This window comes from Choloepus didactylus, chromosome 16, assembly GCF_015220235.1.
Source record: "Choloepus didactylus isolate mChoDid1 chromosome 16, mChoDid1.pri, whole genome shotgun sequence".
Classification (NCBI taxonomy): domain Eukaryota; kingdom Metazoa; phylum Chordata; class Mammalia; order Pilosa; family Megalonychidae; genus Choloepus; species Choloepus didactylus.
The window spans coordinates 79,254,750-79,543,107 of record NC_051322.1 but is presented as its reverse complement, the minus strand read 5'-3'; positions in this window follow the sequence as shown (position 1 = coordinate 79,543,107).

Genomic DNA, 288,358 nt, shown 5'->3' with positions numbered 1-288,358 from the left:
CGGTCTCCTTTTCCCCTTTCTCATTCTCCTTCTTCTCCGGCTCTGGGAGGCTGCTTTGCGAGCCCGAGTCGGCCATGGCGGGCAAAAAGCGGGGTCGCGGCTGGCGCAGCTGCTGTCGCCGCCGTGGCTCTCTCAACCCAGGGACGCCCGCCGCTCTGGTTCTGGGGATTAGGCCATGGACTTCTTTGGGGAGCCACCGTTCAGCCCACCACCATGTGTTCAAGGAATGAAAAGGCCAGTGAGGTTGGAGCGTAGAGAGGAAGTGGAGCTTGGAATGAGGCCTCTCGTCCCCTTGGTGGCAGCACAGCAGCCGCAGCAGCAACTTGCAGTCCCTGACTCGCCCTGCTCAGCCCACCTCGGTGCCCTCTCACGTCGCCGCCCCTCTCCGGACCGCGAGCTCATCCTGGCCCTCTCCACTCAAGCTTCACTGTCTCTGGGAAGCCTTCCCTGAGCCCCCTGACAAAGTGAGGACCTTCTGTGATATATCTCAGAGCCCCATTACTTCTTTTTCATGGAGTTTTTCATAATTGTAATTGATTTATTATGTAAATGTTGTGTAACGTCAGCCCTCCCCACTCAAATGTTTAGCGTCACAAGGCAGATACTGCCCCCAAGTGCCTGTCTGCCTGTTCCTAGGACCCAGCAAAGTTCCAGGGGCTCAGTAAATATTTGTTGACTGAGTAAATTAATTAATCACTTGCATTTTCAGAATTTTCAACTTCATCTCTTCAGATTGTCCCTTACTCATATTTTATCTGGAATGGTTCGATTGTTAAAGTAAGTTGAGTTGGCATTAATTTGGCCTGCATGGCTACTGTATTACTGGTGTCAAAAAGGAATGGTTTCAGATAGAAAGATGCTTAACATCATTAGCCATTGGGAATTCAAAACAAAACCCCAGTGAGCTACCATTTCACACCGACTAGGATGGCTATAGTCAAAAAGACAGATAATAACAAGTGTTGACAAAGATGTGGAGAAATTGGAGCTCTCATACACTGTTGGTGGGAGTGTAAAATGGGGCGGCTGCTTTGGAAAACAGCCTGGCAGTTCTACAAATGGTCAAATATAGGGTTATCATCTGACCCAGCAATTCCATTCCTCGGTGAATCCCCAAGAGAAATGAGAACATATGTGCACACAAAAATGTGTCCATGAATGTTCAGAGAGCATTATTCATAATACCAAAAGCTGGAAACAAACAAATGCCCATCAACTGGTAAATGGATAAATAAAAATGTAGTATTTTAATGCAATGGAATATTATTTGGCAACAAAAAGAAAATACTTATGCATGGTCTAATGGGGATGAATCTTGAAAACATTATGCTAAGTGAAAGAAGTTAGATACAAAAGCCCACATATGGTATGATCCCATTTATGTGAAATTTCGAGGATAGGCAAATCTATTGATACAGTAGATTAGCGGTTGCCTAGCCTAGGGCTGAGGGGGTCAAAGATAATAGGGAGTGACTGTTACAGGGTTCCTTTCTGAAATGGTGAAAATGTTCTAAAATTGACTGTACAATTCTGGGAACATACTAAAAACAATTGATTTGTCCAATTTAAGTGGGTGAATTATATGGTGTGTGAATTATATCTCAATAAAGCTGTTTAAAAAAAAATCTATGGGGGGAGTAGCAAAAAGAAAACAAAGAAAGCCATGGTAACAGAATATGAAAGACAAGGGGTGTGTGGTGGGGATTAAAATATGGAAGGGGAGGAATTAGCTGTGGAAGTCAGTGAGACCAGGCAAACCAAGTAAAGGGCTGCTGTTGTGAAGAACCTGAACCCAAAGTAAGGAATCTTGGTTTTTAATCCCTGGTCTCTCAATAGCTAACTATCTGACTTAAGCAAGACCCTTTACTGCTCTGGAGCTCACTTTCCTCTTTATAAAATGAGAGGATTGGGGTAGATGGATTTTGGAAAGTGATTGTAGCTTTGTCATTCTTTCTGAAACTCAGAGGAAAATTTTAAAGCAATCAAGACTTGTCTTCCAGGAAAGGTTTTCTTCCATCCTAGATTACAGGACTATCATTATTTCTAGTACTGATTTTTTTCTAAGGCTCTGCAATAGCCATTCAGTCTGTGATGAAGCTGTCTTGAAATTTTTTAAATTAAATTCAGTTTTATTGAAATATATTCACATAACATACAATCATCCATGGTGTATAATCAACTGTTCAAAGTATCATCATATAGTTAAGCATTCATCATCCCAATCTATTTTTGAACATTTTCTTTACATCAGAAAGAACAAGAATAAGAATAAAGTAAAAAAGAACACCCAATTCATCCCCCATCCCAACCTATCTTTCATTTAGTTTTGTCCCCATTTTCTACTCATCCATCCATACACTAGATAAAGGGAATGTGATACACAAGGTTTTCACAATCACACTATCACCCCTTGTAAGCTACATTGTTATACAATCACCTTCAGGAGTCCAGACTACTGGGTTGGAGTTTGATAGTTTCAGGTATTTCCTTCTAGCTATTCTAATACATTAAAACCTAAGAGGTTTTATCTATATAGTGCAAAGAATGTTCACCAGAGTGACCTCTTGACTCCATTTGAAATCTCTCATCACTGAAACTTAATTTTGTTTCATTTTCATCCCCCTTTTGGTCAAGAAGATATTCTCAATCCCATGATGCTGGGTCTAGATTCATTCCTGGGAGTCATATCCTGCATTGCCAGGGAGATATACATCCCTGGGAGTCAGGTTCCATGTAGGGGGGAGGGCAGTGAGTTCACCTGCTGAGGTGGCTTAGTTAGAGGGGGGGGGGCACATCTGAGCAACAAAGAGGTACTCAGGGAGAGACTTTTAGACACAATTATATGCAAGTTTAGCCTCTCCTTTGCAGTAACAAACTTCATAAGGGCAAGTCCCATGATAGAGAGCTCAGCATGTCAAACCCCCAGACCTCAATATTTGTGAAGCTGTCTTTAATTTTGCTAGTTTTTACTTTCCAGAATAGAACTGGTAAATGATTATATAAATAATCATGTTGAGAAAATGGAATGGTACATGTTAACAAATGGAAATGAGAACATTCAGCAAAAATGCAAGCTGAAACCAAGAGAAGAATAAAGACCTTGATACAGACACATTTGGAAATGTGAAGCAAATGAATCAAGTGCAGAAATGATCACCATTTGGGCAGCTCCATTATTTTTCAAGTCTTGGTGAGAAAGGAGCCATTTCAGGAAGGCAGCTGTCAGAGGAAGGGATCTGAGAGTGGTTCCAGAAAGTGACAAGAAGCACAAATTGGCACACATACATATTTAACATGCAGTGTGTAGAGAAGTTATATTTGTCTGAAAATCCTGAAGTTGTGTCTTATGAAGAATGGAAAACTTGGGCTATTTAAGTTAGAGAAGGGCTCAGATAGGTGATTCTCTCCTCTCTTGGCTTAAATCTCACCTTTTTTGACATTTTTCTAGGATTGGTTAATGTAGAAACAGCTTCCATTGGATCCTTAGGACAGTGCCTCTGTTTTGTTCATGGTTACCTCTCTCATAGCTGATTCTTAATAAGTAAAGGTGGAATAGAAAAATAAATGAATGAAGATTCTCATTGATACTTCTGAGGAAATTCTGTTCTGGAACTGATGCAATATTAAAGGTTCACAAGCAGAATGGTAAAGGAGGTAAAGGGTGGGGAATGGACAGTGAGGCTTCCTCAGAAATTTGAGGAATGAAATTGTAAAATCGACACATATTGGAAAAGAGCAGATATTTGGAGAAATCTCCTTAAAGCAAAAGAAGAAAACAAATGAAAACTAAAACAGAATGTGTTTTGGATACCAAGGTGGGCTATACTGATTCCACAGATTATGAAAACAAAGCTTTCCTTCTCCCAGCAATTTGCTTTCCAATTTTTGATGCAGTCTTGATGTCTAAATTGGCAGTCATCTTGCAACCATAAGGTCACTGGCAAACATGCTAAAGGATGTAGTTCCTTGGTGACATTTATAAGTCTAATTTTCTTGATAAATAATAAATGTTCTATGTTTAAGTAAAAACCACAGTGAGATACCATTTCACACCCACCATAATGACTATTACCTTAAAATAAAATTAAATAAAATAAAATGAGGGGGCATCCAAGACGGCTGATTAGGACAGACAGAGCAAAATTCTCCTCCATGAAAAACACTAGATAAATACCAAAAGTGCTCCAGAACAGTGGTTCCAGGGTTCTACCAGTTGGACAGGGACTTCCACACCATAGTGAATGTGTACTTGGAGAAACTGAGAGGCTGCATTTCAAGACAGGTGAGTGTTTGGCCTGGAATTCTGCCAGGGAAGGGGCATTGGGGCTGGCTGATGGCCAGGGGACAGCAGCCTTCAATGATCTGGGCACTCTCCAGAACCTGGCATGGGTGATAACCCTTTACAGACCCACAACCAAGAACCCCCATGCCAGGGACTGACCATTAGAGCAGGAAGATGATCATGGAAGTGGGTAGTGTTCCACATTCTGTGCAGCCATCTTTGCAGCTGGCTGGGAAAGAACCCTTCATTGCCCTATGGCCAAGAGCTTCCTTGAGAGAATTTGGGATTCAGTGGGCTTGTAACAGCATTCACTTTTCCTCCACATAAGCCTGTGGTGTGCACACAGCCTAGAGCCACGGGTTCTGCACAGAAGTGCCAGGAGACATCCCCCAATCCCAGGGACACATGGGTACCTGGCTGAGAGGGACTGTGGGGCATTTGAGCTGGAAGGTGAGATGTGCAGCTTTGCAGCCCCTAAGCACTACAACTGCAGCCCCAGGGATGGCCAGAACCACTGTGTCCTGGAACAGACTCCCTGCTAAACTGTACCAGGCATGCCTTCCAACCACAGGACCGGCAGTTCCCAGTGGACATGGAAAATTGGTGCACTGATTATACTTCCACATGATTTGGATCCTCACTCAGTGCACAGGTGAAGTTGGGGAGAACTGGCTTGAGAGTAAGAGGTGACTCAGGAGCACCATCTGCTGGTAGGTCAGGGAAGTGCATTCCACCAAACTAGCTCTGTTAAATTACAGATAAATGTTCAAATAAGTCCACATATACTAAAAGAACCCTATCAATGTAAGAAAAAGCCAAGAGGACAAAAAAATAAAACAGAAAATTATAAAGCTTATGAGGTAATCAGAAGGTATGGATAACCCAAACATCCAAATTAAAAAGCCGGAGGAGACACAGAACTTGGAGCAATTAAAGTATACACAAACATCAGTACAATGGCTCAGGACATAAAGGACATGAAGCAGACCCTAGAAGAGCATAAAGAAGCATTTGAAAGAATAAATTAAAAAATAGTAGATCTTATGGACATAAATGATACTCTTGATCAAGTTAAAAAGATACCTGAGACTCATAACAACAGATTTGAAGAGGTAAAGGAATGAATTAGTGCACTCAAGGATAACATGATGGAAAGTGAAACCACAAAAGAATGAATGGTGAAAAAAATTGAGAAATTTGAAATGGATCTCAGGGAAATGATGGACACCATGAAGACACAAATGTAAGAACACTGGTGTTCCAGAAGGGGAAGAAACATAAAGGTCTTGGAAGAGTATTCAAAGAAATATTAGGTAAAACTTCCCAACCTCTCAAAGTGATATAAGTATGCAAATCAAAGATGCCCAATGAATTCAAAATAGAATAAATCCAAATAAACTCAGTCTGAAACATATTCTGATAAGAGTGTCAAATGCTGAAAAGAAGCAAGTTCTGAAAGCAGCAAGAGAGAAGTGATTCACCACATACAAGGGAAACAACATAAGACTAATTAATGACTACTCATTGGGCACCATGCAAGTGAGAAGGCAATGGTATGACATATTTAAATTCTGAAAGAGAAAAATTGCCAGCTAAGAATCCTTCCTCCAGGAAAGCTATCCTGAAAAATTGGGGAGAGTTTAAAATGTTCACAATTAAATGTGAGAGAAACTGTTAACAAGAGAGTGCCCTACAGGAAGTACTAAAGAGAGCCCTGCCAGCTGAGGGAAAAAAAAAAAAAAAAAAAAAAAAAGGAGAGAGAGGTCTGGAGAAGGGCACAGAAATGCAGAGTTTTAGTAAGGGTACCTAAAAGGAAATAGAGGGGAAAAATACATCTGACAAAAACCAAAGGAACAGATGGCTGATTCAAGAACTGTCTTCACAGTAATAACACTGAATGTGAATGGATTAAAATCCCCAATTAAAAGATTTAGATTGGCAGGATGGATTTAAAAATCTGAACCATCAATATGTTGAATACAAGAGACTCATCTTAGACCCAGTGACACAAAGAAATTGAAAGTGAAAAGATAGAAAATAGTATTCTGTGCAAGCTACAGCCAAAGGAAAGCAGGGATAGCAATATTAATTACAGATAAAATAGACTTTAAATGCAAGGATATCATAAGAGACAAAGAAGGGCACCATATATGAATAAAAGGGAAAACTCACAATGAAGAAATAATCAAAAATGTTTATGCAACCAATCAAGGTGCTGCTAAGTACATGAGACAACATTGGCAAAACTGAAGGAAGCAATAGATATTTCCATACTAATTGTGGGAGACTTCAATACATCACTCTCTCCTATAGATAGATCAACCAGAGGACCAATAAGGAAGTTGAGAGCCTAAACAATGTGATAAACAAATTAGACTTAAGAAACATATAGAGAGCTTTACATCCCAAATTACCAGGTTATGCATTCTTTTCTAGTGCTCATGGAACTTTCTCCAGGATGGATCATATGCTGGGGCATAAAACAAGCCTCAATAAATTTTAAAAGCTTGAAATTATTCAAAGCATAGTCTCTGACCACAATGGAATATAACTAGAAATCAATAACCACTGAAGATATAGAATATTCACAAATATCTGGAGGTGAAACAACATACTCCTAAACAATCAGTGGGTCAAAGAAGAAATTGCAAGAGAAATTGTTAAATATCTAGAGACAAATGTAAATGAGAACACAACACATCAAACCTTATGGGATGCAGTGAAGGTGGTACTGAGGGGGAATTTCATAGCTCTAAATTCATACATTAAAATGGAAAGAACTAAAATCATAGAAGTAACCCAACAACTAAAGAAACTAGAAACTTATCAAAAAAGTAATCATAAAGCAAGTAGTAGAAAAGAAAAAACAAGGATTACAGCAGAAATGAATGAAATGGAGAACAAAAGAACAATAGAGAGAATAAATGAAATGAAAAGCTGGTTCTTTGAGAATATCAACAACACTGACAAACCCTTAGCTAGACTGACAAAGACAAAAAGAGAGAAGACCCAAATAAAGAAAATGTGAGAGGAACCTTACTATAGATCATTCATGAAGAAATTAAAAATTAATCATAAGAGGATACTGTGAACAACTGTACACCAACAAACTAGATAATTTAGAGAAAATGGATAAATTCCTGGAAACACATGAACAACCTATAACTGACCAGAGAACAGAAGACCTCAACAAACCAATCACAAGCAAAGAGATACAATCAGTCATCAAAAAGTTTCCTTCAAAAAAAATCTGAGGGCCAGCTGGCTTCACAGGGGAATTCTACAAAACTTTCCAAAAAGAACTGACACTAAATCTACTTGAACTCTTTCAAAAAAAATTGAAGAAAATGGGATGCTACATAATTCATTTTATGAAGCCAACATCACTCCAGTAACAAAACTAGATACAGATGCTACAGGAAAGTAAAATTGTAGGCCAATCTCGCCAATGAATATAGATGCAAAAATCCTCAACAAAATACTTACAAATTGAATTCAAAGACACATTAAAAAATCATATGCCATGACCAAGTGGGGTTCATTCCAGACTTGCAAGGGTGTTTCAACCTAAGAAAATCAATGTAATACAACACATTAACAAATCAAGAGGAAAAAATCAAGTGATCAACTCAATAGATTCTGTAAAAGCCTTTGACAAAATTCAGCAAACTTTTTGACAAAAATAAAACACTTCAAGAGGTAGGAATTGAAGGAAACTTCCTCCATATGATAAAGAACATATATGAAAAATCCACAGCCAGCATAGTACTCAATGGTGAGAGACTCAAAGCCTTCCCTCTAAGATCAGGAAAGAGACAAGGATGCCTGCTGTCACCACTATGATTCAACATTGTGGTAGATGTTCTAAACAGAGCAATCCAGCAAGAAAAGAAATAAAAGGCATCCATATTTGAAAGAAAGAAGGAAAACAGTCATTATTTGCAGATGATACAATCTTATATTTGGAAAACCCTGAGATATCAGTGATACAGCTACTTTTGCTAATAAACAAATTTGGCAAAGTGGTGGGATACAAGATTAAAGCACGTATGCCAGTTTTCTAATTTGCTAATGCTGCCAGAATGCAAAACATCAGAAATGGACTGGATTTTATAAAGTGGGTTTATTTGGCTACACAGTTACAGTCTTAAGACCATAAAGTGTCCACCAACAAAAGTATCTTCACTGGGAAAAGGCCATTGGCACCTGAAGAAACTCTGTTAGCTGGGAAGGCATGTGGCTGGCATCTGCTTGATCCCAGTTTGCATTTCAAAATGGCATTCTCCAAAATATCTGCATCAGCTTCCAATGGCCATCTTCATAATGTCTGTCTCAGCTCCAGCTCCAGCTCACTCTGCGCTCCTTCTGTCTTAGCTTACATAGTGCTCCAGTAAACTAAACAAGGCCCATGCTGAATGAGTGGGGCCATGCTTCCATGGAAATTATCCAATCAGAGTTATCACTTACAGTTGGATGGGTCACATCTCCATAAACACTGAACCAATAGCTTCCAACCCAATCCACACTAATATGTCTGCCCCCACAAGAATGCATTAAAGAATATGCCTTTTTCTGGGGGACACAAATATACAAACCAGCACAGTCAGTAATGCTCCTATACACTAGAAATGACCTAGCTGAAGACTCACTCAAGAAAAAGAGTTCATTCTCAGTAGCAACTAAAACAATCAATTACCTAGGAATAAACTTAACCAGGGATGTAAAAGATCTCTACACAGAAAATTACATAACTTTTCTAAAAGAAATAAAAGAGGACCTAAAGTGATGGAAAGATAGTCTGTGTTCATTGATATGAAGGCTAAATATTGTTAAAATGTCAATCCTACACAAACTGATCTACTGATTCAATGCAATTCCAATCAAAAGTCCAACAACCCATTTTGCAGACTTGGAAAAGCTAGTTATCAAATTTATTTGCAAGGAAATGATGCCTTGAATTGTTATCCCTGTTATGTATATATATGTTAAAGTTCACAATAAAAAAGTTGAAAATAGCAAATGTAAGTGAAAAAGATAAATTGGAACAACTGTACATTGTTGGTTGGAATGTAAAATGATGCAGCAGAAGTGGAATACCATTAGGCAGTTTCTCAAAAAGCACAAAACAGGCAATTCCACTCCTACATATATAACCAAAAGAAATGACAACAGGGACTCAAATGGATTCTTGTATACCAATGTGCATAGCAGCATTAGGCACAATAGCTGAAAGGTGGACACAGCGCAAATGTCCCTCAACATATGAATGGATAATCAAAGTGCAGTATATACCTACAATGAAATATTATTAAGCCATAAAAAAGAATGAAATTTTGGTACATGCTAAATTGAATGAATTCTTGAAATTATTTTGTAGGCTGAAATAAGTACAGAAGCACAAATATTGAATTATTCCACTTATACAAAATATATAGAATAAACAAAGAATTAAAGTCAGAGGCTAGATTAGAGGTTACCAGAGGCTGTGGGGAAGAGGGAATGGGGAGTTTTTGTTTAAATGGTAAAGAGTTTGGGGTCATGAAAGTCATCTTTATTGATGGTGGCAAAGGTAGCAACACTGAAAACACAATAAAGGTAAATGGTTATTAGATGGTCTATCCACTTGCATTTGATTCAAGTACACTAAAGTGTACTTTAAAAAGGTGAAAAGGAAAAATTTGTCATATATATGTTACTATAATATAAAGAATTAATTAATTTTTTAAAAAGTTGAAGGAGTTTGTGTAATTTATTACAGCATTGAAGCGAAGTTTGATTTCCTGATTTGGGGTTTTCTAGAAGAGTGTCCTTGTTTATGGAGATAAATACACTGGAGTAATTTTTGTAAAATGTTGTCTATTGGGCAAATGAGGTAAAATCATAACTGGGAAATCTTAGCAAAGGCATTAGTTCTTTTTACTACACCTGAAATTTTTATACATCTGATAATATACCAAAATAAATTATTTTTAAAACACCCATGTCACTATCATGTCACTAAAACATTCAGAGGCCAAATCAACCCAAGTGCACTTCAATCAAAGTTGTGAAAGTAACTAATCTTTTAAGAGTCTGGATGTTATTAGGGAGGAAATGTGTGAATATTATATTAAGAGCACTATGCCTTTGATGTCCTGAATGGTTTAGGTTGTTTGTGGAAAAAGCAGTATAATTTTATTAGTTTTTCACAGGAATTCCCTCCTCTGCTGCATGTTCAGCAGGCTGACTGCCCTTGACTGTCCATGACTTTCAACTTGCCCCAGGTTGAAAGTCATGGACAAGCACATGTATTACATAACTCCCTCCTCCATGCCTGGGACATGCTATCATAGAATCTTTTGGGAGAGAGTCTTTTGAGAGATCTTAGTGGCCTAGGGCATGAGGCAACGATTTGATCATGGCAGGATCTGCAAGGTGGAGAAGAGCTGGGGGTGGTGGTGGTGGTGTTAAAATGCTGGAATTTACCTTTATGTGTCAAGCAGGGAGGGGACTAAGTATAATCAGGGCACTTCACGCACATATTAACATTTGTTGAATGTATATTTAATAATCAAATATATTTAATATTTATACGGTACCATGTGAAGAAATATACTATGCTGAAATAAAAAAAAATCCTGATGCAAGTAGATTATAAATATTGATGCAAACTAGTGTGAGATAACATACAGATTCAATAGACATTAGTTAATAAGCTCAACAAAAAATACTGACAATAAATAAAGGCAAATGGTTATTATATGGCAGATCCCCTTGCATTTGATTAATGTAAAATTTAGCAAGACATATAAATATATTTTCAAATTTGAAAGTACAGAGAGAAAAGTATGAAATTTGAAAATGATTCATCACACAATGAAAATAATGACTATTACAGGAAAAAAAAATGAGATTATAATCATCCTAATTTCACCTTTCCATGGAGATATACAAAACCAGACTAAGTGCTTTCAGATTTTGAATTTTCAACAGGAGAAATTTACTTTCAAAGAATATATTTGACTTACAAAAAACAGCCTCTGGCATGGCTCTTAAATAAATTGATAATTTAAGTCCTGAAGAAATTCCATCTTAAATGGTTAAATGCAGTATACAATAGTAAGTATTGAAAATCAATAGTAAGTATTGAAAATCAGTTGTTGGAGAATGAGTGGCATTTTCCAAAAACTGATTCCTCTTAATGAACAGATTTTACTTAGTACAAATTTATCCTAACTTGGAAGAGGCACACACACCTTGTAGAGGTAAAGTTCAAAACATAAAATTAACCATTTTAAAATGTACAATTCAGGAATATTTAGCACATTCTCACACTGTGCAAAGTATCACCTCTATCAACCTATGTAAATATTTTTAAACAATACCAGTCACTGTGAAACAAAAGACATTTTAGTAAGCTGAACTTAAAAATAATTTAAGATTGTCACCAGATCACGAGAAATTATACAATGCAATTTTCTCACTTGAAAACAAGATAAATTAAAAAGCATACTTCAAAAATTTTACTGCCAAGTTTACTTTCAGTAAAACCAGTAAAGTTATTAGGATTATTGGATTTTTGAGTAGATAACATATAAAATTAATGTTGGGAGTTGTAATATCCATACTTGTAAATTTTTCAACATTTTTTTCATCTATATAAGTGGTGAAGGAAAAATTAACCATTAAACATTAATAAAGCATATAAGTACGGGCACCATTTTCCCTTTCTCCTAGGGCTCTGATATGGCTTAGCCAGGACTGGCCTGCCCCCAACTTATCCACTGGAACAATGCAATATTTTTCACATTCCTTTCAGTGTCGTAGATGCCACCCCCCAACCCCCCGAGACTCTATCAGCATTGTCTCCAGCAAGAGTCCTGAATCTGTAAAAAGTCCAGATTTCCAGTTGGCAAAATCCTCAATGAACGGATCCTTTGGTAAAATACATCTTGCTAAAATATTACCTGAGAAAGTCAAGAATAAACTACATGGGAACAGCGCAGCAAATGAAGGTTATGTGCTCTCTATTTAGGAAAAAATCACCTGGGAGAAGCCGTGACAAAAATCCCACCTCAACCGCAAACAGGAAGCTATTTACTCCCGTGGGTGCAGCCCAAGGAGCGTGGGTCCCGGGGGAATGACGTGTTTGTCCTACCTGTGGAAGCGGCGCCGGATCGAAGGATGAACAGGGAGGCGTTTCCGGCGCCGCTTGGTCAGAAAAGGCTGTTTCGCGCGCCGTCTGCCGGCTGGTGGTGCACAGCGCAGGACATTTCGGTCCGCTCAGTGGTGAAAATGCACCCCAGCCCCCTCTGGCTGAATCACTGAGATTGCCTTCAGGCTATTCAATATTAGTTGACTAAGCCTGGGTGGGGTGTACTTCTCAGGAGAGTAAACATAGAAGGTTCAGAAAGGAATACCGGCATAGGAAAAGCAGGAGCTGAAGAGCCTCCACCCCAGAACCAGATTCCTCTGTCCAATTCAAGCCTGGGACACAGTCTTTTAACTCCACGCTGGTCTGGACAATCTCAGGAGACAGCTCCAAGTGTAGCACAGTGGGTGTCTGTGAACTCACATGTGACTCCCCGCGGAGGCCCTGTTTAGCCAGAGGCCGGCCGGCCTCCATAGCACAAACCCTCCACCCTGCCCAGTGAGGAGATATCCACAGTTTGTGAGTGCATTTATTGAGGCTCAAAGATGCTGTCCTGTCCAGGGTCACACTACTAGTGGGGAGCACTGCAGGCCCAAGCCAGTGTTCCCAGCCCAGGGTGCACAAAGCTGCAGGGGTCACAGAAACCAAGCAGGGGCACTGCTTATGCAGCTGGCAGGGGAGGAGGTTGAGGCCCCTTCTCCACCATATCCTCCAAGAAATCCCTGCCAAGAGCTCAATGGGGTGGGGGTGGGGAGGCTTCCATGTATAAGCAAAGAAACCTCTTTTGCTTTTCATTCTTGTGAATTTCTTGTTTGCTGCTACTATGGGATGTAAACATTGTTTCCAGGTAGTGAAAAATTAACAAATTAATTAGAATTGCTAATTATGTCCCTGAAAGCCTTTATATTACCCTACTTATCCTTCTGAAGCAGTTTGGAATACATATTGTCCACACCTTACAAGGTATAATCAAGTGTCTTAGGAACTGGGCTGCCTGAGTATTGGTCTCCACCTGTCACGGTTTCTGGGGTGTGTCTTAAGCTCTTTCTGCTTCTCTGCCACCGTCTATATATAAAACGGAGGAAAACAGAAGCTGTTCTTCTGGGAACAGAGTAAAGAGCTCAGAATAATACCTGTGCTCCTTTTTAACTCTTTTATGGTCTATTCTGAATTTTTAAAACCCTGTGAGTAGGTCTCAGAGTAACAATTTGCATATTAGAGTCCCCTCTCAATTCATTTTGTCACAGTTCTTCAGAGTCATGATTTGTATGATTCTTTCATGTTTTCCTATCTTCCTTTGTGTAGTAATGACAAGGTGTATGAAAACACTTCTCTAAGTTACTGCTTTGGGTGTGTGAAATTAGACTATTTCCAAAGGAAAGCAGCTGGGAGATGGAATAAATTTTTCCACTTGAAGACTAATTGTGAAAACCTGTTTGTATAGCAGTGTTGCAGCAGGAATATGCTGGGCTCATAACCCAGGGCTGAAGTATCAAACCCATAGTCTTCTAGGCCTAGGTCCTTATCTCTCCAGTCCTACCTTTTAACCATGAACTCTAGGATACCAAGATAATCTTTTTAACACTGCTTTGACTCAGCCATCCCAAGGAAAACATAAAACAAAAACCTCTTCCTGGTTGTCCTCAAATGGTTTTCTGAAGTTTTCTCAGAAGAACTGAAGGGCTGGATTTTGACAACTGTTGAGTGTTATCCAAACCCTCCTGTTGTTAACCTGACATTCTAGGAATGCCCTCATCTATATTTCTATTTATGGATCTTTACATTCTGACTTTGAGAGAAGTGCTGGGGAGACTGAGGTGGAAGGTACGGACACCTCATGATTGGGAATTTGGGACCCTACAAGGCCCAAGAATGAAGCCAGAGAGGGGACCACACAACTGTGGTACCTGAGTTCCTGAGTCAGAAGGAAGGGAAGACGGGATGCCACCTATGATTTTATATGCATAAATGTCACTTTTTTAGGAAAAAAAGTGACAGATTATTTCAAAGGTGTTTGTGATTTCCAAAACAGGAGCAGCTGCATGTACCATAATGTACAGGATACATTTAATGTACAACATTAATGCACTTTCAAGGTGCAACTACTGGTCTCAGAGCTGAACCATGTGGGAGATGACTAATCATGAGGTGAGGCAATATGCTCTACAAGTCAGAGACCAGCTTTGTGTTCTTCCAATATTTTTCTTAACAGTTGTACTAAATAGCTCATTTTACAGAACATTGGGCAGAGCTGGCACTGAACAATTATTTGCAAATTTGAACAAATTAGTATATATTAAATGCATGGTTGTATTGTTCATATTTATTTGTATGAATATATATATAGGAACTAATGGTAGTGAATCATTTTATAACAGGTGTGCTTACCTATTAAAAATGAGGAGTATTAAAAAGATCATTCTATTGGTGTTAAGGAGTGATTTGAAATTTTCAACCTCTAACTGTAAATAAAAATTGCTGGACCACCCAAGTCATGCCTGGATTTCTCTCAGTATTCCTCCTGACTATGTAATAAGGGAAGAGCTGTGAAGGCTTTTCCTGGCATAATGTTATACAATTTATTAATGACAGTTGCATTACATGGATTTCAATGCCAGATCTGTTCCTTCTTAGATAATACACTTTGGACAATTTGCTTATCCTCACTGGCCCTCAATTTATGCTTCAGAAAGTGGGGTTGATTGCAACATTGTACTCCTCAGAGGGTTTGTAAGAAGATAATTATTGCAAAATGCTTAGATCAGGTGCTAACACATTCCACTTAACTGATAAAATGTTATATGATCTTTAATTCTCAAAGCAATTTTTAAATGCAATTTTATTGAGATATATTCACACACCATATTATCCATCCAATGTATACAATCATTGGTGCAGAATATCACCATATAGTTGTGCATTCATCACTACACTCAAGTTAAGAACATTTTTATTACTCAAAAAAATGATAAAATACTAAAACCAAAAGATCCCATACCCTAATCCCCCTTCTATTATGTATGTAATTTTCTCTGTATTTTGTTATTCATCTGCCCATACACTGGATCCATGGAGTGTCAGTCACAAGGTTTACAAAATCACATGGCCACATGATTAAAGCTATATAGTTAAATAATCATCAATGAAAATCAAGGCTACTGCATTACAGTTCAACAGTATCAGGTATTTCCTTCTAGCTATTCTAATACACTAAATTAAATGCATAATATTAACCTCCAGAATAAATTCTTGATTTTATTTGCAATCTTGTAACCACTTGAACTTTATTTATTTCATTTCTTTTCTTTTCTCCCTTTTGGTGAGTAAAACATTCTCAATTCCATGGTGCCAGGGCAAGGTTCATCCCTGGGAGTCATGTCACATTGTTACTATGGGCACTAACAACCCCGGGAGTCAAATCTCATGTAGGGGGGAGGGAAGAGAGTTAATTTGCAGAGTTGGCTTAGAGATACATGCCACATCTGAGCAACAAAATAGGTTCTCTGGGAATAACCATTAGACTCAGCTTCACCATTGGAGAGATAATTTCATTAGGAAAAGCCTCAAGATCTATGGCTTGGCTCAACAAATTGGGTGACTCTATTGCTTAAGAGAATAGCAGGAATTCCCCAGATGGGGAAGTTTAATAGTTCCACATTTTACCCAAGTTCCCCATAGGGATGATGCAAATATATATATACTGCCCAAATAGTATGGGATGTATTGGGGTATTACAATTAGCCTGTACAGGATAAAAACTCTCATTCCCTATTCTAGATTTCATGTAATTATTTTATTTGAATAAACTGGCCAGACAAGTTAACTTAATATGCAGCAGAAAGTATAGAATTATGTAGAAAATTAACCTCTATACTTTGGTCTCAAACAGAAGTTGGAGTTTTAAAATACAGACAATATCATCCCATACCCTGTATTCTAATTTACCTTAGTCCTAACCAAGTCTGTTTCATTCATATCTCTAATTAGGGTCTGATCTTTTTTTCAGCTTCTTTGAGTTGCTGTATGGAGTAATGCTGATTTCTAGAGCTGCAGAACTCTAATTCTGAGTCTCAGGTGTCATACAGATTCCCAAACTTCCAGGGAACTACCAGGTTATTCACAAAGAGCTCAGTACCTCAAGTTTATAAATAACAGCTAAAACTCAGGAATATATGTGGCTGCTGTAAGAGCTTACAATCTAGGAATATTTACCCTAAGCCTTATTGAACATTCTGTTCTCCTTAATAATTGATTGCCCAATCTCTGACCCTATTCTGCCCCTAGATAACCTATGATCTTGAATTTTATTCTCAGTGTTTGCTAATTGTAGCTTTTACAGTTTTATTCAAACACCATACAATCCATCCTAAGTGAACTATCAATGGCTCTTAGTATAATAAAACATTTATGCATTCACCACCACAACACATATGAGAAAATTTCCATTTCTTCCACAAAAAAGAAAAGGAAAAAGTAAAAAATAAAGAATATTAAAATATAAAAAGGGGAGACAACTACAACATAACAAGAATTCCATACCCTTCCTATATACCCCTCCTATTGACACTTAGATTTAGTATATTGCTTTTGTTACAATTAATGGAAGAATATTACACAGTTACTTTTAGGTACAGACCATAATTTGCATTGACTGTATTTTTTTCAGATGCCATCCAATTTTAAGCACTTTGCAATGGTGACATTCACTTGTTTTCCCTCATGTGAAAATCTTCTTATGTTTGTACATTAATCACCATTGTTTCTACTCTAGGTTTAGCTAAGATATACAGTCAGGGTTTATCCTCTACCTATCTTTGTGGTGTCATACATGCCCCTATCCTTCCTGTTTCAACTATGCTCACACTCAGCTTTGTTCATTATACTTATGGTATTGTGTTACCATGAGATAGTATTGTGCTATTCACTTCTGGATCTTTACAATCAATCCTTTTGAACATTCTGTACTCCATCAGTATCAAATGGCAAATCTTCACTCTCCGTCTCCTGATAATCTGTGTTCTTAACTTTTAAAACAGTATTTACTTCTACCATTTTTTCTTTTGGATTTTATATGCCATATCTTAGTTTTTTCTCTCTTTTTACCCTTACTGATAATCTCCATTTATACACTCTTCTCCAAACCTCTCTCCTATCTTTTCTTATCCATTTGTAGCACACACTTTGATATTTCTTGTATAGCAGATCTCCTGTTCACAAAGTCTCTTGTGTCTATTGCTGAAAATATTCTAAATTCTCCCTTTTTTTTGAAGGACCATTTTGCTGGATATAGAATTCTTGGTTGGCAGTTTTTAAATTTCAGTATCTTAAATATATCATACCACCTCCTTCTCACCTCCATGGTTTCTGCTGAGAAATTTGCACAGTCTTATCTATCTTCCCTTGTATATGATGCATTGCTTTTTTCTTGCTGCTTTCAGAATTCTATCTTTGCCTTTGTCATTTGACAATCTGATTAGTATCTTAGAGTAGGTCTATTTGGATCTATTCTGCTTTTGGTATGATGTACTTTTTGAATCTATAGATTTATGGCTTTCATAAGAGATGGGAAATTTTCAGTGATTTGTTCCTCCATTATTCTTTCTGCCTCCTTTCCCTTCTCTTCTCCTTCTGCTACATCCAATAAGATGTATATTCATGTGATTCATTTTTTCTGTCAGTTCCCTGAGACACTGCTTGTATTTTCCCATTCTTTTTCCTATCTGTTCTTTTCTATGTAGGAATTCAGATATTCTGCCTTCTGGTTCACTGATCCTTTCTTCTGCCTCTTCAAGTCTGCTGTTCTATGTCTCCATTGTGTTTTTCATCTCTTCTATTGTGCCATTCATTCCCATAAGTTCTGTCATTTGTTTTTCAAGCTTTCAAGTTTTTTTTGTATGGACACCCTATATCTTCTTTATATCCATTATCTCTTTGGCCACATTATCCTTCAACTCATTGAATTGTTTTAGCAGATTTGTTTGAACATCTTCAGTTAGTCATTTCAACTCCTATATCTCAGTTGAGTTCTTAGTTTGTTCCTTTGAGCCATATTTCCATGCTTCCTAGAATGAGTTGTGATTTTTGGATGATGTCTGTGCATCTTATCTCCTTGAGTAGTTTATTCTTGTTGTAGTTTTCTCTCTTTTACCCAGTGTTTTCCTGTTGGTTGGATTTATTCTCTATCTGTTCTTTGACATTCAGTTCAACTTTTCCTAGACTTCCAGCTTAGCTTCTGTTTAGCTAGAATTTCCCAGCTCTTTTATTTATGGTTCTTGCCCTGCTTCTTTTTGAAGTGTCTCCCCAGATGGGATCTACCCCACCCCAGTCAGATTTTCCCAAACTAGACAGGCCCAGGATCAGGAAGGGTATCAAGATTCCCTGAGGAGGAGACCCTGCAATCTGCCAGTCTTTCTTGTGAAACCTCCTAATTCTGTGCTTTTCCTATCTTGTCTGTCAGGTGTTGCTTTTCAGTCTGCAGTTCCACATGAGCATAAAGTGGTACACTTTAATTGTCAGCACACCCTGTTCCAACCAGGGATGTGGCTGAATCAGAGGTAGAGGTAAACAGCAAACTTAAACTGTTTCTGTTTTCCAGTCTCTGGCATCTGAACTCATGGAATGAGAGCTCTGCTCCACCCTCTTTTTTGAAGAAGAGAAGCCCTTCAGGGAATTATCTCCTTCACCTGACTAGTTACTTTGTCTCTCAGACAACTAAAAAAGCCTGCTTCTTCCTTTATGCTAAAATGTTAAAAATAAAATGAAATTCTTTTCTAACCTGGTCCTTAGGCCTGGAGTCCACTATTCAAGAACCAGAGTTGGTACATGGCTCTGTGTGCCCATTTTCCTGATGCACAGCCCTTTTCCAGTATTCTGAACTTATCCAACTCCAAAAGCCTCTGTATCCTTTTCAATTTTTTTCCTTCAGCCCCACCTCCTTTCTGTGAAGAAGCTACCTCCAGATTCCTTTTGTGCTCTGCTCTGGGTTTATCTGTATCTGGAGCTTGTATTCAGCAGTCTGAATTCAATTAACTCCACAATTGAAGCTTGCTTGAGCTCTCCTTCCCTTACTCCTAGTAGAGACTGCTTCTTTTTCCCCTGTGGAAGTGACTCCAAAACAGACTGCTCTGTGAGTGGGACAGGGGCACCATCCTCCAAGCTTGGGAAACTTACAATTCCATGATGCAATTTCTGCCATTCCACCCATTCTGGACTGGTGAACAATGTGTGTCTGACCATGCAATCCCCCAAAAAGTTGTTCCAGACAGTTCTTTGCTATTTGCTAGTGTCTCTAGTGGATGAACTAAATTCCACACCTCCCTACACTGACATCTTTCTCTGCCTCTCTCTCAAAGCAATTTTGGCAGATCATAGATCAGAACTTTACAGAAAAATGAAGGCCCAATCTTCCATAGGCCTTTGGCAACATATAACTCACCCCATTCACTTTGGCAACACATAACTACTGAGGTGCCAGTTGCTGCCTTTACCATTGCTTGTCTCTCTGACAATTATTTAATTGTATGGCCTCTTGTCTGCAACAGCTTTTCTTAATTCCCTGTAAATGGACTGGCCACATCCTCCTATTCTCTCAGGATGGGAGGACTTTTGATGATGATACTTCTTTTAAGATGTGGTCCAACTCAATCATGATAGGTCTTAATCCTATCACAAAAGTCCCTTATAAGAGAAAAAATTCAAACAGAAAGTAAACCACAGAAGGAGCAGCCAGAAGCTGAACAGCAGAATCAGAAAGAGAAAGGAGAGACCAGGAGGTGACACCATGTGCCTTGCATGTGACAAGCTTAGGGCCAAGGATCACCAGAAGCCAGCCCCAGAATGCCAGTCTTCTGGGAGAAATCATCATTTTGATGATACCTTGATTGGAATTTTATCTTAGCCTCAAAAATGTGAGCTACTAAAATCCCATTGTTTAAACTGACCAATTGTATGGTGTTTGCTTTAGCAACCAAAGAAACTAAAATGCTCCACAAATAATATTACTGAAACATCTGTTATCAATTCTTGCCTCATTTCTCTCCTCATATCATACACCCTACTATACAATCTGGCTCACTTTTTTGATTGATAGCATTTCCTTCATTTCTGTTCCAAAAATTACAGTGACCATGCTATCATTTTGATTTCATTTCTGAGATTTTACCTCTATATGCTTGCATTTTATAGAAGGGAAATACAAATTTTAAAATGAGAATGTCTTTATTCTGTGTTGAATGTAAGTGAGGACTCCTTTCTCCTTCCTATCTCTCTGAGTACTTACTTTAGAAAACCCTTAGTTGCCTTAACACTTTCTTTGTCCTTTTGAAATGCATATTTTGAAATATGTATAAAAGTTCAAATAGATATCTTGCAAATTTTACCACATAAGATCTACACCAGGAAGGAAGCCATTTCTTTGACATGTATTAAAGAAAATTTCTCCCAATTTTCTGATAAGACATTAGTATAACTGAGATTGATAGGGAGCAGTTCCTCTCTCCAAAATGTAAACCTACTTCTTTTCCTGCAGATAAGAGAAATAACATGAAAATATATTCGAAATTGATGGTATCTTCTTAGTCACATATAAAGCAAAAGATTTCTTTTTGTCTTTGGATTCTTTTCAGATTGCTGGTGATTTATCACATTCTGATTTAATGCTGATCCAATAATAAAATTGTTTTCTTTCTCTTGTACTTTTGTAGAGAGGTTCTTGGGCTTGGGAGATGATTTTGATTTATTGATATCTCCCCAATAGTTACTTGGACCTATATGAAAATATACCTTGAATTAAAGAGATTATCTTACCCAAAAAAATGAGTGTTATGTCTCCTCTTATTTCTGATCTTAATTAATGTCTCTATAAGCATCCATGAATTAATTCTTGAAAATCCCTTTCAGCAGCACAGAAACATCATGGAGCATTGTTATTCTCTTAGCACTGAGCACTGTTGTCATCTTCCATCCCCTTCCAATCCCACACACATATGCCCACTTCTTATTCATTTTCCTTCATTGTCAGTATAAATGTTAATCCTTCTGAATTCTTCCCTTCTCTGAACTCCCACTTATGTTAGACTTTCCCTTCTCTGGCTGAGTTTTCTTAAACAGAGCACAATTTCATCTTCAGGCAATGCCTGAACATGTCAGTACATGTTCACTTATTTTTTCATTTCATCATCTCCCATATCCTCCATGGGACTAATTGCAGAAAAAATAGATCCCAGAATCATAACATAAGGCAGATTTCCCTCTGTTCATTACTTGTGAAATAAATCCCAGAGGAATTCTTTCTCAACAATAACCAAACGTATTCTCAGGTGTTCTGCCTTCAGATGTCTGCAGTGAGATCACACAATTATCTTCAGATTAAAATTCATTATACAAAATAAAGAAGGATGTCCATAATCCCCAGGGAAAATTCTCTTCAGTACTCATCTGAACTCAACAAGATGGAAAACCCAGGGACAGTGGATCATTACTGAGGATGCTGTCTTCACATTCCAGAGCTCAAAGTTTCTTTCTTGCTCTAGAAAAATCAGTTTTTATGGTTTCTGTTTCTGCTGTTAATAACTTCATCAGCCATGTATGAAAAGGACATACCCTGTTTAATTTGAGTGCCAATGAAGAAAAACCTTATCAAAGTATGGCTATAGAAAATATTTCACTGTAATTATGTGAATCATATATATGTGTATATATAAACATATATATACACACAAATAATAAAAATACATTGCATCTTTTAATTCTGTAATACTTCTAAAATATCCAAAACAATGTTAATGCCTTTGCCCAGAGGTCTTACTCTTTTGTGGATTCTAGTTTTGGGATCAGTGCTCCGTAGAATTTTAAGAAAGAGGATCAGTCCTGCTGAAGACCTTTAAAACAACCAATATTCTTTCAGATTGGGAGAGTCAATGTTGTTGTGTGTAAGTACAAATAGTTATGCTACCAATATGGATTTAATGGAAAGCAATTTTTTCATGCATCCAGTATGCACATATTTTACTACCAATGAAGAAATATTCAATAAAATACAGTTCTCTTCAATTCAGACTTATTTGATGTCTTAAAAACTGTAAAATTCTACAAGCTTCAAATATTAGGCATTCAAAGAAATGAATTATCCACTTTTGATACTGATTTGACTATAAATGATATGTTTCAAATATTTTTAAATAAAATTGAAAGTTTAAAAGTCTTAGGACATCTTCTAAGAGAAAAAAATAAATTAATTGTAAAGAACAATCAATCAATATATTTAAATTTTGTGTGGAGACACATTTGTTATCAAAGGGAATATTTTTATTTTTATTTTATTAGTTTTCTGAAATTAAAAATAATTATTTTTTATTAGTTTAGTAGAAAGCGCTTTTGGTCATGAGCCTCAATGTTGTGGTTCTCTTATATTTATATATAATTTTATGTATAAATACAAATATGCCTTTATATACAAATATATATGATCTTTAAAATTTGTTTCTCCAATCTATTGAGCACTGAAGATGTGACAGGCATTTTGCTAGTGGTAGGGTGTGCAGTTGTGAGAAAAATATCTGTCCTTCCCTTCCTGACTTTAATATGTAAATATTCAAACAATGGTTTAATTACACATTGTTGGCATTTTTACATTAAGTACAGGGTGTTAGCAGAGAGCTTACCTTTGTCAAAGAAACTATGGTTTCATCTGAAGGCTTGGTTTAGGGAGGATCTGTTCTGCCTATTCTCAATTTTTACCTGCTTTGCTTTTCTCTCACATTTCCACTAGGCAATAAATGGAATGGAGTTCAATATTATCCTGTCCCCTATACGGCTTATGTGGATGCAACCTGAACAGGTGAAAGGCCCTGAGTCCCTGGAGCCCTAGGACACTGACCTGTTAGGAAAATCAGAAAATACTTTGAGATGTATGAAAATGAAGACACATATTACAAAATGTGTGGGATACATCTGAAACAGTTCTTATAACTGTGTATGCCTATATTAAGAAAAAATAATGTTCTCAAGTCAATAGCCAACCTTCAACCTTAAAATGCTGGAATGATAGAGGAAGCTAAACCTAAGACAAGCAGAAAGAAGTTGATGACAATAGTTTGCAGAGAAATTAATGAAATATATAATAGAAAAGCAATATAGAAAATCAATAACACAAAAAGCTGATATATTGAAAGAATCAAGAAAATTGGTAAAACTAGTTAGGCTGACTATAAGTAAAAGAGAGAATACTCACATTAGTATGACTAGAAATGAAAAAAATAGACATCACTCTTTATAGAAATTAAAAAGATTATTATGGAATTCTAAAACACCATTATTCAAAAAATATTGAATAACATAGCTTAAATGCACAAATTACCATAAGGACAGAAGCTACAAAAATGAAGAAGAAATAGTCTGAATACATTTTTTAAAAGTGAAAAATTGATTTAGTAATCATTAACTACCCCCAAAAAATAGCCTACATCCAAATGGCCTCACCAAAGATATCTACCAAATTTTTAAGAAGAATTAATATGAAATCTTCAAAACTTTTCCAAAAAATAGAAGAGAGGAAACATTTCTTAACTTATATCATGAGGCCAATAACACCTGATAAGAAACCCAGACAAAACCATCACAGAGAAAGGAAAATTATAGACCAGTATTCATGAATATGGATGCAAATTTTACAATAAAATACTAGTAAGCTAAGTCTTGCAACATATAAAAAGAATTATAGGCCATGACAAACAGGATTTATCCCACGAATACAAGGATGGTTAAAAATGGGTGAAAAACTAGATGCTTTCCTTTGCACCTAAGATCAGTTGCAAGACAAAAATAACCATTCTTGCCACATCTCTTCAGCATGGTACTGGAGATTCTGGCCCTTGCAATTAGGGAATAAAAAGAAACAAAAACCACTCTTCTTTCTTCATTTTTTAAAATTTTGAACTATCTATTGAAATATTCATTATGGAAATAATATTTTCAATATTTTCCAATTAATTTAAGGTTTTAATGAATAGAATAGTTACCTTTACATTGAAGACATCCCCTATTTTGCACATTTATGTCATTGATTCCTAAATATTTGTGAGTCCTACTTTCCCAAAAAATCAGATAGGAGCTATGGATCCCCTCCCTACTTATGCAAATATGCAAACAAAGAGAGAGATGCTACAACCAACCTCAGGTTCTTTGTTTTCCCCTTGAATTCCATAGCTCAACCTATTAGCTTTTCTTGGATATCAGGTTTATAATGAATTTTGGAGGCAGGAGAGGAATAACAATTGATCTGCAGAAGATCAGAATTCATCAGGCAGCTCCTGCCATTTTCCTAGCCAGCCCTCATGAAGATTTGATTTCTAAGGTAAGCATTCTCCCTGGGGAGTGCTTTCTTTCTCCCAGGCTTTTCTATATTAATATCATTTAATCCAGACAAAGAATGAAGCTTTGGAGGGAAATCAAACAACATGGATAACCAAAGAGCAGTGCCATGTGAGTACATTAATTAATGTGTACAACCCCATCTAAGGCAAGGTGAAAATGTGGCCCTTCTCACAGCTGCAAGAATCTTCTACTTCCTCATCTTCTGAGATATCAGAAGCCATGTGACAACATATTTTTAATGTAGGAAATGACCCATTGCCTGATTTAGGATTGTGAGGATTTTTCCTCACCAGGTGTCATCTATACTCCAGGATTAACAACTTTCTTTTTCTTTTAAGATTTAAATTAATTTAAATTCCATTTCAAGTTAAGAGAATGACACTGACATTTTAAATGGAAATTTTATGAGCCACCAGTAATTACTCCCATGTTATCTGTTTATCTCCCATTCATCACTGCTATGTACATACATTTTAACAGTATATAACAATAATGATGCTCATCTCATTTTGTACAGTTTTCAGATATTCTACTTCATACAGGGCCATTCCTATCAATGACTATGTATGATGATTGAGAGAATTGAGGAATTTTGGGGCTCTTTATTTAGGAAGTTCAAACTGTTTGTGTTTCCAGTCTCATGGCTCACATGTCATTTTTCTTTCAGATATATTTACAGAGACATGCACACCCTGCATGAATAAAAATCCATTATAAGGCAATATTACAAGATCTGTGGTGTGACATATCCTGGGAAACTCCAAAAAAATGACAATTATGACCTCCAGATGTTGATTATAAAATATGCCCTTGAACATTCTTTGTTAAAACTCTCTTCTCCACCAATTCTAACCAAATCTACACTCATAATAAGGCAAACAATATTTATGATCTGCCACTTTTAAACCATGACTTTGACTCAATTATTCCTTTCAATGACTTCTGTTTCCACATCTATGACATGGTTTAAAAGACACAAGTTTTAAATATCCAATGAGTTAATGCATAAAATGCTTCCTATCTAATCAACACTTAATTACAACTGCTAGGTCTGTATTCATTACAATGGCAGAAAAAAATGAAGCAATGCAGAAAAAACTGAAGCAATGCACGATGTTCCTCAGAATGGAACAAGTTCATAGACAACCTGGGATCAATAGATTCTTCCTCTCTCAACTCTGCAAAATTATGGTGTTCAAAAGGAGATATGAGTGTAGATGGTTCAATAGCAAAATCCAGTGACTCCTAGACTTCTACACTGAAGTGAGGTCCTAGGCTGATGCTTTATCTGTTAGGAGGCCTACTGCACTCAATTTTCTTCTGGTTTCATTATCTCTCTTATATTTTCACCTTGACTGTTGAAGGATAAAATTGCTTCTTTATTGGTTCTGGTCTCTACAGTTCTTCAAAAGTTTTCACAGGGACTAAATTTTTACTGTAAATATGATATTCCTTCTACTGTATGCACAGCCTAAATTAAGGAAACAATGCTTTCCATTTATTTCTTCCACTGTCAAATTTGTACAATGGTTATTTACAGAGGAAAGTTTTGTTTGGCATCAAGGTGGTAATGTGAATTTCAAATATCTTTTCAAAATGTGCATATACATTCTAAGTGTGCATATATATTCTAGCAACCTATTAAAAGATTTTCTATTGGAGAAAATAAATAAATTATTTTTCATTATGTTTCATGGTCTAACTCTTTTGTTTACCCACCTGGAAGATGGCATGCCTCACTCTAGGTGATTCTATTCACCTGATGAACCATCTGCCTCCCTACTGGATTATGTTTTGTGCTTCCTTATCTCTATCTCCAGGTATCCACCACAATCTTAAACACATTACATTCAAGTGCATGGTAAATGAATGGATTGCTGCCCCCACTGAGACCATGTGCTGCATGAGGAAAATAAACACTGCTACATCTTTTCTGTGAAAGCATAGCTTTAATAGAGGCCGGAATAAATTAGTATAAAAGGTGGAAATTAGATTATTCCTTAGTTACTAAAACACCAAAATTATCCCAGAGTCTAGGAAAAAACTTAAGTAGATCTCAGATCCCTAAATATCTCCTGAGTGCATGTAGAATATACAGGCCAATATGAGAAACCTACATATTCTGGCAATAGGGGTATAGATTTAGTAAAAACATACATTCATGACTCACCAGTGATTTAATTGTCAATAGCTTAGCCATCAAGTGTCTTTCTGTGGTTTTTCACTCACAGACCATCCAAGAACTAAGCAAGAAATTATGAGGATGCAGAAAGAACCCAGAGTCTCAAGACTTGTCCATAACCTTGAAGCCAGTATGTTGTGTGAAATAAGCCAGGCATGAAAAGACAGACACTGCAATGCCTCACTATTATGGACTAACTATAATATACAAACCCTGAGAATTGAATCTGAGAACATAGGTTATCAGGGGAAGGCTTATTGTAAGGGTTCCTAGATTGTAAGCTTTTGCATAAATTATGTCTATTCTTGAGTTGCACTGGTTATTTCTCTATTCTGAGATACTAATCACCTGTACATAACCTGGTCATTACCTGGAATTTCAGATATCTCCATGACACCTGAGACTCAGACCAGAGTCAGCTATGAATGTCAACATTACCCCATACAGCAAATGTTAAAGAAGTTGAAAAAGAGATCAGACTTCAATTAGAGATATGAACAAAATGAGCTTGGCTAGGAGTAAGGTAAATCAGACTAGAGGGTAGAGAATGATATTGACTGTATTTTAATTATATGCAATAGTAAATACATGTTAATAATTTAATGTATATTTCTCTGTGAAACAAAAGGAACAGATGTTAATTTGGTGGAAAAATTATTTTCTGTAGCACAATGTATAATTTAACTTTCATGGTCAGTTTATTCATTTGTTTGCACAGGTTAGTGGGAAGGCCCAATACATCCCAGAGTAATTTGGGCAGTTTAAAAGTATATTTAAATAGCCCCCTTGAGGGACTGGGGACAAATGTGAAAACATTATATTTACCCACCTGGGGAATTCCTTATAGCCTCTCAAACATTGGGGACTACAAATTTAGTAGGTCAAGCCCCTGATCTCAGGGCATGCCCTAATGAAGCTGGTCACTGCAAAGGAGATGCTGAGCCCACTTATAATTTTTTTTCTAAGAATAACCAACAGACAACTTATTTTATTACTCAAATATGTCCTCTCTCTAAGTCCACTTGTCAGCTGGATTCACTGCCCTTCTCCCTATGTGGGACATGAATCCCAGGGTTGTAAATTCCCCTGGCAATGTGGGACATGGTTCCCATGGATGAGTCTGGACTAGTCATCATGGGATTGAGAAAGTCTTCTTGACCAAATAGGGAAAGAGAAATGAAACAAAGTAAAGTTTCATGGGCTGAAAAATTTCAAATGGAATCAAGACATCATTCTGAAAGTAATTCTTTTACATTATATAGATATCACTTTTTAGTTTTTAGTGTATTAGAATAGCTAGAAGGAAATACCTGAAACTGGTGAAATGTCACCCATCAGCCTTATTTCCTGAAGATGAGTGTATAATTGTATAGCTTATATGTTGTGAACATGTGATCATAGAAAACCTTGTGGCTCACACTCCCTTTATCCAGTGTGTGGACAGATGAGTAGAAAAATGGGGACAAAAATAAATGAATAAAAGGGGGAATGTGGGTTTGATTGCTTGGGTGTTTTTATTTTTTACTTTCATTTTTAGTCTTAGTTTTATTTTTGTTACTTTTTGGAGTAAAGAAAATATTCAAAATTGACTGTGGTGATAAAAGCAGAACTATATGATGATATTGGGAACAATTGTATACTTTAGATGATTGTATGGTATGTGACTATATCTCAACAAAATTGCAGGAAAGAAAATAATCTGAGGAGGAGAGGGGACAAAAATGATATGAGGGACTATCACATTTGGCTCTAATTGATTCTGTATTCTTTGAATCTTTTAAAAGGAGAATGTATATTATTTGTGAATTGTTTATTAATGTTCAAGCCTAATATTTATTATTTTTACAATAAAATAGACTTGTCCAAAATTTCTAGACCCAAGTATCATGTATACCCAAATCTTCACTTGGAGGTAAACACCCAGCCCAACTGAGAGAATCATGAAGTATGCTCTAAGAGAAATAAGGGGAGGACTCTCATCTCCGAGACTTAAATGTAAGAGGATAACAGCTATTGATTCCAGTAATGAAAATATGAATGCAGATATCTTACATATAAGAACATGAAAATCATGGAGTTTCATACATTAATTATTGTGGGTGTTCAGTTTTTCAACCCTCTCCTTGATATTAAAAAAATAGCCCTAACTCTTAGCATATGTGGATTTTGGCCTAGATGTGGGTACTATGGAATTTCTCAGATTTAAGTATTCATGGTTTATGCATTAGGTTTTGTTCTGCAACATCCATCCCAACCTTCTGGTCCTTCACTCCCTTCCTGCTATACACTGTTCCTGCCTTACAGTATTCATTTGCCCCAAATCACTTTGGTTCAACCCCATGCAATGTCTATAAAGATCATTCTCTCAACCCTGACTTTTAGAACTTTTCCCAAATGGGTTTAGATATCAATCATGCAACATAAAAATTTTTTCTTCATGGGGTTGATCAAGTCAAGGAGTATTTTCATTTTGTGGTATCATTGATGCCTAGTATCCAAATCAATACTTCAAAATCCTTGCATAAAGGGACCCCCTGAAGAGGTGGGGGAAATTGTGGAAGCATTGGACTTTCTCACCTGGACTGATGCTGATGTTCTCATAAATATTCAGGACAGGTAGTTTGATGTGACAAGCCCTCTATCATGGGATGTGCCCTTATGAAGCTTGTTACTGCAAAGGAGAGGGTAACCTGCATATAATTGTGCCTAAGAGTCTCCCCCATGTACCTCTTTGTTGTTCAGATATGACCTTCTCTCTAGCTAAGCACCTCAGCAGGTGAATTCACTGCCATCCCCCCTACATGGGGCCTGAATCTCAGGGGTGTAAATTTCCCTGGCAACACAGGATATGACTCCCAGAGATGAATCTGGACATGGCATTGTGGGATTGAGAACATCTTCTTGACCAAAAGGGGGATGCAAAATGAAGCAAAATAAATCTTCAGTGACTCAGAGATTTCAAATGGAGTTGAGAGGTCACTCTGGTGGACATTCTTGCGCACTATATAGATAACACTTTTTAGGTTTTGTTACAACTCCTCACTCTTATTTGATCATCCTCTCATTCTTCAGGGCTATCTGCGCAATGATCATTCTAAATTACTCATACTGAAAATGGGTGTTGATGTTATGGGGTAGAGGAATGAAACTGGTAGATGTTCTTGGGGAAAATGGTACCTCTGGGTTTCAGGGCTTATCAGGTATAGGAGAAATCTTGAGGCTTTAAGTTTCTGAAAAAAATAATTTAAATAAGTAAAGCTTTTATAGAGTCTTAGATAAAGCCCAAGGTATTCTTTAGGATTTTCAGGAATACTCTTGGTTGGGTTTGGCATACTGTAGCAATTTGCAATATTTGGCTGAGGCTTGCATAAGAGTAACCTCCAGAATGACCCCTCAACTCATTTGAAATCTCTTAGGCACTGTGACATTTGAATGTATCATGTCCCCCAAAATGCCAATATCTTTGACGCAATCTTGTGTGGGCAGATTTATTAGTGTTTATTAGATTGTAATTCTTTTAGTGTTTCCATGAAGATGTGACCTATCCAACTGTAGGTGATAATCCTGATTGGACAGTTTCCATGGATTTGTGTTCCCACCCATTGAGAATGGGCCTTAATTAGTTTACTAGAGCAGTATATAAGCTCAGACAGAAGAAGCAATCTTGCTAAAGCCAAGAAGAACACTTTGAAGAATGCACAGGAGCTAAGAGAGGAATGTCCTGGGAGAAAGCCATTTTGAAACCAGAACTCTGGAACAGACACTAGCCATGTGCCTTCCCAGCTAACAGAGGTTTTCTGGATGCCATTGGCCATCCTCCAGTGAAGGTACCCAATTGTTGATGCATTACCTTGGGCACTTTATGGCCTTAAGACTGTAAATGTGTCACCACATAAAACCCCTTTATAAAAGCCAATCCATTTCTGGTCTTTCCTGAAAAGGAAGAATTAGCAAACTGGAGCAGGCACTGAAACTATTTTGTTTCATTTATCTTCCCTCTTTTAGTCAAGAAGTCATGATAAATCCAAAAATTTCATGGCCATTCTCATCCCTGGGAGTCATGTCCCAGCTGGCCAGGGAGACTTACATTCCTGGGAGTCACGTCTCACATATAGGGGAGAGCAGTGAGTTAATTTGTAGAGTTTGGCTTAGAGAGAGAGACCATATTTTAACAATAAAAGAGGTTTTCTGGGGGTTGACTCAGGCATAATTATAAGTAGGTTTAGCCTCACCATTACAGAAATAAGTTTTATAAGTGAAAACCTCCAGAACAATGGCTTGGCTTATTAAGTTGGCAGTCCCTAATGCTTGAGAGAATATCAGAAATACCCCCAAGTGTGAAAGTTGAATAGCTCCATATTTTTTGCCCAGTCCATCAAGGGACTCTGAAAATATATTTTTTATTTTCTGCCCAAATTCTCTAGAATATATCAGGGTATTAGAATAACTGGTACAGAATAATAAGATCTTATTCCTTATTCCAGTTTCTATATAATTAGATCATTTAAATAAACTGACTAGACAGGTTAAATAACACAGTGTGCTACAGGAAATTTAAATTTTGACCAAATAAACATATCTTCTTTTGGTTTCATGCACAATTTGAAGTTTGAAAAATACCAGATTTATTCATATATCTATTTGAAATCTGGTCTCTTTTTCAGCTTCTTTAATAGTTGTTGTATGGAGTATTGCTGACTTTCAGGGTTGCAGAATTCTGACTCCCAGGTATCCCACAGTTACCCAAAGTTTCAGGGAACTATCTGGTTATACACATATTGCACAGCATGGCAGAATTTAGAGATAACAGTTAAAACTCAGGAATAAATGTGACTGCTTTAAAAGCTTACAATTTAGGAAACTTAACAATGTGGCTTGGAGAACCTAAGATGGTGGCTAGGTAAGACAGGGCAAAAAAAACACCTCCATGAAAAATACTAGATAAAAGCCAGAAAGTGAACCAGAACACCAGTTCTAGTGATGCACCAGCTGGACAAGGTCTGCTAAATCCACAGGGGCCGTGCATTTGGTGAAACTGGGAGTCTGTATTCTGAAATGAGTGTGTAAGCTGGCTGAAAGTCCAATGGCCATGCTGCAGTGTGGGGAAACCATGGGTTGGCATTTCGAGATGGACTAGTTCTTTTAAAAAAAAAAAAACCCAGGAGCAGCTGCAGATATAGCAGTCAGAACCATGTAGTGAAGCACTGCAGGAGTGGACTGTAACCAATGACTCGGTGTCTGGCATGGAGGATAGCCCTCCCCACACCCACTGCTGAATGTCTCAGGGCCAGGGGGACAGAGGGGAGCCAAAAGGAGAAAGAAACCATGCCCCTTGCAGCCATCTCCTCGGTGGGCTGGAGACACTCCTGCCCAAGGACAGAGCCATAGCCCAGAGCCATGCCAAGAGTGTTTCCCACAGCACCATGCACATGCCACAATATTGGCCATGGACAGTGGCCTTTAGTGCACCCACAGCTAATTGTCCCAGAGCTGGGAAGGTGGAGCTGTGCAAAAGGGGGGAAATTACACCCCATTCAACCATGTTTAAAGCAGGCTGGGAAAACCCCTGCATGGTCCAGCAGCCCAGGGCTTTCCTGGAGGCTGCCATGCACTTGTGACATTGCACAGCCTTCCCTCAGCAGAGGTCCTGGAAGAACACAGCTGGGAAGAGGGACCCACTAAGAAATTCCAGAGACCCTACACCAATATCAAGGACTTGTGGGTCAGTGGCAGAGACAATCTGTGGCAAGACTGAAATGAAGGCTTAGACTTTTGTAATAGCCTTAAATATCTGGAAGCACCTGGGAGGTTTGATTATTAAAGCTACCCTTCCTCCCTAACCAACCAAACACATGCCCCACATTCAGAACAGACAGCACCAAAAACACACCCAAACTTAGTGCACCAATTGAACCCCACAAGAATCAGATCCCCACACACCACAAAGACAAAGTCAGGGAGAACTGACTTGACGGGAATAGGTGACTCATGGATGCCATCTGCTGGCTAGCTAGAGAAAGTATACACCACCAAGCTCTTGATCTGACAAACTCAAAATCAGTATTTTTTATATACAGAGAGAACCCTATCAAGTAAAGCAAAAGCCAAGAGGCCAAAAACAACAGAAAATCTTAAAGCATATGATAAAACCTGATGATATGGAGAACCCAAACCCAAACGCCCAAACCAAAAGATCATAAGAGACACAGTATTTGGCTCAATTAATCAAAGACCTAAAATCAAACAATGAGAGCATGGCACAGGATATAAAGGACATGAAGAAGAGCATTGCACAGGATATAAAAGACATAAAGAAGACCCTAGAAGAGCATAAAGAAGAAATTGCAAGAGTAAATAAAAAAAATAGATCTTGTGGAAATAAAAGAAACTGTTGGGGAAATTAAAAAGACTGGATACTCATAATACAAGATTAGAGGAAGTTGAACAATGACACAGTGTCCTCGACCACCACAGAATGGAAAATGAAGAAGAAAAGAAAGAATGAGGAAAAAAATTAAAAAAAAAAAATGAAATGGATCTCAGGGATATGAAAGATAAAATAAAACATCCAAATTTAAGACTCAATGGTGTCCCAGAAGGGGAAGAGAAGGGTAAAGGTCTAGAAAGAGTATTCAAAGAAATTGTTGGGGAAAACTTCACAAACCTTCTACACAATATAAATACACAAAGCATAAATACCCAGTGAACTCCAAATAGAAGAAATCCAAATAAACCCAGCCCAGGATATATTCTGATCAGACTCTCAAATACTGAAGAGAAAGAGCAAGTTCTGAAAGCAGGAGAGAAAAGCAATTCACCACATACAAAGGAAACAACATAAGACTAACTGGTGACCACTCAGCAGCCACCATGGAGGCAAGAAGGCAGTGGTGTGACATATTTAAAATTCTGAGAGAGAAAAATTTCCAACCAAGAATACTTTACCCAGCAAAACTCTCCTTCAAATTTGAGGGAAATCTTAAATTTTTCACAGACAAACAAATGCTGAGAGATTTTACTAATAAAAGACCTGCCGTACTTCAGATACTAAAGGAACCCCACTGACAGAGAAACAAAGAAAGGAGAGAGATATACAGAAAAACTTAACAGAGATATATAGAACATTACATCCCAAATCACCAGGACACACCTTCTTCTCTAGTGATCACTGGTCTTTCTCCAGAATAGACCATATGCTGGGACATAAAACAAGCCTGAATAAATTAAAAAAAAACAAAAACAAAAACAATTGAATATATTCAAAGCACATTCTCTGACAACAATGAAATACAAATAGAAGTCAATAATTTTTGATTTGTAACTTCACTATTTACTTCCTACAGTTTATAGAATACATAAACTGTAATGACAAATCAATGGTTTTGGACTCAATTGAAAATTTTTATTTTTTGACAAGAACTACATAAAGATGGGGGAAAGGAGGAGTATAGGAACATAGTTTATATGTCCTATTGAAGTTGGTATCAAAGAAAAACAAGATTGTTATAGATTTGAGAGGTTAAATTTAAGCCTCATGGTAAACACAAGGAAATTATCAGAGAATGTGACCATAGAGATGAAAAGTACAGTATGGGTTATGAGAAGTGGGAGAAGGGGCAATGGAGAGTTAAGAAATGAGGGTAGAGTTGCTGTTTGGGGTGGAGGGAAATTTCTAGTAATGGATGGTGGGAAGGTGATAGCATTACAACATTCTAAATATGATTCATTCCACTAATGGAATGCTAGGGAAGGGGTGGAATGGGAATATTTAGGCTGTATATATGTTTCCACAGTTGAAAAAAAATAAGAAAAAGACAGTCTAAATAGTCAATGAGAATTAAATGCCAAGGATGATCCTGGATGGGATCTGAGGATGGAGGAGAGGAGGCTCAAAGGGATACAGTTGGGACATAAGGGGGGAAAAAATGAAATACAGAATGTAAGCTTTGTATCAATGTTGAATTTCTTGAAATTCTTAGCTGTGCTTAATGGGATTGCATAAAAGAATGTTCTTATGGGAATTGTATACGTGAATTATATTGTTTGTTCAAGGATGTGTACAGCTTGCTCTCATATGTTCAGAAGGCAGAGCAAAAGATGATGGATGATGGATAGGGAGGGAGGGAGTGAGAAGGGTGGGAAAGAAAGAAATGATGGTGTGACAGGATGGTAAAGTTGGTGGATTGGGGTATTGGGGGAGGGGGTTGTGGTATCCTGGAGTTCTGTCTGGGTTTTGTATTGTTTTTGCAACTGTTCCTGTAAATTTGAATTTATTTCAAAATAAAATTTAAAAAAAACAATGAGGCTTATTATTCATTCTGTACTTCTTAATCATCTGTTGCCCAATCTCTTCCCAGTTTATATGTCCTGATGATCTGTGCTCTCAAATTTAATTTTCAGAGTTTGTTCCTTATAGTAACTTTATATTAGTGAAATTATATGATATTTGTATATTTTTTGTTTTATTTTCCTCAACATAAAGTTTCATTCTTCTCATTGCATACCTCAGAACTTCATTCCTTTCTGCAGCTGCACAATATTCCATTATATATACCACAGTCCATGCTTCCACTCACAGCCAATGTACCTTTGTGCCATTTCCATCCACTGGCAATCATGAATAATTCCACCAAAAGAACCAGTGTGCAGAAGAAACTAAGATGGTGGCTAGGTGAGACAGGGCAAAAAAAAAAACACCTCCATGAAAAACACTAGATAAAAACCAGAAAGTGACACAGAATACTGGTTACAGTGATGCACCAGCTGGACCAGGTCTGCTAGTTCCACAAGGGCTGTATACTTGGTGAAACTGGGAGTCTGCATTCTGAAATGAGTGAGTAGGCTGGCTGAAAGTCTCACAGCTGCATGGCAGTCCAGGGAAGCCAGGGCTTGGAATTTGGAGACCAACTGGCTCTTTTAAATAAAAAAGGGGGGGAACCCAGGAGTGGCTGCAGTTGCTATAGTGGGAACCATGCAGTAAAACACAGCAAGAGGGGGCTGGGTCAGCCTCTCAGTGTCTGGGCTGGAAGATAACCCATTGCACATACCCTTGGGGCTGGGGGAATGGAGGGGAGAGACAGAAACAGAAAGAAACCCCATGGCTAGCAGCTGGCTCCCCAGAGGGCTGGATAAACTCCTGCCTGGCACCATGCCCACTGTCCAGAGCCCCACCAGTTGTCCTGGAGCTGGGAAGGAGGAACTGTGTGATGAGGGGGGGTTGAGACACCCCATTTGGCCATCTTTGCATCAGGCTGGGAGTGCCCCTGCATGGCCTCATGGCTCGAGGCTTCTCTTGAGGGATGGCATGCACTGGTGACATAGCACAGCATTCCCTCAGCAGAGCTCCTGAAGGATCATGGCTGGGTGGGGGGACCCACTTTGAGAAACCAGGGACACTATGCCAAGTCTGGTGGTTTGTGGGACAGTGAGAGAGAGGGTCTGGGGCTGAAATGAAATGAAGGCTTAGACTCTTGTGGTGGCCTTGAATCTCTGGGAATCTGAGGGATTTGAATATTAAAGCTGCCCTTCCTCCCTGGCCACCCATACATACACCCCACATTCAGGGTGGATGGCTCCAGCAACACACCCAGACTCAGGTCTCCAACTGAATCCCACAAGGATCATTTCCTCACACACCATGGGGACAAGGTGCAGAACTGACTCGAGGGGTATAAGTGACTCACAGATGCCATCTGCTGGTTAGTTAGAGAAAGTGTATGTCACCTAACTGTGTTTCTAAAAATTAGATTGGTATCTCTTTTTTACAACTTGAAAGAACCCTATCAAGCAAAGAAAATGCCAAGAAGCCAAAAACAACAGAAAATCTTAATGCATATGATAAAACCAGAAGATATGGAGAATCAAACTCCAAACACACAAATCAAGATATTGGAAGAGACACAGTAACTGGCACAATTAATCAAAGAACTACAATTGAGGAACAAAAACATGGCAAAGGATTTAAAGGTCATCAAGAAGACCATGGCCCAGGATATAAGTGACATAAAGAAGACCCTAGAAGAGCATAAAGACAACATTGCAAGAGTAAATAAAAAAGTAGAAGACCTTATGGAAATAAAAGAAACTGTTGGCCAAATTAAAAAGACTCTGGATATTCACAATACAAGATTAGAGGAAGCTGAACAACATCTCACTGTCCTAGAAGTCTACAGAACAGAAAATGAAAGAACAAAAGAAAGAATGAAGAAAAAAATAAAAAAAAAATCAAAATGGATCTCAGGGATATGATAGATAAAATAAAACATCCAAACTTTAGACTCATTGGTGTCCCAGAAGGGGAAGAGAAGGGTAAAGGTCTAGAAAGAGTATTCAAAGAAATTGTTCGGGAAAACTTCCCCAACCTTATACACAATATAAATTCACAAAGCATAAATGCCCAGCAAACCCCAAATAGTATAAATCCAAATGAACCCAATCTGAGACATATTCTGATCAGACTGTCAAATACTGAAGAGAAGGAGCAAGTTCTGAAAGCAGCAAGAGAAAAGCAATTCACCACATACAAAGGAAAAAATATGACTAAGTTGTGACTACTCAGTGGCCACCATGGAGGTGAGAAGTCAGTGGCATGACATATTAAAAAATCTGAGAGAGAAAAATTTCCAACCAAGAATACTTTATCTAGCAAAACTCTCCTTCAAATTTGAGGGAGAGCTTAAATTTTTCACAGATAAACAAATGCTGAGAGACTTTGCCAATAAAAGACCTGCTGTACTTCAGATACTAAAGGGAGCCCTAGCAACAGAGAAACAAAGAAAGGAGAAAGAGATATAGAGAATTTTAACAGACATATATAGTACCTTACATCCAAAATCACCAGGACACTCATTTTTCTCTAGGGATCATGGATCTTTCTCCAGAAGGGACCATGAACTTGGACATAAAACAAGCCTCAATAAATTAAAAAAAAATGAATATACTCAAAGCACATTCTCAAACCACAATGGAATACAAATAGAAGTCAATAATTTTTGAACTGTAACTCCACTATTTACTTCCTACATGATATAAAGTACACAAACTCTAAAGACAAATCAGTGGTTTTGAACTCAATGTAATTTTAGACAACTATATAAAGGTGGGGGAATGGAGGAGTATAGGAACATAGTTTATGCATCCTATTGAAGTGAAGGTGGTATCAATGAAAAACAAGATTTATATGGATTTAAGAGGTTAATTTTAAGCCCCACAGTATACACAAAGAAATTACCGGAGAATATAACAATAGAGATGAAAAGTAGAGTATGGGTAAAGAGAAATGGGTGAAGGGGCAAGGGGGAATTAAGAAATGAGTGTAGGGTTGCTGTTTGACATGAAGGGAAATTTCTAGTAATGGATGGTGGGAAAGAGCATTACGACATTCTAAATGTGATTAATCCCACTAATGGAAGGCTAGGGAGGGGGTGGAATGGGAAGATTTAGGCCGTATATATGTTTCCACAACTGAAAAAAAAGACAGTCTAAAGAGATGACAATTGAATGCCAAGGATGAACTTGAATGGGATTGGAGGATGGAGGACAGGAGGCTCAAAGGGACACAGTTGAGACATAAGGAAAAGGAAATATAGAATATAAGCTTTGTATCATTGTTGAATCTCTTGTACTTCTTAGCTGTGCTTAATGGGATTGCATAAAAGAATGTTCTTGTTCATGGGAAGTGTATACATGAATTATAGTGTATGTTCAAGGATGTGTGCAGCTAACTCTCTTATGTTCAGAAGACAGAGCAATAGATGATGGATGATAGAGAGGGAGGGAGGGATGGAGGGAAAAATATAGTGATGTGACAGCATTTTAAAGTTGGTGGATTAGGCTATCAGGGGAGGGGGTCAGGGTATGATGGAATTCTGTGTATGGGGTTAGTATTGTTTTTGCAACTGTTCCTATAACTTTGAATTTATTTCAAAATAAAAAACAAACAAACAAAAAAAGAACCAGTGTGCAAATGTCTATTTGTGTCCCCACTTTCCATTCTTCCAAGTGTATGCCTAGTAACTGGATTGCAGGATCACATGGCAACACTATACTTATCACCCATTGGGACCACCACACTGTCCTCTGGAGGGGCTGTACCATTCTACTTCCTTACCAGCAGTGAATAGGTATTTCTCACTCTTTCTTTCTTTCTTTCTTTCTTTCTTTCTTTCTTTCTTTCTTTCTTTCTTTCTTTCTTTCTTTCTTTCTTTCTTTCTTTCTTTCTTTCTTCCTTCCTTCCTTCCTTCCTTCCTTCCTTCCTTCCTTCCTTCCTTCCTTCCTTCCTTCCTTCTTTCTTCTTTCTCTTGCCTAGTTGGTTGTTTTGAACAATAGCCAGCCTAGTGGTTTGGTGTCTGATTCTGATTTTGATTTTCATTTCCTTAATGGCCAAAGACATTAATCTTTTTATTTGGATAGCCATTTGTACATCTTCTATGGAGAGATGTCTATTAAAATTCTTTACCCATTTTTATATTGAGTAGTTTGTCTTTTTGTTGTTGAGCTGTAGGTGTTCTATATATACTCTGAATATTAAACCTATGTCTGAGATATGATTTTCAACTAATTTTTCCATTCCATAAGTTGATTTCTCTGAAATATATGCAAGAAGCTTTAAAATTATTTGAAATAACTACCTGTTTAAAAGTTAGGTAGGAGGTAAGGGACAAGATGGCAGCATAGAGAGGTGTGGAATTTAGTTAGTCATCTACAGCAACTAGTAAATAGCCAGGAACAATCAGTTAACAGTCTGGAACAACTGTTGGAGGGCATCTGTGACAGTTCACACATCATACACCAGCCTGGAATGGGTGGAAAGGCTGAGATTGCAAGATAAAATCTGTAAGTAAAAGCTGTGGAACTGTGCCCACTCCCTATTGGGAGGCTGAGATTCAAAACTTCACTATGGGAGAAAGGGGCATTCCCTGCCAAGAGCAAGAAAAAATTCAGAGAATTTGGATAATGCTGAACTTAGAATACTGGAAAATTGCTGTGTCCCAAAAAAGGAATACAGAGGACTGTGTACTGTCTCTGGCCTACAGGCAAAATTGGGGGTCCAGGGACTGTCTCTGAAAAGGGGCTTTGTCTCTTTCTCCATTTTCTTCTCTCAATCTGAGGAGCTAATTAGAAAAAGCCTCAGGCATTTTCAGTTCTCAGCTACTGCCCCAGGCAAGAGTGGAGTTAACAGAGTCAGAGAGACAAAGGAGGAATTTAAGTGAAGAAGATAACTCCCTAGGGAGTGTATCTTCCATAAGAGGAAGATGATGGGGCCCAGCTCAAGTGGTTGTCCTCCCTTGAGAACTCAAACACCAGGGTCTGGGAGAAAACAACAATAAAACCAGAAACAACTTACACTTGGCATCTGACACCATCAGTCTCTGGCCAGGAAGGGTCTGCTGAGAATTAAAGGGACCATACCCCTTTACACCAGTGGGGAGCAATGGGCTACAGGCACCACCTGCTGGGCAGGATAGGAAAAGCACTGTATCCCCAGGCCTCAAAGGAAAATATGTCAACCCATACTGAGTACAGTCTTCTCCTGAGACCTGAGCCTGTGCTCGTCTGGGAAACTCTGATTGGGGTAATCAAGGAAACCAGATATCTAGACAAAAGAAAACTATAAATCACACTGGGAAAAATGAATATACGGCCTAGTCAGAGGAATAAACACACTTCAACTGAGATACAGGAATTGAAACCACTAATTAAAGAACTTCAAATATACTAAATCAATTAAAAAACTAACTCAAAGAGTTGAGGGAGGATATGGGAAAAGAGATGAAGGATGTAAAGGAAATATTGGGTGAATATAAGGAAGAATTTGAAAGTTTGAAGGAAACATTTAGCAGTATGTATGGAAATGAAAGGCACAAAACAAGAGATGGAAAACACAATGATGACATGCAACAATAGATTATAAGAGGTAGGAGAAAAGATTCATGAACTGGAGAACAGGAAACCTGAAAACCTGCACACAAAAGAACAGATGAGAAAGAATGAAATTTATGAGCAATAGCTCAGGGAATTGACTGACAACATGAAGCGCATGAATGAACACATCATGGATGTCCCAGAAGGAGAAGAGAAAGGAAAATGTGCAGAAGAAATAATGGAGAAAATAATCACTGAAAACTTCCCATCTCTTATGAAAGACATAAAATTACAGATCCAAGAAGCACAGCATACCCCAAAAAGAATAGATCTTAGTAGACATATGCTAATACACATAATAATCAGATTATCAAACATCAAAGACAAAGAGAACCCTGAAGGTAGCAAGAGAAAAGTGATCCATCACATACAAGGGGAGCTCAATAAGACTATGTGTGGATTTCTCAGTAGAAACCATGAAGAAAAGAGGGGAGTGGTGTGATATATTTAAGACACTAAAAGAGAAAACTGCCAACCAAAAATTTTATATCCAGCAAAAGTGTCCTACAAATATGAGGGAGATTTTAAAATATTCTTGGACAGACAATGAGAGATTTTGTGAACAAATTGTGTACAGGAAATATTAAAGGGAGAATTACAGTCAAACAGGAAAAAAAAGGAGTGAGATATTTGGAGCAAAATTTGGGTAATGGTAGCCCAATATGTATATTTTTCCCTGTATACCCTCTAATATTGACTTTTAATTATGGTGTCATAAATTTATTCTAGTTCATGAAAGAGATTTCTGATATTTTTACAGTTAATCATGGACATTGTCCACCACAAGATTCAGTTTTATACATTCCCAAATTTTAACCTCCAACTTTCCTTCTGGTGACATACCTAACTCTAAGCTTCCCCTTTCTATCACATTCACACACCATACTACACTACTAGTTATTCTCACAATGTGTTACCAACACCTTTGTCCATTTCCAAACACTTAAGTAAGTTCAACTTAGTTGAGCATTCTGCATATAATAAGCAACTGCTCCCCATTCTTTAGCTTCATTATATATCCTTGTAAACAATATTTCGTATCTGTGAACTTACATATTATAAATAGCTTTTATCAATGAGACCATATAATATTTGCCCTTTTGTGTCCAACTTATTTTACTCAATATAATACCCTCATGGTTTGTATATCAACCCATTTATTAAAGACGGTTTTGGTCACACACCATACATTCCATGCTAAGTAAAAAATCAATGGTTCCCTGCATAATCACATATTTATGCATTCACCACCATCATCACTATCTATACAAGGACAATGCCATTTTTCCACAAAGAACATGGAAGAGTCAAAGTAGGTGGAGAGACAAAAGAAAAGGTAAAAGAAAGAAAAATACAAAAGATGACAGTCAAAAAACAACAAAAGGAAAGACAGAATTGAAATAAAGTGTAACCATCCCAGAGTAATTTAGGCAGATAATAAAAAATAAATTTACAGCCTCCCCCTCCCCAGCTCCAAGGATCTGGGGGAAGGTAAAGAAGTGTTAGACTTCCTCACCGGGACTGGTGTTGATGTTGTCACAAACATTGGGACTGGAGGTTTGAGGTACTGAGTCCTCGATCATGGGACATGCCCTTATGAAGCTCGTTACTGCAAAGGAGAGGATAAACTTGCATATAATTGTGCCTAAGAGTCTCCCCCTGAGTACCTCTTTGTTGCTCAGATGTGGCCCTCTCTCTCTCTAACTGAGCCACCTCGACAGGTGAACTCGCTTCCCTCCCCCCTACGTGGGACCCAACTCCCAGGGGTGTAAATATCCATGGCAATGAAGAATATGACTCCTGGGGATGAATCTGGACCTGGCATCATGGGACTGAGAGTATCTTCTTGACCAAAAGGGGGATGCAAAATGAGATGAAAGAGTTTCAGTGGCTGAGAGATTTCAAATGGAGTCGAGAGGTCACTCTGGTGGACATTCTTATGTACTATATAGATAACACCTCTTAGGATTTAATGTATTGGAATAGCTAGAAGTAAATACCTGATACTACCAAACTCCAACCCAGCAGTCTGGACTCCTGAAGACAATTATATAATAATGTAGATTACAAGGGGTGACAGTATGATTGTGAAGACCTTGTAGATCACACCCTCTTTATCTAGTGTATGGATGAGTAGGAAAATGGGGATAAAAACTAAAGGACAAATGGGGTGGGATGGGGGGATGATTTGGGAGTTCTTTTTTCACTTTTATTTTTTATTCTTGTTCTGGTTCTTTCTGATGTAAGGAAAATGTTCAGAGATAGATTGTGGTGATGAACACATAACTATGTTATCATACTGTGGACAGTTGACTGTATACCATGGATGATTGTATGGTGTGTGAATGTATTTCAATAAAACTGAATTTAATTAAAAAGTAAATAAAATAAAATAAAATAAAGTGTAACAAGAGAGTCAGACAACATCACCAATGCCAAGAGTCCCACACCCTTCCCTTATATCCCCCTCTCAAAGGCATCCAGCTTTGGTACACTGTCCCTGCCACATCAAAGAAAGCATAATACAATGTATTCACCAACTATAGTCTCTAATTTTCATTGACTACATTTTTCCCCAATACCACCCCATTTATAACACCTTGCAAGATTGAAATTCATTTGCTCTCCATCATGTTAAAACACATTTTTACATTTTATCACAATTGTTGAGCACTCTAAGTTTCACTGTTATACAGTCTCAGTCCTTAATTTCCCTCCTTGCTTCTGGTATTCCACATGCCCCTAACCTTCCTGTTTCAACTATACTCATAGCCATCTTTGTTCAGTGTACTTACATTACTGTGCTACCAACACCCACAATTGTGTTCCAAACCTCTCACTCCTTTTGTTTCCTATCTGTCTGTAGTGCTCCCTTTGGTATTTCCTGTAGAGCAGGTATCTTGTTCACAAACTTTGTCATCATTGTCTGTTAGAGAATATTTTAAACTCTCCCTCATGTTTGAAGGACAGTTTTGCCATATACAGGATTCTTGGTTGGTGGATTTTATCTTTTAGTATCTTAAATATATCACACTACTTCCTTCTTGCCTCCTGGTTTCTACTGAGAAATCTGCACATAGTTTTATCAAGTTTCCCTTGTATGTGATGAGTCACTTTTCTATTGCTGCCATCAGGATTCTGTCTTTGTCTTTGATGTTTGATAATCTGATAGTCAAGTGTCTTGGCATAGGTCTATTCAGATCTATTCTGTTTGGGGTATGCTGCACTTCTTGGATCTGTAATTTTATGTCTTTCCTAAGAGATGGGACACTTTCAGTGATATTTTCCTCTATTATTGCTTTTGCTAATTTTCCCTTCTCTTCTCCTCCTGGCACACACATGACAGGTACATTCATGTGCTTCATGTTGTCATTCAATTCCCTGAGACATTGCTTATATTTTTTCCATTCTTTACCATAACTGTTCTTTCATGTGTAGGATTTCACCTGTCTTGTTCTCCAGTTCCTGATTGTTTTCTCCTGCCCCTTGAAATTTGCTGTTTTATGTCTCCATTTTGTTTTTTTATCCCATGTTGTGCCTTTCATTTCCATAGATTCTGTCACTTGTTTTTTCAAACCTGATTTCTACCTTATGTTCACCGAGTGTGTTCTTTATATCCTTCCTCTCTGTTTCCATATCTTCTCAAAACTCATTGACTTGGTTTTTGTATTGATTTAGCGTATCTATTTGAAAATCTTCAATTGAATGTGAACCAATATATCAAATATATCTCAGTTGAGGTGTAAGTTTGTTCCTTTGATTGGGTCATTCTTCATTTTTCTTTGTGTGATTTGTAGTTTTCTGTTGTCTAGATATCTAGTTTCCTTGATTACCCTAATAAGACTTTCCCAGAACAGAAGAGGCTCAGGTCTCAGAAGTGGTCTACATTTAGTATCAGGTTTCCCTGAGGGTGTGTTTTAGAAGATTGACAGACTTTCCCATGATCTCTCTAGCCACTGTGCTTTTGCTAACTTGCCAAGCAGCTGGTGCCTGTCAGCCTGTTGCTACCCACTGGTATAAAGGGTTGTAGCCCATTTAATTCTCAGCATAAGTTATTTCTGTCTTGACTCTTTTACCCCAGGCCCTGGGGTCTGAATTCCAAAGGGAGGGTAGGCACTAGAGCTGGGTACAACCTCCTTCCTCTCAGGGAAGATGCAACCCCTAGGGAGTTATTTTCTGCACTTGAATTAACTCCAACCCTGTTTGTGTCAGAGCACTGCAAACTTAAAATGGCTGATGCTTTCTCCACTGAGACACTCAGGTTGAGAGAGAGGAAAAGAGAAAGAAAGCCCATTTTCAGAGCCAGTCCAGGGGCCTCCAGTTTCATTCAATGGCCATAGATAGCCCCTGGTCTTCTAGGCTCCCTTTCATTGAACAGAGGAAACTTCTGGCTCTCTAAGGTCAGCTGTATCTAAAAGCTTCTGCATTTTTCAATTTATTTTTTCCCATGATCCCCACCTCCTCTCCCCTGTGAGTGACCTCAGGGTACTTTTCTTCTTCTTAGGGGTTTGTCTATGTTTTTAGCTTGTATTCAACAGTCCATATTTGTCAATTAAAGCCCCAGTTGGAGGTAGGCTGATCTATATTAACTTGCCCCAGGAATGATGCTTTCTCCCACATCAATGTCTTGCATCTCAGTCTGCCCTGGAGATAGGGGCTCCCAGTGCAGTTATGCAGTTTTTACTTACAGCTTTTATGCTGTGATCTCAGCTATTCCACCCATTCCAGTTTGGTGTATGATGGGTGGACAGTCATGATTTTTCTTCAGCACTTGTTTCAGATTATTTACTAGTTGTTCCTGGTTGTTTGTTAGTTGCTCCATGCCATTAACTAAATTTCACACCTCTCTATGCTGCAATTTTGACTCCCCACCACCAATTGTTTTAGATGAGGTGGCCAAGACCATTAATTGGGGAAAAGAACAGTGTTTCAGCACATGTTGATGTGACACATAGATACCCATATGCAAAAGTATGAAATTAGATTCTTACTCCTCAAACTGTTTAAAAAAATGCAAAATGTATCACATACCTAAATGTAAGAGCTAAAACTATAAAGCTCTTAGAAGAAACCAAAGCAGTATATCTTCATGAGTTTTCATTTGGCCAATTATTCTTACAGATGATACCATAAGCATGAGCATAAAAAGAAAAATGGAAAAATTGGATCTAATCACAATTTTTAACTCTCTGCTTTGAAGAATAACATCAATAGAAAGAGTTAGTCCATAGAATGGGAGAAAATATTTGTATTTAGAATATATAGACAATGCTTACAGCTCATTAATTGAAAGGGAAATAATTTTTTAAGGTGGAACAGATCTTAGACACATTTCTACTTGCATGAACCAGGAAAACATTAAGATATGTGAAAGTAGTCAGTCAGAAAAAGCAACATATTATATGATTTTATTAATATAATTTCCAGATGGTGGAAATCATCAGAGATAAAATACATCAGTAGTTCTTTAGGGCTGAAGCACACGGGCCATTGAAGGCCAGTAGCTAAAGAATTCCAATTTTCTTCTGCTCATGATGGCTTTCATTTGTTCTTTTCTTTCTAGACACTCTTGTTTTGAAGCAAGGTTTCTGATGATGGAACTTTATTTTATGAAGGAAGCATTTAGAGCTCTTTGTTTCTCTCTCTGCACTGCCATTGTAGCATCCCATGAGTTCTGCTATGTTGTAATTTCATTTTCATGTGCCTCAAGACATTTCCTAATTTCCCATGTGATTTCTTTTTGAATCCTATGTGGCTTATGAGTACATTGGTTTATTTGCACCTTTTGCAAATATTTTTCCTATTATTGATTTCTACTGTCATTCCATCATGTTTGGAGAAGAATATGGAGTTAATTCAATCTTATTAATTTCAATATTAATTTATTAACCATTTGTTTATTATTTTAGTAATCTGTTGAATATAATGAAATTAGTTATTAATATTGATTTCAATATTTTTATTTACTTTTTTTCTTTGACATGGGGTCGACTCAGACCTGGCTGTCCCAATCTCTAAATTATCTGGCTAGATCAAGGAACATCTAATCTGTATTGGCCCACCTGAGATGTACAGTGGCCTTAAACTTAAAGAAACCAAGTATGTAATCAATCTGTGCATCCTCAGTGTTTAGGCTACCTTTAATCTCATTATCTTCAGATTTTTCCCTTTTGTTTGAATGATATAAAACACTGAACATTTTTCCAATTCTGGGAGACACATTTATGTTTCATATTCCTTCTGCTCTCCTTTGTGCTCAAAAATAAATTCTTTCTCTCTTTGAAAATCTGGTGTCACATAATTATCTCCTCTTTGTGCATTGGGCACAGAAATCCTGCATTGACCAGTATCAGAATGATGGAAAAATTTTCCACATATATCATAACCAAACAAGAGCTGGTATAGCTATACTAATATAAAGACAAAAAAACACTTCATGTCAAAATCCATTGTCCAAGATAAACAAGAGCATTACATATTAATAAAAGAGGTCAGTCACCAAAAAGATAACAATCCATAAATATTTATATAACTGACCACTGTGCTACAAAATACATGAGGCAAACATGATAAAAGTAAAGGTGGAAATGGACATCTCCACAATAATAGTTGCAGATTTGAAAACATATGTCTCAATAGATATAACACCTAGATGGAAGGTAAGAATGAAACAGAGAACTTGAATAATATTATAAATAACCTAGAACTATCAGATGTAAACATGACCTTGCACCCCAAAGCAGCAGAATTTATATTTCTTCTAAAGTGCACAAGGATCATTCTGTAGGATAGACTACCTGTTGGGTTACAAAGTGGGTCTCAATAAATTTTAAAAGATTGAGACTTAAACATTAGAAAGCTCTTTTTCTGACTACAACAGAAGTTTTCTGGATATCCATAGCAGACACTGAATGAGAAAACACACAAAAATATGGAGGTTAGAAAACAGACTCTAAGGAATCCTTGGGTCAAAGAAGGGATTGCAAAAAAAATCTCAAGACAAATGAAAACAAGGACAAAACATATAAAAATCTATGGAGTGCAGTGAGGATAGTGCTAAGAGGGAAACTGTAGCCATAAACACCTACATTAAAAATGAAGAAAGATCTAATATCAAAGATCCAGTTCCACATATGGAGGACCTAGAAAAAGATAAATACACAAATCCCAATGTAAGCATAAGGAAAGAATAAGAAAGATTAGAGCAGAAATTAAGAAAATTGAAAATAAAGAAACAATAGAGACAATAGGCCAAACCAGAAGTTGGTCCTTTGAGATCAACAAAATTGAAAAGCCTTAGCTAGACTGACAAAGAAATAGTAGAAAATATGCAAATAAATAAAATCAGGAAGGAGAAGCAGGACCTCACTAATGATGCCACAGAAATAAAAAGGTACATAATAGTTTAGTATGAACAAAACTATGCCAAAAATTTAGTAAACATATGAAATGGACAAAATCCAGGAAATACCCAAACAACCTAAACTGAGTCTAAAAAACATAGAAGTCCTCAATATGCCATTTATCAATGAAGAGATGGAATTAATCATCAATACCTCCAAAGAAAAGCTCATGAATAGATGCAAACCTGGGTTAATTCTACCAATCATTCCATAAAGGATCAATGCCAATCTTTCTCAAATTATTCCAGAAAGTTAAGGATGAGGAAACACTACTTCACTCATTCTATGAGGTTACCACCATAATACCAAAGCCAGATAAATAAACAGGTAAAGAAAATTACAGACCAATATCTCTTCTGAATATAGGTGCAAAAATCCTCAAAAAAATATTTCTGATTTGAAATAAACTGTATATGAAAAGAATTATACCTGTGATCAAGTAGGTTTTATCTCTGGCATGCAAGAGAGTTTAAACATAAGAAAATCAATTAATGAATTACATCCCATCAACAAAGTAAAAGTAACATGAACATCAAAATTGATGCAGAAAAGCACTAGAAAAAATCCGGTATCCTTTCCTCATAAAGATACTTCAACAATAAGAATACAAAGGAACTTCTTCAGCAAGATAATGGGCATATATGAAAAAGCCTTGGATAATATCATACTAAATGGATAAGAACTGAACACTTTCCCTATAAGTTTTGGGAAAATGCAGGAATGAGCACTGTCAACTATTGTTATTCAACATTATATTGGAACTTCCAGCCAGAGCATTTAAGCAGGAAAAAGGAAAAATAGGCATCCAAATTGGAGATGATGAAATTAAATTTCACTATTGGCAAATGGCATAATCAAATATATAGAAAGTACAGAAAATCTACAAGAAATTTCTTTGAATTAATGGACAAATTTTGCTAACTGGGGTTGTACAAGAACAACATTTGATAAATCAGGAATTATTCTATACAATGGTACTAATTACATTGAGGAGGAAATCAAGAAAACATTCCATTTGCAATGAAAATTAAAGAATAAAATATTGAGGAATTAATTTAAGAAAGGATATAAAGGACTTGAATGGAGAAATCTATCAAACAGCTATAAAGATTCAAAGAACTTAACTTTCTTTCTCTTTTATTTCCCTTTTTTCACATTCTTAAATTGTCTGTATTTTCAAAGTTCATCTTCTGTGTGAGACAAAATGTAGATGTGTTTATTTTGTCCAACATTTAAATTTTCTGTAGCATACTATCTACTTTATCCTGTCCAGTAAGTTTATTTAAACAATCTATTTACTAGGAACCTAGTATAGAAATGAGATCTTATTATTCTCAAGTAAATGTAATACCTGGACATATCCCAGAGAATTTGGCACATAAAATAAAGAAGTATTTTTATAGTCCCATTGAGGGACTGGAGAAAAATGTGCAAGTATTTAACTCCTAGCCCAAGGGATTTCTTGATTTTCTCTCAAGCTTTAGGGATTCCCAATTTAATTAGCCAGGCCATTGATCTTGAGACTTGATATTATGAAACTCATTTCTGCAATGGAAATCCTAGGTCTGCTTGTATGTATGCCTAAGAGACACTCAGAGAGCCTCTTTTATTTCTGAGATGTGGCCTCTATTTAAGCCAACTCTGCAAATCAACCCACAGTACTCTGCTCTACATGGGACATGAATCTGAGGGATGAGCCTCATGCTGACATTGTAGATTGAGAATGAGCTCTTGACCAAAAAGGGGAACAGAAATGGAACAAATTAAGGTTTCAATGGCTAAGAGATTTCAAATAAGTTGAGATTTCACTCAGGACATTACTCTTATGTAAGTTTTAGCCAGATACTGCAAATTACTCCAGTATGCAAGCCACAACCAATGGTATTCCTAAAAACCCTAGGGAGTCCCATGAGCACTATCTAAGTCTGTTTAAAGGTTGTTGTTCTAGTTTGCTAATGCTGCCAGAATTCAAAACACCAAAAATGGATTGGCTTTTATAAAGGGGGTTTATTTGGTTACACAGTTACAGTATTAAGGCCATAAAGTGTCCAAGGTAATGTTTCAACAATCAGGGACTTTCACTGGAGGGTGGCCAATGGTGTCCAGAAAACCTCTGTTAGCTGGGAAGGCACATGACTGGAATCTGCTCCAAGTTCTGGTTTCAAAATGGTTTTTTCCCTGGGTGTTCCTCCCTAGGTCACAGCTCTTCTTCAAAATGTCACTTTCAGTTGCTCTTGGGGTGTTTGCCCTTTCTAGTTTCTCTGGAGCAAGGGTCTGCTTTCAATGGCCATCTTCAAAATGTGTCTGTAAGCTGAAGCTCCTCTCAGTTCCAGTGCATTCTTCCAAGTGTCCCTCTTGGTTGTAGCAAGACTCTGGGCCTGTGTGGCTCTTTCTAAAGTATTCCAGTAAATCAATCAAGACCCACCCTGAATGGGGGGGGCACAATCCATGGAAACTATCCAGTTATCACCCACAGTTGCATGAATTGCATTTCCATGGAAACAACCTAATCTAAATGTTCCAACCTAATCCCCACAAATATGTCTGCCCCCACAAGATTGCATCAAAGAACATGGCTTTTTTCTGAGGGACCTAATATACACAAGACAGTACATTCCACTTCCTGGATCCCAGAAAAACATGATCTCTCCTGTATAAGGAGAAATACATTCATCCCATCACAATATCACAAAAACTTAAATCCTTTCAGTAACAATAATTAAGTACAAGATCCTATCATAATCAATGATAGACATGGTCAGTCCTAAGACATAATTCTTCTTTTTTTTTTTTCATTTTTATTGAGATTGTTCAGATACCATACAATTATCCAAAGATCCAAAGTGTACAATCACTTGCCCCTGGGTACCCTCATACAGCTGTGCATCCATCACACTTAATTTTTGTTCAATTTTTAGAAACTTTTCATTACTCCAGACAAGAAATAAAGTGAAAGATGAAAAGAGAAAAAAAGAAAAGGAAACTCTAAACCTCCCCTATCCCTAACCAACCCCCCTCAATTGTTGACTCCTAGTGTTGATATAGTACGTTTGTTACTGTTTATGAAAAAATGTTGAAATACTACTAACTGTAGTATATAGTTTGTAATAGGTATATAGTTCTTCCCTATATGCCCCTCTATTATTAACTTCTAATTGTATTGTCATACATTTGTTCTGGTTCATTAAGTGATTTCTAGTATTTGTACACTTGATCATGGACATTGCCCACCATAGGATTCAGTTTTATACATTTCCATCTTTTGACCTCCAACTTTCCTTCTGGTGACATATATGACCCCTAGCTTCCCCTTTCCACCTCATTCACACACCATTCAGCACTGTTAGTTATTCTCACATCTTGCTACCAACACCCCTGTTCATTTCCAAACATTTAAGTTCATCCTAATTGAACATTCTGCTCATACTAAGCAAGAGCATCTACAGTTCTTCCACAAGGCAGGAGGGAGAGTCAAAGAAGGTAGAGAGGCAAAAGAAAGAGGAAACAAAAAAAATGACAGCTAGGAAGCAGCAAAAGGAAAAATAACCTTAAATCAAAGTAGAATAAAGAATCAGACAATACCACCAATGTCAAGTGTCTAACATGCCTCCCCTATCCCCCCCTCTTATCTGCATTCACCTTGGTATATCACCTTTGTTACATTAAAGGAAGCATAATACAATGATTCTATTAGTTACAGTCTCTAGTTTATGCTGATTGCATCCCTCCCCCAGTGCCTCCCCATTTTTAACACCTTGCAAGGTTGATATTTACTTGCTCTCCCTCGTAAAAGAACATATTTGTACATTTTATCACAATTGTTGAATACTCTAGATTTCACCAAGTTACACAGTCCCAGTCGTTATCTTTCCTCCTTTCTTGTGGTGTCTCACATGCTCCCCATCTTCCTCTCTTAACTGTATTCATAGTTACCTTTGTTCAGTGTACTTACATTGTTGTGCTACCATCTCCCAAAATTGTGTTCCAAACCACACACTCCTGTCTTCTATCACCCTGTAGTGCTCCCCTTAGTATTTCCTGTAGGGCAGGTGTCTTGTTCACAAAGTCTCTCATTGTCTGTTTGTCAGAAAATATTTTGAGCTCTCCCTCATATATGAAGGACAGCTTTGCTGGATACAGGATTCTTGGTGGTTTTTCTCTTTCAGTATCTTAAATATATCACACCACTTCCTTCTTGCCTCCGTGGTTTCTGCTGAGAGATCCGCACATAGTCTTATTAAGCTTCCTCTGTATGTAATGGATTGCTTTTCTCTTGCTGTTTTCAGGATTCTCTCTTTGTCTTTGACATTTGATAATCTGATTATTAAGTGTCTTGGCATAGGCCTATTCATATCTCTTCTGTTTGGATTACGCTGCGCTTCTTGGATCTGTAATTTTATGTCTTTCATAAGAGATGGGAAATTTTCATTAATTATTTCCTCTATTATTGCTTCTTCCCCCTTTCCCTTCTCTTCTCATTCTGGGACATCAATGATACGTACATTATTGTACTTTGTTTCATTCTTGAGTTCCCAGAGACGTTGCTCATATTTTTTCATTCTTTTCTCCATCTGCTCTTTTGCATGTAGGCTTTCAGGTGTTTTGTTCTCCAGTTCCTGACTGTTTTCTTCTGCCTCTTGAGATCTGCTGTTGTATGTTTCCATTGTGTCTTTCATCTCTTGTGTTGTGCCTTTCATTTCCATAGATTCTATTAGTAGGTTTTTTGAACTTTTGATTTCTGCCGTATACATGTCCAGTGCTTCCCTTACAGCCTCTATCTCTTTTGCCTTATCTTCTCTAAACTTTTTGAATTGATTTAGCATTAGTTGTTTAAATTCCTGTATCTCAGTTGAAGTGTACATTTGTTCCTTTGACTGGGCCATAACTTTGTTTTTCTTAGTGTAGGTTGTAATTTTCTGTTGTCTAGGCATGGTTTCCTTGGTTATCCAAATCAGGTTTTCCCAGACCAGAACAGGCTCAGGTCCCAGAGGGAAGAAATATTCAGTATCTGGTTTCCCTGTGGGTGTGTCTTAGAAAATTGCTCCACCCTTTGATGCCTCGGGTCACTGTGCTTTTCTGCCCAGCAGGTGACACCTGTTAGCCTATAATTCTTGACTGGTGTGAGGAGTTATGGCCATGTTCCCCCAGGCTCTGGGGTCTGGTTCTGAATGGAAAGGGCCCCACCTCTTTCCTCCTAGAGAAGACAGACCCCTCAGGTGGAGGTCATTAGCATTTCAATGGTCTCACTCCCTGCTTGTGCTGTCTCCACCCTTCCCAGAGTCACAACCCTGGAAACTGAAAATGACTGGGGCTTTCTCCACTGAGCCAAAAAAGAAACAGATAGTCGCCTTCAGACCCAGTCCAAGGCAAACCTCCGGCTCTCCCAGGTCAGTCGTCACCCAAAGCCTCTGTCTGTTTTTTGGGGCTGCATACCTGTAGTGAGCAGTTCACACTCGCTACTTAAAACCCCAGTTGGAGCTCAGCTGAGCTGTATTCACTTGCTGGGAGAGAGCTTCTCTGTGGCACCACATGGCTCTGCAGCTCGGGCTATGGGGGAGGGGGTCTCCCAACCTGGTTCCACAGGTTTTACTTACAGATTTTATGCTGTGTTCTTGGGCATTCCTCCCAATTCAGGTTGGTGTATGATGAGTGGATAGTCTTGTTTGTCCCCCCGCAGTTATTCTGGATTATTTACTAGTTGTTTCTGGTTTTTTGTAGTTGTTCCAGGGGGACTACTTAGCTTCCACTCCTCTCTATGCTGCCATCTTGCCCGAGTCCCATAATTCTTCTTTAGCTGTGGATCTGTGAACTTAGAACAAGTTATGCGCTTCCAATATACAAAGGAGGGACATTCATAGGTTAAACATTCCCATTCCCATGAGAAGAAACAGTAAGGAAAACAGGGTTAACAGACCAAAAGAGTTCCTAAAACCTGAAGGACAAATTCCATTAGATTTCAAAGTCTGAGTCATTAACAGAAAAATTTTGCATCCTTGGGGCTTGAAAGAGCAGGATTGTAACACTTCCAAAGGGACTTGTGGCAGCTCTTTCCTCTCCAAATGCTAGGGGGAGTTCTCCAACATATCCACACATTGGGGAGACCACCTTCTCAGCCCCACCCTCTTCAAACATCAAGGCAGCATCTGGATTCTCTTCCATCCCTGGGGCACATGCTCAACCCCTTCAGAACAGTGGGGTGGCAGTCAGGCTCTCCCCAACTCCCTGGGAATGTTTCACCCCCTTTGGGTCATGGGGTGGCAAAACTCTTCTGGAACATCAAGGTGGAAGGCCCACCCTCGACCTCTGGGGCAAACTCACCCTCTCCATGCATGTGGGCCACCCTGATCTCTCAGCCCAAGGCATGTTGACTCCAGACCTCAACCTCCATGGCTCTGTCTTTGGAGAAATTTTTCAATTTGTTCCTTGTCTGTCTCCTCCAGTCCTGACTGACAATGGCTCTGTCTATAAAGATCTCACAGAAATTCTGTTGGCTTTACATGAAGTACACAGGGGTCAAAGCTGTCAGACAATAGGACTTTCCACAAATTCTATCTGCTTAACTCCTTCTTAAATCTTGTCTTGTACTGAAATGGCAGCTTGGTTCTATGTTTGGTAACAAACTCATTTTGGACTGTAGATTCTGGGGTTTCATCCCCTGGAAGCCCAGAGTTTTTCAGGCCATCAATTTTCAGTTTCTTTGAACATGTGTTCATTTCTCAGCTTATCTCTGTCCTCTTGCATTTTACTATAAGCTGCAAGTAAAACCCAGGCTACTTCTTCTATATTTTGCTTGGAGATCATGTCAGTTAATATTCCAGGTCATTGCTTTCAAATTGTGCCTTCCATCCAACAACAGGACTCAATTTTGCCAAATTCTCTGCTAGTTTAAAACAAGGATTGCCTTCCTTCCAGTTTGCAACAACACATTCCTCATTCCTGCTCAAGTCCTCATCAGAAGTGTCCTTAGAGTCACTATTTCCACAGTCTCTTCAAAGCAGTCTAGGCCTTTTCTATCAAGATCCTCACAATTCTTCCAGAACCTTCCCCTTATCTATTTAAAAAGCTGTTCCAATATGTTTGGTATTTGCACACTCAGCACCAGCACCCCACTCTCAGTACCAAAATCTGTTCTAGTTTTCTAATGCTGCCAAAATGCAGAACAACAGGAACAGATTGGCTTTTATAAAGGGGGTTTATTTGGTTACACAGTTACAGTATTAAGGACTTAAAGTGTCCAAGGTAATGCATCAACAATCAGGTACCTTCATTGGAGGATGGCCAATGGTGTCCAGAAAACCTCTGTTAGCTGGGAAGGCACATGACTGGAATCTGCTCCAAGTTCTGGTTTCAAAATGGCTTTCTCCCTGGATGTTCCTCCCTAGGCTGCAGCTGCTCTTCAAAATGTCACTCTCAGTTGCTCTTGGGGTGTTTGTCCTCTCTTAACTTCTCTGGAGCAAGAGTCTGCTTTCAATGGCCATCTTCAAAATGTGTCTGTAAGCTGAAGCTCCTCAGTTCCAGTACATTCTTCCAAGTGTCCCTCTTGGCTGTAGCAAGACTCTGGGCCTGTGTGGCTCTTTTTAAAGTACTCCAGTAAATCAATCAAGAACTACCCTGAATGGGTTGAGCCACACCTCCATGGAAACTATCCAGTCACAGCTATTCACCCACAGTTGGATGGAGTGCATTTCCATGGAAACAACCTAATCCTAACATTCCAACCTAATCCACACACATATGTCTGCTCCCACAAGACTGCATCAAAGAACATGGCTTTTTCTGGGGGACATAATATACAGAAACCAGTACAGTTGTCTTAATAAATTTATTCTTTCATAAATTTTAGGCCTCCAGGTTAATCCTATGCCAGATAAGCCTTGAATCCCAGAGGTACCTGTCACTCTAAGAACAACAAGAAGTTTCATTCCTCTACCCAATCAGGTCAACACCCCATTCCAGCATGAAGAATTTAAAATGAACATTACCCAGATATCATTGATGATTGAGAGAATGATCAAGTGAGAGGAAGGAGGTGTAACCTACAAACAAGGATTTAACAAATGATTGTGATTACTGACTCATTATACAGAGTATTCTTTTTAGTGTCAATTGGATTAGAATAGCCAGAAGTAAATACCTGACTTTGTTGAACTGTAAGCCAGTAACCCTGATCTTTGTTAATGATTATATAACCATATAGCATTGTTCAACTGATATATATATATATAGATATTTATTTAAAAATATAAATACTTATATATATGTGTGACAGTACACACCCTTAGTTAACCTTCCTCTATAGCAAATCCTAAAATTAGGTAGAGTACAATACTATTTGTCAACAAGGGACAAGTTTTAAGGGTTGCTGGATGTCTGGGATTTTCTTTTTATTTCATTTTCTGGTGTAAAGCAAATGGTTTATAAATGGTCATGGTGGTAAATGCACTGCTATGTGATGATACTTTGGATAGATTGTGTGGTGCATGAATATAGTTAAATAAATTACATTAAAAAAACAAAGAACTTAAATGTCATGAGATTCTGTTTTTATGGATTGAAAGACTAAGTATCATTAAGATGTCATTTCCAAACAAAGTGTTTACACTTACTATGCAATCACAAGCAAATTCCAACAACCTAGGTTGCATACATGTAAAGGCCAATTACCAAATTTATTTGGAAAGGTAAAGAGCCCAGAATACATAAAAATATTTTGAAAAATAAAAAAAAAGTTGTATTCACACTTTCATAATTTTAAGCATATTGCAAAGCTGCACTGGTCAAAACAGCATGGTAGTCACAGAAGGATAGATACATCCAACAATGGAATTGAAATGAAAGTACAAAAATAGACCCTCACAGTTATGGAGGATTGATTTTTGAGAAGGTTGCCAAGTCACACAATGTGGAAAGAATAATGTCTTCAAAAACTGGTGCTAGGAGAAATGGATATCCATATCCAAAGAATGAAACAGTTTCCCTATATCACACCACCCACCAAAATTATCTCAAAATTCATAAATACATAAATATAAGAGCCAGGAACATAAAAGCCCCAGAAGAAAATGCTGTGAATCATCTCAAGGATCTTGTGTTTGAGAATGTTTCCTTGTCCTGACACCCAAAGCACAAACAATGAAAGAATAATACATAAATGAGATCTCAAAATTAAGGATTTTTGCACATCAAAAGACTTTCTCACAAAAATGAAAAGACAACCTACTCCGATAAGAAAATATCAGTATACCACAATCTGGAAATCCTACAAATCTACAACATGAAGACCAACAAGCTAATTTAAAAATAGTCAAAAACTTGAATAGAAATTTTTCCAAAGAGGATATACAAATGGCTAAAAAAGAGAATGAAAACATGCTAAAATCACAAGCAATTATGTAAATGCAAAGGAAAACCAAAATGGGTTGTCATTTTTCATACACCTAAAAGTCTATTATTTTAAAGAATTGTATATAACAAGTGTTGGAAAAGATGTGGAGAAATAGGGACACCCATTAATTCCTAGTGGGAATATAAATTGTAGTAGCCACTGTGAAAAATAGTGTGGGAGTTTAATGGAGAGCTAAATATAGAAAAGATACATGGCCAGCAATCTCACTAATGGGTATTAACTTATAAAAATTGAATAGAGACAGAAACAGATATTTGTGGATTGATGTTCATAATGGCATCATTCACAACTTTCAAAAGATGCAAGCAACCCAAGTATCCACCAACTGATAGATGGAAAAACCAATTGATTGTGTAACTATATAGTATTGTTCAACTGATTATATATAATAGTGTGTGTGTATGTGTGTATATATATATGTGTATATATATATATATATATATATATATGTGTATATATATATATATATATATATATATGTGTATATATATATATACACACACACACACATATATATATACTCTTCAGTAAAAAGGAATGAAACCCAGATGCATGTGATAACATGGATGAACCTGAGGACATTTTTCTGAATGAAATAAGCTAGGCACAAAGAAAAATATATGATCTCACTGCTATGATCTCACTTCTGTGAACTAATTATAACAAGCAACTTCATAGAGTTAGAATCTACCATATAGTTTACCAGGAGGTAGATTGGTATAGATAATGAGGATATGATGCTTAATTTGTACAGAATTTATATTTATGTTTTAATAAGCATAGTGGTTATGGTCAAATATTATTGTGAGTGTAATAAACAGTGATGTATTTTGTATAGGAATGTGGTTGACAGGGGATAGTTTGGATCATGCATGTTAATAGAATGGAAGTCCAAAGATAAAAATGGGACACTATAACAAAGTGAATCCTTTTTGGATAATGGGTTGGGGTTAATATTATAAGTAAAAAATATTCTTTCCTGAATTATAATGGATGTATGAAACTAACACAATGTGTTAAAATATAAATGAAAATCATCCAACATGGAAATGACAAAGTAAATTTTACTTTTGGCGATAACATGATCCTAGGTATAGATAATCCCAGAAAATAAACAGCAAATCTCTTAGAGCTAATGAACATATTCAGCAAAGTAGCAGGGCACTAAAAATGAACCCAAAGTATCTGTTCTATGCATACATTAGTAAGGAGCATGGAGAAGAGAATCTCAAGGAAAAAACTTCCATTTACAATGACAAAAGAATCAAATTCAAATCACCTGTTTGCCAAGAAAAGCCTCACACAGAACCAAGCACAAATTCTGGTTCTTGACAGGTAACTGGGGAGCTGGGGACTGGCCATGAAAAGGGGATTTCTTTATTTTTTTCCTTTTTTTCTCTCATTTGAATTAGTTTATTGGAGAAAGTCTCAGGCATTTTGAATTTTCAAGAGCTGACCCAGGCAAAGGTGGAGATAGGATAGAGAGGCAAAGGAAGAAGTCAAACACTCTAAAAGAACTACATGAGTTTCCCAGTTTATATAGACAGAAATTGGGGACTATAGGTGGGAAGGATATTAAGAATGTGGGATAATGCTGGAATGAACATTTGTAGATATGGGCCCACCAATAAGAGATTCTGGATTCAATATTGTAGATTGAGAGTTTAAAAAAGGCTTCATCTGGGTGGTTGGCTGAAATATGGATCCAAAGGTGGCTTCAATTACATGAGGTCAGTATGCCAGAACTGTCATGGTATTCTTTAGTTAAGGGGATCCAAGGGCCTACATTGATTGGAATGTTAGCATGGATTTATCATGTGAGATGTACTCAGCTGCCCCAGGAATGTGCAGAGGGCACACCTTTCATTAGAACTGTGAGGAATAAAGTTGAGACTACCTCCATCATCTCTGAAGATCTCTGTAGTCACTCTTTTCTGAAGGGCAGATATTACTGTGGGAATTTCTGTCACTGAACTGGAATCATTAAACACAATGGGGAAGAACAGAACCGAAGTTGTCAGAAGCCACATGGAAGCCCCTAATTTCCAAAGACAAGGAGGTCATGGCCACCATAATGGACAGAAGTCTCAAAGCAGCAATCAAATAGTCTGGCTTGCAGAAATGTGTGGTGTTGGCTAGTAGAACATGGGTTACATGGAAGGAAAATAGATGGATAGTCTACTAAATTCTTACTTGATCTGTATTAGAAGATTTCTAGGTCAAGTGAATAAGTCTAATTTGAATTACAAAATGAAAGAATTGTGGCCACTTAATCAGTTCTCATACTTGAGACAGTTTATTCTCAGACTCATAGCACCTTGAATGAGGGGAAAGATGGGTCTCCTTGGGGAAGGACCCAGTTACAATGTGACTGTTAGCCACCTGTCAGAGTAGGGGCTTACAGAGATCAGGAAACTCATGGAGATTTTTTTTTTGTTTTTTGTTTTATCTTCATTTTATTGAGATATATTCACATACCATGCAGTCATACAAAACAAATTGTACTTTTGATTGTTTACAGTACCATTACATAGTTGTACATTCATCACCTAAATCACTCCCTGACACCTTCATTAGCACACATACAAAAATAACAAGAATAATAATTACAGTGAAAAAGAGTAGTTGAAGTAAAAAAGAACACTGGGTACCTTTGTCTGTTTGTTTCCTTCCCCTATTTTTCTACTCATCCATCCATAAACTAGACAAAGTGGAGTGTGGTCCTTATGGCTTTCCCAATCCCATTGTCACCCCTCATAAGCTACATTTTTATACAACTGTCTTCGAGATTCATGGGTTCTGGGTTGTAGTTTGATAGTTTCAGGTATCCACCACCAGCTACCCCAATTCTTTAGAACCTAAAAAGGGTTGTCTAAAGAGTGCATAAGAGTGCCCACCAGAGTGACCTCTCGGCTCCTTTTGGAATCTCTCTGCCACTGAAGCTTATTTCATTTCCTTTCACATCCCCCTTTTGGTCAAGAAGATGATCTCCATCCCACGATGCCAGGTCTACATTCCTCCCCGGGAGTCATATTCCACATTGCCAGGGAGATTCACTCCCCTGGGTGTCTGATCCCACGTAGGGGGGAGGGCAGTGATTTCACCTTTCAAGTTGGCTTAGCTAGAGAGACAGGGCCACATCTGAGCAACAAAGAGGCATTCGGGAGGAGGCTCTTAGGCACAACCATAGGGAGGCCTAGCCTCTCCTTTGCAGCAACCATCTTCCCAAGGGTAAAACCTGTGGTAGAGGGCTCAACCCATCAAACCACCAGTCCCCTATGTCTGTGGTCATGTTAGCAACCATGGAGGTGGGGTAGGCGAATACCCCTGCATTCTCCACAGGCTCCTCAAGGGGGCACTACATCTTTTTTTTTCCTTGTTTTTCTTTTTCTTTTTTTTTTTTTTTAACTTTCCCTTCTTTTTTAAATCAACTGTATGAAAAAAAAGTTAAAAAGAAAATAAACATACAATAAAAGAACATTTCAAAGAGACCATAACAAGGGAGTAAGAAAAAGACAACTAACCTAAGATAACTGCTTAACTTCCAACATGCTCCTACTTTACCCCAAGAAAGTTACCTAATATAGCAACATTTCTGTGAACTTGTTCCTACTATATCCATCAGAAATTAACAGACCATAGTCATTCCTGGGCATCCCCAGAACGTTAAATAGCTTATCTGTTCTTCTTGGATTATTGTTCCCCCTTCCTTCATTGCTCTCTATTGCTAGTTCCCCTACATTCTACATTATAATCCATTTGTTTTACATATTTCAAAGTTCACATTAGTGGTAGCATATAATATTTCTCTTTTTGTGCCTGGCTTATTTCACTCAGCATTATGTCTTCAAGGTCCATCCATGTTGTTATATGTTTCACGAGATCGTTCCTTCTTACTGCCGCGTAGTATTCCATCATGTGTATATACCACATTTTATTTATCCACTCATCTATTGAAGGACATTTGGGTTGTTTCCATCTCTTGGCAATTGTGAATAGTGCTCCTATGAACATTGGCGTGCAGATATCTGTTCGTGTCACTGATTTCCGATCTTCCGGGTATATACCGAGAAGTGCAATCGCTGGATCGAATGGTAACTCTATATCTAGTTTTCTAAGGAACTGCCAGACTGACTTCCAGAGTGGCTGAACCATTATACAGTCCCACCAACAATGAATAAGAGTTCCAGTTTCTCCACATCCCCTCCAGCATTTGTAGTTTCCTGTTTGTTTAATGGCAGCCATTCTAACCGGTGTTAGATGGTATCTCATTGTGGTCTTAATTTGCATCTCTCTAATAGCTAGTGAAGCTGAACATTTTTTCATGTGTTTCTTGGCCATTTGTATTTCCTCTTCAGAGAACTGTCTTTTCATATCTTTTGCCCATTTTATAATTGGGCTGACTGTACTATTGTCATTGAGTTGTAGGATTTCTTTATATATGCAAGATATCAGTGTTTTGTCAGATACATGGTTTCCAAAAATTTTTTCCCATTGAGTTGGCTGCCTCTTTACCTTTTTGAGAAATTCCTTTGAGGTGCAGAAACTTCTAAGCTTGAGGAGTTCCCATTTATCTATTTTCTCTTTTGTTGCTTGTGCTTTGGGTGTAAAGTCTAGGAAGTGGCCACCTAATACAAGGTCTTGAAGATGTTTTCCTACATTATCTTCTAGGAGTTTTATGGTACTTTCTTTTATATTGAGATCTTTGGTCCATTTTGAGTTAATTTTTGTGTAGGGGGTGAGGTAGGGGTCCTCTTTCATTCTTTTGGATATGGATATCCAACTCTCCCAGCCCCATTTGTTGAAAAGACCATTATGACTCAGTTCAGTGACTTTGGGGGCCTTATCAAAGATCACTCGGCCATAGATCTGAGGGTCTATCTCTGAATTCTCAATTCGATTCCATTGATCTATATGTCTATCTTTGTGCCAGTATCATGCTGTTTTGGCAACTGTGGCTGTATAATAAGCTTCAAAGTCAGAGAGTGTAAGTCCTCCCACTTCGTTTTTCTTTTTTAGAGTGTCTTTAGCAATTCGAGGCATCTTCCCTTTCCAAATAAATTTGATAACTAACTTTTCCAAGTCTGCAAAGTAGGTTGTTGGAATTTTGATAGGGATTGCATTGACTCTGTAGATGAGTTTGGGTAGAATTGACATCTTAATGACATTTAGCCTTCCTATCCATGAACATGGAATATTTTTCCATCTTTTAAGGTCCCCTTCTATTTCTTTAATAGAGTTATGTAGTTTTCTTTGCATAGGTCTTTTACATCTTTGGTTAAGTTTATTCCTAGGTACTTCATTTTTTTAGTTGCTATTGAAAATGGTATCTTTTTCCTGAGTGTCTCTTCAGTTTGTTCATTTCTAGCATATAGAAACATTACTGACTTATGTGCATTAATCTTGTATCCCGCTACTTTGCTAAATTTGTTTATTAGCTCTAGTAGCTGTATTGTCAATTTCTCAGGGTTTTCTAGATATAAGATCATATCATCTGCAAACAATGACCGTTTTACTTCTTCTTTTCCAATTTGGATGCCTTTTATTTCTGGAGAGTGTATTTTGCTGATTGTTTTTGGTGTGAGACCTGCCCAAGGGGGACAAAGCTAAAGAATGTCCATGACTGAATTTAGTCCTTTTGGGACTAATGATATTTACTTCAGAAGTGGAAAGTAATTTTGATATACAAGGATTTTCATCTATACATCCTACAGAAAGTGCTGCTCTTCGTGGATGCTGCAATGAACTCACAGGAGAAAATAGCTCTGAAGTTATTAAGCATGACTTGTGGTGAATTAATTTTATAATCAGGTTCAGACATAGTCTCAGTAATAATGGGATTACCTGTTGCTTTTGATTCAGATTGTGAAACTGGCAAGATTGCCCCTCTTGATGTAAGGTTCACAGGACTTATAGCCTGCAATGCATGACAAGTACCTTGTCAGAGGTGACCATACTATTTTTTCCTTGAATTAGACCTGGGGTGACTCTGTTAAAAAAGTTTGAAACAACTGGTTTTGAATTTGAAGTCAATCCAAAAATAGCTCAGCATCTTCATTTACATGTTCCACCCCAAAAAGATCATCTCAAGGTCTTCACCATCCACTTGTTTCTTTCATACTTTTCTGTGGTTCTGGCTCTTGTACACACATACCAGTTCTTTCTTTACACAAAATGCAACCTCAGATGTGCACTGATACTTCTAAATAAATTGAATATTTCAGGCAGAAGGTCATATCTGGTCCACATTCATGGTGATCCTGGAGCTCCCAGTGGCACACCAGCATTACAGAACTACCCAGGCAAAGATCCTAATGTCTAATTTTTATTGTATTACTATAACTACCCTGGATCTCTTTCAGCTAATACTTCCATGTTATAGTTTTTATCCCTTCACTTTCAACCTACTTTTATCTTTAAATTTAAGGTGAGTCTCTTGCAGACATCATATACTTGAGTCAATTATTTATGGCCAACTGATTTTTTGTGTTTTTTTTTTTTTTGCATTTTTTATTGTGAAATATAATACATATACCGGAAAATGATAACTTCCAAAGTAAAATTAGATGGGAATTTAAAGAACAAATTTCAAAGAATTGTATGGGCTACTCTTCTACAATATCAGTTATTTCCTTCTAGCTGTTCTAATACACTAGAGATTAAAAATATATTTATATGATCCAGTATTCATGGTCTTTTGTTAAATTCTATCTTATCTGTTGCTACTTCTCCCTCTCATTGGACCACTATTTCAATCTTCAGGGATATGTGGGCACTGACCACCCTAATTTTTTCATATTCTAAAGGGGTGTCAATAGTATGGGGAAGAGGGTGCATCAGGTTGATGTTTTTGAAGAGGCTATTACCTCTGGGTGTGGAGACATATCTGGCATAGGAATACTCTGGGGGATTCAAATTTCTGAAAAATAAATCTAGTGAGTGAAATTTTAAAGAGTCTCAGATAGGGACCTGTGTATTCATTAGAATTTTTGGGACCAATGTCAATTTGGGCTTGGTATATTCTGTCCATTTGAAATATTTAGCTGATGCTTGCACCATAGTAACCTCTAGGAACAAACTCTTGACTATTTTAAGTATCTTAGCCACTGAACCCTTATTTTGTAAACTATCTTTCTCCCCATTTGTGCAAGAAGGCATTCTCAGTCTGTTGATGTCTGGGTCAGGCTCCTTCCTGGGAGTCATATCCCACATTGCTAGGAAGATTCACTCCCCTGGAGAGTCATGTCTCATGTAGCAGGGAGGCTAATGAATTTATTTGCAGAGTTGGGCTTAGAGAGAGAAAGTCCACACATAAGCAACAAAAGAGGCCTTCTGGAAGTGACTGTTAGAGATAATTATAGTTAGAATTAGCCTTCACTTTACAGCCATAAGTTTCACAACAGCAAGCCTCAAGATCATAGCCTTGATTTATTAAATAGGGGGTTCCTAATTTCACACAGAATATATTCTTTCCAAGGTAAGCAATATCTCATATTGTCTTCACTTTGTTGTTCAATCATCACTCACTCTTAAAAAATTATCATAATCCAAAACACCCGAAAGCTCTTATTATGACCTAATTATTTATTCCTAATATGAAAGTGGTTCTAGTAAGGTTTTCCTATTAAATAGAGTACATGGTATTCCATGGCTAGTTTTTCCCATATATCACTATGTTGTTAACTGTATACCAGTGTCATACCTTATAAGCACATCATGCAATCACTTATTTATATTTGCAATAATTATCTGTGGGATACATGGCATTAAACAACCTCTTTCAGTCATGTTCACCTTCAATACAGCACTGATACTTTTAATCCCATTAATGAGTTTTCCTCACCCCTGTCCTTTTCCATTTCTTTAAGTTCAGCCTCATTAACAGGTCTGTGTATATTAGGTAATCATTCCCCTTCTCTAGCTTCTGTCTACATCTGGGCCCTCTATATTCTACATTTTAAGACACTGATTTTACATTATACAAAAAGTTCATATTAGTGATAATATGCAATGTCTCTCCCTCTGTGTCAGCATTATGTTGTCAGGCTTCATCCATTTTGTCATGTATTTCAGGTTTTAATTTCTTCTTACTTCTGCATAATATTCCATCATATGTATACACATTTTATTTATCCACTCACCTGTTGAAGGAAATTGGATTGTTTCCATCTTTTGTCAGTTGTGAAAAGGCCACTAAAACATCAATGTGAAAATGTCTATGTCACTTCTTTCAGATCTTCTACGTATATACAGAGTAGTGGAATTGAAGGATTATAGGGTAACTTAACATTTGGTTTTCTGAGGAATGGCCAAACCGTCTTCCACAGCATCTGCAAAATTATACCTTCCCACAAGAAGTAGATAAGAGTTCCAACCTCTCCACATCCTTTCCATCATTTGTTGTTCCCTGTTTGTTTAACGGCAGCCATTCTTATTCCTGTGAGATGATCTCACTGTAGTTTTGATTTGCATTTCCCTAATTGCTATTAAGATGAATATTTTTTCATGTGAGTTTTAGACATCTGTGTTTCCTCTTTGGAAAAATGTATTTTCACATCACTGTTCCTTTCATAATTGGGATGTTTGTACATTTGTTGTTGAGTTGTAGGATTTCTTTATGTATGCTGGATATCAGTCTCTTATCGGATATATGGTTACCAAAACTTTTCTCCCATTGAGTTCTCTGCCTCATGGGCTTTTTGACAAAATCCTTTGAACACACAAGCTTTTGATTTTGAGGAGTTTGTATTTATCTATTTATTTTCTTTTGTTTCTTGTGCTTTGAGTTTAAGGTCTAATTAGCTACCTCTTATAATAATTGTATTGATGATGTATCCCTATATTATCTTCTAAGGGTTTTATTGTACTGGCTCTTATATTTAGGTCTTTGATCCAACTTCAGTTTATTGTCATATAGGGTGTGAGGTAGGTGTTATCTTTCTTTCTTTTGGATATGTATTTCCAGTTCTCCCAGCCTCATTTGTGGAAGAGACTACTATGTCCCATATCAGTGGATTTAGGAGCCTTGTCAAAAATCAGTTGACCATAAACCTGGGTGTCTATTTCTTAATTCAAGATTTTGTTCCATTATCAATATGTCTATCTTTGTGCCAGTTCCATGCTCTTTTGACTACTGTGGATTTCAAGTCAGGAAATATGTCCTCCCACTTCATTCTTTTTTAGATTTTTTTTTTGTAATTCAAGTTCCCTCTCTCTTCCAAATAAATTTGATAACTAGTTTTCCAAGACTGCAGAGTAGGTTGTTTGAATTTTTATTCTATTGCATTGAATCAGTAAATCAGTTTGCATAGAATTGACATCTTAATGATGTTTAGCCTTCCTATCCATGAGCATGGGATATCTTCCCACTTATATAGGCTCTCTGAACTCTTTTAATAAAGTTCTGTAATTTTCTGTGTAGAGGCTCTTTACATCCTTGGTTAATTAATTTTTGTGTAGAGGCTCTTTACATCCTTGTTTAATTAAAGTTTTACTTCCTCCTTTCCAATTTGGATGCATTTATTTCTTTTACTTGATGTATTGTTCTGGCTGGAACTTACAGCACAATGTTGAATAGTAGTGGTGACATTGTGCATCCTTATCTCATTCCCAATCTTAAGGAAAGGATTTCATTCTCTCACCAGTGAGGACCATGTTGCCTTTGGGTTTTTCACATATGCCCTTTATCATGTTGAAGAAGTTTCCTTCAATTCTGACATTTTCAACAGTTTATTTTCACAAAGGGATGCTGAATTTTGTCAAATGCTTTTGCAGCATCTATAAACTTATCATTTATTTTCTCCCATTCAATTTGTTTATGTGTTGTATTTCTTTCACTGATTTTCTTATGTTGTACCACCTTTGTGTACCTGGAATGAGTCCCACTTGGTTGTGGTGTATAATTCCTTTAATGTGCCTTTGGATTCAACTTGCAATATTTTGTTGAGAATTTTTACATCTATATTCATTAGGGAGCTTTGCCAGTATTCTTTTCTTGTAACATCTTTATCTGGTTTTGGTGATAGAGTGATGTTATCTTCATAAAATTAATTAGTTGCCAATCTTTCTTCAATATTTTGAAAGAATTTGAGCATGAATGGTGCTCATAGTAAAACTTTAATTAATTTTAGATGACATGAATGTATATTTGAAGAATTATGAGAAATTGACAACATAGATGCTTGAGCTAATAAATTTAGCATAATGTGAGGGATACAAGATTAATGTGCAAAAATCAATAATGTTCCTTTATACTAGTAATGGTGTGTTTTGTAAAATTCCCCTGTAAACAGATCTGACCCTTGGTTTATATTTGTAAGAAGATGTTTGATGACTGATTGGATCTCTTGTGATTTGTCTATTGAGGCCTCCTATTTCTTCTCAGGTCAGTCTAAGTTTTTTTCCAGGAAATTATCCACTTCTTCTAAGTTGTCTAGATTGTGGGCATATTGTTGTTCATAGTATCCCCTTATGATTTTTAAAAATTTCTTTGAAATCCATAATAATGTCTGCACTCTCATTTCTGATTTTATTTATTTAGATCTTCTTTTGTCTTTGACAGTCTAGTAAGGTTTTGTCAATCTTTTTGATATCAAAGAACCAACTTTTGGTTTTATTTATTCCCTCTATTGTTTTTGGTTCTCCAGATCATTTATTTCTGCTTATATCTTTGTTATTTCTTTTCTTCTACTTGCATTAGTGTTAAATTCTCTTCATTCCCTAGTTTATTCTTTTGTTTAGTTAGGCCTTTGGTTTTATCTCCAACTTCCTTATTTATGTATGCATTTGGAGTTATAAATATCCCACTCAGCACCTCCTTCACAGCATCCCATAGGTTTCATATGTTGTGTTCTCATTTGCATTTTTCCAGTTATTTACTGATTTCTTTTGCAATTTCTTTTTTTACCCACTGATTGTTTAAGAGTGTGTTGTTTAACCCCCAATATATATTTTTACTTGCAATTTTATTCAGGTATAATCACATACCATACTATCATCCAAAGTGTACAATCAATTGTTCACAGTATCATCATATAGTTGAGTATTCACCACCAGCATCAATTTTTGAACATTTTCATTATTCCAAAAAATAGTAAAAATGAAAATTAAAATAAGAATAAAAGTAAAAAGAAAATCCAAAACAACCCATGCCCCCATACTTCCCTATTATTCATTTACTTTTGGTTTCCATTTTTCTACTTATCTGTCTGTACAGTGTATAAAGGGGGTGTGAGCCACAAGGATTTCAACAATCATACAATCACACTGTATAAGCTATAGAGTTATACAATTTTCTTCAAGCAACAAGGCTACTGGATTGTAGTTCAACAGTTTCAGATATTTCCCTCTAGCTTTTCTAATACACTAAAAACTATAAAGGCATATCTCTATAATGCATAAGAATCAACCCCAGTATGATCTCTTGACACCATTTGATATCTTTCAGCCTTGGAAACTTTATTTTGTTTCATTTATCTTCCCCATTTTAGTCAAGAAAGCTTTCTCAATCCCATGATCCCTCATATTTGAAGGAAAGTTTTCCCAGATATAGGAATCTTGGTTGATGGTTTTTCTCTTTCAATATCTTAAATATATCAACCCCCTTCCTTCTTGCCTCTATGGTTTCTATTGGGAAATCCACACAGTCTTATCAAGCTTCCTTTGTATGTAATGTATTGCTTTTCTCTTAGTGTTTTCAGGATTCTCTGCTTATATTTGTCATTTCATAATCTGATTATTATGTGCCTTGACCTAGGCCTATTCAGATCTATTCTGTTTGGGGTACAATGTGCTTCTAGGATCCATAATTTTATGTCTTTCATAAGAGATGAGAAATTTTCATTATTTCCCCTATTATTGCTTCTGCCCCTCTTGCCTTCTCTTCTGCTGGGACACCCATGACATGTACATTCCTGCATTTTGTGTTGTCATTCAGTTCCCAGAGATGTTGCTCATATTTTTCCATACTTTTCTCTATCTCTTCTTTGGTGTGTAGGTTTTCAGATCTCTGGTTCTCCAGTTCCTGAATGTTTTCTTCTGCCTCTTGAGATCTGCTTTTGTATGTCTCCATTGTGTCTTTCATCTCTTGTGTTGTGCCTGTCATTTCCATAGATTCTTCCAGTTGTTTTTTGAACTTTCAATTTCTACCTTATGTATATCCAGTGTTTACATTATATGCTTCATCTCTTTTGTCAGATCCAGAATTATCCCTAGGAGTCATGTTCCATGTTGCATGGGAGATTTACAACTCATCACTATATATTTCTGAAAGTTCTTGTTCTTTGGTGGTTATTGATTTTAAGCTGCATTCCATTATGGTAAGAGAATGTGGTTTGAATGGTTTCAGTCATCTTAAATTGAGACTGGTTTTGTGCCCCAACATTTTATCTTTCCTGGAGAACATTCCATGAGCACTAGAGAAAATGTATATACTGTTATTTTGAATGCAATCATATATTTCTTTATATATATATATATACATATATAGTAAGTGTAATTCATTTATCATATTGATTTTGCATTTAAAATATATTTCATCTGATGTTTCTATAGCTACCCATTTTCTTTCATTACAGTGTCTGTAGAATATTTTTTCCAACCTTTCACTTTCAAACTCTTTGTGTCACTAGGTCTAAGATGAGTCCCTTGTAAACAGCACATCAATGGATCATACATTTTAATCCATTTAGTCAGTCTATATCTTTTAATTGGAGAGTTTAATCCATTCCCATTGAAATCCATTATTGTGAATGCAGTTCTTGAGCTAACCACCTTACCCTTGTTTTTAGTTCTGTTTTTCCCTCCTCTCTCTTTTTTTCCTTTAAGTTGTGCTTTCTATTACTCTTATGTTGTGTGCCTTTCTCCAGATCTCTCTCTCCTGACTTTTGTCTCAGTGGGCAGAACTCCATTTAGTATTTCTTGCAGGGCAGATCTCTTGTCAACAAATTCTTTCAACATGTGTTTGTGAAAATTTTAAACTCTCCCTCACTTTTAAAGTACAGCTTTGCTGGATAACGTATACTTCACTGGCAATTTTTGCCCTTTCAGAATTTTAAATATGCCATACCTCTGTCTTCTCACCTCCATGGTTCCTGTTCAGTAGCAGTACTTAGTTTTACATGGTTTCCCTTTTATGTGGTGAATCACTTCTGTCTTGCTTCCAGGACTTTCTCCTTCTCTTCAGCATTTGACAATCTGATTAGTATATACCTCAGAGTGGTTCTATTTGGATTTATTCTATTTGGAGTTTGTGGGTCTTCTTCTTTATATATTTATGTCTTTTGTAAGTGGGAAGAGTTACCCAATTTTATCCCCAAATACTCTTCCTACCATTTTACTTTTCTCTTCTCCTTCTGGGACAACAATTATTGTATTTGTGCATTTCATTTCTGTCCAAGCATATTTTTCTGGGGTGAATCATCTGTTACTAGGGTCATGGGTGCTTCTAAGGGTGGAAAGTCTGGAGAAATGGTGTCAAGAATCCCAGGAAATGAGGTGACTGGGGCACTTGGCAAAGTCCCAGGGTTTACCCCAGAGGTGGCCTTTTCCACAGTGGTTGGAGTCAAGTCTCCTAGTGAATAATCACCTCCTGGGGAGGTAAAATCTACAGGACAGTGAACCATCACAGTTGGTAACCTCCAAGGGGGTGTTTTTACTGCTTGATGGGACTGATATGTAGCATCTGTAGACTTCCTCTTACTTCAGCCTCCTCTTCCTCCAATTTCTTTTTCATTGCAATGTCATTGCAAAGCTCATCCAGTCTGCTATGTGCCCAGCTTGAATTAGTTCTGCATCTCTTTTCAGTTGTCTATATTTTTGCTGGGTTTCCTTTATTACTTTCTTTAATTCCTCCACTTGTTCAGCCAACAGTTTCTGAACAATGACATCTTCAGCAGTTCCACAGCTTCCCCCTTTTCACCACATTTCCATTTTGGGGTCTCAGTGGTCTCTTGAAGTTCTGAGTATCAAGAAGCACAATGTTTTTGAGAGAACCAGTCTGGAGGGTGGCCAGGTTCTGCAAAAGTCTTGATTGCTGTTAACTGATACCCAATTTTGATCTCCACTCCTCATGACAGAAGATGCCAAACACAGGTTCTCCTGGATAGACCATGGCTCTGTGGGGCCAGTACTCAGAAGTTTGTTTGCCTGTTCCTGTTGCCATCTTGGCCCTGAAGTCTCTTCCCCTCATTTTTGAATGAAAGTTCCACCTGATATATAATTCTTGTTTGGCAACTGTTTTCTTAAAGCACAATAAGTATTTGACCCACTGTCTTCTTTCCTTCATTATTTCTGATGAGAAATCAGCACTCAACCTTATAGGGATTTGCCTGTACATAACTCATTGTTTTTTTCTCAGAGCTTTCAAAAGTCTCTCCTTCTACTTTGTATTCAGTAATGTGATCAATAAATGAATGATTTATTTTTCTTAATGCTTCTGATGTTTGGTGTTTCTGAGCTCATTGGGTGTGTATATTCATATATTTTATTAAGCTTAGGAAGTTCTCTGTCATTATTTCTTTGACTATTCCTTCTTCCCCTTTCTTTCCTCTCCTTTTGGAACTCCTGTATTGCATACATTGGTATTTTTGAAGATCTCTTAAGTTATTTTCACTTTTCATAATTCCTATATTTGTTGCTCAACCATATTCATTTCAATTGTCTTGTCATTGTGATCAGATTCTTTCTTTGGTCATCAGTAATCTGCCCTTGAAACCTTTGGGGACACTTTTTATTTTTGTTATTATGGTCTTCAACTCCAGTAGTTGTGTTGATTCCTTTTAAAATTTCTGTATCTTTACTATGATTCTCATTTGCCCATTCATTGTTTCCCTTATATACTTTAGTTGTTTCTCTGTATTTTCCTTCATCTTGAGCATTTTAAGATCATTTTTAAAGGATTTATTTGGCATATCCACATTCTGGCATTCTTCATTTTTTGTTGCTGAATTTTTATCCTTTTCCTTTGGATGGGCCATCATTTTGTTTCTTTGTCTTGCACTCATTGCACATTGCATTTTAGTATGTTAATTCTGGTATTTATTCCCTGAAGATGTATGTTTCTTGGTTTTGTAACCAGCTGGTGATAAAAGAGAGATTTTATTGCACATCATCACCCCTATCAGGGATGCCTGAAGAAAATGAATGCAGTGTGCATGTTTTGCCTTGTCATTCTGTGCCTGTGTCTGCCCCTGTGCTTTTTCCTTAGTTGTTTTTGAGTTTCCCTATTTTCAGGAGTTTTTTAGTCCCCTGATTCCCAGGAGACAGACATCCTGCTCATGGGTGTTTTAAGCCCACAAGCCATTGTTCCTATATCACTGCCTTTGCAATTCTTACATGTCTTTTATTGCCTCAAGCTGCTATTGTCTGAAGGACAAATTCTGAGTTGAGGAATGTGATGAAGAGACTTTCACAAATCTGTCTCTTCTGCTGAATCAGGGCCAGTCAACCACATCAACTGTACAGACTGGCTCCAAAATGCCCTGGGTAGAGAGGACCAGGTAAGTCACCAAGATCTTTCTTCATAGGTTTTCAAAGCTGAGATTTCTTGGCTTGCCGAGAAAATGCACTCCTTCTGTCTCATGCAGACCTGTGGAAGGCTAGTGCCTTCAGTTCACCTCTACCACTCAGGATGGTTTGAAGAAATGGCTGCCACCACTGCCTCTGTAGGGTGGGTTGAATCAATGGCCTCATTTAGAGTGGGGCCCTAGCAATCAAAAGCCATTAATCAAAAGTTGTGATCAGAGATTTGATGTGCCCTCACTTGATCTTGGCAAAGATTTTCACATCCCTTTATGTCACCAGCAAGCTTGTCAAGGGTTGGAACCTTTGTGGAGTGCAGCAAGAGTGGGATATGTGTGACAGTAACCACCTTGAGATAAGAGCAATTTTCTGTTCTTTACTGTAATTTGTCAGACTCTCACTCCTACTCTTCCCTGGGTGATGTACAGTATTCCTCTCATTCATGGAGATTCAAAATAGCTGTTTCAGACAGGTTCTACCTGTTTAATAGTTGTTATGCTGGGAGGACTGAGTCTTGGTGCTCACTCTTCTGCTTCTCACTATCCACTTGTCACATGCATGTATTTTTGATCCAGCAATTTATCACCTACATGCTCAAGAAAAGTGAGTGTCTAGGTTCACCAACTCAAGTATAGCAATTTTAAAGGAAATTTATTTTTCACAATAGCTAAAACATGGTAATAAACACAATGTCAAATATTAGGAGAATGATGAATATCTACAATATGGGCAATAAATCTGGTGGAACACTGCTAGCAAAACAAATCACCCCCAGCCAAAAATTATATATATATATATATATATATCAAAAGAAGTCAACTACAAAAGAACACATACTATGTGATTCTATTTATATGGACATTGAGTACTCATAATAGTCAGTGTCTGATATCAAAAAAATGGATACGTATGGAAGTATTAAACAAAGAGCAAAGAAATACATTCAGACAAACTAAAGCAGAGAAAGTTCAAGATCATCAACTGGATGGTACAAAAATGTTAACAGATGGTTTTTAGGCTGAGGGAAATCATTCCAGATGGATACACTGTATGCACCAAGGAATGAAGGGCAATGAAAACATAAATATGTTGGTTCAGGAAATCAAGAAAATATAACTTGGAAAAGTGCACACAACCCTTAAGTTGTAGATCCTGCCTAGAAACGTAGGCTGTTTGGCTCTAGAGGCAGCCAGATTAACCACAATTATTTGCCATCCTTTGTATGGGAGTGTTGAGGGAGGGGAAGCCCTCTGTGGGAAGGTTTGAATAGAATGAAACAAAATTACTCTTAAGTACTGAGAACAGTGACAGTGACATACAATCATGAAATTTATTTTTATAGAAGTTATCTAAATGCATATTTAAAAACAATCACCTTAAAAATAAATCCAGGGCCATGTGGAACAATATTCAGATATTTATTTGGATAATTGTTCATATAAGTGATATGTCAACTAATGATAGAAACAAGATAGAATGTAATAAATTGAAGATCAATTTTGAAATCTCCAGGGTAATATCTAAAATTATTGAGATAAGATTTTATAACTGAAAATCTGCTAGATGGTCAAAAAGGAAAAGTACACTTTATCAACTCACTAAAAGAAATATTGGACACAGAAAAGATGGGACAAATAGCAAACCAAAAGCATGACGGTAGACAGAAATTCAACATGTGCTACTGACATTAAATTTAAATGAACTGAATGACCCAATTATAACAGAAAATTTGTCAATTTGAATGAAAAACTGAAATACCCAATGGTAATTCTTCATAAGTAATAATACTTAAAATAAGCAGAAAAATATACATCAAAAATAAAATTTTAAACAAGATGGCAAAATATATAATACAAAACAAGCCTCCCCCCAAAAAAAAAACCAGACATTAAAGCTATATGGCTGAATTCTAGTAAAAAAAATGTAGACCAGATGTAGGAAGTACAGCTCCATATAGGGAGAGATTTTTCTTCATGATAGGGAAGTTGATTTACTAGGAAGATTTAACAATTACTAATTTGTATGCACTTATGACATAACTGCAAACATACTGCAAGAAATGACATATCACATAGGAGAATTTTTAAAATTCCAATATCATAGTTGGAGATATGAATAAAATCTAATTATTATATAAAACACTTGAATAACACAATGGGCTAACTTGTCTTAAATAGGACATACAGATTATTGCCCACTGGGTATATAATTTTGTTCAAGCACATTCTTGGCATATATCAAAATAGCCCATTTACTAAGCCAAAAATCAACATGTTCTAGCTGTTAAAATAATAATTACTATGTTGTCTGAGCATAGCTGAATTAAACTAGAAATCAATGACAGAAATGTAATTGGAATTTCTAAGAATCATGGAAGATATTTCACTTTCCTAGAGCCATCTCAAGGCAATTAGCCATTTGAAATTACAACAGTGCTCTATTATTATGCCAAGGTTTACATACCAAGGGGTTTTCTCTAGTGCCATTGCTTCCCTACATTTTAAACTAAAAATGAAAAAAGTTGGCCTGGTTATAAAACAGAATGATTACTGCCATTGTCTTAATCATCTAAGTTTCCCACTCACCCTTGCCTGCACCTGAAACATGACTGGATTCTTACCAGAAACCCTGCCTTTCCTCTCCAGTGTAAGAGAAGACGATATTAACTTGTAAGTGTTTGATGTTACTGTTTTCTTCTTTTCCTCCTCTTTACCTCTTACATGAATCACTCCAACTCTCTCCTGCTCTATTTTTTAATAAAATTGGAAGAGAAAATATTGATAGGGGTGTTACTTACACAATGAGACCAAGCCAATGTATTATTCATTTTTCATTGAATTGAAAATCTCACTCCCAGCAGTTTTAAGCAGAATTGATAATTGTTAATGAAAGTTGAGTGATTGGATTACAGTGCCTAGTGGAACTGATGCCAGCAAAACTGGGGAGCTCTCCTTGCTGCCCAAAGTTTCAATATGAAGAATATCAATTTAAATCTTTAAATACATTTAATTTTGTTTGGCTCCATTTATCTTAAAAACTGCATATTTTATCGTCATTGCAATTTAATTAATAATACCACAAATATTTGTCTATTATCTTCTCTTTACTAACCTCTGTGCTACATATTCAGGTGGTACAAAGTAAATAAGTGAATCCTTGTCATGAAAATAAGATATATACATGAGCCCTTATACTTCAGGTGTAATTCTAGGGATTTCTCATAGCATGTTTGGAAGAAAATAGAAGCATTTTTCTGCCATTCATACACACAGCTTCTAGCCTTTTCTGTGCATGACTCACCCCTAAATATTTTGAAATATTGACAACTTTAAGTATACTAAATTTTATATGGATGTGTGGATTAAACATATAAATGGAAAATTATGCCAATAATTCTTTATATTGAAAATTCATTCTTTATGTATGCATTAAAATAAATGACATTTTCTTTTATATTTGTGGGATGGGAGCACCTGTGCAGTATTCTAGTTACCCCTGGAAAACTTTGCTGTGCAGAGATCCTCCTGCCACTTGGCAATATACAATTAAAGAAATGATCTAAGTTTTAAAATCTGTATACACATCATTTCAGAACACTTAATAATGTCATAATCTTTTTAAAAGAAAATACAATTATCAAATGAGAGCCCTGAATTTTCCTCTTACATCTTTTTGTGTGTTTAAAAACAATAGTACTATGGATTTAGGATGGAAGAAATATAAGTGCTGAGGGTATCACATAACTGCTTTTGTTTGTGATTGCTTTTTTCCTACTGATTTATTTTTCCTCAACATAGACACCTGTGCCAGTTTGAATGTATTATGTACACCCAAACATCATTATCTTGGATATAATCTTGTGTGGGCAGAACTATTTGTGTTAATTAGATAGTAATTCTTTGAGTGTTTCCATGGAGATGTGCCCCTCCCAACTGTGGGTGATGACTGATTGGATAATTTCCATGGTGGTGTTGGCCCACCCATTCAGGGTGTCTCTGAATTAAATTACTGGAGCACTATATAAGATCAGACAGAAGGAGCAAGCTAGTACAGCCAAGAGGGACATTTTGAAGAATGCACAGAAGCTGAGAGAGCAGCTGCAGATGAGAGACTCTTTGAAGATAGCTGTTGAAAGCAGACTTGCTCTGGAAAAGCTAAGAGAGGACAAACACCCCAAGAGCAACTGAGAGTGACATTTTTGAAGAACTGCAGCCTAGAGAGGAACATTCTTGGAGAAACTCATTTTGAAACCAGAACTTTGGAGCACATGCCAGCCACATGCCTTTACAGGTAACAGAGGTTTTCTGGACACCATTAGTCTTCCTCCAATGAATGTACCTGATTGTTGATGACTTACCTTGGACACTTTATGGCAACAAGACTGTAACTTTGTAACCAAATAAACCCCCATTATAAAAGGCAATCCATTTCTGGTGTTTTGCATTTAAGCAGCATTAGCAAACTAGAACAGATTTTGGTACCAGGAGTGGGGTGCTGGTGCTGCTGTTTGCAAATACCAAACATGTTGGAATGGGTTTTTAAATGGATGAGGGGAAGATTCTGGAAGAATTGTGAGGAGATTGATAGAAAAGGCCTAAACTGCTTTGAAGAGACTGTGGAACTATGGACTCGAATACTTCTGAGGAGGCCTTGAACAGAAATGAATGTGTTGTTGCAAACTGGAGGAAAGGTGATCCTTGTTTTAAAGTGGCAGAGAATTTGGCAAAATAGAGTCCTGGTGTCAGATGGAAGGAACAATTTGAAAGCAACAACCTGGAATACTTAGCTGAGGAGATCTCCAGACTGCATGTGGAGGATGTACCCTGGCTTCTCCTTGCAGCTTATAGTAAAATGCAAGCAGAGATAGATAAACTTAGAACTGAACTCTTGGGTTCAAAGAAACCAGAAGCTGATGGATTGGAAAATTATGGGCTTCCAGGGGGTTGAATCCCAGAAGCTACAGCCCAATGTGAGGATGTAACCAAACATGGAAACCGACCATCATTTCAGTACAAGCCAAGATTGGAAAAGGAGTTAAGCAGAAAGGATTTGTGGAAAGTCCTATTGTCTGATGTCTTTGACCCCTGTGTGCTTCATGTTAAGCCAAAAGAACTTTTGTGAGATCTTTATAGACAGAGCTGTTGCAGGTCTGGTCTGGAGGAGACAGACAAGGAACAAATTGAAGGAAGAATTTCTTCAAAGACAGAGCCATGGAGGTCGAGGTCTGGAGTCAAGAGGCCTTGGGCTGGGAGAGTGGAGTGGCCCACATGCATGGAAGGGATGAGTTTGCCCTGGAGGTTGAGGGTGGGCATTCTGCCTCAATGCTCTGGAAGAGATTTGCCACCCCAGGTCCCAAAGAGGGTAGAGCACATTCCCAGGGAATTGGGGAGAGCCTGGCTGCCACCCCACTGTTCTGAAGGGGTTAACTATGTGCCCTGGAGATACAAGGGAAACTGGGTGCTGCCCTGATATTTGAGGAGGGTGGGGTCTAGAAGGTGGTCTCCTCAATATGTGGGTATGTTGGAGAACTCACCCCAGCATTTGGAGAGGAAAGGGGTGCCAAAAGGCCCTTAGGAAGTGTTCAACTCCCACTGTCTCAAGCCCCAAGGATGCAACATAATTCCATTAATGACTCTCAGACTTTGAAATCCAATGGAGTTTGTTCTGTGGGCTTTCGGAACTGTTTTGGTCCCTTAAACCCAGTTTTTCTTACTCTTTCTCCTTATGGTAATGGGAATGTTTACCTTATGAATGTCCCTCCTTTGTGTATTGGAAGAACATAACTTCTAAGTTCACAGATCCACAGCTAAAGGAGAATTATGACTTAGGATTGACCATGCCAATAATTGCTTTTGTTGGGATATTATTGTTACTGAAATGATTTAAGTTTTTGTGATATTGTTGTGGGATGAATGTATTTTGTGTATGAAAGATAATGTCATTTTGGGGTCTAGGGGGTGGAATATGCCAGTTTGAACATATTATGTCTCCCCAATGCCAGTTTGAATGTAATATGTCCCCCCAAATGCCATTATCTTTGATGTAATCTTGTGTAGGCAGAACTATCAGTGTTAATTAGATTGTAGTTCTTTGAGTGTTTCCATGGAGATGTGCCCCTCCCAACTGTGGGTGATGACTCTGATTTGATAATTTCCATGGTGGTGTTGGTGCAACCATTCAGCATGTCTCTGACTTAAATTACTGGAGCACTATATAAGATCAGACAGAAGGAGCAAGCTAGTACAGCCAAGAGGGACACTTTGAAAAATGCACGGAAGCTGAGAGAGTAACTGCAGATGAGAGACAGTTTGAAGACAGCCATTGAAAGCAGACTCTTGCCCTGGAGAAGCTAAGAGAGGACAAACACCCCAAGAACAACTGAGAGTGACAGTTTTGAGGAACTGCATCCTAGAGAGGAATGTTCTCATAGAAAGTCATTTTGAAACCAGAATTTTGGAGCAGATGCCAGCCATTTATTTGTCTTCCCAGCTAACAGAGTTTTTCTGGACACCATTGGCCTCCCTCCAGTGAAGGTACCCAATTTTTGATGACTTACCTTGGACACTTTATGGCCTGAAGACTGTAACTTGGTAACCAAATAAACCCCCTTTATAAAAGCCAATCTGTTTCTGGTGTGTTGTATTCCAGCAGCATTAACAAACTAGAACAGCACCATTTTGAGAACTAGCTATATTTGGAGTATTTTCTAAATTTTTAATTCATAAGGAGTTTATTATTACAAATTTTCTACATAAACAAGTCATATATCAAAGATGTTCAAAACTTTCTCAGGGCTATGAAGCAAGTACATGGCAGAGTTGAGGGATAAAACATATCTTCCTATGATGGAATGACATTTTAACTGCTGTACTGTCACACATAAATTAAAGCTAGACTTAACATTGATTCATGAGTTCAACATAAGTTTTTATTCTGTGTTCAATCAAAGCCTATTGTATTTCTATAATATGAGAGCACTACTTTGATAATTGGCTAGAAAGGATAGTCTGATATGTAGAAAATGTTGAGAAAATCTTCCTGAGGTGACTACCTTCAGCATGAAACCAGTTTTACTAAGTTAGGTCTATTTTAAATATTGAAGTGGCCATTTTTAACCAACGTAATCATATGAGGCTATCATTAAACTTTCAGTGAACAGATTGACATAAAACAGAAACAACAAGAAAAACAAAACTTCTTAGTGAAATCTTTCAAATGGCCCTGAACTAAAGACCCTCAAGGAGGGGAAAATGAGAGAATTTATAGTCTTGCAAGCAGGAGGTCAGTCTGAAAGTAACTGCTTTCTGGCAGTTGTCAGAGATTCTCTGTGTTATAAATGGTCATACAGATCATGAGAAAAATGGTACAATAAAAGCAGAATGTGAAGTGTGGGGCCTCATTAATGTTCCTTTAGAGAAGCTGAGGATGGAAGGATAAAGCAGATCTGGAAAGGTCTATTACACATTTTCAAGTCATCAAGAAAAATAGTTTAAGCAAGTCCAGCAGATATGTGCTGTTCATGAGGGTTTATTAAGAATTTAGCCTAGGCACTCATAAGTGAAGGGGCTTCAAATACAGGTTAAAATTTCACAACTTATAGTTCTACTCATGCAGAGGAACATTAATGAGGAATTTGCTGTGAATCAATATCCATTTATTATTCACAGACTTACCACCAATGCATATGTTTATACATATGCATAAAACAATCTTTTTATGTCTCAGCTTATTCACATTCTGAAATATGTTCAGCTTATATGGTAAAACATTTTACATAACACAGAAGACTGGATACATTTTGTCTTTTTCAACTTCACAATGTTATTAAATAATTACTGATTCCTACAAATAAAGTCAAATATCATAAATAGGAAAGATGCCAGCAGCTGTTATTGTTTTATAGGCCTGCAAAGGTATATTGTGGTTAAATTAATGAATGCATGAATCACCTAATCAATAGATCAGTCCATCACATTTTCAGATAAGGTCATCAAGCATAGTTACTTTTTACTTCCAAATATAGAAATGCATATTGATAGTAATAAAATGAGTAAAAATTAAAAATATACATACTACACATAAAAGGAAAATGTACTGCAGAAATAAATCAAGTAAATTCCCATAAGGCATCCAATTTTTAGAATTTTTATAATATGTACAGAGACCTTAATTTTGAAATATTTAAAAAATGTTAAATTAATGGTTTGGAGATGTTTCTAGGAGTCTTTTTCTCAATTTCAAATGTGCCATATATTGCATCTAGGTTAGTCTTAGTTCAATAACACATTGAGTGAACTTAAAGTATTTTACAGTAAAATGGTGGCAATAAGAGATACTCAAGTTCAATCAATTTAAACTAATAAAGTATCTTTCATAAAAACATTGTGACTGAAGTGTTAAGAGAAGCCAGAAAGGTATAATTTATATATGAGATCATCAAGGGCAGTTTTATTTTTAAAATATATTGTGAGATTCATCTTACTTGTTCTGGATTGCTAATGGTGCCATTATGCAAAATACCAGAAATGTATTGTGTTTTATAAAGGTAGTTTTCTTTTGTTACAAAGCTACTATCCTAAAGACATAACAGTGTTCAAATTAAGACATTAAAGGTTGATGAAAGATGGCTGATGGCTCCAGAAAACCTCCACTAGCTGGGAAGGCAGATGGCTGGAAACTTTTGATCCCAGGTTCTGTTCTAGCTTCTCTCTCAGCTCCTGTGCATCCTTGGTTCTTTCTGCCAGGACATTTCTCTCTAAGCACCTGAGGGTTCTGTGTTAGCATATCCCAGGGAAAACCCCAGGCTTCATCTGCTAGCTAAACATCCATCTGTCTGCAACTCCAAATATCTCTAAGTGTCAGTGTCAGCTCTTAGCTCTTAGCTTTCCTCCAAAATGTCCCTCTCTGCTGCTCTGAGCTCACTCTATTTGTGAGTTCTTTTCTAGGATGCCAGTGTTTAAATCTAGACCAGCCCTGAATGGCAGGGTCTATATATCCATGGAAAAAAATTAATTAGTTAATTGAGTCATGTCTCCATGGAAACACAATCAAAAGTTTCCAATCTAACCAAACACTAATACATCTGCCCCCAGAAGTCTGCATTAAAGGATATGGCTTTTGAAGGGACAAAATATATCCAAACTGGCACATTCCACCCCTGGATCCCCAAAAGACCTATTCTTTCCAAATACAAAATAATTCAAAACAGCTGAAATCCATTCAGTAACAACAGGTAAGTACAAGACCCCATCCAAATCAATCACAGATGTGGCCTTGTCCTAAAACAAAATTCTTTCCTTTCTGGATGTGGACCTGTAAAAACTATAACAAGTTATCTGCTTCCAATATATAAAGAAGGGGCTGTCATAGGACAAACATTCCCATTGCCATAAAGAGAAACTGAAAGGAAAACAGGGTTCACAGTACCAAAACAGTTCCTAAAACACACAGGGCATGCTTCATTAGATTTCAAAGTCTGAGAGTCATTTACCAGATGATGTTTTATCCTTGAGTCTTGTGACAGCAGGAGTCCAACAATTTCCAAAGCCTTATATGGCAGCCCTTTTTTCTCCAAATGCTAGGGTGAGAGCTCCAACATATCCATGCACTGGGGAAACCACATCCTTCTCAGCCCCACCCTCCACAAGTGCCAGGGTGGCACCCAACTCTCCTCCATCTCCAGAGAACATGCTCAACCCTATCTAAACAGGCTCACCACAATCACCAGGAAGTGTGCTCCAATCTCTCTGAGGCCTCAGGCCACAACACTCTTCTTGAGCATAGAGGCAGAAGGCCCACACTCTGACTCCAGGGAAAACTCACCCTTTCCTCATGCTTCGGTTGCTCTTCTCTCCTTCCCAGAGATTTCTTGATTCCAGATCTCAATTTCCATGGTTCTGTCTTTGAAGAAATTTTTCCTCCAATTTTTTCTCCTCCATTTCCTCCAGCCCAAACTGACAGTGGTTGCATTTATACAGATATTGCAAAGAATTGTTGGCTTCCTGCAAGCATACAGGGGTCAAAACCTTCAGAAAATCAGACTTTCCACAAATCCTTTCTTGAAAACACCATCTCCAAACCTGGCTTGTGCCAAAATGGTAGTGAGTTTCCATGTATGGTTAAATCCTCACATGGGGCACTATCCTCTGGGGTATCTCTTCCTGGTAAACCCAAGTTTTGCAGTCCTTTGATTTCTTGTTTCTTTGTACCCAAGACTTCAATTCTTAGCATATCCTTTTCCTCTCACATTTTGCTATAAGCTGCAAGGGGAAGTCAGGCTGCATTTTCAACTCCTAGTTTTGAAATCTCTTCAGCTAAGTATCCAAGCTCATCATTTTCACATTCTGCCTTCCATCCAAAAGCAGGACTCATTTTACAAAACTCTCTGCCACTTTAAGTCAAGGATAGCCTTTCTTCCATTCAACATTTCTGTTCAAGACCACATCAGAGCTATCTCTAGAGTCCATATTTCTAGCCACAGTCTCTTCAAAGCCATACTGGAGAACGGTGACCAGACTTCAAGCAGCAGGCAAGTGGAAATGCTGCCTTCACTCTGGGTGACTGATCTGCAAAAGCTCCTGCTGTTTTCCAGACATAGAGAGAGAAAGAAGCACTCCCTGCTGCAGCATTGCAGGCATCTGAGGGGATTACAGGGACTGCCAGGTGGCAGCCACAACAGCCACTGCTTATGTGCAACATGCTTGGGCTGGTGTTCCTCAAACCCCAGTTGGCCATCATGGGTACAGCTTTTGGTGTCTGGTGCAGCCCTGTGTTTCTCTGGCATTCAGAGATATGGAATTATTCTTGGAGCCTGTGTGGTTTCAATGTATTATGTTGCCAAAAATGCCATGTCTTTGATGCAATCTTCTGGGGGTGGATATATTAGTGTTGATGAGGTTGGAAGATTTGGATTAGATTCTTTCCAATGATATGTGACCCACCCAACTGTGGATGATAACTGATTAGACAAGTTCCATGTAGATGTGGCTGTGCCAATGCAGTATGGGCCTTGATTAGTTTGCTAGAGCCCTTTATAAGAGCTCATACTGGAGCTTTCTGATGCAGCATACAGACATTTTAAAGACAGCTTTTGAAAGCTGATGCTGATATTTGGAAAAAATCACTTTGAAACACAACCTGGGAGCAACAGATGCCAGCCACATGCCTTTCCAGCTAACAGAGATTTTTGTGATGCCATTGGTCATCCTTCAGTAAAGGTACCCTGTTGTTGATGCCTTAGCTTGGACATGATTATGGCCTTAAGATAGTAACTTTGTAACCAAATAAATGTACTTTAAAAGAGCCAATCCATTTCTGGTATTTTGCATTCTGGCAGCATTGACAAAACAGAACAGAGCCCATGACTTTGAAATGCCTAAAACTGCCCAAACACCCATCACCTCAACCCCCTTAGAATGTGTCCCATCATTGCCACTGCCTGAGCCATCCTCCTGGAGATAGATAATGGCAACACATTTTTAATGCATGGCATGAGCAAATGCCTGATCAGGATTATGGGGATTTTCCATTCCCATGTATCCAAATACCCCAGGACTTAAAATCTTATTATTCTAAGATTTAATTTTACTTCCATTTTAAGTTGAAAGACCAGTAAAAACATTTAGAAGGGAAAATGTCTGTATCACCAGAAAAGACTCCCAAGTTAACTATTTATTTATGTTTTGTTCATTATTGCTCTGTACATACTTGTTAATAGTATATAAGAATTATGACAGATCATCTTTGGTTGTACATTTGTCAGTTAACACTTAAAGATATCTTCTGATTTAACCTAGTCATAATAATTATGTTTAGAGTTCTATGAAAAGATAGAAGTTGAAAATTAGAATTTTCATTCACAGTTTTTACCTCATAAATATGTGCATGTGCTAATCTGTTGAATAGAACTCTGATTTCCCTGCCTACAACTCATTACAAAAGTCTGCATTCAGCAGTTCCAGATCACCTCACAATCCTACATTTTAATTTATTTTTCATTAATATGTCTAAAGGAAAACTCTGAATTCATGTCTGAATTTTTTTGTAAAGCATTCTTGATTTTTCCCAGTCTGATATTCCTGGTGTGAATTCCAGCTGAACACTTTTTCATCTTATTTTAGTGTTGACATTTCCTCAGTATCAGAAATTTAACACTGATAGGTAAATTGAGAACACCAAAGACTTTTCTTCATTCTATATATACATAGAATGTATTATACAATGTGAAACTTCACATGTATTCTACACATTGCTTTGTAAGTAAAAAATTTCTCACATTTTTTCATTGAGTAGCACTCCATCAAATTTATATCTCTTTCTCCTAGAATATTCTCCCCCTAGTAAGGATATTTCTGTCTATTTTTATGGTTTAGGGGTTATTCCTACTCTGAGCTATACTTGTATACCAAAGGATGGAGCTAAGCTGAAATTCATTATAGGTAGTCACAGACTTTGAGTTCATCCTAAAATAGTAAAATCATGTTATTTAAAGATAGACTGTAAATAAAAGCATTTACCCATTTATTACCTTGAGAGATATTTATTACACTCCTCTGTGAATTCTTTTATTTTAAATATTAGAGCTGTGGCTGAAGACTCTTCCATAAGAAAAACATATTTAATGACTTCTCTGATGTCCAATAGCAGAATGTCTAAAGGTTTTCCTAGTTAGATGGGAGAAATGTTTTCTCCCCAGTGTAAATTACCATATGTCATCTGAGACTTTCAGTGAAGCATTTCCCACATACATCACAGGTGTATAGTTTCTTCTCACTGTGAGTTCTTTCATGTAACCTAAGTTTACCACACAAATGGAAGGATTTCCCACAGAGAAGGCAGACTTATAGTTTCTCCCCAGTGTGAGTTCTCTCATGTCGCCTAAGGTTACCACAATGACTGAAGGATTTCCCACATATATTGCAGACATTTGGTTTCTCCCCAGTGTGAATTCTTTCATGTTGTCTAAGGGTACCACACTGAATGAAGGATTTCCCACATATATTGCAGACATTGGGTTTCTCCCCAGTGTGAATTCTTTCATGTCGCCTAAGGTTACCACAATGACTGAAGGATTTCCCACATATATTGCAGGTATTGGGTTTCTCTTGAGTGTGAATTCTTTCATGTCGCCTAAGGGTACCACAATGACTGAAGGATTTCCCACATATATTGCAGACATTGGGTTTCTCCCCAGTGTGAATTCTTTCATGTTGTCTAAGGTTACCAAGTTGACTGAAGGATTTCCCACATATATTGCAGATATTGGTTTTCTCTCCAGTGTGAATTCTTTCATGTTGCCTAAGGTTACCAAAATGACTGAAGGATTTCCCACATATATTGCAGATATTGAGTTTCTCTCCAGAGTGAATTCTTTCATGTTGCCTAAGGGTACTACAATGACTGAAGGATTTCCCACACATACTGCAGATATTGGGTTTCTCTCCAGTGTGAATTCTTTCATGTTGCCTTAAGGTATCACAACGACTGAAGGATTTCCCACATATACTGCAGACATTGGTTTTTTCCCCAGTGTGAATTCTCTCATGTTGCTTAAGGTTACCAAGTTGACTGAAGGATTTCCCACATATATTGCAGATATTGGGTTTCTCTCCAGTGTGAATTCTTTCATGTTGCCTAAGGTTACCAAGTTGACTGAAGGATTTTCCACATATATTGCAGACATTGGGTTTCTCTCCAGTATGAATTCTTTCATGTTGCCTAAGGTTACCAAAATGACTGAAGGATTTCCCACATATATTGCAGACATTGGGTTTCTTTCCAGAGTGAATTCTTTCATGTTGCCTAAGGGTACCACAATGACTGAAGGATTTCCCACACATACTGCAGACATATGGTTTCTCCCCAGTGTGAATTCTTTCATGTTGCCTAAGGTTACCACAATGACTGAAGGATTTCCCACACATACTGCAGACATATGGTTTCTCCCCAGTGTGAATTCTTTCATGTTGCCTAAGGTTACCACAATGACTGAAGGATTTCCCACATATATTGCAGATATTGGGTTTCTCCCCAGTGTGAATTCTTTCATGTTGCCTAAGGATACCACATTGAATGAAGGATATCTCACACATATTGCAGACATATGGTTTCTCCCCAGTGTGAGTTCTCTTATGCTCTCTGTGTGAACTATCAGTGAAGTCTTTCCCACATACATGGCAGACATATGCTTTTACTTCAGTATGAGTTCTCTCACATTGTCTGAGGGTGGTACTATCTGTGAAATCTTTCCCACATCCATGACAAGCATATAGTTTCTCTACATTGGGAATTCTTTCATGTTGCCTAAAGTTAGAACTTTGACTGAAGAAATTCCCACATAGATGGCAGACATATGGATGCTCCACAGTGTGAATTCTTTCATGTTGTCTGAGGGTCGAACCACCAGTGAAATCTTTCCCACACAGATGATAGCCATATGGTTCTTCTCCAGTGTGTATTTTCTCAAGTTGTCTAAGGTCAGAACTACTTCTGAAGACTTTTCCACATAGATGACAGTTATATGACTTACATCCAGTTTGAATTTTCTTATTTTGATCAATGAATGAATGATAATTGAGAACTCTTTGAAATTGTTTGTTTACATTGGGTTTCTTTCCCATGTCAGTCATTGTGGAGTGAGTGAAATAGTCTCCCAAATCATTACTTTCAAGGGGATCCTCTTCAGTATAAGAAATCTGCTGGTATAAATGACAAGTGAGACTGTTATTGATGTGTCCATATATATTTATTAACATAATTCTCTAGTCTAATCATTCAGAGAGTCTCCAGTTATCCTTCATTATAATAGTTCCATATACACAGATTACTACATTCTTATATGCACAGATTTTCTCTTTTGTATCACCTCAACTGCAGAGCTAGTTAATTTTGAAAATTTCACTATGTTTCAAAGAATAGGTATATGAACAATGTTCATGCAATTGTCCTTTTATAAGACTTCATGTTATGGTTTTGAACTCAGGTTAATTTTTTGCTTAACTGAAACTATCCACAACTTTTTGATGGGAGAGTGAATAATACCATCTATAATTACTCAGGTGATGGTGATGATCTCCTAAATTATTAAATCCTATCTCTCTAATTGGGAGACAAATGTTCACAATCATGAAACTTACCTTTGTCTGGTTGGTAGATGTGTCCTTCTTAGAGATATGTTGCACAGTTATCTTTTCTTCTTTTTTATGGTCATTTTCCCTGCCTGGAACAATTTAAAAGCATTATAGAGTGGCATAGCAGAATGAAATATCTGAAAACCCTCAATTATGATGTAATTATTTTTCAAATATTGTCATTTAGATTGGATAACAATGTAAAATTAAGGTGTACTTTAGGAGGTAGAAACACTTTTCTGGAAATTGACAAATAAAGTATTTTCAGCATTAAAGTAAGAGAAAATAAGAAGCAACAATATTCAGTGGTAAACAGAGGGAAAATCCTCAAACAGGAGGAGCAGAACACAGGCCATTATGTGAAAGTTTAACTCCTGTAAGTAAACAAATATCCTTTCCCTAAGTGAATGACAATCACAGATGGATTCTTGAATAGAAATTGATACACATATGGAAAAATTACACATTTTAGGAGATTTTCCCTCAAATTAATAGCCTACATTTCAGAAAATATCATTCAGTTCAGAAAGTCTTCTGTTGATACTTCTAAGAACCTGCTCATTCAGTGACAATGCCCCTCCTCACAATGAAGCACAGAGTCTTAGAACTCACCTGGACTCTGTACTTGGAGAAATCTTAATCCTTCTCTCCACAGTTCACCTTGTTCTGACTGTGAAAGCACTTCTGATATGCAGAACTGATACCCTATTTATGAGAAACAGAAGCATAGATTTTGAGATCTATAGTGATATAAGTTCATGATCATCAAGTCCAGTACAGACTATGAGGAACAGAAGGTAAGCTCTTATGAACAGCACAAGGAAGTATAATTTAAATACACTACATTGAAAATCCTTTTCCTGCAAATGATGATTCTTGACCTTCAGTCAAAAACAGTAAGGATATATTGCCCATGCCTATATCCTGGACTACAGTATCCTCAATATTTTCATACCAGGAGAAATTATGATTCCAAAATGGTTGAAGTATATTTTATAAAAGCATCAGATAAATGTAAGCTCAACCAAAACAATCTATGTTCCATGTGGAAAATAGTATGCCTTCTGTGTGCCAAAACTTCACTACAGTCCCTAGTGGAAAGTAATTATCTGGAGAATATTTATTTTGTCCACAGAAATAAAATTTATTGCATTCCCACAATGTTATTAATTTTGGAGATTGGGCAGCAAGAAAGACCTGAAATTTTAGAGCAGAAAATCACATGCCACTGGTGGGACACATAAGACATAAGGAATAAACAAAAACACAAAGTTTCCTTTAAGTTCCCATAAGAGATATGAAAGAATCAGTGTAGACATCAGTGTGGCACATGAGGCCATTGTCTAGATACTTGAATAACTTGATGATAGATTAAATAGATGGATGGATGGATGAATAGATAGAAAGCTGTATATAAATAGAATATTTTGAGAAATTCACCCATGAACACCAGATGATTGATACTCTCCAGCATAACATCTCTGAACATCTTTCTCTGGTTCATGTCCAGCATGGCCCACTCTTCCTTGGTAAAGTTGATAGCTACATCATTGAAGGTCACTGATTCCTAAAATGATATAAGGCATTTTGGTTCAGTCAATGCCATCCCTACCAATATCCAGAGTACATTGGATGAAATGAGAGCCCTGAGGAAGGGTGGTGGTTGTGTACAAAATGCTCAAACTGTATTTGGGATTTCAGTTAGATCATTCTTACTGCTTACCCAGCATCTATCAGATACACTCACAGAGACATATACACTCTGAATACATAAAACTTCACCATAAGGCAATATTGCATACCATGTGGAATGATATAACCTGAAAATTTACCAAAAAATCTGAAAATAATAACTTCCAGATGGTGATCATAAAATTTTCTCTTGAGAATTCATAACTAAATCTCTTTCATCAAATCCAAGTAAATCCACAGACTCATAAAGGATATTTTGTGTTATGCCTCAGAATCCATCTTATTTTGGCCAAGATACTTGCCTCAACACTGACCTTTAGGTTAGCTAAGAATTTTCCATCCCTGAAGACATAATTCCCCAGGTTTCAAACCTAAATCTTTGGTCATCTGCTTCATCACTGACATGCTTCACCCAGAATGCACAGGTGGTTCCAAATTATAAGGTAATCATTCCCACAAACCTGGGTCCCTGAGTACCATGCCCTTTTCAGAGGTTTTTGCTTTAAACTAACCAATCACTGACTCCTGTGGAAAATCTAACTTACTCTTTTGGCCCATGTTAAAAGCACAACACCAAGGGTCCCTTTTGCTCAACTGTGTGCTGCTCACAAAGAACCAGAGCTGTTCATGTTTCTCACTGGCTCCACATGGCAACCATCTCTCCCTAGGGTCTTGGAGTAATGAACTACTTTTTCACGTATTATTCTTGCACACCCTAATTATGTAATACCTGATGTGAACTAAGATATAAATTTAAAATCCAACTTCACCAATTTGAGGCAACTGCAATGACCTCAGTTTCCCTGTGTAGGAAATGGTTTAACAAAATGCAACTAGTTTTGAAAAGTCCAATGAGCCGATGATACCTATGTAACCAACACTTGCTAAGTGAAAGTGATAAATCTATTATTCATTAAAATGGAAGATATAACTGAAGCAAAGTACATAATTCTGCAGAAGTGTACAGTCTTTATACAGAACTGCAGAACAGTATTATTCCTCTTTCACCTCTGAAAAACTCAGTTTTTTTTTTTATGAGATATGAGGGTAAGCTGTTTAGCAGGAAAGACCAGGGCCCCCTGAGACTACTATACTGAAGGACCATCCTAGGGTGACTCTTCCTATGGTAGAAGTCCTCCCATACTCAATAATTACCTGGACCTCCAAAGTGGAGCTTACATTGTGTCTCCTGTATACTCACCTTGATTCTGTTCAGTGACAAATAGACTTATTCGTTCTTTTCTCTTGATAGTTCTTCAAATATTATCACTAGTCTTAAAATTTTACTATACATACACTACCCCTCCTGTGTGCACAGCTTAAAATAAGGAAACAATATTACCTGTTCATTGCTTCCACTTATGAAGTTGTACACATGTTTTTTAAAAAGGAGAAAATGGTTAACTGGGGACAAAATGGTAATGAGAATTTCAAACATCTTTTCAAAATGTGAAATTCTCTCAAAACTGTAAAAATTATTGGACAGGATAAATACATTCCTGTTCCTTGCCTTTATTGTACTCTTTCTTGTGGTGTCCTGAACATGGCATAGTCCTGACCCCAGCATTCCTAACACTGGACTCATTGAGCTCACTTGATGAACCATCTGCCTCCCTATTGGACTAAGTTGTGCATTTTCTCATCTCTATCCCTTATGTTCACCACAATCCTAAGCACAGCACTACAACTAAAATAGTGAATGAGTGAATTAGTTCCACACTGAGTCCATAGGATGAATGAAGAAAATAAATCCTCTCATATCTCTTCTGTGAATATACAGCTTTAATAGAGGTTGGGCAAATTAGTGTAAATGGTGGAGAGATTATTTCTTACCCACTCCCTCACCTCCCATAATTATAGCAGAGTCCTGGGTATACACAAGTGGATCTCAAATATGTGAGTATCCCATGAGTGTACTTAGAATGTGCCAGACTAAGACAGGAAATCTGCATATCTTAGAAAGGGTTAAATTTTAGTAGAAACAGCAATTCCCTACTCACCACTGGTTTCATTGTCAGTAATTCTGTCACCAAATATCTTCCTCTGGGTTTTCACTCTCAGTCCAAGCACTAAGCATCCAAGCTGAGGAAGGAGCAAGAAGCCATGAGAATCAAAACTTGTCTTATCACATATATCCAATCCTTCACCTGGAAATACCGCCCCCCCCCCAGTTCAACCAAGGGAAACATGAAGTCTACTCTAAGAGAAACAGGGAAAGGCCCTCATCTCCTAAACTCATATATAAGAAGGCTATGGATTATGTTGCTAATAATGAAAATGTGACTACAGTTATCTTATAAACAATAACATAAAAATCATTGTGTTTCATGTGTTAATTATCCCATGGTGCTCAAAGACTTTCAATCTCTCCATGATTCAGAAATAGGTATCTCACTTGAACAGTTAGGCTGCTTTTCATCTACCCAGCATCTAGAACCAATTACAGCTTCTTAGCTCAGCTGCAAATGAACTCCCCTAGGCATTTGGTAACCATGTAGCCAGTAGTCCAAGACTAGGAATCCCTGAAGTGGGTAAAAGTGCAGATTGTTATCTGAAGGTGTAAGTGTATGTTTTGGAGGGAGAGCGCATCTCATTCTGGGCACTGGGAGGCACATTTAAGAAATCCCAAATCAAAATAGTGTCATCATGGGAGCTGCTGATGATTTGAAACTCATCAAACTTAAGCTGAAACACATGACCAGAATGTTTCACCAACATGCACAAACACAAAGTGCTTGCTGGTCTGCAGGAGTCAAGAGCAACTTGCAAGTTCCAAACTTTAATTTTCCCATCATAGGCCCTGGTGACAATCCTCTTGTTATCCAAGTGGATACAGTGGACCAATTCTTCATGTCCCTCTAAGACTTTAAACAGGTGCCACATTTGATATCCCAAAGCCTAATGGTATTATCTGATGATCCACTGACAACTAGCTGATCCCTGTACAGGAGGTAGGCAATGCCTCAGTTATGCCCATTCAGAGTACAAATTCACAGGTACTCATGCCTCACACTTTGATGGCTCTATCACCAGAGACACACGTGATTTACTTATCATCAAAGTCTACCACATTGACAGTAGTGTGGTGGCCAACCAGGACATGGCATAAAGTGATATCAGTGGCAGAAGACATGTCCCACATACATATGGAATGGTCCTTGGAACAGGTCACCATGAGTCCACTGCTAAAGTGTAAGTGCAATAAGCCTCACTGTGGTGGATCAGTGTATTCAGAACTTCACCTGTGTTCACATCCCAGACTCTTACTGTAGAGACTGAAGAGCCAGTTACAGTAACATGTTCATCATACTGGAGACAAAGTACAGTGTCCCATTAACACTTTCAAATATTCCAAGCTGGTTTTATCCCAAATCTTAATAGAATTATATCATAGGCCACTGATAATTTTTTCATCACCATACTGTAAACAGTAGATACCTTTACTATTTTCAGAGTGGCACTGAATCCTCTGCAAGTTGTGTCATCCACACTAAATTAGATTCTATAGTCTCTATATCCTGAATAAACTTAAATATTTAATAAACAAGTCTTTTTTCTTTTTGATAGTTTCCATCTGATGGCCTCTTTCTGGAGATGACCACAGATGATGTTCCATTAATTATCTGGAAAATATTTTGTACTTCAGATCTGCCAATCCAGAATGAATGTATGTATTCCCTTTCAGACTAGTCAGAAAAAACAACAGTCAAGCATCTTCCAAGGTTCTGTCTGTTTATGGTATCCAGCTTTCTTCAAGAAAATACCAAAAATACACTCTGGCAACATGAGCTCAATTGTCTTCTCCTTGTTCACTGAGTCAGGCTCCATGGTGGCCCCAGCAGCCCTGCCTCATTCTCCCCACACAGCAGTGAATGGCTCTGGTGGAGGAGGTGACAGCAGAGGCAGCAGAGGCCTGAAGTTTTCTTTTAAATCAATGAGGGAAAAAATGATAACCTGTAATAGAAAAATGGGGTAACGATATAAAGAAAGGATTGATAGAAAAAAATTATAAATGGGAAATGGAAAAAGAAAAAATTAGCTTTATTAATGAAATAAATGCAAATTAAAATAGTAAAAAATAGGTATTTCTAACTCATACTACATGTGTATTTTGGTCTTCTCATGTACATAAATATTGTGCAAATTCTCAGATTTATGTATTTTTCATTTATGCTCTTGCATAGGTTCTCCAAGACCTATCCATGCCCTCTGGACCCTCACTGCATTCCTGCTCTAACCTTACCTGGCATTTTGTATGCACTTGGTGTAAATCATCTTGGTTCAACTCCTTTGGGTTCTGGAAAGACCACTCTCTAAACCCCCTTGACACAGAACATTCCCTAGTGGCTTTGGATACTGTGCAAGATTGAAACTGTTTTGGACCCCGGAAGAGCCACAGTTTTTAATCCAGTCTTGTTGGGTGAGATTTTTGATTGTTTTTTTTTTTCCCTGGAGGTGTGAACACATCCATTCAGGGTAGGTCTTAATTAGATCACCAGAGTCCTTTAGATAGCTGAGGATCCCACACAGACCAAGAAACTTGAGTTGTTGGAGATGCAAAAAATTTATATTTGAAGATGCTAAAATGAGAGATGAAGCATGGAGTTTGTACCAAAGATGCTAAGGGAGCACCCCCAGATGCTTAGAGAAAAATGCCCTGGAAGAGCAAGCAAGAATGCACAGGAGTGGAGAGAGAGAAACTACAAGAGAAAGAAGCCCAGAGACATTTTGGAGAAAGCTATTTTGAAACCAGAACGAAGGTGAAAAGGAAGAGCAAACTCCAGCTATGTGCCTTTCCAGCTGACAGAGGTGTTCTGGATACCATCCACCTTTCTTTGGTGAAGTTGTCCTCTATTTGATGCTTTGGTTTGGACACTTTGGTTGCCTTAGAACTGTAAAGTTGTAACCTAATGAATCCCATTTATAACAGCCAATCCAGGGAGGCTTCTGGAAGATGTCAGGAGAGACAGGGCAAAAACATCTCGATGAAAAATACTAGATAAAATACAGAAAGTGACCCAGAACATGTTTCAATGATGCACCAGCTGGACAAGATCTTGTAAATCCACAGGGTCCACGCACTTCATAAAACCAGGAATCTGTATTCTGAAACAAGTGAGTGAGCCTGCTGGGGAACCAGCAGCCATGCTGCAGTCTCAAGAAACTGGGGCTGGCATTTGGAGTTGGACTAGTTTTTAAAACCCCAAAGAAGCTGCAGATATGTCAACAAGAACTGCACAGTGAAGCATGGTGGGAACTGCATCCACACAACCTGTGGGCATGCATCAATATCTGGTGTGGACAATAGCTTTTCAGGCACCCACTGCTAATTGTCTCAGAGCTAAGAAAGCAGAGGTGAACAAAAAGGGAAAATAATCACACCCCATACATCCATCTGGCCATCAGGCTGGGAACACTGGCCAGCAACACAGCCCAGAGCTGCACCATAGAACCCAGCGCAATGGGAAGTATTTCAAGCAGCATGTGCACATGCCACAATATCTGGCATGGATGATAGGCTTTTGCACACCCACAGATAATTGTCCCAGCACTAAGAAGGCAGAGGTGTATGAAAAAGGAGGAAATTAACATGCCACATACAGCCATCCTCTCAGCAGGTTGGGAAACAAGTACATGGCCCTGTGGCCCACGACTTCCCTTGGGGGATGGTGCTCACTTGTGATGTAGCAAAATCTTCCCTCAGCAGAGGCCCTGGGAGGGCATGGCTTCAAAGAAGAACCCACTCAGAAGTGCCATGGACCATACACCAATACTGAGGGCTTCTGGGTCAGTGTCAGAGACAAATTGTGGTGAGACTCAACTGAAGGTTTAGACTCTCACAACAGCTTTAAATCTCAAGGAACACTTGGGAGGTTTGATTAATAAAGCTGCCCTCCCTCCCTAACCATTGAGGCACATGCCCCACATTCAGGGTGGGCAGCAACAACTACACATGCAAACTTGGTGCACCAATTGGACTCCCATAAGATTCAGACCCACACTCACCACAAAGGCAAAGTTGGGGAAAACTGGCTTGAGGGGAATAGGTGGCTTATAGATGCCACACGCTGGTTAGTTAGAGAAAGGCTATGCCACAAACCTGTAGGTCTTACAAATTAGGGATAAGTGTTTGCATAAATCTACATATCCTAAAATAACCCTATCAAGTTAAGCAAATGCCAAAAGGCCAAAAACAACAGAAAATTTTAAAGCATATGAAAAACCAGGTGACATGGATAACCCAAACCCAAATACCCAAATCAAAAGATCAGAGGAGAAATATTACTTGGAGCAATTAACAAACAACAAAGACAAACAATGAGAGCATGGCACAGGATATAAAGGAATGAAGAAGACCCTAGAAGAGCATAAAGAAGAAATTGCAAGAGTAAATAAAAAAGTAGACAATCTTATGGAAATAAAAGAAACTGTTGATGAAATTAAAAAGATTCTGTATAGTCACAGCACAAGACTAGAGAAAGCTGAACAGCAAATCAGTGACCTCAAAGAAGACAGAATGGAAAGGGAAAGAACAAAAGAAAGAACGGGGAAAAAATTGAAGTGGACCTCAGGGATATGATAGATAATGAAAAACATCCAAATAAAAGAGTCATTGGTTTTCCAGAAGGGGAAGAGAAGAGAAAAAGTCTGGAAAGTGAAAAGAAAGAAAGGGGAAAAATTTGAAAAAATTGAAATGGACCTCAGGGGTATGATAGATAATATAAAACATCCAAATATAAGAGTTATTGGTTTTCCAGAAGGGGAAGAGAAGGGTAAAGGACTGGAAAGAGTATTCAAAGAAATTTTGGGGGTAAACTTCCCAAACCTTCTAAACAACATAAATACACAAATCATAAATGTCCAGCAAAGTCCAAACAGAATAAATCCAAATAAACCCATTCCCAGATACATTCTGATCAGATCATTCATTACTGAAGAAGAGCAAGTTCTGAAAGCAGCAGGAGAAAAGCAATTCACCACTTACAAAGGAAACAGCATAAGACTAAGTAGTGACCACTCAGTGGGCACCATGGAGGTGAGAAGGCAATGGCATGACATATTTAAATTCTGAGAGAGAAAAATTGTCAACCAAAAATTCTTTACCCTGAAAAGCCCTTCTTCAAATTTGAGGGAGAACTTAAACTTTTGACAGACAAACAAATGCTGAGGGAATTTGCTAACAAGAGACCTGCCCTACTTGATATAATACTGATAAGAGAAACAAAGAAAGGAGAGAGAGATATGGAGAAAGGTTCAGTATAAAGACATTCATTGTGGGTACATTATGTGTGAAAGGGAAAAACATATCTGACAACATAAGCCAAAGGAGAGGATGACTGATTCAAGAAATGCCTTCACAGCAATCATGTTGAATGTAAATGGATTAAACTCCCCAATTAAAGGATATAGATTGGCAGAATTGATCAAAAAATATGGACAATTAATATGTTCCCTACAAGAGACTCATCCTAGGCATGGGGACACAAAGAATATGAAAGTGAAAGGGTGGAAAAAGAAACACATGAAAAAATGTTCAGGTTCACTAGCTATCAGAGAGATGCAAATTAAGACCACAATGAGATACCATCTCACACACAATTGGAAGGGCTGCCATTAAACAAACAGGTAACTACAAATGCTGGAGAGGATGCAGAGAAATTGGAATTCTTCTTCACTGTTTGTGGGACTGTAAAATGGTTCAGCAACTCTGGAAAACAGTCTGGCAGTTCCTCAGAAAACTAGATATAGAGTTACCCTTCAATCCAGCAATTGCACTTCCTGGTATATACCTGCAAGAACTGAAAGCAGTGACATGAACAGATACCTGCATGCCAATGTTCATAGCAGCATTATTCACAATTGCCAAGAGATGGAAACAACACAAATGTCCTTTAACAGATGAGTGGATAAATAAAATGTGATATATACACATGATGGAATATCCCATGGCAGTAAGAAAGAACAATGTCTCATGAAACATATGACCACATGGATGAATGCTGAAGACATAATGCTGAGTGAAATTAGCCAGGCACAAAAAGAGAAATATTATATGCTGTCAGTAATGTGAACATTGAGAAATATAAAAAATGGTTTATAATGTAGAATGTAGGGGACCTAATGATAGAAAGCAATTACTAAAGGGAGAACAATAACCTAATAAGAACAGATAAGTTATTTTGGGTAAATTTAACATTCTGGGAATGCCCAGAAATGACTACTGTTTGTTAATTTCTGGTGGGTACTGTAGGAACAAGTTTATGGAAATACTGTTATCTTAGGTTATCTGTCTTTTTTATACCTTTGCTGGGTTATAGCCTGTATATTTTCTTGGGGTAGAATAGTAACATGTTGGAAGGAAAGTAGTTATTTTAGGTTAGTTGTCTTTTTCTTATTCCCTTGTTTGGGTTTGTTTTAAATGTTTTTATATTGCATGTTTTTAAAATTTTTTGATATATTTAATAGATAATTTAAAAAAAACAATGAAAAAATATGCACAGCCCCCCTGAGGAACTGGGGGAGAATGCAGGGGTGTTGGGCTTCCCCACCTTGAAGATTGCTGATGTGCTCACAGACATTGGGGACTGGTAGTTTGATGTGCCAAGGCCTCTTTCACAGGACTTGTCCTTGGGAAGACTGTTACTGTAAAGAGGCTAGGCCTGCTTATAACTATGCCTAAGGGTCTCCTGAGTTATTCTTTGTTGCTCAGATGTGGCCCTCTCTCTCTAGCTGAGCCAACTTGGCATGCAAAATCACCATCCTCCCATCCTATGTGGGATCTGACACCCAGGGGTATATATCTCCCTGGCAACATGGAATTTGACTCCTGGGGAGGAATATGGACCCAGCATTGTGGGATGGAGAACATCTTGACCAAAAGGGGGATGTGAAATGAAATGAAATAAGTTTCAGTGATGGAGAGATTCCAAAAGGAGTGTGGTCACTGTGGTGGGGACTCTTATGCACAATGTAGATAACTCTTTTTAGGTTTTAATGAATTCAAATAGCTAGCAGTAAATATCTGAAAGTATCAAATTACAACCTGGAACCCTTGGATGTTGAAGATGATTGTATAACAATGTAGCTTATGAGGGGTGACAATGTGGTTGGGAAAGCCATGTGGATCACACTCTCCTCTGTCCAGTGTATGAATGAATGAGTAGGAAAATGGGGCCAAAAAAAACTGAAGGAAAAATGGGAGAGACAGTTTGGGTGTTCTGTTTTTATGCTTGTTTTATTTATTCTTGCTTTCACTTTTTCTGGTACAAGGAAAATGTTGAGAACAATTGGTCAGGTTGATGAATAAACAACTACATTATAGTGGTGTGATCAATTAATTATATACTTTGAATGATTGTATGGTATGTGAATAAATCTTTGTAAATTTTAAAAAAAATCTATCATTCAACTTCAAAATGATTTCATGATGGGGTTAATAAATTCAAATGCTACCTTCATTTGGAGGTATCAGTGGTGTCCATACATCAAATCAATTCTTCAAATCCCCTTTATAAGGAAGAAAGAGGAACAACATGGTCATAATATTTGTCATCTCCCACAGTCCTCAGAAGTGTGGAAGTTCAGAAAATATAGAATGAATGGGTTTGTCAGGATATCCAGTTGCTCCATCTGATAATTTCATAAAATGGTTGCTGTAGTACTGCCCCATATTAATCTTCATTTGTGGGAACATCCCTGCATTTCTTTTTCTCTATTTATACGTGGTATGTGTGTTTGCATGTGTATGTGTTTGTGTGTGTGTGTGAAAGCATTAATCTTTATAGCCAGTAAATTTTTCCCTAAAACACTGTTAAGAATGTATTTCATGAACAAATAGTGATAATTTGTCATAAACAATGGTAGGCTTAATTCACCAATTTGTATCCAAGGCCCAGGAAAAAAGAAAAAAAGATGTGTATTATGTGTGATGCTATTGATGTTTAACTGTATTTGTTTAGTTAATGCTCATAATAATTCCATTTACAGTTTATTTACAAAGCTAACAAATGACATGATCACAGATTCAGAAATTTCAGAAAATTTTAATATGACAAAATTACATGGTAGAAAATTATACAGCTAGAATTAGAATTTTTCTCTGCTTTTCCCCAAGCATAAATTACTGGAGTTTTACACATCACTCACAGGTTTTTACATGGAATGTCCCTCTCACATCAAACATCAGAGTTCCCACTCTGGGGCTACAACCTGCTCTCCTAGTGTCTCCACAAAAATACTACCTATACCCAGATTCCCCTCTGTATACTGCACTGTCCCCTCTCAACAAACATCACTTGCTAGCTCTCATTTTTACTGCCCAGTTTACTCCCGAGTTTGTAATTTCAACAGATACTACCAAGGTAAATATTATGTACCTCTGACTGTTTACAGCATTTACCAACCAAACCTCAATATTCAATGACTTCAAATACCTGTAATTATCCATGACCACATCTTACACAATACATGAGTAAGATATTGATCCAGGAATAAGCTCAGATTCACAAGTTCTAGAGGTTTTCAAATATACCTGGGAACTGTACTATGTCTTGCTAATTAGATCATTCCTGCGTACTCCATAACTACTCCAAACCTTCTTCATACCTTTTGAATCTCATGGACTCTATCATTTACCCTCATTTTCAACAGATGAAATTACCTTCTCCTAAGTAGATGGAAAATGTAATTTGCCAAATTACACTATAATACCATAATATTTTCAAATAGTCCTGAATGCAAACACATTATTAGTTACTCCATCTCTCCTATTAAATAGAAAAGTCATGGGACCTCTGGCCAAGTCCAATGTCTCCAAATGATCTCAATCTCATGTTTTGTTGTGCACTGTATTACTGATTGTAAATTAAATTGCCTTTTTCAGAAACTTCTTGTTCTCTTCACAATCTCATTTAAGCTCAGTTTTGACTCTTAAATTTTGAAAAAATAAAAAATAAAAACAAGGGAAATCTACTGTGTATGCATTTTCTCTCAAGTTCTAACTCTCCAGATCTTCCCTTGACAAACTGAAAGTGCATCTACCATGGCCTCACATTCACCTCACTCTCTGACTCACAAAAATCAAGCTGGTGTCCTCACTAATCACTAATGATCTACCCATAAATAAATACTTACTTGGAACAAAATTATTGGACAATATCCTTTTTAGGACTTCCTTTTTCCTTTATTTTTCTATCACGTCCCCTGACTGTATTCAAACTACTCAACAATTCCCCATGTCTGCTGCAAAGAACTCCAAAAACACTGTTAGAACATCTTGATACTAAATCCTATCCCCCTTCTCTCCTCATTTGATGTGCTGTACTGGTCTGTTCTCACATTTATTCAATTTCATTAATTTCTTCCATTGATATTTCTAAACTGAAACTCAGAAAACACTTTTCTGGATTCCATTTCAGAGCTCTCATGGCTACTTGCTTAATTGTGTGCACCTAAAATGTAATATGTCACAAGATGTTATCTTCTTAATAGCCAAAATATAAATATTACCCCTCCCCCTGTCTCTAATCTTTGTTAAATTCTCCAACAGTCATTCAGTGATTCATCTGTTACATGTCCTCTTGAAATCACCAAGTCTAATTAAACATTGTTATTATCTCCACTGAGGACTATTTTCACCCTACATTTCCAACTCAATCCACAAGCGTACCTTCTCATAATACACTCATCTCTTTTCAATTTTAGTTTAAATGAAAACGCCTCAGAAATTCCTTCAATGAACAACAATCAAAGTTAGCTTTGCCCTCCCTCTCCCACTTAATTACTATCCTATTACTCCTTCAGGCAACTTACCAATTTGCCAGTATGAAAACAATCTTTCAATGTGTACCTCCATCCAACTACTTAGCTATGGTGTCTCTCCACTACTGGTCTAACTGCAGAAAAATTAAAATGCTGAATGTTAAGATCTGGCAAGATTCATTTAGACCACTAGGGATACATTTTAAATACAAAGAAATATCAAGTTACAACCTCCTAACTTACCCTCAGAATGTCTGTCAAAAACACCTAAGTCAGATTAAATGATGATCTTCTGACTAAATTTTAATTTCTGAGAAAAGGGAGGTCTCATCATCTGGGTAAATTTCTTCCCAGTAGTCACCAGAATTCAAATTAAATTGGGAAAGAAAATCAATCAAATTCTTTGTTCTTGTTTGCTAATGCTGCCATTATGCCAAATACCAGAAATGGACTGGCTTTTATAAATGAGGTTAATTTGGTGACAAATTTCCAGTTCAAAAGTTAAAAATGTATCCATGCAAGGGCATCAACAAGGGGGTACCTTCACTAAAAAAGTCTGTTATCATTGGGAAAATTCTTTTACCTCTGAGGGCATGTGGATGGCACCTGCTCATTCCCAGGTTGCAGTATAAAATGGCATTCTCCAAAATGTCTTTTGGCTTAGCTTATCATGGCAAACTCTGGGCTAACATCTCTAAAGCATCAGCAAAATCTGTTTTCAGTGGCTGTCTCTAAAATGTCTCTCTCAGCTACAGCACTGAGATCCTTCTTTCTTAGCCCTTATAGGGCTCCAGTAAGCTATTCAAGACCTGTGCTATATGGGTGGGGAACACCTCCATGGAAATAATTTAAACAGGTTATCACCTAGATTTTGGTGGGTCACATCTCCATAGAAACAACCAAATCCAAAATTCCCCACTAAATCAACACTAATACATCAGCCCCCACAAAACTGCATTAAACATAGCTTCTCTGGGAGACATAATATATCCACACTGGCACATTCCACACCCTGGAACCAAGAAAAGCATGACCTTTCCATACACAAAGTACATTCATCCCATCACATCACAGAAACTTAAATCCATTCAGTAACAATAGATAAGTATAAGATCCTATCAAAATCAGTCACAGGTGTGATCATGTCCTAAAGCAAAATTCCCCTCTAGCTGTGGACCTGTGAAACTTAGAACAAGTTATCTGCTGCCAATATAAGAAGGAGGAACACCCATAACAGAGATTCCTATTGCCATAGGGAGACACTGAAAGGAAAACAGGGTCCACAGGACCAAAACAGTTTCTAAAACCCTCAGGAAAATATCATTAAAATTCAAAGTCTGTGAGTCACTTATATAATATAATAATGTTGTATCCTTGGGGCTTCAGAAACCAGGAACACAAACTTTTCCAAAGATTTATGCAGAAGCCCCTTTTTCTCCAAATGCTAAGATAAGTGTTCAAACATATCCACACATTGGGAAGACCACCTTCTACTTGGCCCCACCTTCCTCCAAGATCAGTGTGCAGCATGAAATCTGCCTCTCCATGGCCAATGCTCTGCCCTCTCCAAATAGTGGGGTGGTGGCCAGGTTGTCCCCAATCTGTGTGGAATGTGCTCCCCCAACTCTGAACCTTAGGTGGCAGCCCAGTTCCTGAGCACCAAGACAGAGAGCCTGCTTCCTAATTCTTGGGCACAATGACCCTTTTCATATGTATTGGTTGCTCTACTCTCCTTGCCTGAGATTTATTGACTCCAGACCACAATTTTCCTAATTTTTCCTTCAAGAATATTTTCCTTCAATTTGTCCCAATTCCATTCCCTCCAGTCCAGACTGCCAGTGATTACAGTTATACAGATCTCACAAAAATTGTTGGTTTGGCATGAAGCATGCAAGGGTCAAAACCATTAGACAATCTGACTTTCCACAAATTCTATTTGATAACCACATCTTCAATTCTGGATTGTACTGAAATGGTGGTTGGGTTCCATGTTTGGTTAAATCCTCATGTAGGGTTGTAGCTTCTGAGATCTAACTTTTTGGAAGCTAGAATTTTCCAAATTATCAGTTTCTGTATTCTTTGTACCTAGGAGTACATTTATCAGCTTAACTCTCTCCTCTTGCATTTTACTATATGCTGCAAAGAGAAACTGAGCTACATCTTCCACATGTAGTTTGGAGATCTCTGGAGCTAAGTATTCCAGGTTGTCACTTTCAAATTTTGTATTCTTTTGGACACCAGGACCCAATCTTGCCCAATTCTCTGCCACTTTGGAACAAGGTTCACCTTTCTGCCAGAATGCAACATCATAGTCAACATTTCCATTCAAAGTCTCATAAGAGCAACCTCTTGAGTCCAAACTCCATCAGTTTCTTCAAAACCTACTAGGCCTTCTCTATCAAGCTTCTCACAATTCTTCTGGAATCTTCCCCTTATCCATATAAAAAGCCATTCCAAAATGTTTGATATTTGCAAAGGCAGCAAAATCCCTCTCATCTGGTAAAAAAAATCTATTCCAGTATGCTAAACCTGCTGTTTGGCAAAATGCCAGAAATGGATTGGCTTTTATAAAGGGGGTTTATTTGGCTACAAATTCCAATTCTAAAGCCAAAAATGTACCTATGTGATGGTATCAACAAGGGTGTACCTTCACTGAAGAAAGGCTGTTGGCATCCAAAAAACTCTGTTCCAAAGACACATGGATGGCAAATGCTCACTCCCAGATTGCATCTCTAAATAGTATTCTCCAAATTGTCTCTTGGCTTAACTTCTCATGGCAATCTCTTGGCTAGTATCTCCAAAGTATCAGCAAAAGTCTGCTTTCAGTGGTTGTGTCTAAAATTCTCTCATCAGCAACACTGAGCTCCTTCTGTCTGACCTCCAAGGAAATAAACTAAAGAGAGTCATCACCTAGAGCTGGGTAGGTCACATTTCCATGGAAACAATCAAAGCCAAATTTTCCCACTGAAGCAACATTAATAGTTCAGCCCCAGCAAGATTGCATTGAACATGGCTTCTCTGGGGGACATAATAAATCCAAACTGGCACATTTCACACCCTGGACCCCAGAAATACATCATCTATCCATGCACAAAATACATTCATCACATCACATCACAGAAACTTAAATCCTTTCAGTAATAATAGGCAAGTACAAGATCCCATCAAATTCAGTCACAGGTGTTGTCTTGTCCTAAAGCAAAATTCCCCTCTAGCTGTGGACCTGTGAAACTTAGAACAAGTTATCTGCTGCCAATATACAAAGGAGGGACAGTCATAGGAAAAGGTTTACATTCCCATATGTAGAAACTGAAAGGAAAACAGGGTTCACAGGAACAAAACAGTTTCTAAAACCCTCAGGGAAATCTTCATTAGATTGCAAAGTCTGAGAGTCATTTAAGCAATGATGTTGTATTCTTGGGGCTTGAGAGAACAGGGGTCCAACCTTTTCCAAAGACTTATGCAGAAGTCTTATTTCTCCAAACACAAGGATGAGTGCTCAAACATACCCATGCACTGGAAAGATCACCTACATGCTCCCAACTTCCAAAAATATCAGGATGGAGCATGAAATCTGCCTCTCCAGGGCAAATATTCTGCTCTCTCCAAATAGTGGAGTGGTGGCCACTTTCTCCCAAATCCCTGTGGAATATTCTCCCCCCTCTCTGAGACCTTAGGTAGTAGTGCATTTACTGAGCACTGAGGTGGAAAACCTACACACTAATTCTTGGGCACACTTACTCTTTCCATATGAATTAGTTACCCTACTCACCACCTTGCATGAGATTTCTTGACTCCAGACATCAACTTCCATGATTTTCCTTAAAGAATATTTTCCTTCAATTTGCCCCAATTATATTCTCCCCAGGGCAGACTGGCAGTGATTCCAGTAACACAGTTCTCACAAAAAAAAGTGTAGTCTGGGCATGAAGCATACAAGGGTAAAAAACAGGCTATAGGATTTTCCATAAATCTTATCTGGATAACAACATCTCCAATCCTGGATTGTACTGAAATGGTGGTTGGGTTCCACGTTTGGTTAAATCCTTATGTAGGGCTGCAGCTTCTGTGATCTAACTTTTTGAAGCCAGAATATTCCAAGTTATCAGTTTCTGTTTTCTATGTAACAAAGAGTTCATTTTTTCAGAGTATTGCTCTTCTCTTGCATTTTACTATAAGCTGCAAGAAGAAACCAGGCTATATCTTACAAAAGTAGTTTGACATCTCTTGTGCTATGTATTCCAGGTTGCCACTCCCAAATTCTGCTTTCTTTCTGACACCAGGCCTCAATCTTGCCAAATTCTCTGCCACTTTGAAACAAGGACCACCTTTCTGCAAGAATGCACATCATATTCAACATTCCTGTTCAAAGTCTCATCAGAGCTATCTTCAGAGTCTATATTCCTACCATCAGTTTCTTTGAAGCCATCTAGGCCTTTTCTATCAAGTGTCTCACAATTCTCCCAGAATCTTTACCTTATTCTTGTAAAAAGCCATTCCAAAATGTTTGGTATTTGCAAAGTCAGCAAAACACTCTTCTCTGGTAACAAAGTCTATTCAAGTTTGCTAATGCTGCTGTTATGCAAAATACCAGAAATGGATTGGCTTTTACAAAGGGGGTTTATTTGGCTGCAGATTACCCATTCTAAGGCTATAACAGTGTCCATGCAAATGGACCCACAAGGGTGTACCTTCCCTGAAGAAAGGTTGCTGGCATCCATAAAACCTCTCTTTGTTCAGAAGACATGTGGTTGGCATGTGCTTGATCCCATTTTCCACTTAAAATGGGGTTCTCCAACAAAATATCCCTGGTCTTATGTTCTTGACATAAACTCTGGGCTGCTGTCTTCTAAGCATCAGCAAAATCTGCTGTCAGCATCTTTCTCTAAAGTGTCTCTCTCAGCTGCAGCACAGAGCTCCTTCTTTCTGAGCTCTTATATGCCTCCAGGAAACTGATCAAGAGTGGTGCTATATGGGTGGGACCACACATTCATGGAAATAATTAAATCAGAGTTATCACCTAGAGTAGGGTGGGTCACACATCCATGGAAACAACCAAATCCATATTTTCCCACTTAGTCAACATTAATAGATCAGCCCCCACAATATTGCATTAAACATGGCTTCTCAGGGGACATAATGTATCCAAACTGACATTCCACACTGTGGACCCCAGAAAAACATGATCTTTCCATACACCAAATGCATTCATCCCATCACATCAAAGAAACTTACATCTTTCAGTAAAAATATGCAAGTACAGGAGGGGCAAAATGGCAGAGTGGTGATGCATGTTTTAGTTACTCCTCCAGGACTGTTGGTAGAAAGCCAGAAACTACCTGGAACAGACACCACAGAGGAATTTGAGCTTGGGCATGCTTCATACAACACTCACAGATATGCAGAGCAGCTGAGATCAGCAAAATCTGTGAGTTCTTGTGGTCAGGGTGCCTGTACCTCTCCTGGCCAGGCACAGTTCTAAGGGAGGAGGGGCCTTTGATGCTGGGAACCAGGGGTGACAACTGTACTTGCAGCTCTGATTGAAAATCTCAGACTCCTGAAAAAAATCTCCAACCACAGAGAGACTGAGACCTGACACTGGAGCAGTCAGCCTGATGGAGAATCAAGTATTTAAGAATAAACTTACCAATGGACACAAAAGACATGTTTAAAGAAAACTACAAGAAACTACTAGAAGAAATTGAACAGGACCTTAAAATATGGAAGAAACTGCCATGATCATGGATTGGAAGGGTAAATATAATTAAGATGTCAACTCTACCTCAACTGATTTATAGATTCAATGCAATACCAATTAGAATCAATGCAATACCAATTAGAATCACAACTTACTTTGCAGAAATAGCAAAACTAATAACCAAATTTATTTAGAAGGGCAAGGTGCCCTGAATAGCCAAAAATATCTTGAGAAAGAGGAACAAAGTGGGAGGTGTCACACTACCTGACTTTGAAGCATATTACAAAGCTACAGTGCTCAAAAACAGCATTGTGCTTGCATAAGGACAGAGATACTGACCAATGAAATCAAATTGAGTGTTCAGAAATAGACTCTCACATCTACAGACAATTGATCTTTGATAAGGCAGTCAAGCCAAAGTAAATGGGACAGGGCAGTCTCTTCAATAAATTGCGTTTGGAGAACTGGATATCTATTTCCGAAAGAATGAAAATTATATGAAAATTAACTGCAATTGCAGCAAAGACCTAAACATAAGTGCTTAGACCATAAGACTCTTAGAAGACAATGTAGGGCAATATCTTAAAGATCTTGTGAAAGGAGGTGGTTTCCTAGACCTTACAACTAAATGGCAAGTAACCAAGGAAAAGATAGACAAATGTGATCCCCTCAAAATCAAACTTTTATGCATCAAAGGACATTGTTAGAAAAGTAAAAAGGCAGCCTACACAATGGAGACAATATTTGGAACCACATAACAGATAAGGGTTTAATATCCAGAATATATAAAGCAGTCCTAGAACTCAACAGCAGAAAGGCAAACAACCCAATTAAAAAATGGACAAAAGACATGGACAGACACTTTTCCAAAGAGGAAATACAAATGGACCAAAACATATGAAGAAATGCTCAACTTCAGTGGCTATTAGGGAAATGCAAATCAAAACCACATTAAGATATCATCTCATACCTACCAGAGTGGCCATTATGCAAAGAACAGAAAATTACAAGTGCTGGAAAAGATGTGGAGAAAGAGACACACTTATTCATTGCTGGTGGGAATGTAGAATGGTGCAACGACTCTGGAAGACAGTTTGGGGTTTCCTCAGGAAGCTAAGTATAGATCTGTCATATGAACCAGCTTTTCCATTGCTAGGTATATACCCAAAGGAATGGAAAGTTAAGACACAAACAGACATTTGTAAACTGATGTTTATTGTGGCATTATTCATGATTGCCAAGAGACAGAAACAGCCCAAATGTCCATCAATAGATGAGTGGATAAACAAACTGTGGTATATACACATGATGGACTATTATGCAGCTGTAGGATAGAACAAACACATGAAACATATAATAAGGTGGATGAACCTTGAGTACATTATGTTTAATGAAGTTAGCCAGAAACAAAAGGATAAATAGTGTATGGTGCCACTGACATGAACTAACATTAATGAGCAAATTTTGAGAGTTAAAAGCTGATAACACAGGCTACCAGGAACTAGAAAGAGGGTAGAGATTGGGCATTTGATGCTGAAGGGCTACAGAATATTCAGCAGGATTGATTGTATAGATCCAGGAATAGATATAATAATGAGTGAAGGTAGCACAATTTTTTAAGTACACTGAACAAAAATATCTGTGAGTGAAGCTGAAGGAGGTGGGATAGGGTAGTGTATGACTCCAGAGGTAATGATGGATGATGGAGGTGTACTGTGTAACTTGGCAAAAACTGGAGTGGCCAATGACTGTTACTAAACATAGAAATATAAAAATGTTTTTACCTGTGGTAGAACAAATGAAGGCCAATTTGCTTTTTTATTCACCTAAAAAGGCTTTTTCTTAGTAATCAATATCTTCAAGTGCTGATTGTGGGGATAAATGTACAAATATATAATGATACAATGAACAACTGACTATACACTGTGGATAATTGGTATGCGAATATATCTCTATAAAATTATGTGTGAATATATCTCTATAAAATTATAGGAAAAAAGTAAATATGGGTAAAGATGCTGGAGAAAACATGGAGGGAGGGATGTGCCTATTTACTGTTGATGGGGAAGTGGAATGGTGTAGTCTTTCTGGAGGTCAGTGTGTGGTTCCACAGGAAGCTGGGTGTGTGGGGGCCATGATGTCCTGCAGCCTCATTATGGAGTGTGTACTTGGAGTAGTTGAGAGTGGGATGGATGGATGTTTGCAAACTGGTATTTTAACATTCTTTCATCAACAGTAACAAATGCACTGTACCAATACTATGAGTCAGTAATGGAGGAGGATGTTTAGGGGTATGGGAGGATTTGAGTTTTCTTTTTTAGTGCCTTTATTTCTTTTCTGGAGTAATGAAAAGGTACTAAAAATTGAAAAAAAAAATGTAATTGTGATGGATGCACAGCTGTATGATGGTATCATGGGCAATTGATTGTGCACTTTCGCTCTTTGGATAATTGTATGGTATGTGAACAATATCAGTAAAATTAAATTAAAAAGGAAAAAGAAGATCCACATAGGCCATGATTCTAGCTGCATCTGAGAGACACATTTTGAAGATGGCCACTGGGAACTTACACTGACATTTTGGGGTATGCCATTTTGAAATGCAACCTGGAAGCAAGCAGATGACAGACACATGTGTTCCCAGCTAACAGAGGTTTTCGGACACTGTGATCAACCTTCAGTGAAGGTACCCTGTTGATGCCTTACTCTGGATAATTTATGGACTTAAGGCTGTAACTTTGTAACCAAATAAACCTCCTTTATAGAAGCCAAAATAAAAGAATATGACATTATGAAATGTTCTGAATTGTTTTAAATGGATATTGTAAAACTTAGACCATTTCTTTATTTGCAGATTGGCAGGTAGCAGGAGGATCTCTGCACAGTAAAGTTTTCCTGGGGTAACTAGAATATTGTATAGGTGCTCTCATCCCACACAATATAAAATAAAATTTTATTCACTTTAATGCATAAACTTGAAGAACGCAATTTTCAAACTGAAGAATCATTATTGTAATTTTTCATTTTTTTATCCATACTTCCATATAATATTTAAAATAAAAATCAATGTTTCAAAATATTCAGATGTGAAGTATATGGTGTGTGGATGAATCATGAAGGAATGCTTATATACTCTTTCATTAATGCTAGGAGTAAATCACTGGAATTACACTCAAATTATAAGGGGATCATGTACATATTTTATTTTATATTATTTTTTATCTTCATTTTATTGAGATATATTCACATACCACGCAGTCATACAAAACAAATCGTACTTTCGATTGTTCACAGTACCATTACATAGTGGTACATTCATCACCCAAATCAATCCCTGACACCTTCATTAGCACACACACAAAAATAACAAGAATAATAATTAGAGTGAAAAAGAGCAATTGAAGTAAAAAAGAACACTGGGTACCTTTGTCTGTTTGTTTCCTTCTCCTATTTTTCTACTCATCCATCCATAAACTAGACAAAGTGGAGTGTGGTCCTTATGGCTTTCCCAATCCCATTGTCACCCCTCATAAGCTACATTTTTATACAACTGTCTTCGAGATTCATGGGTTCTGGGTTGTAGTTTGATAGTTTCAGGTATCCACCACCAGCTACCCCAATTCTTTAGAACCTAAAAAGGGTTGTCTAAAGTGTGCGTAAGAGTGCCCACCAGAGTGACCTCTCAGCTCCTTTTGGAATCTCTCTGCCACTGAAGCTTATTTCATTTCCTTTCACATCCCCCTTTTGGTCAAGAAGATGTTCTCCGTCCCACGATGCCAGGTCTACATTCCTCCCCGGGAGTCCTATTCCACGTTGCCAGGGAGATTCACTCCTCTGGGTGTCTGATCCCACGTAGGGGGGAGGGCAGTGATTTCACCTTTCAAGTTGCTTAGCTAGAGAGACAGGGCCACATCTGAGCAACAAAGAGGCATTCGGGAGGAGGCTCTTAGGCACAACCATAGGGAGGCGTAGCCTCTCCTTTGCAGCAACCGTCTTCCCAAGTGTAAAACCTGTGGTAGAGGGCTCAACCCATCAAACCACCAGTCCCCTATGTCTGTGGTCATGTTAGCAACCATGGAGGTGGGGTAGGCGAATACTCCTGCATTCTCCACAGGCTCCTCAAGGGGGCACTACATCTTTTTTTTTTCCCTGTTTTTTTTTTTTTAAGTTTCCCTGGTTTTTTTTTTTTTTTTTTTTTTTTTTTTTTTTTTAGATTTTCAGTTTATTTTTTCAGTGTATTCAGTTTAGATTTTCAGTGTATTTTTTTTTATCATCATTTTATTGAGATATATTCACATACCACGCAGTCATACAAAACAAATTGTACTTTCGATTGTTTACAGTACCATTACATAGTTGTACATTCATCACCTAAATCAATCCCTGACACCTTCATTAGCACACACACAAAAATAACAAGAATAATAATTAGAGTGAAAAAGAGCAATTGAAGTAAAAAAGAACACTGGGTACCTTTGTCTGTTTGTTTCCTTCCCCTACTTTTCTACACATCCATCCATAAACTAGACAAAGTGGTGTTTGGTCCTTATGGCTTTCCCAATCCCATTGTCACCCCTCATAAGCTACATTTTTATACAACTGTCTTCGAGATTCATGGGTTCTGGGTTGTAGTTTGATAGTTTCAGGTATCCACCACCAGCTACCCCAATTCTTTAGAACCTAAAAAGGGTTGTCTAAAGTGTGCATAAGAGTGCCCACCAGAGTGACCTCTCGGCTCCTTTTGGAATCTCTCTGCCACTGAAGCTTATTTCATTTCCTTTCACATCCCCCTTTTGGTCAAGAAGATGTTCTCCGTCCCACGGTGCCAGGTCTACATTCCTCCCTGGGAGTCATATTCCACGTTGCCAGGGAGATTCACTTCCCTGGGTGTCTGATCCCACGTAGGGGGGAGGGCAGTGATTTCACCTTTCAAGTTGGCTTAGCCAGAGAGACAGGGCCACATCTGAGCAACAAAGAGGCATTCGGGAGGAGGCTCTTAGGCACAACCATAGGGAGGCGTAGCCTCTCCTTTGCAGCAACCGTCTTCCCAAGTGTAAAACCTGTGGTAGAGGGCTCAACCCATCAAACCACCAGTCCCCTATGTCTGTGGTCATGTTAGCAACCATGGAGGTGGGGTAGGCGAATACTCCTGCATTCTCCACAGGCTCCTCAAGGGGGCACTACATCTTTTTTTTTTCCTTGTTTTTTTTTTTTTTAACTTTCCCTTCTTTTTTAAATCAACTGTATGAAAAAAAAGTTAAAAAGAAAACAAACATACAATAAAAGAACATTTCAAAGAGACCATAACAAGGGAGTAAGAAAAAGACAACTAACCTAAGATAACTGCTTAACTTCCAACATGTTCCTACTTTACCCCAAGAAAGTTACTTAATATAGCAACATTTCTGTGAACTTGTTCCTACTATATCCATCAGAATTTAACAGACCATAGTCATTCCTGGGCATCCCCAGAACGTTAAATAGCTTATCTGTTCTTCTTGGATTATTATAACCCCTTCCTTAATTGCTCTCTTGCTAGTTCCCCTACATTCTACATTATAAACCATTTGTTTTACATTTTTCAAAGTTCACATTAGTGGTAGCATATAATATTTCTCTTTTTGTGCCTGGCTTATTTCGCTCAGCATTATGTCTTCAAGGTTCATCCATGTTGTCATATGTTTCACGAGATCGTTCCTTCTTACTGCCTCATAGTATTCCATTGTGTGTATATACCACATTTTATTTATCCACTCATCTGTTGAAGGACATTTGGGTTGTTTCCATCTCTTGGCAATTGTGAATAATGCTGCTATGAACATTGGCATGCAGATATCTGTTCGTGTCACTGCTTTCCGATCTTCCGGGTGTATACCGAGAACTGCAATCACTGGATCGAATGGTAACTATATTTTTAGTTTTCTAAGGAACTGCCAGACTGACTTCCAGAGTGGCTGAACCATTATACAGTCCCACCAACAATGAATAAGAGTTCCAATTTCTCCACATCCCCTCCAGCATTTGTAGTTTCCTGATTGTTTAATGGCAGCCATTCTAACCGGTGTTAGATGGTATCTCATTGTGGTCTTAATTTGCATCTCTCTAATAGCTACTGAAGCTGAACATTTTTTCATGTGTTTCTTGGCCATTTGTATTTCCTCTTCAGAGAACTGTCTTTTCATATCTTTTGCCCATTTTATAATTGGGCTGTCTGTACTATTGCCATTGAGTTGTAGGATTTCTTTATATATGCAAGATATCAGTCTTTTGTCAGATACATGGTTTCCAAAAATTCTTTCCCATTGAGTTGGCTGCCTCTTTACCTTTTTGAGAAATTCCTTTGAGGTGCAGAAACTTCTAAGCTTGAGGAGTTCCCATTTATCTATTTTCTCTTTTGTTGCTTGTGCTTTGGGTGTAAAGTCTAGGAAGTGGCCGCCTAATACAAGGTCTTGAAGAAGTTTTCCTACATTATCTTCTAGGAGTTTTATGGTACTTTCTTTTATATTGAGATCTTTGGTCCATTTTGAGTTAATTTTTGTGTAGGGGGTGAGTTAGGGGTACTCTTTCATTCTTTTGGATATGGATATCCAACTCTCCCAGCCCCATTTGTTGAAAAGACCATTATGACTCAGTTCAGTGACTTTGGGGGCCTTATCAAAGATCAGTCGGCCATAGATCTGAGGGTCTATCTCCGAATTATCAATTCGATTCCATTGATCTATATGTCTATCTTTGTGCCAGTACCATGCTGTTTTAGCAACTGTGGCTTTATAATAAGCTTCAAAGTCAGGGAGTGTAAGTCCTCCCACTTCGTTTTTCTTTTTTAGAGTGTCTTTAGCAATTCGAGGCATCTTCCCTTTCCAAATAAATTTGATAACTAGCATTTCCAAGTCTGCGAAGTAGGTTGTTGGAATTTTGATTGGGATTGCATTGAATCTGTAGATGAGTTTGAGTAGAATTGACATCTTAATGACATTTAGTCTTCCTATCCATGAACATGGAATATTTTTCCATCTTTTAAGGCCCCCTTCTATTTCTTTTAGTAGAGTTATGTAGTTTTCTTTGTATAGGTCTTTTACATCTTTGGTTAAGTTTATTCCTAGGTACTTGATTTTTTTAATTGCTATTGAAAATGGTATCTTTTCCTTGAGTGTCTCTTCAGTTTGTTCATTTCTAGTATATAGAAACATTACTGACTTATGTGCATTAATCTTGTATCCCGCTACTTTGCTAAATTTGTTTATTAGCTCTAGGAGCTGTATCGTCGATTTCTCAGGGTTTTCTAGATATAAGATCATATCGTCTGCAAACAATGACAGTTTTACTTCTTCTTTTCCAATTGGGATGCCTTTTATTTCTTTGTCTTGCCAGATTGCCCTGGCTAGCACTTCCAGCACAATGTTGAATAACAGTGGTGATAGCGGGCATCCTTGTCTTGTTCCTGATCTTAGAGGGAAGGCTTTCAGTCTCTCTCCATTGAGTACTATGCTGGCTGTGGGTTTTTAATATATGCTCTTTATCATGTTGAGGAAGTTTCCTTCAATTCCTACCTTTAGAAGTGTTTTTATCAAAAACGGATGTTAGATTTTGTCAAATGCTTTTTCAGCATCTATTGAGATGATCAATTGATTTTTCCCTTTTGAATTGTTAATGTGTTGTAATACATTGATTGATTTTCTTATGTTGAACCATCCTTGCATGCCTGGAATAAACCCCACTTGGTCATGGTGTATGATTTTTTTAATGTGTCTTTGGATTCGATTTGCAAGTATTTTGTTGAGGATTTTTGCATCTATATTCATTAGGGAGATTGGCCGGTAGTTTTCCTTTTCTGTAGCATCTTTGCCTGGTTTTGGTATTAGATTGATGTTAGCTTCATAAAATGAGTTAGGTAGTGTTCCATTTTCTTCAACGTTTTGAAAGAGTTTGAGTAAGATTGGTGTCAGTTCTTTCTGGAAAGTTTGGTAGAATTCCCCTGTGAAGCCATCTGGCCCTGGGCATTTATTGGTGGGAAGATTTTTGATGACTGATTGGATCTCTTTGCTTGTGATGGGTTGGTTGAGGTCTTCTATTTCTTCTCTGGTCAGTCAAGGTTGTTCATATGTTTCCAGGAAATTGTCCATTTCCTCTACATTATCCAGTTTGTTGCCATACAGTTGTTCATAGTATCCTCTTATAATTTTTTTAATTTCTTCAGGATCTGCAGTTATGTCACCTTTTTCATTCATTATTTTGTTTATATGGGTCTTCTCTCTTTTTGATTTTGTCAGTCTAGCTAGGGGTTTGTCAATCTTGTTGATCTTCTCAAAGAACCAACTTTTGGTGATATTTATCCTCTCTATTGTTTTTTTGTTCTCTATGTCATTTATTTCTGCTTTAATCCTTGTTATTTCTTTTCTTCTACTTGGTTTAGGATTGGTTTGCTGTTCATTTTCTAGCTTCTTCAGTTGATCCATTAGTTCTTTGATTTTGGCTCTTTCTTCCTTTTTAATATATGCATTTAGTGCTATAAATTTCCCCCTTAGCACTGCTTTTGCTGCATCCCATAGGTTTTGGTATGTTGTGTTCTCATTTTCATTCGTCTCTATATATTTAGCAATTTCTCTTGCTATTTCTTCTTTAACCCACTGATTGTTTAGGAGTGTGTTGTTTAACCTCCAGGTATTTGTGAATTTTCTAAGTCTCTGATAGTTATTGACTTCTAATTGTATTCCGTTGTGGTCAGAGAATGTGCTTTGAATAATTTCAATCTTTTTAAATTTATTGAGGCTTGTTTTATGTCCCAGCATATGATCTATTCTGGAGAAAGTTCCATGAGCACTAGAAAAGTATGTGTATCCTGGTGATTTGGGATGTAATGTCCTGTAGATGTCTGTTCAATCTAATTCATTTACCAGATTGTTTAGGTTTTCAATTTCCTTATTGGTCTTCTGTATGGTTGATCTATCTATAGGAGAGAGTGATGTGTTGAAGTCTCCCACAATTATTGTGGAAACTTCAATTGCTTCCTTTAGTTTTGCAGTGTTTCTCTCATGTATTTTGTGGCACCTTGATTGGGTGCATAGACATTTACGATTGTTATTTGTTGTTGCTGAATTGCCCCTTTTATTAGTATGTAGTGGCCTTCTTTGTCTCTCAAAACATCCGTGCCTTTGAAGTCTATTTTATCTGAGATTAATATTGCTACGCCTGCTTTCTTTTGGCTGTAGCTTGCATGAAATATTTTTTTCCATCCTTTCACTTTCAGTTTCTTTGTGTCCCTGTGTCTAAGAGGAGTCTCTTGTATGCAACATATTGATGGTTCATTTTTTTTGATCCATTCTGTGAATCTATATCTTTTAATTGGGGAGTTTAATCCATTTACATTCAACGTTATAACCGTGCAGGCATTTCTTGAATCAGCCATCTTATCCTTTGGTTTATGTTTGTCATATTTTTCCCCTCTGTCTACCAATATCCTTTATTGTACCCATACCGAATCTCTTTAGTACTGAACCTTTCTCCAAGTCTCTCTGTCCTTTCTTTGTTTCTCTGTCTGTAGGGCTCCCTTTAGTACCTCCAGTAGGGCAGGTCTCTTGTTAAAAAATTCTCTCAGCATTTGTTTCTCTGTTAAAAATTTAAGCTCTCCCTCAAATTTGAAGGAGAGCTTTGCTGGATAAAGTATTCTTGGCTGGAAATTTTTCTCACTCAGAATTTTAAATATATCTTGCCACTGCCTTCTTGCCTCCATGGTGGCTGCTGAGTAGTCACTACTTAGTCTTATGCTGTTTCCTTTGTATGTGGTGAATTGCTTTTCTCTTGCTGCTTTCAGAACTTGCTCCTTCTCTTCTGTGTTTGACAGTGTGATCAGTATATGTCTCGGAGTGGGTTTATTTGGATTTATTCTATTTGGGGTTCGCTGAGCATTTATGATTTGTGTATTTATGTTGTTTAGAAGATTTGGGAAGTGTTCCCCAACAATTTCTTTGAATACTCTTCCTAGACCTTTACCCTTTTCTTCCCCTTCTGGGACACCAATGAGTCTTATATTTGGACGTTTCATATTATCTATCATATCCCTGAGGTCCATTTCGATTTTTTCAATTTTTTCCCCATTCTTTCTTTTATGCTTTCATTTTCCATTGTGTCATCTTCGAGGTCACTGATTCGTTGTTCAACTTCCTCTAGTCTTGTACTATGAGTGTCCAGAATCTTTTTAATTTGGTCAAGAGTTTCTTTAATTTCCATAAGATTGTCCATTTTTTTTATTTAGTCTTGCAATGTCTTCTTTATGCTCTTCTAGGGTCTTCTTGATTTCCTTTGTCTCCCGTACTATGGTCTCATTGTTCATCTTTAGTTCTTTGAGTAGCTGCTCTAGGTGCTGTGTCTCTTCTGATATTTTGATTTGGGTACTTGGGCTTGGGTTATCCATATCGTCTGTTTTTTTCATATGCTTTATAATTTTCTGTTGTTTTTGGCCTCATGGCATTTGCTGAACTTGATAGGGTTCTTTTGGGATTTGTAGACCAATTGAAGTCCTTATCTCTAATTTATCAGATCTACAGCTTCATGGAGTACACTTTCTCTAACTAACCAGCAGGTGGCGTCCACAAGCCACCTTTTCTCCACAAGCCAGTTCTCCCCTGCTTAGCCTTTTTGGTGAGTGGGGGAGTGAGTCTTGTGGGGTCCAATTGGTGTACCAAGCTTGCGTGTGTAGTTGGTGTTGCCTGCCCTGTATATGGGGCGTATTTCTGGGCAGTCAGGGAGGGGGGGTGGCTCTAAGAATCAAATTTCCCTGGTGATCCTAGAGTTTTAAAGCTGCTGCAATAGTCTAATCCTTCAGTTCAGTCCTGCCACAGTTTGTCTCTGCCACTGACCCACAAGTCCCTGGTATTGGCATATGGCTCCTGAGACTTGCAAGTGGGCCCCTCTTCCAGGCTGTGCACCCCAGGTCCTCTGTTGAGGGATGACTGTGCTATGTCACAGGTGAGTGCCGTCCCCCCAGGGCCGTTCTGGGCTGCTGGGCTGTGTAGGGAGGCTCCCAGTCTGCTCAAATGATGGCTGAATGGGGCTTTGTTAATTCACACTGCTCTACCTTCCCAACTCTGGGACAATCAGCTGAGGTTGCAGGGAAGGCTAATGTCCACGCCCAGTTTTGTGGTGTGTGCCTGTTATTTGAAGCACTTCCATCACACTGGGTTGTCTGGGGCAGTTCTGGGCTATGGGGCTGGGGATGGGCAGGAGTGTTTCCTGTCCACCAGGATGATGGCTGTGAGCGGACACCCCCCTTTTCTTGGGAAGTTGTGGTGTTTAGTGAATTTTCTCAGCCACTGGATTATTGCGTTTTGTCTCAGAGCTCTCCTAGTTCTGCTCTTGACTTGACCTGCCCAAATTGCAAGTCTTTGAAGCTTTCTGTATTGGGTTTCTTAGAGTAATTGTGTTAGAAAAAGAAAAAAGGATTAAAAAAAAAAAAAAAAAAAAAAAAAAAGGGCCCTCCTCAGAGATCTAATGGGTTATTGAAATGCTAAGAGACAAAGCAACCGGGGCCATTAAGGAAAGGTCCACAGGGCAGAGAAATCAGCTTTTCTTCGGGATTTGCATATGCGCCTCAGGGCCTGAGCTCGGGCCTGAGCTCTTCCCTTCCCTCTTCTATGTTCACCAGAACTCCAAAAATCCTCCCCTTTTATTTTGGAGTTTTTCGTGTTGTTTTTTTTCTATGCCTGTCTCCTCTCTGCTGGGCTGGCTGCTCTCAGATTCTCTGGTGTCTGGTCTCCATCTATCTATGGTTGGAGTTTGGATCAGCAGAATGAGTTTCTGATAAGGGCTGCCACTGCAGTTCTCCCTGCTCCTTCCCGGAGCTGACAGCCCCTCCTCCCACGGGACTGAGCCTGGCAGGGAGGGGTGCAGGTCCCCTGTCCGCAAAAACTTACAGATTTCACTGATCTCAGCAGTTCCACGTTTTCATGAGTGTTGTATGAAGTATGCCCAAAGTCAGATTGCTCTGTGGTGTCCAGTCCACGCAGTTCCTGGCTTTCTACCTACTTTCCTGGAGGAGTAACTAAAACATACAGCTCACCAGTCTGCCATCTTGCCCCGCCTCGTCATATATTTTATTTTTATGACAAGGATTCATTTACTCAGTTTGTGTCACTTGAATATATAGTACAGAAGTTAGCAAAGAGAAGGTAATAGGTAGATGTTCATTCTAATTATAATGAAATATCAACATAGTAAAATTTCCAATTCTTAAGCTAAACAGAATCCATCATAATTAAATTATTTAAATCATTGAAATAAGTATTCTGTATATTGAAAACTTTTCTACAAGGAGAACCCTCTGGTTCCTCCCTGTTTGGCTGGCACCAGTTTCACTAAGTGCTATCATCCAATCAGTCTGCACTTTCATTAACAATTATCCATTCTGTTTAAAACTTCTGGGAGTGAGTTTTTCAATTCAAATGAATAATAAAGAATACTTTGATCTCATTTTTTGAATACCATCCCATCAGTGTTTTCTATTCCAGTTTTGTAAAAATATAGAGCAGGAGAGAAGTGGGGATTCATGGAAGGGGATGAAGAGTAGGAAAAGAAGAAGAGAATGACATAAAACACTCACAAAACTGTTTCTTCTTACACTGGAGAGGCAAGGTAGGACTTCTGTTAAGGATCCAGTCATGTTTTAGGTGCAGACAAGGATGAGTGGGCACCTGAGATGATGAAGACCATGGTAGGAATCATTCTGTTTTATAGCCAGTCCATCTTCATTCAGTTTTAGTTTGAAATGTATGGAGCAATGACACTAGAGAAAACCCCTGGGTATGTAACACTTGGCATAAAAAAATAGAGCACAGGTGAAATTTCAAATAGACAATTAGCTCCAGATGGCTCCAGGAAATCAAAAGCTCTTCCATGGTTCTTAGAAATGCCACCTAAATTTCTGTCACTGATTTCTAGTTTTATTCAACTGTGCTAAGACAACACAGTCACTATGAGTTTAAGGCAGACCAAAAATCATTATCTCAGGCAAAAGAAAGAAAGAAAATAAAAAGAATTAAGGAAAAAAGAAAGAAGAAAAAGAAAGAAAGAAAGAAAGAAAGAAAGAAAGAAAGAAAGAAAGAAAGAAAGAAAGAAAGAAAGAAAGAAAGCAAAAGAAAGAAAGAAATATAGAAAGAAAGCTGTAAATGGAGCCTGTTAATGTTCAAGGCAATGACACTGCCTCAACCGCTTGGCCTGAAACTGTCTATTAAACAATAGACTTTGAATAACTAACAACCAGTCTTTTTTAAACACTCACCTAAGTAATTCCTTCATAAAAAAGTTTCCTTTTATTTGATTATTTCCTTTAAAAACATTTTCCAGTGTCATATTAAGGGCTGCACTGCCTGAATTTGCTGAGGTCCCCTTCAGCACTTATCATGCTAGTGCATGGAGGAGCCCAATGTCTCAGCCTTGTTTGAAACATCAGAGCAACTTAAAATTGAGTTGTTAGTTAAATCCAGAAGCTAATGACAGCAATGGTTCTCCACAGTATCTGTGAATATAGAAGGCTTGGTGTTTGAATTGGTACATAATTGTAGAGTGACAACCCAGGCAGGCCCAGTGGGTTAATACCAAGTACTGTAGTCAATAATGTCATTGTTCCAGTTTGCTTATGCTGCCATTATGAAAAATACCAGAAATGGACTGGCTTTTATAAAGGGGGATTATATGGTTACAAAGTTACAATCTAAAGGCCATGAAAATGTCCAATGAAGCAATCAACACAAGTATACATTCACCAAAAGAATGCCAATGGCATCAGGAAAAACCTTGTTAGCTGGAAAGGCATGGGGCTGGCATCTGCTGATCCCAGGTTGTGTTCCAGCTCCACTCTTGCCTCCTGTATGTTCTTTAAGATACATCTTCAAAGTATATCACTTGGCTGCAGATGCACTGAGTTCCTTCTGTTTGTCAGCTCTTTTATATGGCTCCTGTGATTTAGTTAAGACCCACCCTGAATGGGAGGGATAAATACCTCCATGGAAATGATCCAATCAAAGGTCTGGCCCACAGTTGATTGAGTCACATTTCCATGAAAACACTCAATTATTAGGTTCCAATCAAATCAACCCTAATACAAGATTGTATGAAAGAACATGGTGTTTTGAGGGACATAATACATCCAAACGAGCACAGTCATCAAAATCACTTTTCAAACCTAAACAAAATATGTGATATTCATGGACACTCTGAACCAGGACCAGCAACCTACAAAGACCACATCCATATATGAGATGATCAGAATGAAAGGGCTATGCTTTGAATAACATAATCAAATGCATGGCTGATTTGCAACGTTCTCTCCCTGAAAGCATGTCCTATTCTTACTCTGGACCCTTTTTCACCTAATCCCCCTGAGGACAAACAGAACTTAGAATAAGGAGACCAGACTGCAATATAAGTTTTTCCAGATGCACCACAGGCTTGGGCAAGTAAACCTCACATTCATTGGTTTTTACACTCTTTATTACCCAAAGCAATGTTTTAGAGTTTTCCATGTATTTTGCATGTATTTGTTAAGTTTTATCATCATCTTTTGTGTTTCTGATTCTCTGCAAAGGTATTTTTACATTTCTTTTTCCAAATATGTTTCCTTGTATATAAACAATAAAATTGATTTTTCTGTTAAAAACAGGAATAACATTTGGGGCATCTCTTACAATATTGACAGTTGCCAGTACAATCCAATCCAATATACACACCCATCTCTGGAAATAGCTTGCCATGTAATGATTCCATAGGAATATATGTGCACCCTTGAAGACCAGAGAGGCCTGGTTGAAATGGAAATCCAGGCTGTTGACAGATACAGACTGAATTTGTTCCCAAGGTTATATCAGCAAAGAGACAAACTAGAAGGGTAAAGTGGAAAAAATACACCATTCCCATGATTTCATGTAAAAAGAATGGCTACCTTAACTACAAGGTTCAGCACGTGAAGACATTCTTAAAATCATTTTTTCTTATAATGTCTCTATCTGATTGTGGTATCAGAGTGCAACTGACAAAATAAATGAGTTGGGGAGGCATTCCTCATTTATTTTCCAGAAGAGATTGCATAGAATTGATAGTACATCAATGTTAATTAAATATTGGGTAGAATTCACCAGTGAAACCATCTGGGCCTGAAGTTTTTTTCTGGAATGTTTTTCACTACAAACTCAATGTCTTCAACCAATACAGGCCTAGTCACTGTTTTCTCAGTGAACTTTGGCAGTTTCTACTTTCAAATTAATGTCTGTTTCTTCTAAGTTGTTAACTATAGGCCATTAAATTGAGATTTTCTAAATGATCCTTGAGACCCCCATGACTGAGGCCAAGACACCCTATCCACAGGAACCATTCTGGGCCATTGGCCCCTAACCCTCAGCATCTGCCCTCAAACAGTGCACACAAGGGCTGTGCCTGCCATGGATAGCAGAGGCCTTCACTACCTTCCCTGTCATGACCGATTTGAGACAAGGGAACATCCCTTCCCTTGGCATCTGGGAATCATGCTCCAGGCTTCCCATGTCCTCCAGACCCCAGGACACAAGACCCACCCAGGCAGCCTCACAACACTTTGAATATGATGGGGGTGTGTGGGTGGGGAATGCTCTCAGGAAACCTAGCAGCTTCATGAACTGCCTCCACGTGGCCATTCTGCAGACAGTGCAAAGGGAAACCATCAAGCAGCCTCAGAAACAGAGAGACAGACAGATGTAACACAGGGTCCCATAAGTTTTCCTGCAGCAGCCAGCAGATCCAGATAGAAGGCACCCAAGAGAGACCATGGTGGAGTCCACAGTGGCAATGCCACATATCCGGGGCCACCTTGGCTGATTCCAATCAGCAGGGCAGTGCCTTCCACTCTGAGCCCAGAACTAGCATGAGCTCCTGGCTTGGTTCACCCAAGACTCTGTTCATGAGTCATCTTTCCTTAGGCATTGGCCAGCAACTGGCCCAGAGTGACCATGTCTGTATCCTTAAGTTTGGGATCCAGCCCATCTGGCAGCACCCCTGGGCTTCCTAGCTTCAGGGTAGGTGGGCCCAGGCTGACTGCCTGTCTCCCATCAGTGTGATCTCTGGTTGGTAGGGGAGGGGAGAGGAATGAGTCACTGGCTCTCAGGCTCCTTAGTGGCAAGTGGGTGGAGCCAGACTGACCAAAGGGACCAGGGAGTTACTCTAGCCGTGGGGAGGTTTGTGGAGGGACAGCTCAGGCCTGGGAGATCTGAGAAACACACTCTGTCCCCTCCCCCAACTGATACCCTACTGGGAGTAGGAACTCAGGATGGGTTCCTCCAGGGCCCTGGATGCCTTTGGCAAGTCTTGGAAACTGTGCTCATCATTGTCCCATAACCCTGGGCCACATCCTTTTGGGAGTTCTGCAACCACCTGGGTCAGAAGCCACAGTAGCCTGGAGGCCTAGCGGGTGTGGTGCCAGGTGGGGGTGGGGAGGGGAAGAGTGAGTGCTAGAGGGGTTCTGTGGTGGCCGGGCAGGATCCGCCACAAGGCCACCAAAGACAAGTGCACTGCAGACTCTGTGCTCCCAGGGCCTTAGCAGGGAACCTGCCCACAGGCCGCCCAGGAGCCTGAAGAGTGTATGAGGCTCCACTCACTTTCCCGCAGAGCTGCAGCAGCCGGTGCAGGGAATGTGTGTGGTGTGCAAGCAGGTCTCAGGCTTTCTCCTCACCCTGGTCTGCCCTGGTGCCCTCTGTCCAGTCCACTACTCTTGCAAGGCAGGGCCAGATGGGCAGGGTCACAGCTTGCTGCCCTGCAGTTAGGGGGGCAGAGAAAGCAGATTCAGGGCATGCATGGGCAGGTAGGGTTTTAACGGTGTTCTGCGGTGTGGCTGGGTGATGTTAGGGTTAGTGGGGTCCCTCTAGGGAATGAACTGGGCAGGGCAGTGCTGTCCTGTGCTGATGGTCCTTGGTACAGCTATACTGCCTGAACGTGCTTGTTCTTGTCTGATCCTGAAAGGTAATCAGGTTCAAGCCTTGTTACTATTTGAATAGGAGGCCATCTGGGAATACCAAGTGCTGTAGGCTTTTGCCAGGCATATTGAGTCCCCTTGGCTCCCTCGCTGCTTCTTCTTTTCACCACTGGCCAGATCATGGCTCCTTCCCATGAATACCTGGAGCCCTCCTGCCACAAGTGAATACCTGCATGGACACCCACTGCCCTAGCTCCTGCCATTCCAGTGCAGGCAGGCAGATGGCTGTGACCCAGCACATCCATATGTGTAGCAAACCAGAAGAAACCCAGGCCTGACATGGGCTGGGCTCAGACCAATCCTAGGGCCAAGGTCAAGACCCCTTACCCTCTAGACATCTTCTCAGCCATCCAACCCTGTACATTTATGCCTGCTTTCAAACCCTGCACATCATGGGCTCTCCCAACCTGGACTTTGCTGCCTTCCCTGGCATGATAGGGATGAGGTGAGGGAACATAAACTACTTTGGCACCTGGGCCACACTATCCAGTCTTTCTGTTCACTCCAGGTCCCAGAGTATAGGACACACCCAGTCACCTCTCCAGCCCCTTTGAGTACAATCAGGGACCTCTGCACTCCAGAAACCACATGGGGCATTCAGCCCCTCCCAGGCCTCTCTGCAGAGGAAGAGAAACCTACCAAAACCCCAGGAAATAGACACATTCCAGGTGTCCACTGGTCTTCCCACTTATTCACCCAAGCTGGCTGATCTGCTGTTATCCCTATCCTGGGGTCAGAATCCCTTCTCTGGAATGCTCTTTCCACAAAGTTTTTCACCAGCTCCTTTTGATTATCCTTTACAATCCATGTGTTGCACCTGTATTTATTTTATGTTACTGAATATTTGTTCATTTCTCATTGAATATTATTAAATTCCTATTGTATAATTGTGGTAGTAGTCCAATGAGCTGTTAGTGCCCAGACAAAGTTTGTGCAGAGCTCTGGGGAGGTTGGGGGTTTGCTACCAAGAGAGTGAAAAACATACCAGGTATAGAAGCAGACATAGGTGTTTTGGGACTTATGGACAGGAGAGGTTCTCTGGTGGTGGCTGATCTGGAGGTTTAGTGCTTCCATGAGGAATAGCAGTGCAGGGGTGGCAGGTTGTTAATATGTGATTTTAGAACAACATATTCCATATAGCATGAGGAGATTGGGTCCCTATTACATTCATTAAAGGGGCCTAAAACCTGATGTTTTACTAAGATTTGTGTTTAAGACTAAGATACAATCAATGCTGCTTTTACATCATGGTTATACTCTTCCCCTTCCTGGGAGATTGTTTACCTTCTTGACCTTTCTCCTTGGCTAAAGGTTTCTTACCAACATTTAGAAGAGGCCACTTCTTGGGAACCATGTAATTAGAGAGCAATTTCTTTCTTTCCTTCTCCTTATCAGATCCTAGTTTCACATCCTTTTATGCATGTATAGATATATGTTTTAGAAGAAACTTCAGTACCCTAGAAGATATTGTGTAGCTTGTGCCTTGTTTCCTCCACAGATGTATTTCCCATCTGTCCTTGACTCTTGGTCATTTCACTCCATAGGATTCATACATTTTAAGTAGTTAGCATAGTCCGGTTTAGTTAAATATTCAAATATTCCTGCAGCTATATGTCATTAACTTCCACAATTCACCATAGTCATTCATGAATTATAAATGCCCACCACCATGGAGAACCAGGAACCTCCCTGTGCCTGCATGGAATCCTGGGTCCAGCCCCTGCATTTCTAGGCAGTGAAGATGAGTGTGCTGGATATGTGTGGAAGGGGTTGGCCCTAGGCCATCTCATGCCATTTGTCCTTCCTTCTCACCTCTCTCCAAATTGTTTAATGTCTCTCCTTCCTGTTCAGTACTGTCTTCTAGTTTCTCTCTTTTTCCTCATCCTGCTCTCTGGGCACTATGTGGCAGTCTGCTTTTGCATGATCTATGTTCCCTCAGTAAATCTGACATTCTGCATGTCTGAATCCCATGTCTTCCCCATGGCATCCACTTCTGCAGATCTAGAGGAGCTCTGGTTCATGGAGGAGGCCCCGGTGTGGCACCTGCACAGTGAGCATTTTCCCAGCAAGTTGGATGGGCAGCCGGCATGGCTGGTGCAGGTGGGGCTGCCAGGCTGTGGGGACCCATGGCCTGGAGCCCTCCCCTCCATAGTGGTTTCACATAGACTCCTACTTGACCAGGACAGGTGTTAAAATTCATCAGATGTCCTTGGGGGAGGAAAAATACATTGTAAACAAAGCACTGAAACTGTCCTCCATTGATCAATGTTGATAACAAACCTCCACACCCTGTGACACAAGGGCTTGCCTAAAATCTGTTCTTACACCCTCCTTCTCCTAACCTTTATAAACCAACACCTGGCACCCCATACTTTTGCAAAGCAATAATTTCCATCTTTCCTGCCCTCCACTGCTGTGGAACAAATCATCTCCTCTAAGTAAGTCCTATTAAATTCATGTCTAACTCCATGCCTAGTGTATTCTTCAGTTCTAAGGTTAAGCTGAGTTGAAACATAGCCCTGTGGAGCTGGTCTTCAGCCTGTGTGGGTGCCTGCTAGCCTTCCTGCTGCAGCTGTATGCTCCAGTGTCCTGCCAGGCTGACACTTTCCACCACACTTCCTTCATCTTCTGCTGTGGGGAGCCACCCTACTGCACTGGACTGCACGGTGAAACTGCCTCCAGATGCAGGGTGGGGGCTCTGGTTGGCAGTGAAGACCAATTTTGCTGTTATACCCTTCCTCTGGACATTTATTCTTTTCTCAATGCTTTTTTTATTTATATTCTTGAAAGCTGCTTGGTGCACAGGGTTAAAATTTCCGCTATAAATGAGGGTATACATACAAATTTTCCATTCCTGTCATCATTTTCCCACCATTCAACAAGATCCATTTCTCACCCAACCACTATCATAACTTTCATGTGTCCTTCCCAGGATGTTGTTTGTCTGTAAGGAAATGATGCATTTGCTAAGCCTATACAATGCACTAGCACAGTTGTAATCTCCAGCTTCTGGATTAATCATTTGGGACTAGGTGTGGGTGTGTGAGGTCCCACAGCCCCATGCCCCCCTCCATTTTCAGTGCATTCAGCCACCTACCTGAATGGGACAGATGTCAAGTCAACCAATCCCTCATGGGTTGGGGGAAGTAAAAATCCCTTCCCTTGATCAGTGTTAACTCCCAGGACTCATTTCACCATGCTGAAATTCCATTGTCACACCCTGTGGACCTGTCTTTCTAAGCCCCCCTCAACTTTTCTTTCTCTTTTCTTTCACTTTCCATAGCCAGCCACAACCATGAAACCATCATCTCCTGTAAATTCCCAATTAAACCAGTGTCTCCTTCTGTGCCTGGTGTGCCCTTCAGTCTTAGGGCTAAGCTGTGTTGGAACAATTGGTGAGCCAGGCAGGAGGCCCAAAAGCCACTGGCCATAGTGGGCCTGGGTCCTGAGAAGGGGGAATCCATGGAGGCAATCCCAAATTGCCCTTATCATCCATGTGAGGAGGGGTGGATGCCCTCCTGGATGAATGGGGCTGCTGTAAGAGTATGGGAATACCCTAAAAACTGGCAGGGCTGCTAACTATTTTGCAGTGGATACCAGGATAATTAAATTTGAGAAAAAAGAAAAGGGACTGCAAATACTGGTAGTCATAGTATGACCCCTTTTAGGAGCCCCACAGATGACTACCAAGACAGAACAAGCAATGAAAGCTACTGTATGCCATTTAGAGGAGAAAGCAAAACTAGGAAGAGATATGCCCAGGTGGAAATTAGGGACTTTCTAACTGATCACCTGCTCTGGACAACCAGCTGAAGACTCTGGCATGCAGATATGCCCAAGTCAATAGCTGTAAGTTTCCTGGGGCTCAAGTCTGGAGGAATTTAGCTACTCCAGATGGGACCCCACAGCATAGGACTCCATAGACTCCTCCCAGAATTGGAAGGGGAGGAAGGAGGGAAGGTGGAGGAAGATGAGCCCTGACAGGTGTGCCCCATAATACAACAGAAATGGAAAGCATCACAAGATCAATTGCCTGGGCTCAGCAATTCCAGCCTCCTGAACAGAAATTACATATTACTATAAGATTGTACCATGGCAGAAATGGAAAATTTGGGGCAGCAGTATAGACAATATCTGGGGAGTCCCTATCCAAATGTCTTCTGAGATTATGGGGCAAGAGAAGAGGGAATAAGTGCTTTCTGGGGGATAGAGATGAGTAAATTGGCATCTATTTCCACCCCCCTTCTCTATGAAAATGCTTGTGTGCTACCTCAGCCAATGTGAGAACCACCTCCTTATTGATGTGGCTGATTGACATATGTAAGGCTGCATGACCCAATGAAGGGGATATATCCACAAAATACCCCCCATTGGAAAACTATGGAGGAACCACAAAACATTTTCAGGAGGCTTGGAATGAAGCTCACCACTTATGCCATAGTTTTTGTAGGTCCTGACACTGAAGATTTTACCATAGGAATGGAAAACAGTATTGTGTGGTGTTGTCAACCATTACTATGGGCCTCTTATGTCTATCCTAAGTCTGCTAGTAGGACAGCACATTTCCCTTGCTGCTTAGGCCATAGCTGACCTCAGGGAGGTGGAGAGGCTGCATAGAAGGGGGTGGGAGTAAGGGCAATGGGAAAGGATCCCATGAGATTTACTGCTGTTAACTGGGTATCCCCAAAGCAGAGGTGGGTGAACCTCATCACTGTAGGAACAGAAATAGAAACTATAGATAAGCAATCAGATACAGTCCTAGTAAAATGATGGAGCAAACTGCCTAGGGGCCAGAGATTACTAAAGTGAGCTCCCAATCCTCTGAGGGAGAAAGGAAGTCAGAAACCTCTGATCTCCCAGAGAAGTTGTGGCAAGCTCCTTTCCCTATTCCTTAGGAGGGAGGTCAAGCTCCATAGGTGCAAAAAATAGCTAAGGACCCCTGGGATCAGAGACCACATATAGAAGTAACCATTTACTGGTCCCCTACTAAATAACAGAAAATGTTAACAGTAGTAGGCATACGAGGCAAATGCACTCTGGTTTATGGAAATGTAGCCTGATTCAAGGGATCTGTGCTGCCCATGGATGGCTATGGGGAGAAAAACAGTCAGAGCTAAATGGCATAATTCGATTTTTGCCTGAAGAGCTTAAATTGATGTACCTAAACTGATTTATAGATTCAACACAATACCAATTAAAACTGAAGCAGGGACACTTCCCAAATATGTGTTTGTTGCTTGGTGCAGCTAATAGAAGTCACACTGAACCAGGCTGAAGAGGAAAATATGGTTTAGTTTATGGTTTAGTTTAGTGGGAAGATGGGGAATTTTCCTAAATCTGCCTCCCTGAAGTGTTTCTCCAATTGAGTTTTTTTTTTTTTTTTTTTTAATCATTTTATTGAGATATATTCACATACCACGCAGTCATACAAAACAAATTGTACTTTCGATTGTTTACAGTACCATTACATAGTTGTACATTCATCACCTAAATCAATCCCTGACACCTTCATTAGCACACACACAAAAATAACAAGAATAATAATTAGAGTGAAAAAGAGCAATTGAAGTAAAAAAGAACACTGGGTACCTTTGTCTGTTTGTTTCCTTCCCCTACTTTTCTACACATCCATCCATAAACTAGACAAAGTGGTGTTTGGTCCTTATGGCTTTCCCAATCCCATTGTCACCCCTCATAAGCTACATTTTTATACAACTGTCTTCGAGATTCATGGGTTCTGGGTTGTAGTTTGATAGTTTCAGGTATCCACCACCAGCTACCCCAATTCTTTAGAACCTAAAAAGGGTTGTCTAAAGTGTGCATAAGAGTGCCCACCAGAGTGACCTCTCGGCTCCTTTTGGAATCTCTCTGCCACTGAAGCTTATTTCATTTCCTTTCACATCCCCCTTTTGGTCAAGAAGATGTTCTCCGTCCCACGGTGCCAGGTCTACATTCCTCCCTGGGAGTCATATTCCACGTTGCCAGGGAGATTCACTTCCCTGGGTGTCTGATCCCACGTAGGGGGGGAGGGCAGTGATTTCACCTTTCAAGTTGGCTTAGCCAGAGAGAGAGGGCCACATCTGAGCAACAAAGAGGCATTCAGGAGGAGACTCTTAGGCACAAATACAGGGAGGCCTAGCCTCTCCTTTGCAGCAACCGTCTTCCCAAGGGTAAAACTTATGGTAGAGGGCTCAACCCATCAAACCACCAGTCCCCTATGTCTGTGGTCATGTTAGCAACCATGGAGGTGGGGTAGGCGAATACCCCTGCATTCTCCACAGGCTCCTCAAGGGGGCACTACATCTTTTTTTTTTTTTTTTTTTTTTTCCCTTGTTTGTCTTTTTTATTTTTTTTTTTTTTTTTTTTTTTTTTTAACTTTCCCTTCTTTTTTCAAATCACCTGTATGAAAAAAAAAGTTAAAAAGAAAACAAACATACAATAAAAGAGCATTTCAAAGAGACCATAGCAAGGGAGTAAGAAAAAGACAACTAACCTAAGATAACTGCTTAACTTCCAACATGTTCCTACTTTACCCCAAGAAAGTTACATAATATAGCAACATTTCAGTGAACTTGTTCTTACTACAACCATCAGAAATTAACAGACCATAGTCATTTCTGGGCATCCCCAGAACGTTAAATAGCTTATCTGTTCTTCTTGGATTATTGTTCCCCCTTCCTTAATTGCTCTCTACTGCTAGTTCCCCTACATTCTACATTATAAACCATTTGTTTTACATTTTTCAAAGTTCACATTAGTGGTAGCATATAATATTTCTCTTTTTGTGCCTGGCTTATTTCGCTCAGCATTATGTCTTCAAGGTTCATCCATGTTGTCATATGTTTCACCAGATCGTTCCTTCTTACTGCCGCGTAGTATTCCATCGTGTGTATATACCACATTTTATTTATCCACTCATCTGTTGAAGGACATTTGGGTTGTTTCCATCTCTTGGCAATTGTGAATAATGCTGCTATGAACATTGGCGTGCAGATATCTGTTCGTGTCACTGCTTTCCGATCTTCCGGGTATATACCGAGGAGTGCAATCGCTGGATCGAATGGTAGCTCTATATCTAGTTTTCTAAGGAACTGCCAGACTGACTTCCAGAGTGGCTGAACCATTATACAGTCCCACCAACAATGAATAAGAGTTCCAATTTCTCCACATCCCCTCCAGCATTTGTAGTTTCCTGTTTGTTTAATGGCAGCCATTCTAACCGGTGTTAGATGGTATCTCATTGTGGTCTTAATTTGCATCTCTCTAATAGCTAGTGAAGCTGAACATTTTTTCATGTGTTTCTTGGTCATTTGTATTTCCTCTTCAGAGAACTGTCTTTTCATATCTTTTGCCCATTTTATAATTGGGCTGTCTGTACTATTGTCGTTGAGTTGTAGGATTTCTTTGTATATGCAAGATATCAGTCTTTTGTCAGATACATGGTTTCCAAAAATTTTTTCCCATTGAGTTGGCTGCCTCTTTACCTTTTTGAGAAATTCCTTTGAGGTGCAGAAACTTCTAAGCTTGAGGAGTTCCCATTTATCTATTTTCTCTTTTGTTGCTTGTGCTTTGGGTGTAAAGTCTAGGAAGTGGCCTCCTAATACAAGGTCTTGAAGATGTTTTCCTACATTATCTTCTAGGAGTTTTATGGTACTTTCTTTTATATTGAGATCTTTGGTCCATTTTGAGTTAATTTTTGTGTAGGGGGTGAGGTAGGGGTCCTCTTTCATTCTTTTGGATATGGATATCCAACTCTCCCAGCCCCATTTGTTGAAAAGACCATTATGGCTCAGTTCGGTGACTTTGGGGGCCTTATCAAAGATCAGTCGGCCATAGATCTGAGGGTCTATCTCTGAATTCTCAATTCGATTCCATTGATCTATATGTCTATCTTTGTGCCAGTACCATGCTGTCTTGGCAACTGTGGCTTTATAATAAGCTTCAAAGTCAGGGAGTGTAAGTCCTCCCACTTCGTTTTTCTTTTTTAGAGTGTCTTTAGCAATTCGAGGCATCTTCCCTTTCCAAATAAATTTGATAACTAGCTTTTCCAAGTCTGCAAAGTAGGTTGTTGGAATTTTGATTGGGATTGCATTGAATCTGTAGATGAGTTTGGGTAGAATTGACATCTTAATGACATTTAGCCTTCCTATCCATGAACATGGAATATTTTTCCATCTTTTAAGGTCCCCTTCTATTTCTTTTAGTAGAGTTATGTAGTTTTCTTTGTATAGGTCTTTTACATCTTTGGTTAAGTTGATTCCTAGGTACTTGATTTTTTTAGTTGCTATTGAAAATGGTATCTTTTTCTTGAGTGTCTCTTCAGTTTGTTCATTTCTAGCATATAGAAACATTACTGACTTATGTGCATTAATCTTGTATCCCGCTACTTTGCTAAATTTGTTTATTAGCTCTAGTAGGTGTATCGTTGATTTCTCAGGGTTTTCTAGATATAAGATCATATCATCTGCAAACAATGACAGTTTTACTTCTTCTTTTCCAATTTGGATGCCTTTTATTTCTTTGTCTTCCCGGATTGCCCTGGCTAGCACTTCCAGCACAATGTTGAATAACAGTGGTGACAGCGGGCATCCTTGTCTTGTTCCTGATCTTAGAGGGAAGGCTTTCAGTCTCTCACCATTGAGTACTATGCTGGCTGTGGGTTTTTCCAATTGAGTTTTATACCCAGGTTCAGAGATAACAAGAGATAATCATTCAGCCAACATGCAACAAGAGTGACAGACAAAAGGCCCATCTATCTGGGAGGTTTGGGGCAGTCTCCCAGTGATTTTTAATTGGCTAAACCCATTAGAGACAAAGGGAGTCAATTATTTTAGTTAACATGCAAAAGATTTGGAGAACTTCAGTAATATATTACCTCCTGTTTTCTAGGTGACACCTGGGAAATGTGCAAACTTTACATTTATTTATGTTTGCACACTTTACATTTACAAATTGCCCCTTTGTGAGAATAGGCACTTCCATTATATGCTGTCTCCAGCTTTGAAGGCTATATTTTACAATTTCTTGCTTGCTTACAGTTTAATGTTATATTTTAAAAGTAACCATTATAATTTCCCCCTTAAAATAATATTAATTTCCAGTCTTGGGAATTGGCCATTGGTTGGTCTGGCTGCTTTGTGCTGACAGTTGGGGTGAAGTAATTAAGGGGTTATCTGGTGAAACCTTTGACTTATAACTTATAGATATTGTCAATTTCCTTTGGGGTAGAATGGATTATTAGCCAGAGCTCTAGAAGATGAAAAGGGTTACATTATGTGAATTATTAGGCACATACATAGAGCATTGAACATTATTCAGAGCACAAGTACCACCTTTGGTGGCAGCCAGAATATTTATTGGCATTTGGTTTTGAGAAAGCACCTCTTTTAAGTTGTGAGGTTTTACCGTTAAGTAGTGATATGACTAGTCTTTACTATTTTCCTGCCTTGACCAAAGAAATAAATTTCCCTTTCTGTGAACTTTCTGCAACTTTCTTCCTCCATTCAGGTTTTTGTCCCATATTCTGAAACAACCAGATATTTAGGACAAAACTACTTTCTTTTTCCCTCTAATAAAAACATTCCTTATATCCTCTACATTCAAGTCATCATGGATCATTCTTAGCCAGAGTTTTGGAAGATGAATGTGTTTCATAAATACTTGAGTTATTATTTGAGTACTTAGAGATAAGAGGTATTTGACTAGGACAACAGTAGACATAACAATTAGGAAGATTGTTAAGTATGGTTTGAAAAGAGTCTATAACGATGAATGTACTTCTGGAGGATTTACTCTTACCACAGTTTTTGTTTAACAGAAAGTGTGTCTTCACCCTGGAACAGTTGTAACTTGACTCTGGTATGTTAAATTCCAGGGCTATATTTCCTGCAACTTAAGAAAAAAAATGAGTAACAAGTAACACAAAATAAGGCCTAGCCCATTTAGAATTTAATTGAACCTGAAGATACTGGTTGTTTTAGGTGTAGACCCAGACTTAATTTTTAGGCTGGTAATGGTGTAGGGGGTATATCTGTGGGGAATTTAAAGCATTAGAGTCTTAATTATTAATTTTATCTAAAGTAGCACTTAAGAACTTTACATATTGAATTGTAGTTAATTCTGAACTGGGATGCATGTTACCTGCTTATTTAACCTTTAGAAATGGCCTTCTAAATGTTATTTTAAAGGGCTCAAACCCAGCCCACTTCAGGGTGCTACTCTTATTCTCAAGAGGGCAATAGGTAGAGCTTTGTCCCATTTCTCAAGCAGATTTTGGTGAGATTTTTTAAAGTTTAATTCACACATTCTGTTTTTCTGTAGACTGTGGGCTGGTAATTAGAATGCAGGCACCAGTTGATGCTGAAGAGTCTTGAAACACTTTTAACAATTTTGCTATGAAAACTGGTCCTATTGTTTTGAACAGAAATCAGAACTCCAAATTAAGGATTTTTTTGAAGTAACCATTTTACAACTTGTGCTTTTTAGTTCAACAAGGAAAAGGCTTTTAACTATTTAGTAAAAGTGTACACAAACACTAGCAAGTACTTGAAGATTCCAAGGATTTTTGGCAGGACTGTAAATCTATTTGATAATTTTCTTCATCTGAACCTTTTATTATTCATGGATAGATGTCCTTTGCAGGGGATGACTAATTTATTGAGATGTGTTACTGCATTTAACAATTTAAAAATTAGATTTATAAGCTTTATGTTTTTGCTGGCTGCAGTTACTTTGACTATGCTCTTTTCAAATTGTTTTGTGAGCAGGCAAATCAGCAAAATCACATGCTAGTTTGTGCAGGTGGGTGACTCAGCCTTCTTTTTAGCTGGAGGGTCCTTATAAGGGCAATTAATCCCACATTTGTGCTGATGTACCTGGCAGGAGAGGCAGTATTTGCTATCTTGCTTTTTTGTGGGATGACTGACACTCAAGATTGTCCAGCAGCACTGCCTGATGGTGACCTAGCTTCTCCATTGTGAACCAGTGTCCCCCATTTGCTCCAATACAGTAAGGACAAGTTGGGAGCTCAAAGTAAACTTTTTATTTCTCATAAGTGTTCACAGGTGGTTGTCACTGTCCTAGGTCAGTGGGCCATCCTTGAGCTACAGCATCAAACTCTTTTGACAAATAAGCCACTGTTTACATATTTTTCCAAAAGACTTATGCAAGTACTTTGAATGTCATGCCATTTTTTATGGAAAGATAAGTTAATTTTTGATGGCATTAAGGAGCCCAAGGCTGGTACTGATATTAATTTGCCTTTAAAATTTGAAAGGCAATTGTATATTCTGGTAACCATTTTACTGTTTCTTTTTCTTTATGGCCAGATATAGAGGTTTGGCTATCAATTCAAAATTTAGTATTGGCAGTTAATAATAGCTCCCTATGCAAAAGAATCCTGAGTTCCCTTTTGTTCTTTGGCATGGCTACTTGCCATAGGGTCTAGTCTGCAAAAAGTCTCTTGTGGAGCTTTACTGCCTGAAGAATTCTGGACAAAACTTGTACTTTTTAACACAATCCAATTACACTGCTGTCTTACACCTAAGTCAAGTCTTTTTCATTTGCATGCAAGGAGTTTTTGCAAGTCTTTATTGGGATGCAATAAATGGCATTTTTTACACTTAAACCAAGTATATGCATCAGGAATATTGACGAGGGAGTATAAAGATTAGGTACTATGGGATGTATACTTTTACCATTGGATTTATAAATCTTAAATTCTGGACAAATCTGTAACTTTGAGACCCTGGTGTCTTTATTTTAAAATCTTTTAATTTGGTGGCAAAAATGCTCTCTCTTCTAGTCACATAAGTGGACATTGTTTAAACATGTTGGAATCATGTTAGGCCACAATCTTACCATGACTTTTTGTATATCTCTGGCTAACCTCAAGGATATTTCATGGATTTTCTTTGTTAGGAAGTTGTGGCATGCTTGGATATTTTAATGCAGTTTGTAGGCCTGCTCCTATAACCAGAACTTGTAAATTTATTTTGCCAGGTGTGAGAGAGAGAGGGAGGCTTGCAAAGAAATTTGTAAGTCAATTGACCCTTTATAATTTGGCATTGCTGATGCTGTGAGAAGTCATTAGCGACTTCATACATGTCCATAACAAGCACTGATTTGAGTGCAATTAAGTCTCATGTTTACCAGAAAAATTACTGTTTTTACCCACTTGGAATGAGACCCAAGCTTCTTTGTGGGTGATCAGGATGGTTTCCGGATGGGTGGAAAGTGCCCCTGGTCCACATTAGTACAGGTCACTGTCCTACTATCCTGTCAGCTGTGGACCCTGTATTGCTGGAGTCCCTTGTTTCCCTTTGCATCAAGCTGGAACATTCCCATTTTCAATGTCCCTCTCCCTGCAATGCACACATTGCTGGGAGCATAGCAGTTTCCTCGGGACCCTCAGGGTCTTAACTTTTATAGACTTCCTTTGCTGCTGAAAAATTTTGCTTAGGACTGCACCAAAGACATTAACATTTCAATTAGCTTTATAAGTGATAGCTTTCTTTTGTTCTCTTCCTTGAGCTGCAAAGAACACTTTAAATGCAATTCCACCATTGTTGAGATTGGCAACTTCTTAAGTTCATCTTCAGCTCTCTGTAATTTTTGATGAATGTCAGGAACATTGATAAATATTTCAGCTGGCCCTTGTTGGAGAGGTTACTATCCCTGCTTTTGCCCTCCAGAGGTAGAGACACCCTGCCTAAAATTCGTATCATTCATGATATGAGGTAGGAAGGCCATTTCAGGGTAAATTCAAAGGCATCCCATGCTCATCTGGATTTCCTCAATAATGTGGGGAAAAAGAGGCTGCCCAAAGTAGTGGACTCTGGCAGAAAATATTGTGAGGTGATAGACACAACCACCACAACTCTGGCTGAAAGGTCTAGGGAAATGCAGAGTTTACAGACCCCACAAAATCCACAGACCCTGGCTGCAGGGATTGGGGAAATGCAACAGAAGTGGGCATCTGAACCAAGGAGAAAGGGTACCACCCTCTCAATCCTGGGTGACTACAGCATCTATAAGTTTATTAGGCTGAGCAGAATTGGGGAGGGGTTCTCACAACACTCATAGCTTTGATCAATTCCTTGTTTAGTTTTCTAATTGTACCATTTTAAACTATACCTTGCATTAAGTTAAGCTCTACAATGGTTATCCAATTATTTTAGGTACTGTTAGGAAGTTGCTCCCAGATTTACACTGGAAAACCAGGCTGTCATTGTACTAACAAACAACAGTAAACCATTTACTTTATATTAAATAAAAATGTTTCTTATTTTAATGAAAAAGATTTAATGGAGTTAACAATAAACTACAACACCACTGAAAACATTCCAAAGCTTTATGGAGGGGTGGGGCATTTGTATTGTGTAGCATGAGCAATTCTCTCCAGATTTAGGGATACATCAAAGGGAAACTATGAAAAAGATTAACAAATTTACAATAGATTGTTTTCTTGCAATCCTATTTATTTCCAGTTAACCACTAGCTCTTAGAAAAGAGAACTAATAGATTTTAATAGTTCCTACAGATTTTGTCCAACCACAGTAGCACAAGGAGATATAAAAGTTAGAATACAAATGTATAGATAAGCTAAGCTTGCTTTATAGTTACTAAACATTCCTTTCAAGTGGACTTTTTCAGACTAAATCCCACCTTTAAAAATCACTTAAATACATGAAAAATTTTCATTTAATAACTTTTAATTAAAATGTAAAAGTTTAATATAAGCCATTTGTAGGGATTTATTCTTTTATTCTTTTAAAAACAAGGATGAGGGAAATGCAACAGAATGATCAGTTTTTATCTTGGGGGTCAGGTGCTCCAAGTGTCCCACAGCCTGGGGCACAGAGGCCTTGGCTACTTTAGCCTGGACCTTGGAAGCTTCAGTCTGTTTATCTTTTACCTGGGAGCTAGGAACCTCTTTTATTTCTCCTGGAGCAATAAGCTCTGGAGCATTTAAGGAGAGGCTAGGGGCTTGGCTGATATGGTTAAATGCCATGCCCAAAACATTTTCTCTCCAGCTTTTTATTCTGAGATAGAGACATAAAACACTGTACATTCAGAATTTTATTCCATTTGTTTATTCCCTTACAAAATAAATTTAGCTGTAAAATGGCATTTTATTTTATTGATCCCTGATTTGGCCACTTGTGGCCATTCTCTAATTTATACTGACGCCAAATTACTTTGCATGCAGATTTCTTTGTCACAGGTTTACACCCAAATTGCTTTTCATTTTTTAATTCTGAAAATTTAATGCCTTAAAACAAAGTAATAACCCTTGCATAAGGAAATGACAGAAATAATTCTTAGAAAATAGAAAAAATACAAATATATGTATGACACTAATGTAAATATTTGTAACAAATACAAAACTCAAAAGCCATGCAACATAAAATAGTTATATCTGAATAACAAATTCTGCACAACCAAAAATGAAACAGTAGAACCAATTAAATGGGAAGAAAACATGGTATTTCTTGTGCAGTGTATGAAAGTCAGAAGACTGACATTGCTCATCATAAATGAGCCCTTAGAAATCAGTACAAAGTAACTATTATTTGAATAGAAATGAAAATATTCAAAGAAAAATGAGAACATGGAAGTGAAATACAAATGACTATTAATGTGATGATGAGCATGCTTGACTGCATTACATTTAGAAGGAATTTTCACTCAAAATGCACATTTTCCTTTTCTTTTGCCCCAGCAGTATCAATTCACAGGAATTACTCCAATAAAGTAGTGGGACAGATTCAAAATAATTTACATAGAAGCATGTTTGTTGCAGAGAAAATCTGTAGCAAACATAAGGATCTATTAAAGAAGAACATGTCATAAATAAATTTACATCTCTTTTACCAAGAGATGTAAAGCTATATAACCAAATTACGAGGGGCTCTAGAAAGCACTAAAAGGGAAAATAAATTATGATCCCCCAAAACACTACTTGCATATTGTTTATGAACATACCCCAAAATAATGTGCAGAAAATCCCATCAATAGCAGATAGAACTGGGGAGTATAATGAGGAGAAAAGATACTTCAGAAGTAAAAATATTTTAATTAAAAAATTACTATGTCTTCTAAATTTACTGGAAAATAATTTTTATGACTAAGTTTTCAAAATTTATCCAGTGATGTGATAAATGGAAATATATGTACTTTGCACTTATGAGACCACTGAGATGGAGCTGTCCATTCCATCATCCTGAGCTTCTTTGGGTACTAATGTCTCTGCCATTCAGGCTCCAGGGATTTAGTCCAATGGCAACAAGGAAAGCAGTCAACATGCCTGGTTAGAATTCATTATAATGATACATGTTGGGTCACTTTATAAATATGAGCTTTTCAGTTTTCAGTCCAGTTTTTCTCATCTTCAAGGAGTGCCTACTGCCACACACAAAAAGGAGGAGGAGTCTGCAAGCCTTGGGAAGATTCTATTTTAGTTTTGGTGAAAGTAGTGGTAGAAGCAATGCTATCATTTTCCCTTGTGGTCAACATAATCATATTTCCAAAGGTTATTCCAAGAAGTGAAGAATCCTTCAGTGAGGAGTACAGCAAAAGATCATTCACTGATGGTGTCATTATTGGCATTAAAAAATGATGGCAAAAGTATACCCTCTTGGAACTGTCATCCCCTCTGATTTGCAATTAAGACTTATGAATTGAAATTCTCCATTGAAGTGTGAATGTTTCTGATGGTGTCAGCTGTACTTAGGTTATCTGCAAATGTATTTCTTGTCTCATGATCCCCTCCAATCCCATCATCTAGCTTCTTCTTTCCTCAGGTGATCCAATATGTTTTGTTTTAATGTTTTAAGACTCTGCTACACTAGTCTCTAGATTGCATGTTTTTGTATAATTCCCAAAAAACATTTGTAATAGCCACTGGGAAAACAAAGCTGAATAAAACAGTCAGAATCCCCAAGACATTGAAAGTCAAGGATTAAGGGACATACAAACAGACTGTCTCTTTAAAATTCCTTCTTTTGTTTAAGTGTTCATTTTGAAATAACATTTAAAATTCAAATGCAGAACATAGAAGCAGTTCTTATTTTTCCACCTCTCTGCCAAGTATTCTTCCAGACAATTTTCTATTCACATATAATCACATATCCACTTTCAATTTTCTCAGGTAGCAGTATACCAACATATAAAGCATGCAATGCTTTACTTTGTAAATTCATACATGTACAAAAAATTAAAAATGCAGTAAAATAGTCACCATTGTAACAATGATCATGGATTACTCAATTGTTCCCCATGCTGTGTGGATTAATTACCATTTAAGAGTTTGTTAGAGTAACTAGAGGCAACATGCAACACACCTTTGCAAACATAGACAACTAGTAGGTGCTTCTTTAAAAATATCATTTTAAACTTGAACTTAAAATACTACAAACACTTTTATATTCCAGAATGTTTTTTAAAGAGTTTGTATTTATTGGTTAAACTGTCTATAATAAGTTCTCCCTTTTATACTTATTGATGGGTATTTTAAGATGTGCAAGTTATTGTTTATTGTTATAATCAATCTAAAATATTCTTTCTTCTGTGTAAATTTTCTAGAATTGGAGGATAGGCCCCCAGCAGGAAATTATACCATTTCATAAATTACACATGCTAATTGATTGTCATTGCTAAAATTCTGTTTGAAAAGCTATACTGATTTATATTTTAATCACTACTGAATAATACCTTTAGAATAACTTTTCCAAAATTATTTTACATACAACAGAGGCATAAAACAACTTTTGGCATTTGTGTTTGATTATGACAACATATAACTACCTCAAGGAAAAAAACAAAAACTGTTCATCACCACAGAAATTCTATCATCTATCTATCTATCTATCTATCTATCTATCTATCTATCTATCTATCCACACACACACATACATACATACATGGACTAGAGAGGAGATTGGTATGACTGGGTTATTTATGTAATATAAAAATCAGCATAGACTTGGCTATAACAGAAATGTTTGTAAGCTTAGAAAATACTGTTAAATTTCAAATAAAAATAAAATTTAAATCACTAAGTATGAATACACTTTTTAAAATGCAGTGTAATTTCTTATTTCTAATTTTATGTGTTTATGCCTATACACATAAAATTATACATAGATCTCTCAAGACAACATAGATATACTCTTTCAACATGCATACATGCAGACATATACAGTGTAGCAAAATAACAATGATTTTTAACAATTTGAATGTTTTCTAACTCTGAATATAACTGGATTAAAAATGATAATTGCCTTCTCATTGTTTCTTTGTTTTTTCAAGTATACCAAAGCCCAAGGGTTATAATCTATTCCCTTCTTTATGAGAAGATAACATTCTGTAGACATAGTGGCAATCTCCTATTCCTCTCCCCCAAACCCCACTGTACAAATACTAAAATGTTTTATAGTCTTAGGAGGTCAACCATTAATTATCTATTGCACTGCCAAAACATTTACAGATATAAATGAATGTAACTATGAAATTTTACAATGAAATATTTTCAAATTTACTGCCTGTGAGACTCCAAGTTATCTAGAAATACTAGATTTCTTAAAATGGCATATTTATCTGTTTTTTACAAAGTTGTCTTGAATGCTGTCATGCAGTGCAATCAAATACAAAACTGTATAGTTCAGAGAGGAAGAATAAAATTTTCTTTACACAGACTTTTCCCATAATGGTTAAAAAATATATTTATAGAATGACCTATCAGCAACTCAATACAACTACAAAAGTATGATTTAGTTACAGCAGTTTTTTTAATGTACACAGGCACTAAAACTGCAATGATGAAAGCACAAAACCTTTCTCCTTCCCCTAACAATGTATAAACATATACTAAAATATACACAGCTCAAAACCCCCACAATTTTATCAATTACACTGCTAAGACATTCACATGAAAGAATGAAACCATGAAATTTTACAATGGAATATTTATAACATACTTTGTGAGACTCTATACATCTAGAAACACTAGGTGTTAAAAACTAACTGCATATTATTTACAAAGTTGTCTCAAATATTGTCATGCAATCAAGGGAACACATACAGAAGAAGTGTGTATATTTCCAAGAGGTAGCATAAAATCTCTTTAACAAAGTAATTTGTATTTTGAATGTTAACAGCAAAAAATCAGGATGCTCAGTTTATCTACAATAAATTTACCAAATGAATTTGCATGTTTTAGGCATGGTTTAACAAATGAAACATGCTTCCAATGGCAGCCTTCTATATGAGAATGGCATAAAGGCCTTAAAACTTGTCTCCTCAAAAAATGTGATCAACTTTTTGTAGCAAGAGGACCCTGTTTGCCAGCAACTTCACTGCCAAGTCAATTGCAAAGAATAACAGAACTACAAATTTACAATGATATATTAGAAAATTATACTTTGTAAGGCTTCATATATCTAGACATACTCAGATGTTTACAAATTAAATCTTAACTACCCATCACTTACAAAGTTGTCCTGAATATCACTATGCAACAAAAGAACACAGAACTGTATAGTTTAGAAATTCTATAAAATGTTTTCTGTGAAAGTGAATCACATCCTGAACCTAAGTACCTTCTGGAAAATAATACGTACTTACATGTCCCTTAAATAGATAGAGGAATTTTTTATAAAGTGGACATGAACATTTAATGATTCTAATGTAATTTTTCTTCTAAATGAAAATATGGTAAAATGTATTTGAATCACTCTATCTCCCTCCCTAACATGACAACATATATAAAAATAATAACTCCAAGAGGTCACCTCATTCTTGAAGTTAATTTGTCTATAACAGCTAGAGCAATCCAATGAAGATTACACAAAGGTGAACCAATAATTCATCATCTTTATATATTTACACAGTTGAAATGGTATAAAGTACTATAAAACACTGCTGTTGAAAAATAAACCCAAAAAGCCAAAATACAGCGCTCTTAAACATAAATATTTGCATAAATTAAATATTTCAAACATTTTGTGTAACATAATGTTTACAGAACATGTGCGTATCTGCAATCTCTATAAACCAAGAAAGAATATAAAGCAAAAGCACTGGATATTAATAGACCTAAAATCACAAAATACCCAATATGCCCATATCCCTCCTGAGAACCCAGTAAAAACAGCAGGAAACCAATGAAAATATATCAGTAATGTCATAATGTCTACACATCTACAAAGAACTGAAGTTTTAGGGAAATAATGGCTATATACTCAGTCACCTAAAAATCTCACTCAACAGTCTAGAGTGGTCTACATTTCCACAAGAAAAAAAGAAAGAAAAAAAAAACAAAACTTCTGACCTATAATTTTAAGAGATATTTACAATATAAGACAGCAATTTCTACAAATCTACAATGACTCATGGTATAAAAAACAGAAAATTGGGCTACTACACACAAAATTGTCTAATAACTCTCCCCACACAGACACCAAGTAAACACACATAGGGATTTTTTTCACCACAGTTTACAATTAAGTTATTTAAAATGTGTGTATGTGTGTGGGGAGGGAGAGCAGTTATTTCTATATACTTAGAAAGTTCAGATGGTGTACAAGAAACTTGCCTATTATAAGTACAACAGTCAGATGCTTTCTGCTTGGTCCTACCCTCCAACAACCTACTGAATACAGGGAGAGACAAACCAACAATTACATTAAGAAACACTTTACACATTATAGTTAGTCCATATTAGTGATGCATTTAATGTTTGTCTTCTTGTTTCTGGAGAAATGAACAACTGATTGTATACTTTGAATGACTGTATGTTATGCAATCATGTCTCAATAAAAGTGCATTAAAAAGAAACATTTAAAAAATCTACATATTTATAAATATGAATGGTTGTGATTTCTTTACATTGAAAATAATACATAATTTCAAAACCTCAAAACACCTAAAAGAAAAATCAAAATGACTCAAAGCCATTCAACTTACCAATATACTCCAGTAATACAATCCAGCAATCAAATCCAAATATGTGTGGTCTACCATTTGACTGGCCACACTAAATGATACTATTTGATACATGAATAAATATGTATGCATGTATGTACACACACATACATGCACATTCAAATCTGAAATGCTTTTAATTTTTAAGAATGCAATCTAAAAGTTCATTCTCTTTAATTTCCTCAGATTTTTCACTTATGTTGTTTCCAACTTTTTAAACATTATTTAGATAACTTGAGGCAAAGCAGGACAAAACAAAATGCAGAACAGGAACTTAACCAAACCACAAACAAAAACAAGGACAAAATTTAAAGCCAAGTACTAGGCAACCAAGTCTCAATGGCTATTCTTCAATGCCTGGGGCTGTATCCTCCAAAAACAGCTTTGGCATAAATTTATCTGCCACTGAGCACCCAAACAACTGAAACCTATGCACCCAAAATCAGTGACTTCCCTTAATGCTAGGGCTGCTCCCTCCCTTTAAAACCAAGTCTTAATGTCTCTTTCTATGTGCCATTGAGGGCCCAAACAAGTGTAGTTTCCCATTTACATCTTCAGCAGGAGTTTGTCACTGAAAAAGAAACCAAATGGAACCAATATATAAAAAGAAGACAAGACCAAGAAAATAAAGCCAAGTCTTAGGTGACCAAGTCCCAAAGGCTATTCCTCTGTACCAGGGGCTGTACCCTCCAAAAACAGCTTTGGCATAAATTTATATGCCACTGAGCACTCAAATAAACCTAGGCACCAAATTCAGGGACCTCCATAATGCCAGGGGCTCCTTCATTCCAAACCAAATCTCAATGGCTATTCCTCCATGTGTGGGGCTGTGCCCTCCAGAAACAGCTTTGGCATGAACTTATGGCCAACTAGTGCCCAACCAATTGGTTTCCCACTTACAGGTCCAGCAGTTGTTTCACTGAAGAAGAAACAAACAGGCCCACAAAAAAAAAAGAAAACAAGGCCTGTGCATGCTCACAAGACATCCACACTCATTCACCAACCACACTCACCAGACCTGTTTTCCTCCATGGCCAGCCACTGTTGGGGTCCTGGATGCTGTAGCAAAAAGCTCTCTCATCCAGCTCTCAGAGAAAAGTGTCTGTTGACAATAGAACTGAGGCTCATGAATGTCTTACCTCAGGGTTCCAGGAGCCCACTGAGCAGCATGTCATTCAGATGTTTTCATCTCTTCATGGTCACCAAACTGAAGAAGGGGCAGTTCCCAAATATGGTTCTGTTGCTCAATGCAGCTAATAGAAGTCACACTGAACCCAGCTGAAGAGGAAAGATGGTTTATTATGCTGGAAGAAAGCAGGGGAAAATTTCCCAAATCTGCTTCCCTGAAGTATTTCTCCAATTTGGTTTTATACCCAGGTGCAGAGACAAAGAGAGATTCAGTTAACAGGCAACAAAATGATAGACAAAAGGCCCATCTATCTGGGAGGTTTGGGGCAGTCTCTCAGTGATTCTTTAATTGGCTAAAACCATTAGGGACAAAGGGAGCCAACTATTTTAGCTAACATGTAACAGGTTTGGAGAACTTCAATAATTTGTTATCTCCTGTTTCCTAGGTGACACCTGAGAAATGTGCAAATTTTACATTTACATATGCTTGCACACTTTACAAATTTCTCCTTTGTGAGAATTGGTGCTTCCATGGTTTCCTGTTTGCAGCTTAGAAGTTTACATTTTACAATTTTCTGTTTGCTTACAGTTTTAAAGTTACATTTAAAAAGTTACTCTTGCACAGGGAATGATGCAAGAGTGTTTTGGGGACTGTGAATTCAAGGGGCAGGATTTAAGGCAGTGAGACAGGAAAAACAATCACCCTCACATTATAGGCAGCTCCCCTGCCAGACTTATGAGACCCCTGCTTCTCACTAAGCCATGATGTGGGAAACTGGGTGGGGTTTGCCCTGATTTGAGATGGCAGTTTGATCCTGTATGAGTCACTGTCCCTAATCCTCAATAAATTCACTAATAAACTGGGCATCTCATGCTGGACAGGGGCAGAGTGTGTGTGGCATTGAGGAGGGGAGGACCCTCAGTAGGTTGGCCTCTGCACAGGGAGTAAGTCAACTTCTGGTGGTGGTAATCACCAGGATGCCACAGACATCCCAGTGAGAGGCACATGGAGCCTCAGCCAGAGTTTGGTCAATGGGAAGGGTCCTGCTGTGGACAGAGGGGTCTGGGGACAGGGATAAGTCACTCTGGCTCCTGTTCTTTCTGCTGGTCCCTCCTTCCTGTTGTCTTTGATGTTAGCTCTGCTTAGGAGTCCCTTTCACCTGGGCTCATTCTCTTGGAATTGAATGACATGAACAAAATTACAGTGATTATTCCTCATGTCCAGTAGGGGCCAGATCCACCAATACTCAGTGAACATCAAGCTTCCCACATTCAGCTCTGCCACACAGGAGGGTGTTTTCTTTATAAAGAGGTCTCCAGTAATCTGGATAAAGTCCAAATCTCACTGCATTGGGCCACCTCTTAACAAAATCAAGGTTCCTATTTACAATTGCTTCTACACACAGAGCAATGTAGATTAAGACTGACACATCTAAAACTGGGGTACATAATTTGATTTACCACACTAGTCAATCCCCACCTCTATTAGCACAAAGACACAAATGTCCAAATGTTTTTATCCACCCTGGATAAGTTTTGCTTGTTCTAGAATTTCATATTAATAGAAGCAAACAACATGTGCTCTGTTAATAAAGGCTTCTTTCATTCAGAATAAGGATGTTTTTTCTATAAGTAAAGTATATTTATTTCTTAGTAATCCTCTAATATATGAATTAGCATAAATTGTTTATCTAATTTCCTATTGATGGGATATTAGCTAATGGTGAATTAATCAGGGTTCTCCAGGGAAACAGATCCAACAAAATATACATATCAGGATTGTAAGAAAGGGTTAAGTTTAGCTTTCACATAGAGGTAGCATGGAATAGGGAAAATGGTGGCAGAACTGGCTTAAACAAGCCCTGTGGTAAAGGGAAGAGAGAGAGCAAGCCATGAAGTAAGCCTAGAATCTGTGACAGCTCCTTATACGGAAAGGTAACCAGGGTTACTGGAATGTAAAGGGATATGGGGTATAATAAGAGGTGGGAACTCCCAGCAGGAAATTTAAACTGAACTCTCTCAGAAAGGCTGTACAATTCAAAATCTCAAAGATGGGCTAGTTAGATCTCTTTGATAGGCTGTGACCTCTGTAGTACTCAGCCAATGGGGAAACAGGGGAGGGACTTGTGCATTAGGAATAGGAGATTAAAAGTTTGCCATGTTCTTCCTCCTGTGTGCTAGTCCACCATGTATCTGGCTGTGCACCCTATCTTGCAAGATCATAAATAAATTCTTTTCTCTTTCAGAATTGAGTGAGCATTTATTACCTTACAGGTACTGTGGAGACACAGAAGTTTCCCTTGCTTGACAGGTTATACAAGAGGGCTGCCTCCTAAGCATTGGGAGCCTGAAGGTGGGCACCAGGCTGGGAGAAGGCCAAAGCTTTGCATGCCTGAAGGCAGGCAGCAATTTGGATAAGGGTAACTGGGCTCCTTCCATGCTCCTGTCTCCTGCTCCTGCTGTCTCCTGTCTAGCCCCTAAGAGATTGTCCCTTGAGATCAAAGACATGCAATCACATCTTATGGCTTTAGAAAAAATGCACCCTCCCTGAAATACCTGAAAACATTCATGTAGGAGACTGCCTTGTATGCTATAAAAACCTGTAGGAATGAATAGAAGAAAACTTTCTTTTGCATGAACACAGAGATGGAGTCAGCTCCCTTCTTTCACAATTTGTGCCCCATGTGAGGAGTTCCAGTCCTGACCATGATGTTTGGAAGCTGCACAGTAAGTACAAGTGAGTTGTCTCATTGTGGTTCAGTAGTTTTAGCCACTGAACACTATGGATCAGTCTCTCAGTGTTCCCCAGTGCCAGTATGTGTTAATTTTACAATGGCTGCTACAGACTAGTGGAACTTCTGTTTCAGAAGATAATTTGTACTCTTTATTGCATGATGTTGTTCAACATAACCCTTGGTTTCCTGAGGAAGGCACATTAGACTTAGACGTGTTGGAGCACAGTGGATGAAATTTAAAGAGCCACTTTGAGCAAGGACAGAAAGTTTCCTCTAAAACATTTACTACATGGGTTCTTGTTCACACTGCCCTGGCCCCTCTTCATATTGCTGAGACTGAGAGTTCTGAAACTGAGATCCCTGAAAGAGAAACTGCTGCTGTCTCTGATGATTGCCTCCCACCACCCAAACTGCCAGCTGATAAATGTGGTGGGGAAATGACTATAGCCTTGCTCCCTCCCCTTTCTCCTTTACCACCACTGCCACTGCTGCCTCCCCCTTCCAGAGGTGCCATGCCTGTTTTACAAAGCTGTCTGCAGAAAGCAGCATTAGCTCATGATCTTGTTTGCCCCATTATGCTTAACCAACAAAACCAAAGGATGTTTGAGCCATTACCCTATCAAACTTATAAAGAACTCAGAAAAAGTGTCCAAGAAAATGGTGCTGCAAGCCCATTTACTAAAGGGTTACTGCAAGCCTCATCTGAAAGCTATGCCTTAATCCCCTGGGATTGGAATTCCTTAGCTCATACCATTCTAGAGTCTGGTGCTTATCTGCTGTGGTGTACAGAGTTTGATGAATGTTGCATGGAACAGGCAGGTCATAATCACTTAGCAGGGGTAGATATTACCACAGAGCACCTCCAATGGCATGGCCAATATGAAGATGTTAACCAACAGTTAAATTAGCCAGACAATGTATATCAACAGGTGGCACTTTGTGCCATATAAGCATGGGAGCAATTGCCAGATTCAGGGACAGATGCACACAGCTCTTTCATTAGTATCCAACAAGGCCCACAAGAACATTTTGTAGATTTTGTTGACCAGCTAACAAAGGTGATAGGATGACAAATTAGCCATTGTGGCATGGCTAACATCATTCTTTTACAATTAGCCTTTGAAAATGCTAATGCAGATTGTCAGCAAGCCATGTGCCCTATCCACACTAAAGCACAGACTATCGGTGATCTTATCAAAGCATGCCAATTGGGCACTGACACTCAGAAAGCATGAGTTTTTGCCACTACTAGGCATGCCTCCCCTAAAACTATGTTCAATGTGTGTTTTCAGGCAGCCAGCCAGGACATTTCCAAAAACAATGCCCTCAAAAGAACATGCCTCTGGAGGCGGGGCAAGATGGCAGACTGGTGAGCTGTATGTTTTAGATACTCCTCCAGGAAAGTAGGTAGAAAGCCAGGAACTGCGTGGACTGGACACCACAGAGCAATCTGACTTTGGGCATACTTCATACAACACTCATGAAAACATGGAACTGCTGAGATCAGCGAAATCTGTAAGTTTTTGCGGCCAGGGGACCCGCGCCCCTCCCTGCCAGGCTCAGTCCCGGGGGAGGAGGGGCTGTCAGCTCCGGGAAGGAGAAGGGAGAACTGCAGTGGCAGCCCTTATCGGAAACTCATTCTGCTGATCCAAACTCCAACCATAGATAGACGGAGACCAGACACCAGAGAATCTGAGAGCAGCCAGCCCAGCAGAGAGGAGACAGGCATAGAAAAAAAACAACATGAAAAACTCCAAAATAAAAGCAGAGGATTTTTGGAGTTCTGGTGAACATAGAAAGGGGAAGGGCCCTGAGGCGCATATGCAAATCCCGAAGAAAAGCTGATCTCTCTGCCCTGTGGACCTTTCCTTAATGGCCCTGGTTGCTTTGTCTCTTAGCATTTCAATAACCCATTAGATCTCTGAGGAGGGCCCCTGTTTTTTTTTTTTTTTTTTTTTTTTTTAATCCTTTTTTCTTTTTCTAAAACAATTACTCTAAGAAGCCCAATACAGAAAGCTTCAAAGACTTGCTATTTGGGCAGGTCAAGTCAAGAGCAGAACTAGGAGAGCTCTGAGACAAAACGCAATAATCCAGTGGCTGAGAAAATTCACTAAACACCACAACTTCCCAAGAAAAGGGGGGTGTCCGCTCACAGCCATCATCCTGGTGGACAGGAAACACTCCTGCCCATCGCCAGCCCCATAGCCCAGAACTGCCCCAGACAACCCAGTGTGACGGAAGTGCTTCAAATAACAGGCACACACCACAAAACTGGGCGTGGACATTAGCCTTCCCTGCAACCTCAGCTGATTGTCCCAGAGTTGGGAAGGTAGAGCAGTGTGAATTAACAAAGCCCCATTCAGCCATCATTTCAGCAGACTGGGAGCCTCCCTACACAGCCCAGCAGCCCAGAACTGCCCTGGGGGGACGGCACTCACCTGTGACATAGCACAGTCATCCCTCAACAGAGGACCCGGGGTGCACGGCCTGGAAGAGGGGCCCACTTGCAAGTCTCAGGAGCCATACGCCAATACCAAGGACTTGTGGGTCAGTGGCAGAGACAAACTGTGGCAGGACTGAACTGAAGGATTAGACTATTGCAGCAGCTTTAAAACTCTAGGATCACCAGGGAGATTTGATTGTTAGAGCCACCCCCCCCCTCCCTGACTGCCCAGAAACACGCCCCATATACAGGGCAGGCAACACCAACTACACACGCAAGCTTGGTACACCAATTGGACCCCACAAGACTCACTCCCCCACTCACCAAAAAGGCTAAGCAGGGGAGAACTGGCTTGTGGAGAACAGGTGGCTCGTGGACGCCACCTGCTGGTTAGTTAGAGAAAGTGTACTCCACGAAGCTGTAGATCTGATAAATTAGAGATAAGGACTTCAATTGGTCTACAAATCCTAAAAGAACCCTATCAAGTTCAGCAAATGCCACGAGGCCAAAAACAACAGAAAATTAGAAAGCATATGAAAAAATCAGACGATATGGATAACCCAAGCCCAAGCACCCAAATCAAAAGACCAGAAGAGACACAGCACCTAGAGCGGCTACTCAAAGAACTAAAGATGAACAATGAGACCATAGTACGGGAGATAAAGGAAATCAAGAAGACCCTAGAAGAGGATAAAGAAGACATTGCAAGACTAAATAAAAAAATGGATGATCTTATGGAAATTAAAGAAACTGTTGACCAAATTAAAAAGATTCTGGACACTCATAGTACAAGACTACAGGAAGTTGAACAACGAATCAGTAACCTTGAAGATGACAGAATGGAAAATGAAAGCATAAAAGAAAGAATGGGGAAAAAAATTGATAAAATCGAAATGGACCTCAGGGATATGATAGATAATATGAAACGTCCAAATATAAGACTCATTGGTGTCCCAGAAGGGGAAGAAAATGGTAAAGGTCTAGGAAGAGTATTCAAAGAAATTGTTGGGGAAAACTTCCCAAATCTTCTAAACAACATAAATACACAAATCATAAATGCTCAGCGAACTCCAAATAGAATGAATCCAAATAAACCCACTCCGAGACATATACTGATCACACTATCAAACACAGAAGAGAAGGAGCAAGTTCTGAAAGCAGCAAGAGAAAAGCAATTCACCACATACAAAGGAAACAGCATAAGACTAAGTAGTGACTACTCAGCAGCCACCATGGAGGCAAGAAGGCAGTGGCATGATATATTTAAAATTCTGAGTGAGAAAAATTTCCAGCCAAGAATACTTTATCCAGCAAAGCTCTCCTTCAAATTTGAGGGAGAGCTTAAATTTTTCACAGACAAACAAATGCTGAGAGAATTTGCTAACAAGAGACCTGCCCTACTGGAGATACACAAGGGAGCCCTACAGACAGAGAAACAAAGAAAGGACAGAGAGACTTGGAGAAAGGTTCAGTACTAAAGAGATTCTGTATGGGTACAATAAAGGATATTAATAGACAGAGGGGAAAAATATGACAAACATAAACCAAAGGATAAGATGGCTGATTCAAGAAATGCCTTCACGGTTATAACATTGAATGTAAATGGATTAAACTCCCCAATTAAAAGATACAGATTCCCAGAATGGATCAAAAAAAATGAACCAGCAATATGTTGCATACAAGAGACTCATCTTAGACACAGGGACACAAAGAAACTGAAAGTGAAAGGATGGAAAAAAATATTTCATGCAAGCTACAGCCAAAAGAAAGCAGGTGTAGCAATATTAATCTCAGATAAAATAGACTTCAAATGCAGGGATGTTTTGAGAGACAAAGAAGGCCACTACATACTAATAAAAGGGGCAATTCAGCAAGAAGAAATAACAATCGTAAATGTCTATGCACCCAACCAAGGTGCCACAAAATACATGAGAGAAACACTGGCAAAACTAAAGGAAGCAATTGATGTTTCCACAATAATTGTGGGAGACTTCAACACATCACTCTCTCCTATAGATAGATCAACCAGACAGAAGACCAATAAGGAAATTGAAAACCTAAACAATCTGATAAATGAATTAGATTTAACAGACATATACAGGACATTACAACCCAAATCACCAGGATACACATACTTTTCTAGTGCTCACGGAACTTTCCCCAGAATAGATCATATGCTGGGACATAAAACAAGCCTCAATAAATTTAAAAAGATTGAAATCATTCAAAGCACATTCTCTGACCACAATGGAATACAATTAGAAGTCAATAACCATCAGAGACTTAGAAAATTCACAAATACCTGGAGGTTAAACAACACACTCCTAAACAATCAATGGGTTAAAGAAGAAATAGCAAGAGAAATTGCTAAATATATAGAGACGAATGAAAATGAGAACACAACATACCAAAACCTATGGGATGCAGCAAAAGCAGTGCTAAGGGGGAAATTTATAGCACTAAACGCATATATTAAAAAGGAAAAAAGAGCCAAAATCAAAGAACAAATGGATCAACTGAAGAAGCTAGAAAATGAACAGCAAACCAATCCTAAACCAAGTAGAAGAAAAGAAATAACAAGGATTAAAGCAGAAATAAATGACATAGAGAACAAAAAAACAATAGAGAGGATAAATATCACCAAAAGTTGGTTCTTTGAGAAGATCAACAAGATTGACAAGCCCCTAGCTAGACTGACAAAATCAAAAAGAGAGAAGACCCATATAAACAAAATAATGAATGAAAAAGTTGACATAACTGCAGATCCTGAAGAAATTAAAAAAATTATAAGAGGATATTATGAACAACTGTATGGCAACAAACTGGATAATGTAGAGGAAATGGACAATTTCCTGGAACCATATGAACAACCTAGACTGACCAGAGAAGAAATAGAAGACCTCAACCAACCCATCACAAGCAAAGAGATCCAATCAGTCATCAAAAATCTTCCCACAAATAAATACCCAGGGCCAGATGGCTTCACAGGGGAATTCTACCAAACTTTCCAGAAAGAACTGACACCAATCTTACTCAAACTCTTTCAAAACATTGAAGAAAATGGAACACTACCTAACTCATTTTATGAAGCTAACATCAATCTAATACCAAAACCAGGCAAAGATGTTACAAAAAAGGAAAACTACCGGCCAATCTCCCTAATGAATATAGATGCAAAAATCCTCAGCAAAATACTTGCAAATCAAATCCAAAGACACATTAAAAAAATCATACACCATGACCAAGTGGGGTTTATTCCAGGCATGCAAGGATGGTTCAACATAAGAAAATCAATCAATGTATTACAACACATTAACAAGTCAAAAGGGAAAAATCAATTGATCATCTCAATAGATGCTGAAAAAGCATTTGACAAAATCCAACATCCCTTTTTGATAAAAACACTTCAAAAGGTAGGAATTGAAGGAAACTTCCTCTAGATGATAAAGAGCATATATGAAAAACCCACAGCCAGCATAGTACTCAATGGAGAGAGACTGAAAGCCTTCCCTCTAAGATCAGGAACAAGACAAGGATGCCCGCTATCACCACTGTTATTCAACATTGTGCTGGAAGTGCTAGCCAGGGCAATCCGGCAAGACAAAGAAATAAAAGGCATCCAAATTGGAAAAGAAGAAGTAAAACTGTCATTGTTTGCAGATGATATGATCTTATATCTAGAAAACCCGGAGAAATCGACGATACAGCTACTAGAGCTAATAAACAAATTTAGCAAAGTAGCGGGATACAAGGTTAATGCACATAAGTCAGTAATGTTTCTATATGCTAGAAATGAACAAACTGAAGAGACACTCAAGAAAAAGATACCATTTTCAATAGCAATTAAAAAAATCAAGTACCTAGGAATAAACTTAACCAAAGATGTAAAAGACCTATACAAAGAAAACTACATAACTCTACTAAAAGAAATAGAAGGGGACCTTAAAAGATGGAAAAATATTCCATGTTCATGGATAGGAAGACTAAATGTCATTAAGATGTCAATTCTACCCAAACTCATCTACAGATTCAATGCAATCCCAATCAAAATTCCAACAACCTACTTTGCAGACGTGGAAAAGCTAGTTATCAAATTTATTTGGAAAGGGAAGATGCCTCGAATTGCTAAAGACACTCTAAAAAAGAAAAACGAAGTGGGAGGACTTACACTCCCTGACTTTGAAGCTTATTATAAAGCCACAGTTACCAAAACAGCATGGTACTGGCACAAAGATAGACATATAGATCAATGGAATCGAATTGAGAATTCGGAGATAGACCCTCAGATCTATGGCCGACTGATCTTTGATAAGGCCCCCAAAGTCACTGAACTGAGTCATAATGGTCTTTTCAACAAATGGGGCTGGGAGAGTTGGATATGCATATACAAAAGAATGAAAGAGGACCCCTACCTCACCCCCTACACAAAAATTAACTCAAAATGGACCAAAGATCTCAATATAAAAGAAAGTACCATAAAACTCCTAGAAGATAATGTAGGAAAACATCTTCAAGACCTTGTATTAGGCGGCCACTTCCTAGACTTTACACCCAAAGCACAAGCAACAAAAGAGAAAATAGATAAATGGGAACTCCTCAAGCTTAGAAGTTTCTGCACCTCAAAGGAATTTCTCAAAAAGGTAAAGAGGCAGCCAACTCAATGGGAAAAAATTTTTGGAAACCATGTATCTGACAAAAGACTGATATCTTGCATAGATAAAGAAATCCTACAACTCAATGACAATAGTACAGTTGGCCCAATTATAAAATGGGCAAAAGATATGAAAAGACAGTTCTCTGAAGAGGAAATACAAATGGCCAAGAAACACATGAAAAAATGTTCAGCTTCACTAGCTATTAGAGAGATGCAAATTAAGACCACAATGAGATACCATCTAACACCGGTTAGAATGGCTGCCATTAAACAAACAGGAAACTACAAATGCTGGAGGAGATGTGGAGAAATTGGAACTCTTATTCACTGTTGGTGGGACTGTATAATGGTTCAGCCACTCTGGAAGTCAGTCTGGCAGTTCCTTAGAAAACTAGATATAGAGTTACCATTCGACCCAGCGATTGCACTTCTCGGTATATACCCGGAAGATCGGAAAGCAGTGACACGAACAGATATCTGCACGCCAATGTTCATAGCAGCATTATTCACAATTGCCAAAAGATGGAAACAACCCAAATGTCCTTCAACAGATGAGTGGATAAATAAAATGTCGTATACACACACGATGGAATACTACACGGTAGTAAGAAGGAACAATCTCGTGAAATATATGACAACATGGATGAACCTTGAAGACATAATGCTGAGCGAAATAAGCCAGGCACAAAAAGAGAAATATTATATGCTACCACTAATGTGAACTTTGAAAAATATAAAACAAATGGCTTATAATGTAGAATGTAGGGGAACTAGCAATAGAGAGCAATTAAGGAAGGGGGAACAATAATCCAAGAAGAACAGATAAGCTATTTAACGTTCTGGGGATGCCCAGGAATGACTATGGTCTGTTAATTTCTGATGGATATAGTAGGAGCATGTTCACAGAAATGTTGCTATATTAGGTAACTTTCTTGGGGTAAAGTAGGAACATGTTGGAAGTTAAGCAGTTACCTTAGGTTAGTTGTCTTTTTCTTACTCCCTTGTTATGGTCTCTTTAAAATGTTCTTTTATTGTATGTTTGTTTTCTTTTTAACTTTTTTTTTCATACAGTTGATTTAAAAAAGAAGGGAAAGTTAAAAAAAAAAAAAAAAGAAAAGAAAAAAAAAAAAGATGCAGTGCCCCCTTGAGGAGCCTGTGGAGAATGCAGGGGTATTCGCCTACCCCACCTCCATGGTTGCTAACATGACCACAGACATAGGGGACTGGTGGTTTGATGGGTTGAGCCCTCTACCACAGGTTTTACCCTTGGGAAGATGGTTGCTGCAAAGGAGAGGCTAGGCTTCCCTATGGTTGTGCCTAAGAGCTCCTCCCGAATGCCTCTTTGTTGCTCAGATGTGGCCCTGTCTCTCTAGCTAAGCCAACTTGAAAGGTGAAATCACTGCCCTCCCCCCTACGTGGGATCAGACACCCAGGGGAGTGAATCTCCCTGGCAACGTGGAATATGACTCCCGGGAAGGAATGTAGACCCGGCATCGTGGGACGGAGAACATCTTCTTGACCAAAAGGGGGATGTGAAAGGAAATGAAATAAGCTTCAGTGGCAGAGAGAATCCAAAAGGAGCCGAGAGGTCACTCTGGTGGGCACTCTTACGCACACTTTAGACAACCCTTTTTAGGTTCTAAAGAATTGGGGTAGTTGGTGGTGGATACCTGAAACTATCAAACTACAACCCAGAACCCATGAATCTTGAAGACAGTTGTATAAAAATGTGGCTTATGAGGGATGACAGGGGGATTGGGAAGGCCATGGGGACCACGCTCCACTTTGTCTGGTTTGTGGATGGATGAGTAGAAAAATAGGGGAAGGAAACAAACAGACAAAGGTACCCAGTGTTCTTTTTTACTTCAATTGCTCTTTTTCACTCTAATTATTATTCTTGTTATTCTTGTGTGTGTGCTAATGAAGGTGTCAGGGATTGATTTGGGTGATGGGTGTACAACTATGTAGTGGTACTGTGAACAATCGAAAGTACGATTTGTTTTGTGTGACTGCGTGGTATATGAATATATCTCAATAAAATGAAGATTAAAAAAAAAAAAGACATAATGCTGAGCAAAATAAGCCAGGCACAAAAAGAGACATATTGTATGTTACCACTAATGTGAATTCTGTGAAAAATGTACAATGTTTTATACTGTAGAATGTAGGGGACCTAGAGATACCAATTAGTGGAGGGGGAATGATAATCTAATAAGAACAGATAAACTATGGAGGGTAATCTCAATGTTATGGGAATGCTCAGGAATGATTATGGTTTGTAAACTTTCTTGGATATAGTAAGATCATGTTGGAAGTGATAGAGTTATTTTAGGTTTTTTTTTTCTCTTATTCCTTTGTTTTCTTAGGGGTTGTTAATTTTCTTTGGGTATGGTAGGAACATGTTGGAAGCAATGTAGTTATTTTAGATTATTTGTTTTTCTTACTCCTCTGTTTGGACATGGTTTATTAATTTTCTTGGGGTATGGTAGGAACATATTGGAAGCAAAGTAATTATTTTAGGTTATTTGTTTTCCTTAATCCATTGCTTTGTTTGAAATGTTGTGGGGTATTTTTGGTTGTTGTTTGCCTGTTTGTTTTTAATTTTTTGATAAACAAAGTTAAAAGATTGAAAAAAAATCAGTAGAAAAATGGGAGTAAAAACTAAATGACAAATAGGGTGGGATGGGGGGATGGTTTGGGTATTCTCTTTTCACTTTTATTTTTTATTCTTATTCTGATTCTTTCTGATGTAAGGAAAATGTTCAGAAATAGATTGTGGTGATGAACGCATAACTATATGATCATACTGTGAACAGTTGATTGTATACCATGGATGACTGTATGGTTTGTGAATATATTTCAATAAAACTGAATTAAAAAAAAAATAGATTGGGGTGATGAATGTACAACTGTAAGATGGTACTGTGAACAGTTGATTGTACACCATGGATGATTGTATGGTATGTGAATATATCTCAATAAAACTGAATTAAAAAAAAAAAAAAAAAAAAAAAAAAAAAAAGAACATGCCTCTGACAGGCTCCCAAAATATGGGGCCCTCGAATAATGTCTCTAGACCCCCTAAGTCCTGTCCCTGCTGTAAAAAGGTGTTCCATTGGGGTAATCAATGTAATTCCAAATGGGATTGTGATGGAGCCTTGTTAGACTCAGGAAACTCCCAAGGGGGCCAGCTCCAGGGCCTCTTTAACACTGGAACTTCAATGACAAACTGCCACAGAGACCAACAGTGTATCAAGTTACCAACCCAAACAACCTGGAGTTGATGCCCTTGTGGCTGCCACCTCCAGCAGCACAGGATTGGACCTACCCTGTCTCATGAATTACTCATAAAGGAGTCAGATGGCATTAGAAAATTTCATACCAGTGTTTATGGGCCACTCCCTCATGGTTTAGTTGGATTGGTCTTGGGAAAATCAAGTCTAACTTTTAAAGGTCTTTTTGTTCATGGGGTATTATTGATGCCAATTATTGTGGTAAAATTCAAGTTCTCCTTTCTTGCACAGATATCCATCTTTTACCCACTCAATCTGCTATTGCACAATTGCTCTTATTGCCTTTTTTTGGGTCCTGCAGGCTAAAAATGCCATGCACGGTGCTAAAGTGTTCAGTAGCACCGGACCAAGAGTGTGTTGGGTTGAGAAAATTCTGCACAGCTGTCCTACATTAACCATTTACATACAGGGATGAGCCTTTCAGGGTTTAATCGACACTGGTGCTTATATTTCAATCATTAGCTTACAATCCTGGCCACCTACCTGGTCAAAAGTCTTACAAGATACCCCGGTTATGGGAATTGGGGAAATAAATTCCAGCACCCAAAGTGCAGTTCCCCTTGAATGTCATGATGCAGAAGGCCGCTCTGCTACAATTCAGCCTCTAATCTTACTGATCCTCATTAATTTGTGGGGACATGACTTATCTCAATGGAATCTGACAATTCAGACAAATTTATGCTAATGGCCACTGCTCCAAAAATTATCATTGACCCTTTGCCTTTAACTTGGCTCCAAGACAAACCCAAATGGGTGAAGCAGTGTCCCCTTACTTCAGAGAAATTATATCAAGCTCATCAATTAGTTCATGAGCAATTAATTCTTGGGCACATTTAGCTATCTACCAGCCCATGGAATTCTCCTATTTTTGTCATAAAAAAGAAATCTGGGAAGTGGTGCCTCCTGCATGATTTGTGAGTGATTAAAGCTTGTCTTGAACCCTTGGGGCCCCTTCAACTGGGAGTCCTTTTGCCCACTTGCATTCTGCAGCAGTGGTCAATAATTGTAATCAATTTAAAAGACTTTCTATTCTATTCCCTTACAACCTAAAGACAGAAAGCGTTTTGCATTTACCTTAACTGCCATTAACAACAAGGCCCCTGCCCAGCGGTTTCATTGAAAAGTTTTGCCACAGGGCATGCTAAATAGCCCTATGATGTGTCAATTTTACATCAGTCAAGCTTTATGTCCAGCTCATGACAAATTCCCTGAGTGTAAACTCATCCACTATATGAATGGCATTTTGCTTAGTGCACCAACCAATAATCTCTTGGCTCATTTATTATCATTTACAAAAGACCTCCTCACAGCAGCGGGCTTGTTTATCACCCCTGAGAAAATTCAACACACAGAACCTTGGAAGTATCTTGGCTACTTAGTGTCCCACGCTAACATAACACCCCAGCATATTTGCCTTAAAATCTCTGATCAGCCTACTCTCAATGAATTGCAAAAACTCTTGGGTAATATTAACTGGCTCCGTCCCTCACTTGATAACCCAACTTATTAATTACAGCATCTCTTCTACTTGTTAAAGGGAGACTCCAATCTCCACAGTGTCTGCACCCTTACTGCCAATGGCCGACAAGAATTGCTTCTTGTTGAACAGGCCATCCAACGTTGTTCTCAATCGCATTAATCCACAACTTTCTGTAACATATTTTATTTTACAGACAGATCACTCTCCCACTGGATTGATTGGACAACCTTCTCCTGCACTCTGCAGGAGAAATAGCTTTTCTTTGGGCACTCCCCAATGACATCTCTTTCCCCATATATTGACTTGCTTATTCACTTATCATCAAAAGTCACAAACATGTTATTCATCTTACCGGTAATGAACCTAATTGTATTTATTTGTCTATTACCAAAGACCAGTTTACTCATGTGCTTTCTTTTTCTACCTCCTTACAAGCAGCCACTTATGATTATCCTGGCCAGTCCAATTTTCAATTTCCTGCAGATCCTTTATTAACCTTTTTTTGCCTTACGCCTTTTGTCTTTCCTCTCATTACTTCTACTTGTCCTGTTCCTCATGCTATCAGTTTTCACTGACGGATCAGGAAAAATCAGCAAAGCAGCCATCTGGACCTCCACTCTTTCTCACATAGAACATGACTATCCTACTACCCAACAAGCTGAACTCAGTGCTCTCGTTTTAGCATTTCAAACTTTTCCAAATGACCTGATCAATATCGTCTCTGATTCTGCCTACACAGTTTATTCTGTACAATAACTAGAAACTGCTCGTTAGTGCTAGCTGCTAGGTGCCTATTCTTTTATTCCTTCAATTACAAATGCTAATCTGAGCCTGCCATCACCCCTTCTTTATCATGCATATTTGCTCTCACACTTCTCTACCAGGGTCTTTAACATATGGTAATCAACAAGCTGATCTTTTATCATCACTTCTGCACCCCTCTATTGAATCTCACCAATTCTTTCATCAAAACTGGCATAGTTTACAAAAACAGTTTGATTTAACAGCTCAACAAGCCAAAGATATCCTCTGTAGTTGCCCTTCCCGCCAACTACAGAATTTAGCATCACCTGTCTATGGCACTAATCCCCGCGGTCTTCAGCCCAATGCCATTTGGCAGACGGATGTCACCCACTTCACCCTGTTTGGTCGTCTCTGTTTTCTTCATGTTGTTATTGACACATACTCTCGATTTCTCTTTGCACTTCCTCTCTCAGGTGAAACTGCAGCTCATGTTTGTCACTTTCTATTACAGGCTTTTGCTGTCCTTGGATGCCCACATCAACTCAAAACTGACAATGGCCCTACCTACACTTTTGCTTGCTTTCATACTTTTTGTTCTCAATGGTCTATACAACACATAACTGGTATTCCATTTAATCCTACAGGACAGGCTATCATTGAACATGCTCACTGCACACTAAAAACATCTTTTAAAACAAAAAGGGGGAAATATGGATCCCTCTGCAAGAACAGCTAAAGCTCTATTCTTAATTTTTTAAATCTCACAGATGATGGACTGACAGCAGCACAGTGTCATTTCCACATGCCATGTGAAACAAAAGATACAGAAATGGTGAAGCCTCCTGTGCTTTGGAAAAATAGACAAACTGGACACTGAGAAGGACCAGTGCCCTTATTAACCTGGGGATGGGGATATGCTTGTATTTCCACTTCAGCAGGTCCCCAGTGGATCCCAGCAAGACACATCAAACCATGGCATGGCATGGATGGAGTCAAATCCAGTTCCTGAACTCTGCAACCTGAAGATGGAGGGGATGGCTCTGCCAATGATGAGACTGCTGAAAACCCAGCAGGCCCTGTTGATGATGTGGGGAGCCCTGAAGAAAACTATTCAAAAGGCTGAAGCAGTGCTTCAAAAAACCAGCACCCCTGTAATTCCAGAAACACTGTTCCTGGCAATGGTGTCTACTATCCATTGCCAGAGCATGGTAACATTTATATTTACAATCTTATTACTCTTTCCACTTCAATGTGTTTCAGCCTACCTGTATTGGGCACACATTTTGGATCCTCCTTTATTCTGCCCCATTATGTGGGTGGACTTCCCTTTCCCTGTTTCTAACAATGTAACCACTTGGCTGGATGGAGTAAATGTGCCACCTAGCGGCCCTTTACTTAATGGCAGCCACTAGATCTTAGCAAATAGTAACATATCCTTTGCCTTCTCTGTGCTACCTCTCTGTGTATCTCATAATGTAAAATACTGGATTAAACCCCGCAATCACCTTTGGCTACATAATACCTCTCACGCACTCACTTTTATAGCAGTAGGGGGCATTGACTATGGAAATGCAACCTCTTGAAGTAAGACTTCTGTGCAAGACCCTAACCTTCCTTGCCCAACCAGACATGATAAAGATATACCTACAGGTGCATCCATTAACTGGACTGCCTGCAGTCACATAATTCCCCATGTTCTTTTTATCCATAACTACACCATCACTGATTGGAGCCCCATTGGATGTCTTAAGTCCAGTAATCATACGCAGTTGCTTCATTGGAATGATAATCATACATGCCTTGAAGCCAAGTCCTCTGAACCTATTTGGACCAATGACTCACCAAGCTTTCCTGCTCCCCAGCTTAACTTCTGGCCAGTGCAGTGTACACTTTGGTGGCTTGGGCACATTTTTTGTAGACTAACAATTTGGCATGGTATATACAACTCTACTAACCACACAAACATGACTTTTACTCATGACTCCACTCTAGAAGTTTTAATTTGTATCACTCATCCTTATGTCTCTTTAATTAGCAACTCTCCTAATATCACATATTCTGATCACTACAATATCTCATTTTCAGGAAACCAATCTTATTTTACTTCTTGTGTTTCTAATGCCAATATCACCCAAAAGAACATGACAAGTTTAATAGTTTTAAAAAGAAAGACCAAAGTATTTATTCCAGTAGATTTAACCCAAGAGTGGCAGTCATCCTCCACTCTTGCAATCCTTGAACAAGCTTTACAAAAAATTCAGGTCCCTCATTTTTTGTTCACCTTAATTGCAGTCCTTATTTCTGCAGTCATTATTTTGGCCTCAGCTACTGCCTCTATAGTGACCATTTCCCAATCTGTGCAAACAGCCCACTTCATGAACCCTGCAATCAAGAATGTTAGTCAACAATTCCTTACTCAACAAAGCATTGATCAAAAGATCCTTACTTGGCTTCAAGCTTTGGAAGCCACTGTTGAATTTGTAGGCAAACAGCAAGATGCCCTTGCCTGGCACCTTATCTTAAGATGTGATTGGCAGATGATGTCCATCTGTGTAACCCCTTTGCAATGGAATAATACACATCACACTTGGAATGATATTAAAAAACAATTGTGGGTAGCATTTCATGATAATTTAACTAGTGATGTGAATAATCTAAAAACACAAATTTTAGAAACACTCCATGCCACCCAAATCAATGAAGAGCATGCCAATGCTATTAATACTCTACAAAATCATTTGAAATGGCTAGACCCAATCTCCTGGGGTCACATGTTTTCTCTACCCTCTCTAGCTAAATGGCTCTTACTTATTACTGTGTTTTGTGTTTTGCTTTTAGGACTCTGGTGCAGATGGACCAGCCTAAGAAGACATGGCACCCATTCCCATAACCCCCATGATATCCTTATGAATGAGCTTTGTGTCATTATGCCAAACTGTAATCATAATAAAAAGGTGGGAGATGTGGAGACATGTTTCCCTGGCTTGACAGGTTATACATGGGGGCTGCCTCCTAAGCATTGGGAGCCTGAAAGTGGGCACCAGGCTGGGAGAAGGCCAAAGCTTTTCATGCCTGAAGGCAGGCACCAATTTAGATAAGGGTAAAGTAGCTGGGCTCCTTCCATGCTCCTGTCTCCTGCTCCTGCTGTCTCCTGTCTAGTCCCTAAGAGATTGTCCCTTGAGATCAAAGACATGCAATCACACCTTATGGCTTTAGAGAAAATGCACCCTCCCTGAAATACCTGAAAACAGTCATGTAGAAGACTGCCTTGTATGCTATAAAAACCTGTAGGAATGAGTAGAAGAAAACTTTCTTTTGCATGAACACAGAGATGGAGTTGGCTCCCTTCTTTCACAAGGTACTGCTTTATTTTGGACAACTTGGGAGCTCATCTAGGATCCAGAGCTTCAGAGGGGGACCCTGAGGTGGAAAAAGTGAAGGCACACTCTGCCAATTCAGCAGTCTCAGACTCCACCATTGGGGGCCCATCTCCAGCAGCTGAAGGGCCTGAGACCAGATGCTTGGATCTGCCAGTTGTGGATGAGAAAAAGGGGAAAAGGGAAAGCCTGCCTCTGGTTGACCAGATGACTCCATGCATGGACCAAGATAAGGAAAGAGGACTATTAAACATTATATTACCATGGTGGTCAGGAATTCTTGATAAGTCTGAAGCTGATTGTGTGTGACTGACATGTGTGACATACTGCATGAAGCAAGTGCCAAGTCCCGATTTGCTGTTCCCCTCTCCTGTGAAGAAAAGGGCCAGAGATGGATGAAGCAAAAGAAACTGTGAGAAGAAGCCCAGACAAGACTCAGAATGCAGAATAGAGGCAGTTGGCTGGCCAGGGAGGAAGAAAAGGGGGCACCTATAGAGTCCCTCAGGGACATCCATCCAGATAGTCTACTAGATAGAATGTTAAAATTTTGGACCAATAGCAATTGGACCAAGGGAAAGGACAAGAAGAAAATGATTAAATATTGTTACATTTGGACCAAAGAAAGCATTTCACTGCTAGATGTATACTGGCCAAAGTATGGGACAGAGGAGGATTGGCTCTGTGTCAAACTTGTAATTTATGTTAATGAGAAGAAACCCTTTTCTAAGGAGGAGTCTGATTATGCCACATGCTGGCTAAAGAACAAAAAACTTCCCTCTACCCTGTGAAAGATAAAACTCCAAACTCAGAAGCTGAGTTGGTAGAATCTAAACACTGGGACCTCTTATTAAGCCTTCCTCCTTCTTACAATTCTCCTCCTCTCCTGGGGTAGAAATTGTTAGAGTCTGACCACCTAATAAAGTCCACACAGGTTCCAGGGGAACTAGGAGGCCCATCAGCACCAACTGCCCGACCAGATATGACTCATCAATTGTTGAGGAAAGAATTAGCACAGTGCAAAAAGGATATATAGAATTCCCCATTTCCAAAAACTCTTGAAGGAAAGAGAGTAAGGGAACATCACCCCATTGAATCCCTTTACCCTGTGGGGGAGGTGCCTATGGGGCCAACAGAAGTTGGGTATGTAGATGCCCCATTAACAAGTGCAGAAGTAAGGAATTTTAAGATGGAGATGAAATTGCTAATGGAAGACCCAATGGGGATGGCTGAGCAAATAGATCAATTCCTAGGCTCTAGCCTATACACATGGTCTGAACTTATGTCCATATTAAACATCCTCTTTACAAAAGAGGAGAGAGGAATGGTGAGAGGGGTGGCTATGAAAGAATGGGAAAGGCAACAAATGACAGGGCAAGGGGTGATGGCAGCAGAGCAAAAATTTCCAAGTACTGACCCCAATTGAGATAGTAATGATAAGGAGGATAGAGCACAAATGAAGGACCTCAGAGACCTCATTATAGAGGGGATAAAATTTGCCATACCCAAAACTAAAATTTGGATAAGGCTTTTTAGGTGAATCAAGAGAAAGATGAGTCTCCCTCTGCTTATCTGCAAAGATTGAGAGATCAAGTGAGGAAATATTCAGTTATGGACCCTGATGACCCTGTGGCCCAGGGAATGTTAAAGGTCAGCTATTTGAAGGGGTCTTGGGCTGATATTCACAAAGAGATCCAGAAAATGGATGGATGAATAAGCCATTGGAGGAGTTATTAAGGGAAGCACAGAAAGTATTTTTAAGAAGGGAGGACAAAAAGCAAAAGCAACAGGCTAAAGTCATGATGACCACTGTCGACCACTTGGTCAAGAAAAGATTAGAAGCAGGGAATGGAGGAAGCAGAGGTGAGATAAGGGAGTGGGCCAGACTGACTTAAATAAAGGAACAAGGAGAATGCAGAACTCTGCAGGGTGTTATCAATGTGGAAAACCTGGCCATTTCAAAAGGGAGTGCCCAGACTTACAGAAGGAGGGCCGAGTTATATCCCTAATGAATTTCAAGGACTAGGACAGTCAGAGGCGTCTCATCTCAGAAGCCCACTGGGAGCCTTTAGTAAATTTAAATGTGGGTCCATATCAAGAGGAAATTGCATTCTTGGTAAAAACTGGAGCAGCTTGATCCTCTGTAAATCATCTTCAAAAGGGGGCCAGGCTCTCTGGCAGTTCCCTCACCACCTCAGGGGCAAAAGGGGAGGGATTTAAAGCTCCCCTTCTTGAGCCTACTAACATTTGTTGGGAAAATAATCAAATTATAGCTCCCTTATTGCATCCCAGAAGCTTGGAGTAATTTATTAGGAAGAGATGTAATAATACCTATGGGACCAGATTTAGAGGTGAGGAATGGACAAACTGAGGTTTTGGCCCTGCTCACTGAAGATGAAAACATTAAGGAGGAGGTATGGGTAAAAGAAGGAAACAGGGGAGGGTTGCAAATTTCCCCAATTAAAATCAAGTTAAAGAAGGAAGGGGAAGTTGTGTGCCAGAAATAATATCCTATTCCCCTTAATGGAAGACAGGGATTCCAACCCATCATTGAGGGTGTCCTTTGAGATGCACTCTTAGAGAACTGCATTTCTCCTTTTAATACTCCAATTCTCTCCCCATCCAGAAACCAGATGGTAGCTGGAGAATGGTGTAGGACCTAAGGGCCATAAATCAAATTGTCCAGATTCAACACCTGGTAGTTCCTAATCTTTACACTCTCCTGAGTAAAATCCACTTCCATCATAAGTGGTTTAGTGTAATAGATTTAAAGGATGCCTTCTGGACCTGTCCCTTTGATCCAGAAAGTAGAGACCTGTTTGCCCTTGAGTGGGAAGATCCCTTCAATGGGCAAAGGCAGCAATACAGATGGACGGTCTTACTTCAGGGTCTTAGGGAGTTCCCAATCTCTTTGGGCAAGAGTTAGAAAGGGTACTGGAAAAATTTCCAATCCCACCTGAAATCACCCTTCTGCAATATGTAGAAGATCTATTAATATCAGGTAAAGAAAGGCAAGTGGTGGCTCAAACTCTGAAGAATCTACTCAACTTTTTAGGGGATCAAGGATTAAGTGTATCCAAAAGTAAACTGCAATTTGTAGCAAGAGAAGTTAAGTATCTAGGCCACCTCATAAGTGAAGGAAAAAGAAAAATCCATCCAGAAAGGATCCAGGCCATAGTCAAGTTGCCTCTTCCTCAAACAAAAAGGAAACTAAGGATATTCCTGGGATTGGTAGGGTACTGTAGATTATGGATAGATTCTTTTGCATCTTGAACTAAGGGGCTACACCAAAAATTACTAGAGGAAGAGCCTGACAGTATAGAATGGGAGGAAGTGGAAATGGAGGCTTTAAATGAGTTCTAGTAGGCACTGGTGCAAGCTCCTGTTCAAGCTCTTCCTTTCCTCAAGAAACCCTTTCACCTGTTTGGTACAGTAGATAAGGGAACTGCCTTAGGGGTCCTAATCCAAATCTGGGGAGGCCAAAGAAGGCTGGTAGCTTTCTTTTCAAAGGTTTTAGATCCAGGCTGTAGGGGGTGGCCTGAGTGTGTTCAAGCCATTGCAGCAGCAGACCTTTTCGTAGAAGAAAGCAAGAAGCTGACCTTTGGAGGGGAATTAGTAGTTAGTACCCCTCATCAAGTGAGGACTATTCTGTCTCAAAGGGCAGGGAGATGGTTGACTGATTCCTGAATCCTGAAATATGAGGCAATCCTAATGGAAAAAGATGATTTGGTCTTGACAACAGATCATAACCTAAACTCAGCCTCCTTCCTCTGGAAGGGGCCTGAACAAGTAGAGACCCCTAAGCATGACTGTTGAGACCTAATTGAATACCAAACTCAAGTCTGACCTGACCTAAGGGATCTTCCCCTGAACTCGGGGGAAAGACTGTTCATAGATGGATCCTCTAAAGTCCTAGAAGGAGAAAGGCACAATGGCTATGCAGTTATAGATGGGGTAACTTGCGAAGTGAAAGAAGCTAGCCAATTGCCCAATAAGTGGTCAGCTCAAACTTGTGAGTTGCATGCACTAAATCAAGCCCTCAAATTATTACAGGGAAAGGATGGCACAATCTACACTGACTCTAAGTATGCCTTTGGGGTAGTCCACACCTTTGGAAAGATCTGGGAAGAAAGGGGATTAATCAACAGCAAAGGAAAAGAACTGGTTCATGGGGAATTGGTGAAACAAGTATTAATCAATCCACTCTTACCTAGAGAAATTTCAGTGTTGCATATAAATGGACATCAGAAGGGCCCTACTTTTGAGGCAAAAGGCAAAAGGTTAGCTGAAGAGAAGGCTAAGGAGGCCTCTCTCTGTCCCCCTTTAAAACTAATGGTCCTGATACCCTCTATCCCTGAAGAGTTTGGGGTCCCTACATTCTCTGCCAAAGAAGTAAAAGAGCTGGAACAGTTAGGAGCAACCTTAAATGATCAGGGGAAATAGTTTCTCCCAAATGGTAGATAAATGTTGAATAAAAAAATAATGAGGGAGGTATTAGCAGTTTTACACCAGGGGAGTCATTGGGGGTACAAGCAATGTGTGATTTAATACTTAGACAATTTGGATGTGTAGGCCTTTATACAGTTGCTAAACAAATCTGTGAATGGTGCATAATTTGTCAGAAGATTAATAAAAAGTTCTTGAGAAAACAGGTACAAGGGGAAACAGAGCTGAGCCTCAGACCATTCCAGAGGATTGAAGTTGATTGCACTGAAATGTCCCCAATAGGTCATTTAAAGTTTATTTTGGTAATTGTTGACCACCTCACCAGATGGGTGGAAGCCTACCCTCTATCCTCAGCTGCAACATTGGGAACTTCTAAAGTTATCCTTGAGCAAATCTTTCCCATTTATGGTTTAGTGGAAAACACAGACTCTGACAATGGCAGTCACTTTACCTCCTGTGTGTTGCAGAATGTCATGAGAAGTCTGGGTGTCACTTGGGACTTCCACACTCCCTGGCATCCACCATCCTCTGGGAGAGTGGAAAGAATGCATCAAACCATAAAGAAACATCTTTCTAAATTGGTTTTGGAAACAAAGTTAGCCTGGATCAAGTTCTTACCTATAGCTCTACTAAGAATAAGGATTGTCCCTAGAAAAGAACTGGGAATTTCCCCTTATGAAATGCTTTTTGATTTGCCTTTCCCCAGGAGGACTGGAGAGCTCCCCTCCCTAGACATGAAGGATATTTTCCTTAAGAATTATATACTGGTCTTGTCTTCTACTCTATCATCACTCAGGCACTATGGATTGCTGGCTCAGATCCCACCACTTGAATTTGCTGCCCATCAACATCAGCCCAGCAGGTGGGTTCTGATCCAGTCATGGAGAGAATCCAAACTTCAACCAATCTGGGAGGGACCCTATCAAGTCTTGCTGATGACTGAGATGACAGTCTGAACAGCACAAAGAGGCTGGACTCATTACACACAAGTAAAGGGACCAGTGCCTGAACCAGATGATAAGTATCCAGCAACTCAACCCAAATCCTGGAGAGTGACTACCACCTCAGATCCCCTAAGGATCAATCTAAGAAGACAATAGTTGAAAGAACATACTAGGAGGGAGGAAGGGCTGGATTAAACCCTGTGTTTGCATTGTGCTCTGTGTATAGCTTTACCATGAAATTGCTTGTACTAACCATAATGTTCCATATTCAAGGAATAACAGGTTCTGCTAAACTGGTTATAAGTATAGTCAAAGGCATAGAGTCCCAAATGTACAATTTGACATTTGTCAAGTAATTAGCTGTAGAAATCTAAAACATCAGTGACAACCGAGGGAGGAATATAAGTATTTATGTAAGCAGACTCTTCAAATAGAGAGCAAGATTGTTGGGGGGGGGGCAAACATTTGAGAGTATAACTTATGAGTCACCTGACCCCTGTTTTCTTGGAAGACTGGTGGACAAAAAAGTATAAGGGATGGGTCTCATCCAGGTTGCAGGGAAAGCAATTAAGGAAACTTGGGTGGAGTCTAACTCTCCAGTTCAAATTGACCCCAAGGTCATTAGACTACTTAAGGCCAGAGACTTAAAGCAGACCATAAAAATAGAGACAAGTTATATGGAAATACAAATGCCTGGGTAGAATGGGTCAAATATACCATCCAGAGTCTAAACAGAAGTGACTGTTATGCTTGTACAACCAGCCAACCCACTGCTCAGATTGTGCCCTTCCCCTTGGGGATGAAAAAGTATGAAAAGGAGTTTAAATGTATAACACTCCTCTTTCAAAAATGCTACTCCTGGTGAAAGTTGTAGTATTTTGTTCTCTCTTTTCCCTCCAGTCCAGAAGGGAAGTGTCAAGTCCATACCAGCTTCTTGCCTTGGTTCCAGAAACCACTCTGCCTGTCTCTCCAGATGGGAAGAAGTGCTCTAGGATATTGGTAACATGGCTTTGTGTACACAAGTGTGGAATGTGAGCAAGGATAGTACTGGCAACTTCTCCAGCCTAACTATACCCTGAGCAAACCTCTGGTGGTACTGTGGGAGGGGTGTCCTCCAGCCAACACTACCTGAAAAGTGGGGAGGAACCTGTGCTCTGGTTCAATTGGCTATCTCATTCACCCTGGCATATGAAAGTAAAGAAAAGGTACCAACCCAAGGCAAAGGAGAAAAGAGAAATGTACAAAATTTACCTGGTTCTATCAATGGAAGAATTTATGTAGATAGGTATAGGGGTTCCCTGGGAAGTTCCTCATGAGTTTAAAGCTAGAAATCAAGTTGCTGCAGGATTTGAATCATTCTTATTCTGGTGGGACACCATCAATAAAAATGTGGTCATCAGCTAAGATTTATCAACTATACAAGGGATGTCATTAAGGGAATAGCAGAACAGTTAAGTGCAATTAGCCAAATGGCATGGGAAAATATAATGGCCCTAGACATGATGCTAGCTGTAAAAAGGAGGTGTCTGTGCTATAGTTGGGGGAGTTGTTGCATGTTCATCCCCAATAATATGGCACCTGATGGAACTATCACCAAAGTTCTACAAGGCTTAACAGCTTTATTTCAGGAACTAGCAAAAAATTCTGGCATTAACAATCCACTCACAGAATGGTTGAAAAATTGGTTCAGGAAATGGAAAGGAATTGCAACATCTATTTTAACTTTCCTTATCATTTCAGCCAGAATATTTGCAGCAGCTGGGTGCTACATCATCCTGTGTGCCCAGAGGCTAGTTCAGAGACCCAAGAAAAACACTCTAATCAAGAATATCAGCAGAACAATCTGTACCTCCCTTAAGAAGAGATTCCTATGATGAGGAATGTGAAAAAGCTCTTAGCAAATTTGAGAAACTAAAATGTGAAAACTAAAAAGGTTTAAAAAAAGAGGAGGGAATCTGTAAGAAAGGTTTAAATTTAGTTTTTCACATAAAGGCAGCATGGAATAGGGGAAATGGCAGCAGAACCAGCTTAAACAGGTCTTGTGGTAAAAGGAAGAGAGAGAGAGCCATGACCTAAGCCTAGAATCTGTGCCAGCTCCTTATACAGAAAAATAACCAGGGTTACTGGAATGTAAAGGGATATGGGGTATAATCAGAGGCAGGAACTCCCAGCAGAAAATTTAAACTGAATGAACTCTTAGATAGGCTGCACAATTCAAAATCTCAAAGATGGGCTAGTTAGCTCCCTCAGATAGGCTGTAGCCTCTGTAGTACTCAGCCAATGGGGAAATAGGGAAGGGACCTGTGCATTAGGAATAGGAGATTAAAAGCTCTTCAAATTCTTTTTCCCATGCACCTACCCACCATGTTTCTGGCTGTGTGCCCTATCTTGCAAGATCATAAATAAATTCTTTTCTCCTCCAGAAATGAGTGAGCATTTATTCCTTTATAGGTACCACTTTGTTTCCGACACTTCCTAAATACCAGATATACTACTTATTCCTTATGGGAAGAAGATTGTGGATATTTTCAAAAGTATGTAAGCAGCATATTACCTGAATGTGTTAACTTTATTAAAACTAAGAATATTCATCCTTATACATGTCAGTTTTGGAGACAATTCCCTGACCCAAACAATATACAAGAAGAACAAGATAAATGTCTATATGAGTCACAGTCTTCTCCAGGTGAATTCTGCCTTTATTATGCAAAATAGACTGTCTCTGAAATTAAAAGGTATTGGAGACAATTAGCATACTCTAAAAGTTCCCTGCACCAATATGTCAACAGGAAAGAAAAATTGTAGTGTCTAAATATAAGGTAAAATCACTATATCAGAAATGCATAGCAAAAGCTAAAAAACGTCATGTAGAGAGTGTGTAGCTAATTAAATGAACTATTTATAACTCAAATAGAGAGTAATATTATTAATATTAAAGAACTTCTAACTGAAGATAAGAGATGGGGGTTAATGAATCAATATGTCTAATATATAAATTAAGAGTAAACAAAAGGAAGTAAACCCTTGTCCCTCAAAATGAGGATAAAAAGCTGAACACTCAAAGACTTGAGAAAGTAAGCCTTATGATGGCTAATTCAACAGCAACAGTATCTAAACTTTCTGACTTAAATGAATATCTGTTTCCTGATGGATTACATATATTAAAAGACCATGTGGTGACTCTCTTGGAAGCCAACATGAAGGACACTCAGCATACAGATGAATTAACTACAGCCATGTTGATAGTATTTTATATACAAAATTTCAGAATACCCTCCACAGAAGGGAGAATTGACTGAAGAATATTAAATGGAACATGGATTAATTAAGGTCTTAATATTTCTCATCACAGCATGCAAATAGTTAAGTGAATGTCATGCAGCAATATATGTGATATAAAGAAAACTTACACATCTCCAATTAAAAGTATCTGGGAAATAGGGATTTATTATCAAATAATTCTACCTAATATTCTATACTAACTGGCAAGTATTAAACATTGGACATTTATTAAAAACAGGAACTCAGCTTACTTGAACAAAGATACATCAACCTTATACACATATTAGTCAATAATGTTCTGAGTTATATTCTTTAGAGCCTAAAAGATGTGAACAAAGAGATTAGCTTATTTGTGAAGAAATTAATCTATATCAAACTTGTGGCAATAAAACTGGAAGTAAATGTCCAGTAACTGGAAAAGCAGTTTCATCTCCTTACTTAGAATTTATTCCTTTAATGAATGGCAGTTATGTAGTTATGTCATATGCTATAGACTGTAATATATCGCCATATCAATCCTCAATTTTTACTGTCAATGATACAGTAGCTTTGAAAAAAATATTAAAGAAACATTTGCCTAAAGAGCAATGTCTTGTTTTTGGTTAACTTTCATATATCAAAAATACAACTGAGGTTACCACACATGGTTGGAATCTTGGCTAAGCTGGAGATTGAAGTCAATGCCACTAATATGTGGGCTAGCACTGAAAAGCAGATAGAAGATACAAAGTCTGACCTTCTCAGACTGGAATTACATAAAGGGGACACTCCAGAGTGGATCAAGCAATGAGCAGAAGCATTGGAAGATGTCTGGCCTGCTGCTGCCTCAGCCACTAAAACAATTGCCAGCTTTGTGAGTTCCGCTACCAAAAGCATCTTTGGTGGAATAATTGATATAGTAACTTATACTAAGCACATAGCCATCCTAATAATTATTACCATACTTATAGTATTGATTTTCAGGGTTCTGAAATGGCTTCCAAATTCTGAGAAAAAGAAGGAACAGTAAGTGACAATGGAAAGACAAGGCAATACTGCTGTTTTACAGCATCTTCATAAAATCTTACTACAAGGAATTTGTAGTGAAGAATGTAAGTGGAAACTTCAATCTGCTCTATTAACTCTGTATATTCTCATACTGTTAGGAATGCCATGCATAATTTTGACATTATCTTTTTGTAGCTAAGACTAACAAACTTAGCCTGAAATACATGTGTAAAATATGTGTAGGAAAGTTCCTGGATAGAAAATTTGTTTTATGATACTGATCCAAATTCTGAGTGCTTCCTTCCAATAAAAACAGAATACAGGACCCATATTACAATTTAAGAGTTAATGTACACTTTGCCTTACCATCACCTATTCCTTCTAGTAGGAGCTATAGGAGATACAAGAACAGCCAACCAGGCACAGAGCTTTGCAAATGAGCGTGACTGGCACCTGATATCAAGCACATACATCCCAGCAACACCTCTGTTTCCACTGATGAGCAAGTTACCATGTCTGCTGAGCATTCTGATCTGCCAGAATACCCATGCAGCCAGGAAGGAGATCCTGTACCCATCACCATGGAGGAGATCTTCCAGGATGACAGCCTCAATAACCTTCAACTCACCAGGACTTGGAGATGTGGTTATAATTTTGAGTCCACATGGAACTCTGATTTATCTTTGCAGTAAAAACACCACTTGTAGAGGAAAGTTTAAATGTAATCCTAAACAATGTTTTGCTGTATACTATACTGGTTTTGGAACTTCTTTGGAACAAAGTAATTATATGGCACTTGGACTTTAATCACTGAATTAAATAAACCAGTAACAGAATACTGTAAATAGCCTCTAGATTTTAATCTAAAGGTATAAGAATTCTACTGTCAGAACATATGGATAATGCAAGCCTATATTTTGAATAAATGTGCTGCTGACCCTAATTGAATACATCCTACCCATGGGTATGGCCAATTTCTGAAAGGGCAAGAATTTCAGAGAGCAATGTTGATTGGCCCTTATGGAATGAACACTGGAGAACAAGGAAAGCCAGATATTAATGAAATTAATGATGGAATGAGTTATATAGAATTTGGAGAGAGAAGTCAGTGGGAGAGGGTATCACAGGATCTAAGAAATCTGATAATGAGAATGCTGATTCCTTCTATCCATGCTGCTCTCATATACCACCTGATGTTTTGTCCTGATTCTTTACTATCCAGTTATTACTCATGATATAGAAGCAAATTTAACAGAACTGTTACCTAAAAACACTCAAGTATGATTTCCAAATGACAAAAAGTGGAAAGACCTTCCTACATTAACTGGGACAGATGTTTCATATCCTTCAAGTCCCATATTAGAACTTAAAGGAGAAGCTAAACAGTTAAAAAACCTATGAATATTTTCAAGAAAGCAGAAAGGCCCTCTCAACCTTCTTACATATAGATAACATGTAATCACCTAGTCCTCTGTGAAAACAGGATGGAGCTGCAGCTGTTACTTTAACCATAAATAAGTCATAAATAATGTAGCAATGTTAAGAACAGTCCTAATTAAATATATGTTTATCAGTGTGATGAAATGGCTAAATAATCATAGAATGAAATGAAAAAACTATATTAATAAGTTAGAAATAAGTAACAGTAATCTCTTTTCCAATTTATAGTCTTTATGCAAGTACATTATATTGCTGTTACAGAAATCATAGCTTAATTAGTAAAAATATTATCAGTTGAGTTTTATAGGTATTCAAGGCTAAGTCTCTGATAATGTGGATACCCTCCTTTGATCTTGACACTCATGGATCAAGATGCTTCAAATGAGATATTCATGTTCATTAAGCATCATTTAATGTAAAAATAGAATATAACTTAGTTACTCTAAATCAAGATGTTATAAATTGTAACTCAAACAAAAAGGAACTCTCTCTAGTCTCAAAACCAGCTTTGGAGGAGTGGGGGCTCCCTCTCTTGGTAATTGTATTAGTTACGGTTCTCTAGGGAAACAGAATCAATGAGAGGTGTCTCTGATTATCAAACTGTAAAAGTGACTCACGCAACTGTGGGTATGCACGAGCCCAAATTCTGTAGAGCAGTCAACAAACTGTCATCTCCAAGGAAGATGTCCGATGAACTCCTCAGGAAATGAACTGGCAACTTCAATGAACTCCTCAGGAAATGAACTGGGATCTTCGACGAACGTGTTCGATGAACTCCTCAGGAAACAAACCGGCAACATCGATGAACTCCTCAGGAAATGCTTCACTGGGCAGCCGAAGAAGTGAAGGTCCTCTATTCGTCTTGCTAATAAATCTTCAACTGATTAATTGGATCAAATCCAGCCAATTGCATTCTCTCATTGTGGAAGGCATGCCCTTTGGTGAGTCATCAGTCACAGCTGCAGTCAATTGACTGATGATTTAATAAACCAGCTTGTTGGTTTATTAACCAGCCTCAAACAGCCTCACAGCAATTGTTAGGCCAGTGTTTGCTTGACCAGACAGCTGGGTCACCTGGCCAAGTTGACGCATGAACCTAACCATCACAGTCCACCCCTTGTCAACTTGGCAGTTATACACATCACCTAAAACCATACCTTCAAAATGAACATTACAGCTTATGCCATATGATAAGGGGATAAGACAGAGAAGAAAGCAAAGATATTTGCTTTACAGACAAATACAAACATAATCATAACAAAACGAGGAGGAAATATTCATGTCTTCATAGTCCTCATTTCTGTAACTGGTCACGTGGCCATAGTTCATATTTATCACGACCTTCTTCCACTACCCATTCCATGTTCCCTTTATGCTTAGCAAGCACTTCAGCTGGCCATGGTTCTTTGCCTGGTGAGGTGACCCAAACCTTCATTCCTGAAGTTTCTTGGCCATTGGTAGTCCTGCTTGGACTGGGTTGTTGCAGTTTTCCATTGACTTGAATCACAGGGCATGGTAGTACTATGAGATGCCCTAGAGGATCTCCTGTATTCCAGGAAAACTCTTCTTTACTTCCATTGTGTAGTTTCAGTGCTATTTCCCCTTGATAGTCAGGATCAATCACCCCAGCCAGTACAGTAATGCCCTTCCTTGCCTGTTGATTCAGAGGCATAAGAAGCCCAAAGTGGCCAGGTGGCAGTCTTAACTTCCAGCTCAATGGGATTATTGTTGTGTTTCCTGGTGGAAGCACTCCTCCTTTTGGAACCAAGACCTGTAGACCAGCAGAGCTTAAGCTTGCAGGGACAGGAAGCAAAAACTTACCTAGTGGATCACTAGGAGTGATAGTGAGTGGTGCTACTCCTGTTTCCACCCCTTGATTCCTGGACCCCTGAATCCTGGCTATGGGAGAAACAGCACCATAGAGTGGATGCTGATTCAGAGCATACACAGCCTCCTGGAGAACACTGCCCCAGCCCTGCAAGGTATTGCCACCTAGTTGGCACCATAATTGAGTCTTCAACAGGCCATTTCACCCTTCTATCAACCCAGCTGCCTCTGGATGATGGGGAACATGGTAAGACCACAGAATTCCATAAGCATGTGCCCATTCCCTCACTACATTTGCTGTGAAGTGGGTTCCTTGGTCCAAAGCAATGCTGTGTGGAATACCATGATGGTGGATAAGGCATTCTGTAAGTCCATAGATCATAGTTTTGCCAGAAGCATGTCATGCAGGGAAGGCAAACCCATATCCAGAGTATGTGTCTATTCCAGTAAGAACAAATCACTGCCCCTTCCATGATGGAAGTGGTCCAATGTAATCAACCTGCCACCAGGTAGCAGGCTGATCACCTTGAGGAATGGTGCCATATCGGGGACTGAGTGTGGGTCTCTGCTGCTGGCAGACTGGACACTCAGCAGTGGCTGTGGCCAGGTCAGCCTTGGTGAGTGGAAGTCCATGTTGCTGAGCCCATGCATAACCTCCATCCCTACCACCAGGACCACTTTGTTCATGAACCCATTGGGCAATGACAGGAGTTGCAGGGGAAGAGGTTGATTGATATCCACCAAATGAGTCATTTTATCTACTTGGCTATTAAAATCTTCTGCTGAAGTCCCCCTCTAGAGATCATTCACATGGGACACAAATATCTTCATGTTGTTTGCCCACTCAGAAATGTCTATCCACATACCCCTTACCCAGAATTGTCACCAATCTTCAAATAAGGACTTCAAAACCTTTTAAAATGCATATCTTTCTTTGTATGCCTGCTTATCATTCAGAGTATGCTGATTTGAGTTTAGAATGAATGTACCCTCCTGGAAAGAGGATTTCAATTGTTTCTATCTTCCAGAAAGTACAAGGCCCTCTTTGAAGGGCTTTTATGGATTAACTCTGGTTAACCCAGTGCAATCTCACTTTTGAGTAAAGCAAAATTACTGATCTGGAACCTTAATTCCATCTGCAAACTTACTTCATCTTTGCCATATGCTATGGGCTACAAGTAAGTCACAGGTCCCACCCACACTCTAGGGGAGGGAATAGAAGGGTCATGAAAAGCATCAGGAGGGAATCATTCCAGCCTCCTGAAGTCTGTCCACCATACTCGCTCACCAGTCTCCTCATACCCACAGTGCAAATCTGCACAGAACACATTTGCCTGGGTTTTCAATAATAGCCTATTTTTCTTGTTCTCCCTTATGCTATTCTCACAGCCAAGGCAGCTTTTACTCTAGTCTGCTGGTGTTAATGTGAGTGAAGATGGGCTTACTAAATGACTACTGAATCAATTTACAGATATTTCTTTTTCAGTTTGTAGTGTATTAGAACAGCCAGAAGGAAATACCTGAAATAGTGGAACTGTAACCCATACTATAAACTGCACCACTCCAGCATCACCTGGGTCAGCATCCCTTAGTTCACTCCACACTTATTTATGTCACAAATCATCAGATAAGTGGGTAAATACAGACCATCAATAGTGTCACACCAGCACATGTCAAGTTTGCAGCCAAGTGAAGACAGGGCCTTGGGACCTGGGATGAGCTACCTAGATACATTGTCAACCATTTGGCCTGCACTCAGGGCAGCACTGTTCCCCTCTGCTCTCCCCCATCCAGCCCAGACCTACCTCTAGGAGCTTGCAAGCAGCCTGGGGCTGCTCCTGGCAGGCCAGCATGCATGTGAACACTGGCGAAATATCCACACTGTCCACCAGGTGCAGACAGGTTCAGCTCTCCTGCAGAGCCTCCATCAATGGCTCCACATTGACCAGGTCATCCTGCAGTTCCCAGCAAACCTTCCTACATGTGCCACCAGCTCCAGGGCTGGCAGGCAGGCAGGCATTTCTGCTCTCCCACAGCAGTGCCAGGTAGCTCTGCAACACATCTCTCAGGCCAGGGTCCCATGCTGCCAACATGGGAAACAGTCTCAGCATCACCAGCCAGACCACCACACCATGCACATGTCACCAGCCACACCATCCCTATCCTCAGACCATTTCCACATGTTGCCTCAGAGTCACAGGAGTCCACCTGAGAAAAGGTAGGGGTGAGGGGTGCCAGATGCCCTGGAGAATTTCCTCCCAATCCTCTAAAGAATGCAGTCCTCTAGGAACTCTATCTGAGCACCACACAGGTGACCAGGGCCACCTTCCACAGATCACCTCTGTCTCTGAACCTCTCCTTTGCCCCTGTTGGCCATGCTGACCCTGGTGACCTAACCACACAGCTCCACCTGGACACTCTTTGCACTTCACATCCTCCACCCTCATCCTACAGTTTGCAATTGGGTTTCTCTCTGACTCCTCTGTGCTCTCAGCTCGATGGGGTCTGCTGTCTGCCTCACCAGGATATTCCTGGCATCTGCCACAGAAATCACATGCCTTCCCATGAACTTAGGAAGCAACCTGGCTAGGGTTGGCAGATGCCATTTCCATTTCAGCAAGGGAACAACTAAAGCTGCAAGACTACTGTCACCATATGCATATAAGCATTTTGATTTTGGAAAAAGAAACAACAAAATTTTACTTGACAAATACTGGAAAACATGAAGAAGTAAAAGCTGCCCTGGTCCAACCAATGAAATAGGCCAAGAAAGGAAAGCCCCAGTTAGCAGTGCTGCTTGTGGATCCTGGCAGGGACAGGTCCTGCATGGGAGCTTTAATCCAGTTTCCTTCACAGGAGCATGTGAGGTGACTCCTAGAGCTTCCCCACTTGGCAGGTGAGGACATCCAGCTCAGAGAATAATGGAAACATCCAAAGGTTGCAAGTTGGTAACCACAGCAGGCTGTCCTTCATGACTGAGCACAGAACCCATTTAAACCCAGAAGGCTACTCTGTCACCTGGGGAGTCATGTGTTCTCCCCCATGGACGCTTTACTTGGCTCCTTGAGAGCTAAGCCCTGGTTGGTTGGACTCTCAGGATTTCTGAATTTTTTCTTAGTTTATACAAATCTAACTATGTGCACATCTACCCATTTTAACCTCAGAGACAGACAGGCCATTGCCTGTGTCACCCTCAGTCTGCCTGACAATGGCACATGAGTCTTTACCCATAAACACAGTCCCATCATGTGTTCCATCAATGGAGGACTAGAGGTGGTTGAAGCAGGTCCCTCCCCCCATGGACAACTAGGTGACATCCTGGTGCCTGCCTTTTCAAACACAACACCTCTGTTCACAACTGAACTATTTCCACAGAAGACCTGCAGAACTGAAATTAAAGTGGAGAATTAACAAAATTAATATGGAAATCAACAGTTTTCACTGATAACGCCAAACTGAATTTCAAAAGGCAGCAAGAACCTAGTGTCCAAAGAGGGCAGGAGGCAGACCCTGTCCATTCTGCTGACACAGGTGGTCTGCTCTTTCTCATTCTCTCCATCCTGGCTGTCCCTGCACACTGCCCTTGAAATTCCCAGGCTGGTTCTTTCCAGGCCCTGCTGCTGCTCCCCCTTCCCTCTCCATCTCAGCCCCATGAGGGAGACTCACTAGTCTGTGGATCCCCCACTTCCCAGACTTTACTGGCCCAACAGTTCCCAGAGCCTGACTCAGGGATTTTAGCAGCCACCATGGTCCACACATTGTAACTGAGAAGTTAAGATTTAAGGACTGATGATTCCTGAATCATTACATAGATATTGCTTTTTACTTTCTGGTATATTAGAGTAGACAGAAGGAAATATCTGAAACCTGAATTGTAATCCAGCTGCCTTTATTTCTGATAATGATTGTATAGCCTTTATCTTGTGCCCTTATGATTGTAAAAACCTTGTGACTAACTTTCACTTGCACCCATTTATACAGTTTTTTTTTTTTTTTTTTTTTTACTCCAAAGTCTTATGACCACAAAAGACAGCCCATAGCATTTATTAATTAAGGGTCTTGGGTCAGCAGGAACTAACCCAGCACAAGTCCAAAGTTATCTTGGTAATGGAAGCTGGATCTAACCAAAATGGGCCTGCCTGACATGCACAGTAGCTTAGACTTTAACCTATACTTCACCTATACCTCATCATAATACTAAAAATCACACCCATCATCATATTAAGCCTGCCATTTTCTTACATATGTTCTGTGACTAAGCATGTAATCAATTCTGTGCAAGCTCAATAATTAGATCACCTCTAATTACATAATCTGGGGGCCACTGTACTCATTATCCTAAAACCTGCCCATCTTTTGATGCTTTAAAAGTATCACAATTACTGCAGTTTGGGGATAAAGATTTTGGACTGACAGGCAATCTATTCTCCTGCTTCCTGTCTAGCAATAAAAGTCTTTCTGTCTTTGAAACCCCAGTGTCTCAGGAATTGGTCATTTGAGCACATAGGGTAAAATAATCCATTGCCTTGTCTACTAACAGTATCCCACTGACTGCAGGAGGCTCTGGACTTCAGATAAGGGGCCAAAGACCCCAGGTCCCCTCCTCAAAGAAGCAAAGCTTCCAGCGCCTTCCACTGCAGGGAGGGCTCCTCAGGACCCTACTTCCTTCAGCACAGACTCCTCCCCACCAGACATTTGGGAGCAGCTAGAGGGGGGATGATGAGACACAGCTGGAGGCCAGGCCTACACTGCACGTGGGCAGTCTCACTAGGAACCCGGAATTTAAGATCAGAAATGGATTCATCTGCGGTCGCCCTGGTTTTGACTTGGGTATTTATGGCGGAGATAGAGTAGAGGAAACTTGCTGTGCGTGTGCTGGGAGAGGACCCCTACCCGCCCTGCACCGATACCTGTCAGGGCTCGCCCGCGGCTCAGCATACCCGTGCACTCCCTGCTGCACCCGGCCTGGGCACTCCTACCTCTGGATGCTGCGACGGCCACCACCACCCCACACGCCCCGGACTCACCAGGGTCTCCAGCACCTGGCTATTCCCCGCCGCCCTTTCCGCAGCCTAGGGAACTTTGCTGCAGTCGGTGGAGGCCTGGGCGCCAAGGTGGTGCCAGGGGCGGGGCCGCGGGGTCGCAGGCCGTACAGTGTGGGCCGCGCCTGCGCTCCAAGCCCGCGGGAGAGGGCCGGCCCCGCCCCTCGGCTCGGGTCCCAGGGCTTCCGGTGCTGGGAGGGGCGGGGTCGCGAGGGGTGGGCTTGGCAGTTTGCCGAGCTGGTGGAGTTGGGTTTCGGTCTGGAAGGGGACGGCGCTTCCCACCGGAGCCCCTGGACACTGCGCCTTCTCTGCGTCCTCATCCTGCGAACGCCTGAGCCTCCGAGGTCAGGATCCTGCGGGTGGAAGCGTCATCCTTAGCGCCCTGAGTTGAACAGAAGTGCCGACATCCTAACCGGCAGTAAGGAGGGCGGTGAGCACCGGAACCCCCATCCCAGCAGCCGGTGGGTGGAGGAAGTGATGAGCCTTTGACAACCCCCACTCCCTTGGCCCCAAGTTACTCTGGGAGCCGAGGCTGGCTCTGGAGACGCTGGTTGCAGAGGGGACTGGGGTAGGTAATCCTCTGACCTTAGCCCTTGGTACCCACTGCTCTCTGCCCCCGCCCTCACCTCTGGCTTCCAGGACCTGGTTGGGAGGGGGGGGTAACACCTCGTAAACCTAGACCCCAAGTATGGGGCGGAACGGGTCTGAGGAGTGACCCTCCTGGGGATGCTTGTTTTTCCACTCCAGTGGTCCCTGACCAAGGAGTTGAAGGGCGCCAGGTAAGGGTGACTTCCTGATCCGGAGAACTGCAGGGCCGTCCTTAGAGCTTTTAACCTTTGCCCTGACCCCCTGCAGGCCTGACCTCATTGTGACCCTGGGTCTGCGGGCACAGCTGCGCAGTTGAGAGAAAGGGATTGAGGCTTGAAGATCCTGTAGGTGCATTCGCGGTTCCCCATGGCCAGGGTTAAATAATTGTTGGGCAGTTACCAAACTGCTCAAATCCTGGATTGAGACACTTCTAGTGACTACCTGAATGGTGAGCCTTGTAGTAAATACCAGCCTCTCTTCTTGTGGAACTTGCAGTTTTGGGGAGCAAATCAAAGGCTAGTTGGTAGCCTCAGGAAGCAGGGAAGTTCTCAAGGTGAGAAATGGAGACTTTGCATTGACTTCTAAAGGGTGGACAAGGGCTACCTGGAAAGAAAGAATTCTGACTTCATGACTTTATTTATTCCAAAGAATTAGGTGGGAAGATAAACATTTCGTTAGTTCAAGGAAAATCTCGAAACACTCCATGGGGCTGGCGGAAGATTTGCCAAATGAACGACGACTGTGGGAAAAGTGGGTCGGATGCTCATTCACAGGCCTGAAGGATGTCCCTGATACATTGTACAATAGAAAGGGCACTGCAAGACATTTTCCAAGATAGGAGCCCTCGTGGAGTGCTAGAGGTAAAATGATAGATGCCACAGTAGGTTGCTCCTGGAGGGATAGATAACATAATAAGGCCTATTAATTTTTTCCTTTGTGTTTATCCATATTTTCTAGTTTTTATAAAGTGATAATCTCATGGTTTTCTATTTTTAAAGAGTGGAAAGACAAAACAGAGGTGTTAATAGGTTTGGGTTGGTGAGATTGTGACCAAGCCTACTGAGGCTGGAGTAATGGGGATGAAGGTGGGAAATGGATGGATGTTAGAGAATTTAAGTCTGCATTTGAGCATCTCTTTTGCTGCAGCAAATCTCCCACTTACAGTGAGATATTTTTGGGAATCAGTCACAGGTCCTTTATGACTCACTGGATGCCCAGTGAATATATTCCTGATTACCCACAAAGCACTAATAAATTATAACAAGCAATGTAACCTGTCAAAAATGTCCAGTAAAGTATGATGTACTATTAAATTAAATCTTAAAGTAATTCAACAAATTCTATGATTCTAAATTTTCATTGTTTTAAAATCAGTTACTTTTTTATGTTGTTGTACATTCAGTAAGTCCCAGGTAAGACATTTCATTTTACAAACAGTGCCTTAGTTGTCCCTTTGAGCTGGGCTTGCTGTTGCCTTTTTACAATAAGGAAACAGGTCCAGTGAATTCCAAAACACTTCTAAAAGACCCCTACCAGTAAGTGGCAACTCAGATTTTGAACCCATGGCTCTCAGACTCTAAAGCCCACACTCTTAACCTCAGCACTTCACTCTTTAAATAGTAAGTATATTTTTATTGTAGAATGTAACATATTTACATTGAAGTGATTACTTTCCAAGTGCAATTTATCAAGTAGTTAGAAAGCAAATTTCAAAGAGTGTTATGGGTTATGGTTTCACAATTTCAGCTATTTACTTATTGTGAAATATAACTATGCGACAAGGTGAAAACTTTCCAAATGCAATTTAACAAGTATAAATTGCAATTTAACAAGTATAAATATGGGAAATTTCCAAGAATGTTATGGGTTACAGTACCATAGTTTCAGTTATTTCCTTATTGTGAAATATTACATATATACAAAAGTGATAACTTTCAAATTATAATTTAACAAGTAGCTATATAGCAAATTTCAAAATGTTATGGGTTATAGTTACACCATTTCAGTATTTCCTTCTAGCTATTCTAATGCACTAGCAACTAAGAAGAAGAAAATTATATAGAGATTCAATATTCATAATCCTTTCAAATTGCTTCTTGTCTATCCCCAATCTTTAGGGATGTCTAGACAATGAACACCCTAATTGTTCATGTTGAAATGGGTGTTGATATTATGGGAAAATGGGACACAACTGGTTGATGTTCTTGAAGCAACTGTTGCCTCTAGGTTTGGGGAATTAGCTGGAACAGAAGCTGTCTGAATGATTTAAGTTTCCAAAGAATAAACTTAGTGAGCAAAACTTTTATAGTCTCAGATAGGGACCCAGGTATTCTTTAGGGTTTTGGGGACTACTGTTGACTTGGGCTTACCATACTGTGGCCACTTGGGATATATAGCTGAATCTTGCATAGGAGTAACTTCCAGGACAGCCTCTTGACTATATTTGAAATCTCTTAGCCACTGAAAACTTATTTGTTGTCTTTCTTTTCCCCATTTTGGTCAAAAAGGCATTCTCAAGCCCTTGATGCCAGGGTCAGGCTCATTTCCAGAATCTGTGTCCCATATCTCCAGGGAGACTCACTCACCTGGGGGATCCTGTCCCATGTCAGGAGTAGGGTGATGAATTTATCTGCAAAGTTGGGCTTAGAGAGAGAATGTCTACATTTGAGCAACAAAAGAGGTTCTCTGGAGGTGGCTCATAGGCATATTTATAGGTAGGCTTAGCCTCCCCTTTACAACCATAAGTTTCAGAAGAGCAAGCCTCAAAATTGAGGGCTTGACTTATAAAGTAGGGGGTTCCTCATTTCACATGGCATAGTTCTGCCCATGATAATCTGTCATTATCTCACATTATCATCCCTTAGTTGTACAGTCCTCATGACTCACCATTTTAAACAATTCTCATTACCCAAAACATCCCATATGACTTTTTATCCCTTAATTATTTGTCCCCAGTGTTTGTGTGATAACTAGTAAAGTATTCCTATTAATTAGAGTTCCTAGAATGCAGTAGATACATTTTTCCCGTATACCACTCTGTTGTCAACTCTTCATACCCATGTCATAGCTTAGAAATATATTATGCAAGCATCTATCTATATTTGTAGTGCTGATCTGTGGTTAACATGCTTTCAAACAATCCCTTTCAATCCTGTTCACCTTTAATGCAGCTCTGATACTTATAATCCCATTAACAAACAGTTATCATCCCTATGCATTTCCATACCTTTAAATTTACCCTCACTATTATATCTGAACCTATTAAGTTATTATTCCCCCTTTACTAGCTTCTGTCTCTCTAGGTCCCCAATATTCTACATTATAAGGCCTTGGTTTGACATTGTTCAGGGAGTTCATAGTAGTGGTAACTTACAATATCTCTCCTTTTGTGTCTGACTTATTTCACTCAGCATTATATCTTTAAGGTTCATACATGTTGCCATCTGTTCCAGGACCTTGTTCCTTCTTACTGCTGCATAGTTTTCCAACATATGCATATACCATATTTTGTTTATCCACTCATCTGTTCATGGACACTTGGATTGTTTCCACCACTTTGCAATTGTGAACAATTCTGCTATGAACATTGGTGTGCAAATATCTGTTTATGTCACTGCTTTCAGATCCTCTGGTTGTATATCAAGAAGTGGAATTGCTGGATTGTAGAGTAAATCAATATCTAGCTTTCTGAGAAACTGCCAAACTGACTTCCACAGTGGCTGTACCACTATACATTCCCACCAGCAATTAATAAGAGTTCCAGTTTCTCCACATCTTCTCCAACATTTGTTGTTTCCTATTTGTTTAATGGCAGCCATTCTTACTGGTGTGAGATGGTATCTCATTGTGGTTTTGATTTGTATTTCTCTAATAGCTAGTGAAGATGAAAATTTTTCATGTGTTTTTTAGCCATTTGTATTTCCTCTTCAGAAAAATATGTTTTCATACCTTTTGCCCATGTTAAAATTGGGTTGTTTGTACTATTGTTGTTGAGTTTTAGGATTTCTTTACATATGCAGGATATCAGTCTCTTAACAGGTATATGGTTTCCAAATATTTTGTCCCATTGAGTTGGTTGCCTCTTCACTTTTTTGGTAAAGTCTATTGAGGCACAGAAGCTTTTGATTTTGAGAAGTTCCCATGTATCTGTTGTTTCTTTGGTTCATTGTGCTTTGGGTATAAGGTCTAACAAGCTACCTCCTATTACTAGGTCTTGAAAATGTTTCCTTATTTCATCTTCTATGAGTTTTATTGTGCTGTAACTTATATTGAGGTCTTTGATCCACTTTGACTTAATTTTTATATAGGCTGTGAGGTAGAGGTCCTCTTTCTTTCTTTCTTTTGGATATGAATTTCCAGTTATTCCAGCCCCATTTGTTAAAGAGATTTTTCTGTCCCAGTTCAAATGTGCCCCCTCCCTACCTGCTGTGTGTCTGTGAGCCTCTGGGATATGGGAGGGGCTCCTGAAGCTTCTGTGTGGCACCCTTTCCTGTGCCTGCTTCTTGTCTGTGCACCCACTGGACTTCTGTGTGGGAGAGAGTAAATGAGGTCAGTCCTCATCTGCTGCTTCCCTGAGGGCCCTCATGGGAACTCCTGGCCCTGTGACTGTGGAGGATTATCTCACCTGTTAATTGTTAATGTGGGTGCATGGAAGTGGAGAGTCACTGCTCACTCCCTTGACTGGTGGCTCTCTCACCACTGCTGGCCCTGGAGGCAGTCCTGGCTGAACAAATTCACCCTGTGCTTGAGGCACAGTTTCTCTGCATTTTTGTCCATGTCCCTACCATGCACTGTAGGGATCCCTCTATGGCTGGTAACACCCTGAATCCATGGTCCCAGGCATCCTCTGGCCTCTCTCTAGTTTTCTTCAGTGAGGAGAAGCCCACTCTGCCTCTCCCAATCTCCCATTTTCTCAGAAGTCTAATTTTAAGTATTTTAAAGCAAGCAGGACATGCTGTATAATCTTCATATCTAATGGAGCTTGGTATACCAGCAAAAGGTAGTGCCCACATGTGTTTAACCAATACCCATTGTAAACATAGGCTCTTCTTCCTTCTTCTCCAGGCTCTGTAAGATGAAAGGTCATTTTTAGCACATCTTAAGCATACTTGCACCTACTTCTGAATTTTCTATTCTCACCTGAAGCCAGACTAGATCTGGGGTTGACTCTCATGTCAATTACTTAATAGCTGTGTGTCCTTGGGCAGTTTACTGATCCTCTCTGTACCTTCTGTCTTCTGCAAACTGGGGAAAATGATAAGATCTGTCTCACTGGTTTGAGACATTTGAGATGATGGTGGTTATCATCATTTTATTAGTACATTCACATCTGGTAGGGGGAGTGCCCCTGTATTCCTTTTCCTCTATAGAAACTATCTGGCAATTCCTGCGCTTTCCTCCATATTTAGCATAACACAGTTTTTTAAAACTCCTGATCTGCAGGAGGCTGCAAGCCCATATAGACCTGCCTTCTAATAATCCCCCTCTTTACTCCACCGAATTCAGTTCACAGGGGCTCTCCTGAGGAAGCCCCTGGCCCAGCTGCCCACCGCAAGGCCTTCTCAATGGCCCCCAGGGTAGTGCCTCTTGGGGAGATTTCTCTAATATCTATTTGCATATTAGGAGAGCTCACAGATGTTGGGCACCAGTCCTCCTGGACCCTTTGCTGGAAAAGGATCCCTGGGAGCCAGGGTTTGGGTGGCTCTAGGTGAAGCAGATACCTCACAGGAAAGGAGCGCCTAATGTCCTGGATAGTAGTCCATGAAGGACGGAGGAGACATAAATGGGAGCTTGTGAGAGTGGTTCAGTCAGTCCTTTCTTGAGGACCAGATAGTGTCCATAGAAGGCAGAGAGGGGTGGGAACAGGGAGTAGAAAAAGAGTAGCTCCAACACACTGAAACAGAGGTAGTTAGTAATGGCCTTTTTTCTTGCTGTAGCAGAAGCAATTCAGAATTACAACCCCGCTCAGAGTGTCAGATGAGGCTGTGCCTCCTGTTGAAGACAGATTCTTTGGAGGAGACAAGGGCCCATAATGCCTCTCCCTTGGGTTAGGGTGGCTCCTCTAGAAATTCCTCCTCCAAAACCCTAGGCTCCAGTCTCACCCCTCAGAGAAATGACACAGCAGGTGGGAGCCCACACTCCCTGCAGCCTGAGTCCCCAGAGCTCAGACCAGGTGTCCCTGGATGATTTTCTACCCAACAGGGCTGGGACTAGGGTGAGGTGAGAGAGGCATTAAAAACTCAGTAATCAAGATAAGTAATATTTTGATGCAGTATTTAAGAAAATGAACTTAACACTAAAAAATCCATGATGAAAAATATCAAAATGCTAACTATAAACAGGATCAGCACTACTGATTTTTCATTTTGGCTCAGGCTCCAAGGGGGCAGAGCAGCAGTGCTGCACCCAAACCCTCTGTCCTTCATGGAATACTACCCCTTCACTGGCTGTAATCCCTCTTTCCCTGTGGTCCTAAGTCAGATGTGGAGCAGAAAACAGGACATAGAGCCCAGGTTCTGTTTATTGGGCATTTGTGCCAGATACTGTGTTCAGGCCACCCAATCTGCATAATGACCCTGGCCCATTTACCACTATTTAATTTTTCATTTTTATAGTGGCTACCTGAGGGTTTACAATACACATCTACTCTACCTTCAAAGAGCATTGTACCAATCCATGTGTAGTGTAAGAGCCCTACAAACAGTATGCATCCAAGTCCTCACTCCCATCCTTTGTGCTCTTATTGTTATATTTTTGACTTTTACTTATGCCATAATGCACAATGCACTGCCATGGTTTTCTTTAGACAATTGATTATCTTTTAGAGTGGTTAAAAAGATTAAGTGTAAGTTGTATGTTCACCTTCATTTTCATCATTTCCTGTGCTCTTCATTTCTTTTGTGTATCCAATTCCTGGACTGGTATAATTCCTTTGCCGTAGAATTACTTCAGCATGTCTTGTGTGAATCTGCAGGGTTTTATCTAACCTTTCTTTATAAAAAGGTTTTGTTTTTCTGAAAAGTCTTCATTTTTCCTATATTTTTGAAAGATTTTTTGCTAGGTTAATGTGGTTTTCATTTAATTACTTGAAAGAGTGTCCTCTAAATTGCATAGTTTCTGACAAGGGTCTACTGTAATCCTTACCCTCGTTCCCCTGTATGTCATGTCCACAGTTTGAAGGCATGTTTAGGTGTGTATAGGGGTGTGTGTGCATGCATTTGATGTTTATCCTGCTTGGTGAGTCTTGAGTTTCTTTAATCTGTAGTTTGATGTATTTTGTTACTTTTGGAAATTTCTAAGCCTTCTCCAAATATTGATTCTGCTCTGTTCTTGCTCTTCTCCTTGTGGGATCCCAATTACACATTTGTTGGGACATTTGATCTTATCTCACAGCTCTTGGAAGTCCTGTTCTGTTTCATTTTACTTTTTCTCTTTGTATTTCAGTTTGGGTAACTTCTATTGACCTATATTCACTGATTCTTTCCATGGCTGAGCTGAAGTTCAAGATGGACCCATAGAAGGCATTTTTCATCTCTGGCATGTTGAGGGAGACTGAAGGAGTTTGTTTTTTCCTACATTTCTACTTTCTTGTTGCTGTTTCCATCTTTCCCACTAAAGTCCTGAATGTAATTTATAATTATTTTAATTTCTCTGTTGGATGGTTCTAAAATTTGGGTTTGGGATCTGAGTTTAGTTTTGTTGGTCACTTTCTCTCTTGATGATGTTTCTTTTTCTCTTTTTTTGGTGGTAATATTTGGCCAAAAACCAGATATATTGTTTAGGATGGTAAAAAGTGAGATGAATAGTATTTATGTTTAACAAGTAGCACTTCTCTTCTGCTAGGCCTTTGACATGGGAGCTGGACTTAGTCTTGGTCAGTAGTTGAGCTGGGTTTGGATTTTGTTTTATTATTTAGTTTCAGCATTTCTAAAATTCACAAAAACCATGCCAACCAAACAACTGCACCTTCCTCTCCTCATCTCTGGGTAGCCTCTATTCTACTTTCTGTCTCTATAAACTTGCTACTTCTAGATATATAACTGGAATCATATATTATGTTTCCTTATGTGCTATGCTTATTTCACAAAATAATGATTTCAAGGTTTGTCCATGTTGTAGCTTATATCAGAACTTATAGCTTCTTATGGCTGAATGATATTCCATGGGATGTGTATACAACACCTCAATTATCCATTCACTGTTGATGGACATTTGGGTTGTTTTTCACCTCTGGCTATTGTGAATAATACTTCTGTGAACACTGGTGCACAAGTATCTGTTTGAGTCCCTGTTTTCAGTTCTTCTGAGTATATACCTGTGAATGGAATTGCTGGGTCATATGATCATTCTATGTTTAACTTTTTGTGGAGTGCCATATTGTTTTACATATTGGCCACACCATTTTACATTCCCATCAATAATGCATGTGGATTCTAATTTCTCCATATCCTCACCAACACATTATTTACCATTAAAGAGAAACTTATCATAGTGAGTATGAAGTGCTGTCTCATTTTGGTTTTCATTTGCATTTCCCTAATGGTTGATGATGTTGAACATCTTTTCATGAGCCTTTTGGCCATTTGTGCCTTCTTTGGAGAAATACCTTGTTCAAGCCCTTTGTGCAACATTTTTTCCTAATTCAATTGTATTGAGATATAGTCACATACCCTACAGTCATCCACAGTGTACAATCAGTTGTTCAGAGTACCATCCTATAGTTGTGCAGTCATCACTAAAATCAATTTTTGAACATGTTCATTACTCCAAAAAATAAAAATAAGAATAAAAATACAAGTAAAGGAGAACACCCAAAACATCCCATCCCCTTCTGTTATTCATTTAATTTTCATTCCCATTTTTCTACTCATTTTTCCATACACTGGATAAAGGGAGTGTGAACCATGAGGTTTTTATAATCACATTGTCACACCATGTAAGCTACATAGTTATGCAATCATCTTCAAAAATCAAGGCTACTGGGTTGCAGTCCAACATTTTAAGGTATTTCCTTTTAGCTATTCCAATATACTAAAAATTAAAAAGGGATATCCATGTAATGCATAAGAATACCCTCCAATTTTTATTGAGACTTTATATTGTTTCATTTCTCTTCCCTCTTTTGCACAAGAAGACTTTCTCAATTCCATGATGCTGGGTCCAGGCCAGGATTCATGTCCCATGTTGCCAGGGAGATTTACACCCCTGGGAGTCATGAGCCACATAGGGGGGAAGGCTGTAAGTTTACCTGCTGAGTGTTTGCCCAGCATTTAATTGGTTAGTTTTTTATGTTATTGAATTATAGGAGTTACGTATATATTCCAGATGTTAAGCCTTTATCAGATATATGATTTCCAACTATTGTCTCCCATTTTGTGGGTTGTCTTTTTGCTTTCTTTATAATGTCTGATGAACAAAATGTTTATTTTGATAATGGCCCATTTAACTCTTTTTAGTTTTATTTCTTGTGCTTTTGGTGTCATGTCTCAGAATCTATTCCAAATATAGGTTCATGTAGATTTTCACCTATGTTATCTTCTAAGAGTTTGTGGTTTTAGCTCTTATATTTAGGGACTTGATCCATTTTCAATTAATTTTTGTGTATGATATGAGTCAGGTTCAATTTCATTCTTTTGCATGTGTATATCTAGTTATCACAGCATGATTTTTCAAGAGCTTAGTCTTTCTAGATTGTATGTACTTGGAATCCTTGTTGAAAATCAAATGGACATATATGTGTGGGACTATTTCTGGCTTTCATATCTGTTCCATTGACCTATATGTGTATCCATATACCAGCACTACACTGTTTTGATTACTGTAGTTTTGTAGTGAGTTTTTAAATTGGATAGTGTGAGTCTTCCAGCTTCATTCTTCATTTAAAAAAATTGTTTTGGCTATTTGGAGCCACTTGCAATATTGTATGAACCTGAGGATCACATATTTTTCTGCAAAATAAGACTACTGGAATTTTGATAGGGATAGCATTGAATCTACAGATTACTTTGGGTAGTAGTGACAGTTTAGCAATGTATTAAGTCTTCCAATCCACATATATAGGATGCCTTGCCATCTATTTAGGTCTCCTTAGATTTCTTTCCACAATGTTTTGTAGTTTTCAGTGTACATGTCTTTCATCTTATGTGTTAAATTCATTTTTACATATTTTATTCTTTTAGATGCTATCATATATGGAATTAATTTTTATCTTTGCATTTTAGATTGTCCATTGCTAGGGTACAGAGACACAATAGAGTCCTATGTTGATCTTTTACCTGGAAACTTTAATGAATTCATCTGTTACCCCTAGTAGCTTTCTATGAATGCCTTGGGATTTCCATATATAGGATCATGTCATCGGGGAATGGAGATGGTTTTACCTCTTCCTTTCCAACTTGGATGCCTTTTTTTTTCTTCTCTAATTCTTCTGACTAGAATTTCTGGTACAATGTTAAATAGCAGTGAGGAAAGTGGGCACCCTTGTTTGTGATTTTATGGGGAAAGCTTTCAATCTTTCACCATTAAGTATGATATCTGTGAGCTTTTCATAAATGGCCTTTATCATGTTCAGGGTGTTTCCTTCTCTTCCTAGAGTTAGAAAGTTTTCCATATGAAGCTGTTTTGAATTTTGACAAATCCTTCTCTGTTTATTGAGATGATATGTGTTCTGGGTTTTTTTTTGTTATTGTATTAATGTGGTGGAGATGATTATGTATTGTTTGAATTTGTTGTTATTATTCTATGACTGTGTATTACATTTTTCTTATGTTGAAATTCTGTAGCATCCCTAGGATAAATCCTACTTAGTTTTTGTATATAATCCTTTTAATATGCTTTTGGATATGGCTTGCTAATATTTTCCTGAGGAATTCTGGATCTCTGTCCATGAGAGAAATTGGTAGATAATTTTCTTCTATTATGCTGTCTTTGGTTTAGTTTTAGGGAGATGCTGTCAACATAGAATGAGTTACTGAGTGTTCTGTCCTCTTCAATTTTTTGGAAGAGTTTGAGAAGATTTTGTGTTAATTCTTCTTTAACTGCTTGGTAGAATTCAACAGTGAAATCATCTGGTCCATAACTTTTCTTTCTTGTGAGGTGTTTTGGTTACTGATTCAATCTCTATAATTGTTATAGGAGTTAAATTACTTCTTGGTCAGTTTAGGTAATTTGTGTTTCTATGAATTTGTCCATTTCATCTTGATTATCTACTTTGTTGGCATACAGTTCATTGTATTCTTTTTTGTATTTTTGTATTTTTTATTTTTAATTTTGTTGTGAGCTTTAACATATATACAAAACAGTGATAACTTTCAAAGTATGATTTCACAAGTAGTTGGAGAACAAATTTGAAAGAATGTCATGTGTCACAGTTCCACAACTTCTGCCATGTCCATTATTGTAAAATATAACATACGTATATACAGAAAGGTATCAACTCTTGATGTACAACTCAACATGCAATTATATAGGTAATTTCCAAAATTGTTATGGAATACAGTTCCACAATCTCAGTCCCATCCCTTCCCTATTATGCAATAGAACATATATACAGAAAGGCGAAGACATTCAAGGCAAATTTCAATGAGCAGACTAACAAAGCCTCCTTGGCAGGTGATCTCACTGCCCTCCCTCCTATGTGGGACCTGACTTCCAGGACTGTAAATCTCCCTGGCAATGCAGGATATGACTCCCAGGGATGAATCTGGACCCAGCATAATGGGTTTGAAAACATCTTATTGATCAAAAGGAGGCTGTGAAATGACACAAAATAAAGCTTCAGCAGCTGAGAGATTTCAAATGGAGTCAAGAGGTCACTCTGGTTGACATTCTTATGCACTATATAGACAACAGTTTTTAGGTTTTCTTGTATTGGAATAGCTAGAAGTAAATAACTGAAACTACCAAACTCCAAACCAGTGGACTTGATTCTTGAAAACAACTGTATAACAATGTAGATTACAAGGGGTTACAATGTGATTGTGAAAACCTTGTGGATTGCACTCCCTTTATCCAGCATATGGATGGATGAGTAGAAAAATGGGGACAAAACCTAAATGAAAAATAGGGTGGGTAGGAGGTTGATATGGGTGTTCTTTTTTTCTTTTTCTTTTTTTATTCTTATTATTCTTTCTGGTATAAGGAAAATGTTCAAAAATAGATGATGAATGCACAACTATATGATGGTACTGTGAACAGTTGATTGTACACTATGGATGGTTGTATGGTATGTGAATATATCACAATAAAACTGAATTTAAAATTAAAAAAAGGATATTGGGACATAAGAAAAAATTGTAATATAGAATAAAGCTTTATATATGTTAAAATTATTGAACTTGATAACTGCACTTAAGGTGATTACATAACTGAATATCCTTGTTTGTGGGAAATGCACATCAAAGTATTATGTGTTCAAGGAGTATGATGTGTGCAACTGGCTCTCAACCATCAGAAAATAGATGGGGGATGGAAAGAGGGAGAGGGAGAGAAGGGTAGAGATAGAATAACACAGAAGAATAGATATGTAGAAGGTTAAAATTTGTGGATCTGGGGGAATGGGGGTATGTTGGGGTTCTCTGAATGGGATTTGTATTATTTTTGCAACTGTCCTGTATGTTTGAAATTATTTCAAAATAAAAAGTTAGCAAAAAAAAAGGCCAGTAATTCAGTAGTATAGACTTGTGCTGTATGTTGTGGAAAATGAAATGGGAAACATTGTTACCTTGTTCTTACATTAGAATTGCACTGTCTCTCCTGAAGGTTTATAATTATAAATCCAAAGTATCATTATAATGCATTAGGTTGGATAATTACTGACTTGATTCAGGTCAAGGTGAATTCAGTTTCTTTTCATCAAAGTGTAATTATTCTTTCTCCAAGCCCTTTTGAGATCTATATTCCCTTTAATAAGAAGGGAAAGAATGCATTTTTCTAAAACAGTATGTATATTTATTAAGTACCACAGATCCTTAATTGTAAACTGAATTTTCACTTTCCTGGGGTCACTGGAATTTTGCACTCTGTAATTGAACAATGCCTTAATGAATGTAATTTGGTGGCTCCACTTGCTAATGTGACTAGTTCCTACTGTTTATTTCATTTCAAAATTGGACAGCATCAGATATGGAATCATAATTACACTGTGTAGAAATAAGTCCCCAAGATTTCCAGACCTGACAGAAGAAAGCTGGGCATGTAATTAAGAGAGAGGGGAAAGTTGAACTACATTTTTTGAGTTTCAGAGATCAACCTGTGTATCTGGCTATGGATCAGTTCATCTCCTTGTGTTCTAGTTTGCTAATGCTGCCAGAATGGAAAACACCAGAAATGGATTGGCTCCTGTAAAAGGGGTTTACTTGGTTACAAAGTTACAGTCTTAAGGCCTTAAAGTGTCCAGAGTAAGTCATCAACAATCAAGTACCCCCACTGGAGGATGGCCAAAGATGTCTGGAAAACCTCCACCAGCTGGGAAATCTGGTGTCTGTTCCAGAGCTCTGACCCCAAAATGGCTTTCTCCCAGGACATTCTTCTCTGGGCTACAGTTCCTCAAAAATGTCACTCTTAGTTGCTCTTGGGGTGTTTTTCCTCTCTTGCTTCTCTGGAACAGAAGTCTGCTTTAAATGGCTATCTTCAAACTGTCACTCATCTGCAGCTACTCTCTCAACTTCTGTGCATTCTTCAAAGTGTCCCTCTTGGCTGTAGCTCCTCTTCAAAATGCCACTCTCAGTTGCTCTCCAAAATGTCACTCACAGCTGCACTGAGATCCTTCTGTTTGTCAGCTCATTTATATGGCTTCAGTGATTGAATTTAGACCCACCCTGAATGGGTGGGGCAACACCTCCATGGAAACCATCCAATCAGAGTCACCACCCACAGCTGGGTGGGGCACATCTCCATGGAAACACCCAAAGGATTCCAATCCAATCAGCACTAAAATGTCTGCCCCAGAAGACTGCATCAAAGAACATGGCTTTTTCTGGGGGACATAATACATTCAAATTGGCACACCTTGTCTATTCTTCTCCTAATAATCCTGACCTCATTTTCTACTGTTTGCACTAATGAATTAATTTTTAGCCTAATTCTGTTGATTTAGAACTCCAAATAAATGAGAGATTTGCAAGTGTCAGTTAAAAAAAAAATACAGATCCAAGAAGTGCAGCAAATCCCAAACAGAATAGATCTGAATAGGCCTATGCCAAGACACCTAATAATCAGATTATCAAACATCAAAGACAAAGAATCCTGAAAGCAGCAAGAGAAAAGCAATCCATCACATACAAAGGAAGTGTAATAAGAATGTGCAGATTTCTCAGCAGAAACCATGGAGGCAAGAAGGAAGTAGTGTGATATATTTGAGATACTGAAAGAGGAAAACTGCCAACCAAGAATCCTGTATCTGGCAAAACTGTCCTTCATATATGAGGGAGAGTCCAAAATATTCTCTGACAGACAATGAGAGAGTTTGTGAACAGGATAACTGCTGTAAGGAAATACTGAAGGAAGCACTACAGACAGGAAAAGACAGGAGTGAGAGGTTTGGAACACAATTTTGGGTGATGGGAGCACAGAAATGTAAGTACACTGAACAAAGATAACTATGAGTATGGTTGAAAGAGGAAGGTTAGGAGCATGTGGGACACCAGATGGAAAGAAGAAAGATAAAGACTGGGACTATATAACTCAGTGAAACCTAGGTGCTCAGTGATTGTAATAAAAGGTAGAAATATGTTTTTCCATGAGGGAGAACAAATGAATGTCAACCTTGCAAGGTGTTAAAAATAGGAAGGTATTGGGGAAAAATACAATCAATGTAAACTAGAGACTATAATTAACAGAAACATTTATTATGCCTCCTTTAATGTAACAAAGACAATATATCAAAGTAAATGCATAAAAGAGGGGGCATAAAGGAGGGGCATGGGACTCAGCATTGGTAATATTATCTGAATCTTTATTCTACTTTGGTTTAATGCTATCTTTCCTTCTGTAGCTTCCTAGCTGTCATGTTTTTTTTTTCTCTCTTTCTTTTTTCTTTTTCTTTTGCCTCTGTACCTTCTTTGACTCTTCTTCCTGCTTTGTGGAAGAAATGGAGATGTCCTTATATAGATAGTGGTGAGGGTGTTGAATACATAAATAAGTGACTATACAGGGAACCATCAATTGTTTAATTTGGATGGAAGGTATGGTGTGTGAACAAAACCATCTTAAAAACATCTGTTGAGAAGAAACTTTGAGGGCAATAGACTGAGTAAAATAAGTCAGACACATAAGGACAAATATTTTGGGGCCTCACTAATAGGAACTGATTATAATAGGTAAATGAATAAGCATGAAATATAAGTTACCAGGATATAGAATGAGGCCAAAGAATGGGGAGCAGTTGCTTATTATGAGCAGAATGTTCTACTGGGTTGAACTGAAATGTTTGGAAATGAACAGAGATGACAGTAGCACATTGTAAGAATAGCTAAAAGTGCTGAATGGTGTGTGAATGTGGTGGAAAGGGGAAGCTCAGAGTCATGTATGCCACCAGAAATAAAGTTGGAGGTTAAAAGATGGGAATATATAAAACAGTGAACCTTGTGATGGGCAATGTCTGTGATTAACCGTACAAATATTAGAAATCATTTTCATGAACCAGAACAAATGTATAACACTATAACTAAACGTTAATAATAGAGGGTCATATAGGGAGAAATATATACCTATTGCAAACTATATACTGCAGCTTATTTTAGCATTCTTTCATAAATAGTAACAAATGTACTATGCCAATACTATGAGTCACCAATTGAGAGAGGTGGTTAGGGATATGGGAGTATTTGAGTATCATTTTTTTTTGTCTTTATTTCTTTTCTGGAGTAATGGAAATTCTAAAAATTGAAAAAATTGTGCTGATGGATGCACAGCTTTTTGATGGTATTGAGGGCAATTGATTGTACACTTTGGATCTTTGTATGGTATGTGAACAATCACAATAAAAAATGTGATTAAAAAATTCAGTAAGCAGCTATAGAGCAAAACCCAAAGGATGCTATAGGCTACACTTCCACCATGTCATTTACCTCCTTCCAGCCTGTTTTCTTTTATAATCCTTTCATTTCTGTAAGGTCAGAAAGTAAGTCACTGTTTTCATTTTTTATTTTAGTTATTGGGGTCTTTTCTCATTTTTGGGGGTGGGGGCTGTGTAACTAATGGCTTCTTAATTTTAATGATCTTTTGAAAAACTAAATTCTAATTTCACACATTCTCTTGTTTTTCTATTCTGTATTTCCTTTATCTATGTTCTAATCTTGTATCTTTCCTCCTGGTAACTTTGGATTTAGTCTTCTTTTCTTGATAAACCTCCTCAAATTGTGAAGCTACATTATTGATTTGAGATCTTTGAACTTTATTAACTTATCCAGCTGTGATGTGTGCACTTCTGTGACATCCTGGGGGCCCTGAGGATGCACCTCCCACCTGGCCTTGGCCTGCACAAGGGTATGCAGTAGGGGGACTTGGGGGCAGGAGGTTGTGTGGTTCAGCAGGGAGTGGCTGCCCAGTGTGCTTTCACCTCAGAATCAGGGGAATCCCATAGGAATGACCCAACCCCTCCCAGTTAGAAACCAAACTCCACTGGACTTGACAAACTGCCAGATGCCTCCCTCCAACACCCACCCACACCTCTGCACAGGAAGCTCTGGGGATCCAGAACAAAGGTCAGAGGTGGTGCTCCAGGGCAGGATTTGAGCATGGGCATGGCCCAGACCCTGGCACCTTGGCCTCTCTGACTGTGGCTATATGGGCAGGTGTGCCTGGAGCATGCACTCAGGTCCAGAAATGGCAGCAGGGAGCAGCGAGTCCAGGAGCCCAGGGTGAGTCCCTGTGGAGGCATGAGTGTGTGCTGACAAGTATTGGGGTGCTGAGCAGGTGGGGTCCCACTCAGTGTGCATGCCCAGCAGGTTTCCTCCACTCTGTTCCCCTCCCTAAACACAGACCTGGAAAGGCCAGGGTCCAAATCAAAGCCAGGGAGACCCCAGATGAATCTGTTTCAGATCTTATGTTCTGGGTTCCAGACCAGACTGCCCATGTGCAGTGTTGGCCTCCAACTTTGCCTCCCCTGACCCATTCCAGCCTCTCCCTAGTCTGGTGGGTAGGCTTCTCTGCTGGAGGAAACAGGGGTCCTGAGGAGCCCTCCGCACCATGGAAGTTCTGGAAGCTTCACTCCTTGCAGAAGGGGAGGCTGGTTTTCAGCCCCTTATCTGAAGTTCAGAGCCTTCTTCAGTCAATGGGGTGCAGGGACCAGGACAGTGGCCCTGGGCCTGCACTGAAGGACCAGAGTCAGGGTCTGGGGAAAGGTAGACCAGTAAAATCTGGGAGGTGGGGGTCTGGAGATTAGAGTGAGCCTCCTGGTGAGGGCAGCTTGGAAAGGGACAGAAGGGCAGCAACTGGGCCTGGCAAGAAACAGCCCAGGAATTCCAAGGGCAATGTGCAGGGACAGCCAGGATGGAGAGAAAGTCAGAGCAGACCCCTGGATCAGCAGGAGAGGGTCCTCCATTTACCTTCTTTGGAAACAGGTTCTCACTGAATTTTGGAATGCAATTTGGCAGTGTGGATGAAAAATTTTATGTCTTATTTCCCACCAATTTAATTACAGTTCTAGAAGACCATCCTGTGGAAATAATAGTTCAATTGTGAACAGAGGTGTTCTTTTTGAAAAGCAGGTGCTAGGATGCCACCTAAGTGTGGTGGGATGCATTTCAACCACCTCTAGTCTTCTGTTGATGGAACATATGGCATGAATGCAGTTCATGGGCAAGGACTCATGTGCAATGACAGGCAGAGGGGGTGTGGCCCAGGCAATAGGCCTGCATGTTACTGATGTTAAAATGGGTGTATGCACACAGAGTTAGATTTGTATAAACTGAAGAAAAATTCAGAAAGACTGGGAGTCCAACTGGCCAGGACTTAGCTGTGAAAGAACCAGATAGAGGGCCTCATGTGGGTAACCCATGACTTCTCAGGTGGTGGAGTGACCTTCTGGGTGAAGATGAGGTTTGAGCTTGGGCACAGAGGCCATCCTGCTGGGGTCACCACCATGCAACCTTTGGAATTTGTGCAACTCTCTGGGCTGGATGTCTCACATGGCAAGTGGGAAAGCTCTAGAGCTGCCTCACACATTCCTATGAAGGAAAGTGAGCCAAGGTGCACACACAGGGCCTGTCCATTCCAGGGCCCACAAACAGAGCAAACTGAGGATGTTTATCCCTTGGGGTAGATTTTTGTTGGTTGGATCAGAGAAGCTTTCATTTTTTTGTGTTTTCCAGTATTTGTCAAGTAAAATTTGTTTCTTTTTCCAAAATCAAAATGCTTAAAACAGGCACTGACATTAGTCTTGCTGCTTTAGTTTCTTTGCTGAAATAGAAAGGACGTCTGCCACCTCTGGTCAGGGCACATCCTATGTGCTCTGAAAGGCACATGACTTCTGTGGCAGATGCTGGGGAAGTCCTGGTGAGGCAAACAGTAGCCCCCTTTGAGCTGACAGCCCAGAGGAGTCAGACCAAAGCCCAGTTGCAAATTGGAGGACAGGTGAAATGATGAGAAGTGCTAGGAGAGAGTGTCCTGGTGGAGCCATGTGGTCAGGGTGCCCGGGATGGGCCCTTAAGTCACTATGACCAGTGTGGCCAAAAGGGGCAAAGAAGAGGTTCAGAGATGGAGGCAAGCTGTGGAAGGCACACCTGGGCACCTGTGTGGTGCCCAGCTAGAGTTCCTGGAGGACAGCATTCTTTGGGGTATTGAGAAGAAATTCTGTAGAACATCTGATACCACCTGCCCCCATCTAAGCCCTGTTTCTGAGAAAAAGTTTGCTTCTGCACACAACTAGGGAATAGTTCACAAACTTCTTGGTGCCCAAACAAATTTCCATTTTATAAAGATTCAAGTGAAATTTGATAGGAAAAGATTTTAGTGCTGGGAGACCTATGTGCTGCTTTCACCAGGGTATCATTAGAAAGATAGTGGAGTGGTCTGACAGAGGCCAAGCAGAAAAGCCTTGGGAGGTTCCTGGACAGGCTCCTCATCCATTAAAAATTTGGGTGGTTCTGTCTCATTAGCCAGCAGTGAGACACAGGGCAGGGAGGGGCTCCAGAAACCTGGAGGCCTATCTTGAATGCCCAGGCCCTGGTCTAGTGTAGAACTTTGTGAAGTCAGTTAATGACCCACAAAATTCACCAAGGACTCAGCTGGAGGAGTCAATTTCAAACAAGCAATTAGGCCTGAGGGCTGGGGCATCTGCAGCTGAGGCAAGAGGCAAGGAGACAGTGTCAATTGTGCATCTTGAGCTGGGCTTCCTCATTTTAAAATTAGACTCAGGGGAGGGGGCTGAGGCACTTTGAGCCTTTCACTGCCTCAGCAGACACCTGAAATTTTGGTATTTGTGAAGTTTTCCTGCAAAGAGCAGGCTGCTTCCACTCATTCCTGGCAGGGTCTGCAGTTTCACGGGAGCACACTTTGAAGTCTGCTTATTCTTGTCACATAACAAAAACCTGTAAATACCACAGACACAGCCAGGATATCAGTATTTCCTCTGCCTAGAGGGCCATACCTACAACCTGGACACATTTAAGTCTCTGAAAGGCCTGACTGGACCTTCTCTGCCTTTGATCTTTTATTTTTAATGCAATTTTATTGATATTTATTCATACACCATATTATGCATACAAAGTAAACAATCAAAGGCTCACAGTATCATATAATTGTGCATTCATTAGCACAATCAATTTTGGAACATTTTCATTATTCCAAAAAATTAATCATACTAATAAAAATAAAAAAGAACACCAAAAACATCCCATACTGCTTATTACCCCCATTATTTATTTTTATTTGTTGCCTTTATTTTATTACTCATCTGCCCATATGCTGGATAAAGGGAGTGTCTGTCACAAGGTTTCCACAATCACATGGTCATATGATAAAAGTTGTATGGTTATACAATCATTATCAAGGATCAAGTCTACTAGATTACATTCAGCAGTTTCAGGTATTTCCTTCTAGCTATTCTAATACACAAGAAACTGAAAAGGAATATCTACATAATGCATAAGAAAAACCTTCAGGGTGACCTCTAAACTCTGTTTGAAATTTCTTAGCCACTGAATCTCTACTTTGTTTCATTTCTTTTCCCCCTTTTGATCAAAAGGGCATTCTCAATCCCATGATACCAGGGCCATGCTTATCCCTGGGAGTCATGTTTCACATTGCCAGAGAGAATTATATGCCTTGGAAATATGTCCCACATAGCAGGGAAGAGCAGTGAGTTTATTTGCAGAGTTGTCTACCTTTAATCTTAACCCCAACTTTGTGGTGCATTAATTTTCAGCCCTTTCAGCAGTCTCCCACTCTCTAGACTTTAAAGGGAGTAGATATTTTTATGTCTGTAAATTTTATTGAAGTGTAGAAAATTTCCAAAGAATTAAGTATATAATTTGATGAATTTTCAGGAACTGAATACACCCCTCATCAAGAAGATATTGCCATAATACCAGAAGCCCCTAATACTCCATCAACGCACCACCCCAGACAGTGACCACAATCTCCACCACCTAACTCCAGAGGGTAGTTTGGCCTGTTTCATTTACCTTCATATAAATGGAACCAAACAGTATGTGCCATTTCATGTTCTCCTTTGGTTCACTCAACATTATGTTTGGAAAAGAGTAAATGCTTCCAAAGATAATGGGTGATAATATATGACAAAGATTAAATTGTCACAGCTACTAAATGACAGAGCAGTGCTTGAACATAGACTATCTGGTTCCTGAACTCTAAACCACTCTGTTATATTGTCTCTTTTAGACACAGAAGTTCCAAGGGTTTCAGAGATTAAAAATAGCACAAAAGTGCACAGCACTTCATAGTTTGCACAGTGTTCTTCATGTACATGATATCATTTTGGCCTAAGGATGTAGATGCTATTGTTGTTATTCCCATTTTATATATCAGGCAAACTGGTTCACTGAAGTTTAATGACCTTCATAGTTAAGGAGTTATGGACAGTAATAAAATGACAAGGGGAGACAATGAACATTGTCAAATCCTTCCACATGCCAGACACTTCCAAATATACAGAATTTAATCCTCACAGCTGCCCTGCATATCTCCAAACACTGCATCAAGAAGAGTGAGGGGGAAGTGCTGTCGCCATCACTGGAGCCTCCAACATAGCAGACTGGTGGATAATGCCTGGTGTGACAGCTGGAGTTGAGTAGTCAGTGCTGCTTCCAGGCAGCAGCGTGGCTGTGGTGCTGTCCAAGGTTCTGATACACGGATGACCCATTCCTCTCTGCTCTCCTCACCAGGGGTCTGTATCTTAGTGCTTTCCTTTCAACATTAAAAATGGAATTTCAAACAAATGTTAAAAACACGTAAAGGGAAACCCTGGGCTTCTGCTTTGAGTGAATCACTCAGATTAAGCCTGCATCTGAGAATAGTAGAAGAACTGAGTAACAACAAAACCCCATTTGTTTGAAATCACTGAGAGCTGGCAAGACAGTGAGTACTGAAATACCAAGATCCAAGAGACAGAGAAGCCCAGAAAGGTAATCATGATATTTGGGGCTCTTTGGAGCCAGAGGTTTCTGCTGTTTCTGGTGCAGGCAGCTGAAAACATGAACACTGAATTGGAAAATTATTTGAAGGAATGACTGGAGCATACTCTGGTGCTCTCTTCCTTTAGAAGGAATTTTTTTTTTCTTTTCACTTCTCCAAGTGTCATGGCTTAACATGAATCAAAGTCCAAAGCCTGTATTTTTTGTTACAGTTTGATGATTCAGTCTTCCTTGTCCATGGGTGGACTGGATCTTCTGGTTCAGGCTCATTACTAGGGTGCAGCCCTTTGGCCTCCTATGCTAAGCAGACTGTATGTTTTCTGAGTCACTATATTGGCAGGCTTTGGAGGCTGATGACCCTGCCCTCTGTGAGGCCTCAGCCAGCTCAAGGGCCCCAAGTTCTGGGCTCACCCCACTGGGTACCAGATCTTTCCTGTCCCTCTATGGAGGGAGGGTGTCCAGTCAGTAGGAATTGTGAGCTTCCTGGTGGGATGGGGTACAGGCAGAGGGAATTGTGAAAGCCCTGGATAGAGGGGGTCTGGGTAGAGGGATATCTGAGCTCCCAGGAAGAAGGGGGTCTGGACAGAGTTATATGTGAACCCACTAGAGAGACAGAGTCAGGGCAGAGGGACCTGTGATCTCCCAGGTAGTCTGGCCCTGCTCAGGATGCTTCCATAAGCTCCTCTGTGCCCTTTTGACTCTTTCCTTAAGGTTTTTCTCAGGGCTGGCTCCCTTGAGGTTCTCTTATCTTCCTGCCCTTTCCACTCTAAGCCTCCTGGCCTGTGCTCCTGATTTTGACTATCTTGGGTATTTTTTCCTAGACCAGCTTTCTCTCTAGATTTCTAGGTCCAATTATGCTCTGTACATTTCCAAGTCTTCCTCACAAACCTTCCCCTGGTTGCCATCTGGGTGGATGGTCCCCATCCACATGAGATGTGGTCCTTATCCTCAATGCTTCTCTTTTCCTTTCTAAATGAGCCAGCAATCAAGTGGCTATAATGCTTGGACATCACTTTAACCTTTTTGGTTATTGTTTCCTTACTTTCCTGGACAAGTTTGAGGCATCAGAATCCTTGTCAGGTCTTCTGTGCCAGCTTCCTAATTGGATATTTTGTTTTTGCTAATAGACCCCAACATACAGTGTCCACTCTGAGGTGAGAACAATCTTATAAAAACACAAATACGGTTTTATGACCTGCATGCTCAAGTTCTTTCATGTCTTCCCAGTGATCCTGTGATGAATTCCAAGTGCCTCCCCTGGGCCTGCCAGGCCTCTCCATCAGGCCCCTGATGGCCTCCCCACCAACAACCTGTGCTCCAGAGACTTTGAAATTTCTGTCTTCAGATGGCGCTGCCTGCCCAGGAACCCCAGTCAGAATTCAGTGCTACCCATGGAAACTAATGTTCACCTACTCCCACCATCCCCCAGTGGCCTGATCTGATTCTTCCACCTGACCACTCTCTTCCCATTAGTTCTTGAGCCTATTCCCTCTGAACTCTGCAGTAACTTGTCCATCATCCCCTGACTTTCCTCAGGCACCCTGTGGTTACACCAGTCCAGCCTTCAGAGGTGAGATGGTTAAATCCCCAACACTGACAGTGACTCTCTGACCTCCCCTTACTTGACCCACTACTCTCCTCTTACCTGTCCACCTGCCCTCCCCTTATCTGACCCCCTGAACTTCCATTACCTGAATCTTCTCCCTCCCCTTACCTGATCTTGCCCATCCCTTACCTGACCATCTGCTCTTCCCAGCAGACCATCTGCTTTCTCCCTACCTGATCCTCTGCTGTCCCTTTGCCTGACTCACTGCTTTCCTCTCCATCCCTCAGCTGACACCTCTGGACTTATTGGAACTTGGCAGCAGAAGACAGAGCCAAGGCCTGAACAATAGACCTGCATGATGACATGTACACTCAGTGCTGGGCTGCTGATGCCTTCCAGTCCTAAGGATGGTCCTGGAGGGTGGTGAAAGTCCTGGCAGGAGGCAGATATCTGGTTATCCATTCAATCATCTGTGTCATACTGCTCATGGTCAGCCCTGCAAAGCAGCCTCAATGGACTCACAGGCACTGGCCAACTGGTTGGTACATATTCAGGACTTGGAGAGAACCAGCCAGACAGTTGGAGGCTGGAAGGATCTATGAGGTTGTTGGCAGAGGTTCCAGATCAAGATTGAATGGAGCAAAAGCATCTGACCCAGACTTCTCTCTTTTCCTGCCTCTCAGGCCATCTCCCTGTCCTATTTCTGCCTGCAAGGCTTTCGCCTAGCTGTCTCTTGCCCCAACCTCCTTTTGCAAGTTGTCTCTCTCTTCTCCTCCCTCTGAGTATCCAAAGCCCCCACAGTCCAATGGCCAGCAGCTCCCTTCTGTGCAGCTGTTTGGGATATTTTGCTAAAAGCCTTACAATACCATCAGTGTGGTTTGAACAAATTCATTTGCCGTCTTGTGTGAGGAATCATTCTGGGATCCCAGGAGAGAAGTCTTTATGGGCCATGCCTGGTGGGGTATGGGAGTGCTGTGGACTGACAAGTGTCACCTACTGCATTGGAAGTCCATCTCTGTCCCTTGAGAGCATCTGAACCTCCCTTTCTGACTTGTACAGACTCACCATGCCTCCATGTAGGGCTGGCAGCCCAGGTGCTTCTCCTTATAACATTTCATCTGGCACATCCAGAGCCAGCATCATCATCCACTGGTTCAGAAGGACCCACAATCCACAGTTGCCATCTCAAAATTCTTAATCTTTATCAAGGGCCTGGCATTTCCATTTGCATTGAGCCCTGCAAATTAGGTACCCAGTCCTGGGTGCATTTTGATACATTGCAATTATTCTCTTTAGAATAGTATTCCATGTTCATTTTAGATGATGTAGAAAGTAAGATAATGCACAAAAAGAAACTGAAAAACCATCTAACATTCTGTGTCCCAGAAATGAACTGTTCTGATGATATGGTTTATGTCCAATGAGCACTTTCCTTTTCAGAGATGCACAGGTGAGAGTATTCTTCACATAAGGCATGCTTTCTACTGGTTTGCTGTGTTTGTCTCAGCCAATTTTTCATATTGGCTTGCCTACACTTAACTCAATTATACCATCTTTTTAAATGACATCCTCATGTTCCATTGTGTGCATGTCCCATGATTTATTTAAGCCACTCTCCTTGAATACTGTCTGATTTCCTGAGGATGGACATCCCACCAGAAAGAGGAGAGTGAGTCCTTAATGGTGACCATAGTACCCACTCCTAGAGGAAAATTAGGAGCTTGATTTAAATTGCTACATCTAACTATTCATGACACACATGAGCTTGGAGCAATCCCAGGTCTTCCATCAAATCTTTCATGTGAGTGCAGACTAGTGCCCTCCTTCTGCAACCACAGAGCTCAGGCCTCACTGAGAACATGCCCACAGCATCTCACACAAGCTTGCAATAAGCCCATGGCCCCTGCCACCTGCCTGGTGGTGTCTGGGGAGGGGATTTCACCCATGTGGCAGATGAGGTGTCAGACTGCATGCCCTTTCCCTAAGACTGCTGGCTGGGGTGACTCCATAAGACTTACCAGGGATGGCTCTGTCCCTCCCATATTGTGGCCCACTTTTCTGCTGGACCCTCCATCCAAGTGAGTGTCTGCTGCACCCCACAGGTCTCCAGGCTCCAGGGACAGCACAAGCACTAGTCACCAACAGCTGATTGCTTTGAGGGAGAGATGCTCACATATTGCTAACTTCATTTCATTAATGCAACTGAATTCACTAAAATGAGGTGTAATAATTATAGGGACATTTGATATAAAGGTGGGGATTTGCATTAAAGTGAGGTTTAACTTCTTTTAATCCTCAAAAATTTTGAAGGGAAGTGTCGTCTTTGTTTTGTTCTTGCTCTGAAGGCCTGGCCAGGGAGGAGTCCCCTGAGTCTCCTTGGTGGCATGCATCCCTGCAAAAGCCTGGTCCAGGTTGGGCACTGTGGGGGCAGGGACTCATGTATGGGGACTGCTGGGGCCTGGCAGTGGCTTCTGTGACCTGCAGACAGATCCAATGAGGCACTGCCCTGGGGACCCCCACCTACATGCTGAGACACCAGGAGATGGGGACTCCCTGGATACAGATGCTGAGCTGCCAGGGCATGGAAGACTCACTATGGGAATACTTCCTGGGGACATGGGGCCACTGAGCTGCTGTGCATTCAGGTGTATGGCAGTGATGACCTGCTCACACAGGTCAGCCAGGGACCTGGCAACCTCTTCGATGCCAGCACCTGTGTCTATGATGCCAGGTGTGTTGAGGCAGGCCCCCAGAGAGGTGGGAGATCTCAGACCCAGGGGTCAGGCCAGGTAAATTTGGGGTGCATGTATTTCCCAGGACCCTCTCAGGGCCTGTCCCTTTCTGTGTCTTAGAGTTTCCATCTGTCTGTGGGAGAAGAAGAACTTTTCTCCCGATCCTGCTGAAGCATGTATCTCACCCATCTGCCCTTTTCTCAGCCTGAAACCTCATCTCATTTATTTTAATTTGGCATTTGGATTTCTCAGCTCAGTCCCCAAGCTCTGCCTTACTTGTTGCAGCCCCACCCTGTCCTGAGGTCCCCCTTCTGTGAAAAACCAAGATAATGTCATTGTGAGAGTTACCCACCTGGCTTGGGCATGGCATGTGACCTAGAGCAGGTCATGATCTCAGCAGTGGGAGTCTGCAGCCGCTGGTGCTGAGTGGCTGAGCCAGTTCTGAGCCCAGGCCATGCCCTGAGCTGGTGCTGACACAGGTGCAGCAGGTGAGGAACAGAGGTCTTGTGTGTAGCATGTGGGGCACTGAAAGAGGTGCAATAGGTGAGGCATGAAGCTCTTGGGTGCAGCCAGTGAGGTCCAGATGTCTCAGTCTCTCTTCTGCCCCCAGGTGGGATCTTCTAAGGAGTCTGGCCAAGAGGCAGGGGCAGCCCCTCTGCAGAACCCACAAGCTGGTCAATCTGAATGACTCCATCTTGAGGTGCAAATTTTACAAGGAGGAAATGAATGTTTTCTGCAAACAGCTTGGGTGTGGCCTGGCTATACACTGGTCCAGAGCCCACTTCAGAGGGGACATGGGGATTAGGGACAGATGGTTGTGACCTGCTGGGCAATGGATTCCTGCATCTCCATCTGCAGTTTCAACATGAAGCTCCTGGGACAGTATGACATCCCATTGCACACCAAGGGTGTGTTCAGGTGTGGATGTCTCAGCCTGGCATGTGTACAAGACCTTAATTTTCTTACATGAGATTTAGGGTTACATCATTGTGCCACTGCCATGGGCTCAAAGGTGACCCTCTCTCCCAAGTAAACAGTTTTAGAGATTTCTATGGCTCTCCACTGGACATTTTCCAGGAGGTCACATGGAGCAGCCCCCTCTGATGCAGTGCCTATAACTCTCCCAGCCTGACCCAGAGGCCCCTATCCAGCCTAAGCCCTCACCACCTTTTGGGGAGATGGAACTAGTGAAGAAGAAAGAGGGCCAGGAAGGGGAATTAAAGGATGACCTAGGCCCCAGAGGCACAGAGTTGAGACTGGAACTGTTCTCCTCTACCCTGGAGGGTGGTGTTGAGGTGTCCTGTGTCTCTTGGATTAGAGGGACTCAGTGGAGGGGAGCTGACTCCACTTGGATGAGTGTTTGCTGTTGAATCTCAGGCACTCAGGTCTGGGTGGGAGGCAGGAGCCAAGACATGCCCAGGAAATAGGGAGTCCTTCCAGCCAGTGCCAGGCCAGGTGGCAACTGGTCATCCTGCATCCCTGTGGGACTTGAGGGCAGGGCTGGGGTCAGGTTATTTCACCCAAAGTTCTGTGCAGAGACTGCCTTTCTCAGAGGGTTCCTGAGATATTTGCCTCTGGGGTCCACTCAGTGCAGCCTTCTGTCCCAGATCACACAGAGGCCTGGTTGGTGGGTGGGAGCACCTCTCCTGCCCCTAGCATTACTGCTCACCATGACCCCCTGTCTTTATCAGATCTCCTCATTTCCCCTTCCTGGTTGGGCTGCACTTTGCACTCAACTCAGCCTCCACTATGCCAAATCCAGCCCATCACTCCAAGGCACACAGGTGCATGAATCTGCTCTCAGCCAGAAGCTTTCTGCAGGGGCAGATTGAGTGGCACAAGCAGAACCCCCTGTGTTTTAACCTCCCACCCTCCTAGTAAATGGCCCTTCCCAGGGGGAACTTTCCTGCCTGTTCCTGTCATCATGCAGCTCATCTCCCTCCTGGACCAAGGTCTACTTTGTTGGTCTCCTCTCTGCAGACTGAGAACATGGCTCCCACAGGCTGTGTTCTCTGCTTTCTATATTTGGGCAAGTGAGCCTCATGCTGGGCTGCTTCTTGAAAATGTGGAACCCTCTCAGGGAGAGACCATTGCACAGTCATGAGGTTTCTCACTGTCATAGGACAAATCCATGCATGTACTAGAAGTTCAAGAAAATTTTATTAAACAGTTCCTATGGATAATGAGGCTTATATGGTGTAAATTGTGGTTATGTGTTGGGGGTCATGAGATAACCTTGAAATCAGTGTGGCAGAGATCTTCATCACAGACTATTTTCATAAATCAACATCATCCTTTTGAAAAGTAGTGTTTTCAATTAGGAAAAGCAAGAGTAGCTGAAGATTATATCTCACCTAAATAAATTTTAAAATTGTTCAAATTCTTGAGTTGTTGAAATTTCATTGCATTAGCTGTCATGAGAAATATTTAATCATTGGTCAGAGACTAAAAATATGCATTGATTGAGTTGAAGGACATTAAGATATCATGAAAATTATAGGAACTCTGATTATTTCTTGTCCAAAATTAAAAACCACTCTAAAACAAAAATGACCCTCTCTTGATTGTTTTATAATGGCAGGTGTTTACATGTCATAGTTTTTGAAGCTGGTTTCTAAGAAAAATTGCTGGGTTTTCCCTGTCTATGTTATTTTCTTAGTTCTGTGACTTGGGCACATTGTCAGGAGAACACCTCACTGATCACTTGTGAAACATTTGGTCACCCATGGGAGGCAGCTGGCTATGATGAGCTCACTGCACCATCACTCAGGTCAGCACCTGGCTCCATGTTCTTCTTTGAACTTCCTGAGGAGCTGAGGGCTGCCTGGCCACCAGCAGGTACCTACCATGGTGAGGTGCCAGGGGCTGGGGCTGGGTTTGCAGACACTGATGCTCAACCCTCCTCAGACTCCTGATGCTGCTTCAGACTTAGCCCTCAAGGGCAGGTCAGTGTGTCTCCTGAGTGTGTGGACACTTGGCATTATCTGAGTGATTAAACTATCCCATTTTATCAGGGTTGACATCTTCAGTGGTGAGTCCTGTTAAGAGCATGCACTCTTGATAGGCTGTGATGGAAACTGCACTTTACCTCTGTGGTCTTCCTCCCAAACCCATAACCAAGTCTACGTACACGGAGAATGTCAGACAAATGCTCATGGATGGGCCTCCTACAGGGTCCCAGACTGGTCATCCTCAAACAGCCAAGGTCAGCAAACATGGACAGTCTGACAAACCATCAGTGCCAAGCATGGCCCAAGGAGATGGGGTGACAAAATGTCATGTGATGTCATGGATGGAAGCTGAAACAGAAATGGGACATTCAGGAATCAAGAGGAAATCTAATGAACTGAGGACTTTAGTTATTAATTATGTATCAATATTGGTTCTTGTTAGATCCCAGAAAAAGAGTATAACATATAGAGGGAATTTCTGATCCAGGAGCCCTGCAGCTTATCTCATAGAAAACAGATAGGCCATAAAATATGGGTTGAAGGCTGTTTAAAAACTAGTCATAGTGGTGTCTCAACCCTCAAAAGGCCTGCTCCCTCAAAATAGATAATGTAGCTGCACTTCAAAGAAGAGTAGTGTGTTAGAACCCTAGCAACCAATCAGCTCAAAAGATGATAAGCCCACAGGCACAAGATACCACTCAGAAGACACTTTTCCTTCCCAACGTGGTTTTTTCTCTTTGCCTTTAAAAATGCAGCTCTCATAAAGGGAGCTGGAGCCATTTTCTTTCTTTTTGCTGCCTCCCACCTACTTTCTTCCTGTAATAAATCTTAAAATTTCTACTTAAAACTTTGACTCACTGTGTTGTGTGGCTTCTTGAATGACTCTGACCTGACATCTGGCACCAAAACCCAGGACAGAAATTTGAGGCTTGAGTCTCTGGCCCCTTAGGGGTAAAACAGGACAGCCTCTCAGTCAACCCCATTCAGAGGACCAACTAAGTTTTAAGTTTCCTGGCCCCTTTGGGCAATGCGGCAACCTTCCAGTCAACTCCATTCCCCAAACTACACAGGTTTCCATGCATTCAGTGCTTTGAGTCCATCAACTCAAACCACCTTGATGTGATGCCAGCTCACCCTCATGGTTCTCAAATATCTACAACTAATTCAGCCCTAGATAAGTAATGTCATTCTGCCCAGATCCTCCCCTCAAGAGTTCTGTTCAGTGTCCTGGGGACACCTCGGCCTGCCCCAGTGCAGTGCCTAAGCCTGTTCTAATGTGGCACCCAGCTTCATAAGCCTACAAAATCTTAGCACTCAGTCAAAACTCTCCAATGCTCCAGGAGCACTTTTCCCCATTGCAGCAGTCAAAGTAACTTGGGGGACAACTTGAGCAAAAGACTGCATGCAATTTCCTGATCCCCAATGACAAACCAGAGATGCCTGCTTTGTTGCTGTGATGGATTGTACAGATTTGGGTTGTTAGTCTCACTTAAGCAACATTTTGGGTGGCCTCTGTAAGTTTCCAAAGGAGCAGGGGACAGTGAGCCTCTCACAGGCAATCTCTGTAAGCCTCCCATGAGCAAATTTCCCTAACAAGCAACAAGCCTCTTAAATTTCTTAAATTATCATGGATAATATCCATTCACTTTTAAGTGACTCCAAAAGTGCATTTCCTCCTAAATCTACTCCCCTCAGATGTTTACTCCATAATCTCAATAAACTTCATTTAGAAGGGGAGGTAAAACCAAAAGAACTTACTCATTTCTGTAATACAATATGGCTGCAGTATCCTTTAGAACAACAAAAATGTTGGCCAGAAAATGCACTTTCAATTGGCAAATTCTCACGGAACTAGATAATTTTATTTGGTGCAATGGCAAATGGTCTGAAGCTCCCTATTCTCAAGCTTTCTAAACTCTTTGTTCTCAGCTATCTTTGTGCCACTCTGTCACCTCCCACCAAATCCTCCTCCTCCATAAAAACCTTCCAAGTCTTCCACTGCCCCTCTACAGAAATTGCAAAACCCTCTAACCCTAAAATGCCTTTAAACAGCATCTGCTCCTTTAAACCCGTGGACCATCCCCCTCCTGACTGTACTCCCCCTTCCCATTCTTCTCCAACCCCTTCTGCTCCCCTCTTCTTGTCCTTAACCCCTACCCTTCCCAAAACTACCCCCATCCCTAATAAGCCCCCTCTTACCTCAAATAATCCCCCTCCCAATTCCTCTCCAACCTCTTCTACTTTCCTTCCTTCTTCTTCTCCTCCCAAACCTACCCCTGCCCCTAAGTACTCTCCTACCTTAAAACCCACCTTTTGTCCCCCTTTCCCATACTCTACACAAACTCCCCAACCCTTTTCACCTCCTTTCACTTCCATGTTCCCTTCTCCCTTTCAAACTTAAGCCAAATTAAAAAACAGCTCAAGTCATTCTCAGCTGATCCAACCAAATTTACAAAAGAATTCAAATAAATGTATCTATCAATTATTTGGTAATCACTGTGGTAAACCTGGAGTTTGTAAAAAAAAACTTACTGTCTTCACTTCAACTTGTCATTAAACCTCAAACATTTAACAGTATTAAGTTGACACACTACATTAAAAAATATAAGATAATACTTTGCCACATAAATAATTAAATTGGTAAAACTTCTAGTAACCACAAAGCAAAGGCTTTAGCCAATATCCACCTATAATGTCCCACACCTGCTGAGGAAACTTTATGGCACATAAAAAGTAAGCATAGAGGAGAAGCCATAGAATAGCAAATAGCAAAAACATTAAAAATATCAAATACTCTAATTTAGTAATTGTTATACAAAATTATAAAGCTTATTTGTGGTTTCACCCTTGTTCAGTGATATAGTAATAAACATATACGCAGAACCATAATGCCTGTAAAAATTTAACAAATCTAAGAAAACAAAATACTTTCATAAATTTCAAAATTCATGCAGTTAAATCATTGTGTGTATTTTTAAGAGAAACAATGCTATACCTATACATTCCATTAATCCCTGCCAAAACATTGTTTATTACTGTTTCAAGATGCATTAACTAAAGTGTTTTAAATATTTAGAATTATTCTAACAAGTTTAATTTCAATGGTAACAGCATGCTGTATAAAAGGTATAAAGAATGTTTTTCTAATTAAAAGGAAAAAGAAAATAGCTTTGTCCTAAATGACTGTTTAAAAATGTGGGATGAAGCCTGAATGAATACAGAAAGTTGCAGAAGGTTTGTGAAGTGGGAAATTTATTTCTGTAGTCACAGGTAAAAAATGGATATGGAGGGTTGTAAAAGTTTTGTGGAAACAATTATTTCTGTGGTCAAAGTTAAAAAATGGTAAAAACTAGTAATAACTTCTTAAAAATAGAACCTCACATAAAGAAAAAAAGAGTGGTTTTATAAAACAAAATAACATTAAATATTCTAACCACCACCTAAAGCAGTAATTAATATTCTATGTTGAATGTATGTGCCTAATAATTCACAAAATATACTCCTATTTTACTATCAACTCAGCCACTCTCTTCCTCCTTCTCCTATCCTACTTCTTGTCATGGCAATTACATGTTGTAAAATGTTTGCTTAAAAACAATTTCTAAAATCATTTTTCTAACTTTTAATATAAAATATAAAAAATGTGCTTTTATTAAGGTGTTACTTTTTAGTAAGAGGTTATAAAAAAATGTTTTCCTAGTATATATATATGAGTAAAAGTGTTGGAGAAAACATGGTGAGAGGGATGATGCCTAACCAATATGGACTAACTACAATGTGTAAACTCAGAATTGAATCTTAGAACATAGCCTAATGTGGACATAATAATTGTAATAGTCCCTAGATTGTAAGCTCTTACAGCAGTTAACTCTATCCCTGAATTGTAATGCCTATCTCTAAACTTTGAGATTCTGATCCCCTACCATATAACCTGATTGGTCTCTGGAAAAATGCATATCTCTGAGACACCTGAAACTCAGAGCTAGAGCTTGGCAGATATGAATGTCATTATTAGTGCATACAGCCACTGTCAAAAAAAAAAAAAAAAAAAAAAAAGCTGAAAAAGAACCCAGACATCACTTAGTGATATGAATGAAGCAGGTCTGGTTAAGACCAGGGCAAGCCAGGCCAAAGGGTAAATGTTGAAACTGATTGTGTTTTAAAACTTCAACTTCCATATGAGACTAAGGGAAGAGATATCTATTTGGTACAAGATCTAAATTTTTTAAACGGTACAACTCTACGGTCGATTTGTTCAAACAGCACAATTGCATGTAACTTTGAATAGGAAGTGAGATATGGTAGGTTAGTATAGGCTGGAGTGAAATAGTGACACATCCCAGAGTAATTTGGGCAGATAATAAATATATTTACAGCCTCCCCCTCCCCAGCCCCGAGGATCTGGGGGAAGGTGCAGATGTGTTGGACATCCTCACCTGGACTGGTGTTGATGTTGTCACAAACATTGGGACTGGCGGTTTGATGTGCTGAGCCCTTGATCATGGGACTTGCCCTTATGAAGCTTGTTACCGCAGAGTCTAAACTTGCATGTAATTGTGCCTATAAGTCTCCCCCTGAGTACCTCTTTGTTGCTCAGATGTGGCCCTCTCTCTCTCTAACTCAGCCATCTCAACAGGTGAACTTGCTGCCCTCCCCCCTACGTGGGACCTGACTCCCAGGGTTGTAAATCTCCCTGGCAATGCACAATATGAATCCCGGGGATGAATGTGGACCTGGCATCATGGGACTGAGGGTATCTTCTTGACCAAAAGGGGATGCAAAATGAGATGAAATAGTTTCAGTGGCTGAGAGATTTCAAATGGAGTCAAGAGGTCACTCTGGTGGACATTCTTATGCACTATATAGATAACACCTCTTAGGTTTTAATGTATTGGAATAGCTAGAAGTAAATACCTGAAACTATGAAACTCCAACCCAGCAGTCTGGACTCCTGAAGACAATTATATAATAATGTAGATTACAAGGGGTGACAGTGTGTGAAGACCTTGTGGATCACACCCCCTTTATCTAGTTTATGGATGAGTAGAAAAATAGGGATAAAAACTAAAGGACAAATGGGGTGGGATGGGGGATGATTCAGGTGTTCTTTTTTCACTTTTATTTTTTATTCATGTTCTGGTTCTTTCTGATGTAAGGAAAATGTTCAGAGATATATTGTGGTGATGAATGCATAACTCTGTTATCATACTGTGGACAGTGGATTGTATACCATGGATGATTGTATGGTGTGTGAATGTATTTCATTAAAACTGAATTTAATAAAAAAAATGATTTCCTGAATAATCAATGGAAAAGGCAAAAAATCTGTTTTATCAAAATAGCTTCTTGCACTTCATGTTAACCTTATCATGTCCTTAGTGGTTTAAAAACATTGTCTGGGATGGGGCAGGGCAAGATGGTGGACTGGTGAGCTGTATGTTTTAGTTACTCCTCCAGTAAAGTAGGTAGAAAGCCAGGAACTGCGTGGACTGGACACCACAGAGCAATCTGACTTTGGGCATACTTCATACAACACTCATGAAAATGTGGAACTGCTGTGATCAGCGAACTCTGTAAGTTTTTGTGGCCAGGGGACCCGCACCCCTCCCTGCCAGGCTCAGTCCCATGGGAGGAGGGGCTGTCAGCTCCGGGAAGGAGAAGGGAGAACTGCAGTGGCAGCTCTTATCGGAAACTCATTCTACTGATCCAAACTCCAACCATAGATAGACTGATACCAGACACCAGAGAATCTGAGAGCAGCCAGCCTACCAGAGAGGAGACAGGCATAGGAAAAGACAGCACGAAAAACTCCAAAATAAAAGCGGAGGATTTTTGGAGTTCTGATGAACATAGAAAGGGGAAGGGCAGAGCTCAGGCCCTGAGGTTCATATGAAAATCCTGAAGAAAAGCTGATCTCTATGCCCTGTGGACCTTTCCTTAATGGCCTTATTTGCTTTGTCTCTTAGCATTTCAATAACCCATTAGATCTGTGAGGAGGGCCCTTTTTTTTTTTAATCCTTTTTTCTTTTTCTAAAACAATTACTCTAAGAAGCCCAATACAGAAAGCTTCAAAGACTTGCAATTTGGGCAGGTCAAGACAAGAGCAGAACTAAGAGAGCTCTGAGACAAAAGGCAATAATCCAGTGGCTGAGAAAATTCACTAAACACCACAACTTCCCAAGAAAAGGGGGGTGTCCGCTCACAGCCATCATCCTGGTGGACAGGAAACACTCCTGCCCATCGCCAGCCCCATAGCCCAGAGCTGCCCCAGACAACCCAGTGTGACAGAAGTGCTTCAAATGATAGGCACACACCACAAAACTGGGCATGGACATTAGCCTTCCCTGCAACCTCAGCTGATTGTCCCAGAGTTGGGAAGGTGGAGCAGTGTAAATTAACAAAGCCCCATTCAGCCATCAGTTCAGCAGATTGGGAACCTCCCTACACAGCCCAGCAGCCCAGAACCACCCTGGGGGGATGGCACTCACCTATGACATAGCACAGTCATCCCTCAACAGAGGACCAGGGGGTGCATGTCCTGGAAGAGGGACCCACTTGCAAGTCTCAGGAGCCATACTCCAATACCAAGGACTTGTGGGTCAGTGGCAGAGACAAACTGTGGCAGGACTGAACTGAAGGATTAGACTATTGCAACAGCTTTAAAACTACAGGATCACGAGGGAGATTTGATTGTTAGAGCCACACCCCTCCCTGACTGCCCAGAAACACGCCCCATATACAGGGCGGGCAGAACCAACTACACACGCAAGCTTGGTACAGCAATTGGACCCCACAAGACTCACTCCCCCACTCACCACAAAGGCAAAACAGGGGAGAACTGGCTTGTGGAGAACAGGTGGCTCATGGACGCCACCTGCTGGTTAGTTAAAGTGTACTCCATGAACCTGTAGATCTGATAAATTAGAGATAAGGACTTCAATTGATCTGCAAATCTTAAAAGAACCCTATCAAGTTCAGCAAATGCCAAGAGGCCAAAAACAACAGAAAATTATAAAGCATATGAAAAAACCAGATGATATGGATAACCCAAGCCCAAACACCCAAATCAAAAGATCAGAAGAGACACAGCACCTAGAGCAGCTACTCAAAGAACTAAAGATGAACAATGAGACCATAGTATGGGATACAAAGGAGATCAAGAAGACCCTAGAAGAGCATAAAGAAGACATTGCAAGACTAAATAAAAAAATGGATGATCTTATGGAAATTAAAGAAACTCTTGACCAAATTAAAAAGATTCTGGACACTCAGTACAAGACTAGAGGAAGTTGAACAATGAATCAGTGACCTGGAAGTTGACAGAATGCAAAATGAAAGCATAAAAGAAAGAATGGGGAAAAAAATCGAAAAAATCGAAACGGAACTCAGGGATATGAAAGATAATATAAAACGTCCGAATATAAGACTCATTGGTGTTCCAGAAGGGGAAGAAAAGAGTAAAGGTCTAGGAAGAGTATTCAAAGAAATTGTTGGGGAAAACTTTCCAAATCTTCTAAACAACATAAATACACAAATCATAAATGCTCAATGAACTCCAAATAAAATAAATCCAAATAAACCCACCCGAGACATATTCTGATCACACTGTCAAACACGGAAGAGAAGGACTAAGTTCTGAAAGCAGCAAGAGAAAAGCAATTCACCACATACAAGGGAAACAGCATAAGACCAAGTAGTGACTACTCAGCAGCCACCATAGAGGTGAGAAGGCAGTGGCATGATATATTTAAAATTCCAAGAGAGAAAAATTTCCAACCAAGAATTCTTTATCCAGCAAAGCTCTCCTTCAAATTTGAGGGAGAGCTTAAATTTTTCACAGACAAACAAATGCTGAGAGAATTTGCTAACAAGAGACCTGCCATGCTGGAGATACTAAAGGGAGCCCTACAGACAGAGAAACAAAGAAATGACAGAGAGATTTGGAGAAAGGTTCAATACCAAAGACATTCGGTATGGGTACAATAAAGGATATTAATAGAGAGAGGGGAAAAATATATATGACAAACATAAACCAAAGGAAAAGATGGCTGATTCAAGAAATGCCTTCGCGGTTATAACGTTGAATGTAAATGGATTAAACTCCCCAATTAAAAGATATAGATTTGCAGAATGGATCAAAAAAAATGAACCATCAATATGTTGCATACAAGAGACTCATCTTAGACACAGGGACACAAAGAAACTGAAAGTGAAAGGATGGAAAAAAATATTTCATGCAAGCTACAGCCAAAAGAAAGCAGGTGTAGCAATATTAATCTCAGATAAAATAGACTTTAAATGCAGGGTTGTTTTGAGAGACAACGAAGGCCACTACATACTAATAAAAGGGGCAATTCAACAAGAAGAAATAACAATCATAAATGTCTATGCACCGAATCAAGGTGCCACAAAATACATGAGAGAAACACTGGGAAAACTAAAGGAAGCAATGGATGTTTCCACAATAATTGTGGGAGACTTCAACACATCACTCTCTCCTATAGATAGATCAACCAGACAGAAGACCAATAAAGAAATTGAAAACCTAAACAATCTGATAAATGAATTAGGTTTAACAGACATATACAGAACATTACATCCCAAATCACCAGGATACACATACTTCTCCAATGCTCATGGAACTTTCTCCAGAATACATCATATGCTGGGACATAAAACAAGCCTCAATAAATTTAAAAAGATTCAAATCATTCAAAGCACATTCTCTGACCACAATGGAATACAATTAGAAGTCAATAACCATCAGAGGCTTAGAAAATTCACAAATACGTGGAGGTTAAACAACACACTCCTAAACAATCAGTGGGTTAAAGAAGAAATAGCAAGAGAAATTGCTAAATATATAGAGATGAATGAAAATGAGAACACAACATACCAAAAAATATGGGATGCAGCAAAAGCAGTGCTGAGGGGGAAATTTATAGCACTAAATGCATATATTAAAAATGAAGAAAGAGCCAAAATCAAAGAACTAATGGATCAACTGCAGAAGCTAATGAACAGGAAACCAATCCTAAACCAAGTAGAAGAAGAGAAATAACAAGGATTAAAGCAGAAATAAATGACATAGAGAACAAAAAAAAAAAAAAACAATAGAGAGGATAAATATCACCAAAAGTTGGTTCTTTGAGAAGATCAACAAGATTGACAAGCTCCTAGCTAGACTGACAAAATCAAAGAGACAGAAGACCCATATAAACAAAATAATGAATGAAAAAGGTGACATAACTGCAGATCCTGAAGAAACTAAAAAAATTGTACGAGGATACTATGAACAACTGTATGGCAAGAAACTGGATAATGTAGAGGAAATGGACAATTTCCTGGAAACATATGAACAACCTAGACTGACCAGAGAAGAAATAGAAGACCTCAATCAACCCATCACAAGCAAAGAGATCCAATCAGTCATCAAAAATCTTCCCACAAATAAATGCCCAGGGCCAGATGGCTTCAAAGGGGAATTCTACCAAACTTTCCAGAAAGAACTGACACCAATCTTACTCAAACTCTTTCAAAACATTGAAGAAAATGGAACACTACCTAACTCATTTTATGAAGCTAACATCAATCTAATACCAAAACCAGGCAAAGATGCTACAAAAAAGGAAAACTACCGGCCAATCTCCCTAATGAATATAGATGCAAAAATCCTCAACAAAATACTTGCAAATCGAATACAAAGACACATTAAAAAAATCATACACCATGACCAAGTGGGGTTTATTCCAGGCATGCAAGGATGGTTCAACATAAGAAAATGAATCAATGTATTATGACACATTAAAAACTCGAAAGGGAAAAATAAAATGATCATCCCAATAGATGCTGAAAAAGCATTTGACAAAATCCAACATCCCTTTTTGATAATAACACTTAAAAAGGTAGGAATTGAAGGAAACTTCCTCAATATGATAAAGAGCATATATGAGAAACCCACAGCCAGCATAGTACTCAATGGTGAGAGACTAAAAGCCTTCCCTGTAAGATCAGGAACAAGACAAGGATGCCCTCTGTCACCACTGTTATTGAACATTGTGCTGGAAGTGCTAGCCAGGGCAATCCGGCAAGACACAGAAATAAAAGGCATCCAAATTGGAAAAGAAGAAGTAAAACTATCATTGTTTGCAGATGATATGATCTTATATCTGGAAAACCCTGAGAAATCGATGATACAGCTACTAGAGCTAATAAACAAATTTAGCAAAGTAGCGGGATACAAGATTAATGTACATAAGTTAGTAATGTTTCTGTATGCTAGAAATGAACAAACTGAAGAGACACTCAAGAAAAATATACCATTTTCAATAGCAACTACAAAAATCAAGTACCTAGGAATCAACTTAACCAAAGATGTAAAAGACCTATACAAAGAAAACTACATAACTCTACTAAAAGAAATAGAAGGGGACCTTAAAAGATGGAAAAATATTCCATGTTCTTGGATAGGAAGGCTAAATGTCATTAAGATGTCAATTCTACCCAAACTCATCTACAGATTCAATGCAATCCCAATCAAAATTCCAACAACCTACTTTGCAGACTTGGAAAAGCTAGTTATCAAATTTATTTGGAAAGGGAAGATGCCTCGAATTGCTAAAGACACTCTAAAAAAGAAAAACGAAGTGGGAGGACTTACACTCCCTGACTTTGAAGCTTATTATAAAGCCACAGTTGCCAAAACAGCATGGTACTGGCACAAAGATAGACATATAGATCAATGGAATCGAATTGAGAATTCAGAGATAGACCCTCAGATCTATGGCCGAGTGATCTTTGATAAGGCCCCCAAAGTCACTGAACTGAGTCATAATGGTCTTTTCAACAAATGGGGCTGGGAGAGTTGGATATCCATACCCAAAAGAATGAAAGAGGACCCCTACCTCACCCCCTACACAAAAATTAACTCAAAATGGACCAAAGATCTCAATATAAAAGGAAGTACCATAAAACTCCTAGAAGATAATGTAGGAAAACATCTTCAAGACCTTGTATTAGGCGGCCACTTCCTAGACTTTACACCCAAAGCACAAGCAACAAAAGAGAAAATAGATAAATGGGAACTCCTCAAGCTTAGAAGTTTCTGCACCTCAAAGGAATTTCTCAAAAAGGTAAAGAGGCAGCCAACTCAATGGGAAAAAATTTTTGGAAACCATGTATCTGACAAAAAACTGATATCTTGCATATATAAAGAAATCCTACCACTCAATGACATTAGTACAGTCGGCCCAATTATAAAATGGGCAAAAGATATGAAAAGACAGTTCTCTGAAGAGGAAATACAAATGGCCAAGAAACACATGAAAAAATGTTCAGCTTCACTAGCTATTAGAGAGATGCAAATTAAGACCACAATGAGATACCATCTAACACCGGTTAGAATGGCTGCCATTAAACAAACAGGAAACTACAAATGCTGGAGGGGATGTGGAGAAATTGGAACTCTTATTCATTGTTGGTGGGACTGTATAATGGTTCAGCCATTCTGGAAGTCAGTCTGGCAGTTCCTTAGAAAACTAGATATAGAGTTACCATTCGATCCAGCGATTGCACTTCTCGGTATATACCAGGAAGATCGGAAAGCAGTGACACAAACAGATATCTGCACGCCAATGTTCATAGCAGCATTATTCACAATTGCCAAGAGATGGAAACAACCCAAATGTCCTTCAACAGATGAGTGGATAAATAAAATGTGGTATATACACACGATGGAATACTACGCGGCAGTAAGAAGGAACGATCTCGTGAAACCTATGACAACATGGGCGAACCTTGAAGACATAATGCTGAGCGAAATAAGCCAGGCACTAAAAGAGAAATATTATATGCTACAACTAATGTGAACTTTGAAAAATGTAAAACAAATGGTTTATAATGTAGAAGGAAGGGGGAACAATAATCCAAGAAGAACAGATAAGCTATTTAACGTTCTGGGGATGCCCAGGAATGACTATGGTCTGTTAATTTCTGATCGATATAGTAGGAACAAGTTCACAGAAATGTTGTTATATTAGATAACTTTCTTGGGGTAAAGTAGGAACATGTTGGAAGTAAAGCAGTTATCTTAGGTTAGTTGTCTTTTTCTTACTCCCTTGTTATGGTCTCTTTGAAATGTTCTTTTACTGTTTTTTTTTTTTTTTTTCATACAGTTGATTTAAAAAAGAAAAAAAAGGGGGAAAAAAAAGGGAAAAAAGTATGTAGTGCCCCCTTGAGGAGCCTGTGGAGAATGCAGGGGTATTGGCCTAACTCACCTCGATGGTTGCTAACAGGACCACAGACATAGGGGTCTGGTGGTTTGATGGGTTGAGCCCTCTACCACAGGATTTACACTTGGGAAGATGGTTGCTGCAAAGAAGAGGCTAGGCCTCCCTATAATTGTGCCTAAGAGCCTCCTCTCGAATGCCTCTTTGTTGCTCAGATGTGGCCCTCTCTCTCTAGCTAAGCCAACTTGAAAAGTGAAATCACTGCCTTCCCCCCTACGTGGGATCAGACACCCAGGGGAGTGAATCTCCATGGTAACGTGGAATATGACTCCCGGGGAGGAATGTAGACCTGGCATTGTGGGACGGAGAACATCTTCTTGACCAAAACGGGGATGTGAAAGGAAATGAAATAAGCTTGAGTGGCAGAGAGATTCCAAAAGGAGCCGAGAGGTCACTCTGGTGGGCACTCTTAAGCACAATTTAGACAACACTTTCAGGTTCTAAAGAATTGGCATAGCAGGTGGTGGATACCTGAAAGTATCAAACTACAACCCAGAACCCATGAATCTCGAAGACAACTGTATAAAAATGTAGCTTATGAGGGGTGACAATGGGATTGGGAACGCCATAAGGACCACACTCCACTTTGTCTAGTTTATGGATGGATGAGTAGAAAAATAGGGGAAGGAAACAAACAAACAGACAAAGGTACCCAGTGTTCTTTTTTTTTATTTTTTTATTTTATTTTTATTTTTTTTTAATCTTCATTTTATTGAGATATATTCACATACCACGCAGTCGTACAAAACAAATCGTACTTTCGATTGTTTACAGTACCATTACATAGTGGTATATTCATCACCCAAATCAATCCCTGACACCTTCATTAGCACACACACAAAAATAACAAGAATAATAATTAGAGTGAAAAAGAGCAATTGAAGTAAAAAAGAACACTGGGTACTTTTGTCTGTTTGTTTCCTTCCCCTATTTTTCTACTCATCCATCCATAAACTAGACAAAGTGGAGTGTGGTCCTTATGGCTTTCCCAATCCCATTGTCACCCCTCATAAGCTACATTTTTATACAACTGTCTTCGAGATTCATGGGTTCTGGGTTGCAGTCTGATAGCTTCAGGTATCCACCACCAGCTACCCCAATTCTTTAGAACCTAAAAAGGGTTGTCTAAAGTGTGCATAAGAGTGCCCACCAGAGTGACCTCTCGGCTCCTTTTGGAATCTCTCTGCCACTGAAGCTTATTTCATTTCCTTTCACATCCCCCTTTTGGTCAAGAAGATGTTCTCCGTCCCATGATGCCGGGTCTACATTCCTCCCCGGGAGTCATATTCCACGTTGGCATGGAGATTCACTCCCCTGGGTGTCTGATCCCACGTAGGGGGGAGGGCAGTGATTTCACCTTTCAAGTTGGCTTAGCTAGAGAGACAGGGCCACATCTGAGCAACAAAGAGGCATTCGGGAGGAGGCTCTTAGGCACAACCATAGGGAGGCCTAGCCTCTCCTTTGCAGCAACCGTCTTCCCAAGGGTAAAACCTGTGGTAGAGGGCTCAACCCATCAAACCACCAGTCCCCTATGTCTGTGGTCATGTTAGCAACGATGGAGGTGGAGTAGGCGAATACCCCTGCATTCTCCACAGGCTCCTCAAGGGGGCACTACATCTTTTTTTTTTCCTTGTTTTCCTTTTTTTTTTTTTTTCTTTTTTAACTTTCCCTTCTTTTTTAAGTCAAGTGTATGAAAAAAAAGTTAAAAAGAAAACAAACATACAATAAAAGAACATTTCAAAGAGACCATAACAAGGGAGTAAGAAAAAGACAACTAACCTAAGATAACTGCTTAACTTCCAACATGTTCCTACTTTACCCCAAGAAAGTTACCTAATATAGCAACATTTCTGTGAACTTGCTCCTACTATATCCATCAGAAATTAACAGACCATAGTCATTCCTGGGCATCCCCAGAACGTTAAATAGCTTATCTGTTCTTCTTGGATTATTGTTCCCCCTTCCTTCATTGCTCTCTATTGCTAGTTCCCCTACATTCTACATTATAAACCATTTGTTTTACATTTTTCAAAGTTCACGTTAGTGGTAGCATATAATATTTCTCTTTTTGTGCCTGGCTTATTTCGCTCAGCATTATGTTTTCAAGGTTCACCCATGTTGTCATAGGTTTCACGAGATCGTTCCTTCTTACTGCCGTGTAGTATTCCATTGTGTGTATATACCACATTTTATTTATCCACTCATCTGTTGAAGGACATTTGGGTTGTTTCCATCTCTTGGCAATTGTGAATAATGCTGCTATGAACACTGGCATGCAGATATCTGTTTGTGTCACTGCTTTCCGATCTTCCTGGCATATACCGAGAAGTGCAATCGCTGGATCGAATGGTAACTCTATATCTAGTTTTCTAAGGAACTGCCAGACTGACTTCCAGAGTGGCTGAACCATTATACAGTCCCACCAACAATGAATAAGAGTTCCAATTTCTCCACATCCCCTCCAGCATTTGTAGTTTCCTGTTTGTTTAATGGCAGCCATTCTAACCGGTGTTAGATGGTATCTCATTGTGGTCTTAATTTGCATCTCTCTAATAGCTAGTGAAGCTGAACATTTTTTCATGTGTTTCTTGGCCATTTGTATTTCCTCTTCAGAGAACTGTCTTTTCATATCTTTTGCCCATTTTATAATTGGGCCGACTGTACTATTGTCATTGAGTGGTAGGATTTCTTTATATATGCAAGATATCAGTCTTTTGTCAGATACATGGTTTCCAAAAATTTTTTCCCGTTGAGTTGGCTGCCTCTTTACCTTTTTGAGAAATTCCTTTGAGGTGCAGAAACTTCTAAGCTTGAGGAGTTCCCATTTATCTATTTTCTCTTTTGTTGCTTGTGCTTTGGGTGTAAAGTCTAGGAAGTGGCCGCCTAATACAAGGTCTTGAAGATGTTTTCCTACATTATCTTCTAGGAGTTTTATGGTACTTTCTTTTATATTGAGATCTTTGGTCCATTTTGAGTTAATTTTTGTGTAGGGGGTGAGGTAGGGGTCCTCTTTCATTCTTTTGGATATGGATATCCAACTCTCCCAGCCCCATTTGTTGAAAAGACCATTATGACTCAGTTCAGTGACTTTGGGGGCCTTATCAAAGATCACTCGGCCATAGATCTGAGGGTCTATCTCCGAATTCTCAATTCGATTCCATTGATCTATATGTCTATCTTTGTGCCAGTACCATGCTGTTTTGGCAACTGTGGCTTTATAATAAGCTTCAAAGTCAGGGAGTGTAAGTCCTCCCACTTCGTTTTTCTTTTTTAGAGTGTCTTTAGCAATTCGAGGCATCTTCCCTTTCCAAATAAATTTTATAACTAGCTTTTCCAAGTCTGCAAAGTAGGTTGTTGGAATTTTGATTGGGATTGCATTGAATCTGTAGATGAGTTTGGGTAGAATTGACATCTTAATGACATTTAGTCTTCCTATCCATGAACATGGAGTATTTTTCCATCTTTTAAGGTCCCCTTCTATTTCTTTTAGTAGAGTTATGTAGTTTTCTTTGTATAGGTCTTTTACATCTTTGGTTAAGTTTATTCCTAGGTACTTGATTTTTGTAGTTGCTATTGAAAATGGTATATTTTTCTTGAGTGTCTCTTCAGTTTGTTCATTTCTAGCATATAGAAACATTACTGACTTATGTGCATTAACCTTGTATCCCGCTACTTTGCTAAATTTGTTTATTAGCTCTAGTAGCTGTATCATCGATTTCTCAGGGTTTTCTAGATATAGGATCATATCATCTGCAAACAATGACAGTTTTACTTCTTCTTTTCCAATTTGGATGCCTTTTATTTCTGTGTCTTGCCGGATTGCCCTGGCTAGTACTTCCAGCACAATGTTGAATAACAGTGGTGACAGCAGGCATCCTTGTCTTGTTCCTGATCTTAGAGGGAAGGCTTTCAGTCTCTCACCATTGAGTACTATGCTGGCTGTGGGTTTTTCATATATGCTCTTTATCATGTTGAGGAAGTTTCCTTCAATTCCTACCTTTTGAAGTGTTTTTATCAAAAACGGATGTTGGATTTTGTCAAATGCTTTTTCAGCATCTATTGAGATGATGAATTGATTTTTCCCTTTTGACTTGTTAATGTGTTGTAATACATTGATTGATTTTCTTATGTTGAACCATCCTTGCATGCCTGGAATAAACCCCACTTGGTCATGGTGTATGATTTTTTTAATGTGTCTTTGTATTCGATTTGCAAGTATTTTGTTGAGGATTTTTGCATCTATATTCATTATGGAGATTGGTCAGTAGTTTTCCTTTTTTGTAGCATCTTTGCCTGGTTTTGGTATTAGATTGATGTTAGCTTCATAAAATGAGTTAGGTAGTGTTCCATTTTCTTCAATGTTTTGAAAGAGTTTGAGTAAGATTGGTGTCAGTTCTTTCTGGAAAGTTTGGTAGAATTCCCCTTTGAAGCCATCTGGCCCTGGGCATTTATTTGTGGGAAGATTTTTGATGACTGATTGGATCTCTTTGCTTGTGATGGGTTGGTTGAGGTCTTCTATTTCTTCTCTGGTCAGTCTAGGTTGTTCATATGTTTCCAGGAAATTGTCCATTTCTTCTACATTATCCAGTTTGTTGCCATACAGTTGTTCCTATTATCCTCTTATAATTTTTTTGATTTCTTCAGGATCTGCAGTTATGTCTCCTTTTTCATTCATTATTTTGTTTATATGGGTCTTCTCTCTTTTTGATTTTGTCAGTCTAGCTAGGGGCTTGTCAATCTTATTGATCTTCTCAAAGAACCAACTTTTGGTGATATTTATCCTCTCTATTGTTTTTTTGTTCTCTATGTCATTTATTTCTGCTTTAATCCTTGTTATTTCTTTTCTTCTACTTGGTTTAGGATTGGTTTGCTGTTCATTTTCTAGCTTCTGCAGTTGATCCATTAGTTCTTTGATTTTGGCTCTTTCTTCCTTTTTAATATATGTGTTTAGTGCTATAAATTTCCCCCTTAGCACTGCTTTTGCTGCATCCCATAGGTTTTGGTATGTTGTGTTCTCATTTTCATTCATCTCTATATACTTAGCAATTTCTCTTGCTATTTCTTCTTTAACCCACTGATTGTTTAGGGGTGTGTTGTTTAACCTCCAGGTATTTGTGAATTTTCTAAGTCTCTGATGGTTATTGACTTCTAATTGTATTCCATTGTGGTCAGAGAATGTGCTTTGAATAATTTCAATCTTTTTAAATTTATTGAGGCTTGTTTTATGTCCCAGCATATGATCTATTCTGGAGAAAGTTCCATGAGCATTGGAGAAGTATGTGTATCCTGGTTATTTGGGATGTAATGTTCTGTATATGTCTGTTAAATCTAATTCATTTATCAGATTGTTTAGGTTTTCAATTTCCTTATTGGTCTTCTGTCTGGTTGATCTATCTATAGGAGAGAGTGATGTGTTGAAGTCTCCCACAATTATTGTGGAAACATCCATTGCTTCCTTTAGTTTTGCCAGTGTTTCTCTCATGTATTTTGTGGCACCTTGATTGGGTGCATAGACATTTACGATTGTTATTTCTTCTTGCTGAATTGCCCCTTTTACTAGTATGTAGTGGCCTTCTTTGTCTCTCAAAACATCCCGCATTTGAAGTCTATTTTATCTGAGATTAATATTGCTACACTTGCTTTCTTTTGGCTGTAGCTTGCATGAAATATTTTTTTTTCCATCCTTTCACTTTCAGTTTCTTTGTGTCCCTGTGTCTAAGATGAGTCTCTTGTATCCAACATATTGATGGTTCATTTTTTTTTTATCCATTCTGCGAATCTGTCTTTTAATTGGGGAGTTTAATCCATTTACATTCAACGTTATAACCTTGAAGGCATTTCTTGAATCAGCCATCTTATCCTTTGATTTATGTTTCTCATATTTTTCCCCTCTGTCTATTAATATCCTTTATTGTACCCATACCGAATCTCTTTAGTACTGAACCTTTCTCCAAGTCTCTCTATCCTTTCTTTGTTTCTCTGTCTGTAGGGCTCTCTTTAGTATCTCCAGTAGGGCAGGTCTCTTGTTAGCAAATTCTCTCAGCATTTGTTTGTCTGTGAAGAATTTAAGCTCTCCCTCAAATTTGAAGGAGAGCTTTGCTGGATAAAGTATTCTTGGCTGGAAATTTTTCTCACTCAGAATTTTAAATATATCATGCCACTGCCTTCTCGCCTCCATGGTGGCTGCTGAGTAGTCACTACTTACTCTTATGTTGTTTCCTTTGTATGTGGTGAATTGCTTTTCTCTTGCTGCTTTCAGAACTTGCTCCTTCTCTTCTGTGTTTGACAGTGTGATCAGTATATGTCTCGGAGTGGGTTTATTTGGATTTATTCTATTTGTGGTTCGCTGAGCATTTATGATTTGTGTATTTATGTTATTTAGAAGATTTGGGAAGTTTTCCCCAACAATTTCTTTGAATACTCTTCCTAGACCTTTACCCTTTTCTTCCCCTTCTGGGACACCAATGAGTCTTATATTTGGACGTTTCATATAATCTATCATATCCCTGAGGTCCATTTCGATTTTTTCAATTTTTTTCCCCATTCTTTCTCTTATGCTTTCATTTTCCATTCTGTCATCTTCAAGGTCACTGATTTGTTGTTCAACTTCCTCTAGTCTTGTACTATGAGTGTCCAGAATCTTTTTAATTTGGTCAACAGTTTCTTTAATTTCCATAAGATCATCCATTTTTTTATTTAGTCTTGCAATGTCTTCTTTATGCTCTTCTAGGGTCTTCTTGATTTCCTTTGTCTCCCGTACTATGGTCTCATTGTTCTTCTTTAGTTCTTTGAGTAGCTGCTCTATGTGCTGTGTGTCTTCTGATCTTTTGATTTGGGTGCTTGGGCTTGGGTTATCCATATCGTCTGGTTTTTTCATATACTTTATAATTTTCTGTTGTTTTGGCCTCGTGGCATTTGCTGAACTTGATACGGTTCTTTTAGGATTTGTAGACCAATTGAAGTCCTTATCTCTAATTTATCATATCTACAGCTTCGTGGAGTACACTTTCTCTAACTAACCAGCATGTGGCGTCCACGAGCCACCTGTTCTCCACAAGCGAGTTCTCCCCTGCTTAGCGTTTTTGGTGAGTGGGAGAGTGAGTCTTGTGGGGTCCAATTGGTGTACCAAGCTTGTGTGTGTAGTTGGTGTTGCCTGCCCTGTATATGGGGCGTGTTTCTGGGCAGTCAGGGAGGGGGGGGTGGCTCTAACAATCAAATCTCCCTGGTGATCCTAGAGTTTTAAAGCTGCTGCAATAGTCTAATCCTTCAGTTCAGTCCTGCCACAGTTTGTCTCTGCCACTTACCCACAAGTCCTTGGTATTGGCATATGGCTCCTGGGACTTGTAAGTGGGCCCCTTTTCCAGGCCGTGCACCCCGGGTCCTCTGTTGAGGGATGACTGTGCTATGTCTACAGGTGAGTGCCATCCCCCCAGGGCAGTTCTGGGCTGCTGGGCTGTGTAGGGAGGCTCCCAGTCTGCTGAAATGATGGCTGAATGGGGCTTTGTTAATTCACACTGCTCTACCTTCCCAACTCTGGGACAATCAGCTGAGGTTGCAGGGAAGGCTAATGTCCACGCCCAGTTTTGTGGTGTGTGCCTGTTATTTGAAGCACTTCCGTCACACTGGGTTGTCTGGGGCAGCTCTGGGCTATGGGGCTGGCGATGGGCAGGAGTGTTTCCTGTCTACCAGGATGATGGCTGTGAGCGGACACCCCCCTTTTCTTGGGAAGTTGTGGTGTTTAGTGAATTTTCTCAGTCACTGGATTATTGTGTTTTGTCTTAGAGCTCTCCTAGTTCTGCTCTTGACTTGACCTGCCCAAATTGCAAGTCTTTGAAGCTTTCTGTATTGGGCTTCTTAGAGTAATTGTTTTAGAAAAAGAAAAAAGGATTAAAAAAAAAAAAAAAGAAAAAAGGGCCCTCCTCAGAGATCTAATGGGTTATTGAAATGCTAAGAGACAAAGCAACCAGTGCCATTAAGGAAAGGTCCACAGGGCAGAGAGATCAGCTTTTCTTTGGGATTTGCATATGCACCTCAGGGCCTGAGCTCGGGCCTAAGCTCTGCCCTTCCCCTTTCTATGTTCACCAGAACTCCAAAAATCCTCCGCTTTTATCTTGGAGTTTTTCATGTTGTTTTTTTCTATGCCTGTCTCCTCTCTGCTGGGCTGGCTGCTCTCAGATTCTCTGGTGTCTGGTCTCAGTCTATCTGTGGTTGGAGTTTGGATCAGTAGAATGAGTTTCCTCTAAGGGCTGCCACTGCAGTTCTCCCTTCTCCTTCCAGGAGCTGATAGCCCCTCCTCCCACGGGACTGAGCCTGGCAGGGAGGGGCGTGGGTCCCCTGGCCGCAAAAACTTACAGATTTCACTGATTTCAGTATTTCCACGTTTTCATGAGTGTTGTATGAAGTATGCCCAAAGTCAGATTGCTCTGTGGTGTCCAGTCCACGCAGTTCCTGGCTTTCTACCTACTTTCCTGGAGGAGTAACTAAAACATACAGCTCACCAGTCTGTCATCTTGCCCCACCTCCCCAGTGTTCTTTTTTACTTCAATTGCTCTTTTTCATTTTAATTATTATTCTTGTTATTTTTGTGTGTGTGCTAATGAAGGTGTCAGGGATTGATTTAGGTGATGAATGTACAACTATGTAATGGTACTGTGAACAATTGAATGTACAATTTGTTTTGTATGACTGCGTGGTATGTGAATATATCTCAATAAAATGAAGATTAAAAAAAATAAAAACATTATCTGCTCACTTTTAAAAGAGCTAAGTCTTTTCCTTAAATAGAGTTAAATAAAAAAAATACTGTTTCAAACCTGATATCTTTTAACATTTTGCTTTCTCAAGGTCAAGCCCTAAAGAATATCTTTTATTCCCAATAATTACAAAAAATTTGTTCATTCACCTTGGAAAAAAAGTGCTAAAAATGATTAAATTCATGTAATATGTTATAAGTTGCAAAAAAAATGTTTGAACAATGTTATAAAAATTAAAAACTAATCTTTTAGTTACTAATGTGCAGAATATCAAACAATATAGTACTGCTAGTTATAATTTTAGTTATTTTTAAAGTGTTATGTGTCACAAAAACAGCCAAATTTCCTTGTAAGTTATATTGTTTTACTCTAATGCTTTTCTGAAAGGGCTTGCAGTTTGCTTCAAGTCAGAGCTTCATCTTCAACAACAGCAAAGAAAGACTTAAAAATAAGCAAGGCAAGTATATAAATTATGTTCTACCCATTATCTAATATAATCCTAGTAAAAATGTAAAAAAATTAGACCTCTGTTTTAATTCAAGTGCTTGCATGTTTACACCAAGCTCCTAGTACTGTGCCTGCCTGCTCTCTCCCTATCAGAGTTATTGGTGAGACACATTTCTGTGGTCCCTAGAACTATAAAAAGGTCAACCATATCACATAAACATGCTCCAGAATTGGATGAGAACATGCTGTTACTAAAAACACCTTTTACTACAAACACCTTTGCCTCTGTCTGCCAGAAAAGTCTCAATCACTTTAGCTTTTCAGTGAACATTGCCTCCAAACTGGCTCTATGCATGGTGCCAGAGTGTGCTGTGAAACAGTTCAATGGAACTCTAAAGCCCACCGTCCTGTTTTCCAGAGGACCAATGATGCTGCACTACAACTGTACAAAGAAGTTACCTCCCAAAGCTATAATTACCAGTATGATGTGGTTGTAACCTAAAAACATAAACATTAAGGCCTGCTCCTATGAGGAGATAGCATGGTTATTTATGATGTCCTGAAAATTCTTGTGCCACTTACTCTGTCATGACAGAAGTCAAACTCTGATCAGAGATATTAAATCTCTTTTGATTTAAATGATATAGTTTCATCTCCTAGATCACTACATCTTTTCCTGATGTTTTTGTCTCTTTTTGTCTCTCTCATCTCATAGATTATTCTTTTTGTTTTTTTGGGAGGGTAGTTATTAAAGAATGTTTCTATGATTCTATTTCTTTCTCTTTTTTGATAAATGTAATTCATTTTTAGCTTTCTGATTAATTAATGTTATTTTAGTTTCATCATTTTTATTTCCTCTGCTTTTTTAAGATTTAACTCCTTTCTCTTTCTCTACCACCATCATATAATTAATTATATTGTATATTTTTGTTTCCTGTTTAAGAATACAGGACTTTTATATTTCCATTATTCATCTGAGAACCACTTTATTTTTATCTTATATTCAGTGTTATGCATTACTTATATTGGTATCCATTATATAAGTAGTCTAGAATCAAATTTTTATTTCCTGTTTGATCAAGGATAAGTTAAGATTGGGTTTTTAGCTTTATATATTTTTAATTTTCAAGAGGAACTGAGTTTCATTTTTTATATTTTGAATATTAATTGAAAATTAAATTTCATTGTTGTCAGAAAATGTGGCTCCTTTATATTAAACTTTGGAAATTTATTGAAATGTATGAATTAATTGCATTAAATTTGTATAAGAGACTCATAGATGCTGAGAAAGTAAAATGCTGATATACAATTTTAGCCTTCTTACCTAGATTAATCTGATATTAAAATCCCAAAGTGTGTTTTACTTGTTGGATTAATTACACACTAGATGAAATATGTACAAACAAGCCACTGCATGTCATTCATTTATTCAGAAAACACTTTATTGAATACCTGTAATGTACTGGGCACTGTCCACAGGGCTTATATTTTAGCTGAGAGAAACAAAAAATTATACATAAATAAGTGGTATGCCATGTTTGTGTAAAGGACTATTTAAAAAGGAAATAAATTGTAAGACAGGCTAGTGGGTGAGATGTTGTGGCACAAGGCTATGAGGAAACAACTGGAAACAGTGTTTAGGGCAGGCCTCAGTAAAAAAGTTAGCATTTGATCAAAGACTTGGAGACGGAACAGTTAGTCAATCAGGTACATGGGAGGAAAGTGTTCCAGACAAGGGAGACACTAGTGCAAAGTCCCTGGACAGGGGGCAGGCTGGGCAGGTGAGGAACAGTGAGAAGGACTCACAAGAGTGACACAGAGTGACATTATATTAGGTGTCATGGTGGGGGGATGATGGTAAATGATGAAGTACAAGACAAGTGCTTTGGAGAAAAGCTAAGTGGAGGATGTCCATGGAGACATTTGATCTTGCTATCTTAAAAAATAATTTTCAGAGACTCTTCAGTGATAGGTCACATTTCAGCAACCTGGAAGAAGTGAAATAGGAATCCATAAAAATACACAGAAGAAGTGAGGCTCATGTAAACGGAATAGTTAAAATAACCTTCTGTACAATTAGTTACTTTGTGCCATTTGACCCTATGATTTGCATCACTGTATCTTAGTAAAAATTGTGTAAGAATTATTTTATATTGGATTTTATATTTTGATTCACTCTGGTAATACTTGTCTTTTTAGAGGAATTTGTTCCACTTAACATAAACTTAGATTTTCTATAATGTGTTTATATTTCACTGCATCAATATTTCTACTTTCTTTATTAAAATATATTTTTCTTTCTTGTGCCTCCTTTCTTATATGGTGTCTTTAGCTATTTTTAAACAGTTTCTCTACCCACCCTCCTTACCCTTTCCATATCTTGAAAGGCAAATATCCTATGCAAAATCCTCATTTATTCTATACTACCTTCTCTAATTATCAGCTAATATTCTTGAGTTCATTTTTAAATGGATCACTAATTGTTGTGTATGGATTTAAGAGTGAGCCTATGTCTATGTGATATCAACAAGTTAATTCCAGTCAATTTATTTTATTTTCATTAGATTTTTGTTTTCAGGGGAATTCCTTAAATACTTCTTAAAATAAAACTGGTTAAGAAAAGTAACTGTGTTTTTTAAGTTGATATAAAAGGTATCTTAAACCAAACCACAATAATTATCTTAATTTTAAAGCCTGCTATGTCAAACAGGTTTTAAAATGAGTGCCTTTTCTCAATATGTTAAAAAAGAAAATATATCCATCAAATATCAAACATGACAATTACTGCTGTGAACATAGTCCCAAATAGTATGGATTTGGTCAACTGTGCAAGAAAGATCAAGAGCCTATAGGGAATCGGGTGAGCAAAAGAGTAGTGGCAAAGAAATTCATGACTTATACTAGAAAGATGTACATTACTGGGGGCTAAACACAAGGTGCAGAGAAAGTGGCTAAAAAAGAGAAAGGGTGGTAGACCAGAGAGAGGTATGAGGGCACACTGAGTGGAATAAATATGGACATTTTAGAATAACTTGGATGAATAAAATGTATTACTACATCTTATGATGGGAAAATAGAGTGTAGCATGTTTCTCTTCTAGAAACAGAACAAGAAGACATTAAAAATTTTTAGAGAACAAGTAACTATATCATTATGTTAATATTAAATATAGAACTGTGCAAGCTACTTGAAATTATCTACAGATGAATACATATTTAATGTTATTGCAAAAAAAAACATACAAATTAGAAAAAAGATGAATGGAAATAAGGTGTGAAAGCCATGATGCTTTACATAATTATTAAAAATGCACATTATATTCAGAATGAATAAATGAAAATACCTTATGCAAGAAGAAAATCATAAAATATAATTGGTTTAATAATTTTCAATAATCATGATGAAAAATCTTCATAGTAAACAATTTCAAACAGAGTCTATGACTGGAAGGGAAGAAATAAAGTTTTAATAAAAATTAGTGAGTTAATATAGAGATAGTAGCTTCAATATATCCCTACAATAACACCATAGCAATTCATAGGAACAATTCTATATTAGAAGAGTTTATAATATTAAATATTGTATAGTAAAATGAAGCTTAAAGCTGTAACATAGATAAAAGAAAATATACACACAGATATCCGCACATACACACATGCACACACACATAGATCACATAATATAAAGTTCTGATGACTGATTTCTGTTTTTAGGATTTTGTTTTAGTATGAGATATGAAAACTTCCTACCCAGCTCACTCCAATAAAGTAAAATCATACATACAAAGTATATCTCTGTTTAGTCTTCCCTATCTGAATCATTTGGAAAATGCATCATTTGAGAAGGATTATATCTGTAAATCACTATGCCATGTTCAATATTTACACAGCAAATGTTTGGAAAATAATTCTAGAAATAAACATTTAACCTAAACTCATATTTTCCAAATCCCAATATGAATGTGGCTGTCCAAATACCAATGAAAAATATAAACATAAATACAGTAGAGTCCTTAGCCTTAAAGAATTATCACTGTGCCTCCACAAGCTAGGAAAAAACAAGGAAAACTATCATTAATTAGCATGTGGTTATTTATTTATGCATCTATAAATACATCCTCACAATGCCAAAATGCAACTGATATTTACTTGCATATTATATATGTGATATTTTGCTAGATGCTCTGAAGAGCAAATGAAAATATACAAACCCTTCTCTTAAGTAGTTTACAGTCTTAGTCTTATTGAAGAGAGAGAAACATTATACATACACACATTTGACTTTAAAAGAACCACATCAAATTAATCTTTGATTCTTTTCAATGTATATTTTAAATATGATTTAGCAAATCATTCCTTTGATTGCTGCAATGATTCATGCATAGTAAAAGCAGTACTGAAAGATTTTGTAACAATATATGGAAGAGTTCTTTCATTTGGGTTTACATTAAGATATTTCTTAAGCCCTGCAATTCTCCTTTTTTTGTCCTTTTAATACTGTAGATCCATTATTGCCAGAAGCCTTCTGCTAGATTTGGAAAACAAGTATCTATATATTTCTAAACTACTGAAGGAAATATGCTACAGCTAGTGCTTCATTTATCTACATACATGCACACACACAAACATAAACTTTTGTTTATTAAGTCTTTGAAGTTAGAGAAGCACAGTATAGTTACTTAGAAATTTAGCTTTACCATTTTTATTGGAGAGCATACACTACTTAAAAAGATTGCTTTTCTATGTAATCAAAAATCAAAATCATGTTTAATCACCAATAAATGATAAAATTTTAACTATCTTAGAAAGGTGACCTCAAATTTTCAAGAAATTTCTCTATATTGTTTGATGGCTTGCATCTCACTGAAGTGACTCAATCATTCACTGGGGCTTATATTTACTTTCTTAGTTCTGTCCTCTTCACTGCTTTACTCTCAAGCTATCAGCTACCATTTTTCATGTTAGTAAAATTTGGCAGTCTTTATGTCTTAATATCTTAATGTTCTACTCTTAATTTGCTAACCATCAAGTAAACAAAATGTCTAGCTGTATTAGACAACAATTTAATATTTTTCACAAGTTATGGTGTTGCACATGCTCACACATCAGTGGTAAAGCTTAATTATCAGGCCCTGCTCAGATGTCCCTTTACTTAACATCCATATGTCCATGCTCTGAATAATTGATGTGCCTAAATGACCTATTATAGTGATTCAGTGTTCAATACAAATAAATAAGATTATATACCAAATTTTAGGATTCTAAGTCATCATTTAATTTAGATGCCATATGAAGTTACTGTAATATTTCCTCAATTATTGTAGTAATTGAAGGCATAAAACCATCCAGATTTGTTTTAATTGTAAGATGCATAGCTTGGTCATGGAAATAGTTTTCTAAGTTTGACTCTCAGGATTTTCTCACATCTTTTTTCCTCAAACAATAGATCAGTGGATTCAGCATTGGAATGATGATAGCATAGATCACAGATGCCACTTGTGCCTGGATCATGGAGGATATGCTGTCAGGTGTAAATATGTGAAAATCAGGGACCCTTAGAAGATGGTTACACCCAGGAAGTGGGACACTGGTGAAGAAAGCCCACTGCAGACTGGATCCTCAATATTACCAAGATGATGGGGTGCAAATCTGACAGCTAATCTGGATCACTGTGATCATGCCCAAGTTGCCCATCACTGTGTCTCCATAGATGAGAAGGAACACCAGGGAGAGGAAGATGCTCAGCTCAGGAGGTCTGATAATCCCAGGAGAATGATCTATGACACAGGGCTGCAGTTTCCCTTCTCCATTTTTGACTATATTTCACTTTCAGGAAAACAAAAAATATTTTGTCTATTTCCTAGGAAAAATCTAATGGAGAAAAAATGATTTTATATTGACTTCAGGAAATGTGGCATTGATATTTAACCCCATTTTTATGAGTTATGTAAAAAAACCACAATTTTCAAGTTATTCCAAATATGGAAGTGCAGCCCACTGATCAAAAATAATTTTAGCATCAAGAAAAACTTTACATGGGATTCCACACTCATTACAACAATAGAATTGAATTGAGATGTTCTATTATGTTAGGTGGTTTCATGGACATGAAATAGATTCCATGACATAATTTACAACCACATGGAAACTGACAGGTGTTCCCTGATAAACTTAATAAGCTCTGTCCAATCATGTACATCTCTTGTGATATTATATAATATACACTTTTTTTTTAGTTCAGTCTAATAGTAACAAATTTACCCAGGTGAGGTAATCCCATTGTTGGGGAGTGTGAGATCCTAGATTTCAGGAGGAGTATACACCTGGCTTTACACTTGTATGCAATGAAAATTAAGTGAAGAGAGGCTGGACTAGAAGTCAAGCAAACTGGAATTTTTTCTATATACATATCTTGGACTAAATTTAAAGTAATGGGAACAAAGAGTGGTGCTAGATTACATTTTATTTTCTACTTAATAAAAAATATTGAATATTTGCCTGCCCCAGAGATATAAAAAGAATATGAACTTGGAAACTACTCTTCCAAATTTCTAGGCAAATAGATAACTAGTTTATGGTAAACACAATAGAAAGTTCAAAAGAATATATTTCCTTTCTCAAGCAGAGATATTTCACATGGGACTGATTTCCCATGACCAGTTCATATATACATTACTTCAAATTTCAGAATCAATATGATATTTAGGGAGCAGCTCCATGGTCATTTTTACTGTATACTGTGAAGGAAATTGATGTGAAAAAAGGAGGAAAGGGGTGGAAAGAGGGAAAGAATAAAGATACACTTTTTTTAAGTCTGTATTCTTTCTCACACTAATAGATGTTATCCAATGTTGGTGTTCAGTTGATGTTGTTTTGAATTCCCATCAATTATCTCTTAATGTCAAAAGAAGTATTTCACATCATAAATACACCACAATTTGTGCTCTAAGAGTTCTCTCATTAGAAGAGCTGAATCAGATCTACTTTTAGAATACTTTTTGCTCAGAAAATATACCCATTTCCATTTTCTAGTAACATGAATCTAGTTTTGGCTAACACATCTGGTGGACAGACATTTCCTCCCTGGTCCTGAAGTATTCAGGATGTGTGCATAATAGAGTTAAGACTTTATAACTTAATTATGCTCCTGGGAATGGGTACCATGAATAATCAAAATAGTAATTGTTCCCTATGGAATAAAGAAAGTAAAACTACATATATAAATAAAACTAACTCTCTGGAGGGTACAAGATGAAAACACTTAATCTCTATGGCATATCATCAGGAAATTCTTTTTTTAATCCTAATTAGGAAACAATTATGAAAACTACCAGTGACTCCTAGCAAATTTCTTGGTGATTATGGCAGTCTACATTCCAATATTGTGTATAGGAGCCACAGCTCATATTGTCATTCTTAAATTACATGCATATTTCTTACAAAATTTTCCTTCCTTATATTATGGCAAAATCCTCCCCTCTTCATGCAATCTATAGGGTCTAAAGCCACACAAATACCAGAAAGTCAATGAGCCTCCTAGTCAGAAAATTACATTAATAGTTTATACAACTGGGCATGGATGTACTAGACCCTGTGCTAAGTATTACACAAGTATCCACACAGTTACTCTTCTTACAAATGCACCCAAAGATCTTAAATATTATACAGATTACATAGTTTAATAATCATAATATCTGAACAAGATATCAGTTTTTTGTTTACCAAACTCTCAGAGATGACTGAGGCATGAAGAGGTGTAAGTTTGCCAAAGTCAAAGTCTAATCATCATGTTTCCCAATCAAATGGCCTGGAGCCAGTGCTAGGGCTGCATTTTTCCTAATGAGTCTCAAATGCTGGCAGCCATTAAATGAGATAACCTCAAGTATCTGTCTTTGATGTGCTCTTATTTATAATGTAAATCTAGTCCACAGGGTTCCAACTTATGTCTGTGTTTCCCTGAGTGTACTCAAAGTCTTTTCAATGTATACATGAAAAAAAGGGTATTCACATAAAGCAGTTTTCATATTCTCAGCTATCATATAATACATTCCTAAAATTGATCTACAATGAGAATGCATGCAATGTTGGGGAGATATTCTGGTTCTCCTTCCCACCTTCCCTTTCAAAATTTAGAAAAGAAAAATAAAATAAAAAAAGAAAGGTATAACCAGCCTATATATGGTGATAACCGCAATGAGTAAAAACCTGTGGACCAAAACAGAGGGAAAACTTGAGTATGTTGCTGCACATGAGGTCTTTTTAAATTTTTAATTCTTCATTGAAGGCACTGTAAATGATGGCTAGGCTTTTTTGCCTTTTTTGATCTCATATATATTACTTTCAGGTAAAAGTATGTCAATAAATTTTAGTTCTTTTCCCAAGAAACTCTCTTGTTTGTCAAAGAGTCACAGTGTCTAATCCACCCTAAACTTTAAGTCTTCAGTTTGTACCTGCATCTAAGAGAGGACATCTCTCCAGATTCTTCTCCCATTCCTAGAAGTAGATGCTATTACTGGTCACTCAATGCTTGTGTTGTTCAGTTGCCCAGTGTCCTCAGCTATCTGATGGGTCCCAGTAAATATGTGATTTTGAAGAATATCTACTTTTATGTGCTGTAAGAGTGGGAGCAAATCTCTTTCTAGATTTCTGCCTTCTAAATTGAAGGCAGAAGTCAGATTTTATTTTATAAAGGAGATGTAAGTGGAATTTCAACAAGGTTTTTAAATTGTCATTTAAAAATCTCACTAAAGCACCCCTCCTTCAGGAAATCAAGATAGTGAATGCCTCTAAATGACTCATAAAAATTTTATTTGAAGATAAGGGGACAGCCAGACTTGCCTTCAACAAAAAAAGATAAAGGTTATAATCATATTTAATTATTAAAATATTCATTGATGGTGAATGAGTATGAACATTTTGACATATTATGGGGATTGTGTTAAAAATTGAGTGACAATACTATGAAAAAAAGGCAGCACAATTTTATTCTCATCTTTTTCCCAATATGATAAAATTTAAGGATGCTGAAATCTGTATTATTCTAGTAATAAGAAATTTGTCCACAGATAAGATGACTACTGGAAATAAAGAAAACCAAATTGGGCCCATGAATATCATTGAGATGCATTTCTAATGATTTACAATATTCTCTAAAAATTTCACCAAAATTTTAAATATATTTAAGTTTTTAAATACTAATATACTAATGATGGTTGAAAAAATAATTGAATGTAGACAAAAATCACATAGATATTTATTGCCAAGGTTAATTTACATGTTTTTGTTGTTGTTGCTTTTATTGTTACAAAGGAATGCCCTAGTGTGATTAATAAAAAATATAGGTCTGGGTAGTAAGTGGAATTTAAATGAGTTCAGGGACAAAAAGATATTGAAATAAAATATGATGATCCCTGTACTTCAAATGAATCATGATGGATATCATATAGCTATGGAATATACTGGAGGCAGCTAAAGGTTTTATTTTTTCAATTTAAACTTAGAATGAAAAAACTGATATAAATCATGGTCAACACAGCAGCTATGAGAGCTACCACAGATAATTTGAAAAATAAAGTTGGAGAAAGGAATAATATTGAGAAAGAGTTTTTCCCTCTGTGGTTGAATCCCCAAATTGTTGTCTTTATTATGTCATCCACTAACTTTAAATCATTGGTCAGAGCAGTTAAACAGTAGGGATTGCCATTTCCTTACAATACTATTTAAGATGATTGTTCTAGTTTGCTAATGCTGTGGAATGCTAAACACCAGAGATGGATAGGCTTTTATAAAATGGGGGTTTATTTCACTACACAGTTACAGTCTTAAGGCCACAAAACGTCCAAGGTAACACATCAGTAATTGGGTACCTTCACTGGAGATGGCCAATGGTGTCCGGAAAACCTCTCTTAGCTGGGAAGGCACATGGCTGGCGTCTGCTCCAAAGTTCTGGTTTCAAAATGGCTTTCTCCCGGGATGTTCCTCTCTAGCAAGCTTGCTCCTCTTAAAAACGTCACTCATAGCTGCACTCACTTTTCTCCCCCCAAGTTAGCTCATTTATATAGCTCCACTGATCAAGGCCCACCCCAAATGGGCGGGGCCACGCCTCCATGGGAACATCTCATCAGAATCATCTCCCACAGCAGGGTGGGGCACATTCCAAGCAAATCCAACCAGCACCAAAACTTCTGTCCCACACAAGACTACAAAGATAATGGCATTTGGGGGACACAATACACTCAAACTGGCACAATGATTTTGTCTCTTCCTTCACAAAAATTTAATCATCCTTTGCCAAGCAAGGGGAGAAGTTTAAGTATTTACTAGTTCAAAATGATCTATTCATTACTGATTTCAATCAATTACATATTCTAAACAACTAGAGAAGTAAATGATTCTCAATAAATAGGGTTATGAAAATTACTATACAATTTGGGAAGAGGACTTAGACAATTACTTTGTTAACAATCATTCATTCAGCAAACATACAAAATCACATTAAACCAATAAATTTAAGATTTTTTTAAAAAAGCAAGCAAGTTCAAGATAAAGTGTAGAATGTAGTGCAATTTATTTATACTGTTTTTATTCTTCAAATTGCAAAGAAATATAAATATTGAAAAATAAACTAAAGAGGAGGAAGCACTCCTAATATAAAATATTAAATAACAAATACTAAATTGTTACAATTTTTCACATATGTTCCTTAGGAGTCAGTGCTCTTAAAATATAAAATATCTTGCAAATCACTATGAAAACATTAATACCAAGTGGAAATATGGCAAAGTGCTTGAACAGAAATCTCATACAAAATAATTTAAAATATCATTGAAAATTTAATGCTTCCATTTGTCAAATTTCTCCTTTTTAATTTCTTTTCTTCTGTCTCAAATTTTCAAGTTTACACCTAAGTGATCTACTCTGTTGGAGAAAATCAGCATTAGAATGTTTTCTGGAGCTCTATTTTATCCCAGATATATTGTTATGGTGAATATGTCTTGATATAATTTTTCTTGGTGATTCATGCACATTGAATGTATCATTTTATTTAACTGCAGACACAAAATGAGAAAGTAAAAGTAAAGAGTGACAGCTGCCTCCCTATGGTTCACTCATGTATGTCTCTCTCTCATCCCTACCTAATGCTGAATTGTCCCTTCAATTCTGTCATATCACTGAGGTCACAAACTGGTAAAAGAATATTCTGTTAATGAATAAAATTTTGAAAAAAGCTCTGTGACAGAGTTTATCTCAGTGACTATGAATATAAACAACCAAGTAAACATACAAGGCTGCTTATTTTATAAAAATTGTGGGAAAGCATTAGATTTACTATTTGAAATGGAACAATGGAAATTCTCTTACCTGGATTTTAATGGGTAACCACCACAAACACCATCAACCCCTCTCACATTTGGTTTACAAATGTTACAAAATATCAATTTCATCTATGATTAATGTAATGAAGTAAAACTGAAGAGTCTTGATGCTTACTGAAGTGTTCAGGTCTAGAGAGATTTATTCACTCTAGGGGAGATGAGAAGAGGTAAAAAGAATCTCTTCTTTGCGTTGCAGATTGCAATCCCTCATTAGTTGTGTTTGTTGCCTCTTGTCTCATCTCCATACCTTCCTTTCCATTCTTTAGGCTGTGGTGAGGTTTCAGGGACTTTACACAGTGTGTTTACGATACATGTTGTGATCTGTCTTCCTATAACTTTCTGCTAAGTGGAGAAACTGGAGGTAGAGGGAAAGGAAAGAGAAAGGGAGAATTGGAAAAATGTGGAACAGAAAGGAGGGAATTTCTTCTTGTTTTCCCAGTTGCTGTTTATGTGAATCCAGCAGAAAGATATACTTGTCTAATAGCCTCTCATCATCTCATCACTCTCTTCAGAGGTTAGAGCAGCAGACTTTGGTTTTCAGAGTTCCTGTTGGAAATTCGACTAGAGGTCTGAATACTGCTGAGGTGTAAGCCATCCTCAGAGGCTCAGACACCCTGGGAGACACGTCCCTTCCTCAAGGACTTAACAAGCAGTTGAGTGGAGAGCTCTGAGATTCTGGGAGCAATTACCTCTTCCTTATGGTCTCTCAATATCATATGTAATAACTGTTCCCTGCAGTTCATAATCCTTCACTTAATACATAGCATCCCCTTTGTGCTGTTTCAGCCTTCCAACACCTAAAATTTCATATATTAAATTCCCCTAGGGATTTGTTTTAAATCAATGGACCTAAATGATATAATACACATGACAATGTCAAATAATTTTAAGCCAATTCACAGTCCTTGCAAGTCAATATAATACTCTAAGTTCATATATTGTCTGATATGTATACCTTTAATTCATCAGTATTCATTCATGCACTTAATAAAATAAAAATGAAGAGAAACTATAATATCCTATATGGTAGTGAAAGACAAAAAAGAAAAATTACCACAGGCCACAAAGACTTCATTTAAACAGACATTAAGTATGTACCTATTCCAGTCCAGTGAGCTGTCATATGGAAAACATTGTCAAAATTTAATCTCAATGTAATGCTGTGAGTGTGGCAGTATTACCCAATATTTAAATTCAGGAAATTGAAGATTAGAGAGTTTAAGTTAATTAGCAAATGAAAAAATCATGGTCAAAACACCAGTCCATGAATTCATGAACTCAAGCTCATTAAATTTCTCACATCATTTTTGGTAGAAGGAGAGATCTTTTTTAAAAGTAAATGTGATATAGAAACTGTGCTTGTTTGAATGAATTATGTCCCCCAAATGCCATTATCTTTGATGTAATCTTGTGTGGGCAGACATTATCAGTGTTGATTAGACTGTAATTCTTTGAGTGTTTCCCTGGAGATGGGCCCCACCCAACTGTGGGTGATGACTCTGATTGGATAATTTCCATGGAAGTGTTACCCTGCCAATTCAGGGTGGGTCTGAATTAAATTACTGGCCAATCCATTTCTGGTGTTTTGTATTCTGGCAGCATTAGCAAACTATAACAGATTTTGGTACCAGGAGTGGGGTGCTTTTGCTGCTGAGTTTGCAAATACCAAACATGTTGGAATGGCTTTTTAAAAGGATAAGGGGAAGATTCTGGAAGAATTTGAGGAGCTTGATAGAGAAGGCCTAAACTGCTTTGAAGAGACTGTTTGTGGAAATATGGGTTCTAAAGATACTTCTGATGAGGCCTTGAACAGAAATGATGAATGTGTTGTGAACTGGAAGAAAGGCAATCCTTGTTTTAAAGTGGCAGGGAATTTGGCAAAATTGAGTCCTGGTGTCAGTAGAAGGAAGAATTTGAAAGTGACAACCTGGAATACTTAGCTGAGGAGAACTCCAGACTACATGTGGAGGATGTACCCTGGCTTCTCCTTGCAGATTATAGTAAAATGCAAGCACAGAGAGATAAACTTAAAATTGAACTTTTGGGTTCAAAGAAACCAGAAGCTGATGGCTTGGAAAATTCTGGGCTCCCAGGGGGTGGAATCCCAGAAGCTACAGCCTAACATGAGGATGTAACCAAACATGGAACTCAGCTGCCATTTCAGTACAAGCCAAGATTGGAGAAGGAGTCAAGCAGAAAGCATTTGTGGAAAGTCCTATTGTCTGATGACTTTGACCCCTGTTTGCTTCATGCAAAGCCAACAGAATTTTTGCAAGATCTTTATAGACAAAGCTTTTGCTGGTCTGGACTGAAGGAGACAGACAAGGAACAAATTGGAGGAAAAAATTCTTCAAAGACAGAGCCATGGAGATTCAGGTCTGGAGTCAAGAGGCCTTAGGCTGGGAGAGCGGAGTGGCCCACATGTATGGAAAGGGTGAGTTTGCCCTAGAGGCTGAGGGTGAGCATTCCACCTTGAGAGTCTGGAAGAGTTTTGCCACCCCAGGTCCCAAAGAGGGTGGAACATATTCCCAGGGAAATGGGGAAAGCCTGGCTGCCACACCACTGTTCTGAAGGGGTTGAGTGTGTGCACTGGAAATGGAAGGGAATCCAGGGGCTGCCCCAATGTTTGAGGAGGGTGGGGTTGAGAAGGTGGTCTCCACAATGTGTGGATATGTTGGAGAACTCACCCCAGAATTTGGAGAGGAAAAAGCTGCCAAAAAGGCCCTTAGGAAGGGTTAGACTCCCACTCTCTTAAGCCTCAAGGAGGCAACATCATTCTTAAATGACTCTCAGACTTTGAAATCTAATGAAATTTGTCCTGCAGGTTTTAGGAACTGTTTTGGTCCTGTTCACCCTGTTTTCCTTACTCTTTCTCCTTATGGCAATGCTATGAATGTCCCTCCTTTGTATATTGGAAACACATAACTTGTTCTAAGTTCACAGATCCACAGCTAAAGGAAAATTATGCCTTAGGACTGACCACACCTATAATTGATTTTGATGTAGTTTTGTACTTAACTATTGTTACTGAAATGATTTAAGTTTCTGTGATATTGTGGGATGAATGTATTTTGTATATGGAAAGTTAACATCATTTTGGGGTCCCGGAGGTGGAATGTGCTGGTTTGAATGTATTATGTCCCCCAAATGCCATTATCTTTGATGTAATCTTGTGTGGCAGAGGTTATCAGTGTTGATTAGATTGTAATTCTTTAAGGGATTCCCTGGAGATGTGCCCCACTCAACTGTGGTTGATGACTCTGATTGGATAATTTCCATGTAGTTTCAGTCAATTGTTTAGTGTCCTTTTCTTTCAGCCTGCTCAACTCCCTTTAGCTTTTCGTATAGGACTGATCTACTGGTGGTGAAGTCCCTCAGCTTTTGATTATCCGGGAATGTTTTCATCTCCCCTTCATTTTTACCCTCCAGGTGTTTGTGATTTCTCCAAGTCTCTGATGGTTATTGACTTCTATTTGTATTCCATTGTGGTCAGAGAATGTGCTTTGAACAAATTCATTTTTTTTTTTTTAATTTATTGAGGCTTGTTTTTATGTCCCAGCATATGGTCCATTCTGGAGAAAGATCCATGGCCACTAGAGAAGAATATGTGTCCCAGTGACCTGGGATGTAATGTTCTATATATGTTAAATTTCTCTATATCTGTACCTCCTTTCTTTGTTTCTCTGTTGGTAGGGCTCCCTTTAGTATCTGAAATAGGGCAGGTCTTTTATTAGCAAAATCTCTCAGCATTTGTTTGTCTGTGAAAAATTTAAGCTCTCCCTCAAATTTGAAGGAGAGCTTTGCTGGATAAATTATTCTTGGTTGGAAATTTTTCTCACTCAGAATTTTAAATGTGTCATGCCACTGCCTTCTTGCCTCCATGGTGGCTGCTAAGTAGTTGCTACTTAGTCTTATGTTGTTTCCTTTGTATGTGGTGAATTGCTTTTCTCTTGCTGCTTCCAGAACTTGCTCCTTTTCTTCAGTATTTGACAGTCTGATCAGAATATGTCTTGGAGTGGTTTTATTTGGATTTATTCTATTAGGAGTTTGCTGGGCATTTATGCTTTGTGTATTTATATTGTATAGAAGGTTTGGGAAGTTTTCCCCAACAATTTCTTTGAATACTCTTTCTAGACTTTTACCCTTATCTTCCCCTTCTGGGACACCAATGAGTCTTAAATTTGAATGCTTTTTTTTATCTATCATATCTCTGAGATCCATTTTGATTTTTTATTTTTCCCCATTATTTCTTTTGTTCTTTCATTTTCTGTTCTATGGTCCTCTAGGAGGCTGAGTTGTTGTTCAACTTCCTCTAATCTTGTATTATGAGTATCCAGAGTCTATTTAATTTGGCCTACAGTTTCTTTTATTTCCATAACAACTTCTATTTTTTTTTACTCTTGCAATTTCTTCTTTGTGCTCTTCTAGGGTCTTCTTTATGTCCTTTATATCATGTGCCATGCTATTGTTGCCTGTCTGTAGTTCTTTGATTAATTGTGCCAAATACTGTGTGTCTTTTGATCTTTTGATTTGGGTGTTTGGGTTTGGGTTCTCCATATCATCTGGTTTTATCATATGCTTTAAGATTTTCTGTTGTTTTTGGCCTCTTGGCATTTGATTTACTTGATCCCTAATTTGTCAGAACTGCAGCTTGGTGGCATACACTTTCTCTAACTAACCAGCAGATGGTGTCCATGAGTCACCTATTCCCCAGCTTTGTCTTTGTGGTGTGTGGGGGTCTGATTCTTGTGGGGTCCGACTGGTGCAACAAGTTTGGGTGTTTTGTTGGTGCTGTCCACCCTGAATATGGGGCATGTGTCTGGGTGGTTAGACAGGCAGGACAGCTTTAATAATCAAACCTCCCAGGTGTTCCCAGAGATTTAAGGCTGTTGCAGTAGCCTACGTCTTCATTTCAGTCTTTCCACAGATTGTCTCTGCTACTGACCCACAAGTCTTTGGTATTCATGTAGGGTCCCTGGGGTTTCTGAGTGGGTCCCCCTTCCCAGCTGTGCTCTTCCAGGACCTCTGCTGAGGGAGGTTGTGCCACATCACAAGTGCACACCAGCCTCCAGGGAAGCCCTGGGCCACTGGGCCATGCAGGGGTGTTCCCAGCCAGCTTTAAATATGGTTGAATGGGATGCGTTAACTTCCCCCTTTTCACACAGCTCCACCCTCCCAGCTCTGGGACAATCAGCTGTGTGTGCATTAAAGTCCACTCTCCATGGCTGATATTGTGTTGTGTGTGGAGTGCTGCAGGAAAGATTCTCCATCACACCGGGTTTCTTGACATGACTCTGGGCTGTGGGTCTGGCCCCAGGCAGGAGTGTCCCTTGCCTGCTGGGGAGATGGCTGCAAGGAATGCAGTTTTTTTTTATCCTTTTGGCTCCCCTCTGCTCCCCTGGTCTCAAGACAATCAGCAGTGGGTGTGGGAAAGGGGTATCCTCCATGCCAGATGCTGAGGCATTAGCCCGGCCTGCTCCCACTGTGCTTCACTGCATGGCTCTCCCCATAATATCTGCATCCACTCCAGGGCTTTTTTTTTTTAAAGAACTTGTCCATCTCCAAATGCCAGCCTACTATTTCCTCACACTGTAGCATGGCCACCAGACTTTCAGCTGGCTTACTCACTTGTTTCAGAATGCAGGCTCCTGGTTTCACCAAATGCACATTCCCTGTGGATTTAACAGACATTGTCTGGCTGTTGTTATGCTGGAAGTTGTGTTCTGGGTCACTTTCTGGTTTTTATCTAGTATTTTTCATGGAGGTGTTTTTTCATCCTGTCCCACCTAGCCACCATCTTAGGTTCTCTCTTGCTTTGTTTTAGAGATGCTATGATGAAGAATGTTATAGGATTTATGCATTTTTATTTGTCCATGGAGCCCATGTTCTTCAGCTTTCTGAAACAGTCATTTACCTCTGTGGAGTAGCAACAAGATGCCAAGAAAATTACACTGTCTTAGAGCAAAAACAATTATTGATGTCTATGCAATATTAACAGGAGGAAAACACTATGATACATTACATAATATAGTACAATTACTTCCAGAGTTCTTGATGAATTGAAGATCATTGTACCCTGTATCTGATGATTGCCTCTGTGAGCCAGTGCTCAAATTACTGTTATGAAATATAAAAATGTGTCTTAAAATGTTACCTGTCTCATGTTGAAAAGCTCCTAATTTCCTGCAGGTTGTAATGTATTAAGTCACACCAGAGTTACATCAAATACAAGGTGTGGGGGTAATCTTTCTTTACTTGGAATCATAATAACAATAATGATAATAAAACAATAATTGCTCATGTTACTGAGCTTTTCCTATGTGTTAATTCTATTCCAAATACAAGAATTAACTCACTTATGTCTTTAAAAGAATAAGTGAAATAGGTAGGTTCTTCATCTCTCCTTTATAAGTGAGATATCTGAAGCACAAGAATATGTGAATTGCCAAGAATCATGCAAGAAATCACTGGTAGAAAGAGGGCCCATGCTACTTTCTGGTTGCACCACCCATATGGCTGCATGAAAAGCAGAGGGACAGCAGAGTGCCAGGTTGGCATACTTTCTAGGGTCCTAGGGTGAATTTTCAATACCAGAGGCCATTAAATGGGAATACTTCAAAAATCTTTCCCAAGCCTAGTCCTTTGCTGACAACCTAACCTAATAGTGTTCAGACCACAATTTATTGTCTTACTTTGAATGAACTTGTCTCCAAGAGTTAAAGTATCTCTAGAATAATAAAATACTTTAGAGCAATCATAATGAACCCAGTGATTCATTTGAGGATGAAACTGGAAAAGATACAATGACCCATTCCAAGCATATATTTATACTTTCTTCTGACAGAATACCAACCACTTTTAAACATGGGTTAATAAAAAAAATACAATTAAACACCATATAATGAAAGTTCAAATGATGACTAGAGCTGAATACTATGCCAAAATTTAACACCAGGGCATTAAATAGGCAATGTAGAAAGCAAATTAATAATTTAATGTCTCAGAATAATGTAAAGGAAAATTTTAAAAAGAGGGCTAAAACATCAAGAAAATCCCATATATCTGAAATTAGATGGATAGACATTAGGAAGATATGAAAAAGGAGTTATGGAACTCAGAAATAAACCAGAAATGAAGCAAACAGAAATCTAGAATAACTTAGTAAAATATGAGAGTGATTATTCACCACAGAAAACATAGTTAAGGAAAGAAAAAAAATGAAAAGAACACTTATGGAGAAAAATAATTTGAAATGAGAATGAGATTTAATAATTTGAGAGAAGCTGACAGAAATAAAATGCTAAATTATAACTTTAAATATGTTAAAAACTTGACTTGTATAACTTTGAAATGAATACAAGACAAATTTTATTTACTATTTTGTTGATACGAGAATCTGTAAGATGATGAGAATGATTCACACATATATGTAACAGGAATTTATAGAATTCACTGTAAAAAGATGCAAAAAATGAGATTTTTTTTCCTTTCAAATATTTATTGAAGATTATATGCATATAGATAAGCACAGGAATCATAAGTGTAAATGAATTTTCATGATCTGAAAATAATCAAGGAAAAGGAAGCAGAACAATACCATCACTCAATAAAACTCCTTAATGCTGCCTTCTAGTAAAGATTGGAAAAGTATTTCTCTGGGAGCAATCTGTGGGAAATCCTTTTGTCTGATGGCTTTGACACCCTTGATCCTCCTGCAGAATTTGAGATTTTTATATGAGTAGATACACTACCAGGCTGGATGGGAGTGAACAGAGACAGGAAAAAGTGAAGAAAAAATGAGTATATGGGCAGGCCCATGGAATCAGAGGTTTGAAATGAAGAGATCTCCTTGGGCCACAGAGCAGAGTTTGTCCCAAAGATTTTGGTAGGGCAGGATTTCTAACCCAGGACTTGGAGATTTGGGGTCTTGTCCCAGGTGTTAAGGGAGATTTCTGCTACCACCCAAATGCAGGAGGGAGTGTTATATACCCCAGGCTTCACAGTGAGTCTGACCATATTCCAATGCTTGAGAAAGGTGAAGCCTAGGACCAATTGTTTGTAAACAGCAGGAGCACTGTCCAGGTGCATAGAAAGGAGAGGACTGCTACTCCAGCAGGCCCAGAGGACAAAGCACTGATCTACACATGACTCTCAGACATTTAAATCTAATGGAGTTTGCCCTGCAAGATTTCAAACTTGCTTGAGAAACTTGATCCCTTCCTTCCAATTTCTGTCCTCTGGAATGAGAGTATCTTTCCTAAGGCTGCTCCATTATTTTGTTTTGGAATGAGATAAATTGTTTTCTAGGTTTCACTTTTCCACAGACTGGAGACAAATTTTGCAACAAGATGGTCCACAACCACAACTGATTTTGATCAGATTTTGAGCTTGGAGATGTTACTGAAATAATTTAAGGATTTTTGGATTTTAAGATGTGTGATGGTTAGGTTCACACGTCAACTTGGCCAGGTGATGGTGCCCAGTTTTCTGATCAAGAAAGCACTGGCTTAACTTACTTCAAGGACATTTCATTGTCTTAAACCATCAGAAAGTTGATTGCATCTGTGGCTAATTACAAGTATAATGAACTAGGAGGAGTGTCATCTGCAATGAGAGACATTTAATTGAATCATTGGAAGGCTTTAAAAGGAGAGGTGATGAATTCAGCAGTCAGAAGAAAGAATTCTCATCTCTTTTGGGGAATTCATCAAAAACCTTCAAAGGAGTTGCTAGCTTGAGGACTGACCTATGAAATTTGGACTCATGCATCCCTTAAATTTTGTGAGATTCTTTTATAAAATCTGATATTTACAGATATCTCCTGTTGGTTCTCTTTCCCTAGAACTCTGACTAATATAGCTTTGGTACCAGGAGTGGTTCTTGAGAAACAGAATCTTAAACATGGATTTTTGCAATTGGTTTTTACTCTGATTATATTCAAAGGCACTAATGACTCTATATCTAATAATCAAGATGGCATTGACAGTCTGTGGCAACAGTTATCAACAGAGCTATGTAAAAATATCACAATTTGATTCTGCTAATCATGTTTATACGAGGCAAGACTCTGCATGACAGTGTTTCTGACACCTTAGGGTTTTGTGCAGTTAAAAGTTATAATGATGTTGGCTGGTTGCCTAGATATACTAGATAAAGTTATAAAGGAAACGGATGAGCTGAAGGCTTCAAATTTGCAAGTTAAACACCTATGAAAGATGTAAATTTTCTATTTTCAACCTGAAAGGAAATCTTATTTCCTGTGGCTGCCAACTTGAGATCTTTGAAAACTAGACCCAGGGTGTCGTTGCATGAGTAGCATATTTACAGTGTAAACTAAATTGCCAAACTTGTAGGGTGTCTGCTGTTAAAGTGAGGCCATTGATTGGAAAGGAATAGGGTCCTGAAAATTGGGATTGAGACATATGGATAACGATGGCAGTGGGGACATTGAAACCCTAGGTTCTGCTCAGTCTTTGTGAGATAAACCTGTAATGGTCTTCTCTGAGAAAAAAGCTGCCCCACCTCCAGCTTGCTTTGAAGAAACAGACACAAAATCTCCAGCCTGCTCTGAGAAAACAGTTTCCTGACTTCCAGTTTGCCATAGGGAGTCTGCCAACCAAACTCCACCTCAACAAATTAACCCTTCAGTGCCTGCTATACCTGTAAACACCTCCTCTGGGAAAACAGCCCTCACTCCTCTGTCTGGACAGATTAATCCTCTCTCACCAGATGAAACTACAAAGGAATGCCCCAAGGAAGTTGGCTTGAAATACACTTCTAATTCTTTTCCTGACAGACACCTCCACCTCTCTTTTCTTCCAGGCCTAAAATTGGACTAAAGTTCAAATAGGCCCTGAAATTTGAGGTTCAAAGTGTGACCCATGAAGAGGTATGCTGTGCTGCAAAAGAACTCCATGAAGTTTCCAATTTATGTATAGAAAGAGAAAACAGGGGAATATGTATGGAAATGGATATTAAGGGTGTGGGATAATGGTGGAAGAAGCATAAAGCTGGTCAGGCTGAATTTAATGATACAGGAACACTAAGCAGAGATTCTGGATTCAATGTTGTAGGTCAAAGGGTTAAAAATGACATTAAAAGTTCATTTGGGTAGTTAGCTGAAACATGGGTTGAAAGGTGGCTGACAATATCTGAAGTTGAAATGCCAGAACTATCCTGGTGAAATGTAGATAAGGGGATCCAAAGGCTTAGAGAGATTGGAATGTTAGAATGGATTTATCATGAAAGACCTGCTCAGCCAACCCAGGAATGTACAGAGAACTCACCTTTCACCAGGGCTATGAGGAATAAATTTCTGAGACTAACTCCATCATCCCTGAAGTGCTCTGTGGTAACCCTTCTCTGAAATCAGATATTACTGAGAACTGGTGTCACTGAGCTGAAAACTTTATATACAATGAGGATGATCTGACCCCATGTTGTCAGAAGCCATGGAGCAGCACTTAATCTCCAAAGGCTAAGTGAGCATGGCTACAATAATCAACAGCAGACTTAAAGCAGCAGTCAAAATAATGTGACTCATGGAGGCCCATGGCATTAGCTAGTAGATCATGGGGTACATAGAAATAAAATAGATGGGCAGTCTACTAAATTCCTATGTGATCTATATAAGCAGAAAAATTCTAGGACAAGTGAACAAAAGTCTAACTAGAATTACAAAAGTAGAGATTCATAGCCCCTTAATCAATTCCCTGACTTCAGACAGTTACAGACCCAGAGCCATTTAAATGAGGGGAAGGCCAGTTTCCCTCAGGGGAAAGACCCTGTTATACTGCCAGAAATTTACACTATTAATCTTCCTACCAGCCTTCCCCAAGGAGGCCTACAGCCTTTTATTGCATAATTCCATTGGGGAAAAGGAAATGATCAGGAATTTGTTATTATTAGACACTGGCTCAGAAGTGAAATTAATTTCAAGAGACCCAAAACATCACTCTGGTCCACCAGTCAAAGTGAGGTCTTATGGAGGTGAGGTGATTGATTAAGTTTTAGCCCAAGTCCATCACACAGTGGGACTGTGTGTGTCCCAGGACTTATTCTTTTGCTATATCCCCAGCTCCAGAATGCATAATTGGAATAGAAATACTCAGCAACTGGAAGAATCCCTATATTGGATCCCTAAATTGTGGAGTAAAGGCTATGATGGTAGGAAAGTCCAAATGGAAGCCACTAGAACTGCCCCTACCTAGTAAAATAGTAAATCAGAAGCAATACCATTTTGCCTGGAGGCATTTCAGAGATTAATGTTACTCAAGGATTTGAAGGATTCAGGGGTGATGATTCCCAACACATCCCCATAAAACACTCCTATTTGGCTTATGCATAAAACAGATGGGTTTTGGAGGATGGCAGTGAATTATTGTAAACTTAACCACATGGTGACTACAATTTCAGCTGCTATAACAGATCGGTTATCACTGCTTGAGCAAATCAACACATCCCTTGGTACCTGGTATGCAACTATTGATCTGGCAAAGGTTTTTTTTTTCTCAATTGCTGTTAGTAAGGACCACCAGAAACAGCTTTCATCTGGCAAGGTGTACAGCTGTGCAACAAGGCGTGGAAGGCAGCCATGGATGATGCAGGACATTCACAGGCAGGTGAAGTGGCAACATAGCAATGTCACTCCCAAAGGGGTGAAACTTCTCAAAGTATGGAGAGGTGATAATCTGATTCCTGGACATTTCCTGGGTATGTGGAGTTTACAGGTACAGTTTGGTGTTTCCCAACAGAACCTGGTAATCCCTAGGGGCATGGGATTTTCTGGAAGAATAATGGCTCTTTACCACCCATTGTCTTACAGTAGGCCAGTACACCCTCCCTGCATCCTCACCTAACATTCCACACCCTTCTGGGTTCTCCATTCTGTCATAATTCCTGGAAGCTATTGCCTCCCCCATTCACACAGCCTCTAGCCTTCTTTCCTTAGGCAAATGGATATTCTGCTCAGAACCTCAGAATGTATGGCTTCCCCCATCATACCCTATATCAGAGGAACAGTGAATCCTCCTGGTAGAAGGATCCTTGATGGGGCCATCACAGCAAGTCCTTTGATTTTAAACAGGAGGAGATCTGGCTCAATCCTAACTCTAACTGGGACCTCCTGGAGGCTTCCTATGACCCACCTGCTGGCCACACACTGGTCTTACCCCTCTCCTCTTTACACACCCTATCCCAGAGGGTCATGATCATTCAGAAGAGCTTTGTTAAATGCATGAATGAGTGTGTGAAACTGAACCTCCCCTTATTACCTGAACATGAGTGAATAAACTTCCAAATTTCATGACTGTTCACCCAGGTCATGCACCAAGAAGGCCCTTCCCCAGACTCTGCATGCCAAAATCCTTCCATTAGTACAACCTCCTGCAGCTCCACACCCCTCCTCAGGGAGATTCCCTCATCCCACAGGCTGGAGGACAACCTGTCTTCTGACTTCCCTCACTCAGGTCTGCCCTTGTCAATCACATTGGGCTTTCTTTCCTGCATCATGCTTATTTGAACTTGTGCTTCATTCTCCTGACAGACTGGTGACCCCTCAAAGTGGGGTCTTGCCATGCCCTGTGCCAGAAGACCTCATATGGAGTAGGACTCAGAGTAGACTCTGAGAGGACCCAGCTGTCAGTACCAGAGCTCCAACTCCTTGGCTTGGGCTGGGATGTTCCTCTCTCACCCTCCCAGTTTCTCTCCAGCTCTGTTCAAAATCTGGGCACTTATCCAGGCCCAGAAGAGGCCTGAGGAGTAGGGTCTCCAAGTCAGGGAACCCCCCACTTTCCCACCCATCCAGCACGGCATATGGGTATGGTGGGAACCATAGTTCCTCCTAGGCACACAGCTTTCAGAATTGAAGAGAAGAATCACCTGGGTGCTGACTATACAGGCATACCTTGTTTCATTTCATTTCCATTTATTGCACATTGCAGATACTGTATTGTTTTCACAAATTAAAGGTTTATGGCAACACTGGGTTGTACAAATCTATTGCCACCATTTTTTCCAACAGCCTTTACTCATTTTGTGTCTCTGAGTCACATTTTGGTAATTCTTGAAATATTTCAAACTTTTTGATTATTTTTATATATGTTATGGTGTTTTCCGGTCAGTGATCTTTGATGTTACTATTGAAATTTGTTTTAGGGAACCACAAACTGCCCATATAAGATGACAAATTTAATTGATAAATGTTGTGCATGTCCTAACTGCTCCACTGACTGGCCATTCCCTTCTGGCTCCTTTTCTTTGGGTCTGCATATTCCCTGAGACACAATAATATTGAAATTAGGCCAATTAATGCTACTACAATGTCTCTAAATGTTCAAGGAGAAGGAAGAGGCTCATGTTTCTCACTTTAAATCAAAAGCTACAAATGATTAAGTTTCAGGAGTGTGCCAGTTTGAATGTATTATGTCCCCCCAAACACCATTATCTTTGATGTAATCTTGAGTGGGCAGACCTATCAGTGTTAATTAGATTGTAATTCTTTGAGTGTTTTTATAGAATGTGCCCCACCCAACTGTGGGTGATAACTCTGATGAGATATTCCCATGGAGGTGTGGCCCCACCCATTCAGGATGGGTCTTGATCAGTGGGGCCATATAAATGGACTGACAAACAGAAGGAACTAAGTGCAGCTGTGAGTGATGTTTTGAAGAGGAGCTACAGCCAAGAGGGACACTTTGAAGAAAGCACAGGGGCTTCAGATGAGAGACAGTTTGAAGATGGCTGTTGAAAACAGACTCTTGCTTCAGAGAAGCTGAGAGAAGACAAATATCCCAAGTGCAACTAAGAGTGACATTTTTGAGGAACTGCAGCCTAAAAAGGAATGTCCTGGAAAGAAGCCATTTTGAAAGCAAAACTTTGGAGCAGACACCAGCCATGTGCTTTCCCAGCTATACAGAGGTTTTCTGGACACCATTGGCCATCCTCTAGTGAATGTACCTGATTGTTGATACATTACCTTGGACACTTTATGGCCTTAAGACTGTAACTGTGTAACCAAATAAACCCCCTTTTATAAAACCCAATCCATTTATGGTGTTTTGCATTCTGGCAGCATTAGCAAACTAGAACAGATTTTGGTACCAGAGAAGTGGGGTGCTGATGCTGTTGTGTTTGCAAATACCAAACATGTTGGAATGACTTTTTAAATGGATAAGGGGAAGATTCTGGAGGAATTGTGAGGAGCTTGATAGAAAAGGCCTAAACTGCTTTGAAGAGACTGTGGAAATCTGGATTCTAAAGACAATTCTGATGAGGCCTTGAACAGAAATGATGAATGTGTTGTTGCAAACTGGCAGAAACCACAGGAGCTGCAGATGAGACATTTTGAAGATGGCCATTGAAAGCAGACTATTGCTCTGGAGAAGCTAAGAGAGGACAAATATTACAAGTGCAACTAAGAGTGACATTTTTGAGGAACTGCAGCCTAGAGAGGAATGTCCTGGGAGAAAGCCATTTTGAAACCAGAACTTTAGAGCAGATGCAGCCACATGCCTTCCCAGCTAACAGAGGTTTTTTGGACACCATGGGTCATCCTCCAGTGAAGGTACCCAATTGCTGATGTGTTACCTTGGACACTTTAAGGTCTTAAGACTGTAACTGTGTAACCAAATAAACCCACACTATAAAAGCAGATCCATCTCTGGTGTTTTGCATTCTGGCAGATTAGGAAACTAGAACAATGAAGAAGGCATGTCTAAAGCAGAGACATGCTGAAAGGTAGGCCTCTTACTTCAAACCATTAGCCCAGTTATGAATGCAAAAGAAAAATTCCTGAATGAAATTAAAACTGCTACCACAGTGAACACATGAATGAGAAGGTGAAACAGCTTATTGCTGATACGGAGAAAGTTTTAATGATATGAATAGAAGATAAAACAAGCCACAGCATTCCCTTAAATCAAAGCCTAATCCAGAGCATGGCCCTAACTCTTCAATTCTTTGAAGGCTGAGAGAGATGAGGAAGCTATAAAAGAAAAGTCTGAAGTTAGCAGAGGTTGATTCTTGAGATTTAGGGTAGAAGCCATCTCCATAACATAAAAGTGCAAGATGAAGTAGCAAGTGCTGCTTTAGATGCTGCAGCAATTTATCAAGAAGATCTAGCTAAGACTATTGATGAAGGTGGCTATGCTGAACAACCAATCTTCAGTATAGATGAAACAGCCTTCTATTGGAAAAAGATGCCATCTAGGATTTTCAAGGGTAGAAGGGGAGTCAATGCCTGTCTTCAAAGCTTCAATGAACACGTTGACTCTCTTCTCAGGGTCTAATACAGCTGAAACCAATGCATACGTACTGTTCTGAAAATTTTAGTTCCCTTAAGGATTATGCTACATCTACTCTGCCTGTGCTCTATAAATGGAACAACAAATCCTGGATGACAACACAATTGTTTACAACATGGTTTATTGAATATTTTAAGAAAGACTGCTTACTTACTGAGGGCAACTGCTCAGGAAATAAATAATTTCAAAATAGGAATGCTCATTGACAATGCACCTGGACACCCAAGATCTCTAATGGTGATGTAAAAAGAGATGAATGTTTCCATGACTAGTAACCCAGAGGAAGTCATTGAGGGCAGTTCAACAGAGGTGCAGACCCTGGGAGAACAGATTGGCCTGCCATGGCCACTGGCCAGCCACTAAGTCCTGGGAACCAAAGACCTTCCCCACCACCTTGGGTTTCCTGCACATTATGGAGATACCACCCACCCATCCACTGACATCAGAGACACCAGTGTTACCATCAAAAAGTCACCACCAATGGGTCTCCTCCTCCACTTCAACGGAAAAGTGGCCTGGCCAAAATGACTGAATGCTGCATCATATGTGCCTTCCATAGCTGGTGCTGAGGACTGGGCCACCAAGCCCAGAAGAGCTCTTGGAAATGAGGACCCAGGAGTCAGTTGAGGCATGGGGCAAAGATGACCAGGTGGGGCCACAGCAGCTCTGGGGAACATCTCCTGGGAAGATAGCCCCATCCTTCCATAGGCCTGCTATGAAATTATTTCCCGTAACTCAAACCTCTACACCAAGTGTGCAGGTGAAGGAACTGAGGCTCATAAAGACTACTTGACTGGGTCAAGATCATGGCTTTTAAATGTCTGTGTCAAATTTTTGTTCTTATTCTTTTGTTATGTTTTGTTTGAATTGTTTTATTTTAATTTCTTTATAAAATAAAAGCCATTATATTAAAAAATTAGCTTCAATGTATTTATTTTAGGTTATTTGGTTTTTCTTATGCCTTTGATTATGGTTTGTTAATTTTCTTTGTATATGATAGGAACATTTTAGAAGCAATGTAGTTATTTTAGATTATTTGCTTTTCTTATTCCATTGTTTGGTTACAGTTTGTTAATTTTCTTGTGGTATAGTAGGAACATGTCAGAAGCAAGGTAGTTATTTTAGGTTATTTGTTTTTCTTAATCCTTTGCTTTGTTTTGTTTGAAATGTGTGATTTTGTTGTCTTTTTTCAATAAATAAAGTTAAAAAAAGCTAAAATAAAGTCTGCCCCTTTCATCTTGCCCCAATATCCTTAGGAGAGATCCCCAGGCAGAAAGAGGACTTTCTGCAAAGGTACATGCCAGGTTAAGCAACTAGCTCCCAGTCTCTGGACTCACAATTCCCCATTTCTAAAAGAAGGGTTCTAAAGAAGTGCAGTCTGCCCTAAGGGCCTGCCATCCAATCCCCACCTAAAGATATTAACCCTTCAGTACTTGCTAATTCTGTAATCATCTCCCTTGAGGAAGCAGCCCTCACTCCTCTGTCTAGAGAGATTAATCCTGTTTTAAAGGATGAAAATGCAACAGAATGTCCTGAGGTAAATGGCTTGAGGGATAATTCTAACTCTTTTCATGACCCACTCCCACCACCAGACTTTGCTTCAAGACCTATAACTAGACTAAAGACCCAACAGGCCCTGAAGGGTGAGGTACAAAGTGTGACCCATGAGGAAATATGCTATACTCCAAAAGAACTGTATGAGTTTTCCAAAATATACAGACAGAAGCCAGGGGAATATGTGTGGGATAATGGTGGAAGGAATATAAGGTTGGATCAAGCTCAATTTACTGATATGAGCCCACTAAACAGAGATTCTGCATTCAATGTTGTAGCTTGAGAGGTTAGAAAGGGCATTAACAGTTTGGGTGGTTGGCTGAAACATGGATCAAAAGGGGACCAGCATTACCGGAGGTTGAAATGCCAGAACTGCCCTGGTACATTGTGGAGGAGGGGATTCAAAGGCTTAGAGAGATTGGAATGTTAGAGTGGATTTATCATGGAAGAGCTGCTCACACACCCCTGGAATGTCCAGAGGACACACCTTTTACCAGGACTGTGAGGAATAAATGTGTGAGACTAGCTCCATCATCCCTGAAGAGCTCTCTGCTCACCCTTCTATGTAGGCCAGATATTACTGTAGGAATTGCTGTCACTGAGCTGGAACCCTTAAACACAATGGAGATAATTGCCTCCCAAGTCAGCAGAAGCCAAGTGGCTGCAGTTAATGACCACAGACAATGTGGGCATGGCTACTATAATGGAAAACAAGCTCAAAGCAGCATCCAAAATAATATGACTCTCAGAGACTTATGGTGTTGACTAGTGGATCATGGAGTACCAAGTAGTAAAATAGATGGGCAATCAACTAAATTCTTGTTTGAACTATATAGGCAGAAGAATTCTAGATCATGTGAACAAAGTTCACCCTTGAATTACAAAAACAGAGAGTCATGGCCCCTTAATCAATTCCCAGACTTGAGACAGTTTACAGAGTCATAGCCCCTTGAATGAAGAGAAGGCTGGGTACCCTTGTGGAAGGGCTGTGTTACACTGCCAAAAATTTATATTATTAATCATCCTCCCAGCCTTCCCCAGGGGGACCTACAGCCTTTCACCAGGGTAACTGTGCATTGGGGAAAAGGAAATGATCAGATATTTTGTGGATTATTAGACACTGGTTCTGAAGTGACATTAATTCCCAGAGACACAAAATGTCACTCTGGTCCACCAGTCAGAGTTGGGGCTTATGGAGGTCAGGTGATTCATGCAGTTTTAGCTCAGGTCCATCTCACAGTGGGTCCAGTGTTTCCCTGGACCCATTCTGTGGTTATTTTAGACAAATAAGTCTAGGCAATTTTAGACAAATAAGTCTAGAGTAATTGCTACTTCTTGCTCTTTAGGTCCAATATGCATAGTGCCATCAATATAATGGACCACTATGATGTCTCATGTAATTCATCTCATATCTGCAGACAAGTTTAAGTCATGATATCTGCAACAAGTTTAAGTAAAGGTCTAAATATTTTCTATACACTCAAAGAACAGTGAAGGTGTTTTTCTTCCCCTCTAGTTGAATGAAAACTAATTAATATTGATAAAAATGTCTTACCAAATCATTAGATAGGAATATGTTAATTTGTTCAACCAATGATACCATATCTGAAAGACTGGCTAAAATTAGAGTAACTAACCTGGTTTAGTTTATGATAATCCACTGTTATCCTCCAAGATCCATCTGTTTCTGGCACAGGCAAAATAGAATTGTTGAATAGGAATGTGATGGAATCACCACCCCCATATCCTTCAAGGCTTTGCTGGTGGCACAAATCTTCACCACATATGTGTGAATCAATTTCTGAATTTTCTATTCAGTTCCATTGATCAAGATATATATATATATCTTTGCAACAATACAACACTCTCTTCATTATTTTAGCTTTTCCATAAATTGTAAAGTCAAATTATGTAAACCCCCTAACTTTATTTTTTATTTTCTAAGCAATATTGACTACCTTATTTCTTTACTTTTTCATATAAATTGCTAGGTAAGCTTGCTATTTCTGAAAAAAAAAATGCTTTATTAAATTTTAATAAAAGGTTGCATTGAATTTACAGATCAAATTGGGATTGCATTTAATTAATAGGTTATTTGCTCCCAAAGTCCTCCCTACCAATATCATATGTCCTAAGTTCTTTATTTTATTCAGCTTCCATCACCAAATTTACCTATCCACTGAGTTAGAATCTCTTGGTGTGAGAGGCATTCATATATCTTTCATAATTATTCTAAGTGTTTCTTATGTATATGGTCAGCTGCCAGTCAATTGATTAATATATGATATTCTCAAGACAAAGAAAGGCCATATAAAACTCAAATCATGTTACCTTTTAGTCTACAAGACATCTCAAATTCTAATGTTCTATCACATAGAATATCATGGTTATCTGTCTACTCCCCCAGCTCTCCTGTTACAATTTTTTATCCATAAGTGTTTCTCCTCTCTGAGAATCTTGATGAGCTTAAACTATTTCTCATGCCTTACAGAAGACAAGCACTTTAAAATATAAATAAGGCAAATATGAAGGTGAACATGTTTTTAAATTGTTATTTAAAGACATGTGTTCTAGTTTGCTAATGCTGCCAGAATGCAAAACACCAGAAATGGATTGGCTTTTAGAAAAGAAGGTTTATTTAGTTATACAGTTATAGTCTCAAGGCCATAAATTGTCCAAGGTAACACATCAGCAGTCAGGTACCTTCACTGGAGGATGGCCAATGGTGTTGGGGAAAACCTCTATGAGCTGGGAAGTCATGTGGCTGGCATCTGCTCCAGAGTTCTGGTTTCAAAATGGCTTTCTCTCAGAACATTCCTCTCTAGGGTGCAGTTCCTCAGAAATGTCACCCTTAGGTGCTCTTGGAGTGTTTGTTCTCTTTTAGTTTCTCTGAAGCAAGAGTCTGCTTTCAATGGCTGTATTCAAAATGTCCCTGTAAGCTGCAGTTCCTCTCTCAGCTTCCATGCATTCTTCAAAGTGTCCCTCTTGGGTGTAGCAAGCTTGGTCCTTCTGTCTTAGTTGATATAGTGCACCAGTAAACTAATCAAGGCCCACACCTCCATGGAAGCTATCCAATCAGTCATCACCCACAGTTTAGTGGGTCACATCTCGATGGAAACACTCAAAGAATTACAATATAATCAACACTGATACCTCTGCCCACACAAGATTACATCAAAGATAAAGGTATTTTGGGGGAACATAATACATTCAGACAGGCACATTCCACCCCCTGGACCTCAAAATGACATGATCTTTCCATATAAAAAATACATTCATCCCATCACAGTATCACACAAACTTAAATCATTTCAGTAACTATAGTGAAGTACAAGATCCCATTAAATCAGTTACAGGCATTGCTTGTCCTAAGGTATAATTGCCCTCTAGCTGTGGACCTGTGAACTTAGAACAAGTTATGTACTTCCAATATACAAAGGAGGGACAGTTATAGGGTAAACATTCCCATTGTCATAAGGAGAAGCTGAAAGAAAAACAGGGTTTAAGGGACCACAACAATACTTAAAATCCACAGGGCAAATTCCATTGGATTTCAAAATCTGAGAGTCACTTAGCCTTAGGGCTTGAGAGAGTGGGAGTCTAACCCTTCCTAAGAGCCTTTGTGGCAGCTGTTTCCTCTCCAAATGCTGGGGTGAGTTCTCCAACATATCCACACACTGGGGAGACCACCTTCTCAGCCCCACCCTCCTCAAACATCGGGGCAGCACCCGGATTCCCTTCCATCTCCAGGGCACATTCTCAACCCCTTCGGAATGGTGGGGAGGTAGCCAGGCTCTCCCTAATCCCCTGGGAATGTGCTCCACACTCTTTGATGCATGAGGTGGCAACACCTTTCTTGAACATCAAGGTGTAAAGCCCACCCTCCATTTCCAGGGCAAACTCACCCTTTCCATGCATGTGGGCCACTCTGCTCTTCCTGCCTGAGACTGCTTGACTCCAGACCTCAACCTCCATGGCTCTGTCTTTGAAGAAATTTTTCCTTCAATTTGTTCCTTGTCTGTCTCCTCCTGTCCTGACCAGCAGTGGCTCTGTCTGTAAAGAGCTCACAAAAATTCTGTTGGCTTCACATGAAGCACACAGGGGTCAAAGCCATGAGACAATAGGACTTTCCACAAATTCTTCCTGTTTAACTCCTTCTCCAAACTTGGCTTGTTCTGAAGTGGTGGCTGGGTTCCATGTTTGGTTACATCCTCATGTTGGGCTATAGCTTCTATGATTTCACCCCATGGAAGCCCAGAGTTTTTCAGGCCATTAGTTTCTGGTTTCTTTGAAATCAAGAGTACATTTCTCAGCTTATCTCTGGCTTCTTGCATTTTACTATAAGCTTCAGGTAAAAGCCAGGCTACTTCTATACTTTGCTTGGAGAGCTTATCAGCTAAAATTCCAGGTTGTTGCTTTCAAATTCTGCCTTCCGTCGAACACAAGGACTCAATTTTGCCAAATTTGCTGCCACTTTAAAACAAGGATCACCTTCCTTTCAGTTTGCAACAACACATTCATCATTTCTTCTCAAGTCCTCATCAGAAATATCTTTAGAGTCCATATTTCCACAGTCTCTTCAAAGAAATTTCGGCCTTTTCTATCAAGTTCCTCACAATTATTCCAGGATCTTCCCCCTTATCCATTTAAAAAGCCATTCCAACATGTTTGGTATTTGCAAACTCAGCAGCACCAGCACACCACTTCTGATACCAAAATCTGTTCTAGTTTGCTAATGCTGCCAGAATGCAAAACACCAGAAATGGATTGGCTATCATTCAAGGGAGTTTATTTGGTTACACAGTTACAGTCTTAAGGCCATAAAGTGCCCAAGGTAACACATCAGCAGTCAGGTACCTTCACTGGAGGATGGCCAATGGTGTCGGGAAAACCTCTGTTAGCTGGGAAGGCACATGGCTGGCATCTACTCCAGAGCTCTGGTTTCAAAATGGCTTTTTCCCAGGATGTTCCTTCATAGGCTGCAATTCCTCAAAAATTTCACTCTTAGTTGCTTTTGAGGTGTTTGTTCTCTTTTAGCTTCTCTGAAGCAAGAGTCAGCTTTCAATGGCCATTTTCAAAATATCTCTGTAAACTGCAGTTCCTTTCTCAGTTTCTGTGCATTCTTCAAAGTGTTCCTCTTGGGTGTAGCAAGCTTGGTCCTTCTGTCTGAGCTGGTATAGTTTCCCAGTAAACTAATCAAGGGTCATACTAAATGGGTGGGGCCACACTTCCATGGAAAGTATTCAGAGTCATCACCCACAGTTGGGTGTGCCACATCTTCATGGAAGCACTCAAAGAGTTATAATCTAATCAACACTGATACCTCTGCCCACACAAGATTACATCAAAAATAATGGTGTTTCAGAGAACATAATACGTTCAAACCAGCACAGCATGTTATCCACAGAGTGGCACCACAAAACTCAATAAGTGTTATCATGGTATACTTATAATGTATGACACTGGTCCAGAGAGTTAACAACAGGGTGGCATATGGAAAAACTTCCCATTACATATTAAAGACTATATTTAATTGAAATATCTTACTGACATACACTAATACTAGAGATGAATAATTAGCAGCTGATAAGAGCTCTGAGATGTATTATGTTATGGTAATAATTTAAAGTTGAGTATGATAATGATTGTACAACTAAGTGAAGATACTGTAAGAAACTGACCATTTATGTTGGGATAGAATAAATATTAAGTCAAATTAGGAACCCACCACTCAATAAATCAGACCCTCAACTTGAGGCCTGCTCTTGTGATACTCAGGGTTATAAAAGGGAGGCTGAGCCTTATTATAATTATGCCTTAGAGACACCTTCAGGGAACCTCTTTTGTTGCTCAGATGTGGCCTTTCTCTCTCTAAGACCAATTTGGCAAATACATTCATTAACCTTCACCCACACACACACAAACAAGGGACATGACTGCCAGGGGAATTAATCTCCCTGGTGATGTAGTACATGACTCCCAGGAATGAGCCTGGCCCTGGCAGTGAGGGATTGAAAATGTCTACTTGAACAAAAGGGGGAAAAAGTAAGTGAACAAGCTGAGATTGCAGTGGCTGAGAGATCCCAAATAGAGTCAAGAGGCTATCCTGTAAGTTTCTTTTATGCAAGCTCCTGATAGACATCACAAATGGCCACAGCAGGTCATCCCCCTGACAAGGGTAACCCCTAAATACCTGCATTCCTACCTGAGATTTTATGAGAGAGTTTTCTCTCCCAGAAACTTAAGTCCACCACAGTACTCCTATGCTGCACAGGTCCTAAAACCCAGAGACAAGAACAAACTTGTCCTAGTTTGCTAATGCTGCCAGAATGCAAAACACTAGAAATGGCTTGGCCTTTATAAAGGGGATTTATTTGGTTACAAAGTTATAGTCTTAAGGCCATAAAGTGTTCAAGGTAAGTCATCAACAATTGGATACCTTCACTGGAGGATGGCCCATGGTGTCTGGAAAACCTCTGTTAGCTGGGAAGGCACATATCTGACACCTGCTCCAAAGTTCTGGTTTCAAAATGGCTTTCTCCCAGAACTTTCCTCTCTAGGCTGCAGTTCCTCAAAAATGTCACTCTTAGTTGCTCTTCAGGGGTTTTTCCTCCCTTACCTTCTCCAGAGCAAAAGTCTGCTTTCAATGGTCATCTTCAAACTATTTCTCATCTGCAGCTCCTCTCTTCTCAGCTCCTATGCATTTTTCAAACTGTCCCTCTTGGCTGCAGCAAGCTTGCTTCTTCTGTCTGTGCTTACATAGTGCTCCAGTAATTTAATTCAGACCCACCCTGAATGGGTGGGGCAACAGCTTCATGGAAATTATCCAACCAAAAGTCTTTTCCACAGTTCGTTGAATCACATCTCCATGGAAACACCCAAAGGATTCCAAAATCTAATCAACACTGATATGTCTGCCCACACAAGATTGCATCAAAGATAATGACATTTTAGAGGACATAATACATCAAATTGGCACAAATCTCTTTAAGAACAACAATCAAATACAGCCCCCTTCCCCATATTGTTGACAACCCCTTTCACTATGAACAGGTTATTGCGGTCACTGCCTAGACACCCCTGAAGATGGAGAAAGAGATTCAGTGAGAGGAAAGGGTAAAAACAAACAAGATTATATCTAACAAAGGTCTATGAATACTGAAATGTTATAAATATATATATAAACATATATATAAATATATAAACATTATATATCTATATGTATCTAAATATATATCTAAATTTATATCTGAATATATATGTATATATATATATATATCTTTAGATGTTGGGGTGTTGGAATAGCTGGAAATAGTAAATTGCATGGTGGAACTGTAACCTATAACATTCTTTGAAATTTGCTCTAAATCTACTCATTGAATTATGTTTTAAAAGTCTTCACCTTTCTGTATATACCATATATTGCATAGATCTGAACTGAGGAACTGTAACCCATAACAATTTTTGAAATTACCTATTGTGCCTATTTGAATGCATTATGGCCCCCAAAATTCCATTATCTTTGATGCAATCTTTTAGGGACAGAAGTGTTAGTGCTGATTAGGTTGGAACCTATTGGTTCAGGGTTTCCATGGAGGTGTGACTCAATCAACTGTGGGTGAGAACTCCCATTGGATTATTTCAACGGAGGTGTTGCACCACCCATTCAAGGTGGGTCTTTATTGGATCATTGGAGTACTTTTTAAAGAGAGCCACACAGGGCAACACACAGAGCAACTGATAGAGACATTTTGAAGAGCAACTGCAGCTAACAGAGGACAAAATGCCCCAACAGCAATACTTTGGAGAATGCCAGTTTGGAATGCAACCTGGGAGCAAGCAGATGCCAGCCACATGCCTTCCAACTAACAGATGTTTTCTGGATGCCAATGGCCTTTCTCCATTGAAGGTACCCTTTGTTGATGCCTTACCTTGGACACTTTATGGCCTTAAGGCTGTAACTTTGTAACCAAATTCACCCTCTTTTTAAAAGGCAATCCATTTCTGGTGTTTTGCAAAACAGCAGCATTAGCAAACTGGAACACCTATATAAATGCTTGTTAAGCCTTACATCAAAAGTTCACACCTTTCTGTATGTATGTTATATTGTACAATAATGGAAATAGCTTATGTTATGGAACTGTGACAAAGAAATTCTTTGAAATTTGTTCTCTAACTATTTGTTGAATCAAACTTTAAAAGTTGTCACTCATGTATATATGTGAAAGTTCACAATAAAATGCATAAAAATTATAACACTTTGACATTTTCCAAATTTTGGGTGTCTTTTAACAAAGGTTAGGGCAAATTGTTCCTCCTAGTTCTTACAAAATATAATTGATTCTCATTTTTTTCAAAAAAATCAGGATTATTTTAAGTTTTGCTTTAAAAATTCCATGTGTTTCTTTTTTTCTTGTAACATCAAACAAATGTCATGATAAAAAAATAAAATAAAATATAAATAAGCATCACAATTTTATTAAGCAACTATAAATTATTTCATGTTGTTTTTCATATTGTTTTATTATAGACATATTTATTGAAAATTGAGGAAATAAAGTGGTTATATTCCCAGTAAGAAGAAACTGGATTTTATGGGATTTAAGTTACTAACCTTATGCCACATGGCTAATATGTATTTAGAGTTTGTGTTATATACTAGAATAATAATCATTTGATTACTTTTCTAATGCATGCCATATGGTTTTTACATTGAGGAATCATTTTTAACTAAAAGGCAAAGTGCATTCATGTAGATTTTTATTTCATGTAGTTAATTATTTCAGAAACATTCACTTGTTTGTTACAGAAAAAAATCTTGTCTTGTTGCTTTTCTTTTGCAGCAGATAGTTATTGTGTTTCCTCCTTAGGCATTCCTTGTAGAGTCAAAGGGTAGCTTAATAAGCTGGGCTAAGTATACAAGTGCATAATACTCACTGCATATTACAACTGAGTGACTATTTCAGTTTCAGAAGTAAGAGGAAAGTTTTTCATCACTTGCACAATAATTTAGAAAGTATAACCTTCAATCTCAAACTAGAGTATGTGTGTTAATATTTAAATCTGTGATAGTGTGTTCTAGTTGTCAGAAATTGGGATTTTCAAAATTTTAATGCCTTAAAAATAATTGACTAAAGAAAAACTGTGTTGATGACTTTCAGGACAAGATCCACATAGAAATGCAAAGTTTGTGACAAAAATAGTAAAAATGCTCACACCAGAAAAATGGGTAACTTGAACAGACCTTTATCTAAGAAATCAAATATTTCCTTAAAAACATTCCTTGTAGAAAAGAAAGTGTTAAAATTATTTTCAAAAGTGAAAACCTCACTTTTCCATCAGACTGGGAAGTGGACAGAGTACTATATGCAACCTCTTCAACAATGCTGAAGAAGAAACTCTCTTGGGAGATATTAGAGCAAAACCATACAAGAAATCTGAGGGCCAGGGTTACCTCTAGAAAATAGCACCCTCAAAGCCTAGTTAGCTAAAGTCAGCACTGTCATATCAAAGGATGATATTTTCAACTATTTTGAGCCTCTCTGTTTCTGAATCCTTTTCTTACACAAGGACAACCTGTACTTGACTACTACAAGTCCTCTTCACAGCCCAATCATATAACTTGAAAAACTTATCTTTCCTTTACAGAGTTCTTTCTTTTCATTAATAGGACTATACATGTATGGTTAGGTTGTATTGTAAAGTCACACTGTCTTCTCTTGTCAGCACTGGAAAATCCCTGCCAGCAATATATAGCTCTAAATGACCCTTGTTAATTTTATCTTTTAAAATATGTTAAAGCAATGGATTCTATTTTTTCCTCTAATAATAGTATACTTCTGTAGAAAAACAGTCATAAAAGATTGATGATGAAGAATTTGAGATGTAAAGTTAGACTGGCTGGGTTTAAATATGAGCTTGTCCTATAACCTGTTGTAAATAAAAGGAAAATTCATCCTTTTATTTATTGAGCACTGTTCTAGGTGCAGGGGATACAGAATTGAGCAAAGCAGGTAAAAATCCTGCTAAAGCTTTCATAGTGAAAGATAAAAGAGAAGAAACAAAAGGCTTAAGGAAACTGTAGATTGAATAACTTCCAACAAAAACAAATGCAACATGTACAAGGGATGGGGGAAGATGCAATTTTAAATAGGGTGATAAGGCATTGTCTTATGAGGAAGAGAATAAGGAAAAGATCCATGCAGTTATCTGGGGGAAGGGAATTTCAGTAAGAAAAGAAAATGGAGAAAGTCCAGGTAGAATCAGGACTAATGTACATAGAAAGAGTTCAGAGGTCAGTGTAGCCACTTCAAAGTGAGCAGAAGACACACTAATACAGCATTAGTTCATAGATGTAATAAGGAGAGGCAATATCAGGATGTAAAGGAAAATTTGAATAAGTTAATGAACACTTGTTAATTAGTGAAAGGTCATTGTTTACTCCAAAAACAAACACTGAGATTTATTTAAATGCAATTTTATTGGGATATTTTCACACACCATAAAATCTACCCAAAGTATACAGTCAGTGGCCCACAGTATCATCACATAGTTGTGCATTCATCACCACAACCCATTTTACAACAATTTCATTACACCAAAGAAAGGAATTAATAAAATAATACTCAAAACATCCTATAGCCCTAACTCCCCCTTATTATTAACTCAAGAGTTTATTTCTTTTTAAAGAATGTAACAAAATTATGGAAATCAGTAGAAAGGAAACAATTTTTTAAAACATACTGAAATTAAACAAAGAAACATTATTAGTGAGATTGTTAACAAATCACTGAATGTTAAATTTTTCATATGGTTTGCAGGTAGACACAAAAGTGATATTATTGCATGAAGATATTTATCTCATGAATTTACAAAACTTCAGGTCTTAGAGCATTGCCAGATGGGATTTTTGATTTAACTCACATACTAAGAAAACACTCATCTCCCAAGTTTAAATGACAAAGGAATTACTGAAGTATAGTGATCAGTAGAAACAAAAAGATGCAGAATAAAAATAGAAAATGTCAAAATTACTGTATATATGTATGTAATATATACAGGCACACGCATGAGTGGTCTGGAAGACCATGAATAAAATAATAAAAAAGGTTAGAATATTTCTATTTTCTTTAATAATATGAAAATATTTTCCAAATTTTCTTCAGTGTTCACATACACTTATTTTATAAGTTAATTCTATCACATATTTCTTTTCTCCAAGAATAAAAATTGATGTGCTGTTTTTCCTTTTATAGCCATTTGTTTATGAAGAAGATTAACCAAAAGTATTTATAAGACATCAGTGAACATTCCAAAACAAAAGCTATTGTGTGCAAAATTTTGCAAGAATGTATGTATTTTGATGATCCTGGCCAAAAGGTATCAATAATGCATTAAATTCTTTGAAATTTTCTTCTGCTTTAATCTTCACAATACTCTATTGTTTTAAAATTGCCATTTTTTCCTAAACAGTTGAGGAAATTAGATTTAAAGTTTCAGTGACTTACTAAGGGATATGCAACTGAAAAGATGGCACATCCAGTAACCAAAGCCTAGATATTTCAGCCCAAAGCATCACATTTTATAACTGTGATATATTTTCTCTACAGAATAAATGTAGTGAAATCTAAAAGTGCTCTGTATATTTTTTTTTCTGAATTTTGAACAGGTATAATGGTTTCTATGATGCAATTTGAAAGCTAAAACATTTTTGTTCACATTACTTGCCCTATAAACATATATGTAAACCACAAGTTTTACAATATTTCATGGCTTCTGATAATTAGTTTTCTAAAAACATGTTTTTGGAAATGTGCCAGATCATGAGTGGTCAAATAGAGGGTGACTCAACAGAAATGCAAACTAATTATAGGATGCTACTAAATTTAGAGAGAGACCAAGTATACAGCCAAATATGAAAGAAAAGATGAGGTTAATTATTCAGCATCATTGTCAATTCAATTGACTGGAGTTCTCTCTCTTCTGCATGACTCTAATGAGAGCATTTTTCACTTCTTTATTCCTAAGACTATATATGAGTGGATTCAGCATGCAGACCACCATACTATAAAACACAGAGGCCACTTGATCCTTTCCTGAGTAGAACTGCTTTGGTTTTAAATAAGTAAAAATTGTAGTGACATAAAAGATGGTTACTCCCAGGAGGTGGGAAGCACAAGTAGAAAATGCTTTGTGCTTTCCTGAAGTGGAATTAATTTTCAGGACAGCAGACAGAATGGACCCATAGGACACAGAGATTGTGATAAAAGACAACATTACATTGAAAATACCAAGAATGAATATCATGATTTCAGTGTCTTGAGTGTCAGTGCAGAGCAGGGCTAAAATTAGCATTATGTCACAGAAAAAGTGATAGATTACATTGGATTTGCAGAAATGCAAACTGTTCATATAAAGACTAATGACTAGTGATTCAGAAAAGCCAATCATCTTGGACCCAGTAATGAGGGTGCAGCAGAGTTTCATGGACATAACAACCTGATAGTTCAGAGGATTACAGATAGCTACATAGCAGTCATGGGCCATTGATGACAGAAGGAAAAATTCAGTGATACCCAATAAGGCAAAAAAAGACGTCTGGGTGAAGCAGTCCATGAATGAAATATACTTGTTGGAGGTTAGTAAGATCTCTAAGGTGTTAGGTATGATGACTGTTGAGTAACTGAGGTCAATGAATGACAGATGACTGAGGAAAAAGTACATGGGAGTGTGAAGCTGGAGATCCAGGTGAATTATCAGTATCATCCCTGCATTCCCCAGTACAGTAAGCAGGTATATTAGGAGGAAGAACATAAAGAAGACACACTGGATTTCTTTAGAGTCTGTCAATCCATAAGGATGAAATCAGGCACATTTGTATTATTCCTATTATCTGTAATGTTCAACCTTTGTAATCTATTTAGGAATAAAAGTTGTTTCTTGATATGAAAGACTTCAAAACAGTTTTTATTTATGGGAATTATTTGCTTTTAAAAAAGTTCATTTACTGATCCTATAAATATAAAACCAAGTATAGTTTGCAAGGTATGACTGAAAAATTCTTAGTTTTACTATGAAATATAAATTAATAATAAATATTTGTATATTATATAATAGAAACTCATGTATATTATATAATTAAAATGAACTTGTCAACATTATAAATACCTCAGTTTACTGTCATATTTTTCCACATGAAAATATTACAACCTAGGTATTACCATCGTTCATGATTTTTAGATTAGAAACAGGGCACGCAATGTTAAGAATTTATCCAGATTCACCAACCAATAAGAGTTGGTTCTGTAATTCTAGGAGGATTGGTTGAGTCCAGAGATAATGTCCATAACAGTATACACCTACCCTTATTTAATTATAGTAAAACAGAAAAAATGCTAGGTTTACAATAAACAGTTTTAGTACATCACTTACTATTATTTTGTATCTAATATTATTTAATTCAAGTGACTTATCAGAAATTAAATCCTGAGGTTACTTTACTGGTAACCACACATTACTGTTAATTTTCAGAAAATATGATTTAAATGATTATTAAAAATCAAAGTTCTTCTTAAATTATATTTTCCATATATGGACATTGCTTTATGGGACTCTGATTCCATGAATTCTGTATTTCCACTCATATATATATATATATCCTGGCAGTACTTAGGTAAGTCCTACATGATATGTATATGTATAGTTACACATTTCTAATATTATTCTCAACTTGGACATAAACTAAATCTAACTTTGGAAGTAATACTTACCAAGAGCCAAATGTGGTGGAAAATTCTTACAGCATTATTTGTCTAGAAATGTGACTACCTCCAGTTTTTCTCACAAATAAAATATGCAAACCAGTTAAGTAGCCTGAAATTTTGTCTATACAATATTTGATCCCCTGCAGATCACTTTGTTTAATTTTTTGTTCATGCATTTTTGTTTTGTTCTGAGGTAAAATAGATCTACCTAAAAATTTTCTTCAAGCCATGATCAAATAGAAAATTTACTTGGAAATTTTATCACATAAGTATTCCAGAGAGCTACAGAAAGCAGATCATCTCTCGCCTCTCACCCCTAAAATCCCACAGTGCTTCTTATATTGAGGATTGTTGATAATGCAATATTTGCTCATCTCTGGGACCAATGTCCAACGAAATTTTCCTGACATGATTTCAAGGCTGAAATTTCAAGGACTAACGCATCAATGTTAGGTTTTTACAGACAGCTGCCTTCCCCCTTGTAATCCATGTAATGTTGAGTAGCATTTTTTTTTGTATTCTTTTGTGATGACCTAATTCATGACTGTGTAAAAGAGAAGGCACTTCTACAGAAATACTTAATCTGTGGCTAAAAGTCCAGGTCATTAACCAGTATGGCTGGAATAACATATTTTCACAATGAAACATTTTTATAATTAAAACTGTGAAATTATCATAAGAGTAAACATTGTGCATTGCACAAAAATTATAACATAAAAAATGCAAAGAAGAAATGGAAACCCATTGATAAATATTAACATTTAGATGTATTTTCTTCCACTTATTTTCTTTTTTGCATAATGCTTATTTATATGTATATTATCACACTGTTTTAGTAACATTCTGACTTTATTACTAAATATTTATAATACATCTTGACCTGTGTTACATTAGAATTTTTTAAAACTCACAATTTCATGTCTTTTGCACTGGGTTGTTCTACATAATTAGCTTCTGTTCTGGTTTGAGACTGTCGTGTACCCCAGGAAAGACCATGTTCTTTTGATCCCCTCTGGTTGGTACTGAAAACAAGGTAGTCTCCCCAATGTGTGGCTATGTTGGAGCAATCACCCCAGAATTTGGAGAGAACAGGGCTACTGTGAGAGCCCTTGGAAAGAATGGGACTTCCACTCTTTCAAGCCCTGAGGATAAAGCATCATTCAATAAATAAGTTAGATTTTGAAATCTAATGGAGTTTGCCTATGGTGTTTAGGAACTGTTTAGGTTGTGTGACCCCTGTTTTCCTATCAATTTTTCCCTACAGCAGTCGGAATGTTTATCCTATGTCTGTCCATCCTTTGTATATTGGAAGCAAATACTTTGTTCTGAATTTTACATGTCCACAACCATAGAGGAATTTTGCATTAGGACAAACCACACCTGTTACTGAAATGATTAAAGCATTTGTGGTGCTGTGATGGAATGAATGTATTTTTACATTTGGAAAGAACATGTCTTCCTGGGGTCCAGAAGGTGGAATGTGCCAATTTGAGACTGCTGTGTACCCCAGGAAAGTCCATGTTCTTTTGATTCACTTTGGTGGGTGCCAGACTTATTCTGGATGGGATCTTTTGATTGGGTTGTTTCCATGGAGATGTGAACCTGCCCATTGAAGGTGGGCCTTAGTTTACTGACATCCTCTATGAGCAGATAGAAGGCAGAGACACTTTGAAGAGAGCTCACAGAGACACATAGAAAGAAAATACCCAGAGACATTTTGGAGACAGTCATTGAAATCAGAGCTGGCACAGACCCAGATATTTGAAAATGCTAAGCTAAGAGATGAAGCCCACAGTTTGCCCTGGAGAAGCTAAATGAGAACCCACAGATGCTTAAGGAGAAAACCACTGGAATCAAAAGCTGAAAGCAACACAACCTGGAAGCAAAGGACCAGCAGAAACAAGCCACATGCTTTCCCAGCTGACAGAGGTGTTCCAGACACCATCAGCCTTTCCCCAGAGAAGTTGCCTGCTCTTGATTCCTTAATTTGGACATCTTCATGGCTGTAGAACTGTAAATATGTGAACTAATAAATCCCATTGTACAAGTCAATCCATTTGTGATATATTTCATTTTCTGGCAGCTTTAGCAAACCAGAACAACTTCTTTCTAGGAGTGTGCACAAGCCAATGAATTTGAATTTTTGAGGCCTTGCAAGGAAAACATGGTGGAGCTTTTCCACTAGATTTTTCAGTCTCATCTAATTTATCCACATGGGTGATATATTGTTCTATTCAGTCATAACAATATTTGTGCAACTTGTTTCATTTACTTTATTTGACTTTCATTATATTAAAAGAAACATCAGAAAATAATGCAAGAATCTGTGCTGGGAAGAATAAACATTTTATAATTAAATTGTCAAAGCACACTTCTCTCTACATAAGCACATGAAATGATTTCTTGTGAATCTTGCATTAGTTAATGCTAAAAAAAACATTTTGTATATAGCTGAAGTAACTTGTGAAACAAAAAGTGTATGCATACTGGAATGTCAAGAGAAAATTTGGTAGTATAGATCAGGGAATTATAAAATATATACTTGCACTTTCATGTTTTAATTTCCTTGCCTGCTGAAAGTAGATATTGTTAAATGGATTGGCTTAAAAATGGAAATTTATTAGCTTAGTTTTGAGGCCAGGAAAATATCCAAATTAAGGCATCATCAAGGTAATGGTTTCTTCCTGAATACTGGCTAATGGCAATCCTGGACTCCTCTGTCATAAGCAAGGCACATGGCAGTAGGTACATTTCTCTTTTCCTGGATTCATTGCTTTCAGCTTCTTGTTTCTGTGGCTTTATTTTCTTTGTATGAATTTCATTCTCTTATAAAGGACTCCAGTAAGAAGATTAAGACAAACACTGAATGAGGTGGGTCATACCTTAATTAAAGTAGCTTCATCAAAAGATCCTACTTACAATGGGTACACACCCACAGGAATGGATTAAATTTAAGAACATGCTTTTCTGGGCTACATACAGTTTCAAACCACCACATTTAGGAATTGCAATTCTCTTCATCAAAATTTCAGTGATAATGAGAAGAGTATATTTGGAGATTAAAATGTCATCATCAATTAACTTCACAATAGGTGACTCTGGAACTTAAGTTAAAGGAGAGAAAATGGAGAATTTCTGTTACTGTCAACTCAATATTGTATGCTTACACCTTGCAAAATCTCTCATAGAATGTATTTCTTACCCACATTGAAATCATTACGTCATTAAGAGTAATCTCAAATAATATAAACAAGTTGAAGAAAGAATAATTTACAAATTTTATGAATAATCTTTTTTACTGAATCTTTGTTAAGATTCCAATACATCATGTCTTTTAGTAAAATAATTATTTTAGATGATCAGTAGTGAGAAACATAAGGAACTTTGACTTCATTATCATACATTTCAACAAAATTAGAACTTTATCCTTGACAATTATTCAATGCCATTGTTTTTTTAAAAAAATTCTATTCCTCCATTTTTTTCTTTCAAATTTGGTTTTATGTTTTTTAAATCTTAGTTTAGGAGTTTTATAATTTTCTGAGAAAATGGCTCTGCTATTACTTTATACTATCCTCCATAACTTGGAATACAAAGGTCTACTTTTACTAATAGTAGTACACTGTTCACAGTCATGTTTATATGCTTATAGTTATATTGTGCATCCTTTTACAGTCATAGTTCTCTTAAAGACATCAAATATTTAAATCATAATTTTTAATAGCATCAATTACTCTGTCTTTTAGTTGGAGTAAGTCCGGGTATACTTAAAATAATGATTTATGTGCTACTAAATTTTATATCATATATATTGTTTTCTTTTTTTATGCAATTTTATTGAAATTTAGTCACATACCAGATAATCATCAAATTTTACAATCAGTATTTCACAGAATCATCATATAATTATTTGTTCATCACCACAATTTGTGAACATTTTCATTGCTTCAAAAAAATAAAAATAAAAAAGAACATTCAAAATATCACATACCATTTATAACCTCCTATTATTAATTTTTGACTCTTTTTTTCTTACTCATCTGTCCATACACTGGATAAAGGGAGTTAAGAGTCACAAGGTTTCCAAAATTATACAGTCACAGATTAGGAGATATATAGTTATACAATCAACAAGAATCAAGGCTACTGGATTACAGTTCAACAGTTTCATGTATTTCCTTCTAGTTGTTCCAATAAACTAAAAATTTCAAAGGGATATTTGTATATGCATAAGAATAATCTGTAGAATGAACTCTCTATTTGAAATCTATGTCACTGAAACTCTTTTGTTTCATTTCTCTTTCCCTTTTGGCCCAAGACGGCGTTCTCAATCCCACAATGCCATGATCAGGCTCATCTGTGGGTGTCATGCCCCCTGTTTCCAGGGAGACTTACACCCATGGGTTTCATATGCCAAATTGGGTAAGGGCAGTGAATTTACCTGCAGAGTCAGCTTAGAGACAGAGGTCACATCTGAGCAACAAAAGAGGTTCTCTAGGGGTGGTTATTAGGCATTACTTATAAGTAGGCTTAGATTCTCTTTTAAAAGAATACATTTTAAAAGGGCAAGCTCCAAGATTTAGGGCTTGGCCTATTAAATCAGTAGTACACAATGCTTGTGAGAATATCAGGAATTCCCCAGGTAAGGAATTTTCCCCAGTTCCTCAAGGAGGCTTTTAAAATACTTTTCCCAGTTCCTCAAGGAGGCTTTTAAAATACTTTTTCCCCAGTTCCTCAAGGAGGCTTTTAAAATACTTTTTCCTTCTCTGCCCAAATTGCTCTTGGATATATCATGGCATCCCACTAATCTGTACAAACCAACAAAATTTCACTCTGTATTCAAGTTTCCACATAATTATTATGGTATTCAAATAAACTGACCATAAAATTTGGTCTCACACAGAATTTGAAGTTCTAAAACACTATCAATATCATCCTTTTCCATTTAGTTTGATTTGCCTTTGTCTTATCCAGATCAACTTTATTCATATCTTTAATTGATATCTGATCTCTTTTTCAGTTTTTGAATCATTACTGTATGGGGTAATACTGACTTTCTTCAGTGCAGGTCTCTAACTCTTAGTCTAAGGTCTCACACAGATATCCAAAGTTCCATGAAACAAGTAGTTTGCACACGAAGAGCTCAGTTTTCCAGACTTTGGAAATAAACATTACAACTCAGGAATGTGTGACTATTTTAAGGCCTTACAATCTAGGAACCTTTACAGTAAGCATTCCCCTGATAATCTATGCCCTCAAATTCAATTCTCAATTTTCACATTACATTTAGTCCATGTGAGCTTACAATATTTGTCTTTTCATTTTCAGCTTATTTCATTCAACATGCCATCCTTAAGGCTTATTTATCTAGGTACATGACTCACAAATTCAATCCTTCTTGCAGCTGCTCAATATTCCATTGTTATGCATACAACACAGTTCACCATTCTTTTCATTAGTCAATGTACCCTTAGTCTACCTTCATCCATTGCAAATCATGAATACTATCTCCACAAATACCAGTGTCCAAATGTCCTTCATGACCCCATTTTCAGTTCTTCCAAGATTATACCTAATAATAGGGTTGAAGAATCATATGCCAACCCTATACTGGGACTCCTGCGGGACCATCACACTGCCCTCCAGATAGGCTGCATCATTCTACTTCTCTACCAAGAGTGAAAAGGTACACTCTCTCTCTACATTTTCTCTAGAACTTGTTAAGTTTCTGTTTATCTTTAAACAGTTTTATTCATGCACCATACAATCCATCCTAAGTAAACAATCAATGGTTCCTGGTATAATCACATAGCTATGCCTTCACCACCACAATCTATATGAAAACAATTCCATTTTTTTCAACAAAGGGGGGAAATGATGAATAAACTTAAAAGAAGAAATAACAATAATACCAAGATTCTGATTCCCCTCCCATATATCACCCTCTTACTGACATCTAGCTTTTGTTATATTGCCTTTGTTACATTTCATGGAAGTATATTACAATGTTACTGTTAACTATAGACTCTAATTTGCATTGATCATATTTTCCATATACCATACCATTTATAACACCTTGCAGTGTTGACATACACTTGTTCTTCTTCATGTAAAAGCATTCTTATATTTCTACATTTAATCATCATTGCCCACTCTAAGTTTTGCTAAGTTATGAAGTCCCAGTACTTATCTTCTATCTTCCCTTCTATTGTCATACATGCCCCTTGCCTGCCACTTCTACTCTACTCACCCTCAGCTTTCTTCAGTGTACTTAAAATATTGTGCTACCATCTTTCTTTTGGAATTTATGTGTCCTATCTTATTTTATTTTTATTTTTTTCTCTCTATCTCTTTTTACCCTTACTTATAGTCTTAATTTCTATACTCTTCTCCAAACCCATTTCTCCTATCTTTTCCAACCTGCCTGTAGTACTCCCCTTAGTATTTCTTGTAGAGAAGGTCTCTTGTTCATAAACTCTCTCAGTGTCAGTTTGAAAATATTTTAAATTCTTGCTAATTTGTGGACAGTTTTGCCAGATCAAGAATTCTGGTTAGCAGATGCTCCCTTTCAGTATCTCAGATATATAATAACACTGCTTTTTTGCCTCCATTGTTTCTGCATAGAAATCTGAACACAGTCTTATTGAGCTTCCCTTGTAAGTGACAGATTGCTTTTTAGTTGCTGCTTTCAGAATTGTCTCTTTGTCTTTGACATTGGGCAATCTGATTAGTAAGTGTCTTGTAGAAGGTCTATTTGGGTCCATTCCGTTTGGGGTATGCTGTGGTTCTCAGATCTGTAATTTTTAGTCTTTCATAAGAGATGGGAAATTTTCAGTAATTATTTCCTCCATTATTCTTTCTGCCCCCTTTCCCTCCTCCTTCTGGTACACCCATGACATGTATATTCATGTGCTTCACGTTGTCATTCAATTCTCTGAGTCCCTGCTCATTTTTCCCATTGTTTGCCCTATTTGTTCTTTTGTGTGTGGTATTTCAGATGTCTTGTCCTCTAGTTCACTAATCCTTTCTTCTGCCATTTAAAATCTGCTGTTGTAAATCTCCATTGTGTTTTTCATTTCTTCTACTTTACTGTCATTCCTATATGTGCTGCCATTTCTTCAAAATTTTGAGTTCTTCCTAAGGTTTAACCAATCTCTTCATTATATTCTTCATCTCTTTTGCCATATTTTCCCTTAACTTGTTGATTTGATGTTTGAATTCATTTAGCATATTTGTGTGAACACCTTAGTTTTTCAACTCCTGTATCTCATCTGAAGTGTTAGTTTGTTCCTTTGCCTGGGCCATATCTTTGTTTATTCTAGGATGACTCATAATTTTTTGTTGGTGTCTAGGTATCTAGTTTCCTTTATCAGTTTATTCTAGAGATCATTTTTACTGTTTTACCTAGGATTTTCTTGTTGGTTGTCTTTGTTCTCTGTCTGTTTTCTGGCATTCAGTTCAACTTATTCTAGACCTCCAGCACACCTTCTGTTTAACTGATCAGAATTTTTCAGCTCCTGTTATTCTGGTTCTTGCCATTTCTATGGAAACTTTTTGTCATTCTTGGTGAGAGTCTACCCAGATATGTTCAACCTCAAATAGAATTTCCCTGACCAGATAAGCCCAGATCTCAGGAGGATCATGTAGTCAGCATCAAGTTTCCATGGGGATGAGACCCAGCAGGTTGTCAGACATTCCTGTGAGATCTGTATACTCTGTTCTTTTTGTATCCTGCCCAGCAGTGGTGCTTTACAGCCTGCAACTCCCCACCAGTGTAAAGAGATGCAGTGCCTTTAATTCTCAGAAAATCCTTTCCCTGCCAGGGGTGTAGTTAAGACTGAGGGTGAGTCAGAAACCTCTTTATATTTATTTTTTCCTCCCAGCAACTGGAGTCTGCATTGCCTGAATGAGAGCCATGACTTGAGCTGGTCCTTGCCCCCATTTTCTTGGGGAGGGTATACATTTAGGGGATTATCTCCTTCACTTGACTCCTTACTTTGTCTCTCAAAGTATCTATCTCTCAACTCCCCCTTGCCTGAAACAGGGCTGACAGTTGAAAATGTCTGAGGCTTTCTCTAATGAGTTACTTAGAATAGTTTTTAAAAAGAAATGGAAAAATCCCCTTTTCAGACAGTCCCAAGCCCCTCATTTTTGCCTGTCAAGAGTCAGTGTTGGTATCTGGCTCTGTGTCCTTTTCCATGGGACACAGCCTTTTCTAGTAATCTGAGTGTGGATAACTCCAAAGCCTCTGTTTTTATTTATTTATTTTGTATTTTCTTAAATTCCATCTACCCTGATTTCTCTGCCAAGAGAGACCTCAGCATTCCTTTCCTGCTTTTTCCAGGTTTGTCTGTGCCCATAGCTTATGCCCAATAATCCAAATTTGTTAGTTAAAACCATGATTGGAGCCTGGTTGAGCTACCTTCCCTTGGTCCCAGCAGAGACTACTACATTTTTCCTCAGGGATGAGTTCCAACTCAGCCTTTCATTCCAGTGTGGGAGGGGCACCACCTCTGCAGTTTGGAGGGCTTTACTTACAAGTATACACTGTGGTCTCAACCCTTTCACCCATTCCAGACTGGTGTAAAATTTGTCCAGTCATGGATGTCCCCCAAACAGTTGTTCTAGCCTATTTGCTAGATGTTCCTGGCTGTTTACTAGCTGCCCGAGAGGATTAACCAAATTACACATCTCCCTACACCACCATCTTGTCCCCACACTAAATATTTTTGAATTTTTTTTCTCCTGGCTTATTTTTGGGTAATAAATATGTTATAGTAAATTTTATTATCACTTTTTGATTTTTTAACTGTTACTCATTCTATTTCTAGAGATTTTAAAACATATAATTTCCATCTTTGAAATATCTTAGAGCTCTTAATATTATTATAATTGTTCCCAGACAACCAAGATAGCAATGTGCAGATCTTCAGTGTTCCATCTGCTCATAGAATCTTTGAAGACTAGCAAAAACATGCATAGCAATCTTTCTCAAAACTGCAGAAAACTATTAAATGATTGCAGTAACTGGGTGAGTGGTGAACTGAGAAAATCCAACTTAAAATTGGTAGCAAAGTCAGCACTCTTCCCAGCCATTCCTTGTGATCTCATTGTGGTTCCCTGACTCTGGCTCTGAGGGAGCAGGGTAGCCCTTATGAGCATTCTGGAGTGCATTTATGTGACTTCCAATCTATACAGTGAAGCCTGAAAGCCTGACCCAAGACATTCATTTCTGTCTCACTCTCCTAGAGATTTCCCTGTAGGCAGAAACAGCTTGCAGCCTTTTAAACATTATAAGAAATACTCAATTCAAATCAGCCATGGATCCAGGAATTCTGATGTTAAAACATACAATACAGCATCCTGAATGGAGAAGGAGAAGTTTGTTTCATAGAGATAAGTTAGGTTTTCCAATTCAAATAAACAGGGGAATTTCTAAAGCCCAATATAAAACAGGGCATAAAGGAGAGGTCCCTTCACTTTTTCCTCAGGCTGATATTATTGATTAGGGGTGCTAAAATATGAAGGAGAGTGTAAGCCAATATTGAGCCTCTTTTCAAAGACAGTAAAAATTGATTTTGCAGTGGTTTGTTTTGGTTGGCTCCTAATACTCAAGTATATATCCCTCATATAAGTAGCTGGATACAAACATAAATTCCAGTCAGAGATAATACCCCTTTGTTAAAACATTAAATATTAAAATGATCAGTATGAAGTAGTCTTACAAGACAAAGACACAATGTATGCCCCATCCATAGGAACAAGATAAAACTTAAGAGTTCATCAAATAATAACACGAATTATTGAATATACAAAAGAAAGAATCAGTGAATTCTAAGACAAAAGACAATTTAAACAATTCAGGGTAATGAGCAGAAATTAAAAATATGGAAAAAAGTGAACTGAACCTAAGAGGCCCATGGAACACTGTTGAAGGGGCACCCCAAATCTGGGTTCATCATATGGCATAGTCAATTCAAGTCACACTGAATGTAGCTGAGGAATAAAAAAGTTTTATTTATGCAAGTGGGAGGACACAGCAGATTTCCCAAATCAGCTTCTCTGAATTGATTTTTTAATTGGCTTTTATAAACATTAGAGGAAGAGAGACATAATCACCTCTGTTAACAGGTTACAGAAATCTGGAAAACTTCAGTAGTTTTTTTTTTTTTTATCTCAGTTATTTCCTACTTTCTTTAGAATTTACATCTTCTGTGACGTCTGGGATGATAGATGAGTCTGCTGTTTGGATGTATTATGTCCCCCAAAACACCATGCTCTTTGATGCAATCTTGTGGGAGCAGACATATTAGTGTTGACTAGGTTGGAATCCTTTGATTGTTTCCATGGAGATGTGACTCAATCAACTGGTGGTGAGAACTTTGATTGGATAATTTCCATGAAGGTTATTATCTTAATTGAATCACTGGAGTCCTATGAAAGTGTTCAAAGACAGCCAAGAGAGGCACTTTGAAGAACACACAGAAGCTGATAGGGATATTTTGGAGAGCAGCTGAGTATACCATTTTGGAGAACAGCTAAGAAAGTCATTTTGAATATGGCTGTTGAAAGCTGATACTGACATTTTAGAGAGTGCCATTTTGAAACACAACCTGGAAGCAAGCAGATGCCAGCCACATGCATTTGCAGCTAACTCGGGTTTTCTGGATGCCAATGGCCTTTCTTCAGTGAAGGTACCCCATTGTTGATGCCTTACCTTGGACACTTTATGGTCTTAAGACTGTAATTTTGTAACCAAATAAACCCCCTTTATAAAAGCTAATCCATTTCTGGTATTTTGCATAATTACAGCATTAGCAAAACAGAACAGTGAGTTTGTTCATATCTCAGAGGCCTGGGGTAATAGACGAAGGCTTATTCAGATCTGGATGCATACTTTACATTTATATATTGCTCCTTTGTGTGACTAACAGCTCACATTCACACTTTGCTTACAGCTTTAAGGTTACATTTAAAATTTACTGTTACAATTTACCCCTTAAAAGACTATCTACTTCCAATCTTGGGAATTCAGATATCATTCATTCTGGCTTCTTTTTCATGAACTGGGGTTTCATAGTTATGCCTCCTGGTGAAATTTCTGACTCATAACTTGCATATATTGTCAATTTACTTTGGATGAAAGTGATCACTCTTGGCAGGAATTCTGGAAGATGAAAAGGGTTTCATACCATTTTGAGTTATAATTCAAGTACATAGAGAACAAAAGACATTTTACTGGAACAAGAATAGATATAATGATCAGGAAGATTACATGCATGGTTTGAAGAAGAGTCCATAACTATCTATGACCACATTCCTGAAGGTAGCCAACCGAATAGGTCAAATAAATTAAAATTATCAACCGGAATATTCATAGCCTGAACTTTATCATTTAGGCAATCTAGGAGAGAAGAGTTTTTACCAGGTTAATCAGGAATACGGGTACAACATTCTGTTTTGACTACAGCACATATTCCCCTCGGGAGGCTGTGAGGATATTTGAGGCCATTTTACTTTGTAGTACTGCTTTGCACATTAAAGCCATTTCTACACTTACTAGAGTTATAATATGAAAGCAGTTATTCAATGCTCAGGCAACAAAGGTGCTCAGTGAATCTACTTTTGAATTTATATTTTCAACTCATGATGGGACAAAAATTGCAGTTACATGATCATCAGATCTATTGAGTTCTGTAAGCGATGGCATATATTTCAGATCTCACATTCCATTGAGTTCTATATCAATCACTAGCTAATAAAATGATGGTCTGTTTTCAATTTCCAGGGGTTAACTGTCCCATTTTGTGTACTAATGAAGGAATGTGTAGCAGGGAATTATTTTTCTGTTCCCAAGAAAGTGGAGACTTCTGGCTCAATCTCCCACACCCTACAGCAAACTAAGCTATTCATGTCTTTTTTCTATTCTTTCATTAGTGTTCTCTCCTTTTCTATCTAACTTATAGTAATAACATGGAAATGTTTCACTACTGATTTTTGTAGAGTAAATAAGACAATATTCTGGCTGGGTTAAGTTTACTAGCCAATGGCAGGATTGTCTCTGGTGATGTTATTGGTGCTTAATACACTATATTTCTCTTGCATTTCTATTACGAATGACTTGAGAGCTATCCCTCATGGCAATCTAGAGCCACTAGAGAGAGGCAGCTGGCTAGAAATCCAGCAGTTAGACTGGTTCACAGAAGCAGCATATAATTAGGCCCCTTGCAAAAAAGAATTACTTTATTAGGTTGCTACAAAAGGGCACATTAAGGTTATGGAAAAATATAAAACAAGGAACATGATAACCAATCTGACTAAGAAGATTCTTTTTTTTAATTCATTTTGTTGAGATATATTCACATACCATGCAGTCATACAAAACAAAGCATACATTCGATTGTTCACCGTACCATTACATAGTTGAGCATTCATCACAGTATCAATCCCTGACAACTTCATTACCACACACACAAAAATAACAAGAGTAATAATTAAAGTGAAAAAGAGCAATTAAAGTAAAAAAGGCAAATGGGTGCCTTTGTTTTTTTTACTTCCCCCATTTTTCTACTTATCCATCCACAAACTAGATGAAGGGGAGTGTGGTCCAAATGGCTTCCCCAATAACATTGTCTCCCCTCATAAGCTACATTTTTATGACTGTCTTCAAGATGCATGGGTTCTGGGTTGTAGTTTGATAGTTTCAGGTATTTACTGCTAGCTACTCCAATTCACTTGAACCTAAAAGGGGTTGTTTATGTTGTGCATAAGAGTGACCCCCAGAGAGACCTCTCAGCTCCTTTTGGAATCTCTCTGCCACTGTAGCTTATTTCATTTACATTCACATCCCCCTTTTGGTCAAGAAGATGTTCTTCATCCCATGATTCTGGGTCCAAATTCCACCCTGTGAGTCATATTCCACGTTGCCAGGGAGATTCACTCCCCTGGATGTCTGATCCCACATAGTGGGGAGAGCAGTGATTTCACCTGCCAACTTGGCTTAGCTAGGGAGAGGGCTACATGTGAGCAACAAAGAGGTATTTGGGAGAAGCCTCTTAGGCACAATTATAGGGAGGTCTAGCTTCTCCTTTGCAGCAACAGTCTTCCCAAGGGCAAGTCCTGTGGTAGAGGGCTCAACCCATTAACCACCAGTCCCCTATGTCTATGAAAACATCGGTAA